At 39.4% G+C, this 248,682-nt stretch overlaps 4 protein-coding genes across 7 annotated transcripts; 2 read left to right on the forward strand and 2 right to left on the reverse strand.

Moving 5' to 3' along the window:
* Positions 1–506: 506 nt before the first annotated feature.
* Positions 507–92,532, forward strand: UGGT2 (UDP-glucose glycoprotein glucosyltransferase 2). Of its 3 annotated transcripts, XM_049815962.1 has the most exons (39): positions 507–704; positions 2,108–2,190; positions 9,977–10,107; positions 11,249–11,361; positions 15,432–15,606; positions 17,625–17,721; positions 18,745–18,823; positions 21,378–21,478; positions 24,596–24,695; positions 29,145–29,205; positions 34,563–34,654; positions 36,238–36,388; positions 37,391–37,510; positions 40,162–40,247; positions 44,378–44,513; positions 46,069–46,200; positions 47,645–47,809; positions 48,249–48,372; positions 48,454–48,552; positions 50,429–50,523; positions 53,141–53,347; positions 54,696–54,827; positions 56,783–56,910; positions 58,517–58,612; positions 60,361–60,463; positions 65,378–65,457; positions 67,142–67,331; positions 68,263–68,421; positions 69,586–69,671; positions 73,379–73,463; positions 75,177–75,262; positions 79,736–79,834; positions 81,199–81,283; positions 81,700–81,882; positions 83,149–83,309; positions 83,615–83,729; positions 87,320–87,436; positions 88,707–88,851; positions 89,735–92,532. In XM_049815962.1, exons 1-39 carry the CDS (start codon positions 547–549, stop codon positions 89,755–89,757), a joined length of 4,578 nt encoding a protein of 1,525 aa, XP_049671919.1. In that variant the 5' UTR covers positions 507–546; the 3' UTR covers positions 89,758–92,532. The 3 variants fall into 3 exon arrangements, with proteins under 3 accessions (XP_049671919.1, XP_049671921.1, XP_049671920.1); XM_049815963.1 differs by lacking the exons at positions 507–704; positions 2,108–2,190; positions 9,977–10,107; positions 11,249–11,361 and adding an exon at positions 16,653–16,709 and having other exon boundaries at positions 15,521–15,606; XM_049815964.1 differs by lacking the exons at positions 83,149–83,309; positions 83,615–83,729; positions 87,320–87,436; positions 88,707–88,851; positions 89,735–92,532 and having other exon boundaries at positions 81,183–81,283; positions 81,700–81,809.
* Positions 92,533–96,245: 3,713 nt separating this feature from the next.
* Positions 96,246–133,914, reverse strand: DNAJC3 (DnaJ heat shock protein family (Hsp40) member C3). Its single transcript, XM_049815745.1, has 12 exons — positions 133,744–133,914; positions 127,303–127,413; positions 124,097–124,221; positions 122,917–122,991; positions 114,228–114,380; positions 112,731–112,912; positions 110,494–110,613; positions 108,697–108,802; positions 108,469–108,589; positions 103,256–103,388; positions 102,376–102,524; positions 96,246–100,112 (listed from the first exon to the last, which is right to left on the reverse strand). Exons 1-12 carry the CDS (start codon positions 133,823–133,825, stop codon positions 99,955–99,957), a joined length of 1,515 nt encoding a protein of 504 aa, XP_049671702.1. The 5' UTR covers positions 133,826–133,914; the 3' UTR covers positions 96,246–99,954.
* Positions 133,915–144,130: 10,216 nt separating this feature from the next.
* On the forward strand, positions 144,131–184,830 carry DZIP1 (DAZ interacting zinc finger protein 1). Its single transcript, XM_049815987.1, has 19 exons — positions 144,131–144,211; positions 149,271–149,340; positions 149,423–149,926; positions 153,406–153,493; positions 155,043–155,167; positions 158,275–158,436; positions 159,170–159,307; positions 160,575–160,637; positions 161,894–162,034; positions 164,491–164,539; positions 165,918–165,974; positions 176,344–176,489; positions 176,819–177,014; positions 177,381–177,510; positions 177,684–177,734; positions 178,533–178,735; positions 179,090–179,220; positions 183,338–183,509; positions 184,305–184,830. Exons 2-19 carry the CDS (start codon positions 149,338–149,340, stop codon positions 184,385–184,387), a joined length of 2,442 nt encoding a protein of 813 aa, XP_049671944.1. The 5' UTR covers positions 144,131–144,211; positions 149,271–149,337; the 3' UTR covers positions 184,388–184,830.
* Positions 184,831–186,161: 1,331 nt separating this feature from the next.
* CLDN10 (claudin 10) lies at positions 186,162–244,423 on the reverse strand. Of its 2 annotated transcripts, none has more exons than XM_049815891.1 (5): positions 244,210–244,423; positions 193,736–193,897; positions 193,489–193,570; positions 187,125–187,232; positions 186,162–186,394 (listed from the first exon to the last, which is right to left on the reverse strand). In XM_049815891.1, exons 1-5 carry the CDS (start codon positions 244,421–244,423, stop codon positions 186,280–186,282), a joined length of 681 nt encoding a protein of 226 aa, XP_049671848.1. In that variant the 3' UTR covers positions 186,162–186,279. The 2 variants fall into 2 exon arrangements, with proteins under 2 accessions (XP_049671848.1, XP_049671847.1); XM_049815890.1 differs by lacking the exon at positions 244,210–244,423 and adding an exon at positions 200,258–200,477.
* Positions 244,424–248,682: the final 4,259 nt, after the last annotated feature.

Raw genomic sequence — 248,682 nt, forward strand, 5'->3', positions numbered from 1 at the left:
GTCAGGGGAAGGCAGCTGCTGTCCCCGCTCCGGGTTAACACCGCCCGGCCTCTCCTCAGCTGCGAGCGGCCACTGCCGCTGGAACCAACGGCGCCCACCTCACCGAAGGTACCGCTCACGGGTAACGGCAGAGCCCCACAGGCTGAAGCCTAAAGAGACCCTACGCAAAACTCAGACTCCTCAAACAACCCCAGAATTATAAAGAAAATAACGGAAACGTCCCCACCTCAGCAGAGGGACTCCCCGCCTCAGGGAGGCGGCGTTAACGCAGCTCCTGCGCTTGCGCGGCGGCGCGAGCCGCGCGGCGTACCGCCCCCGTAGCCACCCGCGCTCCACCCCTAGCGCCGCGTGTCACCGCGCGAGCCTGGGTAGCGCCGCTATTTCTTCGGCGTCAGTCCCTGACCGGTCTCTGGGCTGACCAATAGCCTAAGAGCGAGGGTACAGTACAGCCAATGGGAGCGAGGCGGAGGCCGTGTGGGCGGGGCGCACGCCGAGGCTGAGGGGGCTGCGGCCGGCCTGAGGGCTCCTCACCGCCCCGTTCTCCTCATGGCGGGCTGGCGGCTGCTGTCTGCCCTCCTCCTCCTCCTTCTCGCCCTCCTAGGTGCCCAGCCGTGCTCCTGCGGCAGGGCTCCAGCCTCCTCCCAATCCGTGACGGCCCGGCTGGCGGCGAAGTGGCCGGCGACCCCGCTGCTGCTGGAGGCGAGGTGCGTGCAGCCTCCTCCTCCCCCTTACTGCTTTCCACGGCTGCCGCGGGGGGCCGTTCGGCCGGGGAAGGGGAGCAGCGGCGATAAGTCCCCTGGCTGTCTCTTGGGGGTCGGGGGTGCCTCGCTAAGGGGCAGGAGGAGGGAGGGGTCCCTTTCTTCTCTCCGCTGCGCGGGCGGAGAGGGAAGGTGATCGGTCGAAAGGGATGGCTGCGTTTCTCTCCTCTCTTCCCCTGTGGGAGGGTGAAGTACTCCTTTGGTATGAGGCTCAGCTGTTTTCTCCCTTTGTTAAACGTTATGGATGGTGCTGACGGGCTTTCTCACGTCTTAAGCGTGCTATTTAAATTGCTTTGTATTTAACCTGCTCGGACGTTTTGCAGGTTAGGTTGAGAAGCAATGGGCCAATCTACACCATCCCCTGTCTTCCATTGAGTAACATCTCGCCCCAATTAGCTTACTTTCACTCATGAATAAAATAATTTTGCGTAAATGTATTAGTGAAGGTGTGAAGTTGTAGTAGTAAAACATGTCTTTTTTTAAAAAGGTACTGTTAACTTGTAATCATAATTTCGAAATAAGAAGTGAACATGTTTTCTAGTACTATGTGTTTGTGGCTCCCCTGCCAGTTTGGTTTAAAATCTTTGTTTTGTTTTTAAACTTATTTGCTGCTGTTTGGAGAACTCCCAGGAAAGGGAGAATTGCAAGCTGTTGTAATCAAAGGAGTGGCAAACTTCCAAAGTAGCAATTAGAAAACAATACACTCATGCTAGCAAGTAGACCTTTTTGGCAGACATAAGGAAGAAAAAAAGCAGGAAAAAAAGCAGCTGATGTTCCCTTAAGAAAAAGCACAAAAGTAACAAGTGTTACCAGTAAATGCAATAATGGTATTTGGAATAAAGCAAACCTTAACTTATATGCTTTGTAAGGATTAACCCATCTTTGAAAGTGTTTCAGAGATTGGGGACCTCCCCTGCATAGCAAAGTAGACATTGTCATCAATAAAAGCCTGTAACTTAATTAAAAACTGTAACTTGACAGCGTGCGTCGTCTTGTTTGTATATTTAGCCACTATTAAATAAAGTTTGTGTGCTGAATTGATTTTATTTATAACTGTATATTGGAATACCTGTGGAAAAATAAAGTGAAAAATTGCATTTCTTTCTGTATCAGAGAATAGTCTGTTTGCTTTGCAGCTCTGATTGTTGAGTTCAGATTGGTAGTATTTTGTTTAAAATTTCTTTTAACCAAAATATACTACTGCTCAGTGTTCTGTGGTACAGAGATGTTAGATGGTCATTGAATACTTAACACTTCGATGTTGTTATTTTAAACAACTGAAGGCTTTTACTGTGGTACATGTTTGGACAAAGTCAACCTATGGACAATTATTTTTTATTTTTAAACAGTGAATTTATTGCAGAAGATGGTAATGAGAAGTTTTGGCAGTTCTTGGAAACTGTACGAGAATTAACAGTTTATAAGCAAGGAGGTAAGTTAAACAGCATGCTAGTTTTAATATATTATCCTGCACTGTATTTAACTTTTAAACATCAAGCTAACACATTAACTAGTTCCAGTCAGGTAAAGCCTAACTCTTCCACTATTGCTTACTAGGTGGTTTTCTTTCAGAAAGTTGTAGCATATTTTCCCCTGAGAGCTCTACCTGTAGAGGAGTTCTAAAAGCAAGGAAGATGAGATGGACTGAACTGCTGTTGCAATATGGTACAGAAATGTGAAGATTAAAGATACCTACCTTCTTACATGACTCAGCAAGAGCTTATAGGATATTCAGACTTCATGTTTTGTGTAACATGGATGTTTGTAGGGGAGACAATCCCACAAATAACTAAAATGAGAATGCTAGCTAAAGGAAAAAATGAAAAGAATTACCAAAAAAGGCTTAATACTTGTAGATGGCATAGAGACTGTTTTCTAGCAGCAATACTGGAGTTGTAGAATAAATGTTTATCACTGTCAGAGTAGGATTAAAAAAACCTTGTGTGATTAGACAGAAGAATATTAAGTTGCTAGAAGTTTGGAGAGAAGAACACAGCATAAAATCCAGCAACCAAAGCATGAAAGTGAGCCACCCCAAAAGATACCTTAGAGATCGGTGTAGTAGAAATGATCATGGTTATGAAAAATTTGGAAACCTACCAGGCTTTGCAATAGGTTGGTCAGTATTAGACCTGCTTGGTAGGTCAGTAGATGAATGAGGTGAAAAAAGCTTCAAAACAAGGTAAGGCTGTTTCATTTTGCTCTTTACTTCATAGCACAGCAGTGTAGGCATAAGCATGAGCACCTAACACTACCACTAGAACAGACTTCAGGTAAATTGAATGTTACGTTAATAGTCAAAAGCTAAATTGTAGAAAAATCCTGTAGGAAACAGCAGTGAGATGACAGAAATGAATCCTTGTTATGTGAAAAATGCTGTATGTGGGAGGGAGAACTTGCGAAACAACATGCTTCAACAATTGTGACTGACTGAATACAAGTCAAAAAGAGATTGTGGTGTGTCTATGTGGATAGGTCAGTGACAATGTTATTTGAGTGCTCAGCAAGGCCCAAAGCAGCCAATAGACTTAAAAAATTACTAGGAAAATTGCAGGGACCTGCATGGTAAACATTTTGCTGCTTATGATTCCATGCGCTTTTGTGTTGAGCGAAGCATGGTGTTCTATTTTACTGTCTCCCTGTATTTTCATTTCTTTAGAAACGATATAGCAGAAGCAGATGATGTACAAAGAACTATGACTATACTTGTGGGATATCAACTAGAGAGAGAAAAAAACCCCAAAAAATTACTGTGAGCTGATGAAAACTGTGGATTGTCTGAGGTCAGCAGTACAAACAAAACCAGAGAGAATCACTGAGAACAGTAGGCCTGGGTGGTGAATGCTGCTTAGAGCCATTCTGCATAAAGGCATGAGGACATGTAGAATGGAAGTAGGTGCAGAATTTGACCTGTGGTCAGGTGCTAGTAGCATTTGTTCAGGCAAGTACTGTTGACTAATGCTGTTTAAGGTCTTTGTCAACATACAGTGGCAGGGGTTACACCCTCCACAAGGTTGTGAATGACACAAAACTGGGAGAAGTTGAGAAGCTGGAGGGTAGGGCTGCCATTAGAGGGGCCCTGGCAGGCTGGAGTGATAGGCCAACAGAAACATTCGGAAGTTGAGCAAAGGTGCTTTACAGACTCCCACACATGGGCTGGAGTATCTCAGCAACAGTACAACCTGAGCACTGGCTGACTGCAAAGTGTTTTGTTTTTTTTTTTAGGAACAGACATGGAGATTCTGGTCAACAGTGAGTTGCATTAAATTCTTTTGCCTGAGAAGGCCAACTACGTGCTAGGCTGCATCGGCAAGAGTGTAGCCAGCAGGTCAAGAAAAGTGATTATTCCACTGTATTTGGCACTTGTAGCACCGCTGGAGTTCTGGGCTGAGGTTGGGGCTCCCTGTTAAAAGAAAGACGATATACTGGAGTAAGTCTAGAAGAGGATTACAACAATGGTTAGGGAATGGAGCAGACTTCTGATGAAAGGCTGAGAGAACTGGGTTTTATTCAACCTGAGGAAGGGAGGAGTAAAGATGGACCTTGTATCTTCAACTTCCTAATAGAAAGGCATAGAGAAGATGGAACCAGACCTTTCCTGAAGGTACACAGTAATATGAAAAAAACCCCCCAGTGGGCATAAGTTGAAACATGAAAGTTTTGGTTAGATGCTGGGGAAAATGTTTCAGCTACAGGATTGGGTAAACACTGGAACAGGCTGCCCCAGTAGGCTGTGGAATCTCCATTCTTGGAGATACTCAAAAGTCTGCTGCATGAGGCCCTAAGCAGCCTAATACAGCATTGAAATTGGATCTCCTCTGAGAAAAAGTTTGGATGATGTGACGTCCAGAAGTCACTTCTGACTTGATTTTTTTTTTCTAAGTGGTTTAGATTTAGCTGATACTGCCTTGAGACAAGACTGATGTATTAGATGATGTGTCATGGTTTTTTATCAGCCATCTCTTGTTTGCTTGCTCGGACCAACTTTCCAAGCAACTTGAAAATTTAGTGACATTTATGATTAGTGACACAGGTGTCTGAAATTAGCTGTTAACTACATACTTTACCTGCTTCACCTGGATAAACTCTGTTTGATTGAGAATAAATAAATTACCGGTAGGATGATCTGCATGGCTTATCTTGCCAATGAAGTAGTAGATGCTTTTAGTGGGGAACCCTGAGAATGTACTAAAATATTACTGTAATTAAGCATATGAAGCAATTGATGTGTATATTTATCATTATGGCCAACAAACTCCTCTGTTTATAATGCAGGAAAATTTAACATTCTGGCAGGAAGTGGTTTTCCTAAAAGTCAATTCATGATTGGGGTAGTATTATACAAGCAAACCAATGCTCTTTATGAACAGGATGAGAAGGAAAGATTCAGTTTTAGAGGAAAAGAAAGTAGTTATTTAATGACAAAATTACATCAATATTGATTCTTCCAACTTAAGAGCATCTTGTTGCTGTTGACTGAAGTCAACATACTAATTATGGAATAGAAATATTATGAGCATCATAGGTATCTAGCAATAGTTAAGCTACTTTCAGTAGGGAAGTCTGCATTAGACATCTGCAATAAAATGGTCAGCTAGAGTGAAGAATACTGATCCTGAAATATTGCAGTGGCACAGCTCCTGAGAGCTGTATAATAGTATACCTCTGAGGAGAAGTTGGTTCTCTGGATGGTGTGGAATGGGTTCTGCCTTAGCTGTTGGATGTCAAGATACATTGATGTAGAGGGATGTTCATGATACATTAAGGCTGAAGTTAAAATAACTGCTTGAGCAAATTAAAGGATCTGGCTTAAAAAGGTTTGGTTGGAGTGGTTGACTCTTCAGTTCTGCTCTGGATGATATCAAGAGCAAGTAGGATGGATAACTGGGAAATAAAAGCATTGTTGTTTTTAAATAGAAACATTTTCATGGAAGATAAAGAATTACTAGATTTGAAGCTGAAAAACTGGGTTTGTAGTATAATTGGATGATAGATTTGTATCCTACTGTTGAGTATTTCAGAAGACTTAGGAAGTATTAAAGCTAAAAGGCTATGTAAAAAAATCAAATATTGTGGCTTTTTTTTTTTAAATCATCCCTTGGATGATTTCTAATCTGTTGCTTATCAGTTCTCACCAGTTGTTTTATGGTGGTGTATTTGGTTGTTTTAACATTTTCTTTAATATGAACTTAAATAAATTTGGGCATCATTGAGATTATACACTATGAAAAACATCAAACAGTTAATGATGGGATAAACTCAATTAGAGCAAGGTGTTCAGGTAGTACAGACAACATTTTGTATGTCTACTTAATATGCAACATACTTGTCACCAGGCTTGTGGAAGATTTGGAAGTGCAGATGAGGCTATTTTAGGCCGCATGTATGTTATAAAGAAATCAAAGCTGCAAAAATTTCATATTAAAACCAGCACAGTTACAAAACACTGAAGATTGCATTTTAAACTTGCTGCTGCTTTTATATCTCAAAAGGTTAATTTAGGAACACAGAATGAAGGTAAGTAGCCAGTTCCCTGCTGACTAATTATAGCTTGAGTGTTTACTGTCTTCCCAAGTGGTTCAGTTTATCTATTGCATTTTCAGTAGCCTCTTAAATATATTTTTTAAAAAAAACCAAAAACCACACAAACACATTAATAGGGAAACTATTTCCCCTTTAAAAAAAATTAACAGTATATTACATACAAACAACAATCATGCAAATTATTTGTTGTGATCTAGAAGAGTACACATTATTCACAACCAAATTAAATAAGTATTTTTTATCTACGTATCAACCTTAAAGATTCAAGAGGAATCAGTTTCACAAGCATGCACTTCTATAATAGTCATACAATAAAATAATTTCCTCTCTACTGGCATGCTGCTTGAATGTCATAGGGATTTCACTGGCCTGTGATTGCTTGAACTGCTGTTACCTGGGTTCTGTAATTCCCTAGCTGATCTATAGATACGGATACACACATCTATGCAGTTGGAACACTCCCCATACTCCCATCCCTCAAAATAATGATGCCAGCACCCGACGCTCTTCTGACTAATTGTGTCTCTTATGTTTACTCTCCCTACCTCCTGTGCCTCTGCTTTGAATTCTCCTGTGGGCCACCAGCATACATTCAGTTTAATTTTGAGCTGCGTGTGCATGGATCTGAGGAGCTGTGATATAGACCTTTACGTTCCTTTTGTGACTGTCCTGGTTGTCTCCTTTTAATTATTTTTAATCTACCTGTGATATGAGATACTGCTGTAGATTGTGGATAGTAAATGTCAATGTTTAAATATGAGTCTGCTAGGCTAGCTGTTCAGTTCTTGTACTCAATCTAATCAATTTGGCTACAGGAGTTGAGAGCTACTTAGCTGACAAATTTAGGCATCTTTAGAGCGAACTAAATAGCTTTTCAGGTTTTGTTGGCTGCTAGGCTATATCTCTTTTGGCTAAAGTGGAAGTTTACAGATATGTAGCTCGTACACATGTGTTCAGATGTCTGAAATCTGGAGCTGTATCCTGTTAATGTTGTCCCATTTATTTATTTTTAAATCAACTTTGTTAATGAATTTAGTGTTAATATGCTATCATGCAGCATTTATGACCAGAAACATCTGTTTTCATGGTTCCCTGTAACATCCTAAGAAATTTATTATGACTTCTACTCTTCAGCATAGAGTGCAGTGTTAAAATGTGACTGGAGGACAAGTAGTTATCAAGTTTCAAGGAGCAAATGCTGTGTGAAACCATAGTTCTGTATGTAATAAACTTTAAAAAATGGTTTGGGGTTAGGTGGATTGTATAGCATTTGATGTGGATTAATTTATCTTGCTGAAGTTTAAAGTAGTTTAAAGTTGTAGTGTGAATGAAGCTAGTAGTGTTAATATAAATTGAAGTAGTAGGAGTGGATACATGATTTGATAAATGTAACCTTGTCAATATGTTATACAATAATTTTTGAAGGCTCATGACAAATTATCCTTTTTTTGCATACTAAAATCATCACTATCTTGAACATCTTCCAGAGCAAAAATGTCAGCTCTTTTATATACAGCAGTGGAAGCACAGCTGGAATTTATAACCCAAATAATTTAAAGACCTGTGGTAAAAGTATTTTATTGAGGCAGTATCTTTAGAATTGTGTATTTAATAAGTCTTCATTGTGTTCAGTAGGATGTTATTTGGGGCTGAGTGGAAAGGTAGAAATTTCAGACCAAAGTTTTATTTTGGTGGAGATAATTTGAAGAAAATTTGCAAGTATAGCTGTTAGAAAGACATTTCAGTATGGAAGTATTTGTCACTTCCAGATTTGTTTACGTTCACTGCTTGAAATGTGTGAAGCCAAATTTATCTCATTTGCGTTCTGCCAGGGCTATGTGTAGGTTTAGAAAACGTAGAAGAGATTGAGTTTTTTTGTCCATTGAATTTAATGTTAGACAGTAACCAGAATATACAATTTACAGGAAGGTAGCTTTCTGGAAATGCAGATCATTCCCTTTTGTAATCTTAAGATTTTATTTTGTTTTCTAGTGAACTACAACAAACTCAGCCTTTTTAAATAATGAAGGAGAAAAAGGCAGAAAGGAGATCCTAGAGGCTTTGAGAATAAAAGGTTAGGGGTTATAAAGACAAAAGTGAGAGGATAGGAGGTGCTTAGTTACAAAAATTGTATACAGAACTGCTGGGAGCAGTTGATGGGCATTCCCAAAGCTATGGCCTGCAGGGCTATTGTATGTGTGTAATGTTTTGCTGGAATTTAGGCCATGGTGAGGGAGTGGCATTTTGATTGCTGCACTCATCATTTGATTCGAGTACTTCTGAGATCTACTGCACCTGAGGCAGGTAAAATCTGGCAGGTTAAATCCTGTGAGATGACTTTCACACCGTGTAAAAATTCAGTGCCACTTTGGACCTCTAAAGGGGTTTCCTGTGGGGACAATTGTTCTGCTTTCACAGCAAGAGCACCTTTAAGTTAAGGTGTTGACCTAAGAACACATATAAATTCAAGCTGGACAGCTAGAAGGGTTCCCCCCTGCAACTCAGTTTCTCTTTGCTGTAAATTTTCACCTTTATAGGAGAATATTTGAATTACACTCGAAAAAGATTTTGAATCACTGCAGTTTCCAGATAGTATCTATCAATGTAAATACAATATATGCTGAGTACATAGATTTTGGGGGCGGGAGGAGGGCCATAAGTTAGCAGTTCTAGACTGCTTCATGTGTGTTTCAGCTGTTCCTCCCGTAGAAGAGCAACCTCTGGGACAGGGATGGTGTGCAATGCTTGGTATGGTCACAGCTTTGGTTTTCTGACTCTTATTTGTTTGTGTTCAAGAATATCATATAGTTCAGTGTGTACAGCCTGATCTAAAATTTTGGTGAGCGTTATTCCTTAAACAGATGCAGGCTTTTTTCACAACTTGGTAAAACAGTATTACAACCCCTTTCTAATTAGGCTTCTTTACCTCCCAGTCCAAGGACAGCATGAGAATATTCACTTGAATATGTCTCTAGAAGAAGAAATGAAGGTTAATTATTTCCAACCAATGTTCTTTATTATCACTTCTGTCATTCCCAGACACCATCCATCTTCCTTCTTACTTGGAGTCCTAATGTTGGCCTTGAGAAGGCGAGATATGCAGGGAGGAGGGAAGCCAATTCACATGTTGTATCCATTCTCATACTCTTGTTTATCATATATCTTTAAGGAAGAAATAGGATATGTAAGAGTAGCCCAAAGAATGTCACCTTTAGAAGGTTTTTATTTATTTAAGCTGCGTGGTTGGAGTGTTCCAAGACTAAATGTGAGGAAATTGTTTGTAAGATAATGCTGGTTGAAAGTAAGTAACCTTCAAAATTTGCATTAAAAGACTAGCATAAGTTTGGCAAATAGAAATGAATGAATAAGCTCTATTCAAGACTTTCTGTATGGGTCTGCAGAGAGACAGTGTCTTGAGTAGATTTTTATATTGCTGAAAATGATTTAGATGTTATCTAGTGCTGTTGCGCTCACTTTTGTTGTATTTATGTTGCATTAGGCCTTTAGAACTGGCAGTAAGGGAAACAATTATCAGTGGACACTATTCAAGGCTTTTGAACTGCCAAGCAGTGCTAATGTAGTATATGCCTATTATGTAGTACAGGTAGATATGCCATATCATTTATGGCTAAATACTAAAAGTTTGGTTGTGTTTTTTTTTTTTTCTTCAACAGATTCAGAGCATTCCTATTACAATTTGATCTTGAAGAAAGCAGGACAATTTTTATCCAATTTGCAAATCAATCTATTGAAGTTTGCACTTTCCATACGGGCATATTCTCCAACTGTTCAGATGTTTCAGCAGGTGACTATATTTATTATCTGATATATTTGGTATATGATTTTATGTGCTATTTTGGCTGCCAAGTAAAGAATGTTCATCATTACAGTTCAGTAAAATATATGGCAACATTATTTGGAATCAAACATGATCCATTTATAAAGGTGATGCTTTATAAACTGATAATATTGACAGGAAAAAATATTCATGTTTAATTGTATGGATAGCATTATTTTCAGGGTAGAATTTTTGGAATTGGTCATTTTTAAAACTCGAGTTGTGGGGGGGTTTTGTATTGCTTTAAATAATCCTACGGGAATTCAGACATTCTCAAAGTAGGAAATTTCCTGTAGCTTCAAGTCATTTATATTTGTTACTTAGTGGACTTCTCATCTCTCATTGTTTTGGTATTTGAAAAGTTGAAAGCTAGAATAGTCAAATACCTGCTTTGTTAATGAAAAAGTGGGAGGACATAAATTCACTGTGCCTCTAGCCTAAAACTGCTTCTCCTTTTAGCAATGCCACCTTCAAAATAAAGTGAAAAATCCATGTTTCTGAAAGGTAATAAGCTGTAATGAAGTTAGGGGTTTTTTGCAAGTGTTCTCTGGAGGAATATCGTCATGTCAGATTCGTATCTTTTCATTTTTATCTTTCAGCTTGTGAATCCAGAGTCATTGACATGCAGTCATATGATTCCCGCTTTACATGGGAAAAGCTGAATAGAGTTCAACTCCCCCCTGCCAAAAGGGAGGCGGGGGGGGAAGTGGGAACAAGAGAGAACCAAAAATTGACGTTTATTGGTTAGCAGTCAAATCTTTGTACATTAACATGATTGCTGATAGCAACTAAAATTAAAAATATCTCAGAGTACAGGCTGTGATTTCAGCTTGTGGAGGAGATTTGTCAGCCCTGTATTTACAGAACATAAATGGACTTGCATTTTCTGGAGTATGACTGCATTTGATAGACTACATCTCACAAAGCTTATAAGGTCTTAATCTTCTAATATTTTCCATTACTTTTTTCACATGTACCCAATTTTGAATGGGCTTAATTAGAAACACAACTCAATGGCAGCTGTTAAGTTATTTTAATCAAAGGGATGTGAGTTTAAGTTGAAGTGCAATCAAAGCATTCTGGTTGAGTATAATTGTTGAAATATTAGATTGCAGCTGATGAACCTCCACCAGAAGGCTGCAGTGCATTTGTGGTTATCCACGAGAAGCACACCTGTAAGACTAATGAAATAAAAAAGCTGCTGAAGAAGGCTACTAAGAGGTAAATGTAACGATCTGTTTTAAGAGGAAAAATAGATTACGAAGGAGGAAAATGTATTATTGGATATATACTTGTACTATTTTGAAATGTTATGTTCTACTTACTCGATAATGCCAAGCCCATAAATTCCTGTTTACTGGATATTTAAACACATTTAAATTTAAAGTATACCTAATTTTAAAAAGAGTTACTTTCAGTTTTGAACTATTTTAAACACTTATTGCAATGAAAATTCATCAATTATGAATCAAAGTAGGCTTTTAAAATAAAATAATAGAGCTTTGCTCCTCTAACAACATGGATAATTTTGTATTTTTTCCCTTTTTTTGGTATAGGATAGTCAAGTTTAAGTTACAATGTACTTTCTATACCAACTTACCATGTAATGTGTCTGAGACAGTACTTCTGCTGACACACCTTTCTACGTAGTCAGTGCTGCTGCATTTGAGGTTTTCTGGATTGTAAGGGCTTGGCATAGGAGTGGGAGAGGAGTCTACCTCAGCTGGCATAACCTTTCCTCACCTTGCGCTAGGCTTTGCACCTATCAAACCTTTCTGCAGGCTTTTTCCTGTGGAAACTAGCCTCAATCCAGAATGAATTTGGGCCGTGAAATAAAATACATAGAACCTATCAAAATAACAAATAATAACAAAATAATGAAAGCAAAATGTTTAATCTCTATAAAAAAAGAATTCAGTTGTATTTTTTCAAGACCTGTATGTAACATTTTTTTGTTTGGTTTTTTTTTTCCTGCAATGGTCAAGGACGCTGTAATATACACTTGTGTCCATACCCTCAACCACTTCATGGAGATAAGTAGAGGTGAAAGATGATTTAGTAGGGCATATTTCTTGGATTTTGCTTTCTATCAAATATAAATTGGGGAAAAAAAATATGAATTTGTCTTTTGGGGGATTGCTTCTGAAAACATTTTTGTGTTCTACATGTGTGATTTACGGTATTTTCTTAAGTCCATTGATACAATTACAACCTACTACATCATTGTCTTTTACTTATTCAATAGCCAGGGTTTTTGCAAAAACACTTCACTGTCTAGTTTGCAGTGTCCCATTTTTAACTATTACATTCTGCCTAACGAATGTCTTTTACTTTCTTACATAAATTATTTGTACTGTATTTTGGCTTTTAAAATTATGTTGAATTCTTCTGGTCATATATTAAGCATCATGAGGCCTTAACATTTTATCACAATGTCTGAAGATACTCTTCTTCTAAAGCAGTTAACTGGATTCAGCACATTGTCCTTTCTGGAGATACTATCCCCAAATTTACAATTTTTCTGGAAAATCAATACCAAATAATAGAATCCTGAAGTATTCAGAATTGAAAGTGTTCGACTTCTAGAAATCATTGAGAACTCAAAACGAAACTGAAGTTCCTTATATTATATTGTTCTTGTGTTTTGGATAGTTTTGTGTGCACCAGTCACATTACAACCTTCAGAGCTGCAGGGACAAGATTTTGATAAATTTTCTCTCCTTCTCCCCACCCCAAAAGTATTTGTATCACTCAAATATTTAGAGTTCATGGAGCTAGACTTTGAGAAAAACATGTTCACTTTCAGGTAATTTTTTCCACTATTATTTCCAGTTGTACTCTGGGTAGCAGATGCTTTTCATTTGTGTTGGAGCTTTTTAGCCTAGGTCATATAGATAGGGCTGTGCTCCTGTTCTTTCTTTTCTATATGATGAACACCTGATACATGGGACAGTGTGCCATGTCACTGTTAGTTCCTCTAAACCAGTCATTATTCTTCTCTGTGTCTTTTATGAAAAGAGTCTTTTTGTTTTATTGATTACTTTTTTATTTCAAACTGTTTTCCTTTGTTTTATTTTCTTTTTCTGTCTTCTGTCTGTCATGACTCTTCCACTTGAGCCAGGCCAACTTAAGCTAGGCTTTCAGTTGTGCCCTAAGTTCTCCGTATTGGATAAGGACACTAGAAATGTTCCAATTTTAGTGATGATAGCTGCAAATCTCACTGGAAGAGAAAGAAGAGGCTGCAGCATTATTTTGTGCAGATCCATGAGCTCGACCTGAGATCCAGAAAGTCTCAGGCACTTTGGGAGAGCCCAAATAGTCTGCATGTCAAGATCAAGGTTTTGCTTCATCCTTCATGGAGCAGCTACTGTGATTTGGTCCGTTGCCATTTCAGCCACGTTGCAATGGACTGCATGGCTCTAATTGGAAGTATTTTGTGTGGAGGTGCAATGGGCTGCTCAGGGCCTCTGGATGTGTCAAAGAATCTTCAGTGGTTAAATGGTTGGGATTGCTTATCTTGCGAACTGTCCAAAACACAACACTAAGATTTCTGGGGCTGTTCCTGCCAAGAGGAGAAGCACTGATAGGAGTCACATTTTGCTCGAAATGATCAGTGCCTTAGAAGGTTTGTCGGTACGCATGTCTGCTGTCTTCTGTCTGTCCCAGTCCTTCTGCGTCCCATCTTGGCAACTATCTAGGCAAGCATACAGTTGCCTGTACTACCCTAGTGACTGGTTAGTGAGTGGAGTGCTGAACTCCACATCCATGTATATTTTTTATCTTTTTTTGTCTGTCCAACTGCTGTTGCTTCCCTTTAAGGCAGCCTTCTCAAGAAAATCTCTTATGGGCAGGAAATTAATTAGCTTTCAGCTGTAAGAGTAAGAGACTCAAGTCCTTCTCACTACTATTCAGTGCCAAAGAGAAACAGAGGCTTCTCTTGGATTTACAGGGGCTGAATGCTTTAATTCTCCAATCCAAGGTCATTATGGTAGCACTATGCAGTATTATTTCACTGCAGCACTTAATTTTTTTAGTGAAGCATGTCATTATAGTATAAAACGCTTCCTTTGAGACTGTCAGTGTTCAAGAAAGTCATGGCAGCACTTGGTACCCACCTTTTGAGAACAGCAGTCATTCTGCTATACCTAGGTGACTAGTTAAGAAAAGAGAAGCTCCCTTGATTTAGGTTTTCAACTCTGTAAGTGACTGTGGCCATTCTTGTCTCTCTGGATATGAGAAGGAAGTTGCACAGGTCACATCCCATATGTATGCTTTTACTGGGGCAAATCTGGATCTGTTCTTGAACAGAACTTACTCATTCAAGAGTTGTTTCAGACTCCCTGATGACCTCGTCTGCCTTGTCTTGTGATGACAGCGGCAAAGCTTGCCTGGTATTTCTGTGAGACATGGCTGCATGCACCCAATTAAGTTCTTAAACCAGGCCCCTCCTTTTGTCTCTGCCGTATAAATGTTGTTACACCTTTCCAGTATGACTTTTCAGTGAGCATCTACCACACACATTTCTGTAGTCTGTGTTGGATTAGAGTTTCTGAACTTGTCTTGGAGAGGTTTGGAGGGAGTTTACTGGTCTTTCAAGTGTCACTCTGCAAAGGCAACTTTGAAAAAGAAGTGTACTCATCAATAATTAGCACCTGGTGTATATTACTCAGTCATATCCTCTGTTACTTTTGCATCTTTCCCAGGTTTTATTCAAAAGATGTTTGCAGTTACCTAAGAAATCATTTCAGGTATAGAAAGTGTAACTTTTCTAGTCATGGCTTTCAATGAGGAGGGTAGGTAGGTAGACAAAATTTGAAAAATTAGCTAAATTAACAGAGCTTCATGGTGTTACAGAAGTATAAGCCCAGTTAGTTTCCATGTGTGTTAGCAGCTTTCTCAAACTTCACTGCATATCCTTCTGCTACTGTTACTGATTGCTCTGTACGTTTCTAATAGATGTAATGCGTCATTTAAGTTAAAAGCTTCAAGCTGTAACTGTTACACAAAATCTCAGTGCTATGCTTTTCATTTGCTCTGTGTTGTGATTTGATAAAATATATGAAAATTATTTATAGTTGGTGCTGATTTTTCTAAGACTTTAATTTGCAAATTTGGTGTTCTAAGTTCATTTGTGAGCAATCGTGATTATTTTGTGATGATTTTAACATGGCTTGTATACTTTTAGCATATAAGCCCATACTAGTTTTTTCAATTATGAAGTAGAAAAACTGCCACTGTTTCAATTTCTTTTCTGAATATATAATATCACAATTATTTGTTTTTAAAACCAGACCCAGGCCATATCTTTTTAAGGGAGATCATAAATTCCCAACTCTCAAAGAGGATGGCCCAGTGGTTGTTCTTTACGCAGAAATGGGTACGAAAGACTTTGTCAAATTCCACAAGATTTTATCTGAGAAGGCGCAAAGGGAGGAAATTGTTTATGTTCTCCGACATTATGTTCAGGTATGCAATTCAAATAAACATTGATTCAGTAAACTGTTAGTATTCTGTCTTTATTTTGCTTGCTCTTTGACAAAACACATTTTCTACATTTATTTTTGCATTTGCCTAAATCATGTACAATATATATTTTAATTTTAAAGCTTTCTAGGTGAAATGATTCACCTCATACAAACTTGGAAGCTGGGAAAGCATGATAATATTATCTAATCCTGCATGCAAGCACTGTTTGCATCACTGATCTTGAAATATCTCTTTTTTTGGTTATATGTCTGGTTTTTGTATGTTGTATGAAGATCTTGGGTGAATTTTGGTGCAGCAGACTGAACATATTAGTAACAAGAATTAGAAAAATGGGAAGTAGAATAGAAAATCAAGTTGAAAAATAATTATACTTCTAATTTTATATATTCTCAGTATAATCTCATTGTACTACATCGAACTACTTGTTTATTGTACTACAGCATCATGGGCTATCACAGTCAACATCGTTGACCAGTTTTTTGATGCTTGCATTCCACAGTGTCAGCATTTTAAACATAATGTTTCTGAATGCTCTTCTTAACTTACTCTTCTCCCTGAAAACAAAACAAGACAAAAACCAGTATGTGGAATTATATTGTCCCTAGTTCTGGTTATTGGAAGGTTTTTGTAATTTATATTCAAAGTACAGCTCTTAAATAGTGTGGTTAATACAAGAATAATCTGATGGAGTGAGAGATTGCTGTGCTTTATGTGGACTGGGCATTTCACGGAGATGAGATCCGTAGTTTACATAGGACTTTTGAGTTGTTCGCTCACAGTAACGAAATAGAGAATTTCAGGAAACCAGTCTTAAATTCTAAGTTTTTACTGAACTTTATATTCTTTTATGCACTTTTGTTTCAATTAAATACCTACAGGCTCCTTGCTCTGACCGGCATATGCACCATGGTCCACCCAAATGCATGTTGTCTTCCTTCCTGCACTTTTTCTGTCTTCAAACTGCTTTTCCCTTTTCTTCCTTCCTCACAACCTTCATTTTTATTCTTTGGTTCCCACTGAAACAGGTTCCCCCTCCTTTTTTACATTAAATGCCAGAAGAGGGAGCATTGAGAGCAGAAGAGGTACAGTCTGTGCTGTCAATTTTCTTTTTTGCCAGTGTCATCGACACTGCTTAGAGAGTGCAGTGCTCTCTCTGCCTTGAGACTTGCATAGACGACCAACAGAGAAAAGCCCAGCCCTGCTGGGTTTTCAGTTGTGGGCTGGAGGAGTCTTAGTACAGAATGATTCTTAGAAATTGCAAGCTAAAGCTGACAGGTTTTCAAGAAATTCCTGCTGTGCGTGTGCAAATTGCATTTTGGAAAGGGGATTTTCATACATTTTGGGCAAATTAGGGCACATTTTCAGAAATAAGTATGCTTTGAGTAATTACACTATTGAATGTCAAACTTCCACTCCAAAGTTAGAAATAGTTGGTTTTTTTTAGTAAGTGGCAATCTGTTTTTAGTAGTGATACTTTAATACATTTTCTTAGTCCTCCTTGCAGAAAGTGATTAACTCTTTCGTCAAAACTTTTTTAAAGAATCAGGCAGAAATAGAGATTTTCCTCCTAACATGCTGAAAGTCTGGCAAGATGAATAACAGTTTAAAATGTGAATTATAAGGCGTCAATAATTATTTAGGGTGCTACCAGCTCTGCCTGTTCTAGTCCTTCTTCCAATGTTATGTGAAGAGACTACAATTTTGACACAGCGTTTTTGTGGTCTGCGGGAGATAAAGGAAGTTCTTACTTTCTGTTACACATCTTCTCAATGAACTGTCAATATGGCTTACATGACCCTTGTAATTTGTTTAGTGTATCATTTTGTACTTTGAATCATAAATTGAAAGATGAATTTAAATTATGACTGTCATAACATTTTAAAGTTACCGTATTAGATATTGTTAATCTCTTATAAATACATTTTTTAAGGGTTTGTTTTTTGTTTGTTTTTTTTTTGTTGTTGTTGTTGTTCGGTTAAAATAATATCATCAAACAGAAACCAAGTTCCAGAAAAATGTATTTATCCGGATATGGTGTAGAACTTGCAATAAAGAGCACAGAATATAAAGCAGTAGATGACACACAGGTTAAAGGTATGTGTTTTTTTGTATTTATTTATAATATCCCATTGGAGATACTATTGAAATATGTTATAATCTTAAGTTATAAAGTCAGTAATGTTTTGAAGGTTGTACTTCTTTTTACAGGAGGAAGTCTCAGGCATTAGGAACTAAGACATCAGAATATATGCGAGCATTTGTAAACAGCTGTGCATAGGATATATTTCATTACCTAACCTCTAACTGTTGTTTTCTGTGGCTCTTCAAAACATAACCCATCCTTCTTCCTTTCAATAAGTATTTCACCTTTGTTCTTCAATTACTTTGTTTGTTGGCATCTGTAATATACTAATTATTACAGTATCTACACATTAGTGGCTCAGGGGTGAGGGGTTTTTTTCTGAATTTATGTGGAAATACTTTCACAATCTTCTGTAGTAAAGATGTGCCACATCATAGAGTTTGGTACCAGTCTGTGTTACTACGTGTTGAAATGAGACATTTACCGCAGAAAGTGGTAGCTATAGCATTCTGACACAAAGAAATTACTTTGGGTAGACATTTACAAGATATAAGGATAGTTAGTTAACTCTGGTAAGGCTAAGGTTTAACAGCCTTTGAGTCACATCAAAAAAAGTTTAGGTTTTTTCCCTTTAATCTCTCACATCAAATGCTAGCTGGAGATTCAAGCGCTCTAAGGTCATCATGCTTTTCAAGCATAAATTTGGTAGTAGTTGGCTGAAAAGATTTATACCTTACCACTTTAACTGAGAAATGGCTATTTTGGGAAGTAAACTACTTAACCATGTAATTTCATTTATATAAAAAATGAAACTGTTGGTTGAATTATATTTAAAAATTAATTTGAATGTTGCTAAGTTCTGTAAAGTGATTAATTCTGATGACAAAATACGAATGCATACATCTGATTGAAATTACATCTGTGAATGACAACTTTCTGATTGTATGTTTCTATTAACCATTTTATAATTCTTAAGAACATAATACATCAGTAACTTTCTTGGTTTATATTGTTTTCATGTGCTATGTGTTCAGGGACAAATGAGACAAAAGAAGAGGAAGATTATGATGATGATGAAAGTGACGTCCAAGGATTTCTCTTTGGCAAGTTAAAGTGAGTTGATATAAGTTATAATTAAACTCCTGCATTTGTTTCTGGAACCTGAACAAAAATAAAAGATTTTTTTATAGAAGAAGTGAGGTTTATGTTGGAAATTACTTTATTTGCCACTGGTAAAAATTCTGATGAATTTTTTTGTGTATGTCTCGTGAACGTAAAGATGCAACAGTTCATTCTGTTCATTTCATTTATTGCTTTTTAGTTTTCTAATTCTTTTAGAATGTATACAGTAAACTGATTTTAAAGTAAAAAAATTCCCTCTGGGCAACAGTCACAAAAACTTAGAACACCATGTTTTCATGTTTGTATCTACAGTAAATTGTTGCTGCTACTTCTGTTTTCAGATAATTAGAATGAAAATGCTGGTTTTCAAAATGCAAGTAGTAGCACAAGAAATGCAAACTGATGTGTTGTAGCTACATAAGGTGTTTTTAAGATGGGTAGTCATTAATTTCTTAGAGTTAAGGAGGGATATTTCTTGAAATATATGCTTATTATAGATGACTTCTTATTCTGGAGTTTGTGAGTTTGTGTTCTTTCTAGCAGGACCTCTTGTGTCCAAGCTACAATCTGTTAAATGAAATTGGATGCTACCCTATTAAGGGCTCCTTCCAGCCCTCTGTTGATGGGTTCATTTTGTGGTTGCAGTCATCAAAAGTGCTTCCCTTTTCCTGTAACAGATCCATGCAGTGAATCATAAATCCTGGGTTTTTTTCCTCAAAAAGGAACTCAAGAGTGTGTGTCTTCTCTAGTGTCATTCTCTCTCCTACTATTTAAAGCAAAAAGTAAACTTGTTTGTAGATATTCTCACCAAGCTGTAAGTCTTCTCAGAGTTCAGAGCTGCTAATGCTGTCTAAATTCTTGAGAGCCCATCCCCTTTCTGCCTTCTTTAAAGTAAACACATTGCGATGGAAGTGCAGCCAGATCTGCAGACTTCCTTGTTGTTTCACCTGTGTGTTAGAGACCTTCCACAACAGGTAATATCAAATGCTTATGCCATATCTTTATCTGAGCTTTTTTTTCTTCTTGGATTGTGCTAGGTTTAGCTATACTTAGGTTCTTGATGTTGCACTGTGACTAATTTGTGAAGCTGTCAGATAATTATTCAGACTCTTTGACACTGTTTCTGGACTCGTATTTTTCTTCTCCTTTTCACAGTGGACATGAAAGAGATGTTTCAGTAATCTGTATATAGTCCCTCAGTTATAGCCATGTGAAAGGTTATACTTTTCTCAGCTCTAAAATAGTTATGAATGTAAGCAGAAGACATAAAATCTTAGAAATACAACTATTTGATTGTGCAAATTAACATAATTCAATTCTACATCATGTTACATATCCAGAGAAGGGTAGATTTTTTTCAGTTGGCTTTATGTGTGTTTGATTTTGTGCTTCCACTGACCATAGGGTAAGTGAACAAGAGAAATGAGGGACCAAGCATCAATAATAGTTCTTGGTTGTGGCTTGTGGCTAGGTCTTATTTGTCAGTTGTCTTTCTTTCACAGAAGAATTGAAGGTCTGAACAGAAAAAAAAAAAAATCGTCAAGGTAAATTTGAAAAAAAGGGCAGAGAAACCAGTAATTTAAGAGCTTAAAACTAGTTAAGAGGTATTTCTAAGACTATGAATAATGTTTGTCATTTTTAGGTCTATGTTACAAGTAAGAAAAAAAGGAATTTTCTGTCTTTGCTTCCCTTTTCAGCTGAGTATGCTTTCTTTGAGGAACCTGGACTATATTTTAATTCCAGAACAGTGGTATTTTTCCTTTTCTATAAAGAACAACAGTTAATATCATCCAGCAGCTAAAAAATGAGGAGGGAAGGATTCCTTGTGAAACTTCTTAATATCTAAAATAAAATACGAAATATTGCAGAACTTAGTCTTAATGCTCTAGATGTCTGTTTTTTAGCTACTTTTTGCTTCTTATTCAATACTTCTAGTAGAAGAATCTTTACAAATCTAATGGACGTTGTTTGACCTTTCAGGGTATCTTGTAGGCTGAAGTCTTTGCCGTCAAAACTTCTTTGCCCAATTATGTTTTCAAAAAAAATAGCCAAGCTTTCGGGTACCATGCTCTTCTTCAGGTCTGACTAGTGATTTGTGTGCTCAGTAGCTTGATTTTGTCAGTGATGTTAATTTATAAAAGATGTTCTCAACATTGTCTTGCCTATATCTTTTGTAGGTAATACAACAAATTCTGTGTACAGTTACAGTTAATCTATAGTACAGTTAGTATACAGTTAGGTATACATTATGCTATAGTGAACTAACTATACAGTTTACTGTATTTTGTGTTAATATTATTTAATCATTGAGTTCATTTATTGCATCAAAATTTATGTGACAGGGTTTGAGACAGATCACTACAAAACAATTTAACTCCTTCTTGGAATTAACTCGGCTTTGGTCTTTAGAAATCACCTCTTCTCACCCCAAATCATTTTTGTTTTAAGAATGAATTAAAATTTTAATTCTTACTAGCAATAGTGTGGATAAAAGCAGACATTGATGGATGTAATTGATTTTTAAAAAAAAAATGTTTTATTGCAGACAGATGCATCCTGATCTGAAAAATAATCTGAAAGAGTTTAAAAAACATCTAATTGAAACTACTAACAACATGGAACCGCTGAAGGTTTGGGAGCTACAGGGTATGTATTGCATTTTTCAGAATTAACACAGTATTCTGTTCAATTTTCCTTTGTTATGTCGATGTATCAACATTATGATAAAAGCTTCTTTTAAAAAGCGATAAATGGTTTCATAAAAAGTCAGTATTATATCAACTATTTAAAAAGAATGTCTTAGTATCTTGTCCTAGTATTATATGCTAGAAATTAAAGGAGCATTGAAGTCATAAGATGGGGAATCATAACTGGCTTTACTGATTTTAAAGACAGAAGTCATATTGCCTGCTTTTCTGCCTGATGTGTTACCTCAGATGTTAAATTTAGTTTCAGATTTTTTTGAGAGGTCAGGCAAAAAATATCATTTTTCCATGACTGTTGAGTCAGGACAAAATACAGGTTAAGACAGTTTGTTTTCTTTAATTTATAAATTCTAATTTTTTTCAGTGTACTGGAGTTCACATTGATACATTTCTTTTTAATATAACATCAAATGGAAGAACGTGCTTTTAAAAGCTTTCCTGTAGAAAAGGAGAACAAGTATGTAGAAGCTGTTTTCTAAACAGCTTCTATGCTGATAACCTGCAGGACATTCTGTAGCTTGACTGGAATTATAAATCACTCTAAAATAGGTCCTGAATGTCATAGCACTTAAGTTTAGGCAACTAAATTTTGCCTGTTACATTCTTCAGTTTCAGAGGACAACCTGATCAAAACTGATTTGCCTTTATACTAGTACAATGAAGGGAGACTGAACAATCATCTGAACTTCAGTTTCTTTTTGAGACCCTGACTGTTATGGAGCTTGCTAGCAGTATCCAGTCTGAAACAAGCTATTTGAGATAATTGTAGTTCACTTGCAGTCTTTTATCAATGAACTCCCCTTCAGCTGCAGTATTTATCTTGGCCCAAAATTTAAAAAAAATAAAAAACATTGCATTTCAGTTCTCCTGAGAAATCTACTGTGCAAATAAAAAGAAAATTCTCTTTCTGTGTATTTGATTTTTTTTTTACATGATTGAATACCGCTTTGTTGAAGTTCAAGCAGAAGCAGCTGTGAAACTTTGATTCTGTTAGTGTCTACCTTCAAAAGCCAGTACAAGATCTCTATTTAGTAGTGGTCTTTTCTGCGGTGTCATGGCTATATAAATAAAAAATTAAATTGGTGCTGCTCCCCAAGGAACCAGTTCATACAGTGTTGAAAGTAGTTAAGCATTGGGATGCTGTTTGTTCAGTGCCAGGAAGACTGGTACTGGCTTGTGATAAGAACTTTCAGGGCCTTTTCAGCCAGGGCGTCTTCAGCCCCCTCTTTGTATGGTGCAGTTGTTTTGATACTCTTACTCCTGACGTGACTGGGTGCTTTCTCTAGCTCATTCTTAATGACTAATTATAGTGGTTGAGTTAATGGCTCAGAAACTCTCTGATTTCCTTTAATTAGCTTCCAAGTAAAAATTTAACAAATTTAAGCAAAACTACTTCAGCTATAGGGCATGTTTCTATTTATAAATGACCCTAAACACCAATCAAGAGTTGTCTTTAAAAAGCCTTTATGTTTTAGGTAAGTAATTAAGTTTACTATTCATAGTGGAAAGTGATGCACAGAGTACCAGTGTGGTATTCCCTTTAACTTGTTCTTTTCTCTGTGTAAACAGCCTCTTGATCTCTAGTGCGTTGTTAGCTTTCAAAGCACACATTGAGATCTGCTTTAGGCTCAGGATCTTTTCCCCAAGGTGTCCTACGCTGTTTTCTTAGTTGCGTTAGGGTACCGCAGGGAGAGGTCTGTAAGTGACCAGAGATAACCAAGAAGGTAAAAAGACACGTCAGTTTGCCTCAGTGGGATTTGAATATTCGTACCCTAGGTGTTCAGCATAAAATGGAAATGAGTAACAATTTTTGAAGGATTTTTAGTGTATGTCCTAAGTGCACAGCAGGTGAGTCATCACTATCTGTAGTAACAGCAGCAATTGGGTATTGCTTCACCTGATCACAGCTTATATGGCTGTTGAAAGGCATCTGAAATGGTGGGTTTTTTTGAAAACAGTGATCTCTATACTAGTTAGAAGTATTAATATTCCACCTCTGACTCACCTTTTTTTTTCAGCATTTTTTTTTTTTTAATTCCTAGTTGCTTCAAAAAGATGGTGCAAAGTTCTACTAGGCAGCATCCTCTATGACTTTCTGCCCAGCACTTTGTAGTATATGTGGCATCATCTTTCCTCAAACTGAATAACCCGAGGCCTTCAGTTTCTGCTCAAATATCTTAATTAGCAGATTATGAGGAAAAAGCATCATTGCCCTGAGGTGGCTAGGCAGACTGTATCCAAAGTACATGGAAGCACCTAGTATGTTATTGCCTTACCCTATTGGTACCAAAATTGGATTTTCCTCAGTCTCATGTGCCAAGATTTGTCACACCCAAATTAGGCGCCAGAGAAAGCTAACTGAATTCCATCGTTGTTTTTCCAGTGGATAGGCAAATGAATTGTAAACTATCCTGATATATGAAAATTTACTTAATTCTGAGAAAAAGCAAAGAGAGAAAAACAAGATCCCTTTAAAAATTGTTCTAGACACATAGGAGAACTGAAATTTGACAGTAGATTTGCCTTTCTTTCATGAGTCTCCATTTTCTCTACCTGTGAAATCGCTGCTGCTCTTGAAAATTGTACACCTCACATGCTCAATACAGCCTTCTACTTTGAATATATCTGTTCTCTGAAAATCTTGTGAAGTCCTGGAGCTGGAAAGATCTTATTCTTTACTGCAGTTATAGATGTCTGTATTTTGGTGTGTATCTAGGTTTGAGCATGATACCCTTGTGATAATGGCATAACACTGTGTGGTGAATTGTTTCGTTTTTTCAGTGTGTTTTTATAAACTTAGAAATTACGTGTACAATGTGTATGCTCAAGACAGCCAAGCAGAATTCTGTAGGAAAGCCTGAATTTGGTATTTCCAACTTTTAGGTGCCTGTCTTTTCGGCCTTAATAATGTTACTTCATAATCTTTTACAATGTATAATTGAAACATTAAAAATGTTAATCGTGAGACTGTGTATATGGAACAGTTTTCTAATTGTAGGCAGTATTGATTGAGAGTGATATTTCCAGTGATTTTTTAAAATTTTTTTTCCCCCCCCAGATCTTAGTTTTCAAGCAGGTGCTCGAATTATGTCTACCCCTGTTTATGATGCCTTAAAGGTAATGAAAGACATAGCACAGAACTTCCCAATAAGAGCCAGGTATGATACTTAAGCTTGTTCTTCAAATACTGTTTTTATGTTCACATTTCAATTTAATGACAGTAATACAGATTTATAGCCAAATCCTGCAGTCAGATATTCATGTTTTACAGCTTGCTAGATGGATTCCAGGCAATTTCATTGAGTAGAAAATAACTCCTGGGAGAGCTCATGATCAGTCTCTTAAATGCTTCCTGTCTGATGCAGGAGATGCCATGAAGGCATCCTAATCCTTCAGGCACTTATGGTTGAATGCCTAGTCCTTCCGGCTTTTACTGGAATGATATTTTCCCAGGTGGAAAAATCTCTTGAATTAGTAGCAGACCTACTCACAGTAGGAACAGGCAAAATTCTATTAATAAATTTTGCAAGGGATCCACACACATTAGTTCTAAGCACGACATTGCTGACAAGATTGGGCCCTGGCTACTGTATGCTAGTGTTCTTACTGGGGAAGATCTGTCTCCCACAACAGATTACTTAATAAAAGATCAAGATAAATATTAAATAAATGAATAACATTTTCCTCTGTACTAATACTAAAAATTGCTCTTCCTGTAAGCCAGTTGTATTATAATTGAGAAATGCTTTTCTTTATATTTAATAAAGTCTTCATGCAATTCTATCAGCAATATTTGCTTGAATTACTGAATTAAATATGATGCCAAATAGGATTCTTAACTCAGTTTGCTTTCACATTTTACAACTCTTGTTTAATTATTATAGTGTTTCATTGTCATCTCTGGTTTTCTGTTAGATAAAAACTACACTGTAATGGAAAAACTACCTTTGTAACATCTTGTTTCAAGAAAGAAAAATAACTAAAAATGCCTGAAACGTACCTTACTATTTCATGATAATTATAAGTTTATACTTAAATTAGCAATCAGAAAATGCAGCTTTCTGTTAGAAGGTAGTGGAAATGTACATAATGTTGAACTGCAAGGCTAGCTGTGTTCTTTAAAGGACAGAAAAAAGTCGGTTTGAAGTATGCCAGGTGACATTTAAATCATTGCTTTAAAAAGTCATTAAATTGTTATATCCCACTCCAACTCCCGCTGTGTATTTGTGGCATTGGAGCACAATTTACCTAGTCTTCAAATGTTTTATTTTTATGGGTAAAAGTATAAGAAGACTTTAGAATTATTAAAAGGGGAATTGCAGTTCCTGTCCTCTATGATTTATTCTAATATGCTAACCTAGCATGTTATTTTTAACATGAGAGATTACAAATATTTAAATAATTTAAAGTTAGTAGGTCTGCATTGACAACAAACTTAAATCAAAGGGGCATTGTGTAAAAACAGTACACAAAATATATTTCTTTAATAATCTAACCATCCTTAACCTGCTGAGTCAAAAATACTGGTTTGGAAAAAAACCCCCTAGAATAAACTGGAAATGAAAAGATACTGCTTAATCACTGTAGATGGATAACTGGTCATTGTAATAGTAGCATTTTAAAATTGTATAAATTTCATACAGTTTAGATATGAAAACAGCCATTTTTTAATTATGCAAATTTTGGTTTGAAAAGGCTGTATAAAAATTTTAGAACTATGGTTATGACAATAAAAATTAAATATTGTATGTTCCTTAAAAATGGAGGGGTTCCTTAGACCATAAAAAATGAGTATACCATTCCTCTGGAAGTTTCTTTCACTTTCTAGTTTATAACCTACATTTTTCTGTCTCAGTATTTCCAGTTGAAAAGGTTAGTCCGAGGTAGATTTTACAAAATGTCATCAGATGTAGACAGTGTAACAACTGATGTATGTCATGGCAACATTTTGATAATTCATTTTATAGGGTATTTTTCACTTTATTTTGTTGTATACGTGTCATAATTATCTGTTGTTTAAGAATGTAATCATAAGGATTATAATACTCTGTTTCTTGCTATTCATTTATCATTCATGAATGTTAACATTATGAACATGTCAAAAGTTTCCTTTTTCCCCCCGATATGCAGTACTACATAGCTACATGTTCTTCCAGGTAAGAATAAAGATGCATAAAATTGTATGGTAGAAAATATTACAACCTTAAGGTCATACAAGAACATTCCTCCATCATGTAGAATGATAAATAGTATCCACTTACTTTCAGACAGTAAAGTGTTTCTCTTTAGTGAGTCCTTAGCATTTAATATTAGAAAAACATGCATAAAACTTCGTGAAGCTCTGAACAAATTGCACAAATGACTGAAGTCAGAATGAACAGATGTCTTTCACAGGTACTTTTATACCTGTTACCTCAAATTTCTAGGGTGTCTTTCTCAAGGATCAACCATCACACTTTGTCCTTAAAATCTTGCTAGAATCCTGCATCAACTGTCGTGCATAGACAAGGACCTAGTTAATGATTCTTTAGTGTATTGCTTTCTTATTACCAAAAATCCTATCAGTAAAGCTTGCCTTTTGCTGATAAGTATTTCACTTCCTTGCTAACATTCGCCTTCTCCTTCTGCCTTTTTATTATTTTCACATTCATTTTTTATGTTTCTGGCTTACTACTCTGAGCTATTTGGAAAGATTTAGGTGGTTGTTCTTATCTGTGCAGTTTTTTGTCACCTATGTATGCAGAATGAAGCGTTGATTCTGAGAGTTGCAGGCCCTACTACTATTTGTGTTGAGTTTAGCAAGATAAATAATAGAACTTTTTTTTTTTCCCCTAAAGTATTTTTTACTTCAGGAGTCTCTAAAACTATTGCTACGAAGTCAGAATAATAGTTCTGGTAGTACGGTCACACATTAAATTTCCACCTCGCTATGGAGTCCTTCTGTTAAGTAGCTCTTTTGTTTGTTGGCTAAGTAAATTCTCATTAATGATTCCCATCAATTACAGATGTTCTTTTAATTAGAAGTTCTGTAGTGTTCTGAATTTTGTCTGTTGCTGTAGAAGGTCCCTTAGAGCAGTGTCCTACATAGACAGCTTTTGAGATTCCTGACTTGATGGTGTTTTTTCCTAAACCTTCTCCATTTTCCAAATTTAAATTTGGCTTCAGATACTCTTCTCTTTGTACTTAGTTTCTTTTAATATTTTCTTTTTAAATCTTAATCAGCAATGTTTCTTTTTCAGCAGGAATGTTTATAGTTTCTTGCTTTTTGTTCTACAATTTTTATTTCAAAACTACTGAACATAGAAAGTAGGACAGTATTGAATACACTTACAATATTCTTTATGTGCATAGAGAGTACCTAGCAGTATGATTAGAAAAGCTTTATGAGACAGAGTTTAGATTAGTTGAACAATAATAAGCAAGTTATTAAGCTCATCCTCCAGTGACTACTGATAATAATATATTTGGACAGCGTTGACGGTTTTTTAGTGCTGTCTTTGACATCACAGTTTGAGTTACACCTTTCTCATTCTGAGCCAAGGAAAGCCCACCAAGTATGTGTTGACATAAATACAGCTCCTTCTTGATCCTCTATTGCCCTTTCATCACGTGGTCCAGAAGGGATTCACAGGGACAAAAATAATCTGCCAGAATATTTAGGGACGGTGAATGGAAAAAGGGTGTTTAGCTGTGATGAATTGTGTAATATTTATAAACAAAGCTTGGGAATCATATTGTTTGCACTTAACAAGTAGTCTCTTTGATAGCCTGGAAAGCTTAAATACTTGTTTAAAGTAAACTGATTTTATGTCTTCTGACATATTGTGAAAAATGTGGAGTTTACTAGCAAGATCTATTCTAAATCGGTTTCTTTTAGGGGGCAGGTGAGGATTTATATTATTAAATAAATGCTTTATTAGCCATAAGTATTGAAGTTGGCTTAGTAGGATCATTCTCAGTTTGTTGAGTTAAATTTCAGGTTTAAGATGACTCCAGTTTTTCTTAAAGCCCCATACAGATTTTCTAAGACATGTACAATCATGTTTTGAAAAAAAATATTTATGTAGGCAACTAGAGTATTTATTTTGGCATTTATTGGGAGAATAAATTTTAAGTTAATATCATTTAGGGTTTCTTAAAATGTGGAGGGATTAATTTGTCTCTGGGAATATTTTATGATAGCTTAATAATTATAAACCTCACATACAATACATTATTAGTTAGGAACATTAACTTAAAATGTACAAATATGGCATTTATTTAGGTAACAATTTAGATGATCAGACAAGTTTTTTATAATATACATGCTATTTTCCAGAAAAAAACAAGAGGAAAGCTTGAGTGTGGTAAAAAAATAAGCTAATAATATTACTTCAACAAAACCTAGCATAAATTTGAAACCTCGGTTTACCAAAAGTAGCACAGAACCAAATATTTGTTTTGCAAATAAAATATTTGTGACACTGTATTACTCTTCTTTTTAAGTCTTAATTACAGCATTCTTCAATTACAGTGCATTGGATATGGTATTAAAATACATATTTCACATTATGTAATGCATTTTAAAAATACAGTGGTTGAGTGATAGCAATATTTTATTTTTACAGATCACTGACCAGAGTGCCTGTAGACAAGAAAATGCGGAATGAAATAGAAGAAAACCAGAAGGTTTGTTTTTATTTCTTCAAGTGGAGATTTGAGTTACTATCACATTACTGCTTTTGGAGGTTTTTATTAGGGTAGCAACTTTCACATGGTTTCTATCAGAGAAAAAGAGCTAATTTTCTAAATAACTCTTACTAAATAAGTAATATTGAAATACTGAATTCAAATTTTTCACTTTCTGCTGTTCTTGGTACCTTTTGCCTTCCCTCTTTTGATTTTACAGAATAAGGCAAAGACAAACAATTTTACGGAGTGTTATGTTCAGTCATAAATTGTGTGCTGTGAAAGTAAAATGGGTATCAGTTAATCTTTCTAGAGCTTTGGTGTTGAATCTAGGCCTGCTGCTTATATTATGGTCAGCACATGCTAACTTCAAGCTTTCCACACTCAGAATCATGCATGCAACCGTTCTGCAAGGTATTTTGAACATCTTCTGTGGTAGATGGTGGTTTTATTTTCATCCTTGATGCACTGCATCTTTTATGCCTTGTATCACATGAGAAGTCATTGTTCATGTGATTTTGACTAATCTGACATGTATCCTGACATGCCACTTTGCATTTGTCAAGTTCCTGACATCTGTTGTACTTTCAGTTCAGAGTTTGGAATTTTTCTTTCAAGTTGAGTGTTAAAATTAGATGTTAGCCACCACGCTTTTAGGACTGGTCACAGGAAATGACATCCATGGCACTGTCCGGAGGCTTGATCTTCAGAACATATATTTTCATACAGTGTTAAGATTGACCAACCATGGTAGTGAAAGGGATTTCTTTCTTTCTTATGGCATTATGTATCATTTTGCTTTGTATCCATTCAGGCCTTTTCCTTTTGCCTTGTCAAGACTAATATCTCCAGGGGGACACCTTCCAGTTTCTTCCACCTTCCCAAACAGTGAAAGAGAGCAACGTCCCTCTTGCACTGATGCAGCCTTATCATAAAGAGCTTGCCATCTCCATCATAGCAAAAATTTCACATAAATGTGTTAGAGCTCTCCACCATGCAAAACTAATGTAAGGCTTTCCAGTCTTGAGTATTTCCTGCCCAAATAGTGACGGACTCAAGTGTTACATCCTTGTAAACAGTTATATAAACAATTGTATAGGGCTCCTTTTGTCCGTAGGTGATTGCATGTGGGACTGGTGTATTGAGAATAGAATTCACATATCCCAGCAGTTCACCTTCCTGAGCCCTTCAGCTTTCTTGTGTGCAGGGTGCATTGTTTGATTCTTGGGTTTTCACAGAGATCTTATAGTGGGCTCGACGTTATGCAGACCTCTTGTTTCTTGCACTACTGAGAAGTACCATAGTTTTTCCTCAAGGGAGCAAGTCGTTCTCTGCACCCTGCTTCATTGTTTTCTGTATAGAGCCGAGATATGCATTTTGGTATATCTCTCTGTTGTTAGGGTTATAGTCAGGATAAAGCAAAACAAAGCCCTGATAATCATAGTTTCCCCAGAGGACGAGTGTTGGTATCAGGACTTTCCTTGTTTCTTGATGAAGTCTTTTCAATGTCTTTCTCCAGTTGCAGCTCCGTTAACACAAAAATCAAAAACAACTGCTTAATCAAAAACTAATCCTCTACCCCAAAATGCAAACAAAAACAACAAAAATTAAAGGTATATCAGGAATTAAAATGGCTATCATTACTTAATATAAGCATTAGGAAAAGTAAGATTTGGTTTGAAATGAAGATACCTGCATTTAGGCACATCTGTATGGGTATCTAAATGCTTGTTATAACAATGAAGATGTACTCAACGGACATCAAAAACTATTTAGTTCATTCAGTGGTTGTTTTGTGGGGCATGACAGAACTGCCTAAACCTGGATTTCTGATGTCATTTGAGATACCATGGGCTATCCAAGATAGCCACACAGGTCTGGTGGATGTGGCCACTGGGATATCCATTCCCTGCTGATTGACCTGTACTTTCCAGACCAAGAAGCCTTATCCTGAGACCTTGCAATGTCTCAAATGACATTGTATATCAGCTGGATCAATCATCTGAGTCCATAGACTACATTAAATACATTAACTACAAGAGGATCTTAGGCACATATCAGACTAGGTTTAGGTTTCCTGCTATATCCTACCTGAGGCTACAGGCCTTTAGACAGCTAAAAGCTAAAATCTCTTGCATAAAAGTAGGGAAACTTCCTGAACACTGCTGCTAGAGCACAATAAATTGGCATGTGCGTTCTTGAACTACAGTACATCCATCTAGCAGCAGGAGAGATATGATCTCATGCTGTGTGTAACTGGATGATTCCCTCTCAAGATAATGAAACTTGAATAGGAAATGCAATGAGAGGAAATAAAGGTATTAAAAGTTGAAAGACATATGATGATTTAGGTGTAATGAATTATACCTAACTAAGAAATAGACAAAGAACTGCTATGGATAAAAGGAAAAATAAAATCTCATTAAACACAACTCACAACTTCCAGTGCAATAATTTTCTGAGAGTTTAGCAAGGAAATACCATATGGGTATTATCAGTGTTAAATTCTAGTCTTGGATGCCTAAATTACTCCTTTCATCAAAGTTGTTATGGCAAATGGATGCTCTTCTGAACAATCAAATGCCTAGAATCAAAATTGTGTAACGAGTCTCAGCTCCAATTCAGCTCAGTTTGTTTTCTGTTGCAGTACTGAAGGATTTGAAAAACTTTTAGACTCCCATTTCAATGCCCAGTAGCTGATGATTTTTTCATTGTTCCTGCATTCATTTTAGTTAGTATTAGGATTTTTATGACCTAGGTCAGCCAGTTGCAGTCTTTCTCAGTATCTGTACTTACATGAGTATCTGGGCTTACAAGAATGACTCGTAAGCTTTCAGTAGTGGTAAGAGATCTCTTATCCTAAATGCTGATTTCAGTGCTTCAAGGAGAGGGCCTGTTCTAGCTGATCTCACGAGATCTGCACAAGAGCCTTGAAGGATGCTGGTAAGATTTCTTGAGACTAATCCTCTTTATATTTATTGTTTGCTCCTTGAGTCCAGTGGCATTAAGGGTGATTTTTCTGCAGTCACAGTACTTTGTGGCACAACACTGGTATTAAAACTGTAATCCAAGTTGGATTTGGTAACTACAGAAAAATTTCATGTATACCTAGAACTTTGGGTGCTTCTCTGCCTGGTGTAGAGGACTATCATCACTGTGTGCCTGGCTGTTTTTTTTAGTCTATTCTGCCTATTTTGCTTGTGTCTCAGGATCAAACTCTGCGTAGGTAAAATGATCAAAAATTTCATCTGCTTGGCGTTGTCAGGCATCTATGAATTTTAGCTGCTTAGAAGGGTTGTGTAGAGTGAGACCTTGGGAGGGCATGTAATTCTGCATGAAGCTGTGGTAGGAAAAATGTAAATGTCAGACACCAGCTGCTACTTCTAGGTTTTGTATTAATGGTTGCTTGAGGTTTAACAAAGATAAATATGAAGTCCTGCACTCGGGCCAGAGAAATCTAAAGCAGCAGTTAGTTATAAAGAAGGTAGAAGTCCTTCCTCTTTTGTACCAAGTTTTGGGACGTACCAAAAAAACATTTCTGTAATTTAGATAAGATTGGGAATAAAGTGAGTTTTATAAATTAGAAAAGTAATTAAATTATCTCTTTTTCTTTTTCCTTATCCAACCATGGGAAACTTACTGCCACGTGTTTATGCTCCACGTTTTTGAAAGGCCCACTGACATGCATTTTTAGGTGCCTGCAAAAATTTTCGTGAAGGATAGTAACTAACAATTTAAAAAGGCTTTCTGGTTATTTCTTAGCATTAATGGAATGCAGTCCCCCCCAGATCCACCATATTCTGCACATTATATCTGTTTGAGTATATGTATTTAGATACTTTATAACAAACATAAGTAATTATTACTCTTTTGTAAATATACATACAAAATAGCAATGAAAGCACTACAAAGTTCAGGTTACACCATTAGAATAAATGAAATTTACCATTTTCAAAAGCTGTTTTTCAAGGTCAAGGACAGGTTTTGGACTTTCATAAATATTCTTTCTGTGTTAGGCTCAGGCTTATCACAGCTGCATTTTTACTTCATGGAGAGCCCTGCCTTTTATATGTTGATATAAGGTGCCATTACGTATTTCCATTCTGCTTTGGGTTGTGAATGTTTATGTATACTAAGGAATATGGTACCGTTTCAATGAACGATGAGTGTATGCATGGGATTGGATTACAAGGAGCTTCAAGTGCACTGTTATCTCATTTATGTGGAGTTGCACTTACAATGCCACAAACCAGTTAGCTTTGAGTTTACTTATATTTAACTGTGTGAAAGTAACTGCGCTACTTCAAAGGAATAATATCACTTTCAATGTTGTCCTGTTTCTTCTCATATTTGTTCAGTGACAGGCTCGTAAGTGGAGTAATATATGCAGCCTGAGTTGCTTGCTCTGTGTCCTTTTGTTCAAAGTGTGCTTTTTGTTCACACTTATTTTGTTCAGCAAGTGGGAGCTAAATGGGGGAAAAAAAAATATCTTTCTCAGCTTGCTTTTTTTCTGCCTAATTTTGGTGCTTTCCATTCCTTTGTTGGGAATTAAGACAGATCTGGAAACCTGACTGCTCCTCATGGGGTGAGTTGGAATACACTGCTGCTGCTCCTGTTACTTACCTTGCTACAGCCACTGTAGATTGAACAGTGTGGTGCCTCACAGCTCTCTGAAATAAAATGATAAGGCCTTACTCCCTAAACACTTCCTTCTTCATGTATTTGTTTATTATGGATTTTTTTCTTCTTTGCAAAACAAGGATATGCTATGCTATCCCTTTCTGATCTGTGTTTTTTCCAAGGTCCTTTTGTTAGACGAGGTTGTATGTTTATGTTTCTAGTCTGTCTTTCCTAATTCCCTGTAACAATTGTGACTACGCTTTTTTTTTTTAATTGTGAAAGATGTTAAGCTATTGAGAAAGGTAGTTTTGGGTGGAGGTCTGAAGGACACATATAAGGTGTCCCTTTGTTGAATGGATATGTAGATTAATTTTTCAAAAGGTTACAAGCCATATTTCTCTCTGTGTGTATTTTCACTTTCTGTTGGTGGCCACTGAGAAATGTGTCTCTTTCTCTACCTTGTACAGGTAGGGACACTGTAGGTTGTTCGGAGGGAAGAATCAGCTATTTTCATTTGCATTTGTACATCAAAAGTGTGTTAAATAGCACTCATACAAGTGTTGTCAATATTTTTACCAACAATGCTCAGCTTAAAGAAGAAATTATGTGGAAGAGATTTGATGTGTCTGTTTTCCAGAATTACTTGAAGTTTTTATATATATGTATATATGTGTTTATATATAGGTATTAGCGTTGACATATACCTAAGTAAGTTAGCAGTACTTTTTACTTTTTAGCATTTTCATGAAGTACTTGGAATCCAACCTGGAGAAGCACGTTTGTTTCTAAATGGCCTTCATGTTGACCTGGATTTTCATGATCCTTTTAGGTAAGAGGGTACATTTTGTTTGAAGATTACAGAATTACTAACAATACTGGAGAAGTTGTGCTCATGGTGATAGATAATCTCATCTGTTGCATTTTGGGGGCCACAAAGTGCTCCAGTGGAAGGAATACTGGTTTACAGTGGGTTTGCTTTGAATATGAACATTGTATAAGCAGTTGAAAACAGCATTTTCTCTTGGAATATGTTTCTAATTTGCTTACAGTTTTATGACTCACCATGTAAAATTAATTTGGAAGTGGAAGGAATCCAATGTGTATACGTAAAAAGATTGGAAAAGCACTTCGTAAAAAATAAGTTATGTGCTTTCACATCCTTATTTCTTAAAAATTACAAAATATTTGCAGGCATTAAATTTAGATACACATCTTAGGTTATTTTTGGCATGCTTGTGAGTCTGTGTCTGGCCACCTTTTATAATAAGTTCTGTTAATGCAGAACTAATATGCTTTTTGATATAAGAAATCTTTTTCCAGTTTGTGTATTTATAATTATTTTGGGTGTGATTTGCCTCTTCTATGGAAGCACTCATAAACTGTAAACATTTTCCCTTGCATTCTTCTGTATGTTGTCAACAGCAGGACAGACATGACTACTTCAAAATTATCTTTGGTGGCCTGCAAACTGTTAGGAAATCTACTGATGCTAAGGCTGAGGTTATTTTCATGTTCCTATGATTTGTCAGAGTCTACAATTTTTATTTTCTATTTTTTAACTCAAAACATCAGCTTTTCTCCTCCGTGGAGATTCCCTTACTTTCTTGGGTTTAGCATTTATACTTGCAATTTGTACTTAATTTTTTTTTCTCAGCCAGAGTTTTGAGATGGAGTCACTTGCATCTTTTTTGGTAATGATGCAAATATGAATAGCGCTTTTTAATGATAGTGCTATGTTTAATTTCAATATATTTTAGAAGAAAGCTTTCAGAATAGAGAGAGCTCAAAATGAAACAAGATAGAAATGAAGGCATTTGTAAAATCTTGCCTGCTGTATTCTGCTGGTGAGCACTTCAGGTTTGTTTCCATTCTTGTATTGAGTTTTCAGATTGCAGCAAATGTTCCGGAGTCCTGTTGGGTCTTCTGGGAAATAATCATGTTTTAATGGTGTGGCTATGTGTTTCCTCCGTGCTGTTTTCAGGGTTCTGCCATGATGCAGACTTAGAGCTCGTCTGTGTCTCCGTCATTTGCTGCCTGCTTCTCTACACACTTGCTAAGCTTCCTCTTAGGGTACCCTGCGCTTGGGTTTCTGCCTCAGCCAGGACAATGCAGCAAGCAAACTTCCACTCTGCTGTCCTGCCACGTCTTACTAAAGGTGGATGAAATTCCTTCATCTAAAATAAATGTGAATGAACAAAAGAGTTGCATAATGTTATGATTCTCTTTTGAAATATGTTGGAAACAGAGTGTTATTAATTGATTTTGATTTAAGCATTTGACTACAGGAGAATAAAAAAATTATTTTTAATCCTAGAAATAATTCTCACATTAATAGTCTTTGAAATATCTTTTCTTTTTATGTCATGACAAGAATTCTGTGTAGACATTATGCATTTTGTCTTCCTGAAAAAGTATCTTAGAGACTCTTAAACTGGAAGGAAAACTGATGCATGGCCTTCATGAACTGGGAATCAAAGAGGAGATCCTGAGTAAATTTATGAGGTTGCATATACATCCTGCAGATGACAGTTATGCGCTAGATATTCGCCACTCTTCAATCATAGTAAGTAATTAAACAATTATTTATTTAAATATTACATATTTGATAATACTATGTATAAGACAGTCTGTCTTTTCTTGTAGTGTAATTGAAATAGTAGGCATAAGACCATATATTGATACACAGTTTAAAATATTTTGGAGGGTCATATCTATTCACTGTATTTTAGGAGTAATTTTCTCTAGCCTATGCCTTATTAAAATTTTAAGATGTAGGATATTTAAAAGAAAAGAGGAATGTATCTAAGAGTAGTTGCACACTCATAGCTATAGAATTTGGCTTTACAGCAGTTAATCTAGCTACAAAATATCTTCATATTATGCATAACTCCTAAATGTACTTTATGAGTATAAGTGAATTGTGGACAACTTAAATATTTTGTTTCTAATTGTCCAATGACTTTGCTCTTTTCCCTTCTTCAAAATTTATGCAGTTTTCATTACAAAGGTTATATGCCAGTGGAAAAGGCACTAAAATACTAATTTTCTTCATCTGAAAGAACCATATTTCACTCTTCTGTTTGCCAAGGCTTGCACAGAACACAGTAGAAGAACAAATTGGCCAAATATGAATTAGTTATTTTGATATATCTCAAGTGCTGCTGCTGTGGGTTATAGATAAATACTGTATTTGTCTTACAAGATGGTTATGCTGTGTTACACATCTATCTGTGTGATATGTTATGACCTTTGTGTTGTGAAAGTAGTTTCCACACTTGAAAAAATAGTTGCATTCACATCCTGATAGAGAGTACAAATGGTCTTTTTTCCTTTTCCATCCATTATTAGTTTTATTATGTACTGCAAATAAAAACCCTGAACAGTTTGATTGAAAAGAAAAAAGAATTAATTTTAGAAGCTATTTTCTGTTACAATTTCAAAAAGAAGATAAGCCATTTTACTCTTTCCAGGCTTTCCATGCGTTTCAAAATACTCTTATTTATACATACATATTGTACTCAATGTTTAATGTGTGTTTTTTAAATGGCTGGCTTTTTTGTTTTAGTGGATTAATAATATAGAACAAGATCCCAGCTACACCACGTGGCCTGCAAGCTATCAGGAACTGCTAAAACCCACATTTCCTGGAGTTATACAGCAGATTAGACGCAATTTATTTAATTTGGTAAGTTTGGATAACTTAATTTTTTTGCGTAGTGTATGTATTAATATGTGGACAGAAAATTAATTGAAAAATACACATGCTGTATTCACTGTTAAGATAGTTTAGAATTTCATGGTTTTTATGTGGGTCTGCTAACAGTAGTGAAAATCTTTGTCTAGTGGTTCATATATGATTATTGGTCCACTTTCCAGAAGTGGACTTGGGCACAGTTTTGTCAGAAGCTCTTTTGTTCCTTTCCATGCCACATATAGATAATTCACTACTATAAATTAATTCTCTTCATAGTATACTACTGAAAGACAGTAATGATAACTGTCCTTCTTTTAGAGATGGTGACCAGAGGTGCAAAAATATTTAAGTTATAAAGCACACTAATTATTAATGTCTTGTAGCCTAATTTTTCCTCTGTGCATAGGATTCTGCATCACTTAGTGAGTTAAGGAAATAGCTATTGCTGATTTAAATTGAAATTTAAATTACAAAAGGTCATTGTGTGAATCATAGAATCATAGAATGGTTTGGGTTGGAAGGGACCCTTAAAGGTCATCTAGTCCAAACCCCCTGCAATGAGCAGGGACATCTTCAACTAGATCAGGTTGCTCAGAGCCCCGTCCAACCTGACCCTGAATGTTTCCAGGGATCGAGCATCCACAACTTCTCTGGGCAGCCTGTTCCCCTGTGACACCTGTGGTGACTCACTGCCCTCATTTCTTCATATCCAATGTAAATCTACCACCTTTTAGTTTAAAACTGTTACCTCTTGTTCTGTCACTACAGTGTGACTACCGTGTCACTACTACTGGTATAAAGTCTGTCCCCATCTTTCTTATAAGCCCCCTTTAAGTATGGAAGGGCTGCTATAAGGTCTCCCTGGAGCCTTCTCTTCTCCAGGATGAACAAACCCAAATCTCTCAGCCTGTCCTCACAGCAGAGGTGTTCCAGCCCTCTGACCATTTTTGTGCCCTTCCTCTGGACCCGCTCCAACAGGTCCATGTCTTTCCCATACTGAGAACCCCAGAGCTGGACGCAGTACTGCAGGTGGGGTCTCACCAGAGTGGAGTAGAGGGGCAGAATCCCTCCCTCGAACTGCTGGCCACGCTGCTTTGATGCACCCCAGGATACAGTTGGCTTTCTGGGCTGCGAGCACACACTGCCGGCTCGTGTCCAGCTTTTCACTCACCAGTACCCCCAAGTCCTTCTCTGCAGGGCTGCTCTCAAGTCTCCTCATCCCCAATCCTGTATAGATACTGGAGGCTGCTCGAACCCAGGTGCAGGACCTTGCACTTGGCCTTGTTGAACCTCATGAGATTCACGTAGGCCCACTTCTGAAACTTGTCCACGTCCCTCTGGATGGCATCCTGTCCCTCAGATGTGTCAACAGCACCACTCAGCTTGGTGTCATCTGCAGACTTGCTGAGGGTGCACTCGATCCCACTGTCTATGTCGTTGATGAAGATATTAAACAATACTGGTCCCAATACGGACCCCTGAGGGACACAACTCGTCACTGATCTCCATCCAGACATTGAGCCATTGACCTGCTGCATCACTGAGCTATCTGCATGTGACCTTCCCACCAATTCCTTATTCACCAAGTAGTCCAGCCATCAAATCTCTCTCTCTCTCCCCAATTTGGAGAGAAGGATGTTTGGGGGGACCATGTCAAAGGCCTTACAGAAGTCCAGATAGATGACATCTGTAGCTTTTCCCTTGTCCGCTGATGTAGTCACTCCAAGTGACATGAAGTTCAGTATATAAAAAGACAACCAAAATACAAGCAATATGTAATAAAAAAATGTATATTTATAATGAAGCGTAAGATGTGTGCAATATGAAGTAGATTGCATTATGTATTCAAGGTTAAATATTGGCATGGATGTATATAACAGCTATATTATAGAAATCTACAACATATCATTTAACTATAATTTGAGGGGGAGGGAGTGTTCAAAATTTTTAAAATTATTCTGCTGCATTTCAGCTACTCCAGCAAAATTATCATAAATTCTAAGGGGAGTTGCAGTGCAAAGCTGAATAAATAAGGTACCAATGTCATAATTAAATCTGCATAAGTACAATCTACCTATGCAGACAAATCCCAGTTTTAGATTCTGTGAATGCCTGAAAGATCTGATTTTACACTTCAAGCTACAATACGTGAAAGAGTGAAGCCAAAGATATGTGAGACAGGAAGGAAGAATTCTTTCCCAATGCTCCATTTTTTTAAAGGTTTCAGTCAATATATTCTGTTTATTTATTTCAGTTTGGTTTTCACAACAGAAGAGAGTTAGTTGAAAGAAGTGATAGAAAAATCACCATTAGATCCTCTTTAATTAAATATCAAGTTCATTAATAAAAACAAAGTATTGGCACAGAGTCTTTCAAAGGAGAGTAGTGATATCACTTGGTTTGAAGTTTAATAAATGGTTAAATCCTGTTTTCAGTATTTGGTCCAAATTCATTAATTCTGAAGTTACTTTCATTTATACTCTGAATGTTTTCCTACAATGAATGCTCTAGAAAATTGAAAACAGTTGGGGTGCACAGCTCCTTTGGAAATTTCTGTAGTTATCTTAGGTTTTATGTCTGAAAAAAATAAAAACAGACATCAAGAATAAATATTGGCTGTATAATATGTTTTCTCTTCTTAGGTACTTTTTGTTGATCCTGTCCAAGAAGATACAGGTGATTTTATGAAACTGGCAGAATTATTCTATCATCATAATGTACCACTTAGGTAAGGAAAACTGAAAGTCTTGAAGAAAGGTCTTAAAAGAAGGTTGCTTTCCTTTTTTCTTCCTCATCTTCTATTCTGCTTGGCTAAGATGTGAATGCGAATGAAGTCCAATGCCACAACATTCTAATAAGACACATTGGTTACCCACTTGTGTTAAACTTACTCAGGTATTAAGTATTCTTAAACAAATAGGTTGCAAGGTATAACGTACCTGGGTGTGTGGAAAATGAACTGCAAAAGTCTGATAGAAAATTATCTTGTCAAATAGTCCCACTGGATGCCCATGTGAAGTTGCATTCTAAGCAAAATATTCTGTAAGTAAAAAATGACTGGAAGGCATTTTTGAGTTTAGTTATTTCAACTGAGGCTGCTTTACCTAATTTTGTTTTTATGTCAGTACTTTAAAGTCCAAAGCAAGATTATCCTCACCAGCTTTTGAATTTCTAAAAATTAGTTGTCTGAGTCTGAACTAGTCATCATTTAAGAGAAAGAGACACTTCTGAGGAAGAATCTGGTTCATCTGAGATGCCTACTTTAAGAAAAAATGAATTGCTCTCAGAAGTGCCTGTTTATTTCCACAACTTATAAAAGGAGAAGGGTGTCCAAACTAGATCCAAGGTTCAGCAAGATAAATTCCATGGTAATTATTTAAAATCTTCCTGTGAAATGGCTTTTTGTTTCCTCCATAAATTACAGGGTTTTAATTTTCCTTTAAAATTTTACTAGTTCTTATCATTGTTTTGTTTTTCTTTGTTTTTATCATTCAATGACAAAAATGTAATGGAGGACAGATCTTGGTTATCTGTGCATTTTGCCACTGTTGTCACTACCTGGGAGGCAATACTGCTTCAGTCCTTGAGGAGAATATAGTCTAGAACCTAATTTGCCTTTTCTGATACATTAACAGCATAAGTGCAGCCAAACTGGGTCAGACTAAAGGCCCATTTAGGTCAGTCTGTCTGCAACAAGCCAGAAGGAGCTGCCTAGGTATGATAAAAGGAACAGGGTGACCAGGTACTTTTGAGTATTTTCCTGGCCTTTGCCAGGTTGATTCGATTGATTTGGAGATCAAACAATTCCAGATCCAGATATATTTTCTAAATATTTAGCAACCCTCAATGGGTTTCTCTTCCATAAACTTTTCAGTTTTCCCCTTGAATTCATGTAGAGTTTTGGCACCCACAGTATCCTTTTCCAGGTGTTTTCACAGGTGAACTATGTAGTGTATGAATAACTGCTTTGTTTATTTTGAGCCAGACTTTCAATAGCTTCATTTACTACCTCTGTAGCTCTGATAACTGGGAAAGAGACTAAGCAGTCTCCCCCACTCTCTAGATGCCAGTCATGATTTTATAAAGTTCTGCCATATTTGACTGCAGTAATTTCTTTCCCTAGGTTACTAGTTATTCCTTGCCTGGAAGCTATTCCAAAGCTTGTTTTGTTTTCAGAGTTGTCCTCTGAACTTTCTTAGTTTTAATATAACTTCTCTGAGATGAGAGCAACGGCCATGTACACAGTATTCAAGATGTGGACAAGCCATGGGGTCTATACTGTCGTATAGTATTTTGCTTTGCTGACTGTCCTATGTCACCCCAATGACACAAGACTTTACGAAAAGTTATTTACAATAATGAGAGATGTAAAAAATGGGAAAAGCAGTTAATTGTAGAACATGGTGCATCTTTATGCATTAATTATTATTTATATCTTTTTAGAAAACTTGCTGTATTTCTTACTTCCTTTGATCCTTTGATCTGATGCACACCTGTTTGTCCTGGACATCTGTCTAAACAATTTTATACTGATATGGCAGATTTCGTTTTAATAGTTTTAAAATATCTAATGTGAAGTGCCTATCCAAATGAAAAGCTGACTTCTGAAATCAACTCCTTGAGTTACCGCTTGTAAATATGAAGGTCTTCTGGAACATGGGCTCAGCATTGCAGATTGTCATGTTGTTGTAGTAGCTCTCATGTATCATGAGATCAGTAGGTCTCTCATCCTCTTGTAGCAGCTATGATGGAGCTGTACGCTTTGTGGAAATATTTGCAAGTTGCACAGTGTTTTGTATAGCAGAAGCTGGCTTTGAGTCTCTGTGGTACTCATTTAGAAAGAATATAATTCCCTTCTTCTGTTTTACAATTCACCTCTTTTTGATAGTTGGCATAGTTTTCGATCTTTGAACCAAGTGCTGCATATAGAACATTATCCAGTGCTGTCATATGTGTAGTCAGGAATAGGCAGCAGTTTATATAGCTGTACTTCATAGATGGCTGTGATTGTGCAGGCCAGTTACCACATTATTAAGAGGTTTTGTTTGCAGTTTGGCAGCTGGAGACAATCCTAACTGTAGGTTTGCCAAAAAGTAAGTGTAGAAGAGAACAAAGTTGAATAGCTGCTTCGGTAGGGATTTTTCATGGAGCAGCTTTTTTGTGCGCTGTTGGGTTTGTCTTGGGAGAAGTGACAGCTAATGGTAGAGGATTTTGCTGCAGACCTAGTGTGGATAGCATTAGCTGCAGATGTTCAGGATGATTCAAGGATGTGTTCTGGAGAACTATGTGAAGTTGATCCCTGAACTGCTGCAACAGCAATGTATTCACATAAAATCTCCATTTCTGATTCATAAAAATATCTGGGTTTGGCCATCTTCTTCCCATTCCTCCCTCCCATTATGCAAGCAGGTTTCATGTTGAAGTGCAGGGGGTGGCGGGGAGCGCATCTATTCTTCTAGGAAAATTTATTGTTACCAGACAGTGGAAGGCTTGGAAATCCTTAGAAGGGTTCTGATGGCTTTGCACTCACTAAATTCCAGGTGTCTGGCAGAATCTGCCTTCCTAGTCTTCACCTCTTAATGCAGGCAGCTGTGTTCATGAATAGGCATATATTTCTCCTCTTGGGAATCTGTATGTTATAGTTACGGATGTACACATGCTCTGTCACTTCACTCAACAGAAGGATCTTTCTTGTCCTTTTCCTGTACCAGCTAAGATGTGGAACTGAGTGTAATGATCAGAAGTCCTTTCCAGTAGTGTAGTAGAGACCAGAAGGATCCTTATGTGTTCTCAGCAGGGAATATAACTTAAAATATCTTCAGTTTTAACTTTCCTGGGTCTTCAATCTGTGAAGGACTTTATGCTTTAGCCATTGTGCTGCTATTTGCAGTCTGTTTGACCAGATTGTCTCATTGCTCAAAGTCTTTGTTCCCCAGAGAAACAGGATCTTCACATTATTATCTTGGACTTCTGGGTTTCTGGAGCATGTGCCAAACCTTTCAGTGACATCTTCATGAGTTATGTGTGCAAATGATGATGCTCAATTTAGTCAAAATGTTTTGTAGAGACAAACAAGTGGCTCTTAGGTTTGAATTTCCCCTGCTATGGTAGAACACCGGATCTCTGTTACACTTTATGCTGTAAAGATAGTATGGCCTGGTCAATGCAGGCTGTTTTTCATGAAGACGGTGTCAAAATACCACCTCCACTAGGAGTTTTCTGGACCTTTTTGCATCTCAAGCCTCATATTTCTAGGGCTTTTTTCATTTACTGGAAATGTTAGTATTTGTAGTAGATGTGTTAAAATTGGCAAGAATGGAAAATGAATGGCAGTGTGAGGGTGGGGAAGCCCCAGAAGGTAAAAAAGGCAAGAGAAGGGCTAGTAAGAATGGCATATATTGATGACAGGACATCCAGACTCCAGCATGTCTATGTGGAGCTACTCAAGACACACATTTCAGGAAAAATAAAACACACAATGCCCAGACTAAAACAAAGACTTAAGCTGTTAAGAGATGATGGCAGGAATGTAAAGAATGTCATAACCTTCAGACAGGTAAGGACGTAAATCCTAATGACTCAGAGAAATTTTAATTACTGTCAGCTTTGAATGGGAGAAAAGGCATATCCAAAATCAGTACATAGTTGGTAACCTAAGTATAATCTAGGAGATCTGATGAAGCTGGTATCCTCAGTGTCACCATACACAGTCACGGCAACACCACCTTGGTACAGGTGTTTTCAACCCTACCTGCTGGACAGATTACTTGAACACAAACATCTTGTTCATTAGGTATTAGAATGTCTATGAAACTAATACTCTTTTAAAATGTATGATCTCTTTTTGTTTGTTTACAGAATTGGATTTGTTTTCATTTTAAGTACAAAAGAAGAAATTGATGGAAATGAAGATGCTGGAATAGCTCTTTGGAGAACTTTTAATTACATTGCAGAGGAATCTGACACCTCTCAAGCCTTTACCTCGATAATTAATGTTAGTTCTTTCACAAGAAATCACTTTTTTTTTTTCTTACTTATTACTTTTCTATATAGTTAGGATTTTGCTCCCTTGTGACAACGTGATACATTTGCATTTAATTACATGGAAGTAAAGTATTAAAACATGAATAGCATTAATATGCTATAGAATGATTTGCAGAAATACTTTCCTGCTCCAGAAACCAGCTTGCTCTTGTCATTTTACCTATCTACAGCCTTTCTTCAAGAATGTGAAAAGGTAGATGCATGTCTTGCAGCTTTTAGTATTTTCTTGTGACAAATGATTCTGTATTTGTGTTAATAGGATGTGCCTGTCTTTGTGTTCTGTATCTCTTGGAGTACAGGCATTTTAATATCACTTTGGCAATCCTATAAGCTTTGAAAAACCCTTGGTTGTTCTCTAGTGTAGAAAGTGAAACAGAGTAAGATAAGTTCCTTTTTGGTCATGCTTGAGCTGTTCACGAGTGTAGAAAACAGAAATATTCCAGGCTTGCATTTAGTGAATGAGAGCTTTTCTGTGTAAGACAATGCAGGTTCATGTAAAGACAGGAATTTCAGAGATGAATGGAGGGAAATAAAGTGAGCAGTCCATGTGAAGACTCTGCAGACAAAATTATATCAGAGAATATGGTATTTATGCATAATATTTTTTTTCTTACTTTTGTTTTCTATCATTCTGTTTAGTGCCTAGAAACTAATGTCATGGACAAACTCAGAGAGCTTAAGATGAAAGGAATTGAAGAAACTAGGAGTTCTTTGGAAGAGAAATAGAAATCCACAAGTGTTAGGAGCTGACACACATGCGTGGCTATTATCCATGACCAGATCACAAAATATCAATTCATAGTATATTTTTTAAAATGTTGTGTCCTCTATTTACTTTGTTTCATCATGTAAAAAGGAGGGGATGATAAATATAATTAGAAGATACTAAAAATAGAATCAATAAAATACAGGTTTGAGATATTCAGAGCTACAGAGGGAAATGTATTGTTCCTTGTTTGAAAAGGAATGGATTGAATAATTTTCCCTTCAAATTTCTTTTGTATGTTTGATGAAAGTAATCAAATCTTAGCTATGAAATAAAATAGCATTGATAAAGAAGAATTATCCCTGTAGGAAAAAGTATCACTGACTAATTCAGGCTTGGATTCATCCCATATAGATTCAGGTAACTACCCATGGTTCAGTAGTTTATGGTAAAAATTTAGATTCCTTCTCTACTCAGTGGAGAGAAATAACCTTTCACATTCAGGTCATGTAAGTGTATTTCCTTTGCCACTTCAGATTTAGACTAAAGGTATAATAACAGATTAATCGGAACAGTCCTCTGATGAAAAATTGTGCATATGTGCAATGGTGATAATTACTAAAGCAATGTAAAAGCTGCAATATAGCAATAAAAGCAATATAAAAGTATACAGATAAAAAATTTACTAGAGGACTATAAAAAGATTATATTTACTTTTATTGTTTATTTGCTTTTAATAATTTTAATAAATTATTATTGACAATTCATTACATTTTTTCTTTCTTTCTAATTTTTACAGATGTACCATGAAGTGAAAGATGGAAATGTTCTAACAGTAAATCATGTGAAAGATGTTCTTAGAAGCAAATACCCACACGCTGATGTTCAGAGTATACTAGATGTTCATTCTGAATACGATGAAGGGAGGAAGGTATGTTGAGAGCAAAGTGGTAAGAAATGCTGCAGTACACAATTTATTGCATTTGCTAAGCTGAAAGATTGCTAAATGTTAAAGCAAGTAAATACAGTATCTTTGAGTGAAATTTTTCCATTCAGTCACTAGTGGAAATGCTGAAAGGGTTTCTGCATTACTACTCTCACTATTAAAATTTACTATTGCCTGCTGCATTCAGAAGCACAAGTTTTTTTCTAGTAAGCATGTCAAGGGGTCTCACACTGCAGAAATTATTTTCCTGTGTCTTCTGGGTGAGCAGCTCAAGCCTGTCTACTCGGTGAATCATTGTTTCCTTTAATTGTGCTTTCTGGTTATAATTTTCTTTGGGAAAGACAGCTATGGATTTTGATTTAAAGGCTACAGAGAAGACATATTTTTATCTATAATTCATTATGTAGACAATTTTCTCCTAAAATATATATAAAAATGCTGGTTTACTTCATGTGTCCTCAGCCACGCTATCTATACAATCTTGTGTTTCTGACACATGCCATCCATTTCATTTATTTCCTTTTAAAATCTGTTGCATGACGTATATTATGTTCCTTTAAAAAGGTGCATCTGGGCAGCCAGAAAAAAAGGTGCTCTTAGCCTTGTGCTGCTTGTTCCTCACTGAGTTGCATGGAGGATTCGTATAGAAGGGCAGTTTGAATTTGCCCTGGAAACAGCTGGATACACTTAGGGGAGGAAAGCTTCCCACAGAGAGTATTAAAGGAAGAAAAATAGACAGAGAGCCACCAGAAGGAAGCCCCCTGTACAAACAGGGACAATGAAACTGTGATGAAGATCAGGGAGGAGACAGTGGGATGACAGAAGGTTGGGCACACAGATACTGCCGTAGAGCTTGTAACCATCCAGAAAGTGACACTGAAAGAAAACATGAAAGGATGCAGAATAGAAAGGGGGAATGAATTACAACACATTTTTATTTCTATTTGTCTCATGGAATTTTCTCTGTTTGAGGAAAAATTAGCTTCTGCTTTCTTACCAAATAAGGCTTGGCTTCTGAACATAGAAGCCTTTTGAGGTTTACTTGGGGTGCTTTCTTTGGGGAAAAGGTCTAGGTTGATCCACCTGAAACTGACTGTCTTAAGGTCCTTCTCCATTGTTATTTACTTAATATTTTTTTGCTAAGATTGTTAAGCAAAATAAAGTAATATTTCCCAGCAAGATGACAAAGCAAAAGTTTAAAATACCATGTATAGATCTATAATTTCTTTTGTCATTCTATTTGAGAAATGAGTCCCGTGTGTCCTGTTTGGTTTCCAAACATTTCCTGTTTTGTCCTTGCTACTCATGAGAAGGCATGACAGTGAATAGTGCTTGGAGATTACAGTTCATTGTCTCTTGATATTAGTTTCATTTTTTGCTACAGTCAGCCACAGTCTATTTAATTCTGTGATGTTTTTGATATGATCAGGCAGGAGCAACCTTTTATAAAAAGACTGGCCTGGGTCCGTTGCCTCAAGCTCTGTTTAATGGCGTGCCCTTTAACAGAGAAGAAATGGATGCTGCAGAGTTAGAGACGGTTATTCTTCAGAGGATTATTGATGCCACCGGGTTCTTCCAGAGGGCAGTGTTCATGGTATGTTTAACATTTCTGAATGAATGCAAGATGAAATATTTCGCAGTGAATTGAGTCATGTTTATATATTAATTTTTTTCTAACGAGATGGCTTGAAATGAATAATATCACAACTAAAATTGCATTAATTTGTGGTCATGATTTTGAAACAGTATATTTGGATTATGCAAGATTGAAGGATCAACTAAGCATCTAGTAATTATGTGGAATTTTTCAACCAAAAACTGAGAATGTACTGCAGTTGTTCTTTGAAAAAATGTGTATCTGATATTTTGAAATACTATCTGTGTGATATTTATGCATTTTTGACTTGACATTGTCCATAGCTTGATGTATATAGAAGCTTTAAGCTCAGTTGAAAGATTGTACAAATACTTGGTCTTTGGTTGTCTTGAAACTGTAAAAGTACAGATTTAATTTTCTTCTCTTACTACTACAGGGTTTGTTAAATGATCATATAAATGCAATGGATTTTCTTATGGATCAGCACAATGTAGTTTCCCGTATAAACCCCACTATTCTTGGTGCAGAAAGAAGATACATACATTTCAGTTCCACAACTGGTAACTACTTTTCTCAGGTTGGCTGTTGTTATGATTTTCCTTTTTTTACAGTCGTAACATGTTGTGTTTTACATTTTGCAGTTCCATTTGATGTGGAAGACTTATCTACTTTCTCCTTTTTGGACTCACAAGATAAAAGTGCTGTAATTTCAGACAACATGAAGTATTTAACAAAAAAGGGTATATTGATTTTCTGTATGGGTTTTATATATATATATATATATATATATTTATATATTACAGATTGTTGAAATTTGCCAGTAAATTATCCCAAGTAAGTAAGTATCCCAAGGATCCCATGTAAATAAATAAATTTCCCAATATCCCAGCATCTTCTTTCAGGAGCCAGATCATATCCTAATATTATATACATAAATTATAATTAACAGGATAGTTATTTTAGATTTTGTAGTTTTGAAATGGGATGGATGTCATGGTTAGATATTTTTTGTTTTACAGACATGAAGTTAAAAAGCTTTGCAAGACTTCTGCAGCTTTGAAAACAGGCTCAGTTTTCATACTAATATAGTTTTACTTGAGGATATTAAAGAGAGTATATTCAGTTTTCAAGTGACTCTTAGTTCAGCATTATCAAGTGAAGAAAGTATAGTCTTTATAATATCTATATCAAAATTAGCCATTTCTGCAATTTCAGAATAATTGATTTTATTTTTTATTAGCATTCAGTATCTTTATTTTTCCTCTAGTTAGATTGTTTCAATTTTGATATCTGAAGCTTTGTCTTTCTGTAGAAAAGAATAAATACATACATGTTCTGATGGATTATCACTCATTTATACATTTTATCTTGCTAAAACTCACACTTTTTTTATACACTTAAAATATTTTTTGATGTAAAATATTCTTACTGCATACACAAGCACTTTCCCTTGGAGTTAGAAGAAATTACAGTTACAACAGTGGCAGCATAATATTGCATGAAATTTTGCAATAGTCTATACCTTGTTAGCTTCTAGGAGTAGACAGTTAACGATTGCTCATTTAGATCAGTCCATCAAGGAAAAGAAGAATCCTATTAACAAAGTGCTACTCTTTCAGTAATGCTTATGTGGTATTAACATAGTTTTTACTTATTCGATTATCAGAAAGAAATGCCATATACTTACATTTCTTTAGAATAAGATTATTTGACTCTCTTTGATTCTCTGTCTCCAATCACAGGGACATCCCAGCTAGTTGTCAAACGATGGCTGGCTTTCAATCTGTAGGCTCATTTCTAAGATTCAGATCTCTTGTGTAAAACCCATAACCTTTAAGCTGGAATCTACATTTCAAATCTCTGTCCCCAGTGCGTTTCTCTAGACTGCAGCAACACTTAATAATAACCTTCTAGAATCTCACCAGAACCTTGCAAAATTCCCATCTGCATGTATTACCTTTTAGGGGATATATGATAGACCTGAGCAGACTGATATTCTTCTACAGATAATTTTGCAGAATTTTTCATGTACTGTTGCCCTTCTATGAATAATAAAGAACAGGAGGCTATAGACCAGAAAAAAGGGAAATTTTCTGCATATACACCTATACAGTAGTTTACTGTATTTAGTGCTTTGGACTGTATTTAGTATATTTCCGTTTGTGTCCAGAAATGGTAAGTTTTGTCTTCCCTTTGGCTGAAGGACTCTCCCTTTGCTGCTGGGGAAAGTTGAATGGCCTAACTCATGCATTCTTGTAACTAAGTCTTTTCATTTCTGGCTATATGACCAGCCTGCCATCAGACGTTCACAAGAAATGTCTGGTAAAGCAGGTCTTGTTAATTAGAGCTAGCTTATTAGGTAAGGCCATCTTGTTTCAGTGGTACAACAATAGATTGGCTACTTTAGTGACTCTCTCATATTAACATTAAGTTACCTCCTAAGAATTTTATTTCAATTCAGAAGGCAAAAGATTCTGGTGTGGCAAAGATTAGTCTTACAGTTGAAGTCAGCAAAAATACACATAAACTTCAAAATCTCAAAGAGAAATAATTCATTATTCATCACTCGTGAGAAGATCCTCCAGAATGTAAAGCGGGATTATCTTTAATTTTCAGATGAAGATGCATTATATGCTGTTACTATCTGGATTATTGCTGATTTTGATAAACCAGCTGGGAGACAACTGCTTTCTAATGCCTTGAAACACCTGGTGAGTCTCTAGCAGTTTTTATTAAAATAATTATTATGAATATGTTAACAACACTGTGCACATTCAAAAATTATACTCTTAATTAAAGGTGTAACAATATTTTTTCTGTGGGTCAGGTGCAGACTTACAAGACTGTGCTTTCATTTTGCTCTACTCTCCTGCAGCACTGGCATCTTACAGGCCTATAAATGATCATTTGGTTCGTGGACTCCTGACGCAGGAGACAAACTATGACGCTGTGCATTAAAAGGGTGAATTTCTTCCCAATTACAGACCTTCTCCCATGAGGTAACCTAGCATGTTACCTTGGCCAGGGAAGTTAAGATAATGCCTGTTGGTGTGAACCGTTATGCAGTGTTCTCCTGTATTGTATGTCATAGCTGTGGCCATAAAGTGACCATTTTTCCACATATTGTTTATATGCTTCTGAGATAGATTATTTTTTTTTTTTTTTTGTATTTTAATATGCTAGGAGGTTTATGCACACTTAGGAGTTTGCTTAATTTTAAGTTCTTCAGTGTTAATAATAGGATTTAAAGTATATGAGTGAATGTCACATGAATATAAATGAGAAAAAACCCTCAGTTCTGGGGAGGTTACAAGAGTAATTAGACTGAAATTGGGAAAACATCTAGATTTACCAGTCAGGAATGAAACAGGAACCGCTCTAAGGGAATTATAAAATTGGTATCTTGCAGGGAGCGTGTGATACCAAATATGTCTTAAAAGGAGGCTTAAAAAAATGCAAAGAAGAATATGCAGTACAAGGCCTTGTTACAGGAATACATTTCATTTATGTGACTGATAGATCTGTGACCCAAGCTTGACAGGTGTATTCCCTCTGTAGTTTCATTTCCCCCCCTCCCTCCCCCTTCAGTGGGGAAAATATGCCGTAACTCCCAACTAGGACGTGAGAACTGGGCATGTGTTAATGCAGAGAATTTAGGAAAAACATTAGAAAAAGCCGTTCTGAATAACGTCTGTTGTCTCTTCTAGAAAATAGCAGTTTAATTGGTTATCTTCATTCTAATTCATAGATTTGATTTAGACAAACCTCATGTACTGCTTGGTCTAGTGATTTCCGAGTTTCATGACAAAAAGACAAAAACATAGTAATTTTTTTAAAGTCAGTTGATTTGTATGGAGATTCTCTACTCCTTTGCTGTCCCTTTTGTCAGTTGGGTCAGCGTCTAGTAGAATTTCTGATAGGTGCAGAACTGGGACAGACACCACTTAAGCATGATGTGCCATCAGCATTTGAAGAAAAGCTTGCAAGAATCTGGGAGGGGAGGTGGCTGAAGGGAGCTCACTTTCAACTATTCCAGCTAATATATAATATTTTGAAAACTACTAACGTATTATTAATTCATTTGAAAAAAACTAGGGATGTCTTAGGCCTCTGGAGGTCATCTAGTTCAGCCTCCCACTCAAAGTGGGATTATTGCCATCATTAGATCAGGTCAGCTGTAGGTTTGTCTGAAGGAGTCCTGAAAACCTCCAAGGAAGTGACTCCATCCCCTCCCTTGACAACTTGCTCTGGTGTTGCGCTGCCTTCTTACAGTAGTTTTTCCTGCCAGGCCAAAATTTGTGACCATTACCCTTTGTTTTACTCTTTGCCGCTACCAAGAAGAGTTTGGCCTTGTCATGTTTTCCACTCCCCCTTCAGCAGTTGGTTGCTCTTAGTGTTCTCTGTAGGCTCCTCTTTGCCAGATTGAGCAAGCCCCGCTTCTTCAGTGCCTCCTCGTAGGCCTCCGACCATCTTGGTAGCCCTTTGCTGAAGCCTGTCCAGCACCTCAACATCCTTACCGCACTGGGGAGACCAAAACCAGGCACAGAAGTCCAAGTGCAACCTCACAAATACCGAGTAGAGGAGAATAAGAGCTTCCCTTGACTGGGTTGCCGTGTATCTCCTAATGTCTTCTTTCCAGCGAGAGCACACTTCTCAGGAACAGTTTAAAGCATGCATTTTCAAGCTTTTCAAATAAGTGTTTTAACAAAACTTTTCTCAAGGGCTGCAATTTAAAGTTTGCTGTTTAAATATGTTGAATACCAGTGATTTCATTCCTTATTTTTCTATTCTCTACTGCAATAGAGTCCATTTACCTTTTCTTCGGTTAGTGATGCTATTTGATCCTACCTTAGAATCATCACTCTCTCTAGTAAAATTTAAGTGGCATCACTGATTTTAGCAAGTGAAAGACTTTCCTGCTGATTAAGATTAAAGTGATAAGTGGATAATTTTTCTTGTATTTATTTTATGCTTAGTTTGATGGTTTTTGAAAAACAGAAATACATCTACAAAACCAGTTCTGAAGTCTGTAAATGAACACTTGTGTATGTCCTGTTAAAAATATACTTCTGCAGAATGCTCAAAGGCAATTGTTCTATAAAAAAAAAATCTATTGAAAATATGTATTACAGAATAGGTAAATCCTTGCTAATAACATTTTTACTCCTAGTTGAAGTTCTGAATTAGGCATTGATGTTCTAAAGACAAATAGCTGCGAAAAATTAAATACTTAAGGGCATTTCACAAGAGTTATAATAGGTATGAATACATGAGGTAACAGCAGATGGAACCGTAAAATTGTGTACTGTTCTGTATTTTTCTTTGCAGAAAACAAGCAGTCATATACGTGTTGGGATTTTGAACAATCCTTCATCAAAAATAAATGAAGATAACACAGCCATTGCAAGAGGAATTTTGACCGCTTTTCTAACCCAAAACAACAGCAACTTAAAAAGTTTCCTAAGTAAACTCAGTAAGGAAGAGACAGCAAAATCCCTTGCTGCTGGAACTAAAATTGCTAAGTTCCTCATCCCAGTAAGTGCAAACTAAATTAGACTACCTTTTCATTTTACATATATTTTATTGGTGTTGAGAGTAACAGTGTGTGGCCAAATGATATGAAGTTTATAACCGTTATACAGTTTCTGCTCAAGCAGGTTTGGATTTTTGACAACTTTTATGTGATGGAAGAATAGAGTATTTCTTTAAAATAAGGGAAGAAAATACAAGAGCACTGCAAAAATACAGAGTATGGATACTGGATTATTGAGACAAAATAGTTTAATTTTTAATTGTCAATTGTTTTTTTTTACATAGGTATCTATTAATTAAAATTACAGTATTAATGTTTGTCAAGAATTAAGTCTTCAGAAGTAACTTTTTTTTACTGTGCTGTTGTGGTTGTGAGCAGACACAGACTGAAGCAGTTGAGGTTAACGAGCATTGTATACTTCTGACCAACATTTCCTGTTGTGTTTCTGTGAAAATTCATTGGTTTAAAATACAAATGTTGCTGATTTCAAAGTTCACACGTAGAGTGGAGCCGAGTTATCAAATAACAGCTGCAATCTACAGTTTTTGTTTTAGAAGGAGCTGTAAATTGTAGTACTTTTAAATAGGAAGATTTGGAAGACTAGGAGAACTCTCTGGCACAGTATTGGAAAATTAATTAGCTGGTTTGGGTCATCCGCTTATTTAATTGTCTAATAAATTTTTGAAAGACTTAAAGGTAGCTACTTAAGCAGTGTATGCATGTTACTAATTTATTTTGTTATATTAATTGTGTCTGAATGAAGCTGTTTGCTTGGCCTGTACATTTCTAATGCAGAAATACCTGTCAGTGGAGTTCAATATAGGAGGATAATTTTGACAGGTGAGGCACAGTGCCATTGTAAGCATGGCAAAGTTCCAGCATTTTTTTCCCACTTTGAACATAGATTTGTTATGTATCTTACTGGATGATGTTGGTTTCCCTAAAACATGTTTAAGCTGTATCCAATGACCACATTAAAATGACTGTTAGGTTTCTAGAGTATTATGGATTTTTTTATATCTTTTTCCTAAAAGTGAGAATATAGTTCAGTTGTTAACAGAGAATGTTATTTTTCATGCAGCTGTGTGCTGGATCATAGAAAAAGTGCTTAACCTCAGGCTCAGCTTTCATCTCATGGTTATTCACAGTTGCCCGAGAGTAAAAACTGCACACTAGCTAGTTGGGAGACCATGGCTCCACACCAACAGTCACCTACTTAACTGAAGCTGAGGTTGCTGTTTTGATTTTTGGCTACCATGTAACTTGAAGAAAATCTTTGATTACCTCAGCTGTTACAAAATTTATTTTTGCTGAATCATTCCACCATCTCATGCTTTACCTTTGCTTTAGGGAATGGATGATGATACTTTTGAGAAGAAGTACAACACTTTAGGACTGGATTTAATTAAAACCCACCAGATGTTCTGCCAGGAGGTTCTTAAGCTGCTTCCAGGGCAAATGGCTGTTATGAGCAATGGCAGGGTAAGAAAGAAATTAAGTCATCTCTCAATCTTCTTGTAGGTGTTTTTCACTTCCTGGAACTTCAGCTTCAAGCTAAAGAAAATGCATGATATTTATTTCCCACTTACTTAGCCTGTTGTTACAGACTGGTATGAATGTTTGCCTTGTTTTTTGTTTTACTTCCAATTTGGTTATTAGCTCCATTCCATTGAAGCTACTTTGTATGTATGTCATTTCCACAGCTATTTAAGAGTTAATCTGCCAAAATTGTCTAAATAGGTTAATATTTGAAGTACTATTAAAGATATTTATTAATTAATTTTGATCCTGAAGTCACCTATATTTTACACATTTGGGATAGGATAAACTACTGCATATATAATAAAAAATAAATTACCCTGACTAGCGTAGTATTTCAGCTCTAAACACCCAAATTGTTTATAAATATTAAATTGTTCTATAGTCCTAATTCTTATTGTTCAAGTTAAAGTATGGTAGTTTTGTTGTTTCAATTTCTTGTATATATGTTCTGAAACCAATACCCTTAATTACAGTGTGGCTATAGAGGAACTGTGATTAAAAAATACAATATTGGGGTCAATATTTAGTATTTGTTAATGACAGTCAATACCTTACATTACAAATACAATTTATACAAACTACTCTGAGTTAACTCTTTTCTGTTTTCTATTTATTGCTCCACCATCAGAAAGAAACAGATACTATGTTGGCATCTCATTACTGGAAACTCTTTTTAAATTGTGTTCTTAGTTACTCTTGTGCATCCTAAATGGCTTCTAAGATACAACTAAAATACCACTAATGAACCCATGGAAAGTTTTTTTTGTTGATGAAGCACAGAAGAATTGTATTGGCTTTTGTGTGTCAAGCTCCCCCCAACTAAATATGCAATGTTATTTTATAAATGGTTATTACTGTTTTCCATGCCTAAAAAAGCTCAAATAATGTCATCTTTTAAGTTTTGAAGAAATGCGTTTCTTAAAAATACTTGGATAAAGTTGATAATATATATTCATCTATCTGAAAGTTTGTTTTCACTTTAAAACATTACTTTTAAAAAAGACGTGGGATATTCTTCATTTCTATCCTTGCTGTTTCAGCACTGAAGTTTTGTTTTTATGAGCAAATTTTTTTTTCTAGTTATGACTTTACAGAAGTAGCATGGTATTTCATAATCACACTATAGTTTTTCTATCTCATGCATCATTAATATTAATAAAAAATTCAAAAGTGGAATTTTGTTAGATAACCTCTCATTTCTAGGAAGCAGTTGAATTACACCAAACTTACATCATAACATTCTACATCCTGAGAGTCCTGTAGGCCCTTGAAGTTGACTTGGGTCAGTTTAGCCTGGTAGACTATGAATAGGAAATCCAAACATCATCTTCAAATCTATTTTCTGGGATGTCAAGGCATCTTCTTTTCTTTCAGACACCAAAAAACTGTACTAGCTCTGTTTCTTGCCTCTGGATATCCTGCATTTCTTATCCTTTGCTCTTTTCTTCTTTTCTATCCATTCTGCTTCATCTGAGAAGCTGTGAGAAGTTAAGAATGTGTTCACAGAATTAAACAACTAAAGAGTGTGGTAGACAGATAGTAATTTGAATTTTAGTTTAAAATAATGTACCTAACAGAGCTTTTTCTTAAATTTATATTTGTTACTTCTAAATAGTGTATGCCTTTACATAGGTATGTATAATGAAAAATATGGATATTTCCATTGCAGCTGTTCTTTGTGATTGATAATTAACTGTAATTACATAACTGTAAAAACGTAATCCTGCATCGTTACTATACAGTTCAGTACTATATAGTTAATAATACTAATGTATATAGGGCTAGGGGTTGCATATTGAATATTGTGCATCCATTTAAAATATTAGTATATTTTTGCTTACAGAAGAAACATTATCGGACATTCTACGCTTAGTAACATGTTTTCTCTATCTAAGGTATTGGGTCCTTTAGATGAAAATGAATTCTATGCAGAAGACTTTAATTTGTTGGAAAAAATAACATACAGTACTTCAGCAGAGAAGATTAAAGCTATTGTCAAAGAGATGGGAGGCAGTAGTAAAAGGTAAAATTCTTTTGCATTTTGAGGCTTTATGATATACTGCCTTGTTTATTGTCTGTGACAAATTAATAATCCTTCTGCTTGGGAAATATGAACGAAGATTCAAATATATAGTCATAGTACTCTTCCAACTATATACTCATATATATATGCTCTACATGCACTTAAAGTGTTTGTTGTTTGCATGCTATATATTTGCTGTCCTCTTAGCATCTGAGTACTTCTACGCAGACAAGTTTAACTGTCCTTCATTTCCTTTTTAGCATTTCCCTGACAGACTTGGTATACTTACGTACTCAAACCCTTGCCCTATTTTCTAGAAGAAATGACACATATCCTAAATTTTCTATCACCTTTATGTTTGGCTAATTATGCTATTTAACATAGTTTTCCACTGTATATGTTGGGTTTCAACTGCATGTGTCATTTACCCTGCTGCTGACAGCCTCTTTACTACCTCGTCGTTAAGCACAGAACAGAAAAAAAGGCACTCTGTGTTATTCAGGAGACATGCACCCTTTTATCATTGGTCATATGTGTGACGAGGCTAAAGCATAAGAGATCACTGCATGTCCATAAAATCTTATCCTCTCCAACTTGTTTCATAACATGTGTGCAACTCTGCCAAATTACTTTTATCTGCTTTCACTGTACTTAACTTACAACCAAGAGATGGGTACAGCTAACTGTAAACAATTCCTACTAGCTTTTGTTTACTTAAGAGTAATTATAAAGAATAATAATAAGCTTGATAAAATCCAGTGCATCTTAAAACCACAGTAATATCTGAGTATTGATATTTGAAGTAAGAAAGTGCATTGTCTTTGGGAATCATTAGAAAAGGAGCCTGTAGAGGTGTGGGCAGGTGTGGTGCTCTGACAGCCTGCTAGACAACATTCACACATCTGTTAATTGAAGAAGCGTAAAGATGAGTTCCAGCCAGCTTTTAATCGAAGGATCCCGTTTGCGTACAGAGAGTAAAATTATATTATTTTTACAATATCTATTGACTTTCTGTGTCTTGAGTATCATTTCTGTTATCTGGAAGGACTGGCACAACTGAAAGAATAACTATCAGAAAAACAAAATTAAGGAGATTAGTGAGAAGCAAAACATGTTTAATCAAATAATAAGACCTAGTGACACTGAATTAGAACTACTAAGGTTTCTAAGGAAATTTCAGTAAGAAATACCAAAAAAAATTAAAAGATGTGGCCAAATAAATGTGAAACTTTTTCATTTATGTCTGTTCCTAGATGTTGTCACAAAGGGGAAAAATTGCAAAAAAAAAAAAGGAATAAAGAGCTATAAATGCCAGTAGATTGTACCATGCAAACTGTGAGGCTGAATGGTAATTCTGCTAATTCTGCATCACTTAATTTTAAGAAGTGTACAGTTCACAAGCTTTAAGGCAGTAATGGTTCTTGGGCATTGTCAAGCTAAAGGTTTTACTCAAAGCTACAAATTTTGAGGTGATAATCATTTTAAAGAGTGCAGGTTTGGGATGTAGGCTTTTTAAATATCCCTTATGCAGACAGATAAACATTAAAATTGAGTGGTTTACTCCTTTTCTGATGAAAACAAATTATATGTGCCTTATTTAACACAGTGGCAGTGATTTGATTATGAAAATAGATGCCCTACTCTCATCTTTGCCTAAAACAGAGAATAGACAAGATGCTGGATTACTCAAAGAACAGCACAGGTAAGTTCTGTCTGTCATGATAATGCACTTACAGTACTTTCATATTAAAATTAGAATGTACTGATGACTACATAAGGTCTTTGGAAACCTGAGTAAGCATTCCAGTTTTAAAAGAAGTTATCGATTCTATGGTTGTATGAACAACCTGTTCATCTGCCCTAGCGTAATTCTTCTTTCCCTCTTAACAAATTAATTAGTAATAACTAATGATTTTCCAACCTTACCCTTTTCTGAAAAAAGAGTGATTACAATTGGTATGAATAGAAGTGGTGATCTGGAGTTAGAAAACTTGGAGTCCATACATTTACTAAAATATTAGAAGTTTATTCGGGGATTAGAGCTAAAAGGAGCACCCCTTAATTTTCATTAATGTGGAAAACCCTAGCACAACTTTTTCTGTTTGTGAATCTTGAGTACTATTGTCAAGGCTAATAATATACATGTGCTTATACCTGTGTAATAGTTTGCGGCTTAGCAGTGTCATTGTTGACCACGACTATATACACAGCTCATACAACTAGATTATATTCAAATGCAAATTAATAAGGCTCATTGGCACCTAATTCCTTAAGAAAAACTGAACAGACTGTCATCAGCTAACAGGTTTATTGTCCTTAGTGTACTTGTATGTTGGCTCCTTGTATTTCTGATACTAGATTTAGAAAGTGAGTATGCGCTAAGCATCATCTTTTGTTGTCATTGTTAATGAATGAGACCTAAAATACCAAGATATGCATCTGTGAATCCTGTCCTCTTTGTAATGGGATACTAACGGTTGCTGGTTTTAATTTAAGCTTAGCTGGGGCAAGCTTTCTGGAGCAGACAGGTACATTTTTTAAAAGGACATATGATAACAAAAGAACCATGATAAAAATAAAGATTTTTGTAATGCTATTTCCAAATTCCTACTTGTTTTTACTGGTAAAGGTACTCTAGTGTGCTGTACCTGATGGGCTGGCCCTGTTGTTGAAAATACAAGGAGTAAAATCAGTAGTCGCCCATTTTAAGTGGCTAACACCTTTTCCAAAGTTATACTAGTAACAGTCAGTACTATGCTACTACCATATTGGAGGGAGTTTGACTCACTAACGGTATATTTTTGTGGAAACCAAATTCAGATAGTCCATTTTGTGTATTTGCAGCACATGATTTTTTAAATTTTTTTTTTTAATTTTTTTTTTTTAAATAAGGTTTACTAACATTTCCTTTCTCTAGATCCAGAGTACTTTAACTAGGATCTCCTTGACTTAGTCTAATCAAGTTTATCAAACTAAATTATTTTCTGGAATGCATAAAGCTAATCCATCCTATCAAGTTTCACTCTTCTGAGTTGCCATTTTTCCCACTGTTTTTTTAAAAATTGTGTCACTGCCAGCACTTCTCAAATCTGATGATTCTAGATATTGGTGAAGGAAACTGTAGACCAGTGACAAAAAGACCATGTTTAAGATTTTGCTGTGTGTTTTCCTTTTATTTTATGAATTTTGTTATGGGGAATGTATTTAACCAATAAGCAGTATGGAACTATGTAGATTAATGCTAAATTTTTAATTGCTGTTCACGTTTAGCTTTCCTAGTGATATCACAGGGACCAATAATGATTACTGCTTGAAATGAGGGAAATGTCTTCATAAGCAGTAAAATCTAAAGTGCCTCTGATAATACTAATCTGTGCCTAAAAATGTTTATTTCCACAAATTCAGTTTAGAGTTTTCATGTCATTTGTTTTTTGGTTTTTTTTTTAACAGTGTAGTAAAAGTTGATCCCCAACAGAATGAACCATTCTATGATGTTATTGCTATTGTGGATCCATTGACAAGAGAGGCACAGAAGATGGCTCATTTATTGATTGTAAGATGGCGGTAATTTCTTTTAATTTGCATATTTGTAGTTTAACTTTTACTAGACTTTCTAATTTCTAGGTACAGTGTAGTAAAGGGGTAAACAAAATTCAGGTATTTTTAAAAAAATATATATTTAGTTATTTAAATTCATATTAAAGTTGTGAATGTTCTAATTCTTCATTTTAAGTACCTTATTTGCAATTAAAATTCAGATACCCCATGAACCAGTCCTCTTAAAAGTGAGTCCATAAATGCTCTTTATAGTCAATAGGAGGAAAGGAAGAGATTGTCTGCGTAATATAGAGGGAAAGGATCTCCCATCTCAAATAAGAGGCATATGCTTCTTTCCATTAAACCAAATCACCTTAGTTTTCCAAGGTACCTAAATGAGGTGGTCTAAATCTGACCCGTAATATCATCATAAGAAGATTGGACTATAAACCTTTCAGCTCTTGGAAGGGTATTTCTCAGTTGATTAATGCTACCAAGTATATCTAGAAGTCTTCCATTGTGTGTAGCTATTGATCATCTAAAGAGAAACTGTCCTAAAAACATAGCTCCTAAAATGATTTTCTTTTTTCACTAGCTGCAGAATATCACTCTACCTCAGGTTCCTTTATAGTTTCCCATAAAAATGTAAATTTTGTCTTCTCTTTATGGTCTGTTACAATTCTGAAGCCTGTAACTTGATTTTTGCTGCATCCTGTTTTATCTTTTTCTCTGCAGTAATTATGAAAGTTTCATAAATTCTTACATTGCTTTTTCCCCTCCCATTTTCATACCCTTTTATGCCTTTTGTATCAGATGTTGAAGCATCCACTCACTCTTCATACATAATAGTGAAGCAAAGTAAAACATTAAAAAAATTCATGAAAATTCTGATATTTCAGGACTCTGAAATAGTAGCTTTTCTCTAGAACCAGATCTTTCATTTCACCATTCTCATTTAAAATGAAAGCTTGATATTACCAAATGAGAATATTTTCATTTTGGAATTGACTGGAAACTCTCTCCATTCAGCCAGAAGGTCATATTACGGTAAGTTGCATCAAGGATCTTGTAGCTCAGACCAGAAGCCTCCATTCCTCCTAGCGCAACAGGCTCCCTAATGAGCAATATCTTCCCTAATGCACGTCTAGGCAAATGACTCCCATGGTATACCAAGCTGTTCAGCCATCGCAGATCCTACTTGATATTTAGGAGCTATAGCTTTATTTAAGAAGCCACCCCTTAGGAGAGAATAATGAAATGCTGTTGACAGTAAAATCAGAAATATTTTAATGTAGATGAAACTTTTTTTAAATTATTTTTTTAAATTAAAAATAAAATAACCTGAAAATTAAAACAAAAAAGATACATCTAATTATGTGGAAAGCCACCACCTCCTGCTGTAGAGACGAAACTTCCATACGTATACAGTAAGCCCCAAACTCAGAGTTCCTAAATGGATGCCTTTCTGATTATCTTGCTATATATAGGTGACTTAAATACTGTAAACTTTAAGCACTGGGATATATTTATATTTAACGGATCTTTTTTTGAATAACATAATTGGATTAGTGCCAAGTATATTGGAATGGTAGCTATTCATGGTGCAGAATTTGTGTAGTAACTACCACGGCAAGGCACATGATTCTTGCCCCAGTCCATATTGAATATGGCCACGTTATGATTCTTTTTACCCTGGTGAAAGCATGCTTTTATATTACTTTGTGACACTTAATAGTCACTGCGAAGAAATATTTTGGTAAATTCTTAAAAAAAAAATAATAAACAATATGTAGCTTATGTTAAATGGAATTGAAATTGAGAAGGTGTAAACAGCTGTAGGTAAACTAATCTAAACTTTACTGCCTAGTCTGAGAAAGTGGCAGTTTAAGGACAGAGGCAAGGTATGAGTCAGAGCATGAATGAGAGCAGAGCCAAGGCTTTTATCTGGTTTTAAAACAAATACTGGATTGTATCGTAAGAACTGCTCTATATCCTCTCCAGAGGGAGGCAGGTAGAACTTTCCATATAACTCATGTTTTCGCTTTTTCAGAAAGTTTTGTCATAGACTTCAGCATCGAGTACTTCCAGACAAAGCAACAGTCACTGCCTACAGCATATCCTTAAACACTAGCCATAGCTTGACCAGGGTTGGACCACATCAGTTCTCAGGAGAATACGTGGAACAGCTAACTAGTCCTAGAGTTATGAAGGTGGTCCCTAAGGTGATGTGAAAAAAGTAGAAATTCCTTCTTCTAAAAATGAGGACAAAATTGAAGAGTTGGGGGGTTTTTTCCTCATGATTCACCAAAACCAGCTGAAAAAATATTATGCATGGTGCCACTGAACAAACTACATGTCCCCTAGCCAACTGCTTTACTCCCGCAGTATGTAACTCTTAGGATCATCTATGGTTTTGTTTTGGTTTTTTTCTTGTTCCAGTAACTGTCAAAGAACTCAAAAATGTGGAGACAAAAGTCAAACCTTTTATTTTTTTCCTATCAATTATCTTTTGCCTTTTTTTCCTTTGTTCATTCTGTCTTCAGAGAGAAACTCTTATTCTATCCCTGAAGTGACAGGAATCTCTGAAGGAGCCCCTTTGGACAATCTAGTCTGATTTCCTATATAACACTGGTCGTAGGACTACTTCTTATCAATTAGCATTTGAAGTAGAATAATTTTTTTTAATCTAATCCTAATTTAAATATTATCAAGTGATTGAGTACAGATCACAGCTCCTACTGAGCTTTTCCAGTGGCTAATTAACCTGACTGTTAAACTCAGACTTGGGACTGCAGATTTTTATTTAGCTCCATGCTGTAAGTATTAATTTTCTCATCATATTGTCAGTTCTGTTGAAGATTCTATTATGAGTTTGTTTTCAGTGTAGATGCTTTCTATTGGGGTGATGTTCACAAACAATTCCAAGTGATTGGTTGCGTGGTTTAGTGAGTTAATGCTTTTCAGATGAGTTGTGGTAACTTACAGTAAGTGTTTTGCAAAGTGACTGCACATGCAAAATAAAACTTGCTCTTAAATAATTTTCAAGCCTAGTAAACTAGAATAATTCAGCCATTTTTTACAGTATGAAATACTCTCTGAACTACATTTCCATGCCCTTCTTTGGATTTTCTGATTTGAAGTAAACAGACTGAACTCTTCAAATACCCTGCTATAAAAGAGGCTTTCCAATCTTATAACCATTTTCATGTGTCGACTTGAATGCTCTGGCTTTTGGTGTCCTCATAAGCCCTAAATAACAGAACCAAATTCTGTATTCCAGAAGTTGCATTGTTGGAAAACAAAGAGATAATGCATTCTTGTCGTCTTTGTAATTTCCTATTTAAATTCCTTTGAAATGTTAATTAAGAATGCCATTATTCTTTTGGCTATGATATTATACTAAATTTCATGGTCAGCTGATGAATTGGGATGATACCTCAGTCTTTTCCAAGATCATTTCATTCTACGCACAACAACCTATCAATGCAGATTGCTGAAGTATCATTCTTACTAATGGGATGAGGTTTTTGTCTTGTTTGAAGGTAAAGTCCAATACAGGTTTACATCATTGTGGATGCTACATCTTTATTTGAGAAATTGTTTTCTTTGATGTTGAAAATTCTGGGTATGTTTTAGTAGAGGAGACCAGTTAGCACTGGTTACAAATGCTTTTTATTCTGAATGATAGATACATACTTGAGTCACTTTGTCTGTTTTGATTTTGGTGGTCTTGAGCTCATATCATGTAATGCTTTCCCTTCTTATGCTTCTATTGCTGTTGGGTTCTCGTTTCCTGCTTCTTCACTTGTTCTCACCCTTATGCCACTCCCTAGTCTTTATTTTTTGCTCAGTAGTTTTTCAGCGATGGTATTTATGTGACCTAAAGGATGAGACTGAGAAACTAGAAGCAGAACAGGTCCATAGGACTATGAGAAGTTGTAGCACTGTACTAAAGAACATGTGTAGCCATGGGTTGAACTGAGGAAAGAAAGAAATGGTTATAATAAGAGAGATTTAAGGATGACCAATGTCTTGCTTAGTTTACATTTTAGCCTTAGTGGTATCAGTATTTTAACTTAGCTTTAATGTCTTACTTGCTTGTCTAATAATACCCATAAAGGAGACAGCAGCTTTATGCTTTCACATAAGCACTTTGGATCAGAAACCACAGAAATCAAGATAACTTGGTAAAGGTTTTTAAGAATGCTTTAAAGAACTTTAATAACTTTAACTTTAAACAAAAATGGATTGCTTACAGAAATAAGAAGAAAATACTGTCCTAATATATGGTTCCTGTATAACAGCATCCAGAAAAATCAGTATTTTACAAATGAACAGATGAAGAAACTGAGGAAGAAGTAGAAATATTTTAACTTACTGGAATGTTTTGAAGTTTGAATAGTTTAATACATCATTAATCTATTGCTGACATTTAAAATTATTAAGTAATTAAGTATTAAAATAATTCTCTGAGCTTTACTATATTCAATAATTTACTGTATACAACTATTTCAATGAGTGGAAGTCATTGTTTTAAGATTGCTTATTGAATAAAAGACATGTACATACTTTCAAGTGCTTTAAAATCTTCTAGAAAACACAATATAAGAAAGGTGATAATTTACTCAAGCATTGGAAAATGTAAATAGCTGCTCTTTAAAAAACTGCATCACTAGGGGAAAACGTTAACATTTTGACTATCAAGAATATCATGTGCAAAATCATGCAGTTTTAGAAAACGTCAAATCTTTATTTGGAATATCTGACAACATCCCTTAATATACAGATATATTTAGAACTTTAAAATGTTTGAGATTTGTACTGAAGCTTGAGAAATGACAGGATGTCACAAGGATAACTTTGGCTTATTTTCAAAGTTTGGTGGTTGCCAAGAACCGTTTTTACAGAGATTATTATTTTTTTTCTGTAGGTACTCAAAGACATTATCAATGTGAAACTCAGGTTGTTTTTGAACTGCAGATCTAAGCTGTCAGAAGTGCCACTGAAGAGGTAAGTAGTTCATAGCTTTTCTTACAAGTATATGATCTTGCTTGGTTTGGAAAAACAGCCTTAACTGTTTATATTCCCTTAAAAACTAAACAGTGGTTTGTGTTTCTGGATACCTTTGTTGCATTAGTTATTTTCTTTGAATGTAAGTTGCATATTAGCTAAGGAGTTTGCACTTGTCTAGAGGAAAATTCTACTTCTAAGGTGTCAAGCATGGGATCACAGGGAAGTGATTTAGTTCATCAAATCCACCTCTCATAAACAATCCTTAGAGCAATCAGTGGAGAGTCTTTCATGCCTATGAAAACTTGCAGAGGGAGATTGTCTGCCTACCTTGGTCGCTGCTTACAGTCCACTGTCTGTAATGACTTTTACAGATTAAGTACACTTAGCGTAAAAATGAAATTCATCTGAGGAAATGTACAGTCTGCATTTTAGATCTTGTTATAATTTAAGAATATTATACCCTGAAAGTACCTGCCTTAAACTGAAGCTTCAGTTATAGATGTTTACACTGAACCGAATTCCCCAGAGAGGATTCCTTTCCCTCTAAGAGAAATGTTTAAGCACTGCCATCCTTTTGGCAGATACCTTACCTATAATCTTATTATGAGAGAGGCCGGTGGTAGTGCCTGCCCTTTAGCCAGCAGGCTAGAGAATAAATCACTTGGCCACAAAACAGAAGTCCTTGGTTTCTATTCGGTTTGAGAAGAATTGAACTCACACCTCTTATACTGCAAGAGAGTGTCTTAATCATCAATCTTCTGAGTATCTTGCGTGAACATTGTCATGATCGCTTTTAAAGCTAGGCACTTTGCAGGTTTTAGTGCCTGGCTCTTTCCCTGTGCTTGGAAGAGGTGAGAGGAAGAAGTGTTCTGGCATCTGCCCTGCAGACAGGTTGTATTTTTCTTGCAGCAATGGTTTCATGTGAAATGCATCCATATACTAGCCCAAATACTTTGTGGGAAAATTGTATTCCTCCAGATGGGTACAGACTTTCTTACCTTTTTACTTTTCATAGTAATTACGTGTCCTTTTTTTTTTTTTCCCCATATGAAGCAGTCATTGCTTGCTGCTTTCACTCTCCATCTTCAGTGCTCTTCTTTCTCTGCTCTGATTCTTCTCATTATGTTGCATATCAGTAGTGGAAGGAAGAAAATCGTCATTATTTTGTTGTTGCAATGAACTTTGACCTGTTGAATAAATGTGATAAGAGCTGAAGAGGAATGGAGACACCCCTCCTTTCCTCTGCTCTCTGTCTTTGCTGCTGCTAGTATCAGGAGCTGTTCCAAAGACTCTTTTCTTCCAGCAGAGATTAATCCTTCTGCTTAGTTTAGGGATACAGATTCTGAGAATTCGAGGCAGTTCACAGTTCAGATGTTTAGGTGCACCTCTTGGGTATTCACCTTCGCAGCCATTTAGAATGTTAATGGGAACTATGCACTTTCACAGCTAAAAATTATCAAAAGCAAATAGATCTGTGTTCATTTACTAGTTCATTTGAGATGCTATAGGTATTGTCTGACAGTATTGCAAAAGAATAGGGAGATACTGTGTCTCCAAACATCATTAATTTGGTAAACATTTACTATATTATATTTTAAGGTATTTTAGAAGAACTTAATGTTTGGAACTTCATCCTTAAGTAAATGTTTTGTGGGTTTTTTTAACATTTCTTTTTCAACAGCTTCTATCGTTTTGTTCTGGAACCAGAATTAACTTATGGGATCAACAAGCACCTTCCTTCTGAACCTGTGGCAAAATTCCTAGAATTGCCAGAATCACCCCTTTTGACTCTAAACATGATCACTCCTGAAAGCTGGTTGGTCGAAGCAGTAAAAAGTTCCTGTGATCTAGATAACATTCGTTTACAGGATGTAAGTGATCATTTGTAAACATTATACAACTTGTGTTGGACCTTCTACCTCAAAAGGGAAATGGAAATATTGTGAGATTTTTTGTGTCTGTTTTCCAGAAATATTTTCTGTGGTAATTGTTTATTTAGTCAGTATTTTACCACTTCTATTTTCATCATCTTTTTTTCACATTCTCTTGTACTATAAAAAAAAAAGGCAAGTCTTAAAAGAAAGCAATGAAACGGGAAAAAATCAGAATGCAGAGTACAAGTAAAAGCAATTTATCTGCTATGTTGAGCTTTATAATGTTTACAGAAATACTATTTTTTTGAGATAAAATAAAAAAATTAAAGGATTCTGAATTATCTATTTCTCTTGGGGTTTTTTATATTTTTGGTAGTAATAGGATTAACCTAGTTAAATCTTCAAATAAACCTGAATATATGGATGTTTATTAATATAGATTAAAAATATATTTGACCCTTTTTTAGTTCACAATTTTTTAATTATATTTTTAATCCCTCAGCTTCAAAGTCACTCGATTTGTTTCAGTCACTAAGCTTGCGCAAAATATTGAGGGTGTTTGATAGATTGAAGCTATGTATTTGGAAGGTGTGTTGTGAAAATAAAGGTTGAGATTTACCTTACCAAAGCTGAGATGCCTCAGCTTCCTCAACAGTCAATGGAGAGAAGGTCCCTCCAGACAGTGATTCATGCTCTTTATCTTGGTTACCTTTTATAAAATAGAGTGAAGTTCCTTCTGGAAGTGCCTTTCTCTCTCTCTCTCTCTCTCTCTCTCTCTCTCTCTCTCTCTCTCTCTCTCTCTCTCTCTCTCTCTTTACAGTTGAATTTCGTTGAGGTAAATCCCACACAATATGTTTGCCATTGTAATGTGTTGCTTTTCCCACATAGTTAAATTACATAATTTATTGATTAAATGTTCCTTCCGCAGATAAAAGGGACGGTTATAGCAGAATATGAACTCGAATATATATTGCTTGAAGGGCATTGCTTTGATGTGACAACTGGACAACCTCCTCGAGGGTTACAGTTCACTCTGGGCACAAAGAATAATCCTGTCATGGTTGATACTATTGTGATGGCCAACCTGGTAAGTATTAAGTACAGAAATAGTTGTTACAATTGCACGCTCTTCATGAGAATTCTTTATGAGCTTCTTGTCCTTTAAATCCATTTCTCTGTGTTGCAAGCTTAGTAACGCTAAAAGTAACAGGAGCATCCTGGATTTGAGGCCATCTACAAAAGATGTGCATCTCTAATTTGCTGAGCTTTCCCCCGCTCCTCTTCTGAGCCAGTATAGGTTTGGATATAGCCTAATTTTAGACTCTAATCTGAAGTGCCTAAACTTGGAGCCTAATTGCCTTGAGTAGATGGTAGGGGGTAGTTATATTCAGATGGAGATTCCACTGATAAATGTAAGGTATGAATCACATTCTGATTAAAATAACCTTTTTTTGTTACACAATGATCTGGGTAAAAGAAAGCTCCTATTTTAGATGCTTCAGTTAAGTGCTTAAAGCCTCTGTGGGACAAATCCATACCCAAGAATTCCTCTGGGGATCCAAAGTAATTATTTTTTGATTTAGTAGTCTGTAGAGCAGGTCTTATGATTTCTGAAGTGAAAGGTTTCTTTTCTTTAGCTAAGGTAATTTGAAAAAGAAGGATTTTGATGAATAAGGTCTGTTACCTATGTGCTGTTCTCTGTAAATACTTTATCACAAGGAATAAAATGCTTAATAAACTGTGAATCTTTGATTTTTATACAAGTACTGAATACGATCTCAACAGTAGATGATGTTCAACATGATTAAACTTTTAATGATTCTTCGCATTCCAAAGCTTGCTTCGTCTGGCTTTCCCAGGGTGATAGCTGTCTGCAGTGTTCCTAAATCGGGAAGGAGCTGTGTTGACTTGGAAAGTTGTTGCAGACAAAAATTTTAAGTTTCAAAGGAGCTTTTCGGTTTAGGGTCAGTTTAATAATTTATTTCTTTACAGCTCACTTCCTTGCTGTTCTAGGTGGAGATTTTGTATACAACTCAAATTGAGCTAGGAACAAATGAGGCACTGAAAGACATTAATATGGACATACAAGAAAGGTGGTAGTTGGTTGTATCACTGTCATACTTCTTTCAGGGCTAGTATGAGAGTAGCTAATGGTTACTAATCCGGGCTGCAGTACCAAATGTTGGACAACTGATTTTTGTATATGTGCATGGTGGTTTCTGAAAGTGCCTGTCTTTCCTTTTTTTCATAGGGATATTTTCAGCTGAAAGCAAATCCAGGTGCTTGGACACTGAGACTGCGTAAAGGAAGATCCGAAGAGATTTATCAGGTTTTTTCGTAAGTATTAATCCATCTTTTGGAAACATACTTAGAAATGAATCTCAAAGTGCAACATATTTTGAAAAGATCTGACAGTACTGAAGGAAAATGAGCAAAAAGAAAAAATAGAACGAGAAGCAAATTATGATTTAAAGATGATTTTTAAGAGATACCTTATTTCCTGATAGTGTAAGTTGTTGTTTGATTGCTTTGTGTGTCCTTGAAGGCATTTGGATATGTTAATACATAATAAGCCTAAGCTGCTCAGCTAGACTTGATGCTAGCAAAGTCTCTTACTATACAGCTACACAGCTACCAGACACTCGCCCTGCCAGTTCCACGCATGGTTAGCATTATCATGCAACTGCTTGCACCAAATTCTGTAGGAATGTCACTCATGGTTTTGTTGATTAATATTTTGGCATTCCCAACATACTTAACGTGCAGTTCCAAGAATATGTCCGCTGGAGCATTGCTAGCTCTCCACCAGCATCTCGATCAGCTGGAGGAAGTGCCATAAATTTCTCTCTCATAATTTTTTTCAGTCTCGAGCTTGCCTCTGAATGCAGTGTTACTGATGGGTGGCATCTTTTTTTTTTTTTTAACAGGAGCATTATATTCATTTCAGTTCTAGGCTTTTTTTTTCTTTGGTTAATTCTGAGTGTTTCTTAGTCATCCAAGAATCACTGTGGTTACACGTTCACCTTAGGATGCAGAAGCATCCTTCAGTGCTGTACCCTGGCTGCACATTGACTGTGCCACATTTCCCTCTCTTGGGAGAACGCCCTGTACATTGAGAGAAGTCATGTTGTACTCCAGTAACTGACATTTAGTTGCCACCTATATGGCTTTATAGATCTGTAATTTCCATGGTCAATTTTCATATGAGGAACATATGCTAGCCATCATTCCAACTATTCCTTGGAAGAATAATTTATTTTCTCATGTTTTATGTAACAGTATAGATCTGTAGCATATGAGGGCTTCCTCTTGAAGCTTTGGATCTGATCTGTTTTAGAGGAACAGTATTGTTTTATTTTATTTCAGCTTCAGTTCCTCCTCCCCTCCCCCCTGCTGCATAATTCTGTGGGTTGAAACAGGTCTATTCCTTATAAAATATTTATTATTATTATTTGGAGTTCAGGAACCCATAGTTCCACATGATGTTTAGTCTTCAGCTAGTATTAAAAAAATTGATGAACATCTTTGCTGTTTTGAATATTTAGTTGATGGATCGATTTCAGTGTTACAGGAAGAAATGTTAACAGGATATTAGGTTCATTCTATTTCTTTGCAATTTTCAATTCTTTTTTTTTCCAGAAACTACTCATAATCTTTTGAAAAAGTGGAAAAACATAGTCTTTATCTTAAGAAGTTCACTTAATCTCCACCAGCTGTAGCTGTATCATTTGTGTAATTTAACATTCAATTCTTAAAATATATAGTTATTTATGAAAGATATCATGGTTAAAAAAATAAGGTAATGAGCTATAGTTGAATTAAAGAATGAAACAAAACCACTTTACATTCTAGGCTGGATCAAAGGAAACTTAAATAATCTGCTGTTTTTTAAGATTACTGGTTTTCCCTAAGAAGTAATACAAATGAGCTTAATTCAGCTCAGCTAAGTTATGTAAAATGAATACTTGATGAGGAATCCAAACAATAGCGTTTATTTCATTTAATTATGACAAGCCATAGGCTTAGAGTACAACAGCTGAAGTATGTTTTGGAGGCTGTACCAGGATCTTTGATACTACTTTTACTGATATTAATAGTATCAAATTGCTATCAGAACTCAAGCAACTATTTGACAGGATGGAATTTTGCCAAGAGGTATTGCAGTAGATTCTCCATCCTCATCTACTAGTCATATCCTCTCCTGTTGAACTGTGAGATGACTTCTTTTCTTTGAGGCACAATAGGAGTTTTAGGAGAAATACAGGATTTTGAAGTTACAGCATGTTCTACTCCTCAGTGCTTATTTGCTTCTCATTGTAGCATGTAATACACACGCAAGTAATTTATTTTTACTTTATGTAAATACATCACTTTTGAAATAAGCTTTTTTTCCCTGAACACTGCTTCTAACAAGGATCATTATTTTGAAGCAGTCACACTTGTAAATCAATTTGTTATTAATAAATTACTATGAATATTAGGAATATGAAAATTGGTATACTCAGCAACAGTCTGAGCACTGCTTATTATTGGAGCTTTGATTCTGTGATGTGGGTCGGAAAACAGGTAGGTATTGCAAGATAAGACTGCAGAAAATAGTTTAAAGATAGATAGATAAGTATATATATAAAAAAGCTCCTGCTGAATATTTCATTTTTTAAAAAGGCACGTAGATATAATTTATTATATTTTGATGGTATGCAGACTGCTTAACTCAAAGTTGTATCTTTTATGATTTGGGCAAGGAGGTTTTTGTTTGTTTTGAGATTTCAAATGGTCTCCATTTGTTGAACTTGAATGCTTTTGTTCTCCATGTGGAAAATTATAATTTATATTATATTGATATTTATTTGTATTTATATTAAAAGTATGTAAGCATTTTGTAACATTTTAAAGCTGTGATATGAATAGTCTGCTGCACATGTTTAGTTTTGTACAACAATTATATAACAATAAAGTAGTTATTAAATATTTAATAGTGCTGTCTTATGCAAGACATTTTGCTTGGGTTTAAAAAGGAAGTTGTGCCTACTTTCAGTGAGTTTACAAACTAAGTTATACTAACAGTGTTCAGTACCTTTTTGACAAAACACAAAACCGTTTTTGGTTTTGTTAAGAATACTTATTACAGAAGCGTATTAAATAGAAAATTCAGATAACGATATAAAATGCTGTCATTTTAAAATAAGTAGTATGAAACAGATTGAAACCAGATTTAAATATTTCTGTTTTCTAGGGGGAAAAAAAAAAAATCAAGCCTGAGGGGTAGAAGATTACTTTCTTAAACCAATTTTTTGTATGCGTAGCCTTAGCAAGAGGAAACGACATAATGCTGTTAAAAGACAGAAAGGATTGAAGGAAAAATGTATGGGCTATTGAGTATAAAAGCTGTAAAATTTAAGAATTATGTTATTACACTGTATCACAGAGTGACAGCAACATTTTTCATACTTGTTACTCAGTGGACTGCAGTACAGTTTTGAGATGCCTGAATGCCTTTAAACTGATGTTCAATGGGGCAAACGTTCATGTGGTGCCTTGCACAGTCATGTCTTTAGGGGTACAGTTACCAAAGCCAACCAGTTGAAAGCCAATCTTCACTATCTCAGCACTGTGATGAAGCTTTCCCTAGACATTTTAAAGCAGATTTATTTTAAAAGTACATTTAATGCCATCACACAGAAATTTCTAAGATGTTTTCCATATTGGAAAAATAAAATGTAGTTTAATATTTGAGTGTAATATATACCTGTATAATATATAATAACACATTCAGCTATAGGTTGCTGCATTTTTTCATTGGTTGATAAAATTTCCTGTGAAAATCCAAAGTAAAAAGTGAGGGCTACCAGTGTGGACAATGTCTAGTGATGAATAAAACTCAAAGTTTCTGAAGTTAAGATATAATTAGGTGCAAGTAAAGAAATTTTGTTTCTATAAGTATCAGCAATCCTAAACCTTATACTGTAATTAAACACAAGTAAAAATACACGTTTTACTAAGCCAGTACATTTGCATGGTTTGTTTTTTTTTTCTTCTCACAGCCATGAAGGAACAGATTCTGTAGCTGACCTGACGGATGTTATCATTGTATTAAACAACTTCAGAAGCAAAATTATCAAAGTCCAAGTATGTAGAGAGATACCTTTTTTTTGTCTGCAGTATTTCCTTATATGAAATATGACTAATGCTTACATGTCTTAGGCTACATTTAATTGGAAGATGTATACTGAAATATATAATTTAGATTTTGTATCATTAAATAGCGAATGGTGTGCAAATTAATGTAGTTAATTTGATCCAATCAGGCTATACTAATTGCATGGGAGATTGTTAAATAGCTGTTAAAATAAGACATTTGTGTGCGTAACATAGATAGGATTTATCTCAACTGGCTTAAGGTGTCTAAGAGTGTAGTCTAGGTGCCTTAAACTCACTCTCTGCTTAGTAGAATGACAAAGACAGTCCAAAGGACTGCTCATGCCAGCCCGCGTATGTATTTAAACCAAGGGGATGACCACCTCTTGAGACAACCAGTTCTCTCCTGTGACTGGGGAGGGATTTTACACGAAGTCCAGACACCAGAGTGGAAGTTAAAATGAGGTATGTTGAATTCTACCTGAAGCTACCAAATTTGTGTAAATGAAATTGTTACTTTCATTCTTCAAGATGTATCAAAAAGAGATAATGAAACACAAGTTGTATTAAGGAGAAAGAACTTCATAATATTACGTGTTTTCTACTATTTTGTAAATAACATTTTGTGTAGGTGTCCTTGGTACATTGTATCCTAATTTTAGACATTGAGAAGGAGAGAGAACAATGTAAACAAAAGTACTAAAGGAATTTTTAAAACCACATATATGAGTCTGTTCCACAGTCCTGTAACTGAAAGTTTCCAGAACCTGGAGAAAATGTGTAACTCCTTGGAGCATGACAAGCCTGCCTTTAAACTGCAGAGAAAGGGTAAAAGGGTGCCATTTGGGTCAAAGTAGGAAAATTATTCTGTGTGAAAGGTGGCACGTATTAAGCTTACAACTAGAATATGTAAGCTCTATCATGCAGTTGAACTGTACAATCACTTCAGCAATACCTGGGATGTGGCTTCAGAACCATTAGCTAAAAAGATGCATGATTCAGTGTGAACGGAAATCTGCAAGCATTAGCTTGACAGTATAAATGTGAAACTAATATGGTTATAACTGAGTATGTTCAAACACTTAATGTTTTAGAAACTATTTGGGTTTCAAAAACAATTGGGTTTCTTTTAATCAGGGAAATCAAGATCAGCAAACAAAATTAATTTGGAGCCTTTATTAAGCATCTGGGTAAGACAGCAGAAATTGCTTAAGTTGGATGAGAGAGCTTATGTTTCAGCGACAGAGTTGTCACCTTCTCCTTGTGAAGGGCTTATGAGAATCAGTTTCCCTTCAAGTAAGTTCCATGCACAGTGTGACACCCTGCCACCCTTCTTCAGCCAGCTAATGGCTGGATCACAAACTCATGAGGGAAGAAAATGAGATACAATTCCCCACGCTTTTGGTCACTTTTTGCATAAAGAAGTACAGAGGGCTTGAATGTGCTGTTTGATTTATTAATCACCGTTTAATTCTTCGTAATTGATTACTTTTCTTATTACAGTAAGTTCTGTACAAAGTTTAAAAGTATGAAATGACACTTTTACCGTTCAGTTTAATGCAGTTCAGTAAGTATTTTACTGAAAAAGAAATTGTTAAGAAACAGCTCTAGCCGGTAAGTACACCATAGTTAGATATCACAATTGAAGTAGTAATTATCAACTAACTTCCCAAATTACACAAATACATTTATTTTAATGACTAGGTACAGAAAAAGCCTGATAAAATGAATGAAGATCTCCTTACTGATGGAACGACAAGAAAAAAAGGAAATCAGGAATCAGTTACAAGGTAATGTATAATTTGCTGATACTTAACTGTGCCAGGACATGTTTATTACTACTCGTAGCAAGTAAGCATTTCTTACTTGATAGTGATACAAATATGTAAAGAGGGTCCCCAAGGGATTTATAATGTAAATAAAAGGGTGGAAAAGACAAGCTATAATGTCTTGTACATCTCATTATTTATTACCTTTTTAATCCCTCCTTTGCATTTCTAGTTCCTGTTCAATTTCTCCATTGGCATTATTTTTATTTTGTTGTGGCAGGGAATCAATCTCAATGTGAAAATCTCAGCCAGTAATGTGGTACTCAGATATATCAAACTGAACATCAAAAAGCAGGCTATGATGCTGCTTGTCTGCTGCTAGCCATAATTTATGAAAGGTCCAGAAGTGGTTTTGTATTTGTCAATAAAATAGCTTTTACTTTAAAGTTTGAGTTCTATAAATAATTGTAATAAACATCTCAAGCTTTACTTTTAGGGCTAATAACATTGTAGTATTTCTAATTTGCCATATACTGTTGTCAAACTTTGTTTTCAGTTGCTCATTATGTTGCTTATAATTATGTTGTCTATGGATTGTGTGTGGTTCAGACTGATTTTTTTTTTTTAATTTGTATTTAGTTTTTATTAATACGATGCAAATTCTTGTGAAATTGTTATATCATTTTGAGAATGAGATAAGGGCAAAAAAGGATGTTTCATCTTTGCTTAGCAAAATAATTGTAGGGGTATTTTTAATGGACTAATGTATCTGTGCTGTGGATCAGAACATGGGGTGTTGTATTAGTTTCCAAAACATGTTAATTGTTCCTTTGATAGCATTTCAATCAGATGACCTTTGACCAACATATTTTAGAAACAGTGGCCTGGATCCTCTCTAAGCATTCTTTCCTCACAAAGATCATGTTCTCAAGTGTGAAAATTGGGGTGCTGGCAAAAGTACTTATTGAGTTCCCAGTGATTTGATTTCTTAATGTCAAAGAAGAATGAGCTTGGGTCTTTCATCTGGAATGCTGGTAACACAATAAATTCATCCACTCTTTCAAGGTGATGATAATTCCTCTTCTGGACCTTCAGGGTTGTTGTGGTGGGGACTTAATTTGCAGTACATTGTTTTCTTACTGGACTCCATCCACTTTGTAGGAAACACTCATGTTTGCTCTCAGAAAGTCTGATTTCCCACAGAGGTTTTGTTTCTGCAGTATGCTACCAAGTGCTAAGCTGTCATGGCTGTATAATTGCAGAAGGAAAGAACTGAAGGTAATGCCTTCTGAAATAACCAGTTCAGGGCTAATGACTTGGCTGCATAAACAAATTAATCCAAGTAATCATAGATCTCTCTGCCCTGAAAGAAGAAAGAAATTGAGGTGCCTTTTCCATAAGTATTAAGCATTCAAGATTTACTATTGAGGTAAAGTCCGATTTCTCCATTGTTCGGGAGAACATCTTTGGACTAGAATTCAGCTAGTACGAAAGGGATAATGTCAGTGTGAGGGATTTAAGGAGAATGGCTTTTTCATCACCATTTTCTCCATACCCTAAAGACTTTTTGGCCACAAACGACTGCTGTGAGACCTAAAAAAGGTTTTCTTCCATTTTCAGTAGCCTTGACAAAGTTGTCAGTCACAAAGACTGTTGAAGAAGATAAAGAAAAGACATAGTAGTTCTACTTTACCTAGTGAACTGTTGACCCCAATTAATCCTCAGCACATACATTTCTTGGTAGATCCAGGAATGGCTTCTGTTTCAGCTTTATCATCTCTCCTGACAAGGCCTCTTGTACCTCAAGTACCTGGACATTTTACTGAGTCTCTGTTGCTGATCTTATATTTATCACCGTTTATCCACAGATGATTTTACTGTTACGCTATTGACTAGATTCAGAAAGCCTTCCAGACTACTGTACTACAACTCTCAAAAGTTTCTTCCTGAAGCCACAGGTTGGGAAAGTGGACCCACATTTCTGCACAAAGGTGGCCTCTTCTGCAGAATGACGATAGTTGGAGGAGTTTGTCACTGTCTTCAAGCTTCCCACTTCTAATTGGCTGCATCAAAGGATGTATGTGCAGTGGTCAAAATCTTAGCTCTCTCTAAGAAGGTTACAGGGCCAGAGATCTCATGATCTTCCAGGTCTAGCCTTTTTTCACAGTGGGCTGGCTCATCAGTGTGCATCAGGCTCAGAGCTTGGCTGGGCTGTTGAAGCCCCTCACCCAATGAAGTTTATTTGCTCTTCCTATTGATTCAAGGTTGTGGCTCAAGGGCGTGATTTTAGGCCTGCCGTTTGTCTGTCAGCTTCTTGCTATCTAGGAGCTTGTCAAATATCCTTCCTCTCTGATATCCCAGAATGAAAAGTATATCCAGGAATCCACGTGTGCTCTGACATGGGACATGTGTGCATACCACGTCACCCAAGTCCTTTCATAACTGAACTGCCAGTCTCCAGTTGACTGCTTTTCCCGTGGTGTTGAGGATTTCTTGGCTGGGCAAGGGCATGTGAGCAATCCAGCCGTTAGGTGGGAACGAAGCATAAGTTTACAAAGTGCTGGAGCAGACAAGGACGCTGTGTCCTTGTACGCTGGGGAAAAAGGAAGATAAGAAGAGCCTGACAAGCAACTCCTGGGTGCCGAAGAATGAGATAAGTAACTGCTGGACACCTCCTGAAGAAGCTTGCACAGCCAATAGAAGATAAGATAGTGTCGCATGAACCGGGGTATTGTACCAATTAGAGTATTGTATAAGGCGCGTGCACAAGCACATAAGGTATATAACTGTGCTAAAAGTTGTAGTAAATGGACTTCACTTGATCACATTGGTCTGTGCGTGATTTCCCCTGTGGATCCTCCGCAACACCATGGGACCTTCCAGGTTAATCCAGCCATCTTCAGAGCAGCTTGTTCAATTTGGAAGATCTCTGCCTTCTGTAAAGCTTTGCATAATTAATATTTTCAAGATCCTTGCATCAAAGCCTTATCTTCTTTTTTCACATATGTCTTTGTAGGCACGTGTGCTGATGGTCGCATTATAAAGAGCTTAACATTCTTTCAGTCCTGCTATCAGTATAAGAAACGGGACAAAAAATCAGAAAGAAGACAGACTGCTTGGAACTGTGAACTGCAGTCTATTTAGCCTGTGAGAACTTAGTGCTAGTTTGGGGGGATTGTCGTCTTTAGAGATGCCACACCATGCAGTTGGTGCTGCTCCACTGATGTCCTTTTCTTTTCCTTTTGCTATAGTCCTGATCGGGTATGACTCTTCTATCTCCTTTTACCATTGCTGAGTGAGAAGAACATGGGTTTCTCAAAAGATTATACATACCACTTACACACATTGCAGCCTTCTGAGATTGCAGCTTTGTATTAGTGGAGAGGTGTGAATTCTTTTAAATATGTCGGAGATCTGAGACTTGTCTCATTTGTTCTTAAAGATTATGAGGGATACTTGCTTTTATAACTTTTAAAAGGGATCTAACCAGAAGAAAAATTTATAGCAGTGACTCTCACAATCCAAGTGTGTGAGGAGTGACTCACCTCAACAAAAAAAAGTGAGTCTACAGCAATATGAAGCCATACTGTAACCAATTTGGCTAAGGCAGCCTTTGCAGTTCAGAGATCTGTAAAACAGTGCTCTGAGGGGGGCTGCAGCCACCATCCCTTAGCTGTATGTGCTGGAAGGCATACAGGATTAAAAGCAGCCCGGGGAGACTTTGGTATTCAAAGCAAGCAAAGAATGCTGTGCAGCTGAAACAGAGAAACTCTAGACAACGTACCTCAAAGATCTAGGGTAGCTATAGGGAGAGTAATTGGATGAATTTAAGGAAGAATTCAGCAGTATTATGAAAAAAGCTTGGGAAAGCACATCATCACAGACCACCAAATGTTATCGGAGTATTCTGGGACAGGCTACTAGTCCTCAGCCTTGTCATTTGTTTTTGCTAAGGTACTGGGCTAAATATGTGGTTTGGCCTGGTGTGGCCATCTTTATGTTATATTCAGTCTGTATTTTAGAGTATATATTGAGCTCAACCATCTATAGGGCTACGCAGACATCCCTCACTTCAAGAATGTGCATTGGTTCTTACGTAGAACGCACGTGGATGAAGCTTGAAAAATAAGTTACTGATTTTTTAAAATAACCAGTTCTCAAGATATTTTGGCTGTGTGTATTTCTGATTTTTGCTTTGATAAATCATGGAGTTCTTGCCAAATTTGGGTTCTACTTGATTGAAAAAATTGGAGACTGCAGTTGTGCCATCATTTGTCCTGAGTGACTGGGTATGAGGTGTTGCTCCCAAAAGATTTTGCTATCGTAGGCATGTGCAGTGGGAGTAGAATATAAACGTATTCAGTTACTGTAGGATGAGTATTTATTTTGTGTTTTTCTTACTTTTGAGTCTGTACGAGCTTAATGGTAATGTGGTAGTATTTTATTTCTGCTGAATGTATACTTTATATAATAATTTGGGGTTTTTTTCCTTAGATTTTCAGAAGAAATTCCAACAGAAGAGAAGGAAAAGAAAAGTGATATTCTTAACATTTTTTCAGTTGCTTCAGGCCATTTATATGAACGTTTTTTAAGGTAAGGAAAGGTAAAAGGGAAATGAGAATTTCATAGGGATACTATAAGCATTCATCCTAAAATGCAGCAGCTTAAAGAAACTGACTTTTTTAACAAGGTGTAAAGAATAAATTGTCAAAACATACAGAAGTTGTATACAGTGAGGACCTAATTCGTCTTTGTTTGAGAACAAAGTGATTCAACATAGAGATGGTCAAAAATACCATTATTCTTTGAAGAAATAAAAATGTTCTGCATGTCTTTCATGAATGCATGTGCAAAGTGTGAACATAAAGGATGAATCTTAGCCTCTTCCTATAAAGACATAACAGCAGTGACTTCATTAGACTTGTATTTATTTACGTTAAGTCCAAATTATGGATACTACTATATGCACATATGGCCTTACTATCTCGGTGTTCATTCAATAAGCAATTGTTGCTTTGAAGGAATTCTTACAGTACTGCCTAATTTGTTCACAACCAACTCTGTTACTTTTCTGATTTCTATGAGTACTTGTCTACAGGTATCAGATTTAGTGATTTTTTTTTTTTCCTATCCTAATATGAAATTTCACAATTCTTTCATGCTTATTCTTTGGAAAGCAGTATTTTTTATGTATCGATTTTTATTTCTTAATAGTCTGACAGAATTTGAACATCTGCATTTCTTCCCTTCAACCTACTACAGCCTTCATAAAGTGAAAGACTTGTATATTAAAGGAGAAAAATTAATTTTAAAACTTTCTATATGCTTCTTTACCTTATTTTAAGGTTTTTTATTCCTTGATTTTTAAGGCAGACTTGACCTCTTGTAAGGTCTTAAGGCATTGCTTATCTGTCTGGTTACACCAAACAAATGACACAATAATGAAAAAAAATTGAACTCAAAATAGTGATTTAACTTTTTCCACATACCTCAACTTTTTTACAGTTATCAAGGGTTCTCTGAGAAGGATCTTAACTTGAACGATGCTTTCTCTTTCCCACTGTTCTGGGGGGGGGGGGGGGGCTGGGTTCAGAAACTTATTGAACTCAATCAAATACATTTCTAAAATAAATTTTCTCAGTTGCCAAGTTAATATGAGGTATTAATCATTATGCTGATTTTGTCAGGCACATCTCTTAGAATAAAACTTGTTAACAGATCTGCTTTTGAAATTGTTCCTTCTAATATTGCTTAGCCAATCTGGATCAAATAAATCCATCTCAAAGCTGTCTTGAACAGATGTTCTTTAAAACTTTTTATTAGAAATAGACAAAAATTTCTGATTACACAGGGTAAATGAAAATCACGCTTAAAAAATTTTAGCATCTTTTAGATGCAGCTGAAATGTAATGACCTGTGTGTATTTGTTTGTTTATTATAGACTTATATTTCCACAGAATTATGATGCTTTCTGTCCTGCGTCATACAAAAACACCAGTTAAATTTTGGTTTCTGAAAAACTATCTCTCCCCAACATTTAAGGTAGGAGAAACATCTTCCTTTTATTAATTTGTCTCAGAAATTTTAAATGGTTTTAAAAAGTATTACAACTGCTTAATTATATAATTAAAATTTCACAGTTAGACATTATCTCTGAATGCATTAAATACTGATAGTTTTAAGTCTCATGTCTAAGGTTCTTCTTTTCCAGAACCCAAAGCCCTGTGATATAATAATTTATTCTTTTCTGATAGTCTCCAAGAGGTTGAAAGAAATGCTCTTTGTATTTATGTAGCTGAGGATACCGCTAGAACTAAAGAAACATTTTAAAATAATAATTTGTGTAGTCAGTAAGACCAACACAGCTGGAACTGTGTTGCAACATTCCCTCTTTTTTCTTCTGAGTCCTTGTGTGTTGCATACATGTGCAATTAATTGTTTTTTGGTTGTTCTTCTAGGATGTTATTCCTCACATGGCTAAAAAGTATGGTTTCAAGTATGAGTTGGTACAATACAAGTGGCCCCGGTGGCTTTATCAACAGATAGAAAAACAGAGAATTATCTGGGGCTACAAAATTCTTTTTTTGGATGTTCTTTTCCCTTTGGCTGTGGATAAAATAATATTTGTCGATGCTGACCAGGTAAGAAAAAATAATTTTGTATCAATGTATGAGGAATTCATTCTGGCTTATATTAATCCAGTTTCATTCCCTGTGGCCAATTTATTCAAATATTGGTTCCATAAGACTATTGCAATTGTACAAGCAGAACCAGTGGTGTTGCAGAACATGAAATGCAATAATTTCACTTGTCCTTAGTCATGTAGAAATTAAGAGTCTTATCACACTGAGTTGCCTTAAATTTCCTTTAATGCCCGTGGAGAGAGAAAGGCACCTGGAGAGATATGTGCAATCTAAAGGTGCATTTCACCTAAGGCTTATTTGAGTGATTCAGTCTCTGGGCTGATTGCGAGAGGACTTCTCCACTCACTATGAAAGGGGTCTATTAGTTCAGACTATCTGAACAACTTCTAGATATTATAAATGGCTGATTTTTTTTACGATGAATCCTGCCTCTTTTGTTCTTAAATTTGTATGCAGTCTTTCACTCAGAAATTAATGTTGTATAACGTACTGAAAGGTAACATGCTGTCTCAAACAGACGAGACATTGAAGAGTCTATCACGTGGTTATTGAAAACCTCAGAATAAATACTATGTATTTTAGTCCTTTTCTGAACCTTGAGAATAAATCAATTTAGATGTAGCAATGCAGACTGCAGCTTCTGCAATTTCCTCTGGATACAGTAGTAGTACTAGTTGTCTGTCCTAACTACTGTAAAGATTTCTCTGTACTCAGAAGAGCTAAAACTTTTTTTTTTTTTACCACTGATAAATTAGATTAGTGGGGTTTGATGGAAGAGTGATTGATTAGTAAATAAAGGACATATTACAAATTTATAACCTATTTTTAAAAGTACTTTACTGCTAAATAAAAAAATTTTTCAAATGATGCAATAATTTTGTAGTGCCCAAGTTAATGTAACAAACAGGAAGGATTTTTTCACAAGGGAGATGCTCAGATTTTGAAAGTTATACTCCTGCATGAAGGAATTTAATATTAGGCAACCAGAAACACTGGTCCATAAATTAAAAATATTTTGCTTGTTTTATTTAATTTACTTATTAAATGTATTCCACAGATGGCCACAGAATAAACACATATTATTTTCCTTGAACAGTAATTTGGTAAATGTCATTCCAGTGGAATACTTTATACTCCACTGCTGTAGTGTCTGGGTTTTTTTAAATTAAAATTAAACTTTGGGAAGCTTGCTGCAGTAACTACCCTTATTTGCATGCCTTAAAAACAGTATTAAATGATAAAAATAAATACACTTATATTTAGATTGTGAGAAGTGACCTAAAAGAACTCAGAGATCTAGATCTAAATGGAGCTCCCTATGGATACACACCTTTCTGTGACAGCCGTAAAGAAATGGATGGGTACCGCTTCTGGAAGTCGGGATACTGGGCATCACATCTTGGGAAAAGGAAATACCATATTAGGTAGGATAACTTCTTACATACTTTTGTGCATTTTGTGAATTTGTTTAAAATCTGAGTCTTGGTATTGATCACTGGGGCATTCGAAAGCAATTGCCCTATAGTCATTCTCAGCAAATGATGAATAAGGCATGAATTCTGATGACATACTGATTTCATTTTTTTTATTGGAGCTTCAGCTACTTAATTAAAAACAAAATAATTCTTTAGGATAGGAACAGTTTGTGGTTTCTTGTTACTTTTATTAATGTTATCAAAAAGAAGGTGAAACTCTACAAATCTCATTTTATTTTATTTTATCTTTGTAGTGCCTTATATGTTGTGGATCTTAAGAAGTTCAGAAAGATTGCAGCTGGAGATAGGCTTCGGGGCCAGTACCAGGCTCTTAGTCAAGATCCAAACAGTCTATCAAATCTAGATCAGGTATATATGGCTTTAAGCAATTGGGGGTTTATTTTCTTTATCTTTCCCAATATGCATGGAATTATTTTGAATTTCAATGTATATGTTATATAATTCTGAAACTATTTGCCCTTTACTGCTGTTTTAGAACAATTTCAAGTGTGCATATGAGCACAGTTCAGAAAACTGAACACTAAGTGATGATTACCTTAAATAATTGTTTAATATGAAAAAAAAATGAGGAAAAACCAGCATAGACAACTGCTGTCCTTTATGTGGTTGTTCTGTGTGCATTTGTGTTTTTCTGATGACAATTCTATATTCTGATAATGGTAATTATATTCTTATTTAGCAAGTGCTTTTTCCTCTTTCTGCTTTTTTTCCATTAAGTAAATTTAATTTTTGTAAGCTGACTGTTAATATACTCTGGTGGTTGCTGTACATGGTCACCCAGGAGTGACTCTAGTCTTCATGTATATAAGTCCACCAATTTTTAAAGCTAGGTGGGGTAAGTCAGGGTGCAGGTCACAAGCACGTGGGTAGATCCCAGATGTACAGAACATACTTAAATTTATTTTCTCCTGTAGCAGAGGTTCTTTAACTCAGTAGAAGATTGATAATGCAGCTCATCTGATTTCTGCCTGAGTAAATAATACTTTTTAGTTATGTCTCTCCTTGGGTGAACTTCAGAAGGCTTCATAAGTGAGACTGTCCCTGCTTTTGTAATTTTCCTTGTGGAATTACTAAAGCACAAAAGATTTCACCTTCCTGTAGCTGTAAAGGGATCCCCCAGTAGCAAAGCCCACGTCTCTCAGTGCCTGTATTCCACCCCCTTACTCTGCAAGCAAGTTTCTCTCTCTTACATAAGTACATTATTGCTACATGCATTTTTTCCAGAAATAAAATTAAAAATTGAAAATAGTTGTTCTTACGATACTGGAAAAGAAAAGTGGAAATACAGCTACACTACAAACTTGAACTAGACTGGACACAGGAGTTGGAACAGCCTTTAGCTGTAACTGTTAAGAGCAAAAGACAACAGTCAGATTTTACCTCTTTTTTTCTGGACAACAGAATGAATTATTGGCCCTGTATCACACACTTAGAGAGTCCTGATGTGATAAGCTGTATGTTTTTCAAACACTGTCTTACCCATAAGTACAAGGTGTATTTCAGAAAGACCACCGAGATTCAGAAGATGTTTACAGGGCTTCCACCATAATTCTGCTTTTCAGAAATAGTACTCAGTTTTATCTAATGTTCTCAAAATATTAATAATGTATATCCTTCCATTTTACGATTCTTATATTTTCAATTACAGCATTAATACATGATAGCATGTAACTCTTGTAAGTCTGTTGGATCAAATCGAAAGCCACTTAAGTGTCAGCTACCCTTCCCTCATTAGCAGACATGAAGGTAGCTAATTCTTGGCAGAACGGAATGGGAATTATTTTGGAAAGGGAAATATTTCAAAGTAATATTTTTGTAGTAATATGCTTTCTGAGTGTATCGATAGGAATCACTTTCTGTCTTCGTTGCTACTACTTACACCAAATACAACATTTTTCTTAGAAATACAAACCACAGTGCAATACATTTCACAAGAGTCCTGGAGAGCTTTTATCTACTGATAGGGATGCATTATGATAAAAATATTTCTTTTTGTTTTAAATACCTGACTGGAGCTCACTGCCCTTCTCAAAGAAGAAACAATCTCAGTTCTCTGCTAATCTGCCAGCACTGCTGCCTTCATGGGTGGTATTTAAGGTTATACTAATATAAACCAGAAAACAGAAGTAGATAGAGTGGGGAAAAAAAGGTACTTTTAAATGCCAAGGACAGTAAGTAAAGAACTCCTAGGGCAAAAAATTATACATGATAAAAACTGGACTTCCAGTACAGCCTATTTAATTGTCCTTTTTAAAGAGAATTATGGAAATGTCTATATAAAGATGACAAAACAAATATTTGACAAGTATTTATACTAACAGCTTTTCATTACAAAAACAATTAACCATCTTGTTCTTTACTTAAAGAATAAAAATCAGCAGAAAGCACTGTAAGAGAACAATCTTTTATTAAGAAGAAATGTTTTTATATTTTTAAATTTAGGTTTTATTTTCTAATAAAGATGCTGCTGTAGAGTAGTACCCCTTTAAAGTTATGTAGGTTATCTGACTAAACATGAAAACACTCATACTGTAAAACAAATCAAAGAACAAATTTTAAATGTGTGTGAAAGTCTAGAAGATTTTCATTTCAGCAGTTTACGTTTTTTGGATGAACAAGAATTTTGGCACTGCCAGTAAAACCAATCTGGTCTTACCCTTGTTCTTTTATTTTTCTGATGCATTTCATTGTTTTGTGGGTTTGAGGATAAATCACCTTCTTCTGAAAGGATAAGCAACTTTTTGTTCAGAATTTTTTTTTAATTTGCTGCTATTTACTTTAAATCCTGAAACTAGCCAGCGGTCTTTCTACCCCATGTAACATTTGTAAATTCACAGCTTCAAGAGTTACTGTAGTAACTCTGGAATTGTGATTTCATATAGAAGGTCAGAGAGGCACAATAGAAACACAATCTCTTTTCTCTTGAAATTGAGATGGTGATAAACCATTTATTTTATCTTCCTAAAATTCATGGAATCAGAAGTTTTTCAAAAAGTAAAACATTTCAATAATGTTTACATGTCTTGACTCTCAGTATAGTTATTTGATGTAATTTTCCTGTACTAATGTCTATATTTGAATTAAATGATATGCCTGTCATAATGCAGGTATCTGTGCTATTTTATTCTGTCACATTTAGCAATGTGAATTGGCAAAATAAGATGTGACTAATACTTATTTGAGTACTGACATTTATTTTAAAAATATAACACAGGGGTTGCACATGTGAAGGAGCTTATGAATGCGTCCACAAATTACACCTGTTATTTTTAACTATGGCCAGAGTACATACAGTGTATGACTGCCTGAAGTTTTTCTCATTTGTAAATGCTGTTCCCTACATTCAGCAAGCTATTGATTCAGAGTTTTCATGTTGAGAGTACTTGACTATATGATAAAGGTTAAAAAAAAAAAAATTAAGTGAAGTAAGGAAAGAGAGCCAGAGTTGCAGTATAATAGCTTTTCCTTTTCATACTCGTGTTTCTGGAATCCAGTTTCCTAGAAGGTGGCTAAATTTAGAGGAGTGGCATAATCCTGGATTATATGCTTTTGAGCTTTTTTTGCAAATTTGAGGGATGATTAAGTTATGTTTTAATAGTTGTACACTGTCTAATTCTGCTCAGCAGTATTTATAGTATGACATGCAGTATCTGAACCCAAAGTATCAGACAGTAGTATTGCTTATGTGAAGGTAAGGAAGGAAGGATGCAAGTACAAGAAAAAATTACTTGAGAAATGAGAAGTGGAACTGGCCATCAAAATAAGCCTGACTAAGTTTTGAATCTACTTGAAAAAGGACTAGGTGAGCACTTAGAAGGAAACGTAAGAACAATCTGCAGAAATGGCAATAGGCTAAGATATTCTACTTTTAAGTAGTTGCCTGATAACCAGTTACATTAAATTCAATGCTAATTTATGATTTCACAAAATTTGTACAGGATCTTCCCAATAATATGATTCATCAAGTAGCTATTAAGTCTCTCCCTCAGGAATGGCTTTGGTGTGAAACCTGGTGTGATGATGAATCCAAGAAAAAGGCTAAAACAATAGACTTGGTGAGTTGATTTTGAGTTAAAGTAGTTTTATAGATTAAAAACTTTGCTGTAATTTCTGTGGCTTTTGAGATACTCGTGTGTGATGTCATGGAGGCAGCCTTGCTGGAAAGCACTGGAACACAACTTTCTTTCCCCTACAATACAGCAACTTTTCTCCCTTCCTCCGAGTCCTCTCCTGTTTGCTCTGTACCAAATTATGTTAAAGCTGAAAACGGTACCCCAAAATTAAATGTTGCTATCTGTAACTGGACAGGATTAGGGTTTTTCACACCTGCACATGTATTTTCCTTATCTTTTTTCCATGTTCAGCCAGGTTAGTGGAACTCTGATGAAGTACTGATAACTGCCTGGGTATTGTGTGCTGCTGTTGTGCTCCCTACAAAGAAGGTTCCTTCAGAACCGGCTGTGTAGAGGACTTAATGCTATCATGATTTTCTCGGTCCATTTCACCACTATAAACAGGAGATAAAGCAGAGCTTAAAAAGTGTAATGCTGAGGAGACTGTCCATATTTAGAAAGTATCTGTCTTTCTTTGGGAATTGAAACACAGAGAGAGAAAATGTTCTGTCTCTGCCATTACCCCGATCCCATTCTTTCCTCCATTCTCATTTTTTGACAACCCACACACACTCTAAGTGATGCTTCAGAGATGTAAATCTGAAGAAAAACAGACAGCTGGAATCTGGTGCAAATATTCAGTATGTAAACAGGTTTGTTTTCTTTGGATTGTTACAGTTGTTAAAATAAGCTTTTTTGTGCACTAAAGGTGGGGGTTCTCTATTCAAGAAAGATTGAAATTAAGTTACTAGACCTTCTTTCAATCCCTATTATCATTTATCACTTTTTATTATGATATCCATTTATAATATTTTATGGAAGTATTCAATACATTTTCTAGACAACACTAGAGGAAGCATCATAAGCTTAATAAAAACCATATCAGATTCAATTTCAATATGGTACTGTATATCTTGTATCTCCCTGTATAACTTTGTCTAAATCTTAGTAGTCTTGTACTAGCCACGTCTCTGTTACCCATACAGTCAGGAGCAGATGGAAAAATGAAAGTATTTACATAAAAATGTTTTGCGTTCTTTAAACAGTGTTTACTCACAACTTGCATGGGTTTTTCTGATTAATATCAAGGTAACGGACTTTGCATGCTGTCCTTCAATGAAATTGTAAATGCTGACAGAATTATTTAAGTTCCTTGGAAAGGTGGTATTTTCACATTTTCTTTGTTTACATCTAGTATGTTTTAAACTTTCAGTGCAACAATCCCCAAACCAAAGAACCAAAATTAAAGGCTGCTGCCCGGATAGTTCCTGAGTGGGTTGACTATGACTCTGAGATACGAAAGTTAATACAGCAAATTGAAAAAGAGAAGAAAAATCTAACATCGTTCTCTCAAAAAGGTAATTTACATGCATATTCATCTGTTAGCTTTTAAAAAATAAATAATATAGTTCGAAATTAAGATTGAGGTCAGCAGGCACAAATACTGTGTTTAAGTATTTCCCTGCTCTTAAGAGAAATTGTGTGGGTTTTAAGAGTTGCGCAATGCTTCTTTACACAGGAGTTACACAAAGGATAAAATCTTCTGTTTCATGCCAGAATCTAAGAGAAACTTTAGTGGTGTCCTATGCTTGGACCTCAAACACAACCAACTGTTCCACATCATTTGAGCCACAAATATTAAATAAAGCACATTAGCTTAGACCTCACTTAGAGAATCTAAAGCTAATTAATGTCTATTAAGTAGTAGGTAACTGAGCCTCTATTAATTTGTCTCTGCATCTCTCACTCTGGCTTACCTACATGGGGCCTTTTTGCACCAAACTAAATGGTGTTTTAGTTTACAAATAGGTTTTGTTTGTGCTTTTGTTTTTTGGGGTTTTTTACTAAAATTATTTTAAACCAAGTTAGATAAATGGCATGAGAAAAAACCCAACTCTTACAGGACTTCCAGTAAGACTTGACTTCTTGGAATAATGTGGGGAAAAAAAAAAAAGGTGATCTCAGCTCTCAAGGTTGAAGAAACAATTTAGCAGATAACCATTTAAGTGTCTTGAATCAGGGAGCAACTTCACTTTTTGTTGTAAAGAATTCTTAGTAGTTTTTATTCTTTGTGAAAGCTTATGGTCAACTTTTAGCAAGGATCTAAAGGTGAAGTTCATATTGCTGAACTGACTGACTAGCAGTAAATAGAAAGTAAAGGGCTTTCTCCGTGTTTTGCAAAACTAGTCATTAAGTCTTTATATAACTGGTTTTGATAATTTTTTTTTCCTTTGGTTACAGGTCTTAAGCATGATGAACTTTAGCACAGCCTGTAAACAGCAATGGTGATGGCTCAACCATCTTCTGTGAAGACTGAATGGGAAGTTACGCATGTTACACTGACACTGTTTGTACCATTCTTTAATGTGAAGTCAAATATTTTATAACTTATGCTATTTAAAATGTTTTAAAAGAAATACAAAACCAGAAGAGAAATCCACAGGTACTTCATCTTTTTTGAAACAGTGTAGAGGCTTTCCTAATTTCTTTGGTTTTCTTTTCTCTCACTAAAAGACAGTTTGCCCAGAGGATTTTAGAATATAAAGAATGGTGTCCAGCTCCTCAAAGATACATTGTGTCACTCTGGGGCAGGACACACACATTAAATGTGTACATGAAAACCGTTTTGTGCATATTACATGCATTAAGTTAATGTATTTAAATATAAAGAATTTTGGTTATATGCCCATAGTTTTCTCCCTGGAGAAATGCTGTGGTCATAAGAAAAAAATCTCAGCATAGCAAAGATAAGACATAAAAAACCAGCTTGTGTAATTTAGACCACAAAAATCTAAGTCAATGTGGGAGCTTACTAAATCAAGGAATGTCACTTTTCATTTATTATGCAGGATTGCTGCACTCTTACTAATTTAAAAAAATCTTTTTTTGATTCTTAGGTGCCTTTTGGTCACTCAAATAGTATGTCATGAAATTCCATTCTGTTTTTTGGTTACAATGGTTTTCTAACCAGCATACATAGCATCAGAAGGTCGGTACCTGAAAGCTGTTTCCACTCAGTTTTGATAATCATCATCCTGTTTAGAACTGAAAATAAAATACGTGAGTAATTTTGACTGTCAGTGGTGTCTCCTGTAATTTTCTAAATATCCACTCACAAAACTGTTGCTTTAATGGGCTGCTGACATTTTGATCCCACAAAAATGGCAGTGAAAAGTTCTTGCAGTACACATTTTAAAATAGGGAATTTATTTCTTAAACTGAAGTCTAGTGCCTTAAATACATACTCTGTTGTTTAGGCTGTGCTTGTTTCAAAATAGATTGGATATGACCACAAATTCTTATAAGAACAGCTTAATGTAGTCTTTCATTCTTGGTGCTTGAAATTAAAAGAGATAAGGTAATTTGCACAAAGTGGGTGAAATCACAATGATTTGCATAATATTTCCATACCAGCAAATAATTAAATAATAAGAAAAATTAAGCATATTTTGCATGTACTGTCATTGTCCTCAGTGTTGGTTACTTAAAATTTCTTACTGTAAGAGCGAGTATTTAAAATCATGCTTAGCTGATATTTTACAAGACTTCATAATAAAAGACATGCAAATTTTTTTACAGCTTTTTATATTTTTCATTGTATTACCTTTATGCATTTGAACAGTTTTAACATCACATATGGATTTTAAAAGGTATGTTGTGGGTATTTTCTTTGTATGAAGTACCTAACAAAGTATTTCCTATGTAGCCCATCAGCAATAACCGGTAAATCCTAATGTCAGTTCTCTTTAGCTATCCCATTTCACTGCAGTATCTGTTATGCTTGTTCTCCAACATATTACTTAATGATATCAGGCAGCAAGCTGAACATATTTGAACAAAGAACTTCTTTAAGTTGGTATTTTTATACCTTATAGATGGACTTTTGACTCAGCAGATGTATATGCACCATTACTATAAATTCAATGCGTAACAAGGGAACAACTGGTACTCTATCAAAGAAAAAAAAAACCAAACCATTCTTAATACTGCTTGCTGCTTCTTTTTTTTTTTTCTTTTTTTTAAGCTTATACTTCCATTCTGATGCTTTACGGTGCAGCACTGTTTCACATCAATCTGCCTTGGATTTCATGCTTGAGGTGTAAATTGGAAAACTTATTTTTAAGCCAGAAGTTAAAGGTTCTTTATCTTTAAGAAACCTTAGTTCTCTTTAATTATGATTATCTGTGTGGGAAATTTGTTATGCAGTATGAGACGTGGGTAATACAGGCACTGATTTCTTGTTCATTTTATCTGTAGCATCCTGCTCTTTTAAAAATTGGATTACTTCTACAGGCTTTAAAAAAGAAATAGCTCTTTAAATACTATTTCCTTGAGATTACTTAAATGATTAGAATGTAATTTTTAGAAATGTAATTTGCTGGAGATATATTGAAGTTTTAAAAGGTTTCATGCCATTTTCTACAGTGTTGTATGTATTTGTAAAAAATGTTTTACAGCATTTCTTTTTCCTGCATAATAATATATTCAAGGAAAGCTCTTTTTTGAGATATATATTGGTTTATAAAACAAAGAGAGTCTAGCAAATATATTCACTACTTTTCAAAGATCTCTTTAAAGCAGCACTTTGAATCATTAGCATATCATTATATTTTTAATACCAACCCAATGGATTGTATATGTTGTACAAGATATTAAAAGGTGCCACTGGAGAAAAAAATCATTATTTTCTGTTCTCCTATTTTGTATAATGCAATAACCATTAAATACTTGGTTAATAGAACCAAGGCAAAAAAATTGCAGCAAGTCCTCAAACCTCTTTAATCTGAAGAAGGTGTTTGTGCTGGGAAGCAACAGCAATGTTCAAAACGAGGAATCTGCTGGAGGGTGAGAACTGAGAGATGCAGAGAGAGCTTACTTCTAGTCTCTGTGCTCTGTCCTGTGAAAGGGAAGAAAACGTATCCTGGATTATAGGAGTGTTAATGAAACCTGGTTCAAATCAGTAAATAAGCACAGTAACATTTGAACTGTTAAAACAAAGAGTTTATACAATTTATATTCATATTACTATTACAGTGTCTTTTCTAGGTCTTACTCTTCTTAAGACCAACTTTTAACAGAAAATGAACCAACCCAAAACTAGTGCAGTATTGTTGACGAGACAGAGCTTTAGTATTGAAAATATTTCTCAGTAAAGTTCTTTTTTAACCTTTTTCCTAAATCAAGCGCTTGCCTTCACACCGAGACTTCAAAAAATCATAGAATGCAAGTTAGAAGGGACCACAGGGATCATCTGGTCCAACCTTTCTTGGCAAAAGCACAGTCTACACAGGATGGCTCATGCACCCTGTCCAGCTGAACCTTAAAATTGTCCAATGCTGGGGAATCCACCACTTGCCTGGGGAGATTATTCCAATGGCTGATTGTTCCCATTGTGAAAAGTTTTCCTCTTGTGTCCAGTTGGAATCTCCCCGGGAGTAACTTGTACCCATTACATCTGTCTTCCATGTGACTCCTTGTAAAAAGGGAGTCTCCCTCTTCTTGGTAGCCACCCTTTAAATACGGGAACACGGTGATAAGGTCTCCCCTAAACCTTCTTTTCTCAAAGCCGAACAAACCCAGTTCTCTCAGCCTCTCCTCATATGGCAGGTTTCCCGGTCCTTCGACCACCCCTGTGGCCCTTCTCTGGCACTTCTTCTTCTGACACTTTTCAGCCATCTGCATGTTGAAAGTCTCCATCTGGGTTGTGAATTCCTCTCCCAGAGGCATGAGTTGCACAGTTAAAGCCACAGTCAGTATTGCTGAACCTAAATCTCTCTCTGCTGATGGAGGTCTTGGTTCTTTTGCCTTTGAATTCTCACTCTTTTGAATGAAGCATGCTGGCAGCTTTTCATCACACATTGCCAGAAATATTGAAAAGGATGTCACAGAACTAGCTTTCCCCAGTCACCAGTGTGGCACTCTGGACCAGATTTTGGGCTCTGATAACTAAAATACAGAGGTGCAGATGGTTTTTAAAGTGCCTTTTGCTCAACACAGAAATTATTTATATTCATGGCTTAAAAACAGAATCAATGCTGCACTCACTTTTTTTTTAACCTAAAGACATGCATGAAAAACACATTAATAAAATTGTGTAATTAGTTACATGGTTGCTAACCTTTTATTATCAGATAATTATTTTCTTTCTTTGCAAGGGATAATGGTTCTGCACAAATGAATATATATAAAATTGCAGGCCAGAAAGTGCTTGGTCTCTCCACACCTTTGAGGTGTTTTATCTCCAAGGATACAGTACCATAAGGTCAGAGTTTCCCAGCACAACACAGTACGATGTAGCAGTGTGTAGATGTTGCCTAGCCCAGTGAGCAGCCAGATTTGCACCTTGTGAAAGGGTTGTGGTAGATGCTCCGATAGTACAAACTGCATCCTGAGCTGATGTTGGACTTTTTGAAAAGAGACCGTCTTTGCTTGCAGATCCCTTCCTTTCGGCACAGAATGGTGGAGGTGAAAGAGAAGCAACCAAAACATCTCTCTTACAGACCTAAGGAGCAAAGGCACTTTCAGCAGGGTCATTTTCTCCCACAGGTTTAGTTCTGAGAAGCCAGCTTTCGAACACGGTTCCTTTCAGTTGACTTGTCATATTGACTGTTTTTAACTTAGAGGTATTTAACAGACTGATGACACACAGTCAAGCTGACTCACTCCTCCTTCAGCATAATGTGTCATCGCCTCTGCAATGTAAATGTTCTCTTTGGCCGTGTGGATGCACGTAACACCTTTCAGCAGTGGTGTTTGTCAGGGCCTGTAGTTTTAGCTACTCATTCAAATGCATGAGGCACACTGTCATTCCACTATGATTTACCTCTCACATGGACATGCTGTGTAGTAACACCACATTTTCAATTCTTTACCACCCTTAACACGAGCCATCCTATAGCAAGCATATGGCATTCTCTGGCAGTTACAACAGTAGGGAAACACATTTTGCCTGTAGAGAAATTCTTCACATTTAGGAAGATGATGCAAGAAATACACCACTCTAGTGTTCTGAAAACTGACAGAACTTGGCAACATTATAGGCCCTGACAAACAGCTGCTCAGCTATGACCCTACCAGTAGCTTTTCCTGTCTCTGGACAGTGTGTGTCCCTCCTCTCCTCAGTTAGGTGGACACTCTGCTTAAGAGCAATGAGCCTGAAGAAAAAAAATCACCACCAGCCACACAACTGCCCCAAAACCAGCCCTACACCTCTGCTGCAACTCCTTCCCCAATCCTCACAGAATTCAGATTTCAAGAATCTCTCCTAAACTATAACTGCACCTCTTACTGTTGTGCTTTTTTGAGGTCAAGAAAGCCTGAAGTGCTCAGATCTGCCAGGTAGGCCACGGGTTTCCAAAGACAGACCACACTAGGGAATCTCACATAAAACCTGGCCTCTTAAAAAGAAGCCCTTGCTTCCAACCACCTCCCAAAAATCTCATCTCACCTTCTGTCCTCTGTTCACCTTCACACATTTGGCAGCTGCAAGCCATGTAATTTTAAACTCAGACACCTTTGCTCTCAGCAGCTGTGTGCACCCATGCTCTTCACCACTATACACACACACAAGCTGATGTATACAATAAACGGCTTCCAACCAGGAACTCCTAAAAATTAACAGTTTCTAAGGACGAGGTTAAAAAAGTAACAAGCAGGTTTTGATGACTGCTAAGAAGCTCGCTTACTTGGTCACACTGCTATTCATGTGTGTATACACGCTCTGGCTGCGTTCAGGTAGGACTCTCATCTTTACAGACGCCACAGATACAACTCCGCTTCATTTCTCACGTTGCTGCACAGGGGTTATATTGGTGATTGAGCCCTCGGTGGCACTTTATGGCATCGTGTATGAATCGATGCTTTCTTCGGTGAAGTCACCGATGGAGTTCAAGCTCTATGGGAGTACTTCGAGGGCACTGACTGCTCAGAGGCCCACCATGCCGTTTCTGCTCCAGCCTCCTACAGACTCTGCCTTTGCAGAGCAGCGCTGCCTCTTGTTCTCTTTGGCTGGCCTTGAACCAAGCTGCTGCATAACTCACTCCTGCAGGCTCAACAGTTTCTCACCTGCCTTCCAAGTTCTGATGCTTTTGTCAGCCCCATTGGAACACTTACTGGATTAAAAATAAACAAAAAAATATCAGTTCACTGTCTTTAGTTTTCATCATTGCCTAGAAATCACACTTAGGGTACGCGCTCGTTCCACACGCCCACAGCCACCCACCTTCTCCCCCCAGAGCTGCCGGCTGACTGCGAGTTCCAGCCTCAGGAGAGCAGGCAGAGAGGATTCCTCCTCTCCCCTCCTGTCACCAGCAACTGAGGGGCCAGAGGCTTTCCCAGGACAGGCTGCTATCCAGAACAACTGGCTGCGATTTGATTCTGCCCCCCAGAAGAGAGCTGGGTACCAGCTGGAACAGTTTGTCAAACTGTCCGCTACCTTCAATACACCACGTCACTGCGCTCCTGCTACCTGCGTGGCTACAGGGAGAGGGGGCTGCACCCACCAGCAGGAGCTAGGAAGGAACAGGAAGAAAATTAAGTTTTGAAACCCAGTATCCAAATGCTGCCTCACTCAGTACTGTACATGTTACAGCCCGACAACATTTGCAGCATTAGCTACTTCAGAAATTTTAATTTAGACCCCACGCCAGTGCCTTGGCCGCCCTCTATACTGCATTTCTGCACAGCTCTAGCTTCAAACTGGGAGAGCACAGTGAGGAAAGAAGGGCAGACAAATACACTGCAGTGCTTTCTTGTCATCATAAATATCTTTATTGTGAAAAATACCATAAAATAATTCCCACAGTTCTAGAAAAAACAGTTCTTGCTTTTTAGATTTATGATTTTATATAAAGACATTTTATAATCTGAAACATTTGATAAATCTCTGGCTAGCTTTACCTATCCTTCTTAAAACATAGAACTGCTAATTTGAGATTTGCTGAGGGCAAAAAAAAATTATTCTCCCGTTTATTTTTTCTATTTTTTTTTTAATGGATAAAAGAGTGTATTACAGAGCAAACAATACCTTACAATAAGGCACTTTTAAATACAACTAACCTGCTATGCTATACTGGCTAGTTTCCAGCGAAGCTCCTACAAATCACAGCCCTAAACAGAAGAATAATTCTTATTCCAAACACTGGTCTGAAAACCAATGACAATAACAAGCTTTATTTAAAAAAAAAAAAAGTTTAAGCTGACACATTTTCTGCATATGTCACAAGTTTGAGCTCTTGAGTTTATAACTCACTCTGAATCTGTTTTAATACTGATTTATTAATACATCAGTATTAAGCATGTATCAAGGTAAAATACGCTCCCCCTACCGTCATTTTAAAACAAGTTGGAAACTAGGTTATTAAAACTAGAGTTCAACAGAGAAAGTTTGCATCTACATATAGGCCAATTATTGTAAAGATGCTTCATGCATATTCAGGGTTTACAAACTACCAAGACATTTATTTCAGTGTTCAGTTAGTGAACATTATTGCACTACAGACACCCGCTAATAAATAAAAAGGCGAATTCAGCTTCGATGTACATCGCTTGCACCACTAATGCTCAGTGTGTTACCAGCACTTCATTTTCTGAAGTCACATCAGGAAACGCATCACCATACCTGGAGATCATCAGAACGTAAATGCTTTCTTTTTAACGCAACTTTCCGTATTTTTGGAAGTACCTCAGAGCTATAAGCCAGCATCTGCTCCCTTAAAACCAGCACTGGAGTGGTAACACTACTGGTAATCAGCAGCTGCTTAATATCAGAAAGCCTTGTTCTCCATTGTCACTTGTTGTTGTTTTCAAGACAGTCTTCCACAGAAGGAATCTATGAACAGCATTCACACATTAAATCTTCCTCCTGCTGCTGACTACATTCAAGCCTTTTTTTTTTTTTCCTTAAAATGTCATTTTCCCTTTCCCATTAATTCTCAAAATAAACCTAATCCTTTCTGTTCCTGACTGCTTCCAGCGTACAGCAGAACTGTCCACTGACTTTGAGAAACAAATCTGCACTGCTCTAACATCGGTACCTTGTATGAATAATTTACTTATGAGGGACCATCTTATTCCTTCCCTAAAAGAAAAAAACTAAAAACCAGGGAACAATTTTCTCAGCTATAGCTTTTAAAAGAGAAGGGAGAAGGGATGAGAAAAAAAAAGCTGAACAAAGGCAGTTCTTTAAAAGAAGATGTATCATTTCTAGCACTCCCCTAGCACACCAACAGAGCTGTCTGTGGTGTTTATTGACTTCCTGAAACCGAACAACACTCCCGTATGTACAAAATAGGACCTATTGCTTGCACTGGTCATTCACTAGTAATTTAAAAACAGCCCCTTCTGTAGTGAACAAGGCAATATAAAAGTGTTTATACAGAGCAACGGCTCGCACACAAACACGTACAGCCGGCAATCCACAGAGCAGCAGCCACCCAGCCCGCAGCGAGTGCGGCTGGGTCGAGCTCGCCCCGCAGGGACAGAGGGCTGACGACAGCCAAGAGAGGCCATCGTACGTGAAAGCTACCTACCGGTCTTTTACTTACTGTGAGCGAAAAGCACATGCGCAGAGAGCTGCCTGCATCGGCTGATGCCACGGGGTAACAGGTTATTTATTGGGCAGCAAGTTCCTACGTCTGAGCCCTAGAGGTCCTGCGAGAACCACGCTGGCCTAGAACGGTGTGAACAGCGTCCTGAGCATCCTCCACAGAGTTTAAACAAAAAGCTTTCGGACAGGTCAAAAGCAGAAGTCAAACTTCTAGAAAAAGTCAGTCAACGTGGAAAATACCTGATGCTGGAGTTTAATAGGCTGCTAGGGTGTTTCTGTACCATAAGCTGTTGGGAATCACTACATACACTCTTCAGCTCGAAGATAAATTTCTGCTGAACAAACACTGACCTTTAAATTGCTGTTGAAAAACATTTTATGAAGCCACACAGCCTCACAATTATGTTTGTAAAGTACTTGAGGCAGGAGATAAGGGTTATGCTTCAACAACGATTCTGCCTACAGTAATAAAACTCCCACTTTCAGACTGAAGGCCTTATTTGCTAATTTTGTTTGTTTTACTGAGGCTGCTTATGCTTTCAAATGCCATGAGTTAAAGTGAGAGAAGATTCCTATCAGATGATTGTTGTTTTCCAGTTAAACTCCAATTAAGAAAACATTGATGAACTGTAATTCTTCCATTCTAAGAAAACGGCTGCTGATGAAACTCATCAGTAATTTCCATATATTCAGTTACCAAATAAGACGACTATTCACTCATAGCAACTACAGTCCTGGTAATACCTCACATCGCATTCACACAGTTCAATCAATTACACTAAACCAATTTTAGCTACACATGTATAGTAAAAATAAACCAGACTTTTGGCTAATGGAAAGTTAAGTCCCTCTTTTTTGCACACCAGCAGTTGTTTTTGCAGTACTGTGGCTGTTACGCAAAACATAAAATGACTTCAGTTTCACACAGTATTAACTCACTGTTCCATCACCCAGCAAGAAGTGACAAGGTCTTATTACGTACAGGGTAAGGCTAGCGTTAATATCGTATTCCTACAGGCCGCAGCACACTCACCTCACAACCTGTATCAGTTCTGAGTTTGACGTACAAAGAAGTGAGAAATTGCTGCATAGTCAGGGAAATGTCACATCAAGTTTTTTGCTCAAATCTCAAGCAGATATTTTGTTAAAGTGCAAACTATTCGAAGATACCTAAACATCCCAAATCACATTCAGAAAAAGTCTCCCAGAAAACATCAAGTGTATTTTTTTACTTTCATATTTGACAATTATCGCCAAGGAAATCATCCCAATTCATTTCAGGTTCATGAATAAATTGAGCAGACATTTTCAAATACAATTACTTACAAGCAATGTTCTTTCAGAGCAATTGTTCAGACTCATTCAGTACACAGCCATTTCACCCTACCTATGGCACTGCTGACAGAAATACCGCACGCAGGTGGTCACTAGGGTTTCCTTTTAAGAATACTGAGAGATGGATCATTCTGCTGAGCACGACAACTAACAATTTGTTAACGTAGAGACTATTTTAACTACCCCTTCTGTGTTTATTAGGCCCCGATTCAGAAAAATATTTACATGCATTTTTACCTTTAAGAATATACTTAAGTCCTAAATTTATGTTTAAGTGTTGTCCTAAGTAGCCTCTTACTGCTTTTTCCATCCATAGGAATAAACATGTCCTGCATATCCACAACAAATACATAGGCAACAAGAACCCCCACCCCCCCGGCCCCAAACCAGTAGAGCTTGTCAAGTTCACCACAAAGCAAACCCTCTGAATACTAAGAGAAGGAGCTTTCTTCTAGTGCAGCAAGACTCTGGGTTAAGGACAGCATTAGAAATTAAGATTTTGGGTTTTGAACGGAGAGATTTTTTATTTTTCAACCAATTAAGTAAAAAACAGCAGCAGCCACCAGAAACAGTCTTGGCTCTAACTGAAGTGAAATTTGAATGTAAATGGTCCTCCTCCAGAACCAAAGGGGTTGAATCCTTGCCACGTGTTCCAGTTCCTGTGGAAGGGGTTGCCCCCACCCTGCTGACTCTCCGCATCCAGTGGGTCCTCTCCCGCATCAAACTTCCGCCTCATTTCTGAAGGAAACAAAACCAAAGTGTAATCATGGCACTGTAATTAGGGCAGTAACACCAAGCACCTTTGATGACCAAGAACCAATTCAGAACCCCCCCAGGCCAGTGAGATGCAATTATCACTTGTATTGGCAGCATCTGTAGAACCTAATTACTTTTGAGTTTTTCAAAGCTGTCCAGGAGACTGGCACAGGAGAAGAGATTACCTCCATGGAAACACTATACGAAAAACTTCAAACAAGTCATTTAGTTTAAAACAAGGCAAGACAGCACCTGCCTGTCCAACAGGACACGCATGTATTTCAACAGGGACAGGACAGTTGCACTTTGACCAAATGCATCCCACAAGTAATTGAGACATTTTGTCCTTGATGAGTTTATTGGACCTATTCTCTCATAGCTGCATTCATTCAGGATGGTCGGAGGACAGACCGTGCTGTATCCTGCCAATTCTTCACAACCAATAAATTCCAATATTGATCGTTCAGCAACAGCACGAAGTCAGCATGCAGAGCCCCAGACTTTTTCATTCTTCTTCACATACCATTCAGGCAGAGTGCTGTCTAGGGGACCACAGTTTGGAGGCAGAAAGCATGTTCTTTAAGTAGTTTTGTCAAGCGGGGACAAAGTTGAAAGCCTTCCCCAAGACCCACAGAGAAGTCAAAGGCTACACCACTACTCTGTTATTTATACCCCCATATAACTTTCAAGCTGCCTGCAAGCACCACAAGGTTTTTGATCAGCCAGCACTTTTTCAGGACACACATTTTACCAAGACAGAGAAAGGAAGCAAGGGAGTGAGTGAGGGGGAAATCATGAGACTGGCTAAGGGGAGAAATGTAGAACATGGCCTCTATGATAATAAGCTTGCAAATCAAAGCTCAGAGATTCAGACATCCACAGGCTTTATAGTTTTTCTTTACATAACCGACATGGTCACTAGAACCAAAAAATTACCTGGGAAAAAGTATCTGGATGGAAGGAGAGAATGTCATTGCAGTAAGAAGAGATGGAAAGCAATACAGATGGCATTACAAAAGCCAAATACGACCAGTGTTACTTTTCTTGCCCAGTTGGTTTGACAGGAACGGTAAATATGACACAAGAAACAGTGTCAAGAAGAAAGCAGATGAATATGTCCTAGAGATGCTGACAGGTCAAACAGCATCTCAAACACTTCCAGTATATCAATCTCCTACTTCGAGTTCATAATTATGAACAAAAATCACGTTAACACAGAACAAAAGGTTTTCTGACCAGAAGTGTTTGTAATGCAGTTCATCACTCAGATCCCTCCTTCCTCCAAGAAAGTCTGAGCCCATCTGCCTAATCACCTCAATGATCCTGAGTGGTTAAAGATAAAAATGGGACCCTCCAATATCTACATCTTTTACATGCTTCTCTCTTTCCAGTGACCATACAGGAACAGTTTAAAGACAAGAACTTAACAGATGGCTCTGGTTGAGGTTTTTGGGTTCTTTTTGTTTGGTTGGGCTTTTTTTTGTTTGTTGGGTTTTTTTTGTTTGCTTGGGTTTTTTTTAAAGGAGGCGAGATAACCACACCATTTTTTATTACATTCTTGAGACTAAATCTTTTGTTTATCTCTTGGCAAGACAGACATCAGATCTCCTAGTTGCCACACCACAGGGTCTCCCAGGACATTCTTCACTTTTCCCCGCCTCCTCCAGAGCTGACCAGCAGACAGTTAGACTTGACAGGGCTCCTTGGGACTGGGCTGGCCCCAAGAGCCTGGCCACAGAGCAGCAGTGAGGGCATCCTCTCCCTCAGGCCACAGGAGCCAAGAACCCAGTCCCCTGCCCTGGAGGAAATGCTCTGTCTGCAAAGCATTTGTTTGCACAGTGTATCTGGGCTTTGATACACACACCAAGGGCCAATTTTGAGGGCTTCTCTGGAGTGCTTTAAGTGCTGTTATAATCTAAATGTAGTTTGCAATGGAACTTTAGGCAGAAGGAGACACCCACATCCTTAAAGTGAGCATCTCCAAAGTTAATCAATGCTGGAAATCTCTGCAAGATGATATACTGAAAAGAGACTTTAAACATAATAAATAATACCAGGTTTACACCTGACTTCATGCAACAGATTGGATGAGAGTATCAGTGCATTGCTTTCTCAAGACAGCTAAGGGGAAAAAGGGAAAAAGGGAAGTTGTAATGCTTGTTATGACTTACACTTGCTGCATTTTTATATTACTGTAAAAAAGTAATTTAAAAAAGTGAAGTCACTGCCTAAGAACAATCATTACCTGGGTCAGTGAGGACTTCTTTAGCAGCTGCTATATCAATGAATTTTTTCTCTGCTTTCTTCTTTTCTTCCTCACTCTGGAAGTTATCAGGGTGCCACTGGGATGCCAGCTTTCTGTAAGCTTTTATGATTTCTTGCTTTCGAGCATTTCTGGATGGATAAAATCATAGGTAACTTAAAATTTTCTAATTGTTCATATGCCACACTAGCGAATCTACAGGTTTATTTTAAACACTGAGACAGTAATTAAGGGCATCAGGAAAATTATGAGGGGCTAGTTAACCTTCTGCAGGTGACAGTGAAGATTGTCCACACAAAAAACAGAGGAAGCAGGTTGCAACTTTAAACAAAGATTACTCACTCTTTCCTTCACCACCCATTTACTTTCCTTGGAAAGGTGCTACTGCCAGCTACTATGCAGAACACAGTTCCCAGTCTGAAGAATTTACACAATCAGGAGAGTAACAAAAAGCACAAAGAGTAGACATCAAATTAGTTCACAATTGGAAGGATGACCAATACTAGTACAGAATTGGACATTTGATTGGTCCTCATTAGAAAGAGAAGTCGTTAGTTTCTCAAGGTTAATGGCAGAAGTATTTTAGTTAGTCCTTTCAAACTCTTCCAATCTATCACACTATCTGCCACAGTTTTATTTTTTGTTGCTGTCAGTAATTCTTTCCAGTCTTCATTTCTTCCCCAATTCATTCACTGACTCTTGGTCATCTATACTAAGAATTTCTTTCCTTCCTTCCCAATGTTGTTTTTTCATTCCTTCTAAAGGAAACTAACACTCACAGAACAAATTCAAGTGATCAGCCCTAGAAGTAATGGTTTAATAACCAGCTTTCACATCACCATCTCAGATATTAATCTCTCACCTTTTTACTCCTAAGATTTTATAGTAATCCCTCTTCTGTGATTGCTTCAGCATCCTCTGGGCACGTTCTAGCCCCTCCCGAATCTGCTGGTCATTTTCACTATTGGCTTGAGCAGTCTCATAGTCTTTAATAGCTTTTATAAAAAAAGTGAATGAAAAAAGATTACACAACTCTTTACAAACTTCAGTTTAAAGAACTCAACCACTCACCAAAACCAAAGTTTTGCTATTACCATATATAAACAGCAAAACTTTTCTTTCAACTTGCCATGGTTTTTTTCCAAATTATAAAACCTTGGAGTAAAGGAGATTAATTTTCACATATAAACTAGGTAAGTTTCTTTCTTTAGAGTCATCACACTTTTTGGAAAGGAATGACAAGGGAGGTTACTATAGTCACATGGATGAACAAAACGAGCACCTAGGACTGGGACGAAACAGAAGTCAAGAAGCAAGTTTCAGCAACTAGTATTTGAAGAGCCCAGTGCACAATATTAGTCCCACATTGCTGTTCAACTGAAGGATGCACTATACAGACTCTTTAAATTAACATTCCTTCTCCCACAGCTTGCACTCAATCAAGACAATAGAAAGCCTCTTCCTCTTTAATGACAATAAAGATGTATTTCAGATTACCAGTTAAGTTCATACTGTTAGTGAAAGACACAAATATTTGCTTTTTATGCCTTTGCATAATAGGCAGACAGTTATACTTTAAGGGTGGTTTTTTCCAAAGGCATGCTCTCACTTTTATTTCAGAGTTGCACTTCTCAGGAATGAAAGCAAGAGAGATGTTGTAATGTACTCATGAATTTTTAAGAAGTTCCAGGTCTACACTTTTTTCTGGATGGGGGCAGAAGTAAACTATATTATTATTGTAAGTGGTAACTGAAAGCTTAAGACACCAAGTTTAAATATTCTTTGATATCAAGATTTATCAGGGGAAGCAACTGTTGAAGTCTTTAATGAGACTGCTCTTCTTTCACTGTTATAATCCTCAAAGTCTTATTTGCAGATCCAAGTCTCCTAGGTTTCTCAAGTTAGACAAAGTACTTGCATCAGATTATTTCCAAGCAGATGCTATTTCTCAGCAGGTGTTACATTTGTTTTTCACTGTTTCTGAGCAAGACAGCAGGAAGTGCTAATGAATTTGTATTACCCAGACATCAGATACCACTGCAATCTTGTTTTGGTTATTGAAAAAAAGTTTCCAAGAAGTATTTCCAGTGCCCCAACAATTTCATATGCTATTACAAACAAAACAAAATTTCTATTCATTTTCACATCAGCAGACACTGTCATTTGCTGCTTGAACAAAGCATTTCGGCTTCTGATAATATTTTCAATAATTTGTCCAGTCATTTAAAAAAACCCAAACAACGAACAGGAGTGTACACCAATGTGTGTGCGCAATATATATTGTCGAAACTGATAGAAATAATGAAAATGCAGGGATTCCATTACACTGTGTTACTGCTCCAATACTTTTAAGGACCAGCATACTTAATCTGCTTCATGTAATAATGGGAGATCCCATCACAATGTCCTGCCAAATGGAGATCAGGTTCAACTTCACTGAGCACCACATCATCTACAGCATGCAGCACTGCTGGAAACCAAGCTGCTCAGGGGCCAACTATTCACAATGACAGTACTAGATTTCTCTCTTTTTAAATTGACTCCCTTATTTAAAGGCTGCAAACATCACATTGGAAGGTATGTTTTTTAGTGCTGCACAGAGGCAATGTGCGCAGCACACCTGACGGCAAGCATATTTTGCACTTCCTCTCAGTTGGAAGATACTTCAATTTTGATGGTACTCTCCAGTGCAGGAATTTTCTTCTTTCAGAGAGCTAATTGCTCTCCCCACCTGACGGGTGAGAGTTGGGAGCAGGCGGAAGCAGGATCACAGCTTCCTGACCACAAGAAGTTTGTTATCAAACCAGGAGACTTATTACTAATTCACAGTACGTCAAGTGAGATCTTTAACCAATTCTTCTCAGCCTCTATTTCTAAAAGCACTAGTAGCTCACAAACCATCACAAGGATCACTGCTGCTTCTTACTGGCCTGCCATTTCAGAGAGCATCCTTTCTTCCTTTCATCCTGTCCCATGACATGAAAGGAACAACCAGTTTACGGTATCAGTTTCCATTTAAATAACTTTAGTCAAATCTAACTCTCCTTCTTTCAACACAAGAGTCTTCACAATCTCTAAAATACTAACCACATTGTATTGCTAAACACCTTAGCTGTCTTTCCTATCTTCCCTGCATCTTTAAAACAGAGTGACCAAGATTGGCCAGTATTCTGTATGCAGAATTAACTTCCTACCAAACACGAGTAATTGCAGACAACCTACATCCATGCCAACTCTGCTGGAATAACTGAACCAGTTATGCTTTTACTGAAATAGGGACCGTTTCCTCTACAGTAGTACGACGGGGAGGAGGAGAGAAAAGAGAAAGAAAAAAAAAAGAAAATGGATGTCCTGACCAATTTTGAAACAGCAAGGTGTTTTTTTCTTCTTCAACAAAACTTGTGCTGTATACTTTAGACAGACAGACTCCTGTACTTGCGAGGTAAGCCAGAAAGGGAGTCATTACACATCTGTCTCTGTAGACAAGCCCTGGATCCCATGTGATTATAAAGTAATTAAAACCATTTGATGGGTATCAGAACTCAGCTATACATACTGAAGTGCATCTTGAACATTTAACAATAATCGCCTTCAAAGTTCTGAATTACAAGTACTTTGCAATTTCCTGTCTTTGAACAGGAAAATAGGTGCCTCCAGCTTGAAATTTTCTAGAGGGAAGAATGAGAATCAGTTTGCTCCTTTAAATATGAGATTACAATTTTAATTGCTCTGTTCTCTACAGCAGAGAGAAATCAGCCATCATTTTATAGCTGTTAAAACTGAAGGATAAGTGAAGACACCTTCAGGCAGACTAACATTAATGGACTATTATAATACTGTTTATGGAGGCTCTGCTGGAAGGCAGTGTAAATACAACCATCTCACTACTGTCAAGGGCAAGAGGAAGACAGGGGATATGCTAAACACCAGGGATTTGGAGGAGCACAGTTCCACTTTAGCATGGTTGTCCACTCAGAACCAGGCTAGGCCAAGCCCAGCAGGCTCCAGCCCAGGAAATAAGCTCTCCCAGATCCTAGGTGTGTCCTCTCTGTTTCCTTATTTATATCCCATAATAGGGAGGTATTTGCTCCAGCACAAGACCAAGCTGGCTCTGTGCATTTGCGCAGGACCTCGTTACAAAACTTTGTCCTCTCATTTGCAAAACTTGCCAGATTCTCTCACCCTAGAAGAACCAGAAATAGATGAGGATTTAATAGAAAATAATGTTAGAAAGATCCAAACAGATTCATGAATTTCAAGAACACAAATAGATCAATTCTGTCCACTAGTAAAAAGCAGAAGGTACATCTAAGAGGACTCACAGCAGGGCCTGTTTGGCCTGCCCCTCTCTGTACCCTCCTCTCAGCTGAAGATTTATACACCTTGAGGGGAAAAAATAATCTTAAGTTTTCTTTGGGTTCTTTTGCTGATACACCTTCCTCTTAAAATAAAAAAGCTTTGTACAAGCCATAAAGCTATGTAGATTTGTATTCTGTACCTTTAACTATTTTTAGGGAAATGGTTTGTTGTTAGTTGGGTTTTTTTTTTTAATTCATTTGTAAATCTACTTTTTCCCAACACTGACTGAGCTTACTTCCACTGTACTGAAGTACAGAAACAGATGGGGAAATGCCCAAAGGGGACCTCATCACTGTGAAATCTTCCTGAACCTTACTTTTAGGTTGACACTACAGTTCTAAACAATGAAAAGATGGAAAAACTTACCCTAAGAAAAACATAAAGGTAATTTTTCCCTCACACTTTGGGTTTTTTTTCCAAGCAATCGCTTTGTACAAAGATCATCAGTTTTCTAAAATGCTGTTGTCTTCCACCCTTTAAGGGTGGAAGACAACAGCATTTTCCACAGAGGGACTAGGGCTAGGTCACTTCAGCAGTACAAGGTCTACAGGGCTGATGGAGTGCCTGAAACCACACCAGTCCTCTTTATATCATCTTTTTATTTGAGTCAAGGAGGCCTAAAAAATTAAAAAAAAAAAAAAAAAAAAAAGAGAGAAAAAGAAGTATCTCATTTCTGAAGTGAACTTCAAGAGGTGAGCAGTATCATCTCAGTGATTAATTTCTCAAAAAGACAAAAAACCCTAAGTGTACTATTAATGAGAACAGCTGCCTCATGAATGTTTAAATCAAAAAGATTTCTTTTGTTCAGTTGTACATCGAAAGATCTAGTACCACAATAAAGAAAAGGAAAATTGTTCCGAGTACTGAAATTAATGGAACTAGTTTTCTGCAGATTTAAAACCTACAAGTCCTTTCTCTCACCACATTTGACTAAAATAGCCCAATGTTTCAGAAACTGCTGCATGACTGAGCACAGTGGCAGAACAGATTGTCCAAATTTCCATCTTAAGCCTGGTTTCTTGCGGAAATGAGATTCACTAAATTAAATGTTGAAGATTTTTTTATAGCACATTAGCACTTAGTACTCTTAAAGAAGCTAGGTAAGAACATAATCATGTACGCAGACACCCGCATTACTCAGTCCCTACCTTCCAAGGCTGTAGATGGGACCATGTAACAGTATGCATTTTATGGAAACCCTGTATGGAAAAGTGCAGCCACAGGAGTTGAATCAGTTTACTGGTCTTAGCAGCACTACAGAGACACATGGAGGTGAAGCAATGGCTGTTATCTTCCTCTGCCCTCAACTTGTGCTAGGGGATAGAACAGTATTGTTTCATGCTGCCATCTAAAGACATTAAAATGAAGTTCCTAAAATGGATTTACATCACCCTAATTACCTTCTATCTCTAAATGCAATTGTCTGACATTACTAATTAAATAAAATGTGTTTAAGTTGAGTAAACTGTAGTCTCATAAAACATCCTGAACATACCTACTGTTGTAAAGACAAGTCTGCTGTAGATAAAACAAGTACATTCCACTTATACTAATCAAGACAAAATTACCAGCAGATATTTTTGTAAATCTGCAACTACCAGCATTGATTAGGAAAAACAACATAGTGTAGAATCAAAGTGCATGTTAAAAAATTTTTGAAACACTGACTGCATTTTAAATGCCCACAAAGTATGTGTGAACAGCATACAAGTGTACCTTCTTCATATAGGTCTTCCAGCAGATAAGCTTCTGCTCTGTCTTTCAGGGCATTCACATTGGTTGGTTCCAGCTGCAGAACTTCTGTACAAACTTTTATGGCTTCTGTAGCCTGCTGATTCTAGAGGGGAGAAAATAAAACAGTATTCATGTAGATGTGGGGTTTGGGAGGGGGTGGTGTGGTATTTGTTTTAAAAGAGCTTTACAGAGAGACATAAGCAGAATTACCTTTGATAAACAGTGGCAGATCCTTTCTTTGGCACGAGTAGCATAAATTGGGACTTCTGGCTCAGTTTTCATTACAGAATCATATTTATTGATAGCATCTTCATACCTGTTTAAATCATAAAGATTAGCATAATATCATGAAATGTAATAACTATTTCAGGGTGTTGGGATTTATTTACAAATTTTAAAATTCAGAGTTTCACATCCTTCTAGCAATGTACCTGAACTTCAGTAGTCTTAAAGGTGTGCTATGACACAGTATGAAGAAAACTTGCAGCCACTTCAAGAATTACATGCCCATTCCCTTTTCTGTGCTATGAGACAGAAGAGCAGGCACTATGCATGGCAGGCTTTTGCAGAAGACCACTACCATCCCTCACCGTGCACAGACAACAGTCTCTAGATTTGCCTCCTGTTCAACACACCACTCTGCACTTGGAAAAAAGCATCTCCCTCTCTGATACCCGAGATAGACTAAGTCTGGAGTCTTGCTGTAAGCACTGTACTATTTGTATTTCTTGGTGCGAAAAAGAAAAAAGTTCTTTATGCCAGCTTGAATCAGGCAGTTGGTTTCTCCCTTCCTTCTCTGCAAGCCACATCGTAAAATGTATTTTTGCTGTGAACATTTCAAAGATGCTGAAGTTCCACAGTTTGAGTAAGAAACAGATTAGAACATTCACCTAAAAATGCAAATGAACCATTGAACCCATAGGTTGCTACAAGCTAGGAGAAATTCAGGCTCTCAGAAGCCTCCCTGAAAATGTGCTGATACTGGATTAAATAGAAGACTAAAGTGAAAAGAGTCCAAGTGCACTGCTGACTTAATAAAACTGTCCTCAGTTGTGCTGATTCACATTCCTGATATACTTCATTTTAAAAAGCCACCTTGACAATGTTTAATCACTTGTTAGGGGTCCTTACAGTTGGATGTCATGTGCTTGGGAACATGTAAAACTGAAATAAAGCAACAAGTAGAAGAATACAGAGGCACTGTCTATCATTTAAGAGGGTGCATAAAAGAAGCCCATCAGTCAGATCCACTTTTGCTGTCAAGGCACCGCAGAGTTACTAAGTGGTTTCAGTCTAAAGATGTGGTCCTTTAATCACAGCATAGTTGAAGTTGGAAGGGACTTTTGGAAGTCATCTGGTCCATCCCCCCTGCTCAAGCAGGGCCACCTAGAATGGGTTGCCCAGGACCATGTCCAGATGGATTTTGAGTATCTCCAAAATGGGGAGACTCCACAACCTCTGTAGACAAACTGCACCAGTGGAAATGAGGGGGTGGTGGGAAGCATTTCCTTGTGTTCAAATGGAATTTCCTGTTTTGGTTTGCACCCATCGCCCCGATCCTGTCACTGGGCACCGCTGAAAGGTGCCTGGCTCCACCTTCTTCGCACCCTCCCTTCAGGTATTTATATACATCCATGAGATCACTCTGTAGCAGAGAAGGCCCAGGGGAAACAGTCACAGCTATCTCAGCCTTTCCTCACAGGAGAGACACGCTCCAGTCCCTCCATCATCTTAGCGGCACTTCATTGGACTTTGTCTCAGCAGCTTCATCTCCACAAAGAAGTTAAGTATGCAAAGAGAAGACAGTGGCATCAGAAGGAATCAGAATAGGATTGTCACTATGTGAGTCAATATTTATTTTGATTGTAATTTGAGAGCTGTGCTCAGTTATCCACTTCAACTGGCAGCTGCAAAAAGCATCACTTAATCAACTTCTCAATCAATAATAAGTTGGCGCCTCAGTAGCGATATTTTTTTTTTTTTTTTAATATAGCAGTGAACACTTACCTGCCTTCTCTGATGAATTCTTCTGCTGACTCGATCTGCTTATTGAGTTTCTTTACTTGCTTATAGAGAGAGAAGCATTGCTTATGGTCTTGGTCCAGCTTCAGACATTCCCGGACTTCACTTTTCACAGGGAAGTAGGGAGGGAAAAAACCCACCAAAACCAACAAAACACCAGAACAGAAAGACATCATCACACATTATGAAATTTCACCTAGAGACACAACGCAGCATCTATAAGCTGTCCAGAACAACAGTTGACTTCTTTACGCAATCTCTCCCTTCATCCAAAAATGAATTTAAAGTGAGACACAAAAAAAAAATCTTCCAGAACATGCAGGGATATTCATCTGGTTTTGTTTTTAATTATTTTGTATCATCAAATATGCAAAGATTGAGAAGTGTTACATTAATAACTGACTAAAGAGCAGAAGAAAAATATACCCTGGGAAAGAAATTATATTCAGCAGTTTTCAGATACAACTGATTGTAATTTCCCTGTACATTTAACTCGGCTATATTACAAAATAACTATGTAGAAGCATATTTTATGGTTCCTGAAACAGGTAAAGCTCAGCTAAGACCCAAACCTCCTCTTGACAAAATCTCAGCCAAGCCTAAGCCTGACTTTTCACTGTGAAGACTGTTTAATCAGACTCTGATTAGGGTAGCTACCTCTTAAAATAGTCAAAAGTCTTTAAGAAAACCTCCAAAATGCAATCATATGAAGGAATAAAAGTTTTGTATCATATAGAGGCATCATAGCACAACCAAAGTGTTATTTTAGATACAAATATTTCACGATTTATCATGCTCTATATCATCACATTTTCCATGTCAATTACAATGATTACAGCAAACAGAAAGAGGTCACAAAATCTTATTTTGTTCCTAAGCACAGACAAAAATATCTGTTACTTCGAAATCGTTAAGCCTGTAAAGGTAAGGGAAAGAAACTAAGGGAAGGACAAGATTAATCACTCAGCAAGTCCAAAAGCTATAGAACTGTTTCTTAATATATCTTATGATACAAAAAAAAAAGTATCAAAGAAGAAAGAAAGAGGCTTATCCCTTCATTGTGATACTATTCTGTTCTTCAACAGCTCTCTCAATTGTATGTACAAAAATCTTAAGATCCTCCTTTAACAGGAGAAGTCCACGTGTGGATTTCAGAGAAAAAAAAACCAAAACACCACCTGCATCACTAGGCTATATAATGGCCAGCTAACAAAAGTCACCACTGAAGTGGCCTATGAACTCCAGAGATTAAGTATACTCTGGAAAGGGGATCCCTAATGCAAACCAATTAGTTACTTGGTGTTTACTTTTGCCCAGCTATAAAATCAATTTTTGCACTTATCACATGCAGTTTCCATTCCCCAGCCAAGAAAAGAAACTCAGGCTATTTCAGTTCCTTCACTTTTTACTGAACAGATTCTGTGGCAGAAACCATACTGGAAGGAGTCTGGAGATGAAAGTAGCACATCTGAGATGATGAGCTGCACAGAAACCACTTGTGTGCAAAAAGAAGGATTATACCATCTGTCCAGCTAAGCACAGAGTATGAAGTTAACAGTCCAGATTGGGCAAGGGCAGTTATCTGCAGGACTGTCGAGGGACGTATGGGAAAAACACCTTAAATTTAACTGAATATGAATAAAAGCGTAGGGCATTACCAAAAAAATCATCCAAAATACTGGACACTGTCTGCAAGAACTAAATATTGACAGCTCTGGATCCCCAACTCCTCATACTTGGGATGCTCCTGTACTTTTTATTTATTCTTAAGCTTGTAACCTTTTTTTTTCCATTCTTGAAAATAAAAATCTAGCCCCAAGACTTAATGCATACATTTTTTGTTTGCATTGTAAACGTAACTTGAATGGAGGTTCAAGGTTAAAAAAAGGCTCCACCAAAGCAAGCTGAGAGAAGCACTGTCTTCTAGGATGGAGAAACGCAATAAAGGCAGTAAATATAAGCAACTCTGACGGACCTGCACTACGGCTTCTATTTAAGTAAACAAGATGCTAGGAACCATCAATGGCTGGTCTGCTAAGATTAAACACAGTGTCTTCACTGCCAGTTCTTAGCTTCTGGAAAGGACCTTCCTTAATCAGATCCAGACCGCAGTTGCTACTCCATCCAAAAACCAGACAACATAGATATTCACGGTTTATCATGACCCATATCATCACATTTTCTGTCTCAATTATAATGATTACAGCAAACAGTAAAGTTACCTGAGTGACAATTCATGGTCCCCCAGCTGATAATATATTCTGCTGATTTTATAGAAGGCTTCAGTGTTATCATTCTTTAATTTGGCAGCAGCTTTCAAGTCACTAATGGCTTTGCTTGGTTCCCCTTCCTTTATATAACACTCAGCTCGAAGTTCCCGTAGCTCTGCATCCCAAACACAAACCTTGAGAAATCAAAATTAAAGCTTGTTTTTGGTCCATAACACTTCACTTCTTTTCCTCCCCAACAAAAGAAAAATCCCATTTAATTTCACTTTGCCAACTGCAATAGCATAAGGTTCAAGCTGCACGCAGAGCTCATGAAATTAGCATCTCTGCTTCCCGGTGGATGCTGTGATGCACCTGCCCAAATAGAAAACAAAGGCCTGAAAAATTTGTAAACGATTCAATGAGCTCATGCAGGGAGATGAATTAAATCTACTGGCACTGCTTAAACTGGGACAGTCTGTTAAGCCTCCAGGGAAGGATATCAGAATCATAAATTATTATATCTTCCCAAAAGAACAGGCGTAATGAACAGCAAGGACCAAGCTGTCAGCTGTCCTCTAGAAAGAAGCCTGTGGACAAGATTCAGCTATACAAGATTTGACCTTACTATCCAGATTTTAAAGATATATACAAAAGCAACGATGTCACAATATAGCAAGAATAACAACTTAAAAGGAATTGCCTATCATAATTTGTTTTAGAGCATTTTTTCTGGGTCTTATCATTTGTTTGTAAACCATTTTAGAGAATGAGGCTTTTCTGCTTTTCCACCTTCCCTCCCCATAAACAAACTCCCACACTTTGGCAGTTTCTTCACCAAAAGCTAGAATGTTGTAAATTCCAAGTCAACAGTGTTAATTTGTACGTGAAGACTCTTAGCAGTTAACTGTCTTTTACTATGTCTTTCTAGATGACACACAAAATGCCCACATGTTTGAGTTATTTACACTTACACAGACTACCTATAGTGATTAAGATTCAACAAATACAGGTATCTAAGAAACAAGCTGAAAATCCAGATATCTATGTACATTTTTAACTTTGCGATTTTTTTTGATCTTTTGTTACTTCATTTTCTCAAGACAAAAATTGCCTGCATATGGGCAATAAAAAAACTATATGAAAAAACCTACACCTCCTATATTTAGCAAAACTTCATTGGTCTGAGAACAACTTTTTTCCCAGCTTCCCTAAGAACACTAAACTGTGGAAAAGTGGGAAAGTATAATCAAGAAAGTTATCCGTAACAGAAGTTTGGCTGAAATTGTATCTTTAACCCAAACTACAAGCTATTATTTTGACTTTTTTTGCAGCTGGTGCTGAGCATTCTCCACTCTCCAACTTCATTATGGACTCATGGTGCTCACCAAAAACTGAGCCAATTATACCAAGTGTTTTCACATCAGTGAAGAAGTTATTAAACAAAAATACACATATGTCAGACAGGAGCTCTTACTTCCTTTTCACAGTACCATTTTATTTAACACTTACTGCCAAGATTTCATCAAGAAGAGAAATAGCGGCTTCGTAATCCTCTTGCTGGTAGGCAGATAATGCTTGTGAATGCAGGCGCTGTAGCTCATCAGATTTTGTCAGCTGAGTGTGGGCTTCTTTTTCTTCATTATTGCTAGGATTGGACTTGAGCTGCAAACATCAACGAGGAGAGAGACTGAAATGCTTGTTCAAAGATCTCTTTTTGACCCATTAATAATCGTATCATGGTGAACTGACTAAAGCTGCAAACAAAGCATGATTAGTTTTAAAATTCCACTGGAAATGTTTCCAACTCCAAATTTCAGAAAAAAGACAGACATTTTTAGCTTCAATACAAGTTGTCAGAAGTCAGAGAAATCCAATTCCTCCCCCTACTATGCTTGATTATTTACCATTGGACACATACACAACAGTCATTGCACCCCCATCACCTGGAAGTCATGGACCTCTCAATTGTAGCCTAGTTAATTCATCTCTCTGCAGACAGTTATTAAACACTGGATTCCTCAGAATCAGTAGAAAGTATATCCACATGGCAAAATCATGTATCTCACTTTAAGCACAAAACGTATTTATAAATTCATGACAGAAACAAATGCAACATGTCACAGATAGTATTACTGTAAAGCTGTGTTTCTTATGCATTCCCCAGAAAGAGTGGCTACAGCAGCAAGCTAAGATGCTACAGGTGGAGGAAAAGCTTAACTAGGATCAGCTGGGAATTTACACATTTTGCTTCACAAATAGTTTTAGACAAGTGTGAAGATTTGTCTACAAAGACTCTCATTTCTCAAACATCTCTGAGCAAGCAGAAGGGGTTACACTGTACTTGCCTTCATTTGTTTAGGCAGCTTTGTATTTTCAAAGAAAGTAAAAAAAACCGCACCAAATCTCACAGCCAACTCTGCTACCACCCAGGAAGACAACTATGGGTCAGGAAGAATCTCAGCCATTCCCTTGCAAAGCCAGGAAGTCATTTGTAAGACTAGTGTAGTCTGAATTAAGCATCAGCCTCACACTTGTTGCTGATCAGAATGACTTCCAAAGTTTTAAAAGGGACAGATCAGCAGGACTTGAAAAAATAATATTTTTTTTTTTTTTTATTTTGTTTGGTTGATTTAAAAATCAAAACTTGTACTACCTCGCATTTTATACACAGAACGTTGACTAAAGTTACTGAGTCTTCAAAGTTATTCAGTACTTTTTCTTTCCTCCTTTAGCTCATAGTGGCCTCTTCCCTTTTTCCTCATCAGCAAGTTCTTCAAACACTCATATTTTGTGCTTAAGTCTCTAGTGGAATTCAACATCAGCCTTCAGAACTCCTTTAACAAAATTTCCCATTTCTAACACTTAAGTATATGAAAGGAAAAAGCCTAAATGCAACACCAAAAACATGCACAGATCCCACCTCTGTCTTAGATTCTTCATTTTAAGTCTTTCTGAACCTTATGCAGTTGTTTCATTTTACTCTGGCAAAAATCAAGTTGTACTTAAGACCTGAAAATTCTCCTTTATCCCCTACACTGTCTTTCAGCAAGAGAGGAATGTGATCAAAGAGTTTTCTTCTTTGTAGGCTGATTACTAATGTAAGTCTCAAAAAGCTTTTCTTCTGGTTAGAACAGACACTCTGCCTATAAACCCCTGATGCTGTGCATCTTCTTTCTCCCCCAAATCTGGAGCTTGTAGTAGAGGCAAATTTCTGCACCTGTAATTTTAGAAGTTCTAAGACTACAGAACTCTGATGTTCCGAACTCTTCAGTTCCAACTGACTTGCTTAATTTCTCCTCAATTTCTCAGCGTTTTCCTCTTAAAAATCAAGAGCTTTTCCTATGGACTTGCTTTATGCTTCCATTTAAATTTATCTCACAGTAACATTGCACTCCTTAGACACACAGTATGTTTCCTGTAATTTATTTGGAGCAAAACGTTAGTGTAAAATGAAAAGCAATGTTACAATCATACAGACAAGTCCAATAGTAATAAAGAACATTTGAATGAAACATCCTAGATAATTTTATGTAGTACAAACTGTACAGTTAAAGGGAGTTTTCAAGCTATCATTCAAACTAAAGCCATCAAGCATTTGTGTGCTACAGTAAGATGAAAATATACACTCAGAAACTCTTAATTACTGTATTGCTATGATGTTTTCATCAGTAACATTAACTAAAGCAAAAAGAAGTCTGTTCATTTAGCTCCCAGAAAAAAACTGAAAATGTGATGCAGTTGTTTGATATGCTTATTTTCATTTACCTCCAGATTATTTTTTTTTTTCTGTCTTTTTGCCCTGTGATTGAAGGACTGTCACATTATCAATAACTAATCACATTTCAATTATTTTTCATTTTCCTGTGGAGCAGTAAGCTTGAGGGTAACAACTCAGAACAACTACTAGCACTAAGGGTACTAGATTTCCAAGAAAGGAGCGAAATATTAAAAAACCCATCAGATGAATTTAATACAGGTCTAAGGCAAACCTAACACTCCTCTACATGCTTCATCAATAGCCTCAAAGCACAAAGTCAGAAGCCATGCTCCGCTAAGTTCTGCTGGACAAGCACACCGCTACTGGTGAACATGTTCTCAGCACAGTATCCTTTGCTGTCTTTGAGGTTTACTTCATTTGGATTAGAACATTAATTTAGTTGCAGTTTAAGTTGCAGCAATGAGAGCTAGCCATCTGCTAACAGCAGCTTTCATTCACTACCAACATCCCCACCAAACCTGCACCTAATAGTGCACCTAATACAGGAATGGCTTTGTTACTGTAAGTAACTTCACAGCCACATAGTCCTACATCTTCCTTTGCAATGGCCTGCTAACAATACACAGAAGAAGTTGGGCATTTAGTACAGCAATTCTAATGAAGAGTAGTTACAATCACCTTGAGAAAAAAACCCAACTCAAAATCCATACTCTCAAAGAGTACAGATTAAGGATACACAGACAATTAATCTGTAGCATTTGAGTATCTTAGTACGTGTTATAAACAGACACTATCAACTTGAAAAATTCTTAAATACTGTTGTTTAAAAAAAAAATTGTTAAACCCTCAAAATGTTACAGACACACTGTTTCTGTACCTTGCTTAGTGGTCCAGTGCCACTAGCACTGGCATACATCTACACAGTCCAAAGCGGTTTCATTTTCTTGCTTTTCAAACTGGTAAATACACAATGAAAAGAAATCGATTAGGCTTGGGAAAAACATTCTGAGGGGAACTGAAAGAACCTCCATGGTTTGTGTTATCTAAGATCAAGACATCCACTCACTCAAGAACAGTGCACAAAGGAAAGCTCTGCACTGGCAGAGCAATATATTATGTAACACAGCTACATTAGAAGGAAAAAAGCAAGGAAATATTTAAATAACTTTTATTCTTCACCCAGGAAGCTACAAATGAACACAGTACCACAGAGGAATGTATATGAAAACAATTTAATGTTACTGTGATCTAGTTAAGAGAGCTTCAAATACCCAACCCAAGATTGCCTAGTAACTTACTCAAATCCAGTTAACTTACAGTGCTATAAGATTGTCTCCTCCACATACACCCAATATAGTATTACTACACATACCAACCAACCATGGAAAACTATTGTCCAGTGTATTTTGCAACAGCTGAGGGCTTCTCTCGATTAGAACACAATTTGCAGATGTACAGTGCTCAGTCACTTGGTGTTGGCTGACACCTAGTGGAACTGGAAGCAGCACCTCCACTTTCCAACTTTGAAGTATTTATTTTTCCAAGGAAGACAGAATTGCATGTTTAGGACACCTCAGTTTACAGTATTTATTGCAACAAACTGCAACTGTGAACATTACAGTAAGTTTAAAAAAAAAAAAGAGATTTTTAAAAAAAATATGACAGATTGGTCTGTTCCACACTTCCCAACAGACTAGGCAGAAGTTCTGTTCTATTTTTGTGCCTTCTACAGAATTCAGCAACTCAGATGCTTGTCATTTTCTCTAGAACACAGGCAGGGTCACAGACAATATTACCAGGCATATACAATGGGCTGCCAGGACTTGCATTGCTTTTGTCACCTTTTCAGAAGGCCTTACATCAAACAAAGTATACCAATATTCCTTTTATTTTCACTAAAAGTCACATGCTTAAAGGTAAAATAAATATTCCAGGGCTTTCATGGATTGAAGCCTTAGCCTTAGTGAGTGTTGGTGTGCCCACAGATCTGTCCTGTTGACTCCTGTTACTCAGAAACTACTAACCAAAACAGAAGGAACCTGATACTAAAGCATATGAACACTCAACCAAAGTTGGAGCAGAGAAATAAATGCTATTCATACATATACTGTGAGCAATGACTTTCTGAAGTCACCTAAGGACTTGTGCTTAATCCCAGTTCCATCCTGGGCACTCTGAACACAAGAATTAGACCCCTCTGCTGACACCTGTTGAAAGTTTTATTACCCTCTAGGTCCTAGATTCCCAAACTGGTAGCTGAGTTGCAAAGGAAAAAGCTAAAGAGCTTCTAAAGATTAATGAGTTGTGATTCTGTACCGCTAGACAGAAAAAAATCTGGCCCCTGTAAGGAAGTTTGGTGCATCTGTTGACCAAAAGGAGAAGTTTCTAGAAGTATAGTATTGCTTAACATGTCAAGGCCTAAGTCTGAATCATACCCTCTATCCAAACCTCGTGATTAATTTCAGCCAACAGGGAAGTACAGAGTGATTGGGGGGGGGGGGGGGGGGGGGAACAGGGGGGACAATCTAAAAATAACATATGAAGGCTGGGGTCTCAAGAGGCTCTGCTCCTGAAAGGAATACTTCCATCCTTTCCAGTCAGGTAATTCCCACTGCCTGCTCTCACACTGGCAATGCCTCACAAGACAGCCAGTACTGATATGCTACAGGGGGGTAGAAACACCCAAACAGAAACTACTCCGCTTAGCAACCACATAACTTTAAAGAGGTTTAGGGTGTTCATGAAACTTTTCCCACATACTATAAAACCATGTAGAAAGAATCTAAGGGTATGAAAACTTTTTTTTTCATAAGTATAGACTAAAGGATAGTTTTATATGTACAGAATAGTTTCAATGATTCTTTTAAGCTCTATACAAAACTGCTGCTGTTACAAGGTGGGAAACTTTTCCCACATACTATAAAACCATGTAGAAAGAATCTAAAGGTATGAAAACATTTTTTTTCATAAGTATAGACTAAAGGATAGTTTTACTATTATATGTACAGAATAGTTTCAATGATTCTTTTAAGCTCTATACAAAACTGCTGCTGTTACAAGGTGGGAAAGTTTACCTGTGATCCTCCCCTCCATTTAGACAGGCTGAAGTTTTCTTACTCTTTCTCTGCCTCAAAAATGACTGCATGTCCTAAACTGCTGAAATACCTTTCAAGGAGCATGACTCCAAGAGGAGGATTAGGAAGAAAAAAAGAGAGATTTTCAGAGTCTCCACTGGGATTCAGACTATATACTAGGGGAAAACAGCATTTTACAGGAGGCTCATTACATCAGTCACCTTGCAGTTCTGGTAGGCATGGAAAAAAACACTGGTGACACTGACTCTTAATGCAAGCATCACACAGGGAATTAAAAACCTTCTCACTCCTACATGTCTGTCCTTGAGTAGTCCAAGTAAAATTACTCTCCTTAGCTTCCACACCCTGACCTAGTTTCTCCAACTCAAAAGTGGGGAATATTTTAAAATCTGATCTACCTTCTTGAAGTCAACACCTGACCCAAACAAACAAACTCTTGTGTGAAATCACACAAGTGATAACACATCTACTGTCATTCAAGAGCATACAATCTACTTCAAACAAGAAAGCCCATCTCATCCACACAACTATTTCCTCAGGAAAAAACTTAATGCTGAAGGTAAACACTCTCTACGTTTACCACCCCACAATTCATTTCTGTAAGCATACGACATCCTCAGACCACTTATTCTAGGTAGCATCCTGAAACCCTGCACAGTAAAGGAAGTGGATTGTTTTTCTTCCAATTAAGACTTCCCTCTCAGTGAAGGGAGATGGATGGGTTAGAGGTTTGTTTTGGTGGTTTTTGTTTTGTTTTTTTTTTTTTTTAAATACAGCATTTCCACGCCATCTTTCCATGATACTCAACTTCTGCCACCTCAAACATATGACAAGGCTGCTACATGCCTACTGACTTAGTGACTGTTTGCAGATTAGAGCCTATGCACTACTAATGCAGGATGGCCCAACTTCTCCTACAATTAAGCTCCAGATATGGACACCAAAATTTGCTGATGTGCTACATGCTTACCCAGAATGTGAACATTCTAGTTCGCTGATATCCAACCTAGCCAAGTGAGAGGCTAGAGAGCTGTTCAGATCCTGACCTACATTTACTCAGCTGAAGAGCAGAATAATAGATTACATACCCTGTTCACATGTAAAACACACTATTTTAGGTATCCAAGTCCACAACTAAATTCTAGCCTAAAAGCTATTGAGATCCCACTTGCATTTCTTTGTGCCATCTCTGCCCTAGTAGTAGAAGGAACTTTCATTTCAAAGTACAACTTACTCCTTTTGGCTTCTTGACTACTGACTTACAACATGAGTCAAAGCTTCTAGTGGCTACTATTTACCTTGACCCTATCACTTTTGGTAGCAAAGATAAGGTCTGGATGTAGAAGTCTTGAAATCATTTAGAAAGCTATTCAATCTCTAACAGCCTTCTTCCTTCTCTCCTCCCCTCTCACTTAGAAAAATACCCCAAAGAAACACAGAATTTTAATACATTTCACACTATTGTGACTCAAACTTCCTCTCATCTTGAGATTAAATGCAATTTCCTATTTAAATGCAAACATACTGCCAGAGTACACTAGGTATTTTAGTGTACACACAAAGAACTGGTACGATAATCAGACTATCTGAAAGATTCAGAAGAAAACAAGGGAAATCTCTCAAAGAAACGCGTTCTACTTAAAAGATTCAAGTTATGTAGGATAACTTAATCCCCTCTCCCATACGAATAAATTTATCCATTACAAATGATTACTTTAATATTTACTTATTTTGCTTGAATATACTGTCCTTAACTGAAAATTGTGCTTTTCAAAACAGACTGCTTGCCATATTCCCTAAGTACATAGGCAATATCGTTCGCAGAACCAAGGAAACTGGAAGTAAGATTGAGGACCAATATGGTATCTTAAGTCACCTTTTGAGAAGAAACTATTCTACTTCAGAGTTAAAACTTGACTGAAGACTGAAACTATTTGACTGACCAAAGGCAGCAATCTCGTTTTTTGCAGCTTGTTTCGAAAAAAGGCAAGCTACTTGACAGTTGACTGGAGAAGCATTACCATATGCAATATTAAGCAGTACTCCAAGAAACAGTAACTGCCAAAAGATGCATACACAAACTCAGAATCAACACTGACATCATGTACTGCCATTGCAGCAACTATGTCCTCAGTCAATCAGAGCTGAATGACATTCTCCCACATTTGCAAACAGCAGGGCTGCACTGCAATCAGATGCGCAACTGCAGACCACACACGCCTAAAACTCACGGAGGAAGCAGCAATAGCCAGAAGAGCCATGGCTATGTGAATTTCAGAATAAGCTACTGCAGCTTTGCTACGAACAGAAAGACTGCCTGGTGCATTTATTCCTGCAAGAGTCATTCCTCCCAGCTACCCTGCAGAGTGTACAGTGTAAGTGCTCTGGTTTTGTCCTACATACTCACTAGTAAGATTTCCATTAAACATCTGTAATCTGCAACGCAGAACTGCTTTTCCATCACACTCCTCCAAGAAAGCCAAGAAGACAGCATCAGTTACACTTGCAAATTCTGGGGGTTTTGGCATAAGGGACATGCAAGCTGTTCAAACTAGCAACTCTTGAAGAGAAGCAAGAATAAGAATGAATCATTTATTCTCATGCTTACAGAAGTTTTGTGCAACAGAGAGAGAATCGAGTTTCACATATTCTCTGAGGAACTTTGTTCTGGGGTTAGATCAGTTTATTTTTGCAGTCTAAGGCCAAAATGCACAACATACCCATAAAAAAACCCAACAAAACCAAAACAACCCAAGTGAGTTTTAGGTGGGTAATATCAAACTGTGTTTGTATGGGAACTCTGGGCACTACCTGATCATGGAAAGAAAGTACTGTCAACATATTCATGAAAGATGGAGAACTCCTTGACAGATAAGAAAACATGCAGATGCATGCCACAAATTAATTGATTTTAACAGCCCAGTGACTAAATTGAGTGCAGAATCCTTCTGCAATTAGTGAAGAGAAAGAGGAACCTTCAAAGGTTGATCCATGAAGCCCCTAGTGATTTCCCAGGGTGACCCAAATATAGTGATGTAATGCAGGGTTCAGTTATGTACTTTGAGTCCTTATCCTTTCTTTCTGAATGCAGACTGATCCCTAGTATAGGTGTCATCAAGCAGAGATCATGAAGTGCCAGGCACACACGCTAAAAAAGAGACTTTAAAGTGCTGTGCACATCAGGCAACGCCTTCCGATTTCATCTTCATCACTGCATTGCAACTTTATCAGTCATTTATTCATCCAAGGTAGCTTAGCTACAATACCTTTAAAGAACAGGAAAGACAAACTCAGGCATACATATACATATGCTCTACAGCATCAGAGCTGCAATGAGACCTTGGCTCAGACCTCAACCTTAAAAGTAGGAGGTAGTTCAACTTACCACATTTTTGAAGTCATCCTCTGCTTCATCAAATTTTCCTTGCTTGAGCAATAAGTGTCCTCTCTGTAATCTTGCCTGAAATGGAACATCAGATAATTTATTTTCATTTATAAATTGGAATTCAGCCAAGTATGAACATAAACTTCAGTTTCCTTTAGCAGGAAAAAAAAAGTTTCATTTTACTACAGATAACAAGCTGAAACAGAGATCACAACACCCATTCTTTGTCTTCTCAATTTGACAATGTTCTTACGAGGCCTCTTTGATGGTAACAGATCACTCTGCACCAGAACTGTGGGACAAAAAGCAGCCACAGTTTTTATGAGCAGCTGCAACTCATGGAAAGAACTCATTTGAAGAGCTGCACAAAACGAAGCAAATGTTTACCTTACAACGCTTTCCTGATTATAACTGCTTATAGATTTTAAGAAATCTGCAGAAATAATAAACAATAAACAATTCCCACACTTAATTCTTCCACTAAACTTTCAGAATAATAGAAGCTATGTAAAAAGACAAGTTAATGACTTAAAAGATTTTGATTAATATGAGTATTTTCATACAACAATGAATTTAACATTTGCTCCTTCATTGTTAACTATAGAGGACATGCTGCTGCCCACGGAAAAGGGAGACAAGAGAATCAGATGAAGAGGACTCCAGCATCAGTCTCCAACTACTGAGACAGTCTCCACATACAGTATCCAGAAGTGAGAAAGGGCTAAGTAAATCAGAACTTGCAACAATCCCATAGGAAGGCAGTGAGATTAGGACAGTTCTTGTGGAGAAGAGATGCCTCAAATCAAATGCTGATTAAGACAGAAGAAAAACAGAGGCATCTGTGAGCTCTCTCCCCACCCCCTATCCCCTGGCAGAGGGCATAGCCTTGGTGACTGAGAAAAGAATAACCACAAGTGACAGAAGGAAAGTGTTTAGCAGAAATCCACAAGGAACATGAACTTAATAAAACTACTATTAGTTGTTAGAATAACTGGCTAGGCTGTACTCAGCATAGTTGCAAATTCAAGCACATACATCACTGCTATTATTTTATCCTATTTAAAGCCTTTTGAGTGATAATGTATTTTCTATTTCTGTTTAGCAAAATCTGAAAAAATAACCTTCTTTGAAGCAGGGTTTTTTTTACGCTTGAACAATTTTCAATTCCAGTAATACTTACTGATGTGAAGTCCTGCTTTAATTCAACCACTCTACTTAAATCACGAATTGCTGCTTTAGATTTGCCCATGGCTAAGTACACTGTGGCTCTTCTGTAATAAGCAATGTAGTTATCAGAGTCTCCCTCTGTAAGTGAACAAACAGTAATCAGCATACTATCTCAAAGCAACTGAAACTTTGGGTACAGCAAAACTGTAATGACTAAAAATATATTCTCTGACTTCTAAGCCACTGGAAATAATGGTACGTATCAATAAAACATAACATTTGTAACATTATCCAAGCAGTATTTTCTATGCAGTTTAATTATTTAACAATAAAGATTACAGAAACACAGTAAATGCCAAATAATTAAAGAGTACTGAAGGTGAAAGACGTACACATTTTTCAGCTTTGTACAGTAGAACAGCCAGTACGTACTAACACTTTATCTCCAACTGCAGGCCCACATTTGAAAGCATGTTAATTCAACATTCTCCATCCCAGCCCCTGTCCATCACACAGGATGCAAGCAAATAATCCCCAAATGACCAGTATGTTAGTCCAATGTCGTCACACACGTATAAACCCTTTACATCGTCCATTGAAATAAGAGCAACTTCTTCCTTTAATACTAAAGTGGGCACTAACACCCCCTCTCAACAGCAGACAAATGCATGTACATTATCAAAACCTGAAGGCTAACTTCAAGGCCCACACATTCCATGTTATCTGCTGGTCAAACTTCCAAGATATGGCAATTTTAACACTCTCTAGGCTACTGCATGTATGTACACCCTTACAGGAGGCAAACATCAGTCTCTGAAACCAAGAAGAATTTTCTTGATATTCTTCTCTATGCAGTATTTCAAAGAAACATGTGACATTTACTGTGACCTCTCAAGGAAAGGTAACTTAGACCACCTCAACAACCACATGCAGTAGAAGACAGGAAATTTTCTGCTGTGGTATTACAAAAAGAAAATCATCAATCCAGATTTTGTAGAGAAGAATATCTGTACCTGAGGAACAAAATAAGTATTTCTCTTCCTCACCTTATTTGAGGTTAAAGTTGAACTTTAAAATAAATGAAACAAATAGCATTGCCAAAATCGTAAGGTCAGTAACCAAGCTTCATAGCTGGCCACCTCCATTACCAAAACACTAGTTCAGTTCTCACTGGAAAATGCATCTGCACTCTTCCTCTACAGTGTCTTGGCTGTGGAAATGCTCATGTCCAGCACTGAAATTTAATACTACTCCCATGCTGCATGCCACCTTGTATGTCAGCATTATCAACATCAAGTAAACTCAAATGTTACTGCCTTTAAAAAAAAGGAAGTATTAAGTCCTACTGCATACAAGTAGATGGGTGGAGTAGGCACAAATCAATAGCTGAAATTAAGGAGCTTTATTAATACACAAAGGATGAAAGACGGGAAAGAGCTAACCCAGAAAGCACGTTCCAGCACCAGATTATGATCTTTCTGACAGTCAGAATAGTTTTGCCTCAGTTCCCCAGTAACAGTAATGAACAGCAATTGACATTTACCCAGAGAGAAGGCATAAGCCATCAACTTGACAGGATTGAAGAAAGAGTTGAAAGTTTAACTGAAGAGAAAGAAAATGGACAGAAGCTTTCTTGTATTTTAGATGTTTGCAAAAAAAAGAAAAATAGGCTGGCTGAGACAAGACAGAAAGATCCATTTACCTCACAGTCTACAATGATGAAGTACAGGCAAAAAAGGATTAGAAAAATTACTTCTCCCCTCATCTACAAACACAGCAGGCAAATCATGCTTAAAATCTTTCCAAAAAGGCAAAATACAAAGAAGAAAGAGAAGTCTGATCAAAGTTTAGGCAATCAGGCTCAAACCAACATACAACTAAGAATCCCATTAAGGTCACAACACCATAGCTATATCAGCTGCTCGAGCACTGCTGGCAAACCTGAGGATTTCACCCTATCCAGGCACCTCACTGCTCATCCCACCTCACACCGCTGCCACTTTTGCACCACCACCAGCATTTGCACAACAACAGACTGAACTGGACTTTTCACCAAATCCAAGTTAAAGCTTGCCAACCAATGATAAAGGAATAAACCACGTTGTAACACTAACCCTGCTCAGATCCCACAGGAATGCTTTGGCAGTGACACAAAAGGCAAAAGGAGTAACAGACCGCCTCTTGGCGGAATGAGGAGCTTCCATATCACAGAAAAAGAGGAAGTTCCCCCCTCCACTCCCGTTATATAAGGGAAGTTGATCTTAGAGAACTCACAGAAAATACCAGTAACTCAGAATCGGCAGATATTTCATTTACATATCACTATTAGACCAAGGCATAAATAGAAAAGTCTCTGCAGTATGACTCATTAATGTGTAACACCTTGGTATTATTCTTCTCACAGAGAAAATGATGCACTTGTACACTTTATAACAAAGTCCAACAACGTAAATTAAAAAAAAACCATGCAATTGAGAAGTTGTAGTGTTAGTGGACACTGCTCTTCACTGGTGCTGTCTGTCTCTACACTTCAATTAACAGATCTTAACAAGCAAAGTTGCTTTAAAATTTATAGAAACAAACATTTAACTCCTCAGTTCGTTGAAAATGCAGAACACCAAAACAAGAACTCACTCACTAGTTGAGTATGAGAGAGGGACAGTTAATACACTCTTCAGTTAATATACTCTTCACTACCAGTTCAGTATCTCAAACTTGCAGCATCAGTTTCACTGAGGTTATCACCCACTTCAAGATTTAAAAAAAAAAAAAAAAGAAAAAAAAAAGCCTGTTTTAAATGTTGAAATTGTTACAGTGCTGAAGAGAAGAAAGCATGGATAAACTCAACCTTTCAAAGACATACTTTGAAAAATCTTATAAAGATGAAACCTAATCTCAATGGGATTAGATACACGGAATACCTCAAACGATACCACAGTCAATTATAATTGCTTTCACACAGCTAGCTTGCAGAGCAGCAGTGACGTAGTGTTCATGTATCATATAGTTAATTTAATAGTTTCTTTTACCAAAACATAAATATTCTACTGCATCTCTGTTGGCTCCTGTCCAAACTGCTGCATAAAGGTGCCCCAACTTCTGTGACACATGGAATGCAATTTGCAAGAAAGCAGGACACTTAATGAAGCAAATAGTAGGACAAAAAAACCCACACCCAAAGGTATTTCAGTGCAAGAGTCACTTTCATGAGATACATACCTATAGCCGCATGAAAGTGAGACAAAGCATCTGCTAGCTGTCCAGCAGCCAATAACTTCTTTCCCATTTCAAGTTGTTTATCTACTTCTGCATTTATTCCACATTCAGCTCCTTAAAGAACAACAAAAAGATCAAGGTTTTGAATGACCAGTTTGATTACACCAAATGCATATAGTGATAATACAATACATAAAGTCAGATCTTCTCATACTAAAACAACCTGCAGCCTAGTAAACACATAGCACATCTTCCCTGTCCCAAAAAGGACGTTGAAGTAAATAAACACTGTAAAGCACCACATTCCAAGAAGGCACCAAATATGCATTTCTATGCCTGTCTATACATTCAGTAACATACTTTCGCACATCAAGCTTTATACATCAACTATAAAAACAGTTTCATAACATTTCTGTATGGGCTTTCAATTTCAAAAGAATCTGAAAAAACACTTATAATGCATATACAGCAAATATAAAAAGAACTTAAGTTAAATTTCATGATGCTACTGATAACTTAGGACTCAACTGAGAACTGTTAGCTACCTCAGAGGTTGGCTTCTCATCTACTGCACTTTTGTCTCGTCATTTCCAAGGCAGACTGTTTCCAGAGCACAAGTTTTGATACGAAAGATTAAAATTCTCACTCCCTTTTCATTTAACCGGTAGTATGGACATCTTACTAAACTGGTATGTTTTTTGAAGCGCCAGTTTTAGTTTAAAGCTAATAAATTGCTGCTGCTCAACCAACAGGGAAAGACTATTGTTGAGAAGTAAGTAGCTGAGTGCAAGTACACACTGTACATACATCAACTCAGGCACAGAGGTTTTTCATTAGTACTGCTTCCAACATTCTTCAAATTAGGACAGAACTTCACTACAACTTACCAGCTTATGACTATTAAAACTTTCACACTATAAACAGTTTTCTTTTACTAAGAGCATACCCGATATATAAATTTAAGCACAGCAATATATTAAAATCCTGAATAAATACATCACATTAGGAAACAATGAACTACAACTACTAGGAATCAATTTCTTTCACTCAGGTTTTGTATCGAGCTAGTTCAGATAGGCACTTGAATTAATCTTAAATACAAAAATGCAGCAGCACTTTGAAGTCCTTTCGTAGAGTCTGAATAAAAATGTTACACTACACAGACTGAACGAAAATATATCAAAAAAATCTCACACTGAAAGGTGATTAAACAACAAAGTATTTGTAATGAAAGAACAGTAATTTCTGATCACCAAGATTTTAGAACTAGCAGCTCTCACCACCTGGATCTTAATTTAATTTTCCTTTCCTACTCCTTAATACAGTTCCTAATTCTTTTAATTCCACATTATAAGAAAATCATTGAGCTGTCTAAACTAAAATGAACAAGATGCCCTCTGTATCCACTGGAAAAAGCTCCATCTATTAAAAGATTGATAATAATTCAGCAAAATGGATTCAAGGGCTTCAATTCAATAATTTGTTTCAGAACAATGACAGCAAACAAATTCCTTTTTCTAATTAATGGAAGTTACTTTATAAAATAAACCCCAAATCTCCAGTCAGTATTTTTTTTGTTTGTTTAAATAGATGAAGCTAAGATTGTAATTACTTAACATGTAGTCAATGTGGGGATCTTATGAAAGAATGCATTTTAAAATCCATTCTAGGTATGTATAGCTCTAATTAATATACTTTATATATTATTATATATATACACACAATATAAAGTATACATAATATAAATAGAGCCATCGATAGTGGAGAATTATCTATTGACAGTAATTTTTTCACACGCAGTATTCTACTTCAAGGTAGCTTTTATGTGAATGTCCAATTTTCAGAAAAATGAAAATTCCTCTTTGCCATTTTGCTGCTTTAGCTTAAAGCTTTGATCACCAAGTAGTCCAATGTCCTCTAAAATGACAAAACAAGCACTGGAGGAAAAAAACCCCACCAACACCACAAGAAAAACAAAACAAAACTGGAAAACAAACGCACTACAAATTTCCCTGGCTTTGGAAGTATACTAGCAACAAATGAGGTATCAAACCACAAACAGACTGAAGTTTTTAACATGAGCTAAAACAAAGAAAAAATTCTTAAGCGTCATCCCTCCTGTCTCACCACACATATTGGAGTGATATCCTGGAAGTGGGCTGTAAATTACTCTTCGATGAACCTTCCATCCACCTAAATATGGCATTCAATTTTCAGAGTCTAAAACATCTGAAGAAGCATCCTTGTTTCACAATTAGGCACACCAGGATACCTCCAAGAATAGATTTTCCACAATAAGATGTACCTATACAATTCAGTGTCTTTCATACACATTATGTTCCGTACAGTTTTACAGCTACATAATACTTTAGGCAGGAAAGCCATCTTTTTCAAGGAAAATACTTAAGATAATAAATAAAGGAAGTGAAAAAGGTGACCATTAATAGTAAACAGGTAAGTAATAAAAGCAGGAGCAACACAGATAAAGAAATAAGGCAAACTGTGAAGGACTATAGGTACTCTGCAGAACACGACTAATTACACTAGACATACATTAAAACTTGGCTCTGAAAGTTGCTGAACATCATGAACTGATGTAAGAATCTCCAGAAGCAGCCAGCGTAACCATGATGCAAAGTGACATTTACCGTAACTACTCAGGAACACTGTATGCTGACCCGATAGTTGGGCTGTTTGTTCATATAAATCTATTGCTTATTCATTTTCTGGCTGTAGGCAAACAATTGCTCTAAATAAACCACCCCACAGTAGACATCTGAAAACTGTTAACATAGACACAGGAATCTAAGGACTCAAATTCTCTGTAACCTCTTTGGATATCTATTCACTCTTGGGTCTGGGAATGAACATAAGGACTCAAGTTCAACCGGAGGAAAAAACAAACCAACCCCACAGAGCTCTTTCCAACAGATGGACAGTCATTAGTGAGTTGGATATCAAGGGCCCAGCACTACAGCTGAAGTAGCTTTGTATGCTCCAGCAAGAAAATAAATTTATGCAAGAGGTATGCAAGCATACTGTTTATTTTTAAAACCGCTAAGTATTTTAATTTTAATATTATTTCTAAAGGCTGCCTAATTGTTATCTGTTCACCAAGGATCTTAAACAACCACACACAAGAGCCCCAGCTGTCAAATCAAGTCAGATATTCCGGATTAATTCAGAGTCTGTAGTCCTGGCACTAATGCAAGAGGGGAGGAGGGAAAGAAGAAAAAAAAAAACACCAAACAAAACCAAAACACAACAACAGAAAAACCAAAACCACCCAACCAAACCCAAACTACTCCCAGGTAAGAACTGGTACCAGCCCTGACAACTCAAAGGAAGTCAGGCAGAAGGCACGTGAAAGATAAGCAGGTGCAGCTAACCTGTTTTTCCAGTTAAATACACTCACTTCAAATAAATTATAACTTCCTCATAGGATTTTTGTTTTATTAGAATAACTAGTGCTAATATGTGGTACCTAAGTATACAAACTTCAACTCTATCCTCATATAATCAGTCACATCCACAGTGTAAAAAGCTTAAGAAAAGCCTCCAACTTGAAAACAGTTTTAAGATTTTACATTTGCCTACACACTCCTCTTTATCCCCTGTAGAATTTCCTCCTACTTTTTTTTTTTTTAAATCTTGACACCAAGCTGGGTAACAGAACTATGAAAATAAACAGAATTAGTTCCAACTGTGTACCAGAAACAGAATTGTTTCAAAGACAAAAAAGAAACATGCATGTTGCTAATCTTAATTGCAATGATCTAAACTTTTTTTTTTTAAACACATAAAAGAGGTTGATGATTGTCTTGTCATGCGAGTGCGACATCCTGCTTTTGGGGTGTTTTTTGATCAGAATGACCCCGTGTTTAGCATAAAAAAAAAAATCTTAAGTTTGCTGTTATTTTTAAACAGGTTTGGGCTTTGTTTTTATGTGTGTTTGCAAGTATGTTTTTCAAGGACAAGACTGAACAAAGCAAGAAGTGGACAAGCAACCACAGTTTCAGGAGCAATAAGAAAAGGCCCACAAGGAGCCTCAGGGCATCCAGTTGAGCCCTGTGTACCTTCCACCCATCAAGTTTTTACACCCTCCGTTTGCAAAGAAAGTTGGTAAATATAGCTAAGACTGGCAAACCAACAAGCCACCCCCACCTCCCCAAGTATCCTTTGCTATTTGAGGGGGGAAAAAAAACAAACAAAAAAACAAACCACAACCTCCCAATCTCAGGACAGAAACACAGGGTGTGGGGGATAGGGGCGAGAGAAACACTTAAGGCTAGCGGTCTGACAGTAACAAACTGAGCTCTGTATGCTCAAAGCCCATATCGTCTTTCCCTTATTTCCGTTCTTTTACTACTAGGAAGGAGAGGGGGAAGAGGAACAATACTCCTCTACCCTCTCAGTTGCCTCTTTTTGTTGCAGTTAGTGTGGACAAACAGCCATGAAGGATGAATCTCCCCAAGAGGTGATTTGTGTCAAATGAGAGCTTATTCAGTGCAAGTCGGGGTATTTGAAGAGGAGGAATTCAGGAAACACAACAGTAAGGGCTGAACTGCAACCTGCCACATCACCAAGTATTCAAAAACCTTTTTACTGAACTTGTTTACCAGCCAGATATAAATTAGTATTCATAGATATCAACAGTAAGATACAAAGTTAATACAGGCCACTGTTCCACTGAGTCATTAATCAGATGGCACAAGGTAGATTTCTATTATCAAGACAGCAAGATGCAAATTTAAATGTGAATCCGAACGCCCTTGAGTTCAAAGACGAGTAATATTGGGGAAAAAAAAAAAACCAAAACCCAGATACTTAATGTAACCCCCCTAAATTCCCTAACTACGTACTCTGGAAATTTAACTCATGAACTAAAACATTTGTAAGTTCAGTAAGTAAGATCCAGAACCATCACTTCTCAGTCTGTTACTGTACTGTACATCTTTATTAATTGAATCTAAGAAAATATATCCCAAATGACAAAATGTGGCTTTGTCCACACAGCCATTAAACCATATACTTGAAATAGGTTGGCAAATCCAAGCAAAAAATCCTCAGCAGGAACATCACTGCCACAATCTTAGGGAAAAAGTAGTATACTTTGACCACAATTGTTATTTTTCCTCTAACACTACCAGAATACACATCCCAAAAAGGAGTTCAACACCACAGTATGTAGCCTTATACTACAGAGCATCTCTGCCACAGTATGTTCCTGCTGCCACTCGGCCAGCTGAAGTATTCATCAGTTTAGCACATCGACTGAATTTCTAATGTCAAACCCGGGTCAGTCTTAAGTCTACGGGACTTATTCTGACTATTGACAGCTTCAGTTCCACTTCAGTCTGCCACTGCCAGTTAAACAACATTCCTCAGGTGAAACTCTGACTACGTGCACAATTGTACAACCAAATTATAAATTTAACAGGAGCTTGTGAATAAAAGTTTGGCCATACAGGTGTTGCTGACAGCATACTCTGAAAGTAAACAGGCCACACGAAGGGCAGATAAACTTCTCTGCTGAACTTCAAATACTAGTGGTGAGAGGAAAAAAAGTAAACAAACCAAAATCCACAACAAAAAACCATAAACGAACGCAACACCACTGACAAAAGCATCAGAAAAGGTGTAGGTCTGGCACTAATAATAGCTGCAGCAGAGGAGGACCACTGAAAAAAAGCCTTTGAACTTGGCAACTGCACAAAACTCATAGAGAAGTGAGAAATTCAAGGCCAGTACGGACCTGGCCAATGCTGTCACGCAGTTGCACTCGAGGACAGGACGGTATTTCCAAGCCCTCACAGTAGCTGGCACCCTATCAGCAGGCCACGGAAAACGAAGCGCACATCAAGCCACCTTAAACAGCACGGCCAGAACTCAGATTAAAAACAAACAGGTTACGAGCAGCGTAACATTACACACCCTTCGCGACAGCCCTGATGAGGTGGCAGTCCTCTACCTCCTTCTTCCTCACACCCGTTCCAAAAATACTCCCCCACCTCTCCCCTCCCCGGGACGTCCACCGGGGGCGTCCCCCGGGCCTCCCCCCGGCCCGGCCAGCCCAGCCCAGCCCCTCGCAGCGCCTGCCTCAGGCCCTCCGGCTTCCTGCGGGCAGGCCGCAGCCCCGCCGGCTCCGCTTCGCTTCTCCACCGGCACCTCGGCCCAGGCGGACACCCGCACACCCCCAACCGCCGCCACCGCCGCCCGGAGCTCGGAAGGAGGGAGGGCGACCGGCTACCATCTCCCCCCCCCCACCCCCGGCCGAGCACCGCTGCGGGCCCAACCGCCTCAGGCTCGCTTGCCCCACGCCGGGGACGCGGCAGCCGCCCCGACCGCCTCACACACCCCGGGCCGGGCCGGGCCGCAGCTCGCCCGCGCCCCCTCCCAAACCGCCGGCAGCCAGGCGTCGTCCCTACCCCGGCCCTGGCTCACCCTGGTACTGCAGGTCGAAAAGGACGAGCAGGAGGGGCAGCGCGGAGCCCAGGCGGCCGGCGGAGGCCGCGGGAGACACCATCTCCGCCGCCCCCGTCCGCGACGCCCGCGGCGACAGCCCGGGCCGAGGGCTCCAACTTCTCCGGGGTGGGTCGTGGGCGCCTCTGATTGGCCGCGCCCGCCCGCCCGCCCCCTCGGCCGAACGTAGACGGGGGGTCGGGCTGCACGTCCGCTGCCGTCACGGAGCCTGCGCGAAAGGGAGGGGTTTCTCCCGCACGCCCTCCCCCCACCCCTCCCGCGCATGCGCAGGAAGGCGGGGCGACGGCGGCGCCCACAGCCGGGTGCCCTCACAGGAGATGGCGGCGGGGCAGGGAGCCGAGCCGGAGGGTGCCCATCCGCCTCTGTATTTGTATGTCGTGTCTTTTCGCCTACCCCTTCTTACCGCCGCCAGGCTTCTCCGGGGGTGAGGAGGGCTTTGTTCCAGGCCGGTTTTAGCCCGTCGGAGGGTGCTCTGCAGGTGCTGGCAGGCCTGGAGAAGGAGGCGGGCTGCTTGGCCCCCGCCAGCCGGGAGTGAAACGGCTGGCGTAGGGGCTAATGGAATGAGTTTAACACTTGTCAATATAAAGGGCCACTTCTTGGGGTGCGATGGTTGCCGTTATCCTTCATTTTCCAAAGCCGGTATCTCTGGACTGCTCCTGGTAGAAAAATGGGGCAGTAAGTCACAAGTAAATTGATCCTGGTTCTTTATTGCTGTGGCTGACCTAGCCATAGAGCAGAGGAAGGCAAGTCAGCTTTAAAACTCTGCTCGGCTGTCCCTGGGGGACAACCCTGTTCTCCCCTGAGGCAGAGCAACAAAGCCAAGATAGTCAGCATGGCCCTAACTGTGTGTTGACCTCCAGGCATGCCAAAAAAGTATTAGGGAATTTGCCAGACTACAGAAAAATCAGTATTTTCATGCTACAAGTTTGTATCGTATTGGCTCTGTAAATGGAAAGCAAAGCCTGTGTCAGATAGCCTGCAATCTAACACGTGTTTTTGCAGAACTCACTACCTTTTTTACTAGGGAAAATAAAATGTATTTTTAGTTACCACAGAAAAACTAATCTTGCTTCTGCCTAGTTGTTCATAGGTTGAAATTACCTGCTTTGTGTTGTTGGATAAACAATGCATATTAGGGGCATATTGTATGTCCTACCCCACCAATGTAAAAAAACCCTTGTTGTCAGCAGAAATCTGCTGAGAAAGTAACAAACGTAAGGCTTGAAGTCCGATTTGGCAACCACAGAGGTTTTTCATTCCTTAGCTACTGTCGCGTTACCCTTCTCACCTCAGATAATGTAATTTACAAGCTTTTCTTGAAAGATCAGTCTGAAAAAGGAAAAGTAAGTTATCCCTCCTGAACGTTTAATTTGGAAGATGATGCTTCAAAGGGATCACCTTGAAATCTAACTTGCAGAAGATATTCAGAAATAAGAACTTGAAATAATATAAGAAGTGATAGATGTGAAATGAATAATTGATAACATTCTAAAAGTGTCAGCATGAGGAGGAACATGACAACTCTAGCGCTATGGATAAGACAAAATATGAAAGCCTAAAACTGAACTGAGCAGAATGTGATCACTGTTACAGTAAATGAATTCCTTTGATTTTACCCGAGGAAAAAGGTATTAGACCAAAGCCAGATAAAATGAATATGAAAGGGAATTTACACCTCCAACCCTCTAAGATAACGGAAAATAATGGCCTGTTAATAACAAGATTAGGAGGAAACAATCTGGAGAAAACAATCTGAAGAAAACTCGGTACCTCATACTGGAATACGAAGCATAAAGATTTAAGCATTAAATCCCTTAAAGCAAGATGTAAAGTAGTATGATTAAAGCATCTAGTATCATTTTGAGCAGATGTTTGACAAGCCTTTGATCCTTGATCTTGGCCCTGAAATACTGAGCCAAGGTCAGTATTTCAGGCTGACACAGTAATCTTAACAATACGTAATGCCAACACTACAAAATGATCTGCTCAAGGAGAAAGCATTTATCACTGTCAGTCTGTGCTAGAAATGCCACCAGGTACACAGAATTACACAGTAATTCTTGAAAGACACCATAAGCCATGAAGGACCGTTCTTCATTATCATAGATGTCCAAACTTATATAATTTAGATACTAAGTATAAACCTGGGAGAAAAAAGTTCTTTAACACGTATTCCCTTGTGCAATTTCAGAAGCAGACAAGATGCAGAAGAGGAAAAAAGACTTGAAAAAACATAAGTTGGACTCGGTGATCTTAAAGGTCTTTTCCAACCTGTATAATTCTATGATTCTACTATGACATGCCAACATTGTATTTTGGAATTCGAAAAATACCAAAGCAGTACAGCTGTAATGCAAAAGTCTTTCAAAGGGATTAATCGAACTTAGACTGGTATCGGAAACAAGTTTCTTCAGCAGTCTTGAGTTTTGGAGTGAAAGAGTGGATGGCAAAGACTATACAGTAATGCTGTAATTGGTCAAAAGACAGGCAAAGAATTTTCTCCCAGTTACTGCTGGTAATATATACAGTAACAGCAGATGGCAGCAATTAGCAAGGAATGACTCTTGAAGCTAATCATCGCTTCTACTAGGGACGGTGAACTGAATATAGTGTCATATGGTGGAGATCGTTAAATCTGTAGTTTCTATTTATTAACTGAGAAACCTTCTCAGACATAATATAGTAAGAAGCCTGGATTAGACGTGACAACAGACAGGGTCCTGGCAGGACCCTGGTACGCTTGGCAATACATTTTAATTAACAATCTCGATTCCAAAACTGCCCAAATAAAAGTTTCCCGATACAGGAAAAGAAGCAATATAGCAGACTATTAAGTTGCACGCACAGTCTAGTATGAAAATAAAGGAGGAGGCGTGAGAGGATGATAACACAGAGATAACTATTCTCAGGGCTGCTTGTAAGAAGTTTTTCAGACCTTAGACCTTGTTTTTATTCTCGCCCATGTACATCCCTATCAGAAACTTAGCTGTGTTGCAACTATATGAAATAGTACTGTACATCTGGTTAACATGGGATTATTGTTTATGTAGCCACATCTTTTGGTAATTTCACATTTGGATTAGGATTCCTAGGAGAGGACTTCAAGGAAATGCCTTTTTCTGGGCTCCTTTTGCAGTAAATGGAAACAGAAAGGCTTCTACAACCTGCATTTCAGCATGAGAACTTAATTTACATGCTCTAAACTTGCACTAGGAAAAGCTGATCTTTGTCGATAGACTTGAAAGGGAGTGTGAGGGACCAGGCTTGTTTAGGGCAAGGCTAGCCTCTGTTCCCTCTGTATAGTCCCAACAAAATTCTGCATGTACGTCTTCGTCATACCTGTGACGGGAGAAGTACATTTCTGGTGTGGAATTATTTATCCCTCTGTGCTATGACCTTGTGTGTAGATGCATATGAAAATACTAACTACTATCTGCTATTCATACTGCTATAAATATGCTTTACATAGCCCATTTGGTCTTATTTATTTAAGCGTCTTGTAATACAGGTTCTTGTAATACAGGTCGTTGAGTCTGCTGTATTCACTAAGCTATATCACTAGTTAATTTATCAACGGGGCTGTGTTATATGCAGGACAGAAGTCGGAAACGGGAAATTGGACATCAGGGTTTCCTTACACTTAAATTTATTTTAATCAGGGGAATTATACTATGTCTGCAACTTTTCTCACTGGCCATGGTAGCAACAGCAAACTCCAAACATCTCAAAACACATCCGCTATCTCCTGCCTAACTTAACCTTCTGGTATAATGAAGTGTCAAACAGGGAAGGGGATATTAGGAACCCCATTTTATGCTTTACCTTGACATTTTAGTGTCCCAATGAGAGTTAACCAGGTAGCAGATACTTCGGGGGGTGTGGGGGGGGCGGTGTTGAATCAGTCCCAATTAGAGTTAGCTGAGTAGCGGATACTTTGGGCAGGGGTTGTTTGAATCAGAAAAAGTCTAGAAATAATTCAAATTAAAACCTAATTTCAATTTGGAACAATGCAATGCAAACAGTACTTTTTCAAGTATTTTGATTTAAGATAAAAACTCAGTTCTGTTGATTTTGGGACAGGGAAGTCTTGACAGAAATTGGATATTTCATTTATTATGAAAACACACCCCTTTTAAAACATTTATTTTATTTTTTAAGTCATAGAACATTTTTAAATTAAAATGCTGCTCTGAAATTAAAGTAAAAAACTTTGCTTCAAACATTAAAATATTGTTTTATTTCTGAAACAAAGCATTCTGTTTTGAAAATATATGGAAAATTTTAACATTAATGAACTCTCCTCTTTTTTTGATTGAAGCAATTCATTAAATTCAGCCTGTTTTCACAACTAGTTTTGATTTCCCTGAAGCCGTTTTTGGTTTACCTATCATTTATCACAATTTCTTTTCTCAGCTCAACTCTGAGTTTCAAACCTACATGATAACTCCAAGGTGTTTGTTTCTCTGGAGCGTCTCTTTGATTTTAAAAAATGTGGAAAATATCATTGACAAAGTATTGTGCCATCAGTGGAGGTGTTCATTCCTATCTTATGTTCTGCCAAAACACCAAGGTCAGCAAATTTCACACTTCAAAGGATTTTGACTATGAAGTTAAAGTGTGCATGTGTGCAACCTTACCTCTGCCTCCTCTAGCAGACACCTCCATATTCTTCTTTCGTAAGTGGGAGTTTCCCATGTCTCTTAAGCAATTATTCAAGACATTTGGCAAAAGAGTACCCCTCATGCACATTTTTACAAGCATGTAAGCCATAGCCATGTGATGCCATCTAGCATCCTCTTTTACGCACCCACCTCTGAATCAACAGTCTTCATTTATCCTCCAAGTGCTAACAGTACAAAAAGTTGATAAAATTCGCCTTGCTGATGCAGCAGTGATGACCTGAGGAAATGAGGCATCCTGCATCTCTCTTATGACCAGATATCCAGAGGCCAAGCAGAGGAGATCATCTATACACATTGCCCTTCCTCACATTCACAGGTTTGCTCCAGCTAATCCTTTTTGCCATTCAGTACATCAATCTGCAGACAAGTGCAGCCTAAGGAAGAGCTTGTGTACATCCTGCAGAGTGGCTGGTATGTTGATTAACTCTTCATTTCCTGGTTTTGAGAAATTAGAGTTTTGCTGCATCCAGGACTCTTAAAAGTCCTGAAGGGGCACAAAGTCCTAAGGCATGTGCTTAAATTTTGAGTATCAGGATTGACAACATCTGGAAAAAAAAAGGAAAGGGGAAAGAGATTGCCCTTGTATGCTTTATGACTTGAGTTCTGGTAGATGGTGGTTCATTTTTCTTTTCCATACAGTTTATTTCCTTCCCACGAAAATGTTTGTGTCCCAGTCAGTGTAAAACTGCAATGTAGTTGCTAGAAAAAGAACAAATATCTAATGTATGCCATTAAAAATTCACCCAGAAGTTGCTAAGTATTAAAAACTAAGTCCTTGATTCAGTTTCAATGTTCAGTGACCTTCCTATTGCTTCAACAGTATCAATGGCTTCTAAATACAAAAAAGTTAAATACCACACATCAGACAATGGACAGTGGATGTTTTTCTGAGTGCAAACCTGAGCTTGGCTGAGTGGAGCTCACTGGGTGAGCCCAGTGGGTTGGAAGAGGGTATCTACCCTGCCCGGAGCTGCAGACCGCCTGGAAGCAGTGCAAACATGATTCCTGTTTCAGTGCTGCGTCTCAAGCTCAACGACAGGGCTCTGGGGTGTGCTGACTGCTGAGTTACGGCAGACAGTGAGCCAGGCTGAGGCTGACATCACTTGAGTTGCTCTGCTGAGTAGCCACAGAGGCTCCCGGTCAAACTCTGCTTGGCAAAGGAATGGCCGGAGCCAAGGGGAATCGCAGTCATCCTGGCTGAGGTCCTGCCTGCAGCCTTCACTCTCCTCATCACACAGAGGTACATAGTGCGTGCCCTGAGACTTGGCCATGTGAAAATTATGACAGGTCAAGAAAGGGGTTTGAATGGTCAAGAAAGTATCCCTGTGCTACAACTATGGTAACTGTAATTACCTTATTGTTCACGTACTGGGAAAGAAGTTAACAGGAAGGCAAAAAGTCTTCAGAAATGAGACAGAAATTTCAGGTTACATACACCCAAGAAGTGAAAAAGCTTCATGATGCTGTTCTTGGCATATGACTTAGCTGTTGACCACAAATAAGACAGATAGGACGCTATTACAATGATATCTATGTGTAGTAGATGAAACTCACAATCAGTGAGTTTACAGACACGTCTTTAGTTAGGTTGAATTCCCTTCATGTTTAGGAGAAAGGAAGATAAATGAATTGTGTGGCCATCCCAGTAAAATCCTGCTAGACTCGTTATGTGAAGATAAACCTTTAAGAGAAACTGTTTTACTTGAAGAAAAGAAGATTTTGTTGGAGAAGACTCTGAAGTACCCAAACTTGAAAATGAAATTTGTTAAACTACACAGGGCAGTGTCTCTTCAAACTGCTTAATCACAGCTAGTGGTGCGTGTTGGAATGAAGGACGTGGCACGGAGGAGACAGGAGGGTGGCTCATCCTACCTTTCTTTTCTTTTTAATGCTTTGTTTTCCTGTGACAAAAATATATATTTAAATAACTTCCTCAGGTAAACTAAACGATGGAAAGATTGAACAAATGGAAGTATTATAGGCATTAATACTGAAAAATGTGCAGTGGAGGGAGTTGGCAGGAAGGAAAAGATTAAATAAGCTGAGAAGCTGGCTAGACTTATTATACCTGTACCATGCTACTCGAGGCATCTTTCCACTAGAGTGAATGATTACTGGTATGCATCACTCTGAGAGTGCTGTAGGAGAAAGATTACTGAAGAGTCTATTTCTCAGTTCCCAAGACAGTTTTTCCCCTGCCCTCTCAAATTAAAACACCTTGCAGGACACGTGTGGCGTCCTCCTCCATTCCACAAAACACGCAGGTAATTTTTTCACTGAATGCACTGCATCAGGGCCCCGAGAGCAGCACCTGGCCTGGCTGTCCCTGCCCAGCTGCCCCCACCTTGCCCAGGGCCCAGGACCCCATGTCATCTCCCCTGGGGTCTTCAGCCCCTGCCCTGGCTGCGGGGCCCTGCCCTGCTGCCCCACGGGGAGCGGCCGGCCCACGCTGTGCCCTGACACCTTCCACAGCTACCCAGGACATTTCCCAAATAGCCATGGCCAAGATGCCATCATATTTCACCCCACCATCGGAATAATCGCTCCTTTCTCTGTTCTCCAGTTGCAGGTACGCTCTATAAGCCTCACAAATACCTTGCCCCAATCAATATCCTAGGTTTGCTTCTTGCACTTTAACTCGCCTTCCTCATCCCATCTTAATTCTTCCTTAGCTCTTCTCACCAGCTTTCCATAAAAATCTTTCTACTTCCTAGAAACCTCAGTTCTTCCCTACTCCTTTTTAATGAATTCTACCAAAAAAAACCCATATTCATCGTCGCACTGTGTCAACAGAACATGGAAAATCCTCCTAGAACAGATCTTAGTTTCATAGTAGTTTCATAAAACTGTCATGCACACAAACTACCTCTAGAGGACTCTGTTAATTGCAAGTCCTCTAAGTAGAGGATTTAAGGAGTAAGGTAGACCTAACATTTGATAAACTTGGACCACAAACTGGGAATGATCTTTATTTAAACCATTCCCTGCAGTAGGCTGCCATGTGGAAAATAATGTGTTAGTGCACAATAATGAGACGTACAGGCTAGAATAGGAAAAGTGTGTAAAATTTGAAGTGTGACTGGGTAGAAGAAGCTGGGCATAAAAAATTACAAGGCTTTGAGTTAGGACTCTAGAAAGACTTAAGTGCCTCAGTGCAAATTTAGATTCCTAAAATTCCCATTCAGCTATCATCTATGACTGTAAAAAAAAGGTCGGTAGCTAACTGGAGAATTTAGTATCCCACTGTCTCCCAGGCACCTAAAGAAAAAAATACACCACCTTGTCTGAAAACACCCAAAGCACCATGCCTTCAAGAAATGAGTTGCTGAGAGTCTTCTTCATTGTGTGCAAGGCAGGCATACCTTAAGCTAGTTCACCAGAGGAGCATATCCCACACGTTCTCACAGTACATCTGTTAAATGCGACGATTACTGAACTTCAGAAGGCGGCCAATGGAGAAAGTTTACCATCTCTCAAGGTAGCAATTCAGAAGGTACATCACCTGCATGGCTGGGTATCAGCTGAAACCTTCCAGGCAGATGTAGGTGCACGTTGGATTTATGGTGGTTGCACACCACTGTCTGTTTATGTATGGACAGTAATCACCTGTCTGCTTCAGCCAGACTGCGGGCTGCCCTAAACCTCCTGCATCAAGTCATGCTGATGGGGAACAGCTAAAATGCTCTTGGTCCTCTCCTAGAAAATCCATGCATGTTTTAGGAAACTACTTTTGTCTCCAAGCTATATGATATAAGGTGAGGAAGGAGGAACCAGGCACCAATGTGGGTTAATGAATACCTGCTATTGCCAAGTGAGGCTTGCAGGAAGTAATTAAAGATTAATTGAACTCTGGAAGGAAGGAAGAAGGAAAGAACGAGACACTGTCTAGCAGACAGGGTGATGACCCCACCCTCACAGAATAGAAAATTTGGTTCTAGCTCTTGTTCCAAGAGCTGCATGTGTATTTTATATTAAACAGGTAAGTGACCAAGATCCAGGTGTTTCTGCACACTCCATACGCATCTCCCCTCAACAACTGATGAGAATCTCCAACATTTTCTCACCCAGTTAGCATTTACTTTAATATAAAAACCAGCTTCAGCAAGAGATCCTTTGAAGGCATGCTGAACAGACTATGTTAGGGCATTTGAAGAAGGGCATGAGGTACAAAACTTCCTGGGCACAGAAGGGACTGCACTTCCACATCTTGCTTTCTGAGTGCTCCAACTATTCACATACTGTGCTCATCAACTTGTTTTGCCTATTTGCCTCTAGGCCTGACCCAAAGAGGCTGTGACTGTCACATTGCTAGTTTTAAAAGTCTTCTCTTTATCATTAGTGTTAATTAAGGTTTACCACACTAAAGCCTTGATATCTCCATCTGCCTCCGGCAATGCCCGCTTTAGCGATTAGTGCAGCCCAACAGGAGCAGATCTGCAGAAACAGAAGTCAGTACTAAGGGCCTGACATCCACATTTTACACAAGTTCAGGTTTTCCTTCAGACTAGCTCTAGCCTGATCCTATGGACTGAATGCCCATTAGTGACTGGAGCACACTGAGGTACCCTTAAGACATTAAAAACTGGATTTGCGTATTGATTACTTTTTTTTTTTTAAAATCTGGTGTACGCAGCATGTATGCCCACATCAAAACTGTTGCAACAGAATTTCGTGGTTCGGGAAGGAAAGTTGGCATCTTGGTAAGTCTCTGAACATGCATGTTGAGAGCCAGAAGTTTTCCAGAGCTTATTGCCTGTGTACTTTGGGAAAAAATGGTGTCTCCCTGACTGAATGAAACTCCTCAATGAAGATTAGGCGTCGTAATGCACAACGGTCATCTCCTCCACAGAATTTGCTGGCATGTTTTATATCAAACACAAACTATTTGAAATTTTCCTCCTTGCCACAAAGACTGCACAGCATTTATTTTGGGGAAAACCCCACAGTTCAAAACCTTGCAGGGAAGAGGAGAAAAATCAGGAGGATCTGATGTAACCTGTAGCCATTGCACTGACTCCACCGGCACGATGGGATGCGTTTTTTCATTGAACCCGACCTCTTCGCGTAAGGTACCTTCAGGAAAGCATACTCCCGCCTTACGTTCTCGCTGGAATTCGGTGTCCTCTTGTTTTGGCACACTGCGGGACACCACACCACTCATGAAAGAGCCACCCCCGGACCCCCCTCCCCATGGGAATTCACGTTCCACTGGCTGCAGCCCCCCGCGGTCCCCCGGCAGGGACTCCCCTGAGGAGGACCCTGCTTCGCAATTTTAAATGCATTCGGCGACTTGCGTGGCAAAAAAGTGCCTTTAATTTCAAAAGGCAATCTTTCAAAAGCTTCTTGTAACTTCCCTTATATTAAAGAAAATAAAAAAAAAAAGGCTGCTTCTGGTCAGAGGGGGTCGGGACGCCGCTCCTGGGTGAGGACCAAGACAAAGGACGTCCCGCCTGGGCATAAACATCAAGCCGAGAGCTGGCGAGCGGCCCCCGGCTCATCCTCCGCGGCCTGGGGGCGGCGGGAGGCGAGAAGAAGGAGGAGAAGGAGAAGAAGGAGGAGGAGGAGGAGACAGGGCAGCTTCCTCCCTCAGCGGCACGAACCAGTAACCGCCCGGGCTGGGGGCGGGAGCGGCCGCAGCCCCGCCACCCCCTCGGCGCCCGGCGGCGGGGAACCGCGCTCCGCGGAGCCCCGGTTCGCACTCCCCTCCCCGCCTTGCCGCCGCCGCCGCGGAGCAGCAGCCGGCTGAGGTGAGCGGAGGGTCTCCCCCCTTCTCCCGCCCGCCGCGGGGCCGGGCAGCCGTTGGGGCGCCGGAGGGTGAGGGGAGAAGAGTGGGCGGCGGGGGCCTCTCCTCAGGGAAAGGCGGGAGGGAGCGGGGAGGGAGGCCGCTCTCCCCAGCGGAGCCGGAGGTTTTGGCTTGGGAGATGGAGCCCGGCTTGGGGCCTCCCGCAGGCCCGGCCCCGCTCGGCCCCGCTGCAGCGGCACCCCGCCGGGCGCCCGGCCGCCGGGCCCGGGCCTGGTTTGCGGGCACTGCCGGGGTGAAAGGCCGGTGGGAAGGGGTGTCCGGGGGAGCAGGCCTCCGCCGCCCGCGACCCTCCAGTTACGGCGGTGCCGTCCCTAACTGAGAGGGCCCCGCGGGTGGATGACAGCCCTGACTTCGGCGTGGGTGCAGCTCCGTACTCCCAGGATGGAGTAAATCTGAGAGAACGAAGGGAAAAAAGTGACCGAAAAGGGCTGTCTCAGTCCGTACGTGCTCTTTCTGCCTCCAGTGAGATACCTGGGTGGCTTGTGGCCTCCCCTCAGCTTCACGGTGCACCACGGCGAGGTCACTTTCAGTTGAAGCAGCGTGAAATTCTGTATGGATATTCCTGACTAAACGTATTGGTCGAGGAGAGTAAGCGTATGCAGGGGTTTGGTTTAACTTTTTTGGCTTTAAATATCAGGGGTTTTTATTAAACCAGTGCATCTGTGAGTTAAAGACCCTTATTGCATGTGTGCTTTTTCGGGCTCCTTTTGCTTGACACACAGATTGGTAGTTTACAAAATTCATGTGCTTTCTACGTAAAGAAGTTTCTCCTATATCAAATGGATAAGCATGTGTTAGGCTTGGATCTTTGGGAGACAGATTTCATTATGCACAACTTAACAGTTCCTTTGACTAGGAAAAATATCCAAATAAAAGTTTTCAAGGTGTTTTAAGGAATGCAAGGCGTGAACATTTTGGACAGTAGTCAGTATTTGAGCATTTTTTAAAAATCTAAGTCCTTACTAATAAAAGCGTACTTACACACTGCAAATGGAAGTAAGCCTGCAGTATATTAGAAATAGCTCTAAAGGAGATTAGCGGTATATTTTCTTAATACTTGAGGAGTCAGAGCAGTGCAAAGTTCAATAGTAAACCAGGCAGATCTATATTTAATTTATATCAAAAATGTTAAAATATATTTCTTTGAAGGCAGCGCTTGCTGGAGGCCCTGTTTGTGGAAAATGAGGTGGCAAAAATGTCATCCTTGCAGGAGATGACTGCAATGTTACAAACACCACGCAGTATCTTTCTAAATTAAAAAAATGTGGCAAGTGATGGAAGAATTTGGGGCAAGATGCAGTATTGCTGTAACGTGTGGCCAGTAAGTTTAAAGATCCAAAAAGCAAGTTGTAGTGCCAAGTATTTTGGAAGATTGCCTTCCAGGGTGGCTTGAGCCAACAGGCAGGAAGGCTCACTGTCCTGTGTTCATGCTTTTAACTTCTCTTTTGAAGCTTCCGACACATTGAAATTAATTTTATAGATCAGTGAAACCTTGTGCTGGGCCTAGATACGTTCTTTGAAAGGTTGATTTTCAACCTTTTTACAGAAGTGGGGAAGACAGAAGGGTGTAACTTTTCCATATGTGGATAAAGTAAGAGAGAAGTTGTGGTTCTCTGTGGGTGTGACAAGACAGGAATTTTCTCCAGCTTTCCCTTTGTGTGGGAGTAGATGCGGGTGTGGAGAACGGGAGAGGCTGGTAAGAGTTGGACCCTGGGTTGCTGAAGTGAGTGATCTGAGACTGATCTGGGTCTCTCTGACACTGGCTGGGGTAGGGGTTTGGTAGCTGAGGGCTGGAGGAAGTGCTTGGGTCTGTGCTGTGAAGCAGAGGTGTGTCCCACGGTCATGATTTTGGAGCGCACGCTTGAGTGTGCTGACTGCAGGAAGACACCTCTGCTGTGGCTGTTCAGTGCCAGACTCCCATTTCTCCCTGTCAGAGGTCCATCTTTTTGGAGCGTGAGTCTGCTATGTGCCTGGGTTTCCTTTAGGAGGAATGTGGATGTGCAGCCTGCTCACCTCCTGATGCCGAGTCAGGATGTAGCCAGCGTGCATGTGGAGAGCAGGGCTCACGGGGGTTACCACAGAGTAGCTGTCCCAGGGATTGCCCTGATCATAGGTTGGATGTATTTACTGGGGTGCATCAAACACAGTGTAACCAGCTGGTCAGAAGAGGTGATTATCCTGCTGTAATCCGTGTTGGTGCGGCCTCACCGGGAGTACTGTGTGCAGTTCTGGGCCCCACAATTTAAGAAGGATGTTGAGGTACTCAAATGTGTCCAGAGGAGGGCAACAAAGCTGGTGACAGGGCTGGAAGGAATGTCCTGTGAGGAGTGGCTAAGGACTTTGGTCTTGTCTAATTTGGAGAAGAGGAGGCTGAGAGGTGACCTCATTGCTCTCTACAGCTTCCTGAGGAGGGGACGTGGAGAGCGAGGTGCTGAGCTCTTCGCCCTGGTACCCAGTGATAGGATGCCTGGCAATGGTTCACAGCTCCTCCAGGGAAGGTTTAGACTGGACATCAGGAAGCATTTCTTTACCGAGAGGGTGGTCAAACACTGGAACAGACTTCCTAGAGAGGTGATCGATGCCCCAAGCATGTCAGTGTTTAGGAGGCATTTGGACAATGCCCTTAATAATGTGCTTTAACTTTCGGTCAGCCCTGAATTAGTCAGGCAGCTGGACTAGATGATCGTTGTAGGTCCCTTCCAACTGAAACAGTCTGTTCTATTCTATTCTATTTTATTCTATTCTACCTATGTCTGCTAATATGAGGGATATTAAATGAGGCCAGGTTTGTAGGAAGATCTAGTGTATTTTGTTATATCAATTCGTATATGTGGGAAAAGCAAACAAGCTTTTCGGCACAACAACCAACATAAAACTGAGAGCTTGTAATTTGTGAAGGATGCGGTCCTTGCATCAGTGCATATAACAACATTGGTATTTGCATGGAAGTAGACATGTGTTGTGATTAGTGGTAGACATGTTACCACTTATACTGGAAAGGGCAGTGTTAAAAATGCAGGTGAGAGGTGAGGTTCATTGCAAGTTCCTAGGAGGTGAATGGAGAAAAATATTAAGGGGGAGCCTGAATATTAAGAATGTGAAGAAACTGAAAGCAGACAGAGGAGGTCTGACAAGATGGTTAGGAGTCTACAGCACAGGATCTACGAGAAGAGATTGAGGGGGCTGGGCTTGTTTAATGTGGTGAAGAGAAGGCAAAGGGGCACTCTAATAGTGGCCTACAGTTACTTTGAGAATAGTCACAAATATGTCAGAATCAATTTTTTCTTGGTAATAGCAGATACTTGGTGAGATACTGGGAAAAATGTTTTCACCAGGAGGAGAGCACAGCCGTGCAACAGGTTGCCCACAGAGGTCATGGGCTGTTGATCTTAGAGCTGCACAAAAGCCACAGGTGATGTGAACTAGTGTTGGTGATAACCCTGCTTTGAGCAGAAAGTTGGATTAGATGATCACCAGAGGTCCCTTGTGAACAGCATTTCTGTGAGTCTATGATATACAATGTAGAGGTGCCTACAAGAGGAACAGAGTGGATGATCAAGTATATATTTTGTGAATGTTCTTGGAGAGGTATGTATCTGTGAGTGACCAGGAGGATGAGAAACTGAAGCGTGTGTAGAAGGGACTGAAAAGCCGGGTAGGTATAAACACGGAAGATGGCGGTAAGGCAGAGGCAGCATAGGGGACTGAAATATTAAGAAATAGTAACAGGAAGAGCAGGTTTTTGGAGAGGAGTAGTAAGGATGAGTGAGGAAATAGTGTAGTTTTGTATGATGGAGGGAAGGATGCACCTGCCTGGGGCCAGAGTTTGAAGCAATTGAGCAGGAGCAGGGAAATGGGACACACCAAGCTGGGGAGTACTGGGAATTGTGGTGAGGCAGGGAGATAGGCCATGGTTATTGGTTGCCGTGAAGAGAAGTATTTGGGCGTGTGTGGTGAAGCAGGCGACGTACACAGGCCGTGAGGTGCTTCATGGGGATGAAGCGTTTGGGATCGGTGAAGTAAGGCAGCAATGACAGGCAGACATGGTGAGGTTGTACGGTTACATGGTTGTAAGAGGTGGTCTGGTGCATGGTGATACCAGGTAGAGGTGTGATGAGCGAGGAGAGCATCTGGAAGCGGCGTGCCAAGGGTGTATGACAGTGTTAAGGGTGAGGAAGGTGTGTGAAAACGCCTGGCAGGAAGTTGGTGTGCAGGTGTTGGGAGGGTATGGAGCTGCACTGGAGGGATTGCGTGGAGCTGCCAGCTGAGGCACGGGAGGGTGCAGCAGCGTGAAGCAGATGTGCAGAGAGAAATGGCATACGTACCGTGTGCTGATGGTGGGGGGTGACAGCTGTCACCACATCTGGGAGATGAGTAGGTGAGGCTGGAGAAGGGCGTAAAACAGCACGGGGGTAGAGGAGAGTACCGTCGTGGTGGAGTGAGAAGGGTTTGTGGGTCAGGAGCAGCACGGAGGAGCGACAGGTACGGTGGCAGGTGGGGAGGCACGTTGACACAGTGGAGTGAAATGGGTCTATAGGGTGCCATGTATAGACTTCTGAGGTGAAGCGAAGGGAACGCTGCGTGGCTGTGGCGAGGGTCCATATGCGTAGCAGCGTAGCGGAGGATATGTTCGTGGAGGTGGGTGGTGTGAGGACGGTAGAGGACGCGTAGGTACACGCACGCTGGGACCCGCGAGAGAGGGCTAATTGGCACGACGCTGCCAGGGGAACGCGGAGGCGCTGAGGGAACAAGACAGGGGGACGTGGCCGGGATTTGTGCCGAGCACGGAGCCGAGTCCCCGCCGTGGGACACGGGTCCCGCCCTGCCCGGGCGGCGCGGCGCCCGCCCGCCCGCCCGCCCGCCCGGCGCCTGGTCCGGGGCGCCGCCGCGGCGGGCCGGGCGGAGGGGGCGCCGCCGCCGGGGCCGGGCTCTCGGAGGGCGGCGGGGCGGGCCGGGCCCGGGGCGGCGCGGCCGGGCCTCACTCCCGCCTCCCGCCCCGGCAGGCCCCGGCTGCCATAGCGACGCGGAGGACGCCGGTGCCGAGCGGAGCCTGCGGGACGGAGCCCGGCCATGGTGAGCGGCGGGCAGGGCGGGCGGGCAGTCGCGGGTGGTGGTGCGTGGCGGCCCGGGGCTGAGCCGCCTCTCTCTCCCGCAGCCCTTCACCGAACGCGCCTACTACCCGCCGGCGGCGGGGGGAGCCGGGGCCGGCGCGGGGCCGGCGGCGTTTCCCGCCTTCCAGTTCCGCGGCCGCCATGAGGGCCCGGACTGGCGACGGCTGAGCGCCGTGGACGTGGGCCGGGTGTCGCGGGAGGGGGACGTGGCGGCCCTGCAGGAGCACCTGGAGCACGTCACCTTCTGCAGCGCCGAGCGGGAGCGCTGCCCCCACTGCCAGGGCCCCGCCGACCCGCTGCTGCTCAAGCTGCTGCGCCTGGCCCAGCTCTGCACCGAGTACCTGCTGCACTCCCAGGAGTACCTCAGCGCCCAGCTCGGCAGCCTGGAGGAGGCCCTGCGGGCGGCCCAGGCCCAGCGCGACCAGCTGGGCAAGGAGGTGGCCCAGCGCTCGCAGGAGATCAAGGGGCTCAAGGAGGAGTGCCGGCGGAGGAAGAAGATGATCAGCACCCAGCAGATGATGCTGGAGGCCCGAGCCAGCTACCACCAGGTGAGAGGAGAGGTCGCGGCGGCCCCGTCGCCCGCGCCCTGCCAGCTCCCAGCCCGCCGGGGACGGGCGGCAGAGCCCCCGCTCTGCTGGGGCACGGTCGCTTGCTGGGCAGGAGGCTGGAGCTGCAGGGACCGGTGACCCTGCAAAAAGGGAGTGCATCGCGGGCAGGTGCTCCACTTCCCGCCTGTGTTTGGGAGAGTGCTATGTCGTCTTTAACAAATCCTCTTCTTACTAACAAGGGCTCTTTATTCTTGGAGTTGCTTGTGACGCATCTGAAGTGTCAGGTACACACACACACACACACAAAAAACCTGCGATAAACCTGTTACTACCTTCTATTGCTGTCTTCCCTTGCCTCTCAGCTACATGGTCAGAAAACACACAGGGCAAGTACATCAGAACTGGTGCTAAGCAGTAACCTACCTGTCTGCGAGCTGTCTGCGTGCCTGCAGTAACCTTCTCCGGGCACAAAGTTTCTGCTTGTGGGTGTGACTCAGAAGTGACTCAAGCATGACAGTAAACAGCCTCAGTAGGGTAGCTCATCCCTAACTCCGCAACAATCTGTTCCTTAAGGCTCTTCCTTAAGAGCCTTAGTACATTGCTGTTCTGACTCTATGTCATGGCACTGTTTTGGGGGGAGGGGTTTTTGTGTTCTGGGCGTAATAGTTTGATTTAAGTATTTTTCAGCTTCAGCATTTTGCAACAGGTCTCGGGAATGCGGGCTGCAGCTTCAAATGTAGTCTGAAGTCTAGAGAGTACAGTGCACACAGACTTGACATGATTTCAGCCTAGCTCTTTGTGTCTAATGTTTAAAGTTATAGTTTTCTTCTTTTTTCTTTTTCTTTTTTTTTTTTTTTTTTTTTTTTTTTAATTCTTGGGATACTAGCAGTCCTGATTGTTAAAATTCTCCTTAATCATGGAACAGTTGCAGTACAGAATCAGTGCAAGTTTTCTTATAGTATGTACCATCTTATCCCACATAATACCCATTTCAGCAGTCTGGCAAAGTTTCATTTTTTTAAGACATCAGCTTAAGTTGGCTCAAGCGTTTCTGTAAGGGAAAAGATACCTTATGCCTCAAGAGCGGAGTTATACATATAGTAGACTTCATGGGAACCTTGTCTCAATGCATTCGAGTGTTAGTCTTAAGGACAAGCTGCTAATGTTGTATCATTTTAGAAAGCATTTATGCAATTTACAGAGCAGTTTGTCTGTCCTGTGTTGCAAAAGAAAACTGATTGCCTGCATAATTTTATGTGTAAACTTAAGTAATTCTCATACCGTGACTGCCAGTTAAATCTTAGCAAGTTTTCCTGAAATATTTGTAGGATACGACGGTCTCAGTGGAAGCTGAAGAACATGGTAGTGAACTTGGCTCATCACTAATCTTCTCTTCAGTGGCGTTTACAATAGAGCAGAAATGGAAAGCCATTTCCCATTTCTAGTTTAATTTCATATAAACGTCTGCCTCCCCCTCTTTTTTCCTCTCTGGTAGTAAATTCTTGTCTCTAGAAGTTATTTAGGTTCCCATGGGAAAAGTGAGGTCAGGGAGTGATGTTGAACAGTTCCTGCAGTTCCTACAGTGTTTTCAGGATTCTGTGTGAATGCCAGAGATAAACTCTTCCTAGGGTTTGTAAATGCAGGGCAGCAGTGTGATGAGTAAACAATAATTTTGTATTATTTATCTGTACCATTATCTTGGCTGATCTGCAGTGCCAGCTAATAAGGGGTTTGCTGGTGTTCCCAAGCGGGTAGTTCAGGTTTCATCCCCTTTAAGTTTTGGCAGTTTAGCAAACACGCCTGTAAGTAGTTACTTGCCTTTTTTAGTGGAGGCATACTTTATGTCTGATGGTAACTATGCTTTGGAGTTCAGATTTAATGCCTTTAACCCACCACCAGTTAGGCTCAACCACACTACTATAAAATGGTACTGGTACCTACAAATTTAAGACTCGTTGGTCAATACTTTCATCTGAGTAATACAAACTTAATTTTAAATAATAATTTTTAATCTTACTTTCTCGTGCACAATGAAGGCATAAAGTGCACATTGTATCTAACACTGTGAAAAGTAGTTGCAAGAATAATGTTACATAATTCAAAGCCTAAATATTGCCTGTGTTAATCCTGTCTCCTGCAGTAAGAGCTTTCTTCCACTACCAGCAAGTCAAACTGACATGAAGTTTGTGCTTGAATGGATAACATTATTTCACAGCCAATTTCATTTCATAAATCATGTGCAATCTGTTACACTGTAAGCTCCCACTTGGTTGGCAACAATGCTTTGCTACCATACTCTATCTCCTTACTTTGGTTTTATGTTAGCACATTTTTGCATTTGTCCAACAAAATTTGTCTTAATAATTCATGGCTTTAGTGTTTGCTGAAAGATACCCATGTTTAATAGCCTACCTGACATATCAGTGGCAGTATTTTAAATATTAGATGAAATCTGGGAATTTGATTATGTGACAAGGTCTTGAATCTTTTAAGTCAGTCTTTTACAGTCATATCACACTGATGAGGAAAAAGGACTCAGCTGAGTATTTGTGGCTTGTAAAAGTATATTTAGCTGAGAAAAAAAAAAAGTGTAAGAAAGAGGTAATAAGCAACCCTACCTAAAGTGATTAGGAGCTTTGATTCACAGTCTTACCGATATGTTGCAAAATCTGTGGATGTAGTTTCTGTCCTTGTACTACCCATCTGTTTTAAATACCCTGAACATTAGTTGAACGTACTTTGAAGGTGAAGGAAAATATCTTTTAAAAAGGGTAGGATCCCAGTTTGACTTAAAATATAACTTAAAATTAAAATTAAAAAATAATAATTATAGGAACAGTAATTTCAACAGTTTTACACTTCAGAAGCATGCTAGGTAGCACAGTAATGTATGTATGTACCTTTTCTTGCAAAATTGTGTATTGTTACCTTATTTTGGTTGAAATGTCTGACCTTTTTACATATCTATGGTCCTTCTAGTATTGTCATCTTACAACTTGCTTATGTATATTCAAATCCATCTTTATTGGGGTTTTTTTCCAACTGTATGGTGCTCTCTTTTGCTGTGACATAAGTCTTAAGAATACGTGAGCTGCTTCTTGGCTGGAGCTGGTGTGTATTTTGCTGAATAGTGTTGTCTTACTTTCTCCTTATGCTTCTCTACCTACCTATGTTCATCTCTAATCTGCAGTTTATATCTGAATTTAAACTTACTTGGTCAGAGTCTTTTTTGTTCAGAGTTTGTATGGTGCTAGCACAATGGGAGTCTTGCCCATAAGCATCACTGAGAGACATTAAATAACACAAATAACTTTACAGAAATTTGGCATTGTAAGAGTTTTAGTCACTATTCTTGTGAAATGGAATTTTATTAGTTACCTACTTTTGACATCTGGACAACACGTAATAACCTCAACCACTATACTTACCAAATGGATGTTACTAATAATAACTAAAATGTTTTTATCTGGTTTTTGTAGTGTCAGTTTTGTGAAAAGGCTTTTATGAACTACTCCTTTTTACAAAGTCACATGCAAAGGCGTCATCCTTTGGAAGAATCTCAGATTGGTATGTAATTTAATGTTATAAAAAAAAAGATAAATAGTTTAGAAAAGTGTAAATATAGTGAGGTTGTGCAGTCCATGCTTTTGTGTAACTGGGAGGAATGATTTTCACATTCTATTTTTAGGTTGCAGATACCAATTTGTGTGAATGCAAGCAACACTGACAAAATGCATTGGGCAACATATGTTTTAGTCTCTGAAAAATAATTAACAAAAAATTGTATGCCATATTTACAGTACTTTTTCAAACTAACATTTTCATTTAATACTTTAGTCAGCAGCAGAGTTCAGAGCACAGTTTCTCTTCAGGTATGTGTGTTGTGAAGGTGTGGGTAAAAGGAACAAGTTGCCCTACGGAAAACAAATTTTGTGAATAGATGTGAATTATCAGTACAGAAATCATCCAACTCGCCTGAAATCAGATTGAATAGGATCAGGCTCTTCTGAACTAAACTAACTGTAAAATATAGTGAGAAAAATAAACTGTCAAGAGTAATTTAAATTCATGTATCTGTTATAATTGTGGTTGCTATACCACTAATTTATATACTTTTCTCTCTTAATTGAAAAATGTTTAGTTTTAAAAACATTGCTCTCAAAGTTTGTTTCATTCATCTCTAAATTCCCTCCTTCCTGTTAGGCTGCATGCTTATGATTTATTGCTAAGGACTAACAAGTATTGACAAATGGCAGTGATTAGAAATGAGTTAGGAAAAAAGAGCATTTGGGAGGAGAAAGAGTGGGAAGAACCTAGCAAGGTCTGAACTGTAGCTTGTCAGACAAATAAAACAGCAGGAACAGTGAAAAGGGTCTGATTAAGCATCTGAGGAAATGTTAATATATTGGAAGAAGGAAGAAGCTCTTGTGCACTTTACACTTGATAAAAATCATAGTGGAAGATGCTGCAGAACCAGTTGAACTAATTATCATATAAAGAATTCATCTGAAATGGCTGTGTGAGGGAAATACTCCATGCAGTTATTTCTGAAATAATATTCTGCATTATGCCCAGATTCCCAGATGATGGGCTAGTAAATCCTTGGTAAATTGATAAAATATTTCACGATTAAAGATTGTTATAATTTTTGCATATTTTAACGTGTTTTATTACAGTGACATTCTCTCTGACGCATTCCAGAGAAATAGTGAGTTGTATTCCAAAAGGACTCCTTACAAAAGTCATTTAGAATAAATTAAACTTAACCAAACTGAATAATTGAGGTTCACTTTGTCCTTCATACATCCTTTTTTGAGCCTGTGTTGCTTAGATTCCTTTGAAATTAAGAGTATATAATACTTCTTCTTGTAAATATTTCATAAACTATTTCACATTTCAGTAGTATCGATATTTTTCAGTCTTTTAGGATAATGTTAGCAGTCCAGAGAACATACGTATTTAAAAGCATCTTTGGAGAATCATGGTAGTGGAAGGGGAAATGGTCTATGAGAGTCACACTTCATGCAGATGTTATTGAAACACTATAGAAACACATTTGCAGTATCCCATTTCCAGAAATTACAACATTTTAAAAATCTGTGTTTCTTTCAAACAGAACAGAAGAGGAAAGCAAAGACAGACAAATTGCAGGATGAGATTGATAAACTGAAGGAGCAGTTGCAGCTCACCAAGTCCCAGTTAGAGGCTGAACAACAGGCTAATATGGTCAGGTTTTCTAAGGTAATATGTAGTAAATAATATGAACCTCTCAAAATAATTAGTACTTTGAATGGTGTTCACTCATTTTTTAACTGGAACAGAACAGCTTGTGTGCCTGGCAGCATTGGTGCTTGGGCATTAGAGCCTTTCTCCCCCTCGCCACCTCATAATTTTGAACATCTGCTTTCTCCTTCCTTTTGTTTTAGACATACTTTAAATGAATACTTAAGACAACACTTCTGTTAGCACTTCCCAGCTCATAAGTGTGGCCTGTTATTGGAGCAGATAAAATTGCCTTGCTGTGGTGATATATAAGCTATTTTTAATATTATGATATTTTTTGATGATTAAATGTTTCTTATATAGGACCGATTTTATATGTGACTTCATAAACTGCGTAATATTTATTCTTTGCTGTGAGCAACTTTACTGTCTAACAGAGGTGTAAAGCAGTCAAGGAAGAGAGGTTGACAAGAAACAAAGCAATCTAGACCTTGCATGTTGGTCTTTAAATGCTTAGAATTTGGTTGACCAGAGAGCCAAAGCAGAAAGTAATCTTAGCTAGTGCTGTGTGAATAAAAAGGCTTAAAACAGAATGAATTAAAAGCAGTACTTATCTGTTTGTAATCACATGCAAGGCTTTATTTAGGATGATATTGAGTCTTGTGGTAGTGTTTAATAGCTCATAAAGAGAAAAAGAAGGGTCTCTAAGTTACCTGGTTTTGGTTTTTTAAAAGCTTGGTTATTTCAGATCATCTCACAGGTTTCACTTCTGTTTAAATAAATACAATCAGATAATTTTCTATCAAAATAGGTATGGAAATTTTTTTGAAGAGGGGGGACCTTTGTGATTCACAGAGGAGAAAATTCTTCACATAAGAGACAAGATACTTCTAATGATTCATTTAGATGGTGGTGTTGGTATTGCAGTTTGCCCTGTATCACATTCAAAAGCAGAAGTTTGCAGCTGTTAACATAACCTGTGAGAACCTTGTCTTAATATACCACCCAATATTCAGAACTTCTTTGTGGAGTTTGAGCACGTTCAAACATAAACCCAACTGCTAAGTTTGGAAAGAAACACTATATTTTTAATTTAAAGGGAATCAACAAAACATCGCTATCATTAATTATTTTCTTCCTGGTTTTCAGAGGAAAAGCTGGTTTCCTGTAAAACATACAGTGTTTCTTTTGCTGAACACAGCTTCAGACTCTCCTTTCTTCAGTTGTCCTGTTCCCCTCTCCCAAGATCATTCAGCTTCCTGGTTTTTTTCCATTTTCAAAAGTAACTGGATGACCAAACGAGAAACGTGGTTAGAGTTTCACCTAGGAGCGCAAGCAGGGTCAGAATAACGAGCCTTGGCCCTATGTGGACATCTGCTAGGTATTCTATTCATTTATTCTGTGCCTCAGTTTTGAGAGGTACATCTATAACGTATTTCTCCTGCCCCTGAAGCATTGTTTTTCTTATGAGATGGAACTTGGAGTATTCATAACTGCACAGCATAGATTTTTTTGGTGCCTTAGGGGCCTATTTTGAAGTCACTTGTCCTCGCTGAGACTCCTAACTACAAGGGGACTGCCTGAAATGTCCTGAAGCTACAGCCTGCAGTGTTACACAACAAGAAGCTTTCAAAGCTTCTGTGTTTTTTCTGGGATGTCAGGGTAGATAGAAATGTGAAGTGTGACTGGTGCAGTTTGTCTGCCATGACTGACATCCGCTGTCAATTCAGGTATCTTCTTGTCTTTTGATTGAAAGAGCAGGAGATCTTTCCCCTGTGTTTTTTTAGGAGAACCACTACTGGAGAGAATTTGGATAAAAACTGTCATGCTTCCAGTTCTTGGTGCCTTCTACTCCTTTTAGGTGAAAGGATACAGAAAAGCCTGTTCTTCATAAGTCTACAATGATTGCTTGTTATAGTTAGTCAGAGAACAAATTCAGAGTGAATGCCGTGATGGAAAGATGTAGGGGTTGCCTAAAAAGTGAGTATATTCTAGGCAGTGAAGTGCAGGACTTTGAACAAGTTGAGGACTGTACAAAAATGAGTGACTAGGTAATGGAATGGTAAAAGTAATTTTACAGATAAAGTAAGGTAAATGTATATAGGGAAAAATAATTCTAAATTCATTACAAAATGATGGTTTCTGAGCTGAGTGGTATTACTGCAGGGCAAGATCTTAAGGTTGTGATACATAGTTCCAGGGAAATGTCAGCCCAGTGGTTAGTAGCAGCCAGCAAAGAAAATCAAATATTACAAATTATTCTGAAAAATCACGGTGCAAGCCACAGCCTAAATACTGTGTGTAGGTCTAGTCCCTTCATCTCAAAAAAGGATACGATAGAATTATAAAAGTTATGGAGATGGGCTACAAGGATGATCTGTCTGTATTTAGAATGACTGAGCATGAGCTGTCAATCTGAAAAAAAGACAACAACTTGGTGGGGATGGAGGGTGAGATACTGATGTCTGAGGAGTCATGAGTGACATAGAATGAATAGGTATCAATCATTCACTCTCTTTTCCAGTTCAGGACCTAGCATCTATCAAATGAACCTAGCAGGAGCCAGATTCAAACAAAAAAAAAGTACTTGGATATTCTTGCAACGTGTAGTAGACCCTGGAGCTCATTGGCAAAAGGTGTTGCCCTGATGCAGCCACAAGGGACCACTGCAAAAGTGTATTAGGAGAAATGTATCAAAGGTTACTAAGTTTACAAAACTGTATCAAGCTGAGGAAGTCCTCTGCACTGAAAACAACTGGCAGCTTGGAGACTATTAAGGGGAACGTGCATGTTTGCCCTGGTATTACCCTTTCCCACCAATACACTTATGGTCTCTGTGAGAAACAGGATGCTGAACTAGGTGGACCTTTGATATGACCAGGAAAGGTCATTCATGTGTTATTCAATGAAAACTAATGAATTACAAAAGCTTCTTGAAGTGTACTTGTTTTGCTAGCAAAATAGTTTGCTACCCCAGAATTCCTCAGAAACTGGTGCTCTTTCATGTTTTCTGATGTCACAGTGTGGGCCACTGAAGGCAACTGCTTCCCACACATAGGTTGGGTGTTTGAATTAGTATTGCCTGTAGGGAAAAATAACAAATAATCTTTTAAAAATAATTTCAGGAATGTGAACAGCAAAAATCAAAAGAAGAAGAAATTCTACAATCATTTCACAAATGGAAAGAGGAGGAAAAAGAGAAATTGGCTGATGAAATAGAAAAAGTGAAACAGATGTTTATGAAAGAGCTTAAGGAGTTATCTTCAAGAAATTCAACATTAGAAAATGTAAGTGATTTAAATTTTCCAACATTTTAAGGCATGAGTCCCTTACAGTAAATGGTAGTGAACTTCACGTATTTGAAATGTGATGTCATCTTGGAGGTCTTCTTACAAAACTTTAAAAGCAATGGTTGAATGATAGCCATAATTGTATCTTTGTATACTGGTACTTTATTAACATAATTTCAGTTCTTTTTTTAATAGCATTGTTTTGGATAAATGAATTAAGTGTTCAGTAACTAAGTCAGTTTTTTCTTATTCCTCAACCTATGAGTGCCTGTTTATAGATTAGTAGATATTGTTGTTATTGTTGCTGTTAGGCACCCATTATACTAATATTCTCATAACTGGCATGGGGACTAACCTCTTCATTATAGTCCTGACAGCAGAACTGCATACATTTTCAAAAGATGATCTGGAAATGCTTTCCAGAGTTTTGACTAGAAAGAGAATTGTAAAAGCGTAGGTGGGTCAGAAAGCAAATACGTAAGGCATTACCAGAGCAGCTTATATTTTGTAGCTGCTAGTTCCTGTGTATATTTGCAAGGTATGTTTATGTTAGATGTATATATTAATTATTACATGGAATTTGATAAATGCTTAATTCATGAGAAATGTGAGAAGTGTCTGATGTTATCTATGTAGTTATGTTTAAAGTAAATTTTGTATTAAATGCAGTTTTAAAAAACAAAGTCTGTATACACATTCAGGTCTTCATTTTCCCTCCCCCTCCTTTTAGCAACTGCTAGAATTACAAAAATCCAATATACAACAAAAATCCAATTTAGGGACGCTGAAAGACAGCCACGAATTTACAGAAGAGAAACCTCAGAGTCCTCAGGATTATCACAATGTGGTTAAACTTCTTGAAAAACAGGTAACACTGTAACTTAAAGTGTTGCTTTTGACAGACTACTTGTGTTCGTTTCATTTTTTTACATCTCTGAGTAGGATTTTAAATCTGTAAGTAGAATTCTCATCCTTCTCAATGTCTGCAATAGCTGTTTTTAAAGATTTATTACGACTTAGTACAATCTCTATAATGAAGATCAAGGAATTATTTCCCTTATCCTTTATAAATAAATTGTTATTTATTTATGATCTTCTCTTATTCTTTATTATTAAATAAATTTAGCTTTACCAAGTATGATTGCAGTTCAATTCCTGACGGCTCTAACAAGCCATTTATGTCTGATGATCTGTGAGGCCACTTATGGAAAAATTGGAATTTTCCATTTTCCAAGATGAAAAAAAATCTTAAGAAACTTTCTGACAGGATTTGTCAGGTGCAACTTCTGTATCGGCACTGTATCATCTGACGAGCACAGATGCTGGTGCTAGTGCAAATCTGTTGGACAATCCAAAGTCCCACCTATAGGAAAGACTGAGCTAGGAAGGGCCACTGAGGCCAAGGTCATTCCAGTGTTCCGAGATTTGCCTGCATATCCAGGTTGCACCTATTTAAAAAAAAAAAAAAAAATCAGTTGTGAGGCCTTTAGAAATACCCACAAACCTTTTCAATCCTTTTTTTATTTTTGATACTTTGAGACACGCATTATATATTTCATGGTTCTTGGGATGTGAAGGTTTTTGTATCATCATTGCTGGTATCATCCAGAAGTTTAGTCATTTCTGCTCAAAGATGTGGAAAACTTAGTGAGTTTTACTTCATGCTTTTTATTTCATCAAAGAAAATTCCATTCAGTCTAAAACTCATATTTTAATACTTTTTTAGTCATCATTACACAAAATACACTGTTAATGAGTGCTTGAAATGTCATTATTTGGGGCTCTTACAACTCTTATTGTTAATACACAGAGATGTGTCAAAGTACTCATGTATTTCTCACTCACAGTCACTATGTATACAAATCAAGGAGCAAATGCATAGTTTCTAGAATGATTGGTAAGAAAACCACACTTGAATGTATAAAACATGCTGATGACTGTTCTAGGTCTTAAATATGGGGTTACTCAAGTTTCATGTGAATAATCTTCCCAGTATTTATGCTTTATTTAGAAAAATAAAGCTGCATATATAGAACTAAATGGTAATGTGTTATTAACAAGAAATAAAGCTGCATATATCAGACTAAATGTTAAAGTGTTGTTAACAGGAATTAATATTGATTTCCTCTATGCAGGAAAGTAAGTGGACGTCTAGAATACAAGCTCTTCATCATGACCATGAGACAGAAAAGTCCCTGGTAAGCGGCACAGCAAACCACTTAAACTAAAAGGAGACTTTTTTTCTTATTTTCTTAGCCATTCAGTAGTTCTTGATAAGCTGTAATACATCTGTTGGATTAGAAAGCCTAGATAATCAAGAGTTTATTAGAGTGTGTCCTCTTAGATGTATTTATTATCTCTTTATTTCTGGTATGATAGGATCTTGACGTTTCAGTTAAGTCCAGGGTTGAAACGGAATTTTTCATTTAAGAATCTGACAGGCACCTGAAACTGTATTTCTCTTTTGAAGATCTTACAACTAATTCTGTAAGCCTTGTGTTATACAGTGTTTTTCTGTGTTATGCAGATATGCTGGAGAGTTGAGATATAACTTGCTGACATGTAGCTTTCATCTATCCTGTACCTTCTGCTACCATGGACCTATGGCATATGTCTCAATCTTTTTTTTCTTTTCTATCATTTCTTTGCTGCTTTTTCTGCTCTAGCTTTCTAACGCAGGATCTGTTCAGCTTTTCCAGGAAAAAACACCATGGCATTTTATTTTGCATCAGTTTATATATTTTACTATACAAGGCTTTATTCCTCAGATTTTTTTTTTTTATGTCTGCATTTCTTTTTAATCTCTTTCCTGCTTTGTTTCTCTTGCTTCTTTTCCTTTCATTTTCCTTTCATCTGCGTGACCATGTAAGAACTGAGCAGATCATAGTGGTCTGACCAATGCTTCTCCTCCTCTGGCAAGAAAGCAGTGGAGAGGAACCATGGAACATTCCCCAAAAAGGATGTAGTTAATGATACACCCACATACAATGCAAGAATAGAATAAGGGAGGAGTAACGTAAGTATTACTTTTGGGTTGGTGCACCTAAAATATTGTTCCCTTTCTTGTACATTCAGAGCTAATATATTAGGTTGATCATGCAAATTCACATCTCATCTCCTTAAAATATCATTATTTGACACTATAACCAAAACATTATTATAGCGTCATGTGTTTTGTCCTGCAATCTTATTTTAGGCAATCTCAGAAATGTGTTTGTATGTCACTTTCTTTGTATTGAGATTTAGGTAGTCTTCCTTGTATAAATGAAAAATTATCCAGACAACTGTTTTGTAATATATGCAAGTCCCAATGAAATCACAGGAGACATTAAGTTTTTGCTGAAAAAAATGTTAAAAATATTTAAGCATGACACTTGCTTGTTTAAACTTTATAGCATTAAAATATTTTATATACTATTAATATGAAGTTACTTTTCTTCTGATTGCTTTCTAGCTACTGTCACAGATTGAGAAACTTAAATCATCACTGAGAGAAGACCTGAATAAAAATAACACCTTCTACAAGAGGAGGATAGAAGAATTAGGGCAGAGGCTTCAGGAGCAGAATGATCTGATTATTACTCAGAAGAAGCAGGTCTGTTTTGTGAAGCACTGTGTTTCAGACAGTGTAGGACACAGAGAAACATTTTGCTAGCATTTGGTCTTTGATATATCTCTGGTTGCATATTTAATATTCCCAATTGGTAATGATCTTGCTGTAGTATTTTGGTTATGTTTTAGAAATTATGTTGATAAATAAGAATAGATCTGGAAAAGAGACAGGAATGTAAACCAGGAATTAAAACACAATTGAGAAGGAAAGGCTGAATAAACCAAATGTTTTTAATAAGTTCATCACAAAGTTAAAAGATTACTAGGTTGCAGTCACCAAAGACTTCTACAGATGAAAAATTTCTGATAGTGAACAGGATTTAATCTGCCACAAAATAATCGTAATGAGATCTAGTGTTTGAAATCTGAAAATACATGACTTCTCACACTAAAAATAAAGTATCATATTTATCACTGTGAGAATAATTAACTAAATTATTGCCATATGAAATTTAACAAGAGCAAGTGCTGGATTCTCCACCTGGGACAGGTTAGTCCTTGTTATATGTACAAATTGGGTGACGAGAGGCTGGAGAGCAGCCTTGGGGAAAGAGATCTGGGGGTCTGGGTTGATGGCAAGTTGAATACGAGTCACGGTGTGCCCTGGTAGCCAAAAGAGCCAACCGTGTCATGGGGTGCATCAAGCACAGCCTACCTAGCCAGTCGAGCGAGGTGATTGTTCCACTCTACACCGCACTGGTGCGGCCTCACCTTGAGTACTATGTGCAGTTTTGGGTGCCTCAGTATAAGAAGGACATCAGACTATTAGAGTGTGTCCAGAGGAGGGTGACCAAAGTGGTGAAAGGTCTCAAAGGCAAGACTTAGAGGGAGCAGCTGAGGTCACTTGGCTTGTTCATCTTGGAGAAGAGAAGGCTGAGGGGTGACCTCGTCACAGTCTACAACTTCCTTAAGAGGGGGCAGCAGTTGGGGAGATACTGATCTCTTCTTGCTGGTGACCAGCTGTAGGACACAAGGAAATGGAATGAAGCTGCGTCAGGGGAAGTTCAGATTGGACATTAGGAAAAGTTTCTTCACTGAGAGCGTGGTCAGTCACTGGAACAGGCTCCCTGGGGAAGTGGTCACAGCACCAAGCCTGTCAGAGTTGAAGGAGCATCTGGGCGATGCTCTTAAGTCATACAGTTTAGTTTTAGGTAGTCCTGCAAGGAGCAGGGAGTTGGACTCAATGATCCTTATGGGTACCTTCCAACCTAAGATAGTCTATGATTCTGTGAAATTACTTTTTTGGAAATGAATTGTTTTTTCTTAAAAATATGCTTTTGTTCAAACATAACTAGATTTTTTGAGGTGATGGGTGGGTGAAGATCTGGGTGGTCTGGAGTTTAGACAATGGCATGATTATGCAGTCCTTACAACCTATTCCTCTATTAGATGGTGTGTTCTTTACAAATCAACATCTGAATATACACATTTTTTTGAGATTAATGTGAAACCTATACTTAAGAGCTTAAAGAATTGGAAAGACAAATAATAGCTTTTACATCTCCACCTTAACAAATATGATAGCTGGAGCAATAGAGGACTTACTGCAAGAAATTTCTCTAGGATTAAAGTGATCTTTTAAAACAAAACAGTGTGACAACAGATGTAAAATAGGTTCAGAGGGATCCGAGTTTGGTGTTTGTGAAATACAATTGTGAAGATCTACATTCTCAATCCCTAGAAGCTAGAAGGGCTTGAGAAATAGCTAACACTTTTGTAGAGTGCAAAGTGAATGGACAGTGTATTGAGGCACTACTGGCTATAACCAAACTGATAAATAAAAGAGGACCAGGGTCCAATATCTTGTGCCAGCTCCAGCTGATACTGACTGTGTGTTTGTATGGTTTGGGTTTAGCTTCTGCTTGCGGAATTGGAGTGCAGAACATTGTTTTAATGATACAGGATTCCCAACTTTCCCATTTCCTTTAGATCGAATTACAGCCAGCTTTTTTCCTCTATGCTCTCAGTTTTGTTCAGTGCATGTGTCTGGTGTCAGAGAGACAAAACTGTAGAGCAGACAGGAGAACTGTTCATACATTTAAAATCAATGTGTAATTAAGTGTTTTCCTGGAGTGGAGCTAGACTTGCAAAACGAACATGAATTGCTGAAGCAGGAAGTATTGAAACTGGATGTGCTGAAGTGGCCCATAACCCCACTCTCATTTCACTTTATAGCTTGTAATAACAGGGTGTACAAAGCATGAGTTCACATAAGACAACAAACAGAAATAAGTCTTCAGCATTCATTAAGCATGAATGAAATATACACTAAGCAGCAGAATAGAATTCCACAAAAGTAGTGTTTTTATCCCCAAATCTTAAACAATAATTTCTGTTATGGAATAGTACTGAAACTAGGTATTATGTACTAAATGTTCATTTCTAGATATTGATCGCTTACTTTTGTAACTATTCGTGTATCTGTCTTTTCTCTTTTAGATAAAAGAATTGTCCACAAGATCAGTTGCAAGCATTAAACCATATGATGGTAAGTACAAACGGTAAGAAAAAGCAGATTTTATTTCTAATTTCAGCAGCTTGGCTGAAACAAATGCTACAATTCATTAAAAAGTATAAACATCAACTTTACTAACTGAATATTGAAATCAAATCAGTACTGGCAATTTATTTGTGTTTCACAGGGTACCTACCTGTTTCCATGCCATGAATTGCGAAGTTCATGTTTTGCAGCTGTAAGGACTTCTAATGTACAAAGCTGATTGCTTGAGTAGTGAAGAGATGTGAAATATAGCAACTTGTCCTGGTTTCAGCTGGGGGGGGCGGGGAAGTGAGTGAGTGGCTGTGTGGCGCTTAGTTGCTGGCTGGGGTTAAACCACAGCACAACTCTATTTTGTATTATGTAAACAACTTTTGGCTTTGCTTTATGAAATGTAATTTTAATTGTTTCTTTATGTGTGACTGTCCTTAGGCTGCGGAACTCACAAAAGAGAAAACACTGAAAGAGTAGACAAACTTGATTAATTTGTCAGTTGAGATACAGACGTTCAGAGAATTTTAAGAACTCTGATATTTTTGTCTGTGCAATGCTTTAACATCTGAAGTCCATTACAAATAGCTAAATCTGATAATAGTGTTTTAGGATGTAGTCCTGTACCACAAACACCCATGTAGTTGATGATGCAGATGAAATAAGTTTATTGCAATAGATGACAGCTGAATTAATTCTAATCCCGGTTTGGAAACCATCTTGCTCTGTTAGCAAAACATTTGCTTGAACTGAATCTAACAGTAGGGAGTGGGTTAGTTTCAGAGGAGCATAGTAATAGTATGGCTGTATGGCTTTTCAACTGGAGCTGGTCATATTCAGCCACGCTGAAGCACAGGCAAGTATAAGACCATGGCACAGAAGCGAATTTGCTTCTAGGCCCCAAGCTGATCTGTGGAATGTAGAACTGAAGTGATAATTCACTCCAAAGCTACACTCTATACGTGACATAGATAAGGTTTGTGCTAATTGATATGAAGTGTGGATGCAGCAGATCCTCTTTGGGGAATACATGCCTCGATCAGGCTAGGCTTGATTAAGTAGGTTTGGGCCAAGTTGTCTTCTCTGGGACACAAAGACAGCATGATCTCATTCCAGTTCAGTGATGATTTAATTTCTAGTTTCTCCTCCTGATTCTAGAAGTATTTAAAATGTTAAGCATAGATAAAGACATAGTTTTATGTTGTGAAGGACCATTTTTTTACTTTGTAAATGATTTGTTTAATTTTTTCCCTGTTAAAGCCAAAAATGACATAATTTATAAATATGATTAAATATTGCTACATTTAAAAATCTGTATATGTCTGTTATTGTTTACTATAATACATTTACAATATTTTTTACTTTTATGCCACTTTAGTGAACACTACTGTAGAGCATCTTGAAGAATCTAAACCAAGTCTACCAGTGATGCATGGTAAGTTTTTTGATAGGTCCAGATCCAGTACTTTCAAATCTAACGCTCTGTCTTCTCAAATGTGTTGCTTTTCAAATCATAGCTGTAAGAGTAGTTCTATTGAAAGAACGTAATTTGAATTGCTTTGCTGTATGTCAGCACTGAGAATTTCTATCAAGTAATTGTAAAGATGCACTATTGAAAAGGATAAATGAAAACAAAAGAAAATTTGAGAATAATTCCTAGCACGTGTATAGTATTGAAGCACCTTAAGGTAAATGAAACTAATTGAGGAAATAAAATTATGTTTTCTTATAGGAAAATATGCTTATCTGGTATATGCATATACTAGATAGGCACATGCATGTACTGGAATTTGTACAGGGAAGTATGTGAAGATGTTTGTTTATAAGTCTTGAAATACTGTATTTTTCATGTGACTTCAAATGTCAAGGAGGAAAATATAGAAGAAATAATCAAAATAGACAATCAGTCCATCTAGATAGTTCTTCCACAGTATATCTGTAGTTACATATAGATCATTATTTAGTTATTTTAACTTGCTGCATTGTGATACTGTTTAGAAGTAAGGGGAAGGGATAAACCTCTGTTTACATTGTTTTGTACTTTGTGAAAACAGTTGTCTTTTTTTTTTTCTCAGTATGCAAAGTAATGGAGAGTATTGTTACCGCACCAATATTCTGCAATTAATGAATTCTTTATTTTCATTTTAAGCAGGGAAGTAATGAAAAATGAACTTTGAGCAAGTAAAAAGTTTAATGTCAAAAAACAGTTTATTAATTTTAATTATTGAGTTATAATTATATAATTTTTTAAATTATTATTTCTCTTAGTTTTAAAACCTGTCAAAGGGAGAAAAAATGTCTAAGAAAAATGTACAGAATTTTTCTTCTTCAACAAATCCAAAAAGTTATGAAAAAGCATATGGGGAGAAGGGTCAGTATACAACAGAAGCTTTCGATAACTTGATGAGGATTGGAAAACTGATGAATATGAAGTGTTGATTTCAAAATATTTATTGGGACAAGGATTACTAAATGAAGGAAAATAGATTTTATTTATTATATGGTAACATTATTTGAATGATACAGAGATTTCTTTCTAACCTATGCAACGTTAGTAGCTCATTGCTTGAAGGTTTTTAAGTGAAACTATATAGATGAAATGTTATGTGGAGAAAAATAATAATATATTAAGTATACATTATTAGGAATAGTATTTTAAATAATCTAATTCTTTTTCATTCAAACCGGCTTCATTGCACCAACACAGTAGTGCTGGTTCTGGCTAAGAGATCTGGCAGCAAGTAGCTTAGCTATTGCCCTGAATTTAAGAAACAAGTTTTATGAAGAATATTGCTGCTAAGGGCTTACACACCAAGCTTGACAAGCATTGCTTTCTTAGTGCATTTACTTTCACTTGTATTGAGGAGAAAGACAGTTCTGTGAACATTAGTATTTTCCATACTCTGACACTTTAGATCACCTCATTCAGATCTTTCCTGATTTCTTGCTGCTCCAAATATGAAGTTCATGACATCTTGTGAAACCTCTCAAGATAGAAAAAGCTGTTCCTGCAATTGGTATACAAAAGATTCGCTATCGATTTATTATGAAACCTCAAAGAAGGTGTTTCCTTCAGATTCCTTTGCTGATGATTATTTTATTTATTTCTGCAGGTCTCTCTGTCCCCTTTCTTCCCTTCTGGATTTTTTTTAAAATTACCTTACCTAATTTCTGGATATAAAGGTTAGCAGAAGTTATAGTGTCTTTCCCAAAATTTGCAGGACTTCTCAAGGGATTGACTTACATACTGAATTAAGACATCATGGCCGCATCTCGTGCCATTATGAAAATGAAAGCGCTTGCTGGTAACTTCTGTACACAAATTTATTTAGCACAGAGCACCTCTGAAATCACAAGAGCTGTAGTTTTCCTACCAAATAATTGCCTGCATATGGAATATCTTCCTTCTTTTTTTTTCTGTTTGAAAGAAAATTTATTCTGGAAAAGGCTCTCTAATGTGAACTTAAGGACACTTTTCAAAGTTGCTTGGAAGCTTTTGCATCCTAATATTCTGCACATCTTAAATCTGTTCTGAAAAGATACCCGAATTACAAATGAGGTATCTTAGGTGTAAAGTAGTGGAATAACTGTGTTAGCCTGGTGCTTTTGTGTTAACGTTCCTAATTTCTTGTGATAGCTAATAGTGTGCCTTGAATGCCATCCTGGCTGACCATTCTTCTGTCTGTTTCTAAACTACCTGTAGGGTTTTGTGCAGATATAACTTAAGTCTTATTTTCAAAGATTACTTCAGTCTCACAAAAAGGATTAATTATGATTTTTTTTTAAGAAATCATATTTTAAAATCAGGCTTTGGCTCCTATATTACTCTTGAAATGTTGATACTTGTTCAATATTTAATCTTTGTTAGGTGAATAATACTAGGTGGAATTGATGACAGTAGCAAAGATAAAAGCAAAGATATTAATTAGATTGTCCATTAAAACCTATGCCTCAGTCTTCAAACATAGTGTGGACTAAGGCCTGACTGTCATCAGGGGCATAGCTGAAGCATCTGAGGAAAATTTAGTCAAAGTAGTCTTCCTAGACAGTTAACAAAGAAAAGCGGCACCTTCAGAGTTTGGTTCAGCTGAAATAAGATCTGAATTGCTCTTTGAAGTTGCCTGTGTCTCTTCGTTGACTGTAGAAGGAGTCTGAGATGACTAGGCTCCTAACTTAGATGCCTCAGGTAAGTGTCAAAAATTTATTGTATTTAAGAACATTGGTTTAAAATTAATATTTTTGCTGCTTATGTGCAGTATATGGCTTCCCATTGATTAGTTAGGAGAAAAATATATGAAGTGCATTAATGCAAAGATGACAGTCAAAATTACAAGTATCACAGATTAAGTCTGGCAGCTCCTTGGATGTGAAATTTGAGTATAAATTAAAAGAGTATATAATGACTATAGTCGTGGCTTACATTCATTACATTTTTTAAGAAGTGCAGCAATTTACAGCAAATAAGTTTTATATTTTATCCTGGGTTTTCATATTGCAAGTGCAAAGTGCTTACTGTAGGGTGATACTCCACTATAGATAATAGTAACACTTCTGTTCAGGCTAAAAGTTCTTTAGGATTTCATATTTCAAAGCAAGTAGACAGGATTTCTCCTTTAAATGTTGGCCATAATACTGCTTTTCTAATAATACTGTCAGAATATTGGGGGTTTATAAACTAGTAGATAAAAACAGACAAACAATGTATGATATGCTTGAAATATATACAGCCTGAATTCTTCATTATTGTTAAATACATTTTCCTATTCCACCTGCACAGAAATTGTCTCCAGATATTACTTAAAACAGATATTTAATGTTTTGTCAAAGTATGCCAGGCACATAATTTTGCAGTAGTATAATTATCCACTGAAGAAATTAAGGCAACCTGTACTTTTGATATCTCTCATCTATCTGTCCACGCATATTAGCTGGCAGAAGAGATATTCTGGAAGATGTGGGACGACAGACACATAATTGTGGAGGTCATCTCAAGGTTGCTGGCCTTAATGATGGCTAGTATTAATATGGCTGGATTCAGGCCAGTGAGATACAAGTGCGACTAGCCTGCATTAAGACTGGTGTTGGAAGACACCATTTAGTTAGGTTCAGGCCTGAGGCTGACAGGAACCATTCTTCTGAGGATAAAGGTAGGGCTAGGTTTGGGACTGAGGCTGGCTGATGACACATGGGAAGGATGTGTTTGGAATCTGCCACTGGGCTAGGTATAGGATTTAGTAATAATACTGTTTGATTAGCGTCAGGTGTGGGACTGTTGCGGGGGGACTGAATGAATTGGGTTTGGAGTTAAGGTGGTTCATGCCAGCAAGAAGAATAAGGGTCTGCAAAGGGCTGGTATCACCCAGAGACATCTGGTTATTGCTGATCCAAGGTTTTACAGAAATCACTGAGCTTGGGTTAGGGTTAGGATTGGGTTTAGACAGACGTTGATTGGAAAAGAGAGTTATGGTCAAGTTAAGAAGGATCAATTAAGGAAGGTAGCAGCAGCAGAACCTGACTGAATAGGTTTAAGTATGAAGCTGAAATTTATCTCTATTTTATAGCCAATAAAGGTGTGGAGATGAAAGCCAGGGTTCAAATTTGTCAATGAACAAAGTATAAATGAGTATAAATAAGCATCTGAATTAGAAATTACACCAGATTACATTGCAACCTCAATTATACTTTGTTCATTGACACAAGGCCTCCTGCCTTGCTTCAGCCTCCTGGAATCCACTTCCAGTAAGGCAAGAACACAGCTGGGGTCTTCAGCTGGAGTGGGGAACTGGGAAGTGAGTAGGAGCAAGTAATTTATTTCTAGGTTTGAGTCCAGAAAGGAAGGTAGTAGTCTGTCTATGTTCAACACTCAGGCCAGGATGAAAGCTAGGAGTAAGATCCTTGCCAGCAAGGTCTGATGTTATAAATGTTGATGTAGAGCAGTGGTTTAGGTGTAGGGCTGATAATTGACAGGAAGGTAACTGGCTCTACTTAAGTCAGAAGTTGTAGTGATTACTTGTTTAAGGCTAACATTGGATTGTGGCTTGGTGAGACTTTGGGCAAAAAGGTTGGATGAACTAGAGGAGGTTACAGTAATGTGGAGTAGTTAGGATTTCAGTCTGCATCAGCAGCATTGATTTAGCTTTGAAGTTAGCAAAAACTACTTTGTACAGTTTTGAGGTCTAGTTGGGTAGTCAGACTTGAATGATTCCTAAAAATAAGCTTGGTAGTATTCAGATGCTGGTGATTTCAAGGTTGTGCACTAAGATTAAGAGGTGAGAGGTCTGATCAGATAGCTAGAAAAAGCACATCTTTAGTAAACGTAAGGAGAGGGCTCCTTAAGGGAGGTGATCTCCACACCTGTCTATAAACCAGAGGAGTGGTGAACCAAGCCTCTTTTTCTTACATTTGATTCTAACATGATGGTTAATAAATGTCTCTTAGAATATGTGTACAGTAAAGAGAAAGAAAATGCCTGCTTACATTGGAGAAGTTGGTGTTTCCAGATGTTGCACTCCCCCATGTCTTAGCATTCTATCTCCTCTGTCATCATGCAGTGAACAACAATATTGCACGTAACAGTAATACATTTTGGTTTTGCTCTTGCAACTATGCTTTTACTGATTTTTAACTTCCTCTGCTTCTAGTATTCTGAGGAAGAGAAGCATGTACCTTTATACCAGATCTGCAGATTCTTTTCAGGTCTGAGTTCTGGGGACTGGGCTTCTCCTGTTAAATTAAGTTACTTGACAAGGGCTTGTGCAGAGAGGAGTCAGCTCCTCTAAGCAGATTGCTTTTGAGTAAAGTACAGGTAAAACAAGTATAGATTAAATCCAAATACACAGCAACTGGCTTACTGGCTAGTAGGTCCAGCCAAAAAACTCAGACACCTCAATGCCCATGCAGTAAATTAAATCCCCCCAGAACATCTCATCTGTGCTTCAGGCTCTGTCCTCCAAAACAGGCTCACTGCAGGCTTTTGGGAATGATCCCAAACTGTGCCTGAACATTGTTTTGGAGAACGTTAGTTGGTGCAGGGCAACAGGGTGCCAGGAGCAGTAGTGTGGAGGATCACGTTCTGGTGCCCAAGAATGCTCTGGCCACTGTTAAATCTTAACGGCCTTAGAGACTGAAAGACCAGAAGCCTAATTGTCTCTCAGAGGTTTGCTTTTAAGTGTTTCCATAACATATGTTGACATTTGCATCTTGTTAGCATCTTGTGATGGTATAAGAAACATTTTTTTAGAACTTCTTATTTAGTTCAAGTTATATGGGAGCAAATCTTAAAGTCTGGTAACGGCCTTGGAAAAGCAGGTGTGAGGCTGAATATAGTCACAAGTATGGAAAGCATGGAGAGAGCAGCTGCCATAACCAAGTATTTACACCACCAGTTTTAGTCCCCTTCACATGGGGAATATTGGAGATGTGACAGTAAGTGTCACTTAGCTCCAAGTTCTCATTTCATTGTGTTTACCCATCACAGTGCATCCGTGGTTGTACCTAGTTGTACAAGAAGTGCTGAAGAGCAGAAATCTTTAATGCAACGTCACTTCCTCCCCTTCTATCTATACAGTGTAACAACCATTTATAGTGCCAAAGATTTCTTGTGAAGGTTGGGGCAAATATATGTTGGCCCAAAATATTGGCCAATAAATTGTTTTCTCCTATATTGCCAGTAGTTGAATATTTAAAGTATAGTTTGCACATCTCTGTTTTTATCGGAAACCCTAGAAGAAACTCAAGTTCTACTTTTCATTAAAATAAGTTAATTTATGGAAGGTAAATATTAACATTTTTAAAACTTTAATTTTTAATATTCTACATATAAGCATTTTCATGCATCTCATATCTGAAGTCTATAAAGTTGTAAATAAACTGTACTTTGGCTTCATTTATATAAAGCAAATTGTACCTGACAGCCTATAGAATGATAATTTCAATGTGTTTAGGAAGCTGTTTTCAGCAGAGGACATTTCAAGATTTCTTTAAAGCACATGATAATGCTGAGTCTCACTGTATTGGAGCACTTGAAGATTTTTTAAATTGGTTTTATTGGAAATTATCATATCTATATATATAGATATAAAATTTCTGTTGCATATATGGACTCAGTAATTAATAATTCTCTGGAATAATGAGTTAACATTTTTTTCGTATATTTTTGAGGATTTCTATGTCTGACCATTTCACTTGCCTTTTGTAAACTTTTAGTATCAAATTGCACATAAACTATTTTTAAATAAATTTAAAAATGAAAATGCTTCTTATGAGAAATGAATGACAGTATTCATTTACTTAATCCTAGGTGGCCTTGTCGTTGTAGGTGCCTAAAAACATCCCACCTGGCCTCTGCCTGCCATTCCAGAAGGGCATGGGTTTTTCTATAGTTCTGTGACGTATCAGCCAGCCCTGTGCTGATGGCTTAAAACTCTGATATATCTGAGGTGACACTAGACACCCATGTTTGGGCAACTAAATCACTCCTGAAGTGACTATTGTATTAGGGTGTCCTCTACAAAAATGTACCAGCAAGGCAGTGAAGAGGCATGCTGCATTGGGTTTGTGATTGTTAAGCAGGTTGTCAGCAATCAGGAAAGTTGACATCAGTGTATTTTTTTTGCCTAACTTCCCGCTCTGGACCTTGACCTTCTTCTGTCCTGTTTGTCTGGTGTTCCTGTTCTTCCTCGTTATTAGAGCAGGCACCCTTGGTGCATATGCTGGAGCCCATAGAGGAGCTTTCAGAAGAGGAAAAAGGTAATGGTTGATTCAGCTCAAAATACAGTGGCATGTGTTTCTTGAAAATAAAAAAGTAAATATTATTTGATACCTATAGTATTTTTCATTGTATTGCAGTATGCCTATGTGATTTGGGTGGGAACATTCCTCGTTTGTGTCAGGCTCCTGTTTGCTATTGGTGCTTGTAAATATTATGATTTCCCTAGCCAAGTGCAATGTTTTTATGAAAATCTGGCTAACTCTTTAAAGCAGGCATATTCCATATGTCTAAAGGCACTTGAGCTAAGCAGAGCAAAATGTTTTATGGGGAATACCCCCTTACTAGGAAATTTTTAGTGCTGATGCTATTGCAATGTGTGCTCACTTCTTTTTCAAACTCTGCGTAAGAGGATAAAGAGTTCAGTTAGAAGGCAGTTGGTGGTGGAGGTTGAAGCTGCCTACTTTCACCAAAGATACTTCTGCAAGTAATCTGAGTTACACCTACTTCCAAGCAGCCACAGCTCCAGCCAGAGCTGTGCAATTCTGAATGAAATTGTGTATCCCAGTGTTGGCAGCTGTTCTTCTGCTCCATCTGAATAAAACTTGGAGAAGGCCACATTTACAGTGGCTGAACAGAAAGCATTGGTTCATCCTGCATGGTATTCTCCTGAAGAAGGCTAACAGTACTTCAGGTTAAACGCCAAATAGCTGAATAGCATAATAATCTGTACCGTGGGCAAAAATCAAAATCAGTCTTGAACTTTATAGCCAATGAGTTTAAATTTTGAAGGAATGATGCTGTTTTGAAAACAAAATTGTTGCTTGAATACATCTGTGCATAAGTGAGAGGTTTCCCCAGGGAAAATCCAGTGACTCTGAACAATCTGAAATAAAGACTGCTTGCATTTTTGCCGTTCTTTCTGCTGTTTCTCTTGCTTGCCGTCTTCTCTCTTGATGGATTGTCTTTGATTCTTCTGCTGTGCCTAAAGGCATGGCCTGCAGTACAAAAGAGAGAAAGAAAGAATGTGGTCTGAAAAGATAGACCAAGATTTTTTTGTTTTCGGTGGCAGTCATTTGTAAGGGAGAGTGTGAAAATTCTTGACTTGGCACATTATTTCATAGGATTATGTAGGAGCTGAGACAGTGGACCAGACTTAAGGTCTATTGTCTCCAAAGTTGTTAAATCTAGTATTTAGGGTTTTTTTAAAAAAACAAAAATGAATAAGAAAACAGTTCCTTAAATAGTTGTCTCTGGCAAAGAGGATTTATCTTGAGTTAATTAGCAAGAATTAATACTGTCATTAATTAGGATAATGTTGGATAGTCTTGTTACCCATATTAGTATGTAGTAATTATGAGTTTAAAAATTATTTTAGATGAATCTATTTTATTGTAAGGATTAACATCTGAAAGGGACAGGATTTTCAGAAGGCTCCTTGGAGCCTTCCACTTTAAAATGACTCATGTCTAGCTTTCTGGAAGGATTTCATACTGCATAATGCACCTTTTCCTGACTAGGGATAGTCTGATAGCGCTGTGTTTCCTCACCAGCCAGTAGCTTGCCTCTTCTAGGACTCAGCTCTCCAACCGAATCATTTTTAATCCTACTTCTGTCAGGGACTGAGTTGTCCCAACAGATCCCCAAGCCAGATAAGATTTCAGCAAGATTCTGTCCTCTTCAACGCAGATCTGTTAGTATGGTAGCTGGACTTTTTCTCAGAAAGTTTTTATTACCTACAGTTCTTTCCAGGATCCATTGGAGGCCACTCTCAAAACAACCTAAATATCATTTGTGTATCTTGAGGCTTTTTTGGGTCCTCTTCCGGGTGCTTGTCTTTCCCTTAAAGAAAAATGAAAAGTAAATGGAACTGCTTTTTAAGCAATCATTGTTTAAAAATAGGAGAAGTGGCACTTGAAAGTCACAGTATGGAATTACTCCTTCATTTATGTCATTGTCTGTGGGCTGGCAAATGACTCTGCTGCCCTGTAAGGCATACTGGACAGCGACAAACTCCTGCCCAACATTTAGCTTTTATTTCAGGGGACGAAGTTGGGAGTGTGGTTTACAGCATGCTTTCTTGGGATGTTGTATACCCCTCTGTGTATGCTTTGCCAGCTTTGCTGACCACTGCCAGACAGGAGCAGCTACTGTGGTCCCACAGAGCATTGGTTCTCTTGGTAGAAGTGGCATTCAGTAAAATTTCATCTTGCTAGGGACACGTTATAGGCAGGTTCCAAATTGGTGTGTTTTGCTTCTTTACTCCTCTGTATGACCCTATAATACTTTGGCCTAATTTAAATGTCAGTCTTTAATTTAGATGGAAGAATCTGTCTAGATGATTCTTTATTTCTTGCATAAGAGTTCATGTCATTACGGACGCTTAAAGTAAGGGAAAGAGACACTTAAAGCAAGGGAAATTTCTTTGTCTGCTTTTAAGTATGTATGGTGTCATAGACCTGCATAGAAGAAAACACGACACTGAACTTTGTCCTTGAAAGAGTTTTGATATAAGTGTTATCCATCATGTATTTTCTGTGAAACTGTCTGCCTCAGACTAAGGTTTTGTCTTTACCAAGACTTTTGAAACTGTTAAAACTTTCCAAAGATTTTATTTCAGTGGGTGTTTTTTATCAGAGAACATTACGTTGTTTTAAGCTTTTCTTGACAACAAATTTGTCATATACCTGTTCTAATTCCTGCTGGAGTTCAGCTTTGATTTGAAATACCACTTTTAGAGAACTTAATTATCAGAAGATAGTCTTTCTTTATCAGAAGTTTCCAAGTACAGTTCTAAAAGCAGAGACCTCTGTTGCTAGATATTCAGGCATGTATCTTTACAGTGATTCTGTAACAAGAAAAATAGAAGATACTTGTGATGGTGAGTACGAGGTGCTGATCTATAGATTCCAAGTGGGCTGACTTTTGTAAGCTAGCCCAAGATTTTAAAAAGAATACAATTCCATATAGACAAAAAGTGCACATGGCTGTCTATGGTGTTTCTAAAAAATGCATGCTTCAGTGCAGTTTTTAATTGTCTCATGTACTGTGGATTTTTCAAATGTCTCTGAAATGCATTTTTCCATTCTTATTTCAGAAATTGAGAAAGGTGATCATAAAACAGATAGAAGTAACCACTATTTAATAAATGCTTTGAAGACTGATCCTTCTTTAACTAAAGAATTACGAGTTGTTTTGGAGCAAGCCCTGGAGGAGAAGCTGGAATCCTTGGGAATTAAAGCAGTAAGATTATTTTGAGTTATTTAAAAGAGGGATAATCTTTGTCGCACTTTGTTGCTATTCTCTTTCAGTCTTGTACCACAACCCTCAACCTATAAAATCCAAAGGTGAATTTCCACATGTTATAAATAAGTGCAATTCATTAACCTGAGAGCATGTCCATCAAATTACAGCTGTGGAGGATATGGCTATACCTGTGGGCAGTGTTACCAACTTCTGTGATTTTTCTACAAGCTTTGTGATATTCAAAGTTTAAAAGAGTGTATATGATTGTAGGATATAAATCCCAGAAATAATAACCCCTGTGTTTACAATACTATTTGTTTCCTTAGGGTGTTCGCGGTATCCCAAATGATCACTTAAATAAAATTTTGCGTGCTATTGAATCTGCTAGAGAATGCAAACAGAAGCAAGAGCCTGCCATTCACCGAATTCGAGAGCATCTTGAACGCCAAGTTAGCTTTAGGGTTGAAGAGAAATCATCATCTTGTAATAGACCTGTTTCCTGTCCTCAGCTTCCTTCAGAAGGTTTAAAATGGTTTTGGTTTTTGTTCATTCTCTTGCATTTTATAAGTGCTATTTAAGGTTTTATTTAGCAATGTTTCTCTATAGCTGCTTTCATAACTTTTCATACAAATATTCTATATAGTTATGGCCAACTAAACAGTTTCCTTTAAAGGGTTCTTGACATTGTGTTTAACTGCAGAAATCTTAGCTCCTATATTGGCAAGATACATGGTAATTCTGAACTGCTTTGAAGAAAAAAAATACTTTTCTTTTTCTTCTCTTTTGTAAAACTATAATCTACAGCAGAGACATCTTTAATTTTAGAAATTAAATATAAAAGATACCAAACATTGCTTCTAGTAATGAGATAGATAACATCTCTTGTAGATAAACAGAAGTTCAATCAATTGGGAATTTCATCATTTGCCACACCACGAAAACCAGTAAAACGGTCTTCAACAGCTGTCCGCCCAGCTGAACAAAGAACCACCATCACTGAGAATACATCTACACCAAAGTAAGAGATGCTTTTCTCATAGTACTCATGTGGGTTTGGGTTTTTGTGACTGACGTGAACGTTTCCTGCTAATATGGTAAGAACTGAGCAAAGAATTCACATTACTTCTATATAAACTTTATGCTTACTTAGTTGACTGTCAGTCTTGAAATAACTTGTATTGTTATTTTTAGATCCAGGAAGCTTTTTGGAAATGTAGATTCCAGGAAGACATCTAGCATCACGTATGATTTGTTCCCTTTTATTTTTGAAGAAAACATTTCTGGTGACTGAATATTCACATGCTTGCCACACAAAAGCTATTGTTAAGCTAAAATTATAAACACTTTCTGGACTGTGTATTTCATATTTTATTTTAAAGTATTATTCCATTTGAGTGTGTTGTTATAATCCCTGAAAGATAGCATGTTTTCCTTTCAGCAGATGTATTCTTTGTTGTGAACAAGAGAGGGACTTCCTTTAGTTTATTTCTCAGATGCTTTCTCTGACCCAGTTAAAAGCAGCTAAATACTTTGTTCAGTGCACGATATTTTCTTACTATGACCAAAATTAAACACAATATTCCAGATTCCACTCACATCAGGTACCTTACTTTGTAATTTCCTGCACTGAAAAGTTCCTAAGTTATTTTCATCTAACAAAATGTCAGAACAGACTTTCTGTGGTGCAGATTCCTTGACCCTGAACTTTGCTCTCCCTGCTGATCCATGAAAGCCTATCTTTGTTTGCCTGGCAAGACTTGTTATATGTTGGTCTAATGTTTTGTAAAGGTAGTTGCATAGATGGGAAATAGTCATGTCTATATAAGAGATCATTTTGTGATAACTTCCTGAGTTTACTTAGCAGCGTGATTTCCTTTAAATAGTTTTATGGATAGTTAGTATTTATGGGAGCTCCTGGTTTTTTCACATAAGAAAAATGCACATTATTGGAAAGGAAAATACAAGGAAGCTTGAATATGTCTATAGCAGTGCAGTCACTGAAATGCAGTAAGTCCTTAGATTGTATGTGTTTTTGCTTAGAACTCCACCATTCAGTTCAGAGGAAGAAGTAGATGAAGATGATATTGAACAGTCTTACATATCACCAGAATTATTGAAAAAGCAGTCAAAAACATCAAGCAACAAAGTCAGTGCTTTTCAGAAGGCTTCTGGCAAAAGTGATATGGATGGGATGGAGGAAAGTGAAATTGAAGAAACTGGAACACCTGCCAAAACTTCAAAAGGTTTTTTCACTACTTTTGTATATGCATGTTGTAACAGCTATGCATGATTTTGCATTTCCTGATATATTTCTGTGTTAGAAAAGATAATGAAGGCAGACTATCTAGTCTCAAGTATATATTTATGTGCACTTTATGTTTTTGCTAATGTGTTTATATTAATATGGTACTTGGAGATGTCAGTTCAAATTAGATGTGTATCATGCTGTTTTATATAAATGCAGAAAAAGAGACAATCTCTGCCTCAGCGAGACTTCTTTTACTTATTTTTACTTCGTGGAAGATTTCCAGAGGGTTTACAGTAAAGTCTCTTACTTGTGAATGGAAACTGTCAATATAATTTTTTATGAACTTTAGGAACAGTTATTAAAAAACTGACCGAAGAAGTTGGAAAGAGTCTTTCTAACCATGGAAATAAGAATAAACCAGCTGGAGGGATTAATGTTGCGCAAGCATTTATTAAGAAAGAAGAGGTGAAAGAACTGAAGGTATCACTTTTAATAGTCATTTCATTAAGTAATCGAAATATATATGTTACTTTTTTTTTCATGCTGAATCCATCTTGGTGCAGTGAAGAACTTAATTCTGAAAGAGAGTTTTGGAATTACAGAGCTAAGTAGTCTTTTTGGGTACGTCTGCACTGATACATAGAAAAGTGCTGGCAAGTGAGCTGTGGCAAGTGACGTCTTCATCCACAGTGCTTATTAGCTTATACCATGACTGTTTTGGATCACTACAGCTAGCCCAAAGTTTGGGCACAATTGGTATCATTTTTATCTCCTATGCTAGCAGCATAGAGAAAGCCCTTCTTTACTTGCTTTCCTAGTATCTTGTTAGATGGAGGAAAAAATGAATTTGCTTATCTAATATTTTAAGATATTTTTATTTCTAGAGCTTTATCTGATATGGAACAGATGCATTTTAATGAGGGGAAAAATTCAATTTTTTTAGTATGGTCTTTCTTCTGCTGCACCTATTTACAATCATATGCTGTTTTCTGACTGCATCAGATCTATCACTGATGTCTGTCCATTGAGTATGGCATGTGTTCACAATCAGAATACTAACACAACTTATTCTTTACCCCTCAGGCTCCTAAGGTCCCAGTCTTCCCCTCAGTTTAGAGTTTTATAATTGGTAAGCCACTTTGATGCAAATTGATCTTTGCCTGAACAATTTTTAAAAGGAACAAAAGCTATTCCAAATCAGAAGTCAACAACAGACAGTGCTTTTTATTTCAGTTTTAGTAGTTGTTATTAGATTGAAGTAGACGGCCAGATACTAGTTCTAGTATTCAAGAAAGTATTTTTTCATTTCATAAAATAATAATTACTGAGAATCCTGTTATCCATAATAAAACTGATACTTTAGGGCTTCCTGACTGCCTGTTAAATCTGAAATTTATCAGTCCTCCCAGAAACAGTGACACTTCTATTTCAGTTTCCAGAAAGGGGTGATTGTCTTAATCAACTTTAGCTGTAATGGTAGGGTAGTCACATTTAGCCTGTGTGCTTTTAATTGCCACTGGTGACACCTAACTTGTCTTGACTAACTAACTTGACTGTGTGGGAGCTGCAAATCACACCAGACTCAAAATTATCAACTCAGAAATGACTATTACAGTGTAATTTTCTGTCCAAATACTACTTTCAAATTCTCTGCAATGTCAGATGATACAAGGCTGCAAAATGTTCACAGTTAAATTTAGTGGATGTAACATTTTGTAAAGAGCTATAGACGGTGGAGCACTATGTTAAGGAATTTGGCCTTCAAGAACTAAGAGCTGTAGCAAAATAAGCCTTAAAATCTATGCTTTAAAGATGCTGTACTTTTCACTGGTAACCTCTCTTCCCACATCTCTCAAGCCCCTGAAACTCAAGGCAGGGACTGGGGTAATGAAGTCCCTCCCATCGTGGGAGACGATCAGGTTCAAGACCAGAGGAACCTGAACATACATAAGTCCATGGGACCTGATGAGATGCTGCCCAGGGTCCTAAGGATATTGGCTGATGTAATTGCCAAGCCACTCTCCATCATATTTGAAAAGTCATGGCAGTCAGGAGAACTCCCTGACTGAAAAAAGGGAAACGTCAAACCCATTTTTAAAAAGAGTGAAAAGGAGGACCCTGGGAGCTACCAGCCAGTCAGCCTCACCTCTGTGCCCGGTAAGATCATGGAACAGATTCTCCTAGAAGATAGGTTGAAACATATGGAAGACAGGCAGGTGATTAGAGACAGCTGACATGGCTTCACCAAGGGCAAATCATGCCTGACTAATCTGGTGGCCTTCTACAATGGAGTGACTGCATCAGTGGACAAGGGAAGAGCTACGGATCTCATCTACCTGGATTCTGTAAGGCCTTTGATACGGTCCCCCACAACATTCTTACTTTAAATTGGAGACATACGGGTCTGATTAGATGGCTAAGGAATTGGCTGGATGGCCGTGTCCAAGGAGTTACACTCAATGGCTCAATGTCCAAGTAGAAACCAGTAATGAGTGGTGTCCCTCAAGGGTCTGTATTGGGACCAGTACTGTTCAATATCTTTATTAATGATATAGTGGGATTGAATGTACCCTCAGCAACTTTGCAGATGACACGAAGCTGCGTGGTGCATTTGATGCACTTGAGGGATGGGATGCCATCCAGAGGGACTTGGACAGGCTTGAGGACTGGGCCCCTGCGAACCTTGGGAAGTTCGGTAAAGCCAAGTGCAAGGTCCTGCACATAGGTTGGGGCAGTCCCCCAATATCAATACAGAGTAGGGGATGAAGGGATTGAGAGCAGCCCTGTGGAGAGTACTTGGGGATACTAGCGGATGAAAAACTGAACGTAAGCTGGCAGTGTGTGCTCGCAGCCCAGAAAGCCAACCGTATCCTGGGGTGCATCAAAAGCAGCGTGGCCAGCAGGTCGAGGGAGGGGATTCTGCCCCTCTACTAGGGGATTCTGCCCCTCTACTCCACTCTGGTGAGACCCCACCTGCAGTACTGCGTCCAGCTCTGGGGTCCTCAGTATGGGAGAGACATGGACCTGTTGGAGCGGGTCCAGAGGAAGGGAACGTTTCACAGAAGTTACTTCAGAAACATTTTTAGAGAAAATTAATTTTGTGCTTACCTGAAGCTGGATTACCTGAGTTCACCTGCACCAGACATTGTATGGATTATGGTATTTCTTTGGAGTAAAAGTCTTTGAGTTAATAAAACTGCTTAGAAGTGTTGATCGGTGCTGTGTATTTACACTTGATCAAAACTGAATTCTGTTTGAAGTTGACATTTTTCTCTGTATTTTGTAGTTTAAAAATCAGTTGGGACTTAGCGAATGTTTGAGGAAACTCTTCCTCCAGCATTTCTCAATGTATGTGACTCTGACTTTCCCAGTACCACACCCTCCCACTGCAGATAATTTAAAATAGCAAAATGTTGAATCCTGGTATGTTAATAATACAGCACACTGAGCAGATGTCAGTTTTTGAAAAACAGTTTGTTTAACATTGTTAACAGCGATGTTAAAATTGAACTATGTTGCAAGATAGAGCATTACTGCAGTCTTTTCCCTTCTTTGGAGAGACAGGACACGTTCGTATTTGTTGATTTTTCTCTAGTATGTGCATACCTTACGTTGTTTTCTAATAGCATCTGAATCTTTCCTCTGTGCAATAGAAGCACCTTCTATATCTTGCTGTAATATTGAGTGACTCCAGTGAAATAAGGTTTTAGCTTTGTGAGAAATCGTCTTTCACTTTCCACAGTTAAGCTCTCTAATATGGCTCGATTCCATTGAACCACATCTGATTGACAAATAGGGAAATGCTGTAGCTCTTCTTTCAAAAGCTGAATGAAGATATTTAGTTCTCGGGCAGATGAGGTAAGAAAGACCACAGACTCGCTGCCTTCAGGTTCATCTGTTTGACTTGACTCTCACTTTGTGAACTCATTATGCAAATACACCACTTAATTAAAAATATGCTTGTACATGCTAACAGTGAGTCTTAAGAGGAATACATATTTTAACTTTGAGCACCATGTGGTTTTTTAAACTTTCATTGTTTGATTTTATCTTTAAATAAATTAGTTTTCAGTTGAAAAGGCCTTTATTGCAATATTAGATTTTTCTACTGTGAATACAGAATGCTTGTATAGCAAACTAAACTGCCAACTTGCATGATAACATGTCCTGTGTTTATTTTCATGTAAGTAATATACATTCTAATGCCTAAAGGACTTTCTATCTCATTGGAATAGCTAATATCCCAGAAAAGAGGATCCTTTTTTAAGTTAAACATGTAATACCTGAAAACATAGGTTTCTGCCAGTTATAGAACTGGCAGAACTTTGAACTTTTGCAATTCCTGACTTAAAAAAACCCTACTTTTAGTTTTGGAACTATAATAGTGAATTAATATTAGTTTTGGAACTATAATAGTGAATTAATATAATGTAGGTAATTGAATGATGTGGATTTTACAACTGTGGTGATAGATGTCATAAAGGCCATGTGCCAGTGCATTTTTCTTTAGCAGTTTTACATTGTTGAGTTCATGGAAGATTTCAGCACAACTTGAACGGACAGAAGAAAAATGCATTTTTTTTCTTTTCCCTGTTAGTTCACAGAAGTTGATGAAGATGATTGGGATATATCATCAGTAGAGGAAGACTTTTTATTGATGAAAGATGATAGAGGTCAGAAGGCATTGACAGTTCAGAAAAATGAGTCAAATGCTGCATCTGTGGTACATGCCTGGGGTCTTCCGAAGACAACTGTACCAAAGGAGGAAGGTAACATATTCATACTTCCACGTTACAAGCCTTAAGCAACTGACAGACCTGGAAGAGAACTTAAGTATAGTGTATTGCACATTGTAATTCAATATATGGTATTTTGTAAGAAAAGAAAAAGTAAGAAAAACTGTGTGCTTGGTTTTATGTCATGTAAATATCATATATGATATTTATGATACATACTTACACGTAAACAACACACACACATAAATATACAGAGGTGCGAAGAAACTTAAATTAGAGATTTTAAAACATACGGTACTTTTGGGCTTCAACCTCATCTTAAAAATTAATCATCCAGGATTTTTTTTAATCCCTTCCCACAATTATGGGAGGAGGGAAACTTTCTTACTTTGTCTTGAGAATAATAACAAAATTTCAGGTTTGTTCAAGATGTCTAAGTGACCTACCAGGCTGAGATAAATATTTGAACTACTGGTAAAGTAATAGCCTCAACCTTACATAGAACTTATATAAGTAGTTTCTAGCCCTAACATTTCAATATACATAAAGGTTAAAGCTGTGTCAGTTACATAAACATACTTCAGGTTATTTTTAAAGGAAAAGTAATATTGATACTGACTCCTTGTCCTGTGCATTGTATTCTGTGACAGAAACAGCCTTCATATTATCAACATTTGTAATTTCCTCACTGGTTGAAATTCTGGACTTCCTGAAGTCCATGGGTGTTTGCTCACATAGCATGTGATTCTATCTCATAGATAAATACAAAGTAAAAATACCCCCAAAGTAGTATTAATAATTGTTAATATTTTTTTGTTCTTTTAACAGGCCTTCATGAAGCTGATAATACAAGCACGTTAAAAAGCAGCTTAGTCACTGTAACAGATTGGAGTGATTCTTCAGATATATAATTGTTGCATTCCTGATGGGAGGCACTGCTTTGGGGTTCTGTTGGGGTTGAAAACGTGGTTGAAAACATGAAGTATTTTGTATTAATTTCTCACATCGGTCATGTAATAACAAGGAATACTGTTTACAGAGCTCTTGTGTCTTTCAGTCCTGAATTTGAAAAAAGAATATTAATATATGCGTTACTGGCCATGTCTGTCTGGAAATTGAGAGTTAATGCTTCTTTCTCATGAATTCAATGGTGAAAGTCTCTTTGATTTCACTGAGGTGAAAATTTTGCCTCTAATGTTTACATTAAAGATTGAAACTGGTCTTGCAAGGAAGCCTGTTAACCAATGAACAGAATTTACCACAGAGTATTACTTTATAAAATTTTTAAATGCATATTTTCTTGGTTTTTATCATAAACTTTATATAAAATTTCGAACATTTTAAAGAAAATATTTCCATGTATTAAAATGTTAAGTTTCTACCATGGTTTACAATAAACACCAAATGAAAAGAATAAAAGGCCTCAGCTATAAAACTAGTTATTATTAAATGCCTCCTATTTGGGGAAGTTTTTGTTTGTTTGTTTGTTTGTTTGTTTGTTTTGTATTGGAGTTGAGTCTTAGTTAACAGAAAAGCACAAAAACTGGAAAAAACCCCATCAAGCTAAGGTGAGGAAAGCACTGGCCTGCCATTGTGGAAGTACGTTTCATATTTCTGTTTTGTCCATATTGGCTGCCTTCTTTAAAAAACACAGTAGTGTTTTGACTTAAATGAAATACAAAAATAAAAGAAACTTGAATGGCTTTGTAGTTCTGATGTATTTCAGATGGTATCAGATACAAAACCTTTTCTATCATACTGTGCCATTATTAAATAGAACTATTCGTTTTTTATGTTTATACCTTTGTCCCAAAATAACCAATGTATTGAAATTCCAAGGGTCCATCAGTTCAAGCCTCAAGACAGACCTGAGTTTGTGCCTGATTTTAGGGTCTCAGTCTAGAAAGCGTTTTGGAGTTATTCATAATCTCTGATCTCATTTTATTGACTCATTGTACAAATATTCCCTCAAAAGCCATCACATTTCTATGGACCGGTAAAAAAAGTACTGGCTGAATTTTTGAACTGTTGTAACTAATTCAGGATTATCTATTATTGCCTGATTTTATTTGGTCAGCCCTTCAGGAATGTCAGTGGCGGAGCAGGCCAGCTGGTATTGCCTGGGGTTTTTCCTTCCCTTTTGTAACCCAGTGGCTCGGAGCCATTCTGGAGACGAAGGTGTCCCAGCGCCCTGCCCAGCAGGAGGGAGCCAAACCAATGCCCTAGAAGTGACTCGTCACCAGCCCGGGTGAGTGCTGAGGCAGGGCAGGAGCCCAGTGGCACAAAGCAAATGCAGAATGCAAGAACTGTCTGAGCCTTGTCTCGCCCGTCACAAAACTCCCCACGGGCTGTAGCCTCTCGCAACCTTTGCTCTGCCCACCACGCACATGAAAGCTCACCATCAGACACGCATTCTTCTTGTGCGTGCTTTCTTCTTAGGCCATGCAAGACCCTCTCTAGTGCCTGTTTCTGTAACAACTGGCCCTGGCTCTTCTTTGTACCTGCTCCTGCCTCCCCAAATCCCATTCCCACAAGCCATTGACATACTGAATTGTTAAATACCTCGTTTATTTTTTTGAAGAAAGCAACATCAGTTCATGATTTTCAGGTATAAACTTTACAATACCAACATCAATCTTAAAATATTATATAATAAAATTTACATCAATATGTAAAAAGCTGCAATTTAATGTTTTTAAAAGTCATTGTCTTAGTGGTAAGTACATTGGGGTTGGGGGGAAATCACTCTGAATGAAACATACAAACTCATCTTTAAAACGCTTTGAATCTTCCAACAGTACAATTAAACATAAGCATTCTTGTCAAAGTGCTTTGGTGGGGTTTTGTCTGGGACGCTGTTGTGGACCTTTGTACGAGAAGACATCACAGATGTGGCTCCATTATATGCATACCCTCTCCTGAAAAGAAAAGAAAATCAACCCGTTACAGCTCATTCCACAGACCGGTAACATCTCTGCATCCAAGCATTATAGTAATATAAAACTAGAAGAAATGTATGGGAATGTACCTATAAATTTTAGGGGAGGGGGCGGGGGGACACCTTCCTTCCCTGTGTGGTCTCATTCTGGTTTGACATTCCCCCCCTCCAGCATCCCTCTTTGCAATTCGCTTTTCTATAAAAGCGTATTCCTTGTTCACAGCTAAGTAAATTAGGGCCCAATCATGAAATATTTAGGCTGTGGCAAGTCCTAGGTGAATAGTTACTCCCTCCAGCTGCACCTGCTCATTATCACCCCTCTTCTACTGCTGGAGGTCCCACTGCCAGCACTGCTGTCCTTCACCTCTCTGACTTTTGATCTGATGATTTGGGATTAAAGAAACTTGTCTATTCACACCTGTAAATGACCTGACCGCTTTTCCTGCATCAGTGAATATGTTTTTTTCCAGCTGTAGTAAATTTATGAAGTATACATAACACAAGTATTTGTTCTGAGTCAATAGCTTTTCTTAATTACATTAATGATGGACAGAGTATTATCATTAAATGCCATTATTTTCTCTCATCCACACAATCTTTTTCTTAACTTCACTACAAAGTATTTTGGAAAAGTAATCAAACTGCATACATATAGTGGGTACAAATGCACTAGTACTGATTTCTTTCAATAAGTACAACTTGTGTTTTACCTGGGAGAATTACTGTTTTCAGCTATTGAGAAGCAGAATATACTGCCACCAATTATGCAGAGTGAAGCTCCAGCCCATCCAATGAACAAAGCTGCTCCTAATTCATACCTACAGGAAGTTAATAAATGGGTTTAACAAAAGAGAGCATGGATTTAACAGGCTTTTTTCAGAATAAAAGAACTAAATTTTATTTTTTCCTGAATTACTTTCCATTGACATACACATTATTCATCGCAAAATCAGCAGCTCTGCCGTTAACCCACATTCTTTTCATTACTTCCCTCTTACTCAGGAGGCAAACTCTGTCCCTGCAGTACACTTAGGCAATGCTTATGTCCCCGCGCAGCCAGCCGGCGTGCCTGGCTTTTCCCCCGTCTCCTCCTGGATTGCTTGGCTGCGGGGTTACATGATTCTTTGGCCCGTTTTCCAGAGCACACCTCCTGTCCCCATGGACCGTTTCAGGTTCCCCTTGGCTCCCAAACTGGACTGGGGCTTTTGCTGAGCCGGTGACTAGAGCTGCTGCCTACACCTCTCCCTAACTCTCCCCTCTGGCTCCCAGGACGTCTCTCCCTCTCTAGCCACACTCCAGCCTGCTTAAAACATGAGGGTTTTGTACATATATATAATATGCATATGCAATATATATACACAAACGTGCAATATATGCATATACATATACAGATGTATCTGATATATGCATATACAGATATGTACGTACATGCACGCATATGCAGATGTACATGTGTGTACACGTGCACACATGCATGTGCCCGCGCCTTTCTGCTTCTCTAGTCCCTATGGCTGGATTCAGGCTGGAAGACACCGCTCCCCTCCGAGCCCTTGGACGCTGCTCCACGTCACTGGTAATGGTCCCCTGTGCTGCTCGGGGCAGTCACAAATTGTTTGCAGCCAGAAACTCTTCAGTTTGACGCCGAGAGGAGACGGTGGTGCTTTAGGAGCATTATCGCACAAGGGTAAGTCCAAGTTTCTAATGCAACAAGAGTAAATGAAGGAAAAGAAGAGATTCTTTTCCCTCTCTTGCTCGAGCTTAGTGCCCATAACCTGAGCTCTGGAGCTTCAAGATGAGCAGCAAACCATGGCTTGCTCCATTCCTCAGCTCTTTGCCTGAGGTACCGCTCTTTAAAATGCTTTCAGGATGACCTGCATTAGACCGCAGGCCCAGCAGTCTCCAGAGTCTCTCACTCCTCCCTATTAGGACAGTGTGTCTCTTGCTCCTTCTTTTTTGCTCCAGTTCCTCCTTGAGGAAACCTTGATCTCCTCCTGACTCCTAGGATCCTGCACTGAAAACAGAGGCCCCTGTCCCCCCATCCAGCCATAGTTATCGGTCAGGCGGCTGTGCTGTTCAAGCCTTTGTTAGGAAGACTTTTTTTTCTTGTAAACTCTGGTGAGGAATGAAAGCCTCTGCTTGACAGCCTGCCTGTGCAACTGAAAGACTGTGCAGTCACACACTTTTCAGCTAGTTCTGAACGTTTCCATGTGAACAGATCCTAATTTCACATTAGCTGAAATAGATAACTGAAAACACCTGTAAACTGTTCTACAGAATTTGTATCTTTACAAAGATGACGCTGCGAAAACACTCAAAAATTGCCTGTGAGCCCAGACACCCAGAAAATGATATAGCGACTTCTATAATAGGTCACAAGAGGGTGAACACTGGCTGGAGAAGAAAAAATCACTTTTCCATGTTTTCTTGAGACTCTAATCAGAGGTCAAGCACAGGCTTAAAGAGAGTCACAGAAGGAGAAAAAGCCACACTTAGGATATCAGTGCTAGATGCTATGGACACCCAGGTTCAAGTCATTTCCGACTCGGGGACTCACTGCCAGAAAGAGATGGAGACATTGGAGCTCAGAGGTAGGACACTTTGTGAGGACTTGCACCTGACTCTTCATGGCCCCACTAGTGCTCTAACTTCTAGGCTTCTTTTTCATTTTCCATTCACGTCATCCAAGCAGAGTTTTTATTTATCATCCCTTGCTAAAAAAGGATCAGATTCCCCCAAACGTTCTCCATACCCAATCTGGGACTTAGGCACCCAACTCCCAAATTAAACTGCCAGAAAGCACAACTCAGATGCCTCTTACCCTGGAAAACTCTGCACCCAGCTCCATTTGACTTCAAAATCTGCCAAACCTGTAAAGCTTTAATTCTAACCATGCTCACATTTTCCAACCGTGTGCTACGGTTTTCACAAGACTTGAGCAGATTTCTGTCTGTTCAAGGTCTGGGGGTTTCCTGATTAGAAGCAAATATCTACATCAGAGCTCATCACCTAGGATCCTGTTATAGTCAACAAGCAAGAAATACACACAAAGTACACTTCTAAAACTCCCTCAAGGCATGTTTTTAACAAGTTGTAAAAGCATATCAAAGTGACTAACTCCAATATGAGGTAAGACCCATCCTGGGGATCCCTCCATCCCCACAGGTACTGCCAGAGCACATCTAAGGTACATGGACCAGGGTTAGGCTCCCCACTAAAGTCAGCACAGACCACTGCCGTGCTGGACAACACAGCTGGACCAAGACCCAGGAAGGCTGTCGCTGTAACAACTTACTTGCCAACACCATTTGCCTAGAAAGCGGGAAACACAAGCTTGTTTCCACATTTCTATCTAACAACATTAAATAGTTGGCCAGAGGCTAATGTGAGAGTGGTAAGGCAACCAGTTGCCATCTCCCCTCCAGAAGCTCTTCAGCTGTATAAAGAAATCAAGATTACATTGGGTTTAACTGGGTAGAAAAAGATTACCTGACTGTTGCCTGCTAGTTGGGAAAAGAAGACATGGGGTCCGGCCTTTGTTCTTGTGATTGTTTGTCTTTTTACTTTTTGATTGTTACTGATTTAATTGTTAACTGTAATCTGACTGTTACTTTTTAAGCAACATTTGTTACTATAACATGTATAAACAATTGCATATATGGACCCTTCTGGGGTGACTGCCATGCTGCTAGGTTAATAAATTGCAGAGCTGGCCTAATTGGTCTTTCCTCCACATCTTTAAACAGATCAAAAAACTTTCTGATTTACACTGGTGCTTATGAGGAAAACTTTAAATTTTCAATTGTGTATCAACCTGTGTATGGCTCCCTGGATTTTATCCAATTCATCTTTTCAGCATTTAAGAAGACAACCCTAAATTCCCATCAAAATGCAATACGTAAAAAAACCTTACCATATGAAAAAAACCCTTACATACATTGGTACCTCCAGAAAAAAAAATTTGAAAAAAAAGGAGATAGGCTTTTTTAGAAGAAATTTCTGCACTTGCTGTTTTTCCCTTCCCACTTTATCATTAAAATCTTTGCAGGAAACACACTCTTCTCTTGTCATAATTCTTTGTTGCAAGAACCAAAGCAGCCACTCTCCGAAGTCTGTGGCTGCGTATTCGCTGTCTCCAATCAGTGAAACCAATCTGATCAGAGATCACTTGGAGATTGCTGGTAGCTCAGGGAGGAGCACGACATTTTTGAAGAGGCTTAAAGGTGGTGACCACTGAGGACTACAAGAATTCCACTGCAGAGAACTGAAAGCCACATTCAACTATGCTGACCAAGCAGGCTAAAAGCAGATTTTTTGCTGTAATCCAGGGAGACAGAATTCAGTGAAAGAAAGAAAGAAAGTACAATATCAGTATAGATAGAAGAAAAATATTCTAGTCGTTACATACATTGGGACTATGAAGTAAACTTCCAAGCAAACCAGTGGAAGCCTCGGTAGCCGACTGGATGTCAGCATATGTAAAGGACATACCTACCTACTTACTGAAATAGCACAACTACCCAACGGAAATACATATTTTGAATGTCTAATTCTTACGATTCTTAGAAAATGAAAAAGAGATTCAAATGTAACAGCAGGACAGTGGAAAGAGGGCCCGTGTGAACTGTGGACAATCAATTCAGAGACAAGAAAGACAAAGGGCAACAATTCCCTATAAAAGAGAAAGGGAAGTTAGTCAGACAATTTGGATAAACTAACCCTCTTCATCAGTAAGAATGATCATGACATGACGATGGAGTTCAAACTGTGGCAAGAGATAAAAAGGATAAAGAGTATAAGGGTGGGGGTTTTTAATTAGAAGTAGTAAAGTGACAAAATAGTTTCCTAAGAGAACCTGTGGGAGCAACATTAGCAAGACAGCAAAACCGAAGCACAGATTTTCCCCTATTAGAGGTATCTGAAGAAAAATGAAATCCATCTTGGCTGCAAGCACTAAGGCATCCTGTGCTGTCCCCAAGATTCTGCCTGTATTATTACGTAGGGTCAAGCAGCTCCTCTGGAGCTGTTTTAAATTGGCAAGGCAAACTATCTCATCGGGACATAAAGTTCAGTCTAAGATATCTTTCTAAGTAAGGCAGGTTTTAGGGTGTTCCTGTGGTGTCTGTGATTCCTCACTTAGGTACGTAATTCAAACCAGAAGTCTCTTGGGCAACAGCTTCAGGCAGGTCTCTGATTCCTCCTGCACCCATACATAGTCAGGGTGCCTCTTCCAAATGCAGAAGGCTGGAGGGAAATTCCGACAGCTGAGATGATGCTAAACATCTTGTGTCATTTGTTTTCCACTAACAGTATCTAAAGCGTGTCTTTGACACTGCCAGAATAACTTCAGGAGAGAAATGCGCAGTAAAAGGTGAATGGTTGAAACCCTCTCCCAGTGAAGAGCCAACGCCAAATTTCCACAATATACACGCAAAGCATATTAAATGCTTCTGCAATGCATATTGAAGTAAGAGTTCACAGACGGCAACGAAATACATTACTCCAACCTATTTTACATTGGTTGAGAGAGAAAGGAGTCAAATGCCACCATTAGCTTAATCTGACACAAGGTCATTGCATGAGCTACATACACTGTGCACAACTCAAATTACAACTTCTGGCTTTCCTCTCTGCCTTTATCTTTGCAGTCGTGATTATGTGTGCCCACAGCTGAGCTATGCTGGTTGTTCAGGAAAAAGGTAATTTCTGCAGAGGATGTTTTACTACCTCTATTTCGATATTTACACTGTATTTCTCATTCCCTCACAGTAAAACTCCGCTGTGAGGTCTGCCTTCTCTTTTGCAGCAGAAGAGTGTAGGAATACAGTGTAGGAAAGGGACTTCTGGCAACAACCATGGTATTTTTCATTAAGAACAGTAAGCCTGATGAATAATTAACTTCTGGCTATATAGCCAGGCTCCATTTTCTTCACCTCACATCCTTGTTTCTTTTGGAGGCCTTTGGATCCTGTCTGCACCATATCAAACAAGCAGAAACTATAGCAGAACTATGCAGGAAACTAATAGGAACTTGTCTTCAAGACAGGAGGAGCAGTATCAGCCCTACTGCAAACATGGATCCAGTTAATGTTATTTATTCAGACCATTTTCTTTCTATCAAGGTGAAACGGAAAGGCTCAGGGTTCCTTACTGAGCCCTTACTTGGGTCTCAGGGAAATGTATACCCAATGCTTGACATATCCTGGAATCACCACCGAGAAAACATTGAAATCCTTGCCTTTAAAGATAACATTACATTATGTAAGAAGCCAAAACAGGAATGTCTATGATGCTATAATTTACAACCAACGTTTTCAGATTTGGTAGTTAAGATGTGAATCCAAAATCCAAGCACTAGTTCGTGAACTGCTGCCTTTGTAGGTCCTGAGAACTTGCACAGCTTTAGAGGGAGTCTTTAGGGATGCTCATTATTTCTGGTGTGTATCCTGCAATTCTATAAAGACTCACTCCCTTAAATTAAATTACAAGTATAGTCAAAGCATTTATGTTAGCACTTATAAAATCACAGGTTACGATAAGGTTTATGACCCAAATTTCAGTAATCTGGATTTGAAAATCTGTCAGCAAAAAGTCCACAGAGCCTGCAGAAACCTCTCTTCAGGAGGAGTCAAGATTGCGCAGTGCTCGACACCTTCGTGGAAACCACCTTCTATCAAAAGCTCAGGGAAATAATTTTCTTCCTTTCCTACCAAATGATGCACCTAATGAGCGCCTCTGTCTTGTGCAATCCTTTTGCTGCATCTCTGACATAAATGCAAGCTTCGCTCCTGATTAACCCCACTGGCTCTGTGGCAAGCGGGACAGAACCCTGCTGAGCGGCAATAAGCCTGGGCACAAAGATTACAGAGCAATCACTGTACAGGAAGGTGTTCATTCATTAAATTTCAGCACACAGTTACTCCAGTTAGAAAATATGATTAAATAAAACAGCAGCCCACTCTCCTTCTCTGCCCAACAGGAGAAGCACCTGCTTTCTGTCTAAACGGGCTGTGGTGCACAGTATGAAACTTAAGGTCTACTTCTTTGAAAGATTTATGGGTATAGGAAAGTACTTACTTTTGTGCAACAAAAGAAGGATCAAAGAACTCAGACGTAATCCTGTTTGCATACAGGGAACAACTAGTCATAGAGCACAACCCTGAAAAGCATAAGACAAACCATTCAGTGGAGCCAGCAGAAGAGCTTTGGGGCTGACCCTGAAGCCATTGAAGTCATGGAGAATTGTGCGCGGATTTCTGCAGAAAAGAAGCAGTTCTGGTATGACTTCAAATATGCAAACTTAAGAGAAATAAGGTATATTTACCAGAGAGTATGAAGATCAGTCCAGCTAAACAAGCTATTTTTGCTTTAGTCTGATCGGAGCCTCCGACTTTTGTACACTTCATCCCAACCAGTCCAAAAATGGCACCGAAGAAGCCCAGGCAGACAGCGGAGATCATCAGTCCTCTGCAGGCTTGGATGTAACCTGAGGTGAGAAAGAGTAAGGCTAATGTGAGAACTGGGACCACAATGGGTTTCACTGTAGTTCCTCCCACTCTGCGCAGCATTAGGCATTCACTATTGCAACCAAATCAGACCTTGGCTGGAGTAATGTCACCTTACCACTGAGTGTATTCTTCTAGGTGATGTATGCTCTTCACAGGGCATCATCACCTGAGCCCAGCTCATAAGAAACATACTATGGCATACAGGGCTGCAAAAAATAATCCTGTGGCATCGGGTACAGTATCTGCAAGAGGTTGTACCCATGAGGTTCTGAAGAGCAATTCCATGTGGTCCACACAGAGGCTGTCGCAGGTTGCAGAGCCACTCTGTGCATGCAAAGCAAGTCTTACATGCCAGTCTTGTTGCACATGTGTGTCGCAGGTGAACTACGACTGGCAGCAGGTTGGCAGCACTGAACCTGGCTGGGGTCCTGGCCGTGGCTGGGGTCCTGGCCCTGCCTGGACACGCCACCGATTTGATCTGGATCCGCCAAGAAGGCCCTCATTCTGCAAGGAACTCAAACATGTGCTCGGCTTGATAGACAGCAGTAGCCCTTTGAGATAAAACAAATCACTGCCATACTTAAGCCTGGACAAACGGCTTGCGGCTGGCTTTTAGCCACACACAATTTTGCTGTGCTGGCTGAAGCTGCTCAGAGCTGGACCTCCCAGGGGCAGGGACTTTCAGCAGGACAACGGGTTTCTTGGCCTCTTCTCCCTTCCGAGAATATCTTGTAATTAAAAGACTGTGGTAATCTCGTATCGCTGTTTACCGGGTGGAACACTGCAATCTTACACAGCTGAATAACCATCACAAGATGTTTTTCTTTATAACCTGTTGTTACATCTCATTTAAAATCAAAATGCACTTCCACTATTAGGGTATTCATTCTTTCCACTTTGATCTCCAGTGGGTGGAAGCATTGAGAGCTAAACCATCTTTTCATTGCCTATTACACCAAATTTTATGTAACAGCAAATAAACAACAACAAAAAAACCCTGCATAGAAGTCTTTAATGTATAGGAAATGAATGTATTAAAACAGCAACTAGAGGACATCTAATGAAAACAGAAGGCAGGAGATTCAAAACAAAAAGTGTGCTTGTTCATGCAACGAAGTTGTGGAACTCCTTTCCACAGGCTATGTGGGTGTTAAAGGTTTACAGAGATTCAAAAAGAGACTGGATGCATTCATTAAGGAGAAATCTGTGTCTGGCTGGGAGGTCCTTGAGCTGCAGATGGCTTCCACTGATGCTTGGCCGCCTTCCACTCTCCCTACTGCCACCCACTTTAGCCGCTGGTGGAGGTGTACCAGCTCCAGGATGACTGCTATGTGTTTGAACAATGTTTTAAAAAAGCCCATTGATTCACAGCTTTGTGTAACAAGCAGCACACAAGAAGCAATTTGTAGCATGTAACACCCTGTTTTATCAGTCCTACCGAAATTAGGTGCTGTGCCGCAGGTCTGCAAACTCAACCTGCTGGCATTTATCTACATCTGTTGGCATGCATGCAGCCTTCTTTCATTTGCAACATGCTTCTATAGCCCACCTGCTGAAGAAATACAACAGTCACTGAAATAACTGTCATACAACTTGCATGTTGGAATATAAGAGAGTCATTTGGGCAAGACCCAAGTCTGAAGAAAGCAGTCTTCCTTTGTTAATTTTTGCTATAGGCATGGAAAAGTTGGCTTTTACTGCTTTCGGTGGCGTGTAATGTATTTCTTGTAGCACACAGGTAAAGCGGGAGATGAAGACTGGCAAGGAAGCTATTCTTTTTGACAGATCCAATTTATTGACACTGTTAGTAGCTAATTGACACATTAAAGTGCTGAACCATGAACATATTTACCCGGAGGTCCTCTAAACTTTTATTTATGTCTGAACCTCCTAGGAGAAACAGTAAATATTCACCCCAACCAAAATAACCAGCATATGCTAGGAACCACAGGGCTGAAATTCAGCTATTCCTGAAGGTCAATACACAGTTTTAGAATAGGTAGAGGGTAGTGAGACAGCAGGAAATAATTAACTCACTCACCCAGAAATCATTTTCAATTATAAACAGCATGAGGGGGAGGACTGTTCAGTTCTGCTGAATGAATAACCTTCCTCACTAAATATTTCACTGAATTGGGCAGGCCAGCCACAGTGGGACTTGTTTCAGTTCACCACGGCAGTCACCCAACTGGCACACATTTTTAACCCAAAATGTATGAAAAAAAAATCACAATCTACACCTGTAACGTGGAAGAGCAGAAGACTCTCTTAGTCCCACTAGGCTTACTGGAGCATTAGGAAGCATGAAAGGGTGAGATCAACCTTTTCACCAAATCCAGCCTCCTACTGATGGACACTAGGTTAAAACTATGTATAGCATTTGAGTGTAAGAGTAACTAAACTTTTTCTTTGCTTCCTAGAAAGCAAGAACATTATATTGCTTACCAAGGCTTATAATGCAGAGAAGTGTAAAGGGGAGCTGCCTATTTCTTCACACTCCTCCACTCAAGACCAAAGACCATCCCCTTTCCAAATGTTTATTGTATTTGCACCTACTCCTGTAGGAAGATTGTCATGTACACATTTACCACCCAAATGAAGCTCCCAAGCAACAAAAAGCTGTATGTTTTAAACAGACAAGCAGACAAACATGCATTACTCATAAAGTCATGTTTAGCAGCATTCCAAGAGAAACCTATTTCAAGGCGGTTGAGGTTTTTTTTAAAACAAATGTGTTTTGTCTTGCATTCAAATTAATCTTGTTAGATCTTCATCTTTCTTGCCTCACTGCTCTCACACTTGCCTTTGATGCTCACCAAGAGTTAGGAGGAATTCATACGTTCATGTCATGTGACACTCATAAAAAAATATATATGCAAAGTTCTGGGGACCATCACTTTCACAATAAATGCCTCTGGTGGTACCTTGCAGTCTACATCATTTGAAGTATAAGAGGTTGCCTTACAGATACAGCGCAGATTCCTTCTAAAAGTACACACCCATTGCTTTTGTATGTTTTTCTAAGCTCTAATACCCTCTTTTAGCTCATTAGTAAATTTTTGTTCAGCTCTGTTCTTGCAAAAAGTCATCAGATCCACCGCTGGAAACACGGAAACTGGTACGTCCTCTTTTGGGGAGGTAGTTTCATCACCAAGTTTCCACCTATGACCAGTAGCACACAAACGTAAACCCGAAATGACTGCAAGTCCAACAGACAGCAAGAATATTTCTGCTTGCATACAGAATGTGGGAGGTTGAGCCCTTTAACTAGTGCCGGCCACATTTATTTCTTGTATAGGAATGCATAAAGATAGAAGAGCACCACATGCAATTTTCTCTGGCAGCTGCTCATGTGGAGCGATGGCCTGAAAGCAGTCAGGGCAGCCCTGCTGCCGTGCCACCTGACAGCCATCTGGGGAGCACAGTCCAAGACGACTCCCTGATGCAAACCAAACCAAGGGTAATGCGGAACCATCTCCAGATCACTCCTGACCCAAATGATGACACTGCTTCTGAAGAAGGAAGGACTTCTCCTGCACCCACAGGAGAGCCCCCGCAACAGGCATGGTGCTACCCCGATTTCTTATCCCCTCATTTTGCCTCTGATACTCTGGCATCCCTGCACAGTCTCTCTAGACAAGAAGTCCAGCAAAACTCAGACGTTTCCGATTTGACAAAAAACCATTTCCATAGAAGAGGAACTGCTCTGCGAGGTAAATCCTCTGTGAGGATTCCAGCTCTGTGAGGAAGGAGTGGAATGGAGCCACCTTTCACTGGGATGACAAAAATTTTTCTAGCAATTTCCCAGTCCTGCCCTACCATTTCGAGGAGAGCAACACGTTATCAACTACCTGTATCTCTACAGGGTTATTGTTTCTGCTCACAAACACTTCAGGGAAAACGGGAAGCCAGATCTGCCCCTTTTTATGTCTTCTGAGACTCCCACCTGAGGATGGTGTGAGGAAGTTCCCACGTTCCCAATCACAGGGAATGGGATCCAGCTTAACCACCTAAGTGCAAAGAGGAAGAGGAGGGAAGGGAGAGGCTACCTGAGGGCTGAGGCAGATGCAGTTTCGTGCTGACATACAAATCCTTCCAAGCTATGCGTGACACACTGCAACCCCAAAGTATGCTCCTGCGCCGGGGAAGGGTTAGGGTGAAAAGGAGACATACACAGCCACTGTCAGGTGCTAATGGGTTCCATAAGCGCGAGGAGACGAATCTGGGCAAGGCTAGCTACTGAAAGCACCTCTGACTGTGGTGGCTGCCCCTCCGCCCTGTCCCAGCTTGCCTGGCCTGTGCTGTGGGGGTTACGTTACTCTCTCTCCTTTCACTTGCATTATGCCTGGGTACCAGGATCTGGCCCCATGGCATTCAGAGGTGTTATTGAGAAACACTGAAGCCAGGAACCTTCCAGTACTGATAAACAGTCTGGCCAGGAGGATGGGATAAGGCCCTTCCAGATGTGCATTCCGGATTCACTTCTGTCCAAAATGAGTTAGTGCTCTGATGGCTGTTTCACTATGCAGAAGGTGCCTCAGAAACTCATTCCTTGGGCAAGTGGAACATGTTTACCCAAAACACAAGGTTTCAATGTACAAGAGTTTGGAGGAAGGGGTGCTAAGGATCTTGCTGTCAAGTTTCTTCTTCTTTTGGGCATTTTATATGTTCCCAATTCTGCACTCTTTGTTTGTGACTACGCTTTTCTTACTCCAAAACAGATTAACACAGAACTAAAAGAACAGCTAAACAATAGATTTGGTGGATGCAAAAGGTTACGCACTGGCAGTCACGCTGTGCCTGCCTGCACACAGACCACAGCTCCTTGCCCAAGGCTGGAAACCACAATCTCAGCTGCTACGCTTGGCTATAGGGTGACTGAAGCCAACAGAGGCCAGCCAGCTTTCCCACCCCTTTGGAGGTACCAGCAAACCCCTCTGCCACCACGGGGCAAGACATTCCCCAAAAGAATGTCTGGGGAACAGTACTTCTCTATCCGAGGGAAGCATCCTGCAATAGTGATGCTTAAGGGTTGCCTGTGTTACCCCTTTTTAGTATCTTGTCCTCTTTTAGCCCTTTGTACATACAGAGGCTGAAGGTTTCCAGATACTGGTATGAATTAGCTTCATGATAATATTAATCCCTGTTATGATTGTATCGATCTCTGTTAGTGATTTGATTAACAGACTTTCTTTTCCTTTTAAACAAACCTTTCACACCAAAATCCACTCTCAGACTCTAATGCAAAGGGAGTATCTGGCCAGACTGTGAACAGTAGGCCTGAGGGGTTTTTTGAGTGTCAAAGCCACTAGGACATTGTATATTGTGTTTATTGATGACTATAAAAACTTGGAAAAGGTGCCATAATTTTAAAAACCTTTCCTCCCTTTCATTTACAGTCACTCCTGAGGCGCTATAAACCAATGCCGTGCACGCTTCCACTGTTTCTACCAGCCATAATCTGTGCAGATTTATCAACTAAAAGTTGAGTCGTAAAGATTCCCTGCAGTGACCCAGTCTCCCAGTAGGGCTTCCTTAAAGGGCAAAAATGTTTCCCCTTAACCAGGAAAGACACGCAGCACCAACTCAGTCTTTGGTTTCAGGCACTACAGCAAAACTCCCAGCTTTGTTTCAAAGTAACACTGCCCTAAACCCAAGCGCTTTACATACCTTTGCATCCCTCACTGCCCCAAGCTTTTACACTGCCATTTATCAATGAAGCAATTACATCCCAGTTAATAACCACTTAGCAAAAAAAAAGCAAAGGCACATTAATTAAAACAAAATGACGCCAAGGCTTGTTCTTTTCCACCGACCGTTGCATGGCTGGCAAAACCATAAAAAAGAGGAATGTCCCGGCAGTCGGAAAATAAATCGGCACGAGAAATTTGCCTGCATTCTTCTTGTGTCAAACCCACACGCACGGAGTCTTCCGATGAGGGGGAATAAAAAAAAAAAATAAAAGCAGGTAGCAACAGCCAGAGAGGCCAAACGGGACATTGAACGTGATCACAATCAGAGGGTTTTAGGGGGAAAAAATCCCACCAAACCCCAACCACTTCCACGGGTGTGCGCCAGCAGCACGCCGCCGCCACCTGCCAGGGCACGGCAGGGCACTTCCCCACGACCCCGCGTGGGAGCCGCCTCCGCCGGGGTGTCGTCCCCCCCCAACCCCGGCCCCCGACCCCCCGCCAGCCCCGCTGAGGCGCCCGGCCGGCCCGGCAGGAGTCCCGGAGCACACACACACACCCCCCCCCCCCGCCTCCCAGCCCGACTCCCGCGGACCGTCACGGGGAGAGAGAGGGGGGAATGGGGGTGGGTGTCGGCGGGAGCCTGACCGTCCAGCGCCAGCATGGATGGGAAGTCCTTGCAGTTGGAGACGCCTGTGGAGTCGGTCACGCAGGTCTTCCAGAGGTTGGCCCAGAAGGTGGCGGTGGTGATGACCGTGCCGTCGATGGTGGACACCTTCCAGTAGTCGGTGGGCAGCGTGGAGGAGACCAGCACCCAGCCCGAGATGGTCAGCAGGAAGGCGATGATCTCCGCCGACGTGCTCGCCATGGGCCCCGGCAGCCAGGCAGGCAGGCGGGCGGGCGGTCAGGCGGCGCGGAGCCGCGGCGGGCGGAGCGGGACGCCCTGTGGTGGCGGCTGTGGCGGCGGCGGCGGCGGCAGCTGTGGTAACGTCTGTGGTAACGCCTGAGGTAAAGTCTCTGGTAACGTCTGTGGTGAAGTCTGTGGTGAAGTCTGTGGTAACGTCTGTGGTAACGTCTGAGGTAAAGTCTGTGGTAACGGCTGCGGCGGCGGCTGTGGCGACGGCGGCAGCCCGCGCAACCCAATCAGCAGAGGGAGCTCCCGGCGCCTCCGGGGCCGCCCCCGCCCCGCCTGGCCCGGCCCGGCCCGGCCCGGCGGCCTTGGCGGGAAGGGAAGGAAGGGATGAAGGTCTGCCCTCAGGGCGGCCCCCGGCCCGGCGGGGAAGCGAGGTGTGTGTGTGTGGGGGGAGCTGTAAAAAACAACCCAGACCCGAAAAGAAAGGGATTTCGTCTCGAGCTGTAATTAGGGTTTAGTTTCTCCTTTCCCGGCGGGGCAGGGGAGAGGGGGGCAGCGACTTGGCAGGTGCTTCCTTGGGCTTTTCTCGGCGGTTTCAGGTTTGCATCCCTTTCTGCAGGCGGGCACCCCCCCTAACCCCACCCACCCCCCCCCCCCCCCCAAAAAAAAAAAAAAAAGCCTTTCCAGCAGCGGTAGTTTTGAGCAGTGCTGGTAGAATACAGGTGTGCCGGCCATATCTATCGCTCCACAGTCATACACGGAGGTGAGCTTTGGAAATACGTAGTAAGGTTGTTTAATCCTCTGAGGTTCAGCTGGCCTCCTGTTATTATCTGGCCACAGACGATAACAGCTTTTCCTACCCGGTTTTGCAATGTGAGGTGATGAACTTGGGATTTTCTACCTCAGTCCTAATGCGCTGGCATTCGAGCCTGCAGCTCGCAGGGGTAAAGTTATCTGCTGCGGCTTCTCCTCTTGTTCGAAGCTATTTACTTTCCACATCAGTAGTGTATTTGCCATTGATGTGGAAAGTACACTGCCGGTCTTTACTTTCCACCTATTTATTTCAAAACTATTGTTACATTTTCTAAACCTTTTTGCCAGACGGGCAATCACTGGAGTATAAGAAGCCACATTTACATCATCATTCTTCCGATGAATGCTCTTTGGTTTTGTCGTGTGGACACAAACCCAGATGTAATCACCTTATAGACGTAAAAAAAACACCAAAAAAAACAAAACAGCTAGAGTTAGGTGTACCCTTGGAGGTGTGTCAGTGCTCAGTGGGAATAGGCTGTTTGTTGATCTGTTAATGCCCCAGCAGGATAAAATGGGGCCCGCAGCTGCATTTACTGACCCGGTGGCTCTCTGCCCACTCTCTGCCTCCTTGGTATCCTCCGTCTTGCAGGGTGCACTGGCAGGGAAGAGGGAGAGGGGAAAGCAGGCAGTAGGCTTGTTTGCACAGTGGCATTGGGCATGGAGTATGCTACAGCTCCTGTTCAACCTCTGTGCCAAGATCTCCTCTCCTCTCCTCTCCTCTCCTCTCCTCTCCTCTCCTCTCCTCTCCTCTCCTCTGGAGGGAAAAGAGAGAGGAAGGGTCTGGATGTGGGTGAGCCATACTCTGCTATGGTGTCGGGCTGTAGCCAGAGCTTACTTGGGGACACAGAGAGTAGGGGCATGACCCTAGATCCAAGTCCGATCTACATGACATTATGATATATTTATTGTAGGCCATGGCAGCAGAAAGGAAAAAATCACAGCACTTTAAGGTCTTGTAGACTGGATTTCTCTTGGTGGTGGAAACCTAGGTCAATCCAAGCAGCTGGGATCTAATCCAGTCTGAGGTAGGACACTTGAGTACAGGTCTAGGTCATCGTATTTTCTTGACATGGGGAGGTCACTTATTCTTTTGTTGATAATGCCGCTTTGGTTGGTGTAAATCTTGTTGACTCCCGGGGCTGGTGTCTGGACACATTTTGGCCAGGGCCCATCAGAAGTTTTCAGTGTGCTGCCACACTATAACCAGAAGGCTGGAATGAGTGTTGAAGGATAGGAACACAGCCTGGGGACTTCTAGGTCTGAGTCTGAGCCCCAAAGAAGAAGAGGAAGAAGATGAAGAGGAGCTTCCTGACAAGCATAAGCACCCCTTCCCTGGGAAAGGCTCCTCTTTTCTACTCCTGACACTGCTGCTTCTGAGGATGTTTATGTTACTAGTCCAGTTCTTACGAACTTTCTCATCTAAAATCAAAGCAAGACATTGAGCTTCTGATCTCATCTGTAGTGGTGTAAATGCAAAATGACATCGTGCATGGCTGAGTATTCACCCCAGGTTGAAGAGTAAGGGAAGTTGCAAGAGATTCTCTTCCCCTGTGGCATTTTCTTTGTGTTGGATGGGATCTGCATGGATTAGACATTGGAAAACATTCATCTGTGAGGCTGTGTTTCTCCCCTTATTACATTTTCAGCTTCTCTCTTGTGCAAGTGCAAGTCCCTCTGTCATGAGCTTAACTCACACATCTTCTAGCTTCCAGCTTACCAGAAAACGTTGGTCCCTTTTCTCCCCGTTGCTGTGGAAGGAACTTAATATCCATGTGAAGACATGCCTATAACTCCCTTCAACCTCGGTCTTCCTGCCACCATAGGTCTGGCTTTGGCTTTGCTTACTTGGCTCTCTTAGCTATTCTTAACTTGTAGAGTGAAAGACTTGGCCTTTGCTTTGTTTCTTGTTCCAGTGTTTTGGGACAAGCTATGACTCGGGAATTTTTTTGAAGTTCCTCAGACCAGTGTGGGACTGATTCTTGTTCTTTTCTGTACATAAATTGATCAGATCATTGCATTAACAGAGTTTTGTGCTGGGTCATTTGAATGAGTATGGATTTATTCCCTCGGACTGGGACAGAAAGGTGCTCACACCTTTTTGTAAGAAAAGGTTCTTGTAAGGTTTTGTAAGAAAATGAACCTTGTGGTTCATTTTTTGTGCTAAGTCTCATTGGCTCTTGGGCATAAAAATTGCATTTTAGGGTGAATTATTAGTAAGTATTTAGAATAGACTATTTCAGTTGGAAGGGACCTACAACGATCATCTAGTCCAACTGCCTGACCAATTCAGGGCTGACCGAAAGTTAAAGCACGTTATTAAGGGCATTGTCCAAATGCTTCATAAACACTGACAGGCTTGGGGCATCAACCACCTCTCTAGAAAGCCTGTTCCAGCGTTTGACCACCCTCTCGGTAAAGAAATGCTCCCTCATGTCCAGTCTAAACTTCCCCCGGTGCAGCTGTGAACCACTGCCAGGCATCCTATCACTGGGTACCAGGGCGAAGAGCTCAGCACCTCGCTCTCCACATCCCCTCCTCAGGAAGCTGTAGAGAGCAATGAGGTCACCTCTCAGCCTCCTCTTCTCCAAATTAGACAAGACCAAAGTCCTTAGCCACTCCTCACAGGACATTCCTTCCAGCCCTGTCACCAGCTTTGTTGCCCTCCTCTGGACACATTCAAGTACCTCAAAATCCTTAAATTGTGGGGCCCGGAACTGCACACAGTACTCCCGGTGAGGCCGCACCACCACTGAATACAGCGGTATAATGACCTCTTCTGACCGTCTGGTCGTGCTGTGTTTGATTCTCCCCAGGATGGGGTTTGTCCTCTTGGCTGCCAGGGCACACTGCTGACTCACACTGAGCCTGCTGTTGCCCAGCACCCCCAGATCCCTTTCTGCAGGGCTGCTCGCCAGGCACTCCTTTCCCCATTCATGCTTGTGCCCGGCGTTATTCTGTCCCAGGTGCAGAATCCAGCTTTTGGACTTGTGTAAATTCATCCCATTAATCATAGCCCAATGCTTCAACCTATCTAGATCCCTCTTCAAGGCCTCCTGTCCCTCAAGAGAGTCAACAGCACCTCCCAGTTTGGTATCATCAGCAAACTTGCTAATGGTGCATTCAACTCCTGCATCCAGATCATTGATACAAATATTGAACAGGACTGGCCCTAGAATTGAGCCCTGAGGAACACCCCTGGTGACCGGTCGCCGGCCAGATGTAGACCCATTCACTACAACCCTTTGAGCTCTGCCCCTCAGCCAGTTCTTCACCCAGCGCACCATGAACCCACAGTTAGACAACTTGTCTAGAGGGATGCTGCGAGGGATGGTATCAAAAGCCTTACTAAAATCCAGGAAACTGCATCCGCTTCATCAGCTAGGCAGGTGACCTTATCATAGTAGGATATCAAATTAGTTAAACAGGACTTTCCCTTTGTGAACTCATGTTGACTGGGCCTGATGATTGCATTGTTCTTTAAATGCCTTTCAGTAGTACCCAGTATAATCTTCTTCACAGATTTTCCAGGAACTGAGGTTAGACTAACAGTTCTGTAGTTCCCTGGGTCTTCCCTCACGCCCTTTTTGTACATTGTGATAACATTGGCTACCTTCCAGTCAGCAGGGACCTCCCCAGACTCCCAAGATTTGTAAACTATATATATTTTACAAGTCAGAATGGAATATTATTCAATAGTTGGATTTTTATAATGTACAAAAATTTATTGTATTACTCTGTACAGCAGAGTCCTTCAGAAACGGTTTTGCTCTCAAGTCTGAAATACAGGATATTATTTTAGCTCTTGCAGGATCAAAATCACAAGCTGTCATTATTGCCTCATAAGTTAAACACCGGATGACAACAGCATTTGTTCTGCAGCCAGGATAAGCAGGCTAGGGTCGTCATGCCTTTGTCCCAGAGTAATTTTTCTTGTAATTTTACCATGCATAGGTTGGGCAACTTGAGACTCTTTCCTGCCTCTGCCATGTTACGATTTCCAGGGTGCCTAGAGCACTTGTGCAAAAGAAAAAAGCCCCAACTTCATTTTTCTAAGGCTGAAGGACAACTTCCTTGTTTGCTAGGGTTTCCCTGAGAGTTTGAATATTGAAAAGGTAAGGCAGGCATGCGGGGAACATAGACAGGCTTGTAAGAGTGTCATCAGCTGGGCAAGGTCAGGTCTGCTGTCAGTGACAGATCTGGGGAATACACCTCAAATTGGTGTATGCATTAGAGGAGATTAACACAACTGTAAAATGAGGAGGCTTGCACGGTGTTCTGCATTGTGCAGAACAAAAAGTCCCGCCTAAAAAATGAGCAACCAGATCCTCTTCTCCAAAGGAGAGTAGACAAAGGAATGTTTCTGTGTTGGCTAAAAAAAATCCATCAGAGTGGGAACATCAGTTAATAATCACCAGTCCTTGCTGAGGTTGCCACCATTGTTTTTCTTAAGCTATCAGAAATGGAATTAAATTAAATTACTGCACGTCTTTTGTAAACTGCCAGGACAAGAACGATTTTAAGCTATGTGGTTCATATATTACGTAACAAAAAGTAAAAAATTAATTGGAAGTGACAACCCAGAGCATTTTAAAGGAGTGAAAAATTGCATTCCACGAGCCAATAAACTCTCCCATTCTGTGCAGTGCGTTCGGACATTACAGACTTTGTTTCCTGACACTGAGATTAATGCATTATTTCTTTTTTTTTTTCAGCTCGGCTTAATTTTGTTGAAAAAAGCCTGTGTTGTTCCCTGCAAGTTTGTAATACAATGCTTTTAAAAATAGATATAACCTGTTTAACAAACTGAGCAGGAAATGTGAAGAAGTGCATCTCTGACTTTACTGGAGGTGCATTCCACCTGGCCAACAGCACAGGTGCAGCTCTTGGCATTCAGAAGTTGCCTCCACATCACATTAAGTTTTGCTAAACCCAGGTAGGTCACAGTGGAAAGGAGGGAAACTTTTTGGACTGGTTTTTAGAACATGCAGCCCTATGTCATGCGATCTAGAAAGTGTTTGCAAAATAAAAGAATAAAATAGAAGAATCTAATGGAATTTAAAAGGATTTAATTGAGGTGGGAGGCAGATAAGCAAATGTCTTTCCAAAGCAGCCAGTGTTCAGAAGCGATCCTTGCAGAGAGCCATACAGATGCAGAGGCTGAGTCCTGACGAGTGGCTGAGCTGCAGGTCAGGGCTGAGACCCTGGTATTCCCAGAGCGGTAACGCTTTCCCACTGAGCGTGTCCTCTGCCCTCGTGTGCCACAGCTGGGCTCTGCTGTTTCCTGAGCACCTGGTAGGTTTGGGCACAAGGACTCTGTCGTCTTTTATGGGCACCAGGATAGCTCCCGGTCGGAGGACTCGGAGAAGCTGGAGCCGACCCTCTGAGAGGAGCACAGCAACAGGACAAGGGGCATGAGTTGGAAGGTGGGAAATTCCCATCAGGTATTAGGAAAAAATTGTTTACCATGAGGATGGTCAAGCACTGGTGCAGGCTGCCCAGGGAGGTTGTGGGATCTCCCTCCTTGGAGGTGTTCGAGACATAACTGGACATGCACCTGAACAAGCCCATCCAATTAGTCGTGTTTTGGACTAGGTGACCTCTGGAGGTCCCTTCTAACCTGAATTATTCTATTACCCTATGATTTTGTCACCTCACTGAAGCAAATAGAGTAGCACTGGGATGCCTTTGGCTTATCATTGCTCTAAGTGGTGCATGGGTGCACTAATGATTACATGTTATATGTTATGCTCAGAACATGATTGCATGTGGTCCCTGCTACCCTGTTATTTAGCCCACATGCTGAAATCTTCTTTTCACAGATAGGTGTATTTCAGTTCATAACAGCAGTACATTTAACTACTTTTCTAGCTGTTTACACATAAGGAAATTTTTCCAGTGGTGATCCTTTTGGGTTTTTTTTCAGGATGTGTGTCGATATGCCAAAGAAAACCCGAAGTGGGGAGCGTGGCACGGAGACCTTTAGCTCTGCCAGTGTAACACCCTTCCCGAGAGAGCGACGTGAGGATGACAAGAAGAGATGAGCTTCTGGAAAAGAGGGACTCATTTCCCAAAGGAGTGCAAGGATCAAAGCTAATAAGTGTGAGCTTCAGCTAACGGGGTGGTAGCAACTGGAGACAGTGGTCGAGGAGATGGCATGGTGTGAGGTGGCTGGCAGGCATGGCAAAGGGCCTGGAGGAGGCAGAAAGAAGCTGCAGGAGAGTGTGGGTGAGGGGTGATAATTTACACCCCGCTCTTTGTACCTAGCCCTGCTTAGGTACAGCCCAGCCCTCCACACAAATTTGTCCCAGTTTGCAGCTGGGAGGAAGGGGAGACAGGTGAAGGTGAGTGTCTGCCTTACACCTTCCCACCAGTATCTCTTTCTGCAAGGAAGAACTTCCCATGCCCTCCTCCGGTTCCTCTCCCTGATTCCCACAGCGGCTCCTTATTTACTCAGGGGAGGGTTGTTCCACGAAGAGGGTGCTGTGGTTTACTGTCTCTGGCCCCACTGTTTATCAGGCACCAGTTGTCCCAGCCAGTGGCGTAGAAAGATTTCATTTAAGCGAGAGCATGAAAACCGCAACCTGGAGCAAAGCGGCTTCTATAGCGTGACTTAATTTGAGAGCAAACGGGCTGGGATCAAAAAAGGTCACGGTGACAAAGCGGAGTTAAAAGCTGCCTTAGATCAACATGCTCAAGCAACTCAGAAACAAAGGGAATAAGGAAATAATATGTGACTTTTTTTTGATTGGTACAGATTCAACAAAATTTGATGAACATGTTGAAATTAACATGCACTCGATCCATCAGCTTCTTTTGATCCTACTGGTTTGATTTGGTTTCTGAAGTGGTGTGTGTGTTTGAAAAAGGAGTGATAGCCAGACTGATTTCACAGAAGTAGGTAAAACCTTCCAGTGAAAAGGGGGGCTGCCTGCAGGTGCAGAAGCTCTTGGATAAAGAGGCCAGATTTAAAATCAAATTTAAACTTGCTGAGCTTAAGGAATCACAAAGAAAACTAACAGTAATGAGATCTGAGGAGAAAAAAACACCTTAAAAACCTAGATGCCAATGGGCACATGCATGTGCTGGGGTACATGATCAGGTTCCCCCCGTCCTCCTGTCCTCTGAGAGCACTGCCTTGTCAAAAATCAAATGGATCAAATGTAGTCGGAAACTTTTTAGTGTACCAAGCTGTGCTTCAGCTCATTTTGTGTGCAATTTGTATGCAGCACGGGGTCTTCCTATTCCTCAGTGCAATGTCGTGCCCCCACACTGACTCTCGAGAAAACAGTCTGCCAGTGTCTACTGCATGTAGTAAATGAAGCAATATATTACCTAGGAGAAAATTCATTTGGACTGCTTATTTTTGCTGGGTCACAGTCCAGAGTAGCCAACAAGACGTTTGCCAAGGGCAGGACACAATGTGCTCTGCCTGTTATGTTAATGCTTTCATGTTCCCATACTGAAAAGATTTTTCTTTCTTTACATTGCAGTTCTACCTTGCCATTGCCCTTGTAAAGAAATAAAGCATTTTCCACTGATAATAGAGATTCAGGTATGCACTGTGTTTTTCAGTTTTCCTCTTTGCTCAAGTGACTCTTCTCAGCTGACTGTTTATTTTAGTGGCTCATTTAGATGTTCATTCTAGCTTTTTAATTCATTTTAGCTGCCAGCCAGGTGAAGAAGGGCAGAATCACTTTTGAGTGATTCTATGACTAAGACTATGTAAAGTTTTTTTTCATGTCGGAAATGCATTTCAACTTTTAGAAAAGGAGAAATTCTTAAACAGTTTTGACTTAAGTCCAGTTTGTAAGGGAAGTTTGCAGCACTGAATGATGCGTCATGCACACGGTCAGTGTTTCTGATTTTGGTGGCAGGGCTTTTATGTGGATTTAACTATTGCACTGCACTTTTTTTCAGTAAGCTAAGTTGTGAAGTGGGAGAAAATGGGATAATGAAGCAATCTCTTTGTGTCAGCTCTGGGAAAATTTTTCTTTCCCAGTGTCTGGTGTAGTTACCTTACTTACTATGTGTAGACAGGAATCGGAAAACCTTCCAACAGCAAATTCATAAAATTCAGAAGTCTCCATGTGACAAGGTAGTGGCTTTTGATTGTAAATTGCTTAACAAATACCAACAAAATAAAAATGCCAGTAGATGCCAAACAGTGAGGTTGGAGACACCCATGCTTATTATACTGACTACTCTTTGTTTTGCTATGGGATGGTACACTATTGACAAAAATGACTTTCGGTGATGGCTGAGGATTAAGGGTTTATTTGGAAAGATGGCCTGGAGCATTTTCATGGTATTCTGGGAAGTGTTAACTTTTCTATGTACATACGGGAAAAACCTGATTTGGCAAGTGAGAGTTAGGACATAACCTGGCATGCAAAAGGTACAGGTTTGCTGCATCCATTAAAGAACCTGAGACAAGTGTTAAAATTCAGCTGGAGGAAGTGTTTGTGTTATTGCTGGATATACTGTTAATGCAAAATACCGTACTTTAGCATGAAATACAAAACATAATTATGCATGAAATTAATTTCCCAGTCATAAATCCTGCTCCCCCCACCCCAGTTTACACAGTCCCATTAAATACAGGGCATCTTTGGGAAGATGTGCAGATTTATGGGAGGAATTTTCTTGCCTGTAAAGGAAACTTAGAGGGACTGCCTGAGTCGCAGGCATCGGGTGCCCAGGTGCAGGCTGGACGGCGGCAGAGCACATTAGAGCCTTGCGGAGCTGCAGTCCTTTGCCAGCCATTGTCCTCGCTGCACACTTTCCGGTGACACGTCACATGCCCTGAGCTGTGAAAATATTTATTTTGGGATCACATACCTGAACCAGTTTCAGTTTTCCTGCTGTCCCAAACAGGAGCTAACCTCAAGCTGGGATCGTTGTCAAGGCGGTGTAATGCCCCAGAGGTAACTCCAAGCCCTTTTGCTGGCCTGTACTTTGCAGGAGGTTTCACCCACCTCTGCCACAACTGGTTTCCAGCTCAGACAGCACAAGCCCCAGCGCTGGACACCTCCACAGGCTGAGGTTTGCTTAAGTGTGACCCAAGGCACAAGTCCCTTTCACCTGCCTGCAAGCTCTCTCTGAAGAGCCCCACAGCAGCTCTGTTTCAAGCCACTGCTTCTGAGGGAGGATGCTGGCCGAGGGTCACCAGCCTCAAGCAGGCATTATGCCCCAGCTCTACACAGGGCAACCAGAGAACTGAAAGAAAGGATGGGTTCAGAGTATTGAGTTTAAAGCATAGAAAGGAAAAGCCACAGTTAAAACAACGGGAAAGTGCAATCCTCCCTTGTGTTACACAAAAGTTGTCATGTTTTTGTAGCAAGCCTCACTCCTGGAGCGCTGACCGAGCAGCCTCCGCTCGCTCACTCCACCAACCTGATATTGTCCTGGGCTCTTCCAGGCCTCCCACCTAACCATGCACATTGGCTGCCTCCTCTCATCCCAACAAGTCGCGTCATGAGTGGCTCAGCAAACGGGCATCCTCGAGTTTTGAGGCCTCACCCTTCTGCCTCTCTCACGTCTCCATCAGTGGCTCCCACGGGCAAGCATCTCGTACAAGCAGAAGCTGCATGGTTGCCCAGCAAACCTCACGGGCACTGGTGTTTTTCTCGGCTTTTGGCAGGGACCAGCGGCACCCTTGGACACATGCCTAGCAGTTGACAGGCTCTTTGCCCAGCTGCATTTCAGTGATTAACCTGCTACCTCTGTATGTCAGCTATGGGGTTTCTACACCACACCAGAAAGACAGGAAACTTAAAGATTTGCTTGAACTCTCTGGGGCTGGTATGATGCCCCAAGGGGGGGGCATCATACCCCCATGGTATGGGGGCATGCACCCCAAGGGGGCATCTGCCTGGATATTCAGCTAAATATCTGCCATGTGGTCAGTCCAATATGAACAGCTGTAAATAAAGCTTGTTACAGCTCATGTTGCAGACCTTGCTCTCCGAACAAGGCTTGGAGAAGCCGAGGGAACGTGTTTTCTGAGGCAGGACTTTAAGAGGTCACTCTCCTGTTTGTGCCGCCCCTGAATTCCACCCCTCTTCTGCAAGACACTTCTCAGCATGCCAGTTTCTGTTGGCTTGGGAGGAGGGCCCCTGCCAAGTTTTTCAGGCATGGAGCAGGTTGTTCTCTTCTCATTTTTAAAGTGTCGTGGTTAATTTCTAATGAGAAGTGCCTTTGAACTTCTGAACTTTAAACTCAGCAGAGGAAGCCCTCCCTTGAGTACATCAAAGTCTGTAGCTGCGCTTAGGGGAACGATTCATGCCATGCACTCGTCATGCTGAGAAATTATCCCTAGTACTTTATGTGGCACATGCATCATTGAATATATTAGTATACATGAGTAACTAAAATAAAGCCATTAGACTAGGATGCGCATCCCTGAGAGTAGAATTTGCTCTGCAGATTATGAAATGGACTGAAATACCAATCACTGATCTTTCACAAAGAAAATCTCTCACATCTTAGAACAAAGCAAGCGAGCACACTCAAACACATATATATTATTTCTAATGTATTGAGAGAATGTGATACAAAGACTTTTTTGTATCCCTACCTTATATTATGTCTTAGAAAAGGAAAGAGAGATCAGGCTTTTATCAAAACTGCTATTTCCTAGATATAGGAGGAAAAATATTAGCCAACAACCCCAGCAACCACTTTTTCATCTTTTCTTAACAAAATTAAATGCCTATACAGTTCAATAAGTAAGCATTACCACTACAGACTGATGAAGCCAATTCATAAAATAGCAGGAGAGAAAGAAAGATTTAGGATAAGTGGAGGAGACTAGAGTAACCCAACCCCACCTTTGCAGATAGAAATGTTCTTTTCCCTCTCCTTACAGAAATCTACAATTAGGGACCACAAATCACGTCTGATCACAGGGTTTCTCTTTATTCACAGAATTTCTTCTGCATTAGATAGTCCTACATACTACCACCCGCCACCTGTATATCCCTAGGATTTTTCATTACTAGAAGTGGGATGGGCATGTAATAATTACAGCAACTCTTTAGCCTTATCAGGAATTATCTAGATTGACTTGCAAAACAGAGAGGTACTTGCTTTGTAGTTTTGCCTTAAAAGCCCCTGGCCTAAAAATGCCCAGCAGAACATCAATTTCATCGGGATTTTGCTTTTCATACTTCCCCCCCTTCCCCGCCAACTTCTACACTATTTGCGTTCTTGCTAGTAAGAAATTGCTTTAGTGTGTTTAATCCATTAAGGAAGATTTCCCAAATGAGCCATTTGTGAATCACGGGTCACTATCTTTCATCAGCTCCACTCAAACAGCAGTTATGACGAGGTATGACATTCTGGCTTGGTTAGTTTGTGCAACAGCTGGGATTTTTGTAATGGGGAAATAAGGTACTTGAGTAATGTCCATTTGTTTTCAATAGGGCTGCAGTAGCCTTGAATGGAGAGGTGTTTCTGAGGTTCTTCCCCTGTTGGTTTCCAGCATTTGATGCCAATTTCACTTTTTTCTTTTATGGTAGAAGTCATGCCTGGCTATATAAGCTATCTCAAGCCCTTCCTGATACTGATATAGGTAATAAGGTTAGTGTTCAGCATTTCTGTGGGCATGCTCTCTAGCATTACAATGCAGTATTTTTCACTTCAGAGTCCCATCACCTTCAGTGACTTTACCTTTACTGTCCCAATATATTTGTAAGCCTGGGAGTAGCCAGAGCTTTGATGGTGGCCCTGTATAATAGCCCTCTTGTGTGTGTAATTTTGGAGTTATTTGTACTCGTCAGTAGAGCTTGCCAGATTTTCTATTAAAGGATGAAGTTGCCAGCTCACATAAATTTGCTGTAGTCCTGCTCTGCCTAGTGTCTTCCTTCAGAACAGCCAGCCGTTGGTTTGCACAATTATTTCTGCACTGTGCATCTGGTGACTTACAGCCTTATTTGAATGATGTCTGCTCACAACCAACTCATTAAATAGTTCACATCCAAAACCAACTGCCAGTGGTTCTTTCTTCATTATGAGCCCGATCCTGGTGGGTTTTATTATTATTTTGGGAGCAGTAAAGGATCAACACCCTAAGAGGCAAGTCGGTGACGGATTTATTTGTCATTATGTTAATATCAAGAGTATTTTAATGTAGGTGTGAAGCAGCTGTGAATGCTGTTTCTCTGGCTCCCAAACCCTTATCTGACACCCATTTCAGGAAGAATAGTGATAGTGAGGGTTGACCTTGCCTTATGTATTAGCATGCTCATGAATTTCTCTTAGACTTGCTTTTTTTTGCTTCTTAAACTAAGAAAATACAACTATAAAATTATTAGCTATCCCTGTTTGCTGGGAGCAAGGGTGAGGCTAAAATGTGTTTGTGGCTGGGAAGCAATCTTCAGATGGGAAACCCTAGAGAAATGTAAAATTTTCCCCACCTTTGTAGGCTGAGACAACAGGAGGGCACGCTGTGTAACCTCTCCATTTGGCTGGACCATGACTAGAAATGTGATGCTGGCTTTGCACCTGAGTATGCAGAGACACCTTAACAGTAGTGGTTTTGTGTGATGACTGCTTTATATATGCTTAAGGGGCAGGGTTACATCTTCAAGCTGAAAGCAACTCTTTGTGAATACATAAATCACAGAAGGTCTGTGTTTGAAGATTGTATCATATCCAGCAGAGGTGATACAATCTACACAGCCTATACGTCTCTGAAATGAGTCATTATTTTGAATAATGGTCCACGCTTGTTCATTTTCATGTGAACAGTTATAAGGAAGGCTTAGCAGGAAGGGCTTACTTCAAGCTTTCAATCCTTCCTCAAGATCTGCTGGTTTGTGAAGTTTAAAGAGCACTGACAAAGGCCGTGTGAAATGGTAACAGGCATTGATGACATGTGAATAAACAGAGCTATTGATCTGTGCAACAGCTGGCATAAGTAACAGTGTGGTCTAACCGCAGTGACGCTCCTCTCCCTTCCCTTGCCAGCCATTTTCATCGTGACTTCTTTAGTGATTCTGCAAGGGGCCCTTCATCCTGGTCTCTATTGCAACGTTGACAACAGCCCCACAAATTAAGTAATCAGAACTTTCCATAAGTTGACTTAAATTTGCAATGAATATGAAGTAATATGACAGCTGGTGTTTACCAATAAGCACAGTATGGGTACCTCTGTCCCACACTGCCACTGTAGAGTGTTACCTGGCAAATGCAAGAGGTGGGAGTCTCTCTAACTTAGATGTCCAAAGTGCAGGTGTCCACATCTGGGCTAGTCATTGGAGCTCCAGGCAGTATAGTCAAAGGAGTCTGGAGAGCTACTCAGCTGATCAAATACAGGGTGAAATGGGATGAACTGTGCCCCTGAAGTGCCTGTTCTGTATTACTGACTGTAAAAGGAACCAAGACGGACAGATTCATATGTATTCATCTATATTTTAAATGTCACGGGATGGGATTTTTTTTTCCTATGTTTAATGTCGAATCCCATATTTACAAATGGAGATAGAAACAGTCTGAAAAGGTTTTGGCATTCACAAGTAACAGGCTGGCAGCAGCGTAGTTCTTTAGTACTGCTGGAGGTAAATTCTGCGCCCTCTTCTGGAAAAAATGTTTGGCACACTGATGTAATAAAATATTAAAAAAAGATGTCTGTACAGTGAGGTACTCTCTTCATTTTCCTAGAGCAGACTTGGCACAATGAACAACTTGTTAGATGCTGACTGTCCCTTCAGTTCTGATCACTTACAAGTACCGGTACATATGGCTCCTGATTTGTGAATGTACCTGCTGATGAAGTTAATAACCAGACTGTGGTCTCTTGTGAAATATGACTTCCAAGTGAATACACCGAAGCTCAATGAAAACAAAGATTAAAAAAAAAAAAAAAAAAAAAAAAGTCTATTGGTATCTGTTCACCTGGAAAATCCAGGGCAGAAAACAACCCAACAAGTTTGAATATGATCTCAAGTATGGTGGTTTTACAGTGACATCACTTGATTAACATCTACACTGTTAAGATTTATGCAGCTCTGAGTTCATAATCAGATCCTATATCTGGTCACAGCAAACAGCAACTATTATTTCACTTCTAAGAAGCAATGGCACTTTTCAGGGCTACATCACACACCTTATCTCCCTGAACAAGCTGAAATGTGGCAGACGGATAATGCAAGCAAAAATGGTTGGACATAGAGGGTCTGACCCTGGAAGAATGGTAATTTCAGCTATCAAAAAAGAGAGAGCTACCAGTTCGCCCACTTACGTGGGAGGTTCATTGTCTGAAACTTGAAACATGTATGAAAAAGGGGCATGAGAAGAGTATGGACAACTTTCCAGGTGGGATCTGCACATTCTTGTCTCTGAGTGTTTTCGTCCAATTCAGCTGAATGACACCTCTTCCAAACTTCTCGTTTAAACAGGATAAACTAAAATGGACCAGGCAGTTACCAGTGTGGCCAGTCTGTATGCTTTCAGCAGAAGTGTTTGCAGGATATTTAGTTTCCACTGATACTTTGTAGTCATGTGTTGGAGATGTGTGATTGCTCAGAAGCTTGCTGCATGCTGCCTAGGTATCAGCCAGTGAATAGCAAATAAACACATGAACAGATGGCTTTGCTGTGTTACAATTGCAAAGATCACAAACTACTCTTTGTACTGCTGACAGACCAATAATGTGTATTAACCCTGGTCATAACGCCTTTGGCAGAGTCTTAGCCAATGGTCTGAAAAGAGTCAGTTCCCTCCAGTCATTTTGAGGTTCAGAAAGAAAAGAAGCTTTGCCAGGGAGAAGAAATGAGATCTGTTTTGCGAAATCAGCTGTCCTTCAGGCCAGTTCTCTTCTCTAGTCTGGATAAGGCAGGATCAAGTCAGATGCTTCCCTGACTGTTAGCTTTGCTCTGCTGAGCTGTTAGGTGTTAGTTTTGGGCCCCTACTATCCCCGGAACTGTCATCTGATCCCCTGAAATAGAGACCTTGCAGCTCTGGCCAAGATCTGTGCCCAGGGAGCGTGCCTGGTCCCCGCTCCCAGCCTTGCCTGGACAAACTGGTGGTGGCTCCCACCTCCTGCGGACCTGAATGGCAGTTTGGCTCCCTGCATCACAGCTGATCTTGGACCTGAACAGGTTTTGTTACCGGGACCTCGCAGTGACAGGGCACCTAGGCTTTCCAAGGATGGGAAAAGTCTGTTCTTTGGGAATTTAATTTCCTGTGAGTTCCCAAATCCCGCTCTGTGGTGGAGGGATAGGTCTGTTCACACTTGGATACTCCGCAAGAGCAACATGGGAGCATGGGGATGCAGAGGCTGCAACAGGAGTGGAAGGTGAAAAAAAGTGAGAAAGCAGAAGAAAGAAACAAACCTGTCTCAAACAAACCTGTCTCCTGTGGACCCAGGAGATATGGAAATGTGTGGCATTTCAGAATATGCTGTCCTTGGGGAGGGAAAACATAGGCATGAAAAGTAGTAGCAAGCCCTGAGGAAGAACCAGCACTTAGGAGTGTTTTGGCATGCAAGTAGGAAGGCACAGCAAAATGAGATATATGGTCATTTTGTAAGAAAGACTCTCCACGTAATAGGGCTATGAATATGGAGGAGCCTGTGAGGAATCTGTAATACATGAACCTCGGGTCTCACCTATGAGCCACAAGCTTGAGCCACCTACTCATTTTGGATGGGATTTGTCTCTTGTATCTTAGCTGTCTAAAGCTTAGAATTTAGCCTAAGCCACTGATTCTATACTCCGTGTCTAGTGGATGGACACTTCCAGAGGGTGATCTAGCCCATTGCCTTCATACAAATTGCTCTCTGGGGACTCCTGTCTGTTTTCACTGATTGCAGGAGTTTAAGATGATTACCTTAGACAACCCCTTTAGACTGCAAAAATTAGTGAGGTATGTCCCGCCTCCTAAGCACTGTTCAACTCAAGAGGTAGTGCTGCTGAAATGGGTGACTGTGTCTGTGCACCTTTGGAAGAGCAACTTCATGGACTGGTGATGAACTGCACCTACTGCTCACAGTTTGGCGCCTGTCTGCGTCATCTCCTCTCTGTGGACAGACCCTGTGGTCACATCTGGGAAGGATTTCTCTCCTCTTAGATAATGTCTGCTCTAGCTGCGGTTGGATGAGCCTGACCGTTGACTAGTAAGGTATAGACACAATCAAAAAATTTCAGCATAACAAGTGGGTTGGCTTTTACGTGTGTGGAAGGGTATGGCCTCAAATTATGGTGGAATCAATGTATTGTACTGCAGACAGCTTGAACACAGCAAAAAGGTCACATCAGGAAAGGGGAAGGAATACACCTTTGTTCATTGTCTTCCCAGGACCTGCCGGTATTTACATAGTTCGCTGGCTGCGTGTGCCCTGGCTGCCAAAGCACGCAGCTTTTGAAGCATCTTTCTTTACCCAGGCCGGCAGCAGGTGGGATCAGTGGCAACGTGGTCATCCTCCCAGTAAGAATCCCTCTGATCTGCCTTTCAGGTCTAAGGAGCAGGGTTGCTACGTTTCCTCCATGTCTGCTCCATAGAGAAGAGGATGTGTCTGACCTTAGGAAACACAACAGTCGCATTTACTGTGTTATTTATGATAGGGTGAAATTTCACGCTGTGTTGCAAGTCATCTGGAATGTGTTTGCCTTGGCACGTCCTCTTACTGCCCTCAGTTGAATTACAGCCATCTCTTCAGGTATCTGTTCACATAGATCTCATTCATCGAGTCATTCACTACCTCTGGGAGGAAGACATGGCAGGATGCTGCTGCTCCAGTCTCCGGTACTGGGTCCTTCTGGTGCTTGGTGGGTGGTGCGGGAGGGAGGCGAGTGAGGGCTTTACCCCTTAGCGCTTGCAGAATTGGGAGCTGATTAACATACACCTGCAGAGGTGTACACCTACAAGCTGCAGAGCAATGCACATGTTAAATGCCTGGAGTTCAAATCTGGGGCACTGCTACAGATTCATTTCCCTAACCTTGAGCACTTCACTGAGGCACTTCTGTAAGGAATATTTAAACCATTATTGAAACTCAGACCTTTTCCTCAGGTGATGGAGAGGAGAGATAATATTTGTGGCCCTGCGCTAGCTAAAGGGCTTAGCTGAGGCAAGGGTCTTGGTGGCCCTGACTTGGTAGTGCTTCAGCAGTTCTCAACTGAGGCACTTGTGATACTTCGGGTAACCGATCTAGTACGAACCGCTCCCAAGATAACCAAACTGTGCCTGTATGAACTTTCTTCTCAAATTTAGCAGACCTTTTTTTTTTGCTTGAGTAGAGGGAATTTTACTCCTTGGAAACCTTTACTAAGATTAAGCTTTACAACTCGTTTGTATTCCATGCTCCTGAGATGCAAACTGTCTGGAAACATAACATACAGACTCTACAGCTGGTACTTTCAGATTATGGAGATAAAATTACCTGCACAGGCGGCTATGGAAGGTGCACAGGTACCAAATGACCATTACAAATAGCACACACTGACCATCTGCCAGTGTCACAGATAGGTAACTAAACCTCCCTTTCAAGAGGTGGTCATCCTAGCTCCAGGATGAAGCACTGCTGAAGAAACTTGCACTGTTAAGATGTGTCTCATCTAGACCACCTTGAAGATACTAAAATTTCAGGGGGTAGTTTATGCCAATTCTCTAGGCTGTCTCTATAGGCAAGGGGGAGGGACATCATATCCAAAAATAGTTGTCTGGGATAGGTGGGACGAGTTGCCTCTTTCTTTCTCTTGACAGTAGGGAGAGCGGAAACTAGTTATTTAATTCTTATTGTCCTCTTTGCATCCATTTTTTTGCACATCAGAGGATTTCCATCTTCAGCTGTAACAACCTGATACCTCCGATCATACAGTATTTGAAAGAAGGTAGTATCTGTTTCATTATGTTTGCGGGAATGATCTACCTGACTGGGGAGAGATGGACTTAATTATTTGCACTTTCTGCACATTTAAGTGGATGAGAAATTCCTGAACGACTAATCTTCTGTGACCTTGAGGTCTGTCATATAGCTTTGAGAACAGTTTCCCCCCAAGCCAGCCATACTCTGAACAGTGCTTTCTAATGAACCTAATTACTAACCTGTTTATCTCCTCATCCCACTGCACTGAGCTACTGTTGTAGGCAGCTTTGGGTCCATAAGTGATTCAGTCTTACTGGTTTTATATAACTTCTTTTTATAAACAACTTCCTGATAGAAGATTTATCTTACATCCTTCCCCATTTTAACACCTCTTTGTGCCCTCATCAACTGCTGAAGAGCATAATGTTTTCTGAAAATAATACTTACCTGTATTCAGGATATCTCATTTTACTGTATTTGTTCTCTGCTTTCACAGAAGTGTCTCACAGAGGTTTGGACTCTGCAGATACTCTGGACACAGTTCTTGCAGAACTGGTTATGTCTAATGTTTTGTAGCCGTTCCAAAAGCACCTTTGGCAATATCTGCTTTCTCACCTATTTTAACAATTTCTCATTTATTAAGTTTGAATGTTCTGTTGCTTGTATAGGCTTTGTATTTTTGGGCTGACATTGGAAAGCGTGAGGCATGTGGCAGCACTCTCATTAACAGCAGGAGTTAAGTGCAGAAGATTGCAGGGTGAGCTGCATAGATGCAGAAAGCAAAGATGAGCAGTCTTAAGAAGCACGGAAACTGGATTCAGGATTAGCTTGAAGAGCAAAGGAGGTGCACCCGCATAAAGCGATGTAGTAGCTCAGGATTCACATCTAGGTCAACGTACCTAAATCACCAAGGTGGCTTAATTTTGCATTTGTTCTGTCTGCTTTGAAGAGGATAAAGATCTGCAGAGGCGTTCCTTCATGATTAATACCTTCAGCAGGTCCCTAGTAGCAATGGCTTTGCTATTGACTGGGAGAGCATTGCTGTGAGCTGCAGAGTCAGCCGGGCTGGCTGCTGTGAATGCTGCATTCACGCACAGCTTTGGTACCTTCCTAAAGGCATAAGAATTATGGGCTGCCTCTGCATAGCTGAAGGCAGCTAAAGGCACTCCCGGGCATGAGAAGATGCTCTCAGGCCAAATTTTACAGGGTGGCTTGTATCTGCCCGCTAGCTATCGCTAAAGCAAATTGTCTGGGATCTCATTGTATATCGTTTGGTCTGGATCTCTTCCAGATCTGATGTGATAGCTCTGAGACGTAATTATGAATTTTAAGGTGTTTTTTTGCAGTGTTTTCATATCATGAAATCGAATTTCAGGTTTTCACATCCCAGTATAGCACCTCGGCATGTGTGGGAGAGGGTACTGCCTATTGGTAAAGCCAGTCTGTGGAGCCTGCTGTCCTCAGAATTACATCACAGTTTACGTTTTGGTCAAATTAATTAGCTATCTCCAAAGGACATCCTGGAAGTGGACTCAATGACATAGCGTGGACAATGATGGGGAGGATGATGAAGGGCCTGGTGAAGACCCAGTGGCAGTGTGGGCAACTCTGCACCTGGAGACTTCAGTCCCTAAGAACAGGACCCCAAATAGCTGGGAGAAGTCTGGAGTCACTATGTTGCACCTGGTGGGAGCTAAAGCACTAATAAGGAGCCCTGCTGCTGCTTCCTTCTATCGGGACAGGGTGCAGCTCAGCCAGGTTTAGCTAAAAGATTTACCCCAAATTTGTCATGCAGATTCTTATAGTTTGCAGAGAGAGAAAGAGGCAATCCCAAAGGACAATTCCTTCTCTGGTTAAGGCAATTCCAGTAGACAAAACAACTAGGGAGCAATGCAGGCACATAAAAATATGTGGCGAGTGCCATTTTAATTGCCCTAAGGTATCCTCCAGTGCCCTGACTGTGGGATATGGGTCTCCTCTATCATATTTGCCAGGTCTGTGGAAAGTCTCAGATATTTTAACAGCTTTTAAGATGGCCTGTGTTTAAACGCCTCAGTTGTTCCCTTCTCTCTAAGTTAGATGAGCGCTCCTCATGGGCCCTGATTCATCTGATTTAATTCAGGAGTGTAACAACTGCCCTGTAGCTCTCCGTGCAGAGAGGACTGGACACGGATACTCAATTTACCTAAAATTTGATCCCCTCCCCTCTGGAGATGTCTATACAGTGCTGAATTGCTGGATGACAATGTTTATTACTCAGATTACAAGTATGCTTAGAGATTATCCTATTTCTCATGGTTTGCCCAAATAACAAACAGGTACACTTTAAAGGCCTCCTTTTTTTTCCCCCTAACCAAGCAGACAAAATGACCAACTTCTCAGTGTGCAGCTCCAGCTTGGGCTTCTCTTTATCCGCTGAGTGCAGTGGGAGTCCAACGCCTCAGTTAAAGGTCTCAATTTCATGGCGTATCTGAGCCTCTCAGCTGAAGGAGCGATTCACCTTTTGAGGTAAGACACAGTCTACCCAAACTCTACTATACCAGAAAGTTCCTTACCTGGGATCATGCAAAACTGCCACAGTACTGCAGCTATGCCTGAGAGGTTCAACACCCCAGCATGTCTGGAGAGAATCACTTACTCCTCTGAGCACAGGGCTGGGAGCGAGGATGGCCAGATCCCGGTTTCTTCCTGGGACAAGCCAGCTTTGTGGTTCACTTTACTGTGCAGTAAGGTACTACTTCAAAAGCACGCATGCTTCAGACTCCATTTTAGATAAATTTTATCATTAAAACCTCTGCTTGCTGATAAAATCTATGACTTTACTTAAACCTTATTTCTTTTAAGCTCTCTTACAACAAGAAGTAACACTTAAAGTATTTATTCCTCTCCTTCATAGAGCTCAAGCACCTCTCCAGATAAGGAATACGTCTGAGAATTGATTTTGCTTTAAGACTTGATTGATGTTCAAGGCAATACCATAATTCACGAAATGGCCTTTAGAGGGAAGCAGATCCAAAGAATCCATGCAGAGAGAGGCAAGCATTTTGCAAGAACAGACTGCCAGGTCTTGGGAACAAAACCCCCAGCTGAGACAGTCGGCTTTTTCTCTTTGTCCCTGCGCAGTTACTGGGTGAGATTTGAACACCCCTCACATCATTCCAGTCCAAAAGCTCTCATCGAACAAAGGAAGCCGGGGCTAAATTATCTTAATCTGCTAGTGTCAAGAGACCTTTCTGCTTTGTTATCTGGGCAGTCTTCCTTTAGCCTTCAAAAGCTGCCTTGAGAGTAGGATTTGGGGATGATACAGAACCACAAGAGCATCCAGAGCACTGTGCAAGTGGTACTCATCAAGTCTGGAAAGAGGTACTTTCCTGCCTGGCATTATAAGGCATGATTTGAAGTAAATCTGTGACCTGAAGCTCCCTGACTTCTGTTTGCTCTCCTGTGAGGGATCAGGCAAAAATGTTGTCTGAAAAATACCTAGACACAGACTTAGAGCCAAAATCTTAAAGGATGATTTTAAAATACTACATATTTGAAGGCCTGTGACGTGTGACATTGTAATTCTACCTGTCTGAAGCATTCCTTTTACACTAAAAAGTTCTTTAAAGACAGAAGATTAAAGATCTTTAAAGATCAGAATTGGCAGCAAAATCACTACGGGTAGAGTTCTCTGCCCTTGCTATGTCCTCTTTATGTCTTAGTGGCATGTTGATGGGGCAGGAATTCCCCAGTGGGCGTTCAGCCAGGACAATGTGCCTGTGTGCAGGCAGACCAGAGCTCTTGTTTTATGAGGAGAAGGCAGATGTCCTATATATAGCCTGGAATGAAACAATGAGTTTGAAGCAGCCTTAGAGAAGTTCGCGCAATTTTCAGTACATGCATACTTCTAAAGAAAGAAGGTCCAAGCGATCAGCTCTAGCATTGGACTTCTGACTGCCAGTTGTACTTTATGGCTCAGTTTAGGCCACACCAACTGGCTCTCCCCAAGACACATCTGCTTTGGAGTGTGCCCTGAGCAATCCCGAACACCAGTCTGGCCTGTTTTATTTTGTGCCATAGGTGGGGCCTTCACAGGCTCACGGAGGATTTGTAAATGGCAGAAGCCTGGAAAAGGACAAACAGGCCCAAACTTAACAATAAACCCAACACAACAGAAACGTCAAGGAATTAAAAATTCATACACCTAATGTCAATTGTTGTAATTTTTTGGAATGGTGAAAGAATCTATTTGTAAGTACCTGTAAGACAACGAAGAGGTGAGTAACAGCCAGTACAGGTAAGTCATGTCAAATCAATCTAATTTCTTTCCTGACATAGTAGAGGCCTTCTGCATAGGAAGCTGTACTTAAATGTTGTATACCTTGAGTTTTCACACTCAATAAAAACAATATGAGGTTTGCTGAGGTCACCTTAAAGCAGAGACTCCAAACACTCGCTGACTCGTCAGTGGCTTTCTGTCCATGATGCCCTCAGAAGGGATCTGCAGAGATCCGTGCTAAACGTGCTACTTTTCGGTCCTTTGTTAGCATAGCTAGCAAGTAGGAACTCTGCTACTGCTGGCCAAGCTACGATGTGAGCCATTGAATCTTCACGCATGTAAATTAAAGCATTCCCAATTCTGTCACATTATTTGTGAGACTATTTCTAGACTTGTGCCTGGCTCCCTGGTAGCCCCAGCTCTCACTGAGTGCGGGTGCTGCCCTAGACGACACGGGGCCATAGTGCTCCGAGCTAAGGCTTCTCTGCAGTTCCCAGGCTTATGAAAGGAGGTTGGTAGCCCCTTTTAAAATGAGATGTCATGCCCCAGACTTACATATACCCGGGTTAATTACATCAGGTTTGGTGTATACCTTTTCACTGGTGTTGCTGAGGGAAGCTATAAGCGGATTAACAAGCACTGGGTGTAAGTTTAAACTTTAATCACATATGTTAATATCCAAAGGTTATGCAAGACAGCATCTCAAATGAAACGCGTAAACAATGTGTGATAACGTTCGACACGTTGTGGAAATGTTACCGGGTTTGTATACTCTTAGATGTCTTAGTCATAATTGGACAGAACTATTTTAGGTTTTTATCAATGAATTTTTGAATCTCTAGAAACAGGAGTTAAATTCATAGGAAAAACCCCAGACAATCAACAAGGTTCACATTCTTGGGCATTTCAAGGACAAAAAGGATTATCCACCATAAAATCTCTCCTCTTTCCAAGTACAGTCCAGTTGAACATGTCAGCATAAAGAGCAAGAGAAACTAGAGAAAGAAGAAACACCTGTGCTTGGGTAATGTGACACTTTCCTCTCCTTTTTGTCTGTAGGTGAGAAAGATTTGGATTTCTGTGTGCACAGCCATTTGGAGATCCAAAAATCAAATTTTTAGACATGTTAATTCCAGAGGATCACATACAAATTTTTAATCCTGCCACCAAGCCAATTCTTGATGCATTTACATAAAGTTCTTCCCCTAACGGTCATTTCTTGGACCCTTACAGTTTCAGCTGTAACTGGCTGTACAAGATCTTCTGTCATATACATGTTAATGTACAATGATAAAAGAATTATTAGCACAAAAGCAAGAAACAAACTTAAAGAAGTCATCTGTTTCTTCTTACGTAGAACACAGAAGCTCGGATAAGTGGCCAATTCATTCCTGCTCAGATGATTAGGAGCAGACTGGTGTCTACATCAAAACCTACTTCCCATGCTTGCAGATTAATTTCTCTCAACATGTATAAAAAAAGAAGAGCACAGTGTGAGATACGTGAACTGTACTGAAGGAGAAAATCCAAATTGTTTTAGGGGATAAAAGTTTCAAATTATGCAATAAAGAGCACATTATTGATGAGGACTACTATCTTTATCTCTTCCTAGGTTGTACCAACTGACAATTTCCTTGATCTTTTTTGAGGAATAGCATGGGGAATCTCCACCACTAGGACTTTTTGTCTCCCATGGTGGTTACTGAGAATCTGTATGATCAAGACATCAATCTTTATCCAATTATATAAATGTTCTCTACATACATGCTTCTCAGCCTCAGATTTGTTGTTTGAATAGAGTAAAAGTTAGAGACATCTATCTCCCAGGAAATGTCTGCTGTCTTATGTCCTCTCCTCAAGAAACTCTAATTATTTTAACCCACCCCCCTCTTTAAATGTAATCTGTGTAAAATAGACTGGAGCTAAACAGTCAAATCCTTTATGTATTTAAATTATTTCTTCCTTGGAAAACAGATAAATCAATTTAAAATGTGAATTTTCTGAGGTGGTGAGTGGAGGTACCATTTGAATCTTTCTTGTACTGATACCAGAAAAGTATTCTGGTGCTATCACCAACTTAGGAATCATTAAACAACTTGAGAAAGTGGCCATGGGGTTTTCAGAGCTGAGTTTTTCTCTCTTTCATAATTAGTCCCTTTTCCACAAGCTTGTTCTCTAGCTCCAATGTTGATCAACGACCCCAAACCACCGTCTTGTCGTGCAGGCTATGTTTTGCCCTAAGATGCACTAAGACTTTGTGTGAAACTCAATAGTGGGAGAGGACTGGATGCAGTTTCCCATGTCCAACGCTCTGTCGTTCACGGGCTGGCCACCTGCGTGGCCCAGCAGAGGAAGGTGCCCTCTGCAGCCCCATGGGTGCTGTAGAGCAGGCGGGGGCCGCTGAGCCCCCAGCTGCCGCCATTGCAGACGCGGTTTCCTATCTGGTGGTCACGCTCTGGGTCCCATCTCATTTCTGGGCACGGTCTGACTGCACATTTTTATCCTTTTCTTCAAGATGCTGAAGAACTAGAAACTATAAAACATTTCAAAAGGAGAGCCAGGGTGCTGTACCTTCTTGATTTTGACAGAAATTATTCCAAGCTGGGAAACTCAGCAGCGACTGGTGGAGTAACTCCTAGCGCCTTGGAGGAACAGCCTGACAAAGAGCCTATCAACCCCACCAATCCAAAGGATTTGTTTCTTTTGGTTTTTGTGAAGCAGTGTGATCAAACAAGCCCAATCTTCCTCTTCCACCTCCTTTTTCCTCCTCCTTTATGGCATAAACCTACTCACTTCTTTTGAAGTTTGCTCCCTAGATTATAAATGCTTTGGGACAGAGCTGTCCTTTGTGTTCTGTGTTTGGACAGTGCCAATTACAAGATGTACTCCTAGAAGCCAATAATAATAGTAATAATAAATAATAAACATTTGTTCTGGTTTCAGTGGTTCCCGATAAGTGCAAACCGAGCACAATGCCTGTGTTTGGTTCCTTTGTGGAGCACTGCATGAGAGAGATGTAATCCTCAAAATATGTGAATATAGCTGACCATCAGCAGAGCAGTAAAAATATCTCATGAAGCAGAATCAGACTGACAATGCCCTAAGCATCCTCCAGAGCAATATTTTCCTTCTAGTCCTTGTCACTTCCAAGAGCTGTCTGGTTTATGGTAATAATGAAAGTGGCACAGCCTTTCCGATGCAAATACAGTATTGACTTCAGTTTGATCCCCGAAGAGAAAGAATGCAACATTATTGCTGGAATTAAAGCTTAGATACAGAATTCAATAGTATGCAAGCAACTGTAGAAGGGAAGTAACGTCAGTCAAACTTTAGCGCTACTATTGGCCACATTGCCAAATCTCAAAAAAGGCTCCTACATTTCCATGAGGAAATGTGAAATTTCTCTGCTTTGAGGATATTGCACCAAAGAATATACATCCAAAGCTTGTTCCCTAGTCTCTTTTCAGTGGAATTTGGTGAGTGTGCACAGAGGTGTTGGCCTGTCCTTTCTTGTATGCACACGTTGCATACAACACTAGTGAACAAATGTGACTAAGGCTGTTACTTGTAGGATATATCCTACTAAGGGACTTGGTAAGTGAGGAGAGTTTTTAGATTTTGGGAGAGGTATCTCATGGAAACAAGTGCTCAGTAATGGAAAGGAGGGGAAATCCCGCCTCTGAGAGACCTCTCTGTACTGCTTCTGTTAGGAATCTCATCATCAACCTGAGCTGAAATATACTAATTGCTTTACCACCAGGGTCATCCACACTCAAGCCATCTCCTGGCAGGTCTCCTTGCCTGAAGGCCATGGTCATCAGCTGCACTTGGCATAGGGACAATCAGAGCAGGACAGAGGTGGCCACAGCTGTATGGGAGGGGAACGCCGGCACTGGCACAGGGAAGCATGGGGTGGGAGGACAGTGGGAGACTCACGTCAAAGCTGCGAGACTCAATGCAGCTCAATGCACTCCGGGTAAAGGAGAATCTGCCCCTGAACCTTTCCAGATTTGATTTCAGAGGCTCAGACAACCAAAGCCAGTGAGAACTGCATCCTCTACGCACAAGGCTAGTTAATCTGCTTACTTATCAGACATTAGGTACCCAAAGTGTAACATTTTGGGCTGGGATAGCAGCTCTTAGGAAACAAACACTAACTAGGTAAGAAAAGCCTCCTCACAACATTTTTAACTTCCTCAACCCATTTAAAAGCAGTGCTTCTTCCCTCCCAGAAGCTGCTGCCTGGTCACACTGCTACAACCGACGGTCTCTTTCTCATGTCCTACTTCTCCTCTCCCAGGCCTTGGGTCCTTTGGCAGACTGACAGGCATCCCAAGGAGTAGGGTAAGGACACTGGTAAAAGAAGTAGCTTTTAAAAAGTATTTTATATGAAAAGAATTATTAATATTTGAGCTAAACATAAGGGTAGCTGGAATAATTATAAAGGTATCACTGTTATTATTTTGTCTGTATTTTAGGACAAGAAAAATTTAAAAGAGTTCAGATTGTTTGTGCATTTGAGATGTAGTAAGGTAGATTACTTAAGGCAACATGTTTGGGATAAGGCAGTCACATTGCCTTGTCCCAACTCATGTTGCCATGTGCTACACACCCCACAAATTTTGTTGTTGTTGTTGTTGTAGAATGTGACTTCTGCAAACTTATCCTGACATTTTCTTTTAAAAATACTTGACAATACATTTTTAATAGGACTAAGTTCTGTTGGCCCGATTCACTCTCAGTCTGATGTAACACCATCAAAAATCTGTGGAGTTTCCCTGGCGTCAAAACTGCAGTAATTTAGGAATGACTCAGGCTTTGAATTTCTTAGATTTTGCCAGTAGGAACTTGGAACCAGCAATTCAAAAATTACTTTTAATCACATCCGGAGATCCCCATTTACTTTTAAAGATACAATCTTCATCGTCACATACTCTGGAACAGCACACTTGCATTCATGTTTAGAAGCTTAATTATGCATCAATTACATGGGGGAATTTTAAATAAGATTTGCTGATCCTTTTGTTTCATGGATTTGACTAAAACATTCTGTTTATTTTGGTATCACTCTCATAGCTGGCATGACTGATTTATCTGATGACTAATTTATTTGACTCCAGCCAGAGATATGCTGCCAAAATTTCAACAAAGGCCTCCTTTGGAAAGGGATATATTGTCTCAGTGCATTCTAACTATTAAACACTTTATGAAAATGTCCATTGATTCCCAAAAGCTGCCTGGCAATGATATAGCCTTAAACAACTGAGCTTAACTAGCCCTTCCTCTTGATTAGCCTTTTTGCTCGCTGTAACTACTTCTCCACCAGCCTGGTATTAGTGAAGCATCTTTCAAGAAGGATAGCATTATTTCTGCACAAGGAAAATGAGGGACAGCTCGACTTTGTGTATGCGTGTGTGTGCACAGAGCATGTTTTATGTAAAAGCTTGATCAACAGAATAAATGACAGGCTTAGTTTTTGAAATAGCTGGCGTTATGTCTTGCGTGAGTGAGATCCCAGCTGTCAGCGAATGCCTATCAGAGACTTGTTTTCCGTACTCATGCCCATCACTGCACTATGGCTAAAGAATGTGGATTTCATTGGGGCATCTAGGCTCTGTGGAAAGAGAGGGAGAAAAGGCTTTGCACCTCAAGGACAGTTTGAGTCCTGGTCAGCTAAAGCCCTGGTAAAGCTAAATGAAGACTGAATAATGCGGGATGGAGAGGGGCTCCTCAATCCAAGGTGACATTTTAAGGGCTGCAGTGCTTTACCCCTGCAGCAGCTTTTGGTGAAAGTATTGCTCCCTTCAGGCACAGATTGGGAGGGAGGAGAGATGTGAGATATGGGAAAACTAGCTGCAGGAGGAAAGAAAGAAATTGCTCACCATGCGCACTCTGGTTTGGATTGAAAGTTGCAGCTATAAATTATGTCCAACTGATCTGAGGTAGGGTAGGATTCACCTGCAGGTATCTGCTGAGTCAGGGTTGGGATTCAGTTGAATCCTGCCCAGTATGTCCGTACCTTCACTGATCATCCATCTGCTTTACTGTCAGTTGGCATGTGTAGACTGCTCCTCTGACCTGGTGTAGGTGTCTCCTAGGCTTAAGGTGGATTGTGTCCTAGAAGGGGACAGAATCCCCCGTTCCTGTTGACTATAAGGTGATCACAGGTGACTAGCTCACACACAGCTTTTCACACCACAGATGTCTAAAGTGGTCTGGGATAAATCTTAAGCCTGTGCTTAAGATCCAGCACAGCCATTTTAGCACCTCATCTGTACTCAACTGCAGGTGCCTGATGAAGCAGGACAACATCTCCCAAGCAGGAAGGAAAGAGAACTATGGGACCCCCACCATTCAAGATTACTAATGTGTGAGTTTCTGTTCTGCACACAAGTTTACAATCTCATGGCAAATCTCAGCTGTTACAGAGGATGTGAAGCTTATTCAAAGCATTGCCTCTCCCTGCCAGCCTCGCTTGACTCTTACCTGAGCTGGCCATTAACTGAATCGTTTTTGTTTAGATTCCAGTCTAAATGCTGTTTGTGTTTGATACAAGGAAGATAATGCAGGTAATGCTTGAGAACTTCAAGCATTTTGGCCTACATTGTCTCCCCACCTCCTCTGTTCTGTATCTGTTGTTTCAGATACATTAGGAGAATATTGTTTGGCAGTGAAAATAGCAGAGAAGTGAAATAGGATGATTGGGAGTGTGCTGCGTTTGCTCAGGGCTGTAGATCTTTCAGCAGTATCTAGGCCAAATCATGGGCATCAAATGTCTTACACAGAGCTACGTGCTCTGCAAGCACAGAGCAAAACACCCACTCCAAATTCAGACAAAAAGTAGGAAATATATATAGTAAAGCGCAAGGGGATTTAATAGCAACCAACCTTTGCAGACCAAAAGTCTCCTGAAAGACCTTTGTAGACCAAAGGCTACTATCAAGTGGAGCTTAGATACTTTATAAATTATATTTTCTGAATTACAGCTTTCCACCTAAACAGGCTGCAAGGGGGAGTCCAAGAGAGAAGACGTGAGGACTTCACGGGGCACATTTCACTTCTGGCACCTAGAACTCACCACAGGGTATAAGGCTGAGCTGATTCTGGTAACCATAGAGTAAAACAACCACAAAGTAACAAAATTAAGCTAAGGGTTATAGGTAGGTTGTCTATAGACAGACAAAAAAGGACAGTTGATTTTAGGGTAGAATGCTAAAACTGCTAATAGTCATCGTGGTAATCCAGATTCATCATTTTCTGTGGTATTCCCACTGGACGTGGGGAACTGATTATGCTCTTCCTGTCTGCAGCCAATTTTTATGTGTTTGAAGGCTGATTTTGTGCTTACAGTTAGTCTACTCTTCTTTAGACTAAACAGTCTTGACTCTTTCAGTCTTTCCTCATAGGTCATGTTTCGTAAACTTGAGGGATTCTAGTTGCTCTTATCTGTGTGGTCTTTCCAAGTAAGCTCTGCACCTTGCTTCTAGTGTAGTACCCAAACTGGACACAGTACTGCAGCAGAGGCTTTGCATGGGCCAAGCAGAAGCCATCTCAGATCTTACAGACAAGCTATTTTTTATAAAAACTTGGGGTTTTTTGCAACACAGTACAATCTGTATGTCATGCATTGCCTGATCCCGACTGAGAGGATCCTGGATACTGGATTGATCCCTGCTGGTCCATCTACACAAACCCGATAGCTGACCACAAGTTTCTGGGAATTTTTTCTGTTGAGTTTCCAGTAAGTTATTTAAAAAGGAGAAAGTAGATAATTTGAGGCAAAGGAGGGGATAGATTATAAAAACTTAACATTACTTGAGCAACAGTACCAGGTCAGACTTAGCACTGTACTAATTTATGTTCCTGTCTCTGCTAGTGGCATAAAGGAGACAGTAAGGCTGCAAAGTTGTTGAGAGAAAAGAAAAAAAAAGGAAAGAAATCAATTTAGAATATACTGCTGTTGGTAGAATTGAGTGAAAGCAGATGTAACCCAGTGACCTTCAGACCTTGAAGTAATGTTATTTCTTTCGCTGACTGAGAAAAGTGAGCAATTCCAGTGAAAAAAATCTCTGGCTCTTAAAAATCACTTTGTATGACTCATGCATAATAGAAATGAGTCTTGTTTGGAAACATCATCCCTTCTTCTTTTAAAGAGCTACTCAGGAGCCTTCCACACCTAAAATACATTTCTTTGCTTCCTAGTTCCTCTTCCTTGTTCAGCAGTGCTTTCCCTTCAGTATTATGAACTATAACCACCTTGCTGCAAGACTGTGTGAACTAGAGGGCACAACATGGAACTCTGTTGCGGGGGACAGATTTTTATTTCAAATGATCCAAGGTGGTAAAATTGTAAAGAACAGGTGGTTGAAAGCACTCAGGTTCCTTAAATAAGAGCTGCCACTCATTCTTTTGATTAAAATGCTAGAAGTTTTTGGAAATGATCTCATTTCTCCCAGTTGAGCAGTTAGCCTTCACTGAGATTGTGGAGAACTTGGGCCCAGTCCCTCTTGTACTAAAAGTGGTGGCTGAATTGTTACCACCAGGTCAAGGCAGAGCCTTGCACCTCACAAACTCACTTTCTGCTTTCCTAATGATCTGCTTCCATCAAGCTGTCTGATGTATTTTGGGTGGCTGTGACCTATGCATTTTGTCAAGAGCTCTCTCCCTGCCTCATGCCCCAGCTGTCGTACACCAGACCTGCTTTCCTTAGCTGCAAGTGGTTTGCCTCCTTGCAAACTGGTCCCAGAAAAGGGGAGTGCAAGAGAAAGCCATTCCTATCTCCCTGACTCTCCTTTCACCGGCATGCATCTGCGTCTTGCACACTTAGATCTTGCCGATTGAGTGCAAATCCTACCAGCAGGCCCAGACAACCAGTCATGCCTTACTCTGCCCTGGGCTTGCCCTCATGACTCTGCAGTAACTGGAGCAATTGCCACACTGCAGCATAACTAGCCAGTGACCTTAGGAAAGGCTCAAACTTTTGCATATTATTGGAAACATAAAAATAGTTATAAAAATCTGTGGGATGTGGGGTGGTGTGGAGTATCTCTTATCAACAGGCTCCACAAAAGCTCCTTCTTTTGTTTATAAGGAACTGCAGACCAGAGATGCCTGGATTTGCAGACAGGAAGGGTGAGGGGGGAAAACACCCCCACTTGTTTTCTCCTTTGAGCAACAACATTTCTCTTAACCTTAAACAAAGAAGGTAGTAAAGCCACTTGGCAAACAGACTTCTATTAAGTACCTTGGCTGGAAATGTTTATGCTTGTTCCTGTTAACACACACAGCACTCCGCTCGGTGCATGCGGAGGGGAGGGAGGGGAAGGACTCACCACCCCGTGCGGCCATGCCCCTCGCAGCCCACAGCAGCATGTCTGGGCAGGAGTTTGCCCGCAGACAGTAACTGCTGCCTGCAGGGAGGGATGCTGCCTTCAGCTGCCCGTCTCTCCTCGTGCCTCTCTCTCTAGCCATGCTAAGCACAGCCCCTCAGGAGGGACCACCACAACCAGCTAGGGCAAGGGAGCTTTGCAGCTTGGAAGGAAGTTAGCTGAGCCATGGGTTGGGGGTGTCTGCACCCCCAGTGAAGGCCAGGCCAAAATTATGGCTATGGCAGTGCAGGATGTCCTAGCCACGGAGACCCAGCTGGCCATCAACCCTCTGAGAGTGAGCCCTATACCACAGTCTGGCAAGTGGCCGAGATGCACAGAGCTGCAGAAGCACAACCCCTTCACTCCCTGGTACGCCCCTGCACCGAACCCCACCATCTCCAACCACGCTGCATCTCATTTGCTTTGGGGGAAGGTGGCTCTACTGTATGTGGCCTCCTCCTCCCTCAGGGGCACATATTTCCATCTGTAGATTATTTCTTTGCCTTTGACTATCCCACCTTCAACCTCAGCTGAGCTCCCTGCACCTTCTGGAAGGATGCACCCATCTCAAACATCTACACAGAGGCAGCTGTAACGTGATGGTCCCTCTGCAGCCTGTGCTGTTGGACTGCAGTGTTGGCCAGAAACACAAGAGGAGCCTTGTGGCGGTCTCAGCTGGAGATGCCCTTGGGAGAAAAGTGCTGAAGGAGAAAAGCAAAGAAGATGCAGGCTATGGGGTTGGCAGGGGATGTGCAGGGTGGCCATTCCGTGTTCACAGTGCCGCAGGCAGCGACCTCCCTAGCAGAGCTCGGTGAGCAGTGCCAGCCTGTGGTGCTTGCTCAGCCTCTGGGACCGTGGGGCGAGAAGCCCTGGCTGCCATCAGCTGGCTGGGACAGCAGCGAGGCTTTTTGACTCAGCAGGAATTGACCCAAATCCCTGGCGGGGAGGAAAACACATTTTCTGCTTTCCACTCGTATCCCGTCCCTGGCTGTGGTGGGTGCCCTTGTTTTAAAAGTCGAGGTCCAGGACTCTGACTAGGAGACTGGGTGGCTTCTCTGCTGGTGGGGCTTTTTGGTCAGGTCGCATCACCATTTCAACAAATCCCACCTCTGGGTACCCCCAATGGGGAGATTTTGTAGCCTAGCAAGATGACACCCAGCTCTTCAGGAAAGCTGAAGAAGCTTTTGCACTGAAAGGTCATCTTTGCAGGGAGCTTCAATCTGGACGGGGATGCACTCATGAGGATCAAAACCCCCGTTGTGTGCCAGCCCTGCAGCAAGCCAGGCAAATAGGTCTGCTCGAAGGGGACATGACCCTTGCTGTGCACAGAGGCACAGGAGTCACTGGCACTTGAAAATGCTGAATTTCTGAGAAGAACTGAGTTTCTAGGGGCAATATTAAGTAAACATGATATTGGAGGTTTTGTGATAGCTACTGAGTAAAGCAAAACTACTTGCGGCATGAAGATGTTGAAAGGTGGTGCAAATTAAGGTAAAATTGTTTATTGCATTGTTTTTGCTGGAATATAATTGTATCATCTGTTTCATAAGGCTGATCGTTTCCATTAAAAATACACTATGGAAAAGCCAGATGCCATTAATGATTGCTTAGTGAATTAAATTACCTCTTTTCCCCACTTTGTGAGATAACTACTGTTATTAACAAAAAGCGGCTGACTCGGGGCCCGGCGTGTGGTGTGATGCTGGCTTGGGATGGGATGACAAGCTGGGCAGCAGCTTGGGTTCATGGTGGGCTTGTAGTTGAGAAGCTGTTTATACCTGCAGAGAGTCCTGTTCTGGTCACCCAATTAAATGCTGTACTGACATACGGTTAGTGAGTCACTTTCACTGTTTCTTAGTGGCTGGGGTTTGGTTTCTGCTTTTGCTGCTTACAGGATGAAATATCAATAGAAAGGCTTTTATGTGACATTGTGTTATTGTTTAGAAATTCATTTGTGAAGAAGGAAAAGGCAGTCTCCTAATAACAGAAGATTTTGGCAGATTGCCATATACAGCGGAAATTTAGAACTTCTGAGCTCTCATTTCCTTTAGAAATATGAATCAGCTTGCGTTGCCCTGAATATGAGCTCAAGACACATCTTTGTGTCTGAGTGGTATCTGCAGAAGAGTAGCCTCACAACTTAGCTGGATACAAAAATAATAGCAAGTATAAAAATTGGTAGAGTGGACCTGGTAGAAAACCGGTATATATTATTATGAAAGCAAATTCATGAGAATCTTCAAGTATTGAGTTTTGCTTTTCATTTTGACTGTCAGATTATGTAATTGTACTCTTTCAAATACCAGTAGAGTCTGTGTAATTAAGTTTTGGGAAAATGGGGGACTAGAAGGGAAATTTTGGAATCTAACCTAAAATAATCTTATAAAATAAGATTAATGACATATCCAGTTGATGGTGTACGGTATTAAACTCTACCACATGAAGTCTTGGTTTGTGGAAAACTGTTCAATAGTACAACATAAATCTTAGCTCAGGATGTGGAATTTAAAAATTCTGTCTTTAAGCTGATTAATCCTGAGGACTTGTTTTACTAGAGCTTGGCTAATCACCTCCAGACTAACATATGTTTTCTTTAGAAAAGTTAACACAGTAAAAAATAAACATAACTGTAAAATGACTGTTGGGCATGGTCTTTAGAAGTCTTCAATGCCTCTGCTTTTTTAACTGTTTCAGATCCTTTTTGAGGAATTTAAAGGGCAAAAAAATGGGTGACCAATAGAAGGTATTTAAGGCGAGAGATGAAGGAAATATTCTCAGGAGACTTTGCGTGTGCCTGAATTTCAATATGTGCTTTGCTTAATTAAGACCATAGATGTTTAAGTTCTAGATTTTTTAATATTTGGGCAGGCAACAGTGTCTCCCATCATCCCATAAGAGGTCATTGTAGGGGCAGAACAAGAATCTGGCTTTTCAGCTTTCTCTCCAGGCCAGCACATTTGTTCATCCCCCTGTCAGTCCTGCACTGGGCATGAAGTAGATATAAGGCCATCTTGTTGTACGGGGCCATCCTATTTAGCCACCGTCCTTGTTCTTGAGTGACCTCAGGTAGCTAAATGCCAGTTCGTAGGGTCTACACTAATAGATTTGGGTAGATGCCTGCTCAGTGTTGTTGGTTTTCTGTGCCACCTCATCAAGTGACTCTTTTTATCATCTCTTGTTCTGTTTCCTTTGACCCTGGTTTCATGTATTTCTGTTCATTGCTCTCTGACAAAAAGCATCCCTTGGAACAGAAGGACTTTGCTGGTTTCTTATTAACAGTGAAACTAATGAAGATTTGAATGCTTGGCTTTGTGACTTTAATTTTGTTTTAAATATATGTGTGTTTTAAAAACAGAAAAGTAATAAAATCCAAGGAGATTTTAATGACACAAAACCATTATTAAATCCTGAATACCATCAAAAGGGAGGCACTGCCTCTTCACTTCAGTAGTGAAATGTCATCAGAATTGCCGCTTTTCTTGCCAGGTACCCCACTGCCAGGCACCCCACTGCCAGGCTTGTCCATCTCATACATTCAACTTGGGACCCTTCTCAGCTGCCCAGCTTCCAGGTCTCTCCCTCACCTCCTGCATCCCTGGCTGCTCACCCCCATGTTAAGATCATTTGGTCAGCAGGTCCATGAGCTGCTGCATGGCTCTGCTGGGTAAATGGTGCCATGGACTGAGAGGCATAGAGTGGGAAAAGAAAATGCCCTCGCATATAACAAAGCCCTGCTTTAAGGCACAACTGTCTCAGCTGATGTGCTCTCTCCTGTGGTAGGAAATGCATCCCTGGAGAGGAAAGCCATGCAGGAGCCCTGGGCTTCAATGTTCAGTCCATAGAGAGAAGATTGAGTGGATTGCAGGCATCTGCCAGGCACAGCCAGAGGTCCCTCACAGTACTGGCACCAGGAATAAAGGAATAAAAAATGAAGGAATAAAGCAATAAAGAGCCCTGAAGAAGTGGGAACCTGAAGCCCTCAGTAACACCCCTGGTAACATCTCTGCTCCAAGCATCTGATCTCATTTAAATCAGGGTAACACCCAAGATGATACATCAGTCAGCCTCTAAACTACCAGAGAGTCCCATGGCACCCACTCCAGAGAAGGCTTATAAGGACAGCCAGACAATGTAGGACTTGATGCATGTGGGGTATAGAGAGGAATCCCATGTGCACAGCTCTATTAAAATGGCTGCGCTTATCTGGCATCTGGCTTGACATTGCAAAACTCTGTGTAAGTACAATGAGACATAGAATAACACCTGCACTGAGGTATTTAATACCCCTATTGTCTGTGTAGCGATTTGTTTTCTCTACCAAATTGGCCCTTAAGGCACACTTGCCCAGCCAACTTCATATGGTATCCACAGCAGAGATTTTTATGTACACATATTTATTTCTTTACAATTTCTCATCTCATGATCTACATGGGCTACGCTTATTCCCCCATACCCATTCCCAAGCCATTTGCTGCTCAGCCTCTCTCTTGCCCCTTGCACCACTCCCTGAAATATATGTGTTAGAAGGCTATAGATTTAAAATCTTAAATCTCAGCAGTGTGAATTCCAAAATCATCAGCTTTAATGATTTGCATGTCAGTCTCCTTCTCTCACCCATCCGCCTTCCACGGCTGTTTTTGCCAGGTCTCCTCTCCACTCCTGCCGCAGGGACTTGTAAAAATGAAATGGGTTATATCTCTGTAACTTTGAATGAAGCTCTAGTTGTAGCACGACTGCTAAAAAGATTACAAGAGGTACGTTGGCCTTCAGCTCCTCAGCGCATGCTACAGGGAAGCTCCCCTCACCCACCTCAGCACTCCCAAGGCAGACCAGGGTACAAAACCTGTTTGAACAGAGGTATTTTAAGACATTGGCTGCATACCAATTGCTGCTGAGTCTATTCATTTTTGCAGTACACTCTCTGCTGCTATGTAGGAGTAATCAAAGAAAGCTAAAAGCAAAGCAGAGATAACAATCTATCCTGGCGTATTAGAAGATGAAAGAGCTTTGTTATTAATGCCCCAATAACAAGCTTTGCATTCCCATCCCTGCACCAGCTGCATGGGAACCACACTAGCAAATAGCAGCATTTTGTACCTTTCAGGTTCCCTCACTGATTTACTGCAAATGTAGACCACCTCTGGGGGATCGTCCACCAGGCAAAAATCTGTAAGGATGACTGAAGAGAAGCACAAGCAGCGTTGCTCTTGTCCTGGTCTTGACAAAAGTGAAAAAGATCTCAGCACTGTAACCTCTGTCGTTGTACAGAGATGGGAAGACAGAAGGCTTATAGCACAAAAAGAGGATTGCAGAGATGCTGTCAAATTGCCAGGTGTAAACAACAGCTAAAAAGGAGGGCTGGTCTGCAATGCCTTATGTTTTCCTGGAATCCTGCAGATTCTAAAGCAGTGTCGGAGTCTGCCCTTTGTAACCTGCCATCAGCTTCTCCTCCAAAACTGGCAGCTGTCTGTGAAAGCCTCCACCATCAGTGTTTTCCAGCTGGCCCATGCAGTCTAGTCATGCAGTTCTTGGACTCCCTTTGTGTAACTTTCTGGCTGCAGACCCCCCAGTAGGCACACCTCTTTCCAGTCTGCCCCATAGCTCTGGACTATTCTGGTTCAAGTAATTGGCCAGAGCCAGACAGTCTTCGTAGTAAATAGCAGTAAATAGTGATTCATTGTGGTTTAGATTCATGAACTTGCAGAGCTTATAGATTAAAATCTTGGAAACACAGAGCTTGAAGAGAAAACAAAATTTGGCAGCAGGATACCTTGTGAACCACTTCAAAATCTCTAACCTATGTTTCAGCTCTGAGATCCAAAAATCCAGACTTCACAGAGTTGTCCTGCCTCTTAGGAGATTCCAGGGCCCTGGATGCTTCCTCTGGAACTTACCATCCCCACGGAAGCCCTGGGTTTTGCTCTGGATCTACTGCAAATCTGCTGCTGGAGCTCCCTGGGGCAAAGTCTCTTGGATACTTGGGAGTTAGCCCCCTCCTTCAGTTCGCATCTGCTCTGCCAGGGGTTGCTAGATCAAACATGGATCTCTGCTTTGTGAATGGCTCTGCTGCATATGAATTAGTTCCTTCCCTTACTTGAAGCCACCCTCATGAGACCCGTTATGTCTCAGACTAACTCCTCCCTAGGCTGAACTGTTTAATTTACTTTCTTCTTTCACTTTCAGGGTGGGAGGAGGGGAGAGGGTGGCAATAATATACAATATAACAGATTCCAAAAACATTTGCTTTATGTTGTCATGATGTCTCATTACCTTAGCGCATTACCAGCTTCCTCTGGGGACCAAACATGCATTTCAGGCTATCTTGTTTGAGCGGAGGGCGGACCTAGTCACCTAATGTCAGAATGGATGCCATGAGCTTGGAGAGAGGCATGCTACAATGGAGAGGCAAACTGTGAGAGTGGAGATCCTTTCGTTATCAAGATTTAACAGCCTATTTCTCTGCATACACAGAAGTGCCGGTGCTGGAATCAGCAATTCAATCAGTCCAAACAGCGACCTTCTGCCTGCTGAGAAATGGAGAGTACTTTGGAATCAAGCCATAAAACTCTGAGAGGAATTCTGGCCACGTCTCGTGGTCACCATTCCCAAATGTGCACTATTGATCCTAGTGTATATTTCTTTTTATACTGATGCAACTTTGCCAATGCTGGTTTGACTTTGCTTTTCTAAATCAGCGAACGGATATTGTGCTCATTGGGCAGAACAGCTTAACGGAGGGGTGGCTCAGTCTGCCGAACACAAATCGGCCATACCTCCCTTCACTTAGCACTTTTCCTGGAAGGATTTTGTTGCTACAAGAGAGTCCTTAGACATCGTTATCCTCTAATATCTGACCCTCCTGACTCTGTCCCTTTGAAGTATCCCTCAGCAGAGCCCTCTGTGGCTGGCCATCAGCCTGAAGAAAACCTCCCCGACGGATTCCTCCCTTCCTGCTGACGGCCGCAAGCCCCGGCTGACAGCCCGGCCCTCTCCCTTTTCATCCTCCCAAAAGCACTCTCCGCTGCTGCTTTGCCGTGGCCCTGGGTGCAGTTAAACCTCTCCTCTCCTGTGGCCACTCACCCCGGGGAAGCCGGGGGCGAGCTACTACCTGGTCAGGACCAGAGCGACCTTGTTACCCCCACGCCGGCGGCGCTCGCCCGGGGCCGAGCCTGCAGCACCATGGAGAGAGGAGCGGGCGGAGAGCGGGCAGGGAGCGGGCAGGGAGCGGGCAGGGAGCGGGCAGGGCACCTCCTCCTGCCCCCCCAGCCCCATGTAACCCCGCTTGCGAGGTGTACGGAGCAGTGGCGTTGGCTGCTGGGGGATTGAGCGCCGGGTTCCCTCCTCACAGGCGCAGGAGAAGGCTGGTTTTGGCTGCCACGCAGGTATCCGGCTGGCTCGTTGTCGACGGGCAGCAATCAAATGGATGGCGTGTTTTGCCTGGCGGTAAGTTTCTGTCTAGTGAGGGGAACTCTCGTCAGTCTTTCCCTGTCCTAGGTAGACTGTCCCCTTCCCCTTTCCTCTGGGAAAGTTGCTGGTGTCGTGCTGAAGAGAAGCTTGAATTGATCCCAACAGCCCGATGGACTCAAATGGTGTTTGACTATGCAAGGCGGTTCTGGGTACAGGTGCTGCAGTAGCAGTCGCCTTGTTTTGGCTTCCTTCCACCCCTTAGCTGCATTACAGCGGCACCCTCGTGAAATGGCAGCTCTGAACCTGTCTGCTGACGCCACCCAGAACGCCTGGGTGTTGACCCTTCCATATTGGCTACCATCAGGATAGCACTACTTGCCCCACCTGGCTCCATCAAACAGGCACTAGCAAGACTAAGAGATGCCAGCAGGAGATCTGAGGCTCAAGCAAGGAAAGGTTCAAGGAAGAATGTTTCTTCTACTTTCTGGTATACCTCCCTGACGTCTGGCATGGAAAACCAGAGAGCGCAGAGGAGTCACAAAACAGCGCCGTAGGCTAGACATGCCAAATGCTGAACTAATTGTTTGAAGAAGCCTAGTAGCTGCCTTGACAGACTAGGGGAGTGTCATAGGAGAGGGACGTGGGCGTAATTCGGTTTACTAGTTACACTTCTCTATTTTATGTGAACAAAACAGCTCTCTGTAGCATCACCAAAAGCAAAATATCTAAATAAAGTGTCTAAGCAGTGCTAGACAACTAAAAGCTAGTTGTCAAATCTGGATAATTCTGGGATTGTAAGAATTCAGGATGATAAACATGAGAGAAATGAGAAGAGAGGTAACTACTGCCTGTGGAGCACTGAGGAGTTAGCAGGAGACAGGATGGGTGGAAACTCTGCCATAAAAAGTCGGTATCTTTCTGGAGTCTATGGCAGCTCTGACTCCAGTGGACTCTGGAGCTTTAGTTCCCAGGCTCACCCTTTGAAGGGTCTTTGTGGGTCTTTCTTACTGATAAGGACTGAGAGGTTAATCAGAGGTTAGTGGTTTTGTTAAACAATATTGTCTTTCTGCTAGTTTTGATTTCTAGCATTTATTGACTGTGTGAGTTTATGCCTGTGGGTAATGGTCCTTGGTTTTTATCATGTAATTTCCATCAGTATATCTGGTGCATTGATAATCATAACCAAGTTAACTGAAGAGACAATGTTCCCAGATAATATTTAGCTTGAAGCTTGCTGTATTTCTGTCAGATCTTATGAATGACTTCGTTGCGTACTTGTCCCAAAGCAGTTGATTTTATAAAAGATATTGCTTCTTCTCACAAACGTTGCCTTAAATGACTGTAGCTACAACACTATTACTATTCATGCTACAGTAAATACGTTGTACCCCTCCAGAATCTTTCACCGAATGTTTCAGTCACTGCGGTGGAGCACACTGTGGCTGTACACGTACATTTGGCAACAGCCCAGCTAGCTTGGATATGGTTAGCAGTGTGGCCGTGTTAACCCAGACCTCCAGAAACACGAATGCCTCAAGATCTCTGGGTGGGCGGGGTTGCAGAAACTGAGCTCTTATTGCCTTGGCTATGCTCCTATCAGCACAACTAGTCCTTTAGCTGAAAGTCAGTTCTGGTAAATACCTACCTACTGCCTATGACCACAGCGTAATCCTGCTCAAAGAAAGACCTCTGGAGTCTGGTTTTTGTTTACTGTGATTTAAATAGGAAAAAAAAATCTTAAAACTTCATAGAGCTTATGTAGAAGCCTCTCCTGAAAAATCCTCCCAAAAGTACAATCAAAACTTTAATGATCAAATTAATCTGCTTTGGAGTAGAAGTGACTTACGTTATTTACTGCTAATACTTTCTGTGGCGTAACCTGAAGACAGTTAGGTAGGAATGAAGTGAGGAGATTGTGTAACAGAATTATCTTTGGCTATAGGACAAATTGCAAATAGATTCCATAAAATCATAAATGTGCAGAAGAAAAAGATATATTGCCAGCACACCCTGACATCAGTATGCCAATAATGATGACATATTGAAGCTCTGAGGACAGAGCTTCTTTAATCTGAGCGTTTTATTGTTTTACAATGTAGGACGGAGTGAGAGTGCAAAGCTCTTTCCCTGTTGAACTCGTTTTCCTTGGATTACCAGGAGTTTATGTTTAGCAGGTTTTCCAAACAAAATACCTCACTCTTTCCCAGTCGTGTTTATGCTACATGTAACATTACCCTTTGCTGGTACGTGCACTGGCAGGTTAAAATTAGACTTCCTAAATGTCAGGACAGCAGCTTGCTACTCTCTTACTTCAATAAGAGCATGCTACTTTAATTTGTTGTGAATTTCTTGTCTATGTTACTCTAAACAGCAAATAAGCAGAATCTTACTCAGATGCTTAAGTATATATTTAAAGGATGCACACATAATGATACGTATTCTGTTTATTCAAGTTTCAATCTGCCAGTGATCAAAATAATACAACAATACAAAGTGGCAAATGGATTACAGCTGATTATTCTGGAAGCAGCTTTCGTACTACGACTAAGAGCAACAATGGTAGTTTCTAGTTACTGAGGTACTTTGCATTGCTTTAAACAAATTTGATCATATGTGCCTGAGGAGAAGAGTTGTTGGTTTTTTTCTTTAAATCTCAGCAGAAATAATGCCTAAATGGTTATTTGCAAAGATACAAGATTCACTTTTAAATTGTACGTGTGAGTTTCTATGTCTTTTAAAACATTTTTGATGAACAGTGTTCTTTAAAAGAGGTAAAACTATTCTTATCCATTCACGTCCCTCATGCGTAATTTGTGATGGTTTGGAGCAGGGCATGATAAAATGTGTACAAAAACGACGCTGAGTTTTATCTCAAAATCCTCCGTACATGTAAGCATCGATCTGTCTGTCCCAGCACACAGTCTGATGTGGCAGCGGCATGAGAAGCAAGGAAAGGTACAGATCTGTAACATCCCCATGTTTCCATGTTTCCACGTGTGTGCAAGGGGTGTGTGTGTCTATGATCCTGTTTATGTAATGTGGTAACAACTGTGCAACAGTACATTTTGTCTCGTTCAGCCACTGGCTCTTAATATCTTAGAATTGTGCTTCTTTCTGGTCTCATAAAAGCTTTGGAAGACTGGTTGTGTCTAGCCTGGATTTATTTTCTGGTTCCCTAAAATACCAGTGTCATAATCCATTCTTTCCTGCTCTAGCCTGACTCCATCTTGCTTGTGTGCTGCCCACATCTAGGAGAGAGCAGTCCTTCTGCCCTTGCCCTCGTGAGTACTTACACACAGTTTCACTGAAAACACTCTCTTGCCTATTGTCTCAAAGCTTAACAGCAAATAGAAACCAGACCTCTACATTTACTGCTTTACATACAGAGCAAAAGAGAAAACACATTGCGTAGTAAACTTTTAGTTAGTCCGTGCCTCTGAGAAAACCTGTTCCTGATATAAGGTAAGAAGACACCATTTGTTTTTATGCTCTGATAGATGGCTTCCAAATCCAACGCTTTCCATTAAAATGGACATTCTGAAACAGCACACCTTTGATCTTTAAAGTTAAAATATTAGCCTGTGATACAGCAAGTATATACACGCACACTTACTTCCCAGCATATGTATATTTGCATAGTATTTGTGGATGCGGTTCTTTGCTATCTCATTTCCTTAGATACTAAAAAGAGTACTGATAGCTGTCACAGACCCTGCTATCTTTCCTCCTTTCCCCATCCAGCAAGTAGGATGCTTATTTTTGCATGGATATTAGAGCTGGAAGACAGTTTAATCCATCTCTTTGCTAACAGTGGTTTGTTACTGATAGTGTACTTACTGGAACTTTGTCCAGTATACTTATCGCATATTACCAACCACAGAGTAGAGCTTACTGTCTTTCTTGGAATACATATCATTCCTGCAAAGTTGTTTCTGAAATTCTGCCTACAATATCCTTTACTTATATTCATCACAATGCTTTAATCATAATCTCTTGCACAAGCCAAAATAATCTTTTTCTCCTCAGGCTCACATCTTGCAATACACATAGCTCTCCATATGTTCCAGTTAAATTACACTTACTTACCTTCTACTTTGAAGATAGTAAGGTGAGGTCTGCAGTGAAAAGCACCCAGTGCGTTGCCGGCACAGTTCATCCAAAGACCCTGGAAAACCCAGGTTGCAGTGATAACAGATGATGCTCGACTAGTGACTTTCCACTCATTTGATGCAGTAGCAGCAATAGCAGCTCCCAGCCCACAGAAGCAAAATATGAAAGCTATAATCTGTATTCCTAGCATGTTTCTCTGTAACCCAGGGACTTGGTAATGCCACTGTGTGGAGAGAAAAGTACTTTAGTCATGTGAGTAAGCAAAAAGGCATAACATAAGCAAATTATACTTGAACAAGTTCAGTAACACTTGCTACAGAAAGTTAATGTGGCTGAAAGAAATTGTCACGCTTGAGTGATTTAAGAAAGGCCCTAGGCATTACAAATGTTTAGAAAGAAAGTCAAGGTACAACTTTATCGGAGCTAATTACTAGTACTTACTTACTAATTTATAATTGCAAAAATTAATTGAAATGTTTTCATATTTTTTTCAATTAAGGTATTCCAGTTAATGCTTAATTTTTAGTTAATTGGAAACTTACAACCATTGCATCTAGCAAAATAAGTTCAGAGTCCAAACTCAGCGCTATTTAACAGATTACCATAACATTTTAGAAGGATCACACAACACTGGAAAAATAAATTTTTAAAAGCCTGTGAAATTAATTCAGCCATAACTAGCCACCATACCAGCAGCTCTAAAACAGTAGCATCTTGGAGGCAGTGTCTGTGGATGTATTTGTAGAATAGCAAATCTAGAACAACAACAGAAACAGCAAGTGGTGCCTGAGCAGTGATGCAGCTGCAGTAGTCAGCAGAATAAACCTTGTGTAGCCCCCCATTGAGACTTCTTCTTTGGTCACTGTAGAAAACGTACTGCTTTTTATGGTGTGCTCTGCATGATGAACACAGCCCAGAAATGTCTGTCCCGCCAGTGACTGAGCTCCTGCAACCTCATGCCATGAAAAACCCTCAAAGAATATAATTGAATTAATAAAATGCTATCTTTGAAGTAGTAGGCACTGACAGCACCACACTGAAACCGCTCTTCTACTTCCAGTTCCTGAATGTACTATCATTACTGGTGTGGAACCTACACATGGTTTTGCAGATGTGTGTGGCCTTCACTCTTTTAAGATGCCGCCTTCCAGCTTTATTCGTGCGACTCCTCATTCTCTGGTCCTTTCGGCCTCCTCTCTGTAGGAGCACGCGTCTCTTCTCTTTGGTCTTACTGTATGCCATTTGGTGACGTGAGGTCACCCTGGATATTGAGCATACATCATCACTTTTGACAATGAGAATAGCCTATTTTCCTTTGGGCGCTTCTATCGTTGCTGCTCCCTGTTACAGCTGTGATAAACACCAGACTGAGCATTGGCTTCGGAGTTTGTGTAGGCTTTTCAGAGCTCAAGGAGGGGTAATCAAGGATGCCAAAATATGATTGACATTCCAAGTAAAGAGCAAGACAAGTTTTACTGAGACTGTCCTCTTGAACCATCACCTGGTACTTCGCTTTAACCAGCCTTTGGCTCAGCGCTGAGAAGCAGGACCCAAAAGGATGATTATACAGACCAGAGAATTACACTACAAGAAGGAGTTTCTTTTCAGAATAATTACTAGGCTCACATCCCACGCATCAAGGGCAAATAGAAAGCTTGTTATTAACACAGCCAACTTGAGAGACAAGGAAAGTGCTTTTGCTATGGAGCAACACTATAATATAGCAGGTTGTTTTAACAATGAGGACAATACCACACAGACAGGAAGCCATTTTTCCTTGCTGTCTAATAATGCAGTAACATATTTTTCTTATGCCAAAGGTCAACCTTCATGTAATCCTTCATATATCTTTTCACTAAATTTGAAAAGGTATAGAGGAGAATACAGAAATGGGTCCCTCTTTGAAGCAGATTCCTGAGAGCTAATATTATTTTTTTATTCTATCTCCGCCGTACAAAATTGTGGTCGTTGGGGGTTTTTTTGGCTTGTTTGTTTTTCAAAGGCTGTGTTAGTTCACAGAGGAGACTGAGAAGAGATGTTATTAGGTATCTTTTTTTTTTTTTTTTTTTTTTTTAAAACCAGCCCAGTGTCAGTGATGTTGGCTGAGTGCTTACAGAAGCTTAATGACACGTTTCACATCTGATGCTAAATTCAGGCCTTGTTCTGGGCTTTCCCTTAGTGTTCTCCTCGCTGATCCGGAAAAAAACTCAGAGGCGGCTTGTTTGGGCTGGAAAAGCAAAGGTGACTGGATGCAAACACTGTTCCATCCCTCCCTGCTCTGCTTTTTGCTATGCGTAGCAGCATGCCTTATCAACATAGCCTGTGAGGAGCTACCCAGGCTCAGCAGGACAGGGCTATCTGGTTGCTTCTCAGTGACCTGGGCAAAAGCAGCGATGCCTCCTCAGTGAGACCTCATTCTTTTAAACCAATGTCGTGCTAGGAAGGGGCTTCACATTTCCATTTCTAGTAAAATGCAATTCGAACTCCCAAGTCACGTCCCCTTCTCACTCTTTAGATGATCGCACAAAAAGGGCCCAGCCAGTACACATTCACTCATGAGTGTCACACTAGTGGGACACTGAAAGCCACTTACTTTAGTGGAAACTGCCTGTAGGCACCACTTGAACTGTAGACTACTCTTTTAGGGCTTAAGGAGGACTAGTGGTTTCTTGGCCTTTATCCTGATTCTTGTCCAGTGCATGACTGTGGAATTCATGGTTACAAGCACTTCACCCTGCACTGTTTCTAGGCAGTTAGTGTGTGAGTGATGAATAAATTAAACAGATACTTAAGTGATAAGAAAGAAGTAAGCAGTCCTGTTTACAACCCTCATTTCTTCTATAAACTGTCAGGAAGTAAGTTAATCAGTCATTTAAGAAGTTCAAGGCAAAGTTGAAAGTTAACCTGTTAATGGCATTTTCCATTATATCAAACCTTTTTTTCTCTGTTACTGAACAGACAGAAGTTAGAAAACAGCTGGGAGCTTAAGGGGTGTTTAAATACAGAGCTGGAAAAGCGAAAACATTGCTACAGGTCTTTCTTGAACCATTTTCCCAAAACTCCACAAATACACCAGCTGGTCATGTGATGTGTTACTGCCTCTGTTTAATTGAAGCCTGTGTCAGTAACATGTAATATTTCTGTTGCTGCTGATAGTCCCTTTTTAAATCAGTCTAGTGCCAGTTTTCAAACACAGCTGACACTTTGCAGCAGGGCAAGAATGTTTATACAGGTAAGCTGTAGCCTCCAGTCTGTGAATTCTACTTCAGCCCATGTTAATTGTTGTAACCTACTAGCTGGAGGAGTTTCCAAGGCTGATATGATGACTGATACAGATCTGACTGCTGACAATATATGTTTCCCTCATGAAGACATATTCACTTGGCTAAACTGAATTAGTTGTGGGGAAAGTTATGGTAAAATTAAAAAAAAAAAACTAAGTGCAAATCAATACTGATGTTGCCTGGATGAGAGTTCTGCAAAGGAGGTAGCTAAGGTAACACGGGGACAATGTGCCAGATAAATAACAAGTAATGACAAAGATATCCCTCTGCAGAGTGGGTGGAAAATGCAAATTGATCCTGAGTTCTGTGGAGGAAGCCTAAACAACCACGGAGAGGTTGGACAAGCAGTAAAACTAGAACTTACAGAGTCTGAGTAAGTGACTTAAGACTTCTGGAGAAGTTGAAGAAGTAAAAGCATTGTGTAAAGTGGTGAAGAAATCAAAAAGTCTGGAGCCATCACTACCCAACACAGGCAAGTGCTTAGGGTTCCTGAGAACTGGCAGTGAAGTATGAGATCATGTTGAAAGTAGGAAGGGTGCATGCCAGTTGAGTGCCAAATCCTGCCGTCTCTTCCAGATGAGTGCACCCTAGAAATTCTGGGTAAACAGAATGGCAGGCGAAGGCTGAAGGGCCATCACCTAGAGAGGAATTTCAAGGAGCAATGAAGTCACTGGAAATGGGAATGTTGAGGGAAAAGACAATTTCACAGTTTGCTACAGCAAAAGGGCAACATCAGGTTATAGTGGTATGAAGCAGTTGCGGTTTGAGATGTTTGCTGCTCACCTTGTTACTTGCAAAGTCCTGGGTGACATGCACAGTTAGAGAAGGTAATCTCAGAGTTTTATGCTCATTCCAAATTTGTTGCTTTCTATTGAGCACTGCAGTCACAATACAATAATATTATTATAATATTAGTGTTACATACTATAGTATAATCTTATTATTAATACCACAGTTGCTAAATTGCTGTAGAACAGAAAGAGCAACTTCATGTACTCATCACTAGGAGAATTGCTTTGAGAATATATGAATACAGCAGGTAACCTAGTTCAGTATTTACACTAACTTCATACATCCTAGGTATACGTTTATTTAAGAAATATACATGAATATTTATAGACATATATGTATGTATTATATCTCTATAGAGATACAAGCTTTGCTT

Source organism: Accipiter gentilis, chromosome 13 (genome assembly GCF_929443795.1).
Source record: "Accipiter gentilis chromosome 13, bAccGen1.1, whole genome shotgun sequence".
Lineage (NCBI taxonomy): Eukaryota > Metazoa > Chordata > Aves > Accipitriformes > Accipitridae > Astur > Astur gentilis.

Coding starts and splice junctions, on each gene's coding strand:
- UGGT2 (XM_049815962.1), top strand. CDS start 547: ATGGCGGGCTGGCGGCTGCTGTCTGCCCTCCTCCTCCTCCTTCTCGCC. Junction 11,362..15,431: donor CTGAAGAAGGCTACTAAGAG/GTAAATGTAACG, acceptor TTTTAAAACCAG/ACCCAGGCCATATCTTTTTA. Junction 24,696..29,144: donor AACTTCCCAATAAGAGCCAG/GTATGATACTTA, acceptor TTATTTTTACAG/ATCACTGACCAGAGTGCCTG.
- DNAJC3 (XM_049815745.1), bottom strand. CDS start 133,825: ATGGTGTCTCCCGCGGCCTCCGCCGGCCGCCTGGGCTCCGCGCTGCCC. Junction 124,222..127,302: donor TCACTTTCATGCGGCTATAG/GTATGTATCTCA, acceptor GTTCACTTACAG/AGGGAGACTCTGATAACTAC. Junction 103,389..108,468: donor GGAAGACCTATATGAAGAAG/GTACACTTGTAT, acceptor TTTTTATAAAAG/CTATTAAAGACTATGAGACT.
- DZIP1 (XM_049815987.1), top strand. Junction 149,927..153,405: donor CCCGAGCCAGCTACCACCAG/GTGAGAGGAGAG, acceptor TGGTTTTTGTAG/TGTCAGTTTTGTGAAAAGGC. Junction 176,490..176,818: donor AATCCTTGGGAATTAAAGCA/GTAAGATTATTT, acceptor TTGTTTCCTTAG/GGTGTTCGCGGTATCCCAAA.
- CLDN10 (XM_049815890.1), bottom strand. CDS start 200,477: ATGGCGAGCACGTCGGCGGAGATCATCGCCTTCCTGCTGACCATCTCG. Junction 193,898..200,257: donor ATCCATGCTGGCGCTGGACG/GTCAGGCTCCCG, acceptor TTCTCACCTCAG/GTTACATCCAAGCCTGCAGA. Junction 186,395..187,124: donor GAAAACAGTAATTCTCCCAG/GTAAAACACAAG, acceptor TTTTCTTTTCAG/GAGAGGGTATGCATATAATG.